Here is a 210,501-nt window from a genome sequence, read left to right as displayed (position 1 = left end):
TAATAGCTAGAGGTCATCAGGCTGGGTAAGAATGTCATATTATGGATCAAGGCCTTTGATTCCCAAGTGCAAGAAGGATGCCTGCCTCTCTGGCTAACATCTTAGTCAGACTCAAACGTTGCCCACTTCAGCCACTAGAGGGTAGCATTGCATTAGCTCAGGATCTGGAAGCATTATTGTAGTGACTGGAGCATAGGGAAAAGCTGCCTTATGCAGCTATCCTTCAGTTAACAAGGTATTATTTCTTTATGAGGTTGTCCACACTGGTGAAAAAATGCCATACTCACCCTGAAGCTGGTGCAGGCAGTCCTGACAATGTATGGCTACTTCCAGGGAGGCTCCATATTTTTCTGCCCTCAACCCAACTTTGCTCCATATAGCTACACCTCAGCTGCCTTCCTTACGCAGAAATGCCTGGAATTAAACCTGGGACCTTACTCTTCCAAGGCATGCAGCCTACCAATGAGCTACTGCCCTCCCTCAAAGGTGCTGTTAACAAAATGTGTTGACAGACACTGATCTTAATGGTATTAAAAGGAGATGAGAAGAACTTATGGAAGAGAGCTAGTGTACAGTATGTATGGCTAGCAGGTATTATGTCTATATAGAACTTTGATTTAGTTCCATGTTTCATACCGAATACAAGTTTGCCAGGGGAAAATTGCCTGTGAGAACAGTTGCGTTCATGCCCAGCTTGCTAGATGACACTGTGTCTTCTCCTGTCAGTGAATGACAGTGTGACAAAAGAATTGTGACATGACCCCACTGGGGTCCTCACTTCTGCTCTTTGCACATCGATTGCTGGGAAGAGGGGGCTGATCACATCTTCCTCCAGTGCCCCATATAACAGCATCACAGACCTCTATCACTTGGGATAGACTGACTGGATGTTAAGGTTGGTTTCGGGGCATTTCTTGGTGCCACAGTTGCAGATCTCAATATGAAGCAGTTACAAAATTGTAGGTTTAGCTTATAGCATTATACTGACTAACAGGATGTTGTGTGGCTCATGTGTTTAGGATTGAACATTGAATTTGGTTTATCATAATTATATCAATATTACTAATATAATATCATATTATTTATCACCATTAATGTAATTATGGTAAGTCAAATTCAATGTTCAACACTGAGCATTTGAGCAGGTTGATAGTCCACAGTGCATCAGTTGAATTGCTGATGTTTAGGCAAATGTCTGTGTTTCTTTATCCTCTTTTTACAGAACAGGACCAGAAAAACTAACACAACCATAGAGGTTGCTCTCTAATTCCCTGGCTAATAACACAGACTAAGGTCCCTTGTTCCTCTTGCTATGCTGTTCCATGAATTAAATATTCATAAAAAGGGTACACACCAATGAACACTTAGTCTGAAAAGTTATTATCCTTTTCAAACAATCCATTAAGTCTGTGTGAACAAGCCTTACTTACATTAACCAGTATATTAACCAGTAACTGAACATTATGATTATCTGCCACCGTTGGCTGCATTTAGAAGATGATTGGTTGGTTCCATCATATGCCAATGATTTGCCCTGCCCTTTGTGGGTGCCTTCTATAATGAAATTCATTATTTTGCAAAATCAGTCTTATTTTTCAATTTTAATGACTCCTCACTAGGAACCAGGTGTGTTGATATCTCCATGCAGCAAATGCTGGCAATGAGCACAAGGCATTGAAAGCTGATGAACAGCTTGTACCGATCCGTGTTCAGTACTCTTCTCCCACTTCTCTTTTTGCAAATGAAGCGATGCCCAAAATAACTGAGCTTGCGTACAAGCCAACAAGCTCTGAAATGCCTACGTGAACGATCAGAGGGGTATAGTTTTTTAAATATCAAGGATCCCTGCAGAATTGTACACCAACTGGTTCCACATGATAGAAGTAACAAAAGTAGGCCCTATTGAACAAACTTTGTATTGCTTCAGGAAAGAGATGATGAGTGACTTTACAGAAGATGGGCCTACAAATAACTGTCCTGCATTCAGGACAATTAACATTGCATCCAGGGTTAAAGTATTTTAATGCTCATTTTAATTTTAATTTTAAATAGCTGATATTAAACACAAAAATCTGTTCAAAAGCAGAGGAAGAAATTGCACTGGACATCAGCATCCACACTTAAAGTTGAATAACAACTGAATTAATAAAAATATCACCCCCCCCCAAAAAAAAAAATAACTGCGTGCATGGTACAACACTGCTATTGCACTTTTTGAATCGGCACATAAAATATATTTGAAAGCTACAATATTGAAAAAGATCGCAGAAGCACAATGTAGTTGGGTGTGTACTTTAGAGACCACAAATATTAGTGCTCTTGTAGGAACTGCACAGGCTTCCAATTTGCTTCTAAGGTCAATTCAAAGTTTCAAACATCAGAAAGCAACCCCAAACAATTCCTTAAAAACTAATTTTAAGGAGTTGTTTCGGGTTGGTTTTCAATGTTTTTATTTGTGTTTTTATGTCTGAATTTTTGTTTATGTGTTGTACATTACCTTGGGGAGGGGGGGTTTCTGGTGGCCTGAAATGTGATAGATAAATGCTCTGAATAGAAAGATAAACTATATTCCAACATACACAGGCTGCAATCCAACATCCTCTTAGCTTAGCATAAATATCCATACATGGAGATGCAATATGGAGTGCTACACAACCCCATCCCATTGGCATGTCATTGACTAGATTCCATGGCAAAATGCACAGTACACAATGCACAACCATGCAAAGTACAGGTTGCACAACCACAGTGTACAATCTAGGATGTGCAACCACAACATGTAATGCACATTGTTCAGCTTGCAGAGAAAAGGCACAGATGAACATGCTGTCTGTACAACTCCACATCTGCTGTTATCAGCAAAATATGTCTGTTGCACAACGGTGACTTTTTGGCCCCACAGGCATTGTATGATTTATGCATGCATATATCCATACCAAAATTACACACACACACACACACACACCACTATCTCTTTGTATGGAACCTGACAGAACTCAAGAAATGTACAACCCACCCCTCCGCCACTCTTTACAGAAGCCCAACCAAAGGGATGGGCTGGCCAATATCTATAATTACAAATTACTTGTTTCTAGATATAGCAGAGGCAGACGATGACCCACAGATCAGGGACTCACTCTGTGGAACATCTGGTTATCTCCGAATGCAGGGATCCAAGCCAAGCAGTGCTCTAGGTGTGGAGCAATAGGTGATCAAAGATTGTAATTATTGACAGGGTGCCCCGAAGGTCAGAGTTCTGCTATTTATCATTGACATTTTCTACCTTCTGCACCAGGGGAAGTGGAAGGGAAGAAATTAATCAGGGTGGATGTCATGTAGATGAAGGGCCTTTATGCAAAAGCTAACTTCAGTATCTCCTCTCATACAGACAGACTATCTGACAGTTAAACTGGGTGGCACTCATTCATCCTCAGAGGTTGACTGCTGAGGAAGCAGCCAGAGAGGAGGTGGGGCAGGGGCTGGGGAACTTGTCTGGCAAGACTCAGAGATGAATGATGAGGAACTCTTGATGAACGTGGCAAGATGCAAAAACAGAAGCAAAGTTTATTGTTTACAGTATTTATACCCCGCTGGGTTCAGGGTGCCCACTTATAGATTTTCCTTAAAACAGGAGAAGACAAAATGCATCAACAGCAAAGAGGATGAAAGGAATGGCTGGAATCCTCATGCCTTCCAACTGTCCTGATTTTGCAGAGACAGTCCTGGTTAATCCTGTCATCCCATCTTTTCAGCTGCTTTTAAAATGTCCCTGTTTCTCTCTCCTCCCTCTTCCTCCTTTGTCTTCAGTTGAGTTAAAATTACAGAAGTAGTTTTCATTCAGGAGAGAGGAAAGGAGAGGCAGAAGCTTGTTCTTCAGTCTAAAACTGTGGCCTCTCCTAGCTTGTGGCTTCTTCCTTATTAATAACTTTTGCCATCTTGACCCCATTCTGAGGTTGCTTGGGCACATGTGTCCTGGTTTTCATCTGTGAAATGTTGTGGGGTATGGATTCTATTGGCTCTAAGAGCATAGATATGTTATTGGGGTGGGGGTAAGTGGCGATGGCAAAATAAGCAAGGGCATGAGTACAGTGGCAGCAAGAGAGACAGTATTGGGAGAAAGTCAGGAAAGTGAGTAAGTAATTAAATGTAAACAATAGTGGTGACAGTGATCATAGGAGAAAGCTGCTGCTGCTGTTTTTGATAGCTAGCTAGCTAGCTAGATAGGAACATTTAAAAAGCAGCACGGAAAAATGGGATGACAGAAGATTAATCAGGACTATCCATGTCAAATCAGGACAGTTGGAGGGTATGCATGGCTGATCTCCTAGGTACTGTGGAGCGTAACTGCTCTGTATACACAGCTCTGTGGCTTCTCCCTTGGAGTTGCCAAGCCCTGCGTGGCCACTAAATGTCTGCAGAAGAGGAGGGAGGAAGACTGGGCAGTGAGGAATGCCTCTCATCCCCCTGCAGTTTGCTAGAGGAAGAGGCAGAAGACCACTCATGCCCCGGGACTCCCTTGTTAGGACAAAGGTGAGACACAAATTAGACAAATAAATAACAATAAATGCATTTTCCCTGCTTTGGAAAGTGATTCTCAAACCTTCATACGTCATTCAATTTAAACCCACCCCCAGACATTTTCTGACTTCCACACTAAATTCTGATTGACTTTTTTTTTTTTTTTTTTTTGGAACTGAAGATGCCAAATCAGGGTACAATTAAGCAAAACAATAAGCAGAATTCATTGGCAGCCAATTATCTGGGCCTGAAGAGCTCTTCCCTCTCTGTTGCAAATAGGATGTGTTTCCACATGACAGGGGACTGCCAGGCACTTGTATCCAGGGAGCTGGTACTAAATACCTTCCCTAAACATGCAGGTGGAAGACCAGCAGGGTTGTGAAAGACAAGCTGCTATCCGCCAGTGTCTATCCTAGCTACTTGCCAGCCCTTGGACAGCACCTGACCATTTGGCAAGGCTGACACTCGCTCAATGAAAAGGAGAAGCAGATCCAGGAGCTTAACAACAGATGGTGGTGCAGGGCTGGCTTTGGTTTCCACCTGATTTCTGCACCATGGAGGATTGTGGGCTGTTCCAACTTAAACTGATTGCAATTCCTGCCTCTGACTTGGCACAGCTTGGGGGAAAAGGACTTTTTAGGAGCACAGTTCTCAGCATCCCCATGCCAACATGGCCAATGACAGTGCTGGCTGGGCTATTTGGGGAGCTGTAGTCCAGAAATAAATTTTCCAACTCTGGAGTTCTCCAGGGGTACCGTGAGCTACTGCTTAATGTGGTGAGTTAATGCAGGGAACTAGTGCCTAATACTCAAAGCTGACAGTTTGGAACCTCCAGTACCTGGCAGAGAAATGTATAGGGTTATAGCTGAGCCAGTCTTCTCAGAATCAAAGTACAGCCCCCTTTTTTTATTAGCAAGGATAATTGCATCACTTGCTACTCCCACACACTAACTTTACCTTTCCCTCCTACAATCCTTTCAGTGTTGTTGTTGCTGTTGTTAATTGCCATCAAATCAACTTTTGATGTACGGTGACCCTCTGTGGCAATTTAACCCTGATGAAGTTCACATTACCATTTGTATCGATTTAAAATGCTCATCTACATCACAGTGTTTGGGGAATCTCTCCCCACCCCCACCACCACCACTCCCCCCGAAGAAACCTTGGGATAAGTTAGCCTTGGAGAATGGCAATGGCAAGCCCCTCTGAAGAAACCTTGGCAAGAAACCCTTGGATAGGTTAGCCTTGTGGGGAGTCACACTCTCTCAGCCTCAGAGGATGGCAATGGCAAGCCCCTTTAAAGAAACCTTGCCAAGTAACCCCTGGGGGATAGGTTAGCTTTGAGGGAAATCACATTCTCTGAGCCAAGAAACCCACATGGGTTTAAATGCTATTGCCTCTGTTTCTCAGTGCTTAAGAAAAGAAGCAGCTCATTGTGCAGAGATCGAAGAGGCTGTTGGGTTGCAACCCACATAAGGTGTGCAATCCAAGGGTAAGAGATAATGGGACTCACAGCCCAACATCATCTGCAGGCGCACATGTTTCCAATCCCTGTCTAAATGCAGAAGAAAGCAGCTTGTTTCTCCTCCACTCTTCCTTCCTGTTTCCTGTTCAGTTCTGGCACACAAAATAACTGTTTGCCAGATGCACATTTATGTTGGAAATTAGATTCAAATGTGGGAAGCAAAAGGAGAAACAGAAGATGCCTTATATCAGAATCATGGTCCCTGTAGCTCGGTATTCCTTACTCTAAATGTCAGTATATCTCCAGGAACTTGGACTTTCCCAACAGGAATGAGGAATTTCTATCCTTTCAGATGTTTTGACCTACAAACTCCCGCATTTCCTTATCGTTGGCCATATTGGATGAGACTATTGTGGAGCAGTGTGCCAAGATCTCCAGAGAGCCAAATGTTTCTCACTCTTTTGCTTTTCATTTATTTAATCCTCTGCTTTTCTCATAGTGCAGCACCCAAAGCAGAATTAAAAGTAAATGCAGATGAAATCAATATAATATTATAAGCAATTAAAAAAACAAATGAGCTGATATATTAAAACAATACTAAATGAGAAGCTACTTAAAAACACTTAAAACAAGAAATGAAGTACAGTGTCGCTCATAAAAAATCTTTCTGAGACAAGCAAGATCCCAAACTTGGCTAAACAGGAAGGACTCCTTTGCTAGTTGGAGAAGCAGAGAGGGAAAGTTTGCCTCTTGTAGAAGGGAATTTGACAGTCTGGGAGCAGCCACAGAGAAGGCCCTCTTCTGTGTCCTTAACAAATGTTCCTATGAAGGTGGTGGGACTGAGAGAAAGCCTCCTCTCAAGGATCTCAGCACTTAAGCAGGCTCATACATACCCTCATACTATTCCATTTTGGCAGTGATGTAGTCTCAGACTCAAGTTGGACTTGACTCCGCAAAAAAAAATGACACACTAACTCAGGTCGCGGCTTGTATGTTTTTATTGTCCGACTTGTGGGCCTCGGTTCAGTAGCATAACACATCCATAATGTTACTTGGAGGAGAACAAAAATGTGTTAGGAAACAGTCTTGAGGCAGAAGGATCAAAAGTTGTAGAAGGATCCTGCAATGTACAGCGGGGGCAGGCTGCTGGGTAGATCTCAACACCCACCTCAACTCAAGAGTTGCTGCACCTAGGAAAAGTTTTAGAAGTCCCCTCCAATGTGCAGCGGGGACAGGCTGCTGAGTAGACCTAAAGCTTTGCCTGAAGCACAGAGCATGGGGTGCATTTCTCGCAGGGGAACAGCAGACATGTTAGATAATGGGCTTTTCGTAGCAGGATCCTTCTAAGGCTTTTCTTAGGAGCAGCAGGCAAGACCCATCCCCAGAGCGTAGAGCTTATGCCTAATACATTTGCTGTTCTGCTCTGAGAAACATACACCATGCAAGTCTTTCTTACAGTTCTCGAAGTGAATGACACCATGGATTTTACTCCTGATGGCAGGGTCAACCATGAATAAACAAACAGCTTTCTGCTCGAACATGTTGCTCACCTCAGCAGCCACAGTTGTCAGGAAATAAACCCATCCCTCCTAGCGCTTGCACAACCAACACCAACCCATCTCATATAGTACAGGCATAATATTCATCTGCTCTTTCAATCATTTTAACTGGAACCCATTAATTTTATGGATGGTCAAAAGAACAGACCACACATTGACTATAGGGGTTCTGGATATAATTTTATTTTTTTTAACCTAAGTTTGTTCACATCTCCTTGGTTTTCTGGTTAACGAAGATCCACCTCCACCCCACCTCTCACCAGTCTCTGGTGGCGCAGTGGTTAAAATGCCTGAACCACAGCCACTCACTCACAAACCATAAGGTTGTAAGTTCAATACCAGCCAAGGGCTCAGGCGTGACTCAGTCTTGCATCCTTCTGAGGTTGCTAAAATGAGTACCCAGCTTGTTGGGGGCAATTAGCTTACAGTTGTAAACTGCTTAGAGACTGCTTAGGCAGTATGAAGCAGTATATAAATTAAGCTGCTATTGCTACTATTGCTATTTTATTCTGTTAAAGTTGGCCCCCAGACTTGAGACTCGACTTGACTTCAATCAATCTATCAATCTTTATTTACAGTCTTTGACCAGAAATATCTCAGAATGGATGCATATTAACTTGACAGTATCTTGCAGAGACTTATCTTGAAACTTGGAGTAAAAGACATTCACATGTCACTGCTGTTTGGCAGGAATAGTCCTGATTAATCTTCCCTAAACCCACTTTTTCAGCTGCTTTTAAAATGTCTCAGTCTCTCTCTCTCTCTCCTCTTCCTCCTCCTACTTTTCTCCTTTTTCTTTAGCTTAGATCAATTGCAGCAAGCAGTTCAAAGTGCAAAAGTAGTTTTTACCCAATTAACTGGGGGGGGGGTGTCTTGCTCTTTTCTGTAGTCTGAGACAAAAGCAAATCAGGTGTTCCCTCTCCTGGCTTATATTTTCTTCCCCATTAATAACTTTTGCCATCTTGACCACACTGTTATATTGCTTGGCCACACACATCCTGGTTTTCAGCTCTAAAATATTAGAATGAAACTAACGGAAATCTAGATCCCTACTTTGGATTAACGAATAGGATTCAGGTCCCCTGACAGTTGAAGAATGTTGCTGCATGGTAAAACCACCTCCACTTAACTGGGCTAATATGGAAGTTTAATGTATTGATAAGGATCATCTGTTGACCTTACGCCTTTTGCATCTTGCCTGGAAAGCGCTTCAGTGGGAGCAAGCAACGGTTTCCCAAAACAGAAACCCAGGCAGTATCCCAAGCCAGTGCAGTGCTTCTTTTACTAAATTGGTCTTCCCTCTAGAGAACCCAGGGTTGCCGTTGGCTCCAGCATACTCTCTTTTTACAACAGCAGACGAGTGAAACACGAAGTATATTTGCAAACATGTTTTGCTGACCTTTGAGAATATGTGACAGGTTGGCTTAGCTGGCTGGCTGCGACCTCTGACCCAGAGTCATGGATTAAATTTGTGACATATCTGTTATTTCACTGGGGAAATATGTAAAGGTCAAATGACAAATGAAGAGATTTCCCCCCTCCCTCCCACTTTACCTTCACAGCTCATTAGGATGATGCCTGTCGAGCACCTCAGATGAAATGTGGAAGGGTCTCTCTCTCTCTCTCTGTTTTTTTGCACAGAGGGAATTCGACAAGCTTCCACCAGGAACTTTGCAACTAGAGGTAGCAGCAAGTAAGAGGTGTTACCCATTTGCCAACAGGAATGAGCTCCTGGCCCTTGTTAAGGCTGCTTCCATGCAGTGCGCTGCAGCTTGTACAGTAAATGACACCTGCTGTGCTCTGCAGTCATTCTTTTTCTCCAGTCAATGAGTTTTTGAGAAGGGTAATAATAAGACCTGGATGGAAATTGATTTCCTCTTCTTAGACTCTCTTTGCAGCCAAAGCTGAGCTCATCAGGATGCTCTTCTACAAATCTTTGCAATACTGAAAACGCTATAAAGCCCCATATGGCATGGGTCCAGGCTACCTGGCAGACCATACCTCCCTATACAAGCCTGACCCTGCTGTGACAACATGAGCAAAGATCCTTCTGTCAGTCCTGGTTGGTAGGGACACAAGGCAGGGATTTCTCAGTGGCTGTCAGGCCATGGTCACACCTTGCTGTCCTTCTTTTAGGCAGAAAACAAACCTTTTTATTCCAATAGGCTTTTGAAGTAACTTGTAAAAAATTGATTTTATGGTTTTTATATTGGTGGCAATCTGCAGAGCAACTGTAACTCACAGCCATTTTCCCACAGTTATTTCTATTTAGTGAAATAGAGAAGCAGCAGAAATAGTAAAAAAGCTGACTTTCAATGCTTTCAGAAGACCTAACACTTATTTTACAATAAAACTAAGCATTCATGGTGTGATATTGACCTCCAGACTCTAGATAGATGCCACTTACATCCATTAGTGCCTTTGATTCTAATTTATGTTTCCTCCAAAGTGTTGAAGTGCAAGGGGCAAGAAAAAAGGGCATGTGTGGAGATTCTCTTCAAAAACCTGCCAAGTTTCACATATGCAGTTTGGTTGATCAAATCCACAGTGATATGGATTTAGTCCATATGTATTCATTCCCTAACTCAATGATAAACCACATGCCTTTAAATCCAAACGATCTCAGGTTCATTCCCCAAATGTCCTGTTAAAAAGATCTCAGCAGCAGAATTTAAGAAAGGTACTGCTTTGTACTACAGCTCCCACTAGCATGACTGCTGCTGCAGTTCAGGAATGAGCAAATGTGACATGTTTGTAGGCCAGTTTGTTTTGTTTGTTTTAAAAAAAACAACTCTGGATTTGCAGGGTTTCTGGATCCCCAGTGTAAGGCGGTTTACAAGGTGGATTGCTGCTCTGGGGGCCAATTCACATTTTTTTTGTTTCTGGTAAGAAACAAGGCTATCTGAGGAGGCTGGAGGGATAGAGAGCCACAGAAACAGCATTGGGAGGAGGGCGACCAAAATGGTGAAGGGTTTGGAAACCATGCCTTGTGAGTAGAGACTTAGGAGCTGGGGATATTTAGCCTGGAGAAGAGATGGTTAAGAGGTGATATGATAGCCCTGTTTAAATATTTGAAGGGATGTCATATTGATGAGGAAGCAAGCTTGTTTTCTGCTGCTCCAGAGAAGAGTATACGATGGAGCAATGGATGCAAGCTCCAGGAAAAGAGATTCCAGCTCAACATTAGGATGAACTTCCTGAGAGTAAGGGCTGTTTGACAGTGGAACACACTCTTTTCTCGGAGTGTAGGGGAATCTCCTTCCTTGGAGGTCTTTAAGCAGAGGCTGGATGGCCATCTGTCAGATATGCTTTGATTGAGATTTCCTGCATGGCAGGGGGTTGGACAGAATGACTCTTGTGGTCTCTTCCAACTCTACGATTCTATGATTCTAATTGGAAAAGATGATAATAGCCAATAACGTGGAAGTCAGTAGGAAAGGAAGACCATACCACAGATGAATTTATTCAACCAAGAAAGCCACAGGCTTGAGTTTGCAAGACTTTAGCAGGATTGTTGATTACCACACTAGCCTTCCTTCCTCCCTTTCTTATTCCTTCTTCATTCCAATTCTCTTTCTCCCTATTCCTATCTTCCTGTGGATTTTGGAGAAATGTGCCTGAATACAATGCTTAACAATGGTTGTTACGTGTGCCCGTCCAAATGTTGTTAGTGTGCAACTTCCTTCTTCCCTTCCTCCCTGTATTTATTTTATATCCCACCTTTCTCCCAGCACAAGATCCAAGGTAACCATTAGTCCAATATGGAAAGATGCTAGACATTGTTATCCATAAATGAGGCTGCACAATTCACATCCCTTTTTTATAATTGGAGCCCACTAGCAGCTTTCCAAGGCACTGCATAATAACTTTTAGAATAACTTGAAGATGATGGAAATGTTTTTGATAATTCATCTGAAGTAGTCTGAAGTTTTCCCCAATCTAGCATTATATATGGCTACCTGCTATTGAAAAGCTGCTGTTGCTGTTGCTGTGGGTGAGTGACTGACTAATTTTATTCACAAGCAATTTGTTTTGCCTTCCAATGTTATCAGGATTGTTCATGCCTTTTTGAGAGCCTTGTTTTTCCTGCTGTGATCTCCTCTGCTTGTTTACTATTAGCCTGCAAGGTTAAACACCATTTGGATTTTGCTCAGGGCACTTGCTGAATATCAAACTGCTGTTATTTGAGCAACTGCATATTTATTATCCCACTGAGCTGGCAGATTTGGGAGAATGGAGGCCTGTTGCAGGGTTTCCACTCTTGAGAACAGAAGGTCACCAGGGAAGGCTGTGCGCTGCGGACATCAAACAGAATAATCTGCGGGAAATGATGGGCGAGTGTTATAAGTTAGGAAGCCAACTTTGATGTCTGATGCACTGTATTATGTCTCTGGAGCTTGCCTAATCAACTGAAGAGCAAGCAAGGTGAATCTCTGCTCAGGAGCAATTTTATTCCTCCCAATCTGTGCCCTCTCAAACAATGCTTTTGCTTGCTAAACATTTTCAACATTTGTGATTCTAAAGCATAACCTGAAAAGAAGTCCATTTCTGCCTGTCCACCTGCCACTACTTCTGGTTCTGTGTACAACTCACTTTTTGTTACAAGCAAATAAGGCTCTGACCCTATCTCCATGAATCAATAGGCAGCTCCATTGTGCATCCAAGAAGACAAGTTGAGTCAACACCCATTTGATCAACAAAAATTGTCCAAAACTAACAGTGTCACATCAATACATTAGAGCTTTCTTTAAAGATCAGCACTTTCAGCTGAGCTACGTTTTAAATGGAAGATGTATAAGAAATGGGAAAATGGGGAAATCACCAAAGAGGAATTCAAACAAATAGCTAGCATGTGTAGAGGTAAAGTCAGAAAAGCTAAAGTGCAGAATGAACTCAGGCTAAGAACAACAAAAAGGGCTTTTTTGGCTATGTCCGCAGCAAAAGGAAGAAGAAGGAGTGGTAGCACCACTGTGAGGAGAAGATGGCAAAATGCTAACAGAGGACAGAGAATAGGCAGAATTACTCAACATCTTCTTTGCTTCAGTCTTCTCAGAAAAGGAAGAGGGTGCTCAACCTGAGGATAATGGAGCAGAGGACAGAATAGGGGAATTTCAGCACTGAATATGTAAAGAGATAGTACAGGAATACCTGGTTAATCTCATTGAATATAAGTCTCCAGGACCAGATGAAATACATCCAAGGGTATTAAAAGAACTGGCAAATGTAATATCGGAGCCATTGGCAACAATCTTTGAGAACTCCTGGAGAACATGAGAAGTCCCAGCCGACTGGAGGAGGGCAAACGTTGCCCCATCTTCAAAAAGGGGGGGAAAACAGCATCCCAGCAATTATTGTCCAGTTAGTCTGACATCTATACCAGGAAAGATTCTGGAGCAGATCATTAAACAGAGAATCTGTGAACATTTAGAAGGCAATGCCATAATCACAAAAAGTTAACATGGGTTTCAGAGAAACAAGTAGCACTGATCTCTTTCCTACACCTCATCCTACTCAACCAACATATATAATTAAAAACAGACAAACAAGTAATATTGGTTTGCAAAACTAATCAAAAGCTGCATAGATCGTGCTTGTTTAATTACAGTAAATACTTTATCCTTTTACTAGCTCTAGCCTTTTTAATAATTACTTATGCTCTTTGTACTTCTCTTCCATTCTCAATGATTAACTTACTTTCTTTGATTTGCATATGTTCCAATTACCTTTCTTTTCTTTTTCTTCTGTTCTTTCCCCCCCTTTCTCCTCCCTGTCATATTTTTACTTATTTCACAGTTCCTTAGTCTTATTTCCTTTCTCTTTCCCTTCTTCGTCTATTATAAGCAGTCCTATAATAAACTAATTCTTGGCCATACTTTTCCCAGTATTCTCCAACCTGTTTCGAATCATCACTTTCTTTGGGGTTAAGCAGACTGGCAAAGAACGGACCGTATTGCTCTCCATTCAGTGTGGGACCACAGTGACCAGACACTGCAGTCCTCAATGGGCCACTGGCAAGGAGCCCCTTTTTGTGCTCCTTTTGCTGGAGCATAATCATCTACATGGTGACTGCAGCTATAAATCAAGTTGCTCAAAAATGGAAAGCCTCTGTAGTACCAACAAGTGAAGATTGGCTAAGAATATGATGCAAATTGGCAAACTGACATTTTAGTTGAAAAATAAGTCAACTAAGGCCAATAACATGGGCCAAAAGTGCCAGTTTTGGGCTGACCCGGGGGTGGGGGTGGCGGCATACAGATGACGTATGCCCCTGAATCAGGGCTAAAGTTATACCAGGGCCACCAGCATGCATGCAAAGTGCAATTTCTATCACTGGTAGAAATGGTTTCAGTCCCTGCATGGGGAAGAACTTTGTATATTGTAAAGGTTATTTAAGTGCTTTCCATTTCTGGAATTTGTGAGAATGCATGTGGGAGTATTTTGGAGCATTCTGATATTATTGGCGATCTTTAAGAGTAAGGTAGGGTGAATTTAGATGAAATTTACTAGTCAGTGAAAATATATAGGCAGAAAAAGTGTACACAAAATATGTACATACATTGTTGTTATGTACTTTCAAACTATTTCTAAGTTATGGTGACCCTAAGGTGAACCTATCACAGTGTTTTCTTGACAAGATTTGTTCAGAAAGGGCTTGTCTTTGACTCTCTTTGAAGCTGAGAAAGTGTGAATTATCGAAGGTCACCCAGTGGATTTCCATAACTGAGCAGGGATTCAAAACTTGGTTTCCAGAATCATAGTCCAATGCTCTAGCCACTACATCAGACTAGATTACATGTACATATATATTATGGACAAATGTCAAAGCCTCATCCCAAAGCTCCATCACAAATATCCTCAAATATTGTAACCTTGTACAGAAATGGTACAAGATGAAGATGACCAAGAAACGATTGTGGGGGTTACGACCAAATTTCCAAAATATTAACTTTCCCAAACTCTGGAAGTAAACCAGTAAAACATTTGCATCTGCCTATGGGGAGACAGCATGGTATAGTGGTTTGAGTGTTGTACTAGGACTCTGGGAAACTAGAGTTCGAATCCTCATTTGTCCATGGAATGACCTTGGGCAAGTCAGAATCTTTCAGCCTCAGATGATGTTCATAGAAAACTTCATTATGAGGAATCTTGCCCAAAACAACAACAGCATGGTGGAGTTGCCAAAATATCAACTGCTGAGGAATGTGAGCATTAGAACATTTCTGTGCCTGTGTCCTGCTAATGGGCTTCCTATCAGCATAATCCCACTGACCATAATGCTGGATCATATAGGCCTTTGGTCTTACAATGCTTTTGCAGTATCAGGGTGTGAGTTTTATCAGCTATCTCTGAGAAGCACATAAGTGGAGAAGGTAATGCTCCTGTGCTTCACAACTCATTAATGACCATAACTCCATTGCCCAGTAGCAGCTTAGCTGCATGACTTTAGTAATCCATCTGTTTGACTTCTTGCATTAGGCAATGCAAGGTCATATTAGAGAACCTCAGGCTGACAAAAGGTGCTGTATTGCCAGATTCCTTTAAATGAGTGAGTGAGGTGGCAAGCAGGGAACTGGTCCAAGGATCCCATTACTTCCTACTCTCCTGGAATACTGAGTAGTAGCCCTGTTTCAGCCCTTCCAATCCAACACTGGTGTCTCCTTCTAGGTCACAGACAGGAAGAAGCCACTGCTTTTGGCAGATTACATCAGTTGATATTGATCGCTGCACTGGTTTATTGCCTCATCATTCACAAGGGAGAAAATTACTTTGCTGCAGATTATGCAGTAGTTCAAAATCCTGAGTGAGGGGAGTAGAATACAAATGGGACGGGGCTCTTTCTGCTTCCGAAGTAGGAAATGGAGTATACCTGCAACGGGACAGGAGTGAGGGTTGCTGCCATCCTCATGGCAGGCTTGACAGGTGTTTTTTGTCAGCCCTGCAAGGAACCTCAAGGCAAACTAGGCAGCAAACTGTGGTTGGAAAAAAGGCAAGAACTGCCTTTCAAACCTGACTTGTACCAATTTCACTTTCCCCCCATTCTAACTTACTATTGTTTATTCTCAAGTTTATAAATAATGAACTACAGTAACATAGTTACCTACAACTGGGGGGGGGGTAGTGGTGAGGAAGTACTGAAGTTACCTGTAATTGTTAAGGGTTACCTACCTTTAAAGGGCACATTTCAAAAGTAACATCATGGCCAGAATTTTGGATGGCAAATATTGTGTAGTAGTTTTGTTGAATGTGGAACTACACAACAGTTGACTGTACAACACTCCCAGACTTACCACTGAGCCTTTGCATGAGCCTCATGGCACTTCTGTTGCTGGTGGAGTGTGTGTGTGTGTGTGGGGGGGGGGGGTGGTCAAGTATCTGGTTGTGTCTTCTGTGACCAGATGCAAAATGATCACATCACCTGCTGAACTCTGAAGGGGTCTTCCAAAGGTATCAGCAAATTGTGTAATAATTTCATGTCTAGCTATGGGAACATGGCTAGACACTTCTTGAATCCAATCCCCCGCTCTGCACAAGTTACAGAAAGAAAACGTTGGTCATTGCAGAGGGCAGAAACTCAAAAATCAACATGGTGCAACATGAGTCTTTGCCATTGCCAATTAGCATTCCTGCCACTGGATGGGTGCTTTAATACTCATTTATTTCATTTGTCATTTTGGCACACTTTGCATTTTCATCCTCAGCTTTGCATCAGCTGACCACCTGAACTCCAACTGCTTGTCCAAACTCAAGGGACTCACTAATAGATTCTGAAGCTGCTTTCTTTGGTATGCATGCGAGAACAGGGAGTTGTCAGCCCTTGTATATTCACCAGAAGTATCATAAAAACAAATTATGCTATTAAAGTTATCTGATATGCTGACAGGCTTCTCAAGTGTCTAATAAATCTCAGGCAAAACCCCAAAAAGGTTAGCATGGAAGTGGAAGGTTATTATTCCTCTGAATCTGTGTTTTCATTTGTGCTGTGGTTTGGGATTTTAAAGGACAGTTGGTTTGAAGCCAGACATTTTGTGGTGGGATCCTCAGGAAACCAGGAATCTGCAGGAGTGCCAGAACATAAATATAGGGAGCCAGAAGTGTTTCAGATTCTTTGAATTGTGTTGCTTCTTGGTAACAAGTGATTAGAAACTGGCTTGCATTGTTTTCTTTATAACTTTGCAAGTAAAGGGGTTTGAGACAGGACTGGCATGAGAATGGACAACTTTTTTGGGTGTCTGCTGTGGCTGTACTATTAGTGCTACCATTCAGAGCTTTGGAATGTTAGTTTCCTGAACTACAGCTCCTTTGACCATGCTAGTTGGGAAGTCTGGGAGTTACATTTAAAAAGAGTCACTTTCCCAAACTCTGCCACTACTGATGACTGCTCTGGGGTCTTCCTTCACTTGATCTGCCCTTTCCATTTCTCATAATGCCCCTATGGAACATAATTATGAGAGATTGTAGTGAATTTTAAAGATTGGGACATTGGTGTGTCCGTGGTATAGACAGCCAGCATGGTGTAGTGCTCTGAGTGATGCACTAGGACTTTCGGAGACAAGAATTCATATCCCCATTTAGTCATGGAAATGCTGTGGGTGGTCTTGGACAAGTCACACTTTCTCAGCCTCAGAAGTCAGAAATGGTATAAAGGCTGCATCCTGTTCTTGCAGCATATCTGTGGGACACTGACTGTCACAGTTCTAGGACTGGCTCAATAATTTTGCTGCTTTAGGCAGCATATAGCACTTCCATACTCTCATATCAATGTGCATAACTCCCAGAGCCAGCCATGTTGTTATGGCACATGTGACAGTACCTTTCCAGTTTCCGGCAGCAAAAATATAATACTACTACAGAGGTTCCTTCCTTTATGCAGGGGATCCCCACCCCCCGGCATAAGGGAAATTCCACGTATTCTTGAGCTCCATTAAAGCCAATGGGGATTGTGCCCGTGGCGGCATGCAGCGCCACTTCTTCCAGTGTGGCTTCTATCGTATGATACTGGTGCACTGTGTAGTCTCAAACTGTCCCAGTTTGGCTGAAACAATCTTGATCAAACTGCCGTCACATTTTTACATCTGCTTTTAAAATATCCCAATTTCTCCTCCTCACACTCCGGCACCTTGTCCTCAACTTACAACAATTGTTACAGACTAAGTTCAAAGTGCAAGAGGAGTCTGCATTGAATTAACTGAGCAGGCAGGAAAGGAAAGGAGGGAGAATCCTGTGTGTAGGTTCAGGCAAAAGTAAACTGTTGTAGCTTCTCCCACCTTGTGTGTCCTTCCTCATTAACAACCTTTGCCATCTTGACCACACTCTGATGTTGCTTAGCCACATGCACCGCCATTTTCATGTGGGAAATATGGGAGGGGATGTGACAGAAAATTCAATATCTAAAAATGTTCTGCCTTTTTGTGACAATCCAAAGATGCTGCAGCAGCAGTTGTCTCATTCTCCCTAATAGCAGGGCTAGCCCTGTGTCATCATGTGATGGCTGCCCCCAAAACTATTTCAATCTCTTCTTGCACTGTTATTTCTTGGAGTCCAGAAGGTTGTGGTTGTCTGGCTCTTGCAGGCCATTAGTGTTTTCTGGGAGGGAAGCATACTTTCCCTCCCTGCGCTGGATTCTCAGTTTCATGACTGGCTTAGCTAAACACGGCTTCAAATCTCTCTGGGCTGGCAAAAAAGGCCTTTATCTGGTTATGAAATCCAAGATGTTTTTTTCTCTATCCAGGCTGGCTGGAATGGGTTCAGGAAACAGGGCCTGCAGCCTTGAGAATGGCCTCCTCCCTTAAGCTGAAGCTCAACCTGGTTCTGCAGAGCTTTATAAAAGGGATGTTTCTATCTCTGTCTTACAGCTTGTTAGTGGGAAAGAGGACTAAAAAGCAGTGTAGTACTGCCATGGTTGCAGTGTGTGTGCATGCGTGTGTGCATAATATAATGTTGTTTATTTGATTTTTTAAAACCCTGCTGTTTAATACCAAAATAGGACCCTCACAGTAGTTAACAAACATTGTAAAAGCAATAATCAATAAATCAGCAGACTCATATAAATAAAACAGCAGCAGCAGCAGCAGCCGCCAATTTGCCATGGCCACGATTAAGATATCTTGTAGTGTGTCCCAATAAGATTGAGTTTCACTGATGTATTTGTTGTTGTGTTATGTGCCTTCAAGTCAATTTCAGCTTATGGTGACACTGCAATCGGGTTTTCTTGGCAAGTTTTATTCAGAAGAAGTTTCCCATTGGCTTCCTCTGAGGATGAGAGAGTATGGCTTGTTAGAAAATTGATTATGACTTTGGTTATTTGTGGTTAAATCAGTTTAGCAGCAGCAGCAACATAGCAACAAGCATGTACTCCACAGCTATTTGGTAAAAACAACTAGATCTGAGCTTCGGGTAAATAAACAGGATACATTGGTAGGTAAAAAGCAATTTACTTTATTGCTACATCTAGGTTCTACAAAATAACTAATCATTAGCGAAAACTATATTTGGTAAAATATGTGGGTAAGTAAGAAGAAAAGAACATCTTTAGTAGCATAACCTGTTCTGTTTCCATGCTTAGTGAGCAAAGAGAGAGGAAGTGAACAAAGGGCAATAAACTTTATTGACCCCTAGAAAAGGGAGGGGTATGGGAAGTGGCCTCTTCACAAGCAACACTGACCAAATGACCATAGAGGTATACATCAATGTTTCTGCTACACCCCCCCCCCTTTTCAAGGAAAGAAACATAGATCTATAAAACAAGCATTGATGCTAATACTCCAACATGACTTGCCCAGGGTCACCTGGTGGGCTTCCATGGCTGAGCATGGATTCATACACTAGTCCCCCAGAAATTAATCCAACACTTGAAACCACTACACCATACTAATGGGTACAAAAAAAGAAGAAGCCAGCTGGACCTCTCACATTAGAGTACATGGGAGTTTCAAAGCTCTGTTCCCACACCAAGAAGCTGAACACAGAGCTGAGTTTCCTGAAAAGACCATTGCTTATCCAAGGAGATAAAGAATACTACTACATGCACATTTTAGAAGGCTTTGCCCATCCTGCTGTTTTGATTTATGTCAAGCATGAGGAATGTGTGGGCTTCCAGATGTTGGACTATGAGTTTCATTTGTCCAACCAGGTTTACTCAGTGGTGCAGACAATGGAAATCACAAAGAATCAATATCTGAAGGACTACATGTTTCCCATCCCAAATATATACAGATGTGTTCCAAGCAGTTCACTTGTGTAAGCTTACTATGTGTGGGGTACTCATTTCACATGTGCCATACACACTGTCCCATTTGTGTGCTGTGTAAATACTTGAAAGCAGGTCCTACTAGGAAAAGCTGGAAGAGCTGAGAATACTTACGCTGGAGAAGAGAACATTAAGGGACATGTGACAGATGCATTCAAGTATCTGTAGAGCTGTCATAGAAATTTGGAGGGGCTGATTTGTTTGCTACTGATCCAAGGGGGCAGGACTACAATCAAATCAGAATAAATCAGATTTTGGATACAAACACTAAGGGACACTACCCTGTGGCAAGAGTTGTTCAACGGTGGAGCTGTCTGTCTCAGGAGGAGGTAGTTAAGAGAATGCTGGATGGCTGTCTGGCAGGGATACTGAAGTGGCATCTTGCATAGTACATCTTTCACTGAGCTGTGGACTTAGGGTTGCCAGGTGAAAAAAAGGACAGGGCTCCTGTATCTAGTGTGCGGGAGAAGGAATTTAGCAGGTGTTGCTTGTCACACAAGCTTCATCTGTTCAAGTTCCCTCTTCTATGCAATCATGAAAGGTACAGGGGTCTTGTGCCTTATTTCCCCTGTAGCTAGGCTGGCTGAATTACACCTGCTATTTTCAACATGCTATGACAAAACTTAGGCTGGCGTACTTTGGGCACATTATGACAAGGCATGAATCACTGGGGGAAAAACAATAATGCTAGGAAAGGTGGAAGGAAGTAGAAAGAGAGGAAGGTCACATGCTAGATGGATGGACTCTATTAGAAAGATCACAAGCATGCAGAGCAGTGGAGGACAGGGAGCCTTGGCAGGGTCACCATGGGTTGAGATCGACAAGAGGGCAGTTAACAACAACAAAATAACAAATGATTAGGGTTACCAATTAAAATAAAGGTTCTTGTATTTTTAATGGTTGTCTAGAAAAGGGAATTTGAACAGCAACACCTACCAAAATTCCCTCTTCTGCACAAATATTTAAAGTGCAGTAGCCCTGTTCCTTAGAGAGCCAACATGTTGGACTGACTCTGGAAACCAGGGTTTGAATCTCTGCACAGCCATGGAAACCCAATGGGTGACCTTGGACAAGCCATACTCTCTCAGCCTCAGAGGAAGGTAAAGGCAAACCCCATCTGAACAAATTTTGCCAAGAAAACCTGTGATAAGGTCACCTTAGAGTCGCCATACCTTGGAAATGACTAGGAGGCACACTACAACAACAACAACAACAATCCTGTCTCTTATTTCACTTGCCATCTCCAAAGATGATTCTGCAAAAATAGGGATTGTCTGTGGTAAAGAGGGACTGCTGAAGCACAGGTATCCATCCTGTCATTCACTCTTAGCTGCTGGAACCGGAATGTCTGCTTCTGAAAGAGAGAGAGTATAGGTATTTCCAGGAGCTGGTGTGTGCTTCCTTTGTACATACTAGTAACCTGCAAGCAATCTGACTGACTCTTGTTCAGCCTTGATTTAAAGATTAGGCTGCTGTTGTGTCATTACTTTGATTTAGCATGTATTTAAAGGTCGCCAGGTGATATAGTGAAACAGCTTGAGACTCAGCAGTACTGACATCTGCTTCTTCTGACCTTGCTAGTGCCGTTAATTAACTTGTACTGAGATAAAGCTGGTTGTAGAGGAAAACCAGGCATACTTCTCCAGACAAGAGACATGTAGCTCAAAACCCTGTATGGACACACTTGCATGGGAATTGAGCTCAACAGAGCTTATGTCTGGGAGAACATGGCTAAGATTGCACTGCTAGTAGAAGCCTCCACATTTTTATTTTGTCCTATATCAGGTAGGCAAAGTGTGGCCCATGGAGTAATGGGGCCCATGAACTCCAATTTTCATGCTCCAGAAACCTCCCAACCCAATTTTAACCCACCCACCCCAGCCATACATTTGCCTCCAAATTGCAGAACCAAAAAGCTCAAAAGAAGTGCAAAACGTAGTAATAGCCTACAGAATCCACCACCCCTCTGGCAACTCTTCAGTACCTTTAATATTGGGGGGGATTGATCAATTGTTTGAAAACAAAACCAGAATTGACATTCAGTTATGTTGGAACTGCAGACTCTGCTTTAAAACAGCATTGGATTGAATTAGTTGAAATGTAGGGTTCCTTCCAGCACTATGATTCTTTGCTAAGAATAGGCATTCATTCCATATGTTGCCAAGCTATCTTCTCAATGTACCCTCCTGTGTGTAGCTACATAAATCTCCTTGATTTCGCTAAAATTTATCCCCCCCCACTAAAAAAAATCAATGTAATATAAGAACAAAACTGGTATTTTAAGTAGAACAATATTCTAATGATTGGTCTTCTTTAACATAGGATAGAAAATGTAGTTTACTGTTGATTAGTTACATTCACCTGCTGTTCTTCCTACATTGAAAGAGACAGATTCCATCAAGGTCACCCTGTGAGCTTCATGGAGGGGGGCTAAAACCCCTAAAACCCCTTCAACCCATTGATCACAAAATTGGTTCCCCAGGTGGTGTTGGACTACAGCTCCCAGAATCCCTGACTTTTCAACACGATGGTTGAGACTTCTGGAAGCTGAAGTTCCACAACATTTGGGGACTCATGTTTAGGAAACACTACACTACACTGACTCTGATCTCTTTTTCTCTGTGTGTGTGTAGCTGGCATTTTAATATTTCAGAATCGTATTCCTCCAGTGTGGACCACATTCAACTCTTTGCTGAAACATTTCTCACCCCTTGGAATAAACGGCCTTTCAATATTTGTAGTTCTTCAGTCCATGTGCAGAGGGCACTCTCTCCTCTACTTTCTTTCAGTCAAACCTTAGTTCTTCAACTCTTTCCCTCCCTTCTTTTGGATTTGCAAAAAATGCAGTTAATGATTCTCCATGGCACAGAAAATCTGGTGAAGAGGGATCAATTGATTGTAGCCTGCCAGTTTATTTTGCCTTAGGGATTGTGCCTGGAAACTGAGGTTATTCTCCTTCACTATCTCCTTTTGCAATAATCTCTGCAGCAGATATACAGATGCTAGGCTCCAAATCTGTATGATCTCCTGGAGACACATTTTAAAAGGAAACTGAGAAAGCAAATGATTTAGCAAGGAATGTGGCTAAAAAGGACAAATGTGTGTCAGGTTATACATGCATGTGTCACCAACAAGAGCACAGCATTTGTTGTTAACCCAAGGATTGATGGGCTTCAGCCTATGTTTTGAAAGACTAAAAATGTCAGTGCCCCACCAATATGTTTCACATCTAGAAAAGAAGCAATCACAGTCAGGATTTTTTAAGAATTAAAGGATGCCAGCCACAGATGCTGGCGAAACATCAGGAAGAAACTCTTCTAGCTAGAACATGGACACACAGCCCGAAAAACCCACAAAAAACTATGGATGCTGGCCATGAAAGCCTTTGACTTCACATTAGGGAAAATGTTCTTGATCATGGCATGTTAGAACTTAATGTATACATTCTGAAAAGAGTTGTATCGCTTGAAGGCACAACAATATTCATTTGGAGAAGCAATGATTTTAATGGTGTCCACTTGACAAGCAAAACCTTTGACTTGGATTGTTCTTCCTGAATTGATCATGCATGTGGGGAATCTACCCAAGCAAGATGCTCAGAATACTTCTTAGTTGGCATTGCCAAGGGCAGGGGGACACCCTTCCTTCCTGTGGAGACAGGTTCTGCAATTTGCTACTTCCCGTTTTCTTTGGCAGGAATCTTCCCTGGAACATAGCCATTGAAATCAGTGGGAAGACCCCCCCACACACAGATTCAGGTGAGGCCTGGCTTTGAATTCTTAGTGGGGGCACTGAAATGGAGAAAGAATCTCTCTGTGACCTCAGGGGGCGCTTTTTACATACTTCAGTCCTTAACTGCTGACACAGAGCCTCAGTCTCCAGGGCAGCATGTCATTATCCAAGATGGATAGCACTTGTTCTCTCCTTCATCCTACGGCCGTCACCTATCTTCATGTATAAATCGGTATTAGCTATAATGACCTTTTGTTATCCCGAGAAGCTGGGGAGGGAAATCCGAGTAAGCTATTTACGCTCCTAAAATATAAGGCACCATGCCAGGGGAAGTAGCCAATCATTCAAATTCCTTTTAGAAAACTATGCTAAAATTCACCTTTATATTGTGTGTGTGTGCATGCGTGTGTGTGTGTGTACAGGGGGGTTAGCATTCTGCTATTCAGTAGCTGGGATACTGAACATAGGGTTCACAATAGCTGTTTCCTGCTATTGTGACATTGTCGTACGAGGCTCGTGCCCTTTCAAAGGAAAGAACGGAGGAGGCCGAGAAATGTTGGCTCAGCCTTCCCAAGGAGAGTGGATGTGCATGTTGAAGGGGGGGGGGGTATCACTGTCTGTCAAATAGAAAGGGATAAAAACAGCGGGGAGAAGAATTACATCTCCAGGCTTTCAGAAGACAATTGCAATCAAACGAGAAGTGTGTTGCGTTTGACAGTTTCCCTTTAAAATGGCTCAATTAAGGAAGAATCTGGAAAGATCTCTGGATACCTCTCCTGTAATTAGAGATGTATTACCCCCCTCCTCCTGAGAACATTAGGCCTGTCATCTTGAATTCTGAAGGACCAGCTGCAGTGGAGGGCATCCAATGGATGCTTGACATGAGTGGGAGCTCATAGGTGCGGAGGTGGGGAAGAGAGGTAGGAAGACATACGTTAAGGCTATAAGACACTGACTTGTGTGGTTACTTTGAGGCCTACATTTTCCCACTAGATTGACTCTTCTGGTGGAATGGAAGGAGAACTGGGTTCTCTTGGGAGGAGAATTAGGGTTCTCTTTAACATATTTCACAGACTTTTCTTATAGGCCGATGATTGCAAGTGCCAGTATGGTTTTTTACACTGTGACTTATCAAATGTTCCATGATTAGAAGATTAGCACAAGCAGACAAAAGCTGCCCTAAAGACATCTAGTCTTTAACAAGTTCACAACTTGGTGATCTTACTTTACAATGTAAAACTCCAATAAAGTCTTGGACACAGTGCAAGTATTCTTCAATCTGATGCTGTCCACATAGGTGTGTAGTGACAGGAATAAAGGAAGTGTTCATGTATCTCACCCAATATAGACCCAGGTGGGTTTTTATTGCCCCGATTTAGCTCATCTTCAGGGAAGCCCACAATCATGGCAACTTGTAGGATGTATCCTTCAAAGGATTTGCACATTCACTTACCACTCACCGGAACTCCAGAGCAGCAGACATGTTCTCTGTTGCTTCAGAGAGTGGAACCAGAACTGGTGGGTGAAAATTGCTGAGAAACCGATTTGCACAAAATGTTTAGAGAAATTTCTCAGTTCTAATGGCTGTTTGACAGTGGAACAGACTGCCTCAGAAGGTGGTCAGCTCTCACTGGCTGGAGGTTTTTAAGCAGAGGCTGGACAACCATCTGTCAGGAATGTTGCAGTTGCATCTTGAATTATAGATTCTGAATTGAGCTTTATGTTGGTTTAGAATGGGAAACCTATATCAAATTACTTCTTATCTGAAATATGTAGGATAGTAATAACAGCACATTACCAGGGTTGTTATTTTTATATTTTATATTTGTATTTTTAATGTTAAACTGTTCAAATGGACTATGCAACCTATCTAAAATGTGGGTTACCACTCCAGGAGACTGTTTTTGTTGCTGGATGCCTTTAAGTCATTTCCAACTTCGAGTGATCTTAAGTTGATCCTATCACCGAATTTTCTTAGCAAGATTTATTCAGGGGGCATTTGCCGTTGCCTTCCTCTGAAGCTGAGAGATTGTGACGTCTCTAAGGTCACCCATTTGGTTTCCTTCCAAGTAGGCATTTGAACCCTATTCTCCCGGAGTCTTAGTCTAACACACAAACCATTATACCACAATGGCTCTCTCCTGCAAACATTTCAAAGAGACAATTTACTTTTTGTTTTGTACATAAAAAAGTTTGTTTGGGGAGTCTAGAGGGTTCAAAGGCTGCAAAAACCACTTAGAAGGGCACGGTTCACTTGGTTCTCATTTAAAATTCTAGATTAGTGTTACGATCTCTTCCACTTCTAAGACTCTATAAATCTTGCTGTTTCAGCCCTAGATGTGCCATTCATCACCATATGTATAGAGAAACATGCAAGGGGGTCATGTTCACTCAATTATAGGGTTACATACAAAGATATTCCAACCAATTCAAAAGAAGCTTCATCTCTGACTATGCACACCAAAATGGTCAACGTAGATTTGCAGTGGTATGCTAAGTCCAGTGATCCTTGGTGGCAAGTTCAGCTAACCATGGGATTCCAGAAACCTTCAACAAAACATTTCAGTTACTCTGGTTTGAGTAAAATTCCCTCAAAGTGGTTGTGTGAATTGGACTTCCTTCCAATGGCACAGGTTAAAAGGGATTTAAATCAAGTTGCAAGAGGAGCTGAGACGAAAAGTCCACTATGGGTTTCTAATCATCTGAAATAAGCCAAATGGTGAGCTCATCCTGCAGCAAGTGGTGGGGGAAGAGGGAAAGGGATATTAATTTACTTACATTTCTATACAGAACGGGAAGGAGAATAGCAAACAGTGAGCAAAAGAAGTGAAGCTAAGAGATGGGATTATGATCTACTGAACATAACTGTTTGGAGTCTCATAATTAGAATGTCAAAAATTGATGGCTAAGATTTACGCGGGGCCATGCATGAGAGAAGTAGTAGCCTGGCAATATGCTGTTTCAACAGAATGACCTAAGGCAGTGATATATTTTGATTATGAAGACAGTGTAAGATCATTGGACACAGGGAACTAGGAATCAAGACAGATATTACAGGTGGGATCAGCTCCAGACCCTGCAGAGTGACAATGAGTGATGAGGCTGAAATTTTGCTAGACAGCTAAGTGAGGAATTCAAAAATCACTTGATGCTTGTTCTCACAAGTGTCTTTAAGTGTCTTTAATTGGCTTGAAATGAACCAAGTATGCAGAATAAAATTAATTTGAAAGAGGACTAAAAAGACAAGACTAGGCTTCAGAATACAGAAAATCCACCTGAGAAGTCTTCCAGCAGCCTTGGGGCATTTAGACGTTTGCCTTAGAACTAATACCAGCCCTGAACAGATGGGGCAAATGAAGTGGCTTCCAGCCACTTAGGAGGCATGCCATTTACATGACACATGCCTTCAAAACAGCTGGAAGCCACACCGAAGCCACATTTTGATCCTGGGAAATCCCGACTCCTGGCTGACACTGGTTGGGCCCTGCAGCCACCATGGGAGAGGGCTGTGTGGACAGCAGGGTTCCAACCCACTTTCGGCTGGAGTGGACTCAGGCTGCTCCTTCATGCCTGTCTGCTCCACTGCATCATGTGTGGTTAGGTTCCCACAGCTGATAACATCAGTCCTTTCTGGAGAAACAGAATATGGGGACTTCAACAATAAATTGTGGGAGAAAAGCCTCTCCTTTACAGTTTCTGTGTGGAATTCTGTGGGCAGGACAGGATCAGACAAAGGTCTTCCAGGTTCCCATTGCATGGGACAAAAGGAAATGTGGAAGGAAGGAAGGAAGGATTGTTGCTCAGTGGTTCCTTCACAGCAGAATGAGCCCTTATATACCCCCCCATCCCTGAATGTCCCAATTTGGCAGTCTCAGTTATCAGACTTTTTCAGCTGCTTTTAAAATATTCCAGTTTCACTCTCCTCCTCCCACTTTCTCCCTTTGTCCCCAGCTTACTGCACTGAGTTCAAAGTGCAAAATTTGGGAACTGTACCCCCCCCCCCCCGCAAATACCTTTTCTGAGCTCCCCAACTGATCGATTAGTGTTTTTATGTTCCTCTCAGAGCTTGACATATTTTCAGTATCATTTTCTTTTAAAAAAACAAACACCTTTATTTCTTTTTTCATTTTGTTAACAAAAATGTCATCATTCGGTAAATCCTCATTTAGTTTCCATTCAAAACTGTCTTTGTATTGTTTTTGCATCTATAACTCTATCAGATTGTGGTCTGATAATAGTCTAGGTGCAACTTCCATCTTATTGATTCATTTAGTCATATCTCTAGATACAAAAAACAAGTCAATCCTAGAGTAGGATTGGTGACAATCTGAAAAGAAAGTAAACCCTTTTTCTCTCTCCATATAATTTAGGCCACACATCTAGAAGGCCATGTTCTTCTATCATCTCAATTCCACTTGATGGGAGTTTCCCTTGATTTCAGCTTTGGTAGGCAGTTACCCCTCATTCAGTCACTTTACATGCTAGGATAGCTGTGATAGAAATGATCCTTCTCTTTTCTCCCTCATAAGAAATATCTCAGGTGAACCCCCAATCCATTCGCATCAGTACCAAGGTCAATTGCAAGGTAAAGGTGGAATAACTTCCATTTCCTCCTAGCCAGGATTTCTCAAATGCAAGCTCCTTATTCTCATTCATGTGCAGCTTTGAATAAGCCAGGCCACCTTGGTTTAATGCTGAAATCGCTCCTCCTTGTACCTTGAGGCTGGTGCTCTGTGTTCATTTAGCAACAGATTTGCATTTTTATCACTTTCTTGGCTTAACTGATGGACATTAATTCTGTGCAAGTTTCTGCAATTGCTGGATACTTAATTATTTGACCAAAACCTTCTGCACAGACAACCCTTGTATTCTTTTTTTAAAAGGCAATTTCTGTCTTGATCTATTTTAGTCCTTTTCCGAAGGGGGGAAAAAAAGAAGCCAGGTTGATCCCTGAAGCAGCTCATGGCCTGCGACTCAGTCGCGGAATAAGAAGAATGGGTGAATAATCTGTCTTGCTTCTTTAGCTGATGAACGTCAGATCCATTTTTATATTCAAGTCTGTCGACATTGCAACAGATTTCATCTTTGCCTCAGTTCATCAACAGCTATTCTGTTGCTTTCCATCACTCTTACACTTCATTTAAAATAAAGAAAAAAGGAAAGGAGGATGGGGGACTTCTGAAATAGTTATTTCCAGAAACTGAAAAATGGAGTGATTAGTATTTATCACCTGGCAGCTATCTAAGTCTGCATTAGATACTGTTACTGAAAGGCACATGGAAGATGGATGCATCACTTGGCAGGAGAGAGGGCAAAGCCTGCTGGGCTTTTTCTAAGAGGTTAAAGGTGACCTGAGCTGTGGTGACATGTTTAAAAAGTGATAGCATAGGTTAAAAGAGGATTAATCAAGTTTGAAATCCCTCCTTCATCCTGAGAGATGGTATCTGCCCCAGTGCTGCTGACTTCGGCTTAGCAGAGGCTGAAGACTTGAGTTGGTGAGATGGAAGAGAGATGTAGACACTGGACATAGGATGCCTTATGAGGATCTGAGGTTGTGACTGTAAAAGAAGTAACCAGCTGAAGAAATCGTGGTCTTTCTTTCAAAATCTATTTTATTTCCCAATAAAATAACTCTATAAAGACATTTAAATAGTTAAAGATTTTCTATACCTTGGATCAGACATAAATCAAAATGGAGTTTGTAGTCAAGAAATCAAATGAAGACCAGGACTTGCAATGACAGCTATGAAAGAACTAGGTGTAAAATGTGTCGCTTAATACCAAAGACAGGATCATTCCCATTTCTGTGTATGGTTGCAAGAGCTGGGCATTGAAGAAAGCTGACAGGAAGAGAATCAATGGGTTTGAAATGTGGTGCTGGAAGAGAGTTCTGTAGATACCAAGAAATGCCAAAATGAACTATCAATTGGTCCTAACCTGAGTTCTCTAGAAGCCAAAAATACCAAACCGAGCCTATTGAATCGGACCCAGAGCAGTGGATTCAGATTTACAGGAAAGAGCAGTGGATTCAGATTTACAGGAAAGAGGTTCCAACATTAGGGAGAACGTCTTGACAGTAAATGCTGTTAAACATTGGAACAGACTCCCTCAGAGTGTGGTAGTGTCTCCTTCTTCGGAGGATTTAAACAGAGGTTGGATATTGGGGATGCTTTGAGTGTTCTTGCATGGCAGGGGATTGGACTGGAGGGCCCTTGAGGTCTCTTCCGACGCTATGATGCTATGATTTAGAATTTCCTGCACTCCCTTTTTTTGCTAGTTTTGAGACTTAACAGATTAGTGTGTATGTGTGTGTGTCCCTGGCAAGGTATTGCCACATTCATAATAAGTAAAACAAAACAAAAAAGTGTGTGTGTGTGTGATGGTTTATTGCTATGCAAATGTCAAGTGTGCTGGGAGAAGGCAGCTGCCAGGGCTTTTTAATGACAGAGATGGTGAAGAGCTTGGGCCCCTGGTCCTGCCCTTAATTATTATTATTATTATTAAACTTTATTTCTAGAGTGCTGTAATTATACACAGCACTGTACAAAATCGGTAAAATGAGTTGTGACAGAAGTTAGCAGATGATGACACTCAACAGCGCATTAGCTCTTCCTGGGACATAAACCTATAAGCAAGTGACCTATCTTATCAATGGACAAGATCTAGTGATTTCAAAACAAAGTGGAGATAAGCTTGGAGGATCCCCCCTGACCCAAGCCTGCGTTCTCTGAGTCTCTGAGGAGAGAGCAGGAGATGAGCTTCGTTGTGTTGTGTGTGTGTGTGTGGGGGGTCATCTTTGACTCTTTTGACTGTGGTGAATTTTGTTCAGGGCCTTGATTCTCTCTGATCACGTTGTCTAAGGATTGGGACAGGCAGGAGCTACAAGCTGGTGGCTCTGTATAAATGCTGCCCCACTCTTTTGAGCCCAATCTCAAAGGGCCAGTGGCGCATGCCTTGTGATGTGCACAGTTGTGCCATAAGAATGGAAGAGGAGCTCTCCTAACAGGCGAGGGCAATAGGCCTTTTGTGTAGGTGGATAGCAAGGGGGGTTTTGTGGGGGAGACCCTCAGTTCTCTTTCAGTGCCTACTTCAGATAATGGAACATGGATGGTGAGGGAGCTGCAAAGACTGTGATGTTTATCATCTTGGCAGAGGATGTGGCAAGTTGGTTGCCCAGTTGGAAGAAAAGCTCCAGCAACTTGAGGCCAATATATCCACTCTTTAGTATATAAGGGAGAATGAGGGTTTCTTGGACTGAGTGGAGCAGACTGTCCTGGATCAGGAAGACACAGGAGATGCCAGTCCAAGCTGAAGCCTGTCCAGAGGAAGGTGGCCAAAATGGGAAAGCTCTGGAGCAACTAGGGAGCTAGGGATGTTTAGCCTGGAGAAGAGAAGGTTAAGAGGTGATATGATGATAGCCCTGTTTAAATCCTTGAAGGGATGTCATATTGAGGAGGGAGCAAGCTTGTTCTCTGCTGCTCCAGAGACTAGAACATGGAGCAATGGATGCAAGCTCCAGGAAAAGAGATTCCAGCTCAACATTAGGAGGAACTTCCTGAGAGTAAGGGCTGTTTGACAGTGGAACACCCTCCTTTCTTGGAGTGGAGTCTCCTTCCTTAAGAGGTCTTTAAACAAAGGCTGGATGGCCATCTGTCAAAGGGGATGCTTTGATGGAGAGTTCCTGCATGGCAGAATAATAATAATAATGATAATAATAATAATTTGTATTCTGCTTAGTCTCGAGGAATCCAAGTGGATTGCAAGAGTCAAACAAGATGCGATTAAAAGAGAAATGCATTAAAACCCCCAAGATCCCCATCCCTCTCCCCTGTTATAAAAACACTAAAAAGAGAGTAAACCAAGAAGAAAGATGAAAAGAAGCCCTTAGTGTCCAATGAAAACTGGGCCCTTGGGGTCTTCTCTTGCAACTCTGTGATTCCATGAAGGCAGTGTCCCAAGGAGCCAGCCTTGCCAAGACCTTGCTGGGCAAGTCCCAAGCAAAGCACCGGGAGAGAGGGAGGGAGGGAGGGAGGCAGCAGCCTCAGCCTCAGCCTCAGCCTCCGGGGCCCGCGAGGCACGTGCGAGGCGCGCGCTCCTCCTGCCGCTGCTGCTCTGCTCTGCTCTGCTGTTCTCTTCTTGGCTGGCTCCGGAGGGCATCGTCGTCGGGGCTGCCGGTCCCTCCTTCCTCCTGGGCCCCGAGAGGAGGCCCGCCTCCTTCCCTCCTTCCCTCCTTCCCTCCCTCGGAGCCCTCTGGCCGCTGGATGCCTCCCGGGAGCAGCGCAGCAGAGCCATGCGGCGGCGGAGGAGACGGGTCCCGCTCTGGCTCCGGCGCTTCCTCTGCTTCTGGCCGGCCTTCCTGGGACTCGCTTCAGGTGAGCGGCGGCTAAAGGAGCCCCAAAGGGAAGCTGCCTCGGGAGCTGCCGGGCGTCCGCACGGGACAAGTAACGCGGGTTGAGAGCGGTGGGGCATTCGGGCTGTCTTGCTGTGGCCCCAGGCGAGGAAGGGCGCTTCCCAGGATGCCCCAGCAGCCCTGAGCCCAGGCAGTCTCCCAAACTGGACTCTTCCTTCCAGCTGGTTTTGGATGAAGGAGGCTGCCCCGGGAAGCTCTCGCTCTCTCTCTTCCTGGGAAGGCGAAGGCTTTCCTGGCCGGCATCCAGAGTTCTTGCTTTTGGGTTTTTGGGGGGGCTGTGTGTGGCAATTGTTCCAGAAGAGCTTCTTCTTCCTGAGGCTTCTCCAGCATCTGTGGCTGCAATCTGCAGAGAAGGTCCATTGCTGGCGAAAGGTCAGGAAGAAACTCTTCTGGAACATGGCCACACACAGCCCCGAAGGAAACAGCCCAAACGACAGCCTCTCTCTTCTCTCTGTGTGAGTGTGTTTGTGTGAGGGAAAGAATGGCCCCCTTTTCCCTGTGGGCTTTTAAATCCTTGGGCTGCTCTTCATGAAAAACCCCCAGAAGGGCTGAGAGAGAGAGAGAGAGAGAGAGAGAGAGAGAAAAGGTGCAGGATGGAATAGCCATTGTCCCTCTTTTGGTCCTGTTTCCTTCCTGCCTGCCTTCCTGCCTGCCTTTCTTCCTTCCTGCCTGTCTGCCTGCCTGCCCTCCTTCCTTCCTTCCTTCCTCCCTCCGGGGCTCTTCCTGCCTTGCCCTGGTCCTCTGGGCAGAGATGGCTTGAGTGCTGGACTGTGACTCTGCTCAACATCAGGAGGAACATCCTGAGAGTAAGAGCTATTTGACAGAGGAACACACTCCTCCCTCGGAGTTTAGTGGAGTCTGTTTCCTTGGAGGTCTTTAAACAGAGGCTGGATGACCATCTGTCAAAGGGGATGCTTTGAGGGAGAGTTCCTGCATGGCAGAAGGGGGTTGGGCTGGATGGTCCTTTTTGGGGTCTCTTCCAACTTCTCTGATTCTGCCATGCCTGTCAGACAGAGTCGCCTCTCCCTTCTCTTTCTGAGGCTTCCCCCCTGTAGTTCTTTTTTTGGGGGGAGGGGGCTTGCAGCCTCAACCCAGAGGCTCTTCTGCTTTGCACTCTTCATTGAACAGATGGGCCCAAGTGTGATAAAAGACTTGCTCACAAGGGGATGCAGCCGGAGAGAGAGAGGCAAGAGCTCTAGAGGAGAGACTGTCAGCTGGAGGGTGGCTGACCTTTTCGGATCCTTGACAACTGAACACTCCTTGCATTGAGACGCAATTGGGCTGAGCAGGACCAAAACCTCTCCCCTCTCTGCTGGAGTTGCCTCTCCATGTGCTTCATTGCCTATCTCTTAGCCATGCTGCCACGGCTAGCTTTTTGTGAGGAGAGGAAAAATCCAGGGCAGACACCTCTCCCACAGTCTGCCCACTAGAGGAGGCCTCAGGATCAGGACACACTTTGGGAAAGGATGCAGCCGAAGCAGCAAAAGACTAGAACGGCAAGGATGGGCTGTCTTTCCAAATAAAACCTGAAATGGCAAAATATGTTCTCCGGTGCCTGATCCCGATGAGAATGAAAAACCCCAAAAGGTCCAGGGGTTGTGCTTCCCCGCTGGGTTATTGTCCTCCTTGCTAAATGCTTGCCATCTTTTGCATCGTAAAGCGTTAGTGGAACGTTTGGGGAATAACGCCACTGATGTTTCATAGCATGGCAGTACTGTGGCCCTTGGCTCTCAGAAGACATTTGACTTACCATTTAGATATTTTGGCCACTCGTAACAGAGAGAACAAGAACACTATAATGTGAGATGCTTGCTTGGTTTTGGTAGGCTGTCCAGTCTTCTGTTTCTCTACATCTATTTTTTCCCTGAATGCTGAGTTGAAGTCAAAGTAACTTTAACTTAAAGTTGGTCAGAGATTGGAAAAGCTACTGTTTTGGACATGGTAGACATACTGGCTGGGGGTTTCTGGCAGTTGGCAGTACAACTTTCCCAACTTCTGCTTCTCGTGATAGTCTTCTCATATGTTCCAAATATTTGAGATCCTCCTCCTTCCTTTGCTATAAAGCTGTCTAGATAATTGGGGCCAGACAGTGCTTGGCTGTGTCACTTGCTAAGAGCTTCCCCTCCCTTTCCTTTAACATCTCTGCATTTGGCAGAGCTGAAGCTTTTACATTTCATATGGTGGCAGATGATGCTGGTGGGAGGTGAGGGGGAGGAAGGAAATGGCAGCAGCGGATTCCTTGACAGTTGCAGCCTGCTACTGTTTGCGTCACCATTGTTAGTTGTTGTGGTCCTTCTGTGGGCAGTTTCTAAGTCACATCCTGCTAAGAAAGAAAACCAGTGACATGGTCGTAGCCTAGGACTTGCCAGCAGAGGCTGATGGGTGTTTCTCTGTGTGGCTATACTTGAAGGCAGAAATGGAGGATTGTGCCCACCTCTATACAGTTTAGCCCAATAATTCCAGGCTCACTTTATGCTCTCCACCACACATGTGCAAAACACCCCTGTTCGTCTCACCTGTTAGCCGAGCTCTATACAGCTATATACAGAGCTAGTGGCAGCTAGCTCTCCCCCTCAACCAAGTCTCTTCCTCCAGAGGCTTGTTCCAGTGCTGTTAGAAATAGCTTCTTTTTTGCCTCTGGAACTGCAAGCCCTAAAAATAGCAAAGTCTCACTTTGAGAGCTACAGAGTGGGTTGGTTTTTAAACACTGTTTGCCTAAGACAGTGATGGTGTACCTTTTAGAGACCAAGTGCCCAAACTCAGTGGTATTCCTGCATCAGGTGTCACCTAGTGCTGGGGGTGGGACTTCTGGGGGAGGATGGCACTTCTGGGGATGGGACTTGCGCCTTTTGGAGGTGAGACCTCTGGGAGGGGAAAACCCAAGGCACATTCTCTCAGACTCAATAGCAACCTCCCTCTGATGAAACTGGCCAAGAAAACTCTATGATAGTTTCACCTTAGGGTTGCCATAAGTCAGAAACAACTTGAAGGCACCACACACAAGTCATGCTCTCAATCTTAAAGGATGACAATAGAAATCCCCCTCTGACGAAGCTTGCCTCATTATAGTTTCACCTTAGGGCTGCCAGGAACCAGCACTCAGAAGGGAGGGAGGGTGCTCTCTGGGCCCATAAGTTGGCAACAACAGCAACAACCACCATAATAAAGCACAGAAGGCACAACACAAAAACAAGAACAAGGAGAGCCAACAATTTGAACGTGTGGCTCTGGAGACCAGGGCTTGAATCCCAGCTCGGCCATGAAACCCACTGGGAGACTTTGGGCAAGTCACTCTCTCAGCATCACAGGAATTCAATGACAACCCTCCCCCGAAGAAATCTTGCCAAGAAACCCCCATGGATGGCCTCATTACACCTCAGTACAGTTCCCAGAATCCCACAGCATAGCAGTGTGAGCCTTCAGAAATTGTGGCCTTCCGGCCAGAAATAACAAAACTTCTGGCCGGAAAGGGCAGGACCTCTTTCAGAACTCTTGTTGTTACGGTTTGGTTTTCTGCAGCAAGGAGCTGGGGCGGGCGCACACACCTCCCTACCCATCTTTGCTGTGTCCTGGTTCTCCCTAGGCAAACCAATCCGCAACAAGGAGCCGGTCTTGTACTTGCTGTGGCCACCATATGCCCTCAGGTACGGCTTGTCATGCCAGAGAAGGCATGCGTGCCACAGGTTCACCAACACAGGTCCAAGATGTACCCAGCTCTCACCTCTGCTTTCAGTGGAAAACATGCCATGGGTTAAGTGTGTCAAGTGTTAAACTGAGAAAATTGGTTGCATTCCTATGAACAATGTTTCCACTCCCTGCTCAGCTACACACAAGAAAATGGTTCTGGCCTGTTGTCTGCCCAGCTTTCTTCTGTTCAGATCAATGGAAAAAGGATTGTAAAATACTTTACACACCCCAGGGGTTACAAAAATAGTAATGCCGAAGAGTGTATTCAGTCAGTCAAGTATTTGAGGGATTATGATTTTAGGGTTTTCTTTAGGAACAAATGCTTTTTGTCTCCTCTAGCACAAAAGATTCTGCAGAATTGTTCCTAGTCCTCTCCTCTTTTGTTTTGTTTAGGACAGTGTCCTTAACTGATCTCGAATTTCAGAGAGGAGGTCCAACCCTCCTCTTTTCTCTCTCCTGTCTTTCTGGTGTAAAGAGGCCTTGTCTCTTACGTGCAGAAAACTAGCAGCTTACTTTGTTAGGCTTCAGTGGACAAAAGTAAAGTAGAAATTTACAAAGACTGTTGTGCATTACAGAAGTGTCACATGGATTGTGAGTTGGATGTCCCTACAGAAAGACTAAAGATCAGCTTTGGAAGAAAGGATTTTTTTCTATATAAAGATTTCTTCCCCCAATTTCTGGCTTTGGAGTTTGGAGCCATCTAAGCAAGACACAGCATGGGCTATAACTTTCCTGCAGCCTAGTGTGATTGGCATGATGAACAGAACTTGGAAGTAACAAGGAAGAACTGTAACCCTTTTTTGAGAGGAGGAGGTAATCCATGGCAGCTGGTAACTTCCATGTCACTGGAGCAGGGAATCCACCCAGGCCTTCAATCCCATCATTAACAGAGCTCTCCAAAGTGCTTAATCTGTTTTGGTGACATGGTTCAGTACTGTGGATTGTACCTTTAAAGTTTAGACTAAAACCCAAAGTGAATTCATCAGACCACTGAGACCGAAGTTACCATCTGCCGCTGTTAGTTACGTTGGTATGAAAAACAATATATCAAAATTAATGTAACAGCTGGGAAGGAAGTTACTTTATAATTGTAATGAGTGATACATTGTAATATGATACTTTGTAATCTAACAACAACAAAATATTTTCAAGCCATGGATGGTTGAATCTGTGGATGCAGAAACTGAGGATATGGAAGGCTTGAATGTATATGTTTTCTGTTACATCACCTAAGCTAAAATTCAATTCGAGAGAGCCTCTGCATTTTCCGTCCAGACTCGGGCATCATGCATCCGGATCCTTCCTTTATCCCAAAAGTGAATTTAGCTTTCCATGCATCTCAAGACATTCTGCTGCCTTTATTCTGTCCTTGTCCAGAGAGGGACCTTGAGAAGATATGGCACATGCTTGATGTGAGGAGAGCCATTAAAGTTTACATCAAGAGGACTAGTGACTTTAGATGTTCGGACTCTCTCTTTGTTTCTTTCAGCCAGCGCTCCCAGGGAGCAAAGGTGTCTCCATCCACTCTAAGCAGGTGGATCAGAGAGTCCATTGGGGATTGCTATGACTCTCTGGGCCTTACCTCATCAGGGTGGGTAGTGCATGTCATATCTGCGACCCTGCCTATTAATGCATCCCTGGTTGAGATCTGCAGGGCAGTGACATGGAAGTCCCCTTCCACGTTCATCAGACATTACAAGTTAGATGTCTTTCAATCCCACCTTTTGGGAGAAAGGTGCTTCAACAGGTGGTCCTGGAATCGTCTCTCTCTTAGTTGCACCTCCCTCCCTATTCCAGGGGGGCTTTGGTAAATCCCACTCTGCAGGAGGATGGGACCTTGTCTTCTGGGAAAAGGAACATTGGTTCTTACCTGTGATATGTTCATTTACAGCAGATAAGATCCCAGCATTCTGCTCACCCCTGGGTGCAGACAGCGAATCCCAGTGCCACCAGTTGTGGTTTTCTTCCAAATGGTTTTAGTTAATGTTTTTAATAAATTAGAAATAGTTGGATGGTGGACTGTTAGTCTCAACTTGTCTGTTTTTGTTTTCACTTGGCTAGCTATTGACTGGCTTCCTAAAGGAGCCAGGTGTGGCTTCCTAAGGGGGCCAGGTGTGGCTTTTGTGTTTTTCCTGCTTATAGGACCAAATGGGAGGAACTACCCCTTCTGCAAGATGCTGGCACTTTGTCTGATGGAAATGAACATATCAGAGGTAAGAACCTGCCCAGGGCAGTTGGCTCCATTCTGCAGCTGATGTGCTAGCATTGTTGACCTTGACTTTGCAAATGGATCTGATGCTTATTGCAAAAGAAGGCAGCACAAGCAAATTTGTATAGGGTGATGTGATATACATACAGTATTTACTATTCTCTAGCGTGATTGGCCCAAAGTCACCCAGATAGTTTCATGGTTCAGTTGAACCTTGAATCTGGATCTTTCAAGAATCTGACACTCTTAGATATTTAAGCCCACCAATAATGAGATTCCTTCAGTCTCATGTTAGGATTCTTGTGTGTTTGGGAGTGACGGATAGGGTCCACACATTGCTAGCCAAGAAAATAAACGTTGTTGTTGTTGTTGTTGTTGTTGTTGTTATTGTTAGAGAGTGACTGAACAATACTGCCAGTAATCTTTAGTCACCTCCCTGACTAAACATCCTAGTTGACAGAGAAAGAGCTTTAAGCTGTAAGATGCTAGAAGCAAGCTGGGGAGAGACTGAAGTACACTGGGGTTTGTCCTCCTTTCTTTGTTATGCGGTGAGGAATTGGCTACTTTTGTGAATCCCTTTCCTCTTTGCTGCTGCTGTAATCTCAGGAAGGGCAAATTTACAACTGAATTTCCCTGGCTCACTTAGAGGACTTTAAAAGAAAGAGAACTGAAGGGAGGAGGAGGGAAAACAAAACAAAAAAAGTGAAAGAAAGAACAAAACACTTTTCAGTTTTTAAAAAGGGGAAACAATCCAATTCTGTCCATTCTTCTACATGTTGGGATCAAGACAGATTAGCTGTTTTAAAGGTGTTCATTTGAGCCTGATGTCAATAGCAACAATTGGAGGCTGGGTCAGAATTTGAAATAGCTGGGGGAAGCAGAAAACCAATTGAGATTTACATGGGGGTGGAACAATGTGGGCTGATAGGGAGTACTGGGTGCTTCCTTTGTTGTGGTATAAGCTGCTGAAATTCCATTCCCGATTGTGCACAAGATACTGTAAGTGTAAAGGCAGGTGGAATTTGTAAGTGTCTTATAGGAGCTCCGTTAATTTCCTTTCAAAGCTGGGGAAGGCAGCTGCAGTGGATCTGGTGGCCACTTTTCTGCAAGGGGAGGCAAATGGAGTACCAAAAATGCAACAAAACAAAACTCTGAGGTGGCCAAAAGCCCACATCTAGTTTTGAAAAAAAAAAAACCAACAACAATGCACAATGCAATAGCAAGGGGAGGTGGTGGATCAGACCAGAAGAGACAGTTTACCCTCTCTTTTGGGGGGGGGGGGGGCAGAAAAAAAAAGACCCTGTGGAAGTTTGGAGGGCAACAAAAAGAGTTTAAGGGGCAACATATGACCCCAGGTCTTCAGTTTGCACACCCCTGTTTTAAAGGCTCATGCATCATCTTTCTATCTAGATCAGCAGCCAAGGCTGCTTGCAATAAAATAGAGCTTTAAAAAAGTCTTTGGGGGATATGTAGCTTTATTGCCCAACTGGATAAACCAAAGCAAATGATAAAAACATCAATAAGTATAAAACCTAGCAGTCCAGTCTGCTGCAAGGGTTGACTGGAATAAATAATGTCTTAGCAATTACTCTAGCAGTTTAATTTTAAGAGCTTTGTGACCTGCAGGATGTCATGGTTTCCCCCAATATTGTGGCTGCAAGCTAACATTTGGCTGCACATGGGTTAACCTAGATCCCTTCTGATTCATTTTTATAAACATCTGCTAAAAAGAGAAGATTTGGATTTCCCGTATTTGTTGGGGATTTGCATGTCCTTGATTCAAGGGCTTCTGATGGGTTTTATTTCATTCCAGGATTAATACACTCGGAGTAACCGACTGTCACACAAGCTGAGTTACTTAGCCATCAGTGCTAGTTGACATTTGGGGACTGAGAGTGGTTTTCTTATTTTGTTTTCCTTTTCAACTGGATCCATTTCCATTTCTGAGGGTGGAAGCTCCAGGTGGGAGAGAAGTGATAGTGGCAGAACCCTTGGAATTATTCCCCCTTCCCAGAGAGATGATGAAGAATGGAATGGAAGGTCTTTGAAATGTAGTGGGATAATAGCAGAAGAAGGTGGGGAGGGAGGACTCATTTAACCAGGTCATAACATGTCTGGTCTGAATTTAGCTGTTAGCTAGCATGCTGTAAGTTGTGAGCAGGGAGCAGGAGAATAATGTATCACAGTCAGTATGCCCATGACACTAGTCAGTAGTCCAATGACCCTGGGTGACGATGTAGGATGGTTAGTAGACTACAAATGGAGCTCTGCAACTGAATATCTTGTTCTTTCCATGTTTAGCCTTGCTACATGAAGTGATGTTAAAGAATGTCCCTGGGCATGCACAGAATACTTTTCATCATCATTGTGAAATTGCAGGTAGCATCAGGGGCAGGTTTTCTAGAATAAACTATTTAACTTGGAAGGAGGCTTCAGATACAGTCTGAGGACATGCTTCATGTTGCACACTAACAAGTGTATAAACACACAAAAAACTGGGGTGCAACTATAGGAAGGTGCAAAATGAGGGTATTGCCCCCTTCCATAAGAATTCACCCCCATGACATTTTCATTCACTCTCCAAATTTCCAGCATTGCAGTAACTTAAAAATTCAGTTGGGCAGCATATAAACATAGAATTTAGGCATTGAAAGATGGCTGGCAATGTGACTTAGGGGCTATACAGATGGGTAGCATGCAGCCGCCCTTTTCACCCTGGATCATGTCATGGCAACCTCACGCAATGGCACCGATCTGGTCCCCGGAGGGAGCAAAAAGAAGCCACGCAAATTGGCTTGTTCTTGCTCCATGGAAGGGGCATCATAGGCACGTCTCTGGCCTTTCTTCTCATCTGTACAGCCCCTCAGTCTTCATTTTTCTCAATCTAGCTCTTATGGCTGTGAAAATGCATATGCTTGGTGAAATTTGAAGGTAGAGATATATATTGGTACAAGTCTATGGATATCTACTCAGAAATAAGTTTTAGCCAGTTCAGTCAGAGTTACTCCCAGGTAAAGGGCTTGAGAGTGTTAAACCCTGTCCTAGATTGTAAGGCAAGTGATGTTTCAATGCCTGGACACTGGTCACTTTTCACCTCTTGCTCATGATTAGGACAAACAGAATAAATTATGCAAAAGGTGCAAATGAATTTAATTTCCACAATTTATACGCATTACAGACAATCATGGCCCAAGAAGTTTTGGTGCCTGAGGCAGAAAATCAAAAGACACATCACCACCAGTAGAACATAAATAATATATTAATATGGTGCTGCCATTTGATTGATCAATTAACTGACTAAGATGGCTTTAATTCATTGATTTACATTTGTGCATGCATTAAAAAACAATAGTTCTAAAGTAAAAGAATAACACAGCACATACTCTGAATATGTTTTAGGTATTTGTGTGTATTTAGCATCCATCTTCACATCAGAAGAGGCATTCTCTCCAGTGTGAGAAACAAAGACAATGAGAATTTCTTTAGGGAAGCTGCCTTCTATCAGGTCACATAATCAGTCCTCCTAGGGGGTCATGCAAACCTGAAGCTTGGGGCTGCTTCAGCCCAGGTTGCCCCTGATCAGTGCAGGACTGCATGGCCTGGTCCCAATCCAGGCCTTTGCCACAGAGCAGACTTTCACTGCTTTTTTCTGGCTGGTGAAAACATTTCTGCTACCTGGCGTGAGGTGCAACCCATTCTTGCCAGAAGTCCCACCTCATGGAACTGCAGGCAATGTTCCAAGTATCAAGATAATTCTTGGCGGCATCATCTATTTTCCTCTCCCTTCCTAGACCATGTCCTTCAACTGGGAGAAAAGATGGGATGACAACCTATGCATCCAGCTCTTTCAGTTTCCTATCTAGAGCCTCATAATCCCTTCTGATATTCTGAAGGCTTTGCCTTGCCATGTCATTGGTTCTCACACGGACCAAAAGGAAGGGGTAATGGTCAGTAGGCTTAGTCACTATCACGTTATGGATTTTTGCTCCAGGGAGACAACACCTCCCGAGACATTTTGTCAGGCCCAGAAACCACTGATTCTGTACCCTCAACAAGGAATTGTTCACCACCACCGCCACAACCACACACCTCCTCCAAGGCTTAGCATTAGCTCTTCCCTGCGGTGGTACTCCCAGGGTCCCCTGCACTTTCCCAGAGGATTGTCCCTGTTGCTCTTCCTTGTCATCCCTGGTAAGAGATAGAGCTTCAAATCAGTTTACTTGTAGTAAACAGTGTGATGGCACATCTCTCCATTCCATATACTGAAATAAACTAGGATGACAACTGAATCAGAATTCAACACTGGTGACAGCATAGTGGCCTCCATTATGCCTGAGGTAATAGGCTAGTTTAGGATCTGCAGGGGAGCCCATGCATCATATCCATTTCTGACCTCAAACAGAAGAGAATGACCAGGAGGAAACAGCAGGGCCTGCCACTGTTGCCCACAGCATCTGCTGTCTCTCCGCTCTGGAAAGATTGGTCCTGGCCTAATGGCTTGGTCTGCTCTAAATACAGAATTAGAATGGTCTCTGGCCCATTCTGCTACTATAGTTTCTTTGACATACATTTTTATAAAAATGCATACCTTCTCAACCAGATGGTGGAAAAGACACATAAATCAAAAGATGAGAAAGTCTCTTCTTTGCTGTTTTGTAGCAAAGCCAGATGTCTGAAATGTACTTGGAAAGAAGAGCCTTGTTTCCTTCCAGTAGCCAGAGGCAAGGGTAGATATTGGATTTCAAATACCTGCATGTTGGAGATACAGATTCACAGATTGGGATTAAAAACTGCTCTTTGATGGGGAGCCCAGAACTGTCCCTTTCCCAGGAGGCAGTTGAGAGCATAGAGAAAAATGTTATTACCCACATTAAACTCTCATACATGGATAGGTGCCTGTTGAATGTCCTGATTTTATTGCTGACATACATATATGGCCTTCCACAGATCAATGTATATTAAGTTTGCAAGTGTGGAGGTCCACACTCCTAGCAGTATCAAGGAGCATGAGTTGGCATGCACTTGGTATCTGTCATAATGATGAGAAGCATAACATTCACATCTGCAGAAAAGCTGTGTAAATCTGCAGGAAAAGATGCACAAGATCCTGGATAAGATGCAGACTGTAGTTCCTGAGCTGTGTTTCCTACTGAAATCAAGAGAATATTATGGGCAGCATGACTAATTTTGTTCTATAGATTTCATTGGGACGCAGTTCAATCATTTTGTCATTGGTGCATCACATCTGTTGTGTTTGTGGATAAAAGATTCATGGACAGACACAATTAAAGGCTTTCTAATTGGACACAAGGACCACTATGAAGAGTCTCTTCTATTTTTGATGGCAAATAAAATATCCACCGTATATACCCAACTATAAATTAATCTCATGTATAAATTGAGGGCAGGTTTTGGGGCCCAAATTATGGATTTTGATATGACCCAAGGATAAATTAAGGGTAAAACGTAGGAGCGTATAACAAAGGATCTAAAGGATGAAACAAAGGAAAACAAGATAACATAAGGGGGTCAGTGCTTCCAAGACGGATTGCACTCTTGGTTTTTACCTGGGGATGATTCCTAAGAGTTAAAGTACAGTACTTACATTGACCCATGGTTAACTTGACTTGGGGTTTTGGGGTCAGTTTTTTGACAAAAATTTCTAGACTTATACATGAGTATATAGAGTAATATTCTATCTTTTATGGCTGGGTAGGGATGGGAATCTTGTGGCACTCCACATGTTATTGGGATGTAATGTCTTGATTTCTTCGGTATTGCTAAGCTGGCTAGGATGAATAGAGTTTCAGTTCTACTTCTTCAACATCTGGATGACTTTATGATTCCCATTCCTCATCAGAATGAAGTGCTGAGGGGAAAGGGGGCTGTGGAAACACAAATGGCCACTTTGTCCGCCTTTGTGATAGACCTGAGAGGTGGATACATACTGTGTAGGAAAACACATACTGCAGATCTGGATTCAAGCACAGACTTTGCAATGTTGGTTTTAAGCCCAGTGCCTTGTCAGCTAGTAGAAGGACCATAAGAATCATCTGGCTACTTTTTGCATGGAGAAGCATTCTGTCTTAATTTTTGGCATCTCCAGTGATGAGGTTATAAACAATGAGAAAGGTTTTGGCCTGAGAACTTGAATAATGGGTAGGAAAAGAATAGTACTGTCACCCTTCCACATCCATGTTTTTTTTATGGAATCAAGCATCCACGGTTTGAAAATGGCTTTAAAATAAATAAATTCCAAAAAGGAAATCTTGATTTTGCCATTTTATACAAGGGACACCATCATACTGTTCCACTGTATTTAACAGGACTTGAGTCTCCACAGATTTTGGTATCCACAGGGGGTCCTGGAACATAAAAGCAGAGCTGGAATAGTGTAGTGGTTTGAACGTTATATTGTGGTTTTCTGTGTTGGCTCCAACCGTCCTTGAGCTTTCGTTCTCAGATGGGCTCTATTCCATATTCTGTGTTTGTTTTTCTGCTGCCCATCATTTTCCCTCAGCAGAAAGAAAAAGAAGCAGGATAACCAGAAACTCCAGGAGTTGGCAGTGGGTCCTTTGCTAAGTTGTGGACCTATGCAGGTGCTTGATGATGCCAACCAGTGACAGCAGCTCTTGTTCAAAAGCCAATATATGGCAGTTTCTAAGGACCTTGTGACAGCATAGCTTTTGTTGTTTATGATGGTAGTCCTTCCATTAATCCTCAAAACAGTTCCAAACCTCTGCAGGTGCTTTTTTGTCAACCCAACGGGGTCTTGCTAATTGCTCTCATGTGTGGCTAATTTAAGCTTTGCTCTGTCATCTTTCTTGTTGCGGACTTGGAAAATAGATGGTGGGAGGTTTGGATGTGAAGAAGACTCAGTGGGCTGCAAAATATAAACCAGCAGGGCCCAAGAGTTGCGCATTCATATTCTAGCCCCTTGTTTTGACATGCCTTTTACAGCTGCAACTGTCTTATTTCAGCTTGTGGCATTTTGATCAGGACTGCTGATTTTGCTCACTGGCTGTGTGAAATCATCCCAAGACAGTATATTAAAATACAGGTTTTAAGCTTTCTAGAAACAAACAAACAAAATATTTATATTTGCATAGGCAGAAGTGATGAGGCTGTCACTGGTATGTGGATCTAGTGGTAGTTTCTCTTTAAAAACAAAGATGGCTGAACCAAGAAGGGCCTGAATCAGGAGTGATGAATCTTCCTAGAGGTTGGTGGATTCCAGTGCCCATCACTCCTGACATTGGTGCCTGATCACTGCCATATTGGTGGGGTAGTAAATCCAATCCAGGTTTACTCTCAACTTTCAAGGAGTTATCCAAGGTGATGAAGCATATCCCCCAAATAGGTTCAGTGTCTTGGATAGGTCCTTTAAAGTTATCCAAAACCTGGCATGGTTTAAAGCAGGACTGGACTCACATGGCCCTCCAGATATTTTTGGAATGAATGTTTCAGCAGCCCAAGTGAACATAGTGTGGAATGTGGGATTTACAGTCCAACAACATTTGAAGAGCTGTGTGATTCCTATAGCCTGCTCTAAAATAAGAGATCACCATCAAAGATAAAGGGCCAATGTGGGGTAGTGGTTTTAGTGTTGGATTATGACTCTGGAAATGAGGGTTCAAATCCCCGCTCTAGCGTAAAAACCCATTGCATGAGCTTGGGCAAATCACAGTCTCTCCATTTCAGAAGATGGGAATGGTAAACTCCCTAGGTAGGCTTGCTTTAGAGTATACATTACTGGTTACCAAGAGGCTCCTTTTTTAAAACAAAGAAGTTTTGTGGTGCCTTCAGATATTTTGCACAGATCAGGTATTTTCCTTTCCCCATCTCACTTCATGTTATGCATTCTGAATCTCAAGAGGCAGGCTACATAATTTCAGGACTACATAGAGCAGTATGAGAGGGAGAAATAGCTGCATCATACCAACTAAGTCTGATTTACTACAGTTAGGGTTTAGCTCACTTAAAACAAGCTTTAATAATGTGAATCAAGCGTGCAAATGGTGTTAGGGGTACTGTCATAGGAACTTGTAAATGCTGTTTTTCTAGTTCTGCTTAAGTGAATGCCCTCTTGTTCGTTTTCTTATCCCATTTGTGAAATGGAGAGGAATGATGACCATTGGATTCTTGCAATCAGTATACTCAATAGAAGTAATTTCCTGCATTTCTGAACTACCTATGCCACCTCAGTAAGACTCAGTGAATGTGTGCTCCCTTAGCACCTCTGCTGTTGGCCTTGAAGAAGACAAAGTGGAGCTCTGCAGGGAAATTGTTTTCTTTCTCCTGTTGGAGACATGATAACTCTGGCTGATTTGCAGAGCAGAAATGACAAGCCTGCCAGATGCATATCGCATGAGACAGAGTGCTGAAATCCACTTAAAGGGAACCCTGGGAGGCTTCTATCAGAAGCAATGGCCTTGGGAAAGGGATTTCCTAGGCAGCAGGGAAATATCTATGTGTCTGCCCTATATGTGCTCCCTGGATACAGGCTTGCTCTGATGGCAGAGATGCCAGAGGGTCCTATAGGAAAAAGTAAAGAGTAGTGGAGGAATATTTGTTCAGATTAAAAAAAATGTAAGATTGTATGTTTAAACCTTGATTCAGTTGAGTGTTGTCTCCTGTGTACACCAACCAGGAGCAGCCACATACAAGATCAATAGAGTTGTGCTAACCTCAGGTTGTGAGAGCTATTACCGTATACCTTTAGAGAGCAGGGAAGGACTGCTGGGGGAGATACACCTCTCCTCACAGACTATTCCAGACTTATTTGTCCTCTGTGTCCACAAAATGCTGATTGATCCTTGAAGGAAAAAAAAAGCACCTGAGAAATGAGTGGGAAGGGGAATGGAACAGAAAGAGACCTACCATGGTGTTGTGGTTTGGTTGCTGGACTATGACACTGGAGGCCAGGATTCAAATCACAGCTTGGCCATGGAAACCCATTGGGTGACTCTGGGCAAGTCATACTGTCTCAGTTTCAGATGATGTCAATGGCAAACCCCCTCTGAAGAAACTTGGCAAGGAAACCCCATGATAGGTTTGCCTGTTGTTTTTAACTGCCCTTGAGTCAATCTCGATCCATAGTGACCTTGTGGACGACACATCTGCAAGACTCCCTGTCCTCCACTGCTCTGCTTAGTTTCTGCAAAGTCATACTCATGACCTCCATCTACCAAGTGGCCTTCCTCTCGTCCTGCTTCCCTCTACCTTTCCTAGCATTATTGTTTTTTCCAATGAATCGTACCTTCTCATGATGTGTCTGAAGTAGGCTAGATTAGATGTATGAAGGAGGAAACACATAGGTATAAGCACATGGATATAATCATATAGAAACACATAGAGAGCACCATCTCATTGACTGGGTAACATCTTGATTCATATTATGGTGATTTTTAAAAATGTTCCAGAGTGTTGGGAGTGAAAATTCCCCATGTAACTCAGTGAGGAGAGGGAACCATGATTTTAATGTAGCTGGGAGTGCTGACCCCTTCTCCTTCAGTACACATAATCTCTTTGGGGATTTGCTTCTGCACGTGTTTGTAGAGTACATGCTTTGCTTGCAGAATGTTCTAGGTGCAGACCCTGACATCTTCCCTTGAAAAGAGGGTCAGATAGCCAGCAACCAGAAAGACTACTGCCTGAGACAAACAGTGGCGAACAACTGGAGAGATGTGGCAATCAGAGTAGATAGTATTGGGCTAGATGGATGAATCTAGTTGACCTGATATGAAGAAGCTTCTGGTATTCCTAGTATGTAGAAGCAAAGGAAATAATTATTCTGTAGATCAGTGGTTCCTGGCCAATAGTCAGGAATTCTGGGAGCTGAAGTCCAAAACATCTGGAGGACCAAAGTTTGGGAATCATTGCTGTAGATTGTTGCGATTTTATGAGTGGCAATGTGATGTTGTGCCTTACCCATTTTGTGGCCAGAATCAAAGGAAAACATGTGCTCTTCACTTTGTTGCATGTTCAGTACCCTGGCCAGATTGTTACTTGTACCTTACTTCAACTCTGGTAATGGGGAAAGGCCCTTCTTTACAACTGAAAGCAGTGGACTATTTAATGGGGGAGTGGGGCAGGCCTTATAACAGCACAACTCTCTCCTCCACAGAGAATGACCATGGAACCTCAAAAGGAATGGCTGCAGATCTGCCACTGCTACCCTCCATCATCTGCTACCTGATAGGGCCATTCTTGTTTTTGTGGCTTCTTTGAGGTGTATGATGAAAGAAACATTTGCATGCATGTATGTGTTAAATACAGGTAATGTTTTCTTTGAATTTATATATATCAGCCATTCAGGCATAAGTGTTCTTCATACTCATTTATAGCTGGAGCACAGGAGACAGGGCACAGAATCCCATGCTGCCCAAATACTTTCTCCCTGACAAGAAAACCGCCCCCTCCCCAGCTTGCTTTATTTCATCTTTGGCTTCATGTTGCTTGCTCCAGTCATTCCTCATCATGTTGATGGTGTTTACCCACTTCCCCCCTCCCCTAATCCTACCTTGTCTGTTTGGATGCAAAGCTGCTGTTTATAATTACACTTAGGAGAATGGAAGGCATGTTCCCCGCTTGGCATCCCCTCCCCCTAATTCTCTATCACTTTCCCCCAGATTTATCATGGATTTACTGAATATTTTTCAATGGTGAGAAACGATCTGTGATGCAAATGGCTGCTTTCAATGCCATAGAAGTTAGTGGCAGCTTAAATACGTGTCCCTGAAAGCACTACAGGAGATATGTATAATACCACATCACACACCTGCATTTGTCCCTTCCATGCTGTCAGCATAGTTGATGCTGTTGTTTTAATGCTGGGTTTGTAAGAAACTAGTTTTGAAGATGGCACTGTAGGAAATCCACCCCGACATCAGCATGGAAGTCTTGTTTCGGCACGCATGTGGGAAATTTCTGTTGAGTTCTCAGGCATGAAATAACTTTGCTCAGCCTGGAGTGAAGAGGCAGGCTTGTTGGCATCTGAAGAGCTGGGGGCAAGCCAGTATGGTAAAACATAGTAGAAGTAGCATCTAGAGATGCAATGAAAGGATGCATGTGGTTATCTGAAAATTAGGCAGCGTTGTCACACCCGTGTTTATGCACTGTGTCACTGAGTGAGAAGTAAGTTTTATTTGAAGTGATTTGTATGGGTTTTCCAAAGTGAGAGGCTGTGGGGTTTCCCCCCAATTATTTATAAAGTTTTCATACATCAAACAGAAAAATACATACCTCTACATAAAGATAATTGCTGTAGTCATTTTGGGTTACAAAAGGATCTCACTAAATTGTGGTAACCTGAAAAGTTTGGCAGCAGAGATATATAAACATTGCCTGTCATGCACACATGTATGTGCAGGTACAAACCGTAGAACTCTAAGGCAGAACTGAAACACAGCTTCTTATCTGTGCAAACTCTTGCCTCACACAACCATGCCTCTGGGTCACAATCAAATTGAGTTTGATTCCTTCTGCACATTTATGTTTCACAGGGCTTGTCAATTACTCAGTAGGGTTCAGTGCTTTCTGTGAGCCCATCTGAATGTGCTGTTGTTCTAAAGTCAGTTTTAAATAGATCTTTGAAATCAGTCATTCCAACCCGTGATTAATGAACTGAATTTCCAAGATGTGTTGACAGCCATGGTTCCCAATGGCTTTTTAAAAGGAGATAAGGCAAATTTATAGAGGATAGTTCTATCCATGAGTATAAATCATGAGGGATAAATTGAATCCTTAGGTTCAGTTGCTGGAGTGGAGTGGGGAATTAGAACCTTAGGTTTGGAAGAGACCACAAGGGCTCCAGCCCCCTGCTATGAAGGAATGCATAACTAAAATACCCCTGAAAGTTGTGCATTCAACTTCTGCTTAAAGACCTCCAAAGATGGAGAGCACCATCCCCGAAGGTGATTTTAATGGCTCTTACAGTTAAAAAAAAAAGTTCTTCCTAATGTTTAGGTGTGATCATTTTACTTATAATTTGCATCTATTTTTTTGTGTTCTAGAATCTTAAAGCAGTGGTCCCCAAACTGTGCCCTTTGAGAGATTTTGGACTTCAGCTCCCAGAAGCCTCAGCCATGTTGGCCAATAGTCTGGGATTCTGGGAGCTGAAGTCCAAAATCATGGACTTAAAGAGCACATTTTGGGGACCGCTACTATAGAGCATCGGGGGGGGGGGGGATCTTGTTCAATTTTCCACACGACATCCTGCAGATATTTAAAGATAGATACCATGTCATCTCTCAGTCTTCTCTTCTCCAAGCTAAACATAATTCCTTAAGTTGTTCCTCATAAGCCTTGGTATTCAGATGTTTCATCATTTGGGTTCTCCTGATTTGTATATGAAAAGAGTACCAGTGTGTCTAGGTTAGTCTTGGCAGCGCTAACTGGCAGTGGTCTTTTATGACTTTGGATTATAGCTTTTTTCACCCTACCTGAAAATGCTAGGAATGGAACTTGGGACCTTTTGCATGCAAGACATGTACTCTGACACAGAGGATGAAAAACTACCAGTCCATGTGCCACATCTTGAATATGCAGGATAACAAACTGTTTAAACACTGGAAGCCGTTTCATGGATCTGAGCTGTGATTTGCAAGCCAGAAGAAGCCATGACATATAGTGGCAGAAGACTTCATACTCTATTGTGGACTTCCCAGAAGTCCAATGGAGCAGGTAGGAAGTTAAGCGAATCAGAGATGGAAATCATTCCTTTGTAGTCCTCTGGACATCTATTGTAGTCCTTGGGACCCCCATGGATACCTCACTGCTTGTAACTACTCCCCATCCATTTTAAAACCCATGAAAACACTTGCAAATTCTGTAAAAGGTTTTACTGTACTGTGCTGTTTTGAAGTGGGGGTCTCAACCTCAAAACTGTAAAAAAAGAAAAGAAAAGAAAACCTCCCAAAGACATCCAAAATGTGGTGTCTTGCATTCCTCCAGAGCTCTGCAGGAGGCCAAAATAGCACATTGCAATTCTGTGGACTCAAGAGCATACCCATTCATGGTAATGTGGAACGCATTAGGAAAAGAGAAAGATCTTATTACCTATGGATAAACTCAGTCAAGGAAACTACAGATGAGTTATGCAGAGCAAGGATATTGATAACAAGTCTATTGAATGTCATAAGGCCACCGTATGTTGAGCTGATATGATAGCACATAACAGCAGTTTCCAGGTTCTGGTTCATGGTATGAGGTGAGTGGAATTAGACGTGCAGTTGGTACGGAAAGAGGTAAGCAGGGAAATACTGAGTTTAGGACCATCTATCTTATGTGAAACATAAGTAGTCTGATGTGGTATAAAGCAGAGTCTAGAATACACACACACACACACGGACTCTAGATCCCAGGAGCACAATAGCCATGCTGGCTGTGGGATGGTAGGATCTACTGTCTAAAAAGACATCTTTTCTAAACTGTAGTACAGGGCATCTTCCTTGTTTCAGAATGGCAGAAGTGTCTTTATGACCTTGAAACCTACAGTCTCGAGTACTTAAAGATTCCTATCATGTCATTTCACCCTGTCTGCCAGCTTAGTAATTATTGCCAATTTCTACCTGCGCCTGTCAACATTCCCAAGTGCCCAGTTTCTCAATTCTATTGACTTGGCGGCAAGACTATTTCCCCCAGATGTATTACTGTAAATTCCACCACCACTCCCCTCTGCTCCAGTTCCAGGTTCTCAATTCTTTTTCCTCTTTAGGCATTTCAGCAACTCTTCATCTTTGTACAATTCTACTTTCAAGGCCATATAATCTGTTCCTCATTTCCCCCTGCTTCCCCTCGTCTCTTTCTTCAATTAATATTTAATGGTTATGTCCAATGCGATGGGTCCTAACTGCTATCTCTTCAGTGCTTCTTTCTTTTTTGATGATCAGGGACTGGCTAGTGCTTTGGCTACAGTTTGTTGTTGCTGTTGTTGTGTGCCTTCAAGTCATTTCTGATTTATGGTGACCCTAAGGCCATGGTTTTTTGGGGGCAAGATTTGTTTAGGGGAGGCTTGCCATAGCCATTCTCTGAGACTGAGAGAGTGTTACTTGCCCATCCAGTGGGTTTACGTGGCAGAGCCGAGATTTGAACCCTGGTCTCCATAGTGCAGTGCTCAAACCACTTCACCACACTGGCTCTCTTGGCTTCAATGCTTAAGAACCATGAGATTTGGTCTCCCAATATCTTTTTAGGGAGCTTGGTTGAGGGTAGCGAGAGTGAGGTTTGACTCATCTATGGTGCTAAATCATTGTCTTCCTCAAGGCTTCAGGTAGCCTTGCTGGAGAAAGGAGCCAGGCCAATATGAAGGAATAATACAGGTGATCTGATCAGAAAAATGATGGCTGTATGTGCTGGGGAAAGGAGAGTTAAAAGCTCCTTTTCTGGGTTGGGACTACGGTGGTGTTCTTCCAGACAAAAGCTCCTTGCCAATCTGTGACAAATCACCTCACCAACAATCAGTACAGATCTATTTTCTGCTCCTTCTTGCTGGTGGCTCCAACATTCCTTTCTGGCTAAGAGGAATTGGACAAAAGAGAGCATCAGTCAAAAGGGAATGGCTGTTCTCCTTGAGTAAGTGCATCTTGAGATGAATGACATCATCATTACAACAAGTAAACAAATCAATACCCAGAGAGCTTATCAGAGTTTAGGATTTCACCACTATTGATCACTCAAAGTCTGCACATAAAACTTCTCTAATACCTCATGTGAAGGCCTCATTCTTTGCAGGCTCAGCTGGGATAGAGGCATTGACGTCTTTGACTAGTGTCATGGGGTATCCTGTTTCTGCACAAATTAGGAATTATATTCCAGGTGGATTTGAAATGAAGGCCTACATTTACTCTTGTAGTTGTCTTGGGAAACATAGACCCTCATTTGATATCCAAGAAAGTGGACTAAATCCAGTTTTACTTTCAGCTAGTTCTAACTCCCTGAAACGAACAGGTTTGTTAGGTTTATTGTTGTTCATCGCTGTCAAGTTAACTTCATCTTTCTTGCGCACCAATGCTTTGACTGAGGCAGCGCCTTTTCTTTCATTGCCCCTCTAGATCTTTCCACTGCCCTCAGTGGGGTGGTATTGCCCACTTTGGGAAATGAATGAAATCTGTACTACCCCTCATGGTACTATATACCATTGTTTGTGATTGTTGGTATTTGTCCTGTTATTCTGTTTGATAAAATGCAACATTTCTTTTGAAAATGTCCTAAAATGGGTTTGTACACTTGCAGTGCTAATGTTTTTGTAACTCCTCTTAGGCTTGGGGATATTTTCCTAGAACGTACCTGTAGTGTGTTCCCTGCCTCACAGCCCAAAATGTTTGATACACAAACAGTGGCCAGTGAGTTTCTTTCTGTCTGCCTTTTCTTACAGAATAAAGATGTGGGGAAATTACAGAGAATCTGAGAGCAAGCCTTCAGTTCTGCTCTGTCTAAGGTGCTGAAAAGTCCTTGGGCAGCTCCCAGAGGGTTTAGCAAATGATTAAAGGGATTAATTCTGTCCGAGTCTTTATTTTCTAAGTTTATATAGCTGCCTGGAGTGTAATTTGTCTTACAGGGGGCTGTTTCTGCCAAGATTCATTTCTATGTACAGATAACCCAAGGGAGGCTCTAAGATTCATCACAGGCAGCAGAGAAATTAAGAATGGGTCGTTTTGTTGCAAAATGATAAATTCTGCTTGAATGCATAGGGCTGAGTGAGCCATACAAGGACCAATTCAGGAGCCTTGTACTATTCTAGAGGCTGGATAAGATTATAGGAACTCCCCCCCCCTCCCCAGGCAGCCTATTGGCTTCTTGGTTTCTTATTTTTGTCCTTAAGGGACAACTCTGCTCAGGTACTAAATGCACAGTGTGCACACACATAATCTCTATGTAGGATTTCAGAGAGCTAATGTGGCATAGTAGTTTGGGCATTGGATTATGACTCTGGAGTCCAGGGTTGGAATCACTACTCATGCACAGAAACCCACTGGATGACACTGGGCAAGTCACCCACTCTCAGCCTCAGAGGATGGCAATGGTAACCCCCCTCTGAAGAAACTTGTCAAGAAAACCCCATGATAGGTTTGCCTTGGTGTTGGCATAAGTAAAAAAATGACTTGAAGGCACACAACAACATCATCATCAACAACAAATAAAATATGGAAGGGATCTGGTAGACTGTCTACTCTTCCAGCTTGATGGAAGAGATCCCAAGCTAGAACTTCCCCAGCTGTCCAGCCTGTCCCTGAAGACCTTCATTGAGGGAGAACTCACCCCCCCCTCCAAAGTAATTGCTTCTTTTGTCAAATTGCTTTTATTTTCAAGAATCCCCCCCCCCAGTTCAACCAAAAAACCCTACCATTTTGTAACTGAAGTCCTTTAGCTGTAGTCCTGACTCATGGGGCATCAGAGAATAAGCCATTGTCTTCTTCTATGTGGCAGCCCTTCATATAACATGCCCCCATCCAAATGTATTATCTCCCAAATTAAACATACTCAACATCTTCAAATTCACTGCATAGGTATTGTTTTCACACCACTGATCATCTTTGTTGCCCTCCTATGAATCCATTCTGGGTTGGCCACATTTCTCCCTAATGTGAGGTACCCAGAACTAGACACAATTTGACTGATGAAATCTGGCCAGATTAGATTTCATGAGTTGTTGATATCAGTGAAAGATAAAAAGATATTAGCCATTTCCCCTATCAACATTATATTCTTGTGATAAACTCCAATCCTTTTTTACATGTATTGTTTCTATTCCAGGTATCTCCCACCCATATCTGTTTATTACATATTTGGATGGCTCCTCCTGAAAAGCAGAACTTTGCATTTGTCTTTTTTGAACACAGTGTTCTTAATTTCACCTGGTTTTGTTTTGTCAAGGTTTTGTTAGAAGCATTCCTACATTATAGGGTTATGTGTTAAATGTCCTATTCCCATGGTGACGAACCTATGGCACACATGCCCTCTTTAGCACACAAAGCCATTTGTGAGAGCATGCAGAGGGACAGGAGTGCAGGGGAAGAGGAGGAAAAGGCACACTCATGTTCCTCCTCTTCCCCCACCCTCCTGTGACTTTAGCTGTCTTTAGAGAGCCAGCTGAAGACATAGGAAGGCGTGGGGAAGAGGAGGAACAGGTGCAAACACTGGGTGACACCCGGTACAGGAATGCCTTTGAGTTTGGGCACTCAGTCTCTAAAAGGTTCACCATCACTGTCCTATGCTAAAGTGTAAAACAACACTCTGGTTGTGTGTGTTGGGCATGGTTCATGGCATTGGAGGAATTGGGGCTAAACAGCTTTGTCACATTCTGTTTTCTTGGTTTGAATCTATCCTTCTTCCCAAAATACTAATTTGATTTTTAAGGAAAATATACAAAAACTATCCATCTTAAAGGGCACACTTGTGTAATTGACAACTTTCCACTTTTAAAATCCCATTAGGTAGACAGGAAATTACTATGCCTCACAATTTTTATTCATTCTAAAATTTCTGCTATCAATTTAGATTTACTTGTCCCTCCTAATGAAAAAGACAATCTGACTGGCCACTGTGGGAACAAAATGCAGGACAATGTTGGCCTTCACTCTGATCCAGCATGACTCTTCTTACATTCTTATTTAAGCCTATATTTGCCTGATAGCTGTCTATCTTGTCCTTTTTGATTTTAGACTTGTAACAGAGTCTTTTCTGTGCTGTGTTTTCTAACCATTTCTCTTCTTACTCCTTACCCCATAGGTTCTCGTCCTCGCCTTGAAGATTCATCTCCACGGATAATAGAACATCCCTCTGATCTCATTGTGTCCAAGGGAGAACCAGCAACATTGAACTGCAAAGCAGAAGGTCGTCCCACTCCTATAGTTGAGTGGTACAAAGATGGGGAGCGAGTGGAGACTGACAAAGAAGATCCGCGATCTCATCGTATGCTGCTGCCTAGTGGGTCCCTTTTCTTTCTGCGCATTGTGCATGGTCGGAGGAGCAAACCTGATGAGGGAGTGTATGTCTGTGTTGCCAGGAACTACTTGGGTGAGGCAGTGAGCCGGAACGCATCTCTGGAGGTAGCCAGTAAGTAGAATATTGAACAACTGAATGAATCAACATCCCACTGGTGATTTTATATTTGTCATTTAACTTCGTAGCTGATTCAGTGTCAGTGGGCAACTGTGTGGCCTCAGAAGAAGCAATGGTTAATGATTTTTGGATGAAGTATTGTGCACTATTGAAGCTGGTTGCCACCATCTCAGTGGGGCAATGAACCCATTTCACATTTTGATTCTGAACTTGGATGCTTGGATAGCTACTTTAAAGTTCATACTAAACTCTGGAGTACATTCATTGCCCCAGTAACATGGAAGACACCAGCTGCTTCTGAAATGTGTGAACGTGATCCTGAGCTTATGTGTAATATTCTTCATTACTGGTTACACTTCTGTTATACAGTGCTTCTATCTCTGAAATATTAGAGATGACCATTTCTTTTTGCAAGACAATCATTATTGTTCCATGTATGACTTAGTTCAGCAGATGTTTATCCCTGGGATTGATCCTATGGAAACCATGACTTAAAATACACATTTACATCTGGTGAATTGCTGAGAATTCTTTGTTTACAGATTCTGTTTAACTCTTCCTCACAGAACCACAACTAGAGTTTCCTAGAAGAGAGTTAATATTCATATCTTTTCCTTATAGTCTGTAATATGACCTGAGGAAACACTGATCCATGCACACACACACAGAAGCTCCTTTCTATCTAGAAGAGCATTCAGCAGTGCTGGATGAGAAATGATTGTTGGGCAAGCATAGTTGACTGTTGGTATCAGGATCCTCGGGAAGAAGAAGTCCCTGCCCTTTTCAGGAAAGTGTCTTGGTGTTTTAATTGTGCATCGAATAACTTCTCTCTAGGAATGTGTGATTAGATGTCCTGAATATGCATCCTTAAGTATTCTGTGTTACTGTCCATCTCTAATATGTTATTTTCTCCTGCCCCAGTTTTCCCTCAGCTCCCCTTGTTCCATCAAGTCATATTGATTAAAATTTAAATGTCCCAACTGGAATGAAAAGAGAAATGTTTCTGCTAATTGCATTCATTGGCAGGAATTTGGGGTGTTTGCTTAAGTAAACGAGTTCAGCAAATGGTTGAAGGGAAGAATGATGAGTCCATGATAAGCAGTAGAGGAATGTACTTGCTATTGCTATTTAGACATTTCTGCCACTCCATCATGCCAGTGAGAGAAGAACATGTTCTTCCTCAAATAGTGCTGAATCTATGGCTGCCTGTTGGCTACATTTTAAGTAGATTTGCATGTTTGCTTCCCTGCCTTATCCTCCTCCTTCACCACCACCACACATGCAGTTTGCTGCATTGCAGTGAAGAGATTAGAATGGCTGAGATACTCTCAAATTGGGACTGTTGGAGAGATACTTGCCTGTTTGGTTGAAGAGATTTGTACTCTATGGTTTTGTTTTTGTTGTTGCGGTATGCTAAGCATACCAGCAGTCTAAGTAGCCAGTAGAAGGGACTATGTGTACAGTCTGCCAACGATGGCTGCTATTGTATATCTTTTGAATTCCCTAGAAGAGATGGCTTGGCAAGTGGTAAAGAGCTGTATCCCCCTTCAGTATTCAACTTGGAATGCCCTTTACCAGTGTTCATTTCTTGGTATCTATGGGAAAGAGATTTGGCAGTCTTTGAAAACGAGAGAGCAGAATATGTAGCCTTCTAGATACTCTTGGAGTGTAAAATCCCATCATCCCCCTCTATTGGATTTGTGGACTCAAGGTGATAACTGTTGTGGCCTAGCAACATCTGGGGAGGTTTGTGTTTTCCACCTTAATGTAGACAGTACCACATTAGATTGATGAGTCATGTCAGTTCAGTAGAAAGCAGCACTCTCCTTGAGATAGAAAATGCAGATGTTCATGTCAATAGTTGGAGAGTATTTAGAGTACATTTCTGAGAGCTTTGCCTAAATGGTAAGAAAAGAACCCTGTTGGACCAAACCAGATCAGTTCTGGGAATAAAGACCATCTTGTGATCTGCAGGTGACATGTCAGTTAGTGAAGACTAGGAAGCTCTTGATGTTGTTGGACTACTTGTCTAGTCTGTTATCCTGTTTCCCATGATGACCAATCAGAGGTCCATAGGAAACCCACAAGCAGAACATATGGGAAAGCATTACTGATACTCAGAATCTTTTGATTCCGTAAGTCGCATATATCCATCATGGACTAGTAGCCATTGATAGCCCCATCCTCCATGAATTTGTCTATGTGTGTGTGTTGTGTGCCTTCAGGTCATTTCTGACGTACAGTGACCCTAAGGGGTCATGGGGTTTTCTTGCAAGATCTGTTCAGAGGAGGTTTTCTGTTTCTTTCCCTTGAAGTTGAGAGCATGTGACTTGCCCAGTGTCACCCAGTGGGTTTCAAGGCTGAACTGGGAAACGAACCCTGGTCTCCTGAGTTGTAGTCCAATGCTCAGATTACTATGCCTCACTGGTTCTCACATGAATTTGTCTAATCCCCCTTTAAAACTTTCCACACTGATGGACATCACTGCACCTTGTGGTAGTAAATTATTCAGTTTCAGGATGCTGTTCATGAAGCAGCACCTCCTTTTGTCTATGCTGGATCTCCATCTCTTCAGTTCCTTGGATGGTCCTGGGTTCCAATGCTATGCAAGACGGAGAAAATACTTTCTGTTGCTGTTGGAAACATTTTAGGGACCAAACATTTTAGGAATTGGTAGTTTATCACTATGAAATGATAAATACTTGAGTGCAGGAATCTCAACATTTTCTAAGATTCCTTTCACCCCACTGCCCCTCATCTTGCTCACTTTCTAACAAAGATAAGGTAAACACTCCTTTGATAAGTCCATTCATTCCTGATTATAGACTCTTTCTAGCAACTTGTCCAGCAGCATTCCTGGCAGGAGTCTCTGGTGTGTCTTTCACAGAGCAAGCAAACAGCCCTGTGGCTTGTGGATTCGGAAGAGATCCAGGTTTGTTATTTATTTACCCTGACCTCAAAACCAATCTCCTGCATGGCTTTCCAAGGCACTCTGAACCCATTGTCTTCCTTAATGGTTTTATGGAGACAAAGATCTACAAACAAACAGTGCAGAAAAGCACCCAGGCCTGCTGAAAGTGACACAAGATGAATGATGGCCTTGCCCTAGACAAGGCCAAACATGGGTTGGAGGTGGAGTGGGGGAATGAAACTTTATTTTTGCTAAGCCTTTGGACTCACTGAGTTTCTGCTCTTGAAATGTGAGGGAAGGTAAATGCTTTGCTTGCAAATCCTCCATGATTTGTGGCTATTGATAATGGATTATGGCTTCAAAATAATGCAATCAAAAGAGTGTGCTGTGGTCAAGGTAACTGGTCAAAATGTGGACTGGACATCAAACGGAAACTAATAAAATGGTTTTCTGTGAAGCTAAGGCATCGGTGGGTCAGTCATGGGGGCTGAAGCTAGTGATGACTCTATAGTGGTCGATTGTTCAGAAAAGATGGGAATTGCTAGTCCCTCTTGCAGAGTCTTGTGTGAACCTTGACTTTTTTTTTTCATATGTAGGACTTTCTCGCTCTTTTATGCTGGTGTAGGATGAAAGAATGATGATGTGAGTCCTAGGCTTGCTCGGTCCAAAATCATGGTTTGGTAGTACAGATTGTTTACCTCATTTCAATGCATACCGGTTTGGTAGATGCTGCCCCTTTCTCCTGCAGATAATTGCCGTGGTGACTGCACGTTGTGGCAATGATACACCATGAAAAAGGAGCTGCAAAATGTGGCTCTTTTCTCCACTGCTGCCGAGGCGCCCTTAGTGCCCAGGAGCAGTGTGGTGACGTCCATTGTGCACCATGCTGTTTGGATGCAGTGCACGAGGCACGTCATTGGTACACACACTGTGTGAATGTGTGTGCACAAAAATGGCACATGGACAGCGCGGTAGGGCTCAGGAGCATGCAGACATTCCGCTCTCCCAAGCTCTAAAATCAGCCCCAGACCAACACTTTGTTCCAGTCTGTACTGGGCCTTAGAGTAGAAACATAAATTCATGTACAAAATTGGAAGGTGTCATCTGAAAGGACAACTCTGGATCTTTGAAAGGGCCATAAACAAATCCCCAGTTTTACTCACAAATATTTGGAAAGACACACTTTTTATCCCCTCCTCCACACTTTGAAATACAAAATGTCTAGATGTTTTTCTGGCTTGCTGCTTGTATTGGGGGACAATCCAGAATTGAATAGCTTCTTTCAGGGGAAAAGCTAGCATAATTCAAAGTAGCTCTTCACCATTTTCCTTTTAGTGTGCCTAAGAGAGCCCTATGATAGAAAACAGCCACTCTGTTTTCTGCTGATGCCACTTGGGGGCTAACATGTTTTGCAATAAAGACCATATTGGAAATCCTGTTGGGATTATTTTGTTTGCTTCATTTCAATGCATATCAGTTTGCCTGAAATTCATAACAGTTTGCCATTGCTACAATAAGCATTTTGGCCACAGCCAAGAATATGTTTATTTTTAATCTTCACTTTTTTGTATATTTTTAACTGTATTGCTTTTAAATTGATTCTCAGTTTTGAGAGGAAGGTGGGATATTCATCATCACTGTCATCATCATCACCACCATAATCATAATCTGTTGTTGTTGTGCGGAATAATGGGAGCATTCTTAGGCAGTTTGGGAGATGGTATTTCAGTCTAACTCACATACCTAGGCATTCAGCCATTGTCCTAAATGCTAATCTCTTTTATCTGTCTGAGTGTAGGCAGAATTTTGGAAGACAAGCATCTCTGCTTAATTCAATGCACAGGGAGATTAAATTTTCCATTGGCAAAAGTTTTCATATAGGTTGTTGCTGTTGTGTGCCTTCAAGTCATGATGGCAAACTTAAAGTGAACCTATAATGAGGTTTTCTTGGATAGATTCATTCATAGTGGGGTTGCTTCAGACTGAGGCTGAGAGAATGTGACTTGCCCAAGGTCACCCAGTAGATTTCCATGGCTGATTGGGGATTCAAACCCTGATATCCAGAGTCATAGTCCAAAGCTCAAAGGACTATACCACACTGGCTTTCTTCCATTCTGGAGTCCTGTAATAAAAATTACTTGTTTGGGGGAAAGCCAAGTTCAGCATGTTAGCCTTGTGCCCTGTTTTTAGCTAGCAGAACCAACATTATTTACACCAGGGCTGTGGAGTTGGTGTGCCAAACCTTTTACTCTGACTACAACTCCTATTTTTCATGTCTCCCACTCTGACTCTTTCATAAATGGCATATTAATTAGTAATAAAAATGTACTATAGTAAAATAGTGGCACTTCCCCTCCCCATGTCAATTTGTTTGTGTATTCTTGCATGGCAGGGGATTGGAATGGATGGCCCTTGAGGTCTCTTCCAACTCTATGATTCTGTGAATTAGAAATTATTCCTGTAACTGAAATAGAAATACATTACATCTGAACATAGTGTGGAAGATGTTGAGGTTTGTGCCTGCTCAGTCAGCTATCCAGGTACTAACCACTCTCATTTTTATGATTCTTTCCCTTTGAATTGGAGTTGGATTGAACAACTTCAAAGAGAGGACTGACAGTTTTTCACATGGAGGAGTCTCCTTTGTAAACTCAGTCTAATGGCCACTCTGTCCTCTATGGAGGCTCTTTTCCATGGATGGGGAAACTTTTGGCCCTCCTGATGTTTTGGACTACAACTCCCACAATCCATTGCAATTGACTGTGCTGGCAGGGCTTGTCTGGAAATTTAAGCCCCAAACACCCACAGTCGAAGGTTTTCCATCCCTGCTCAAGCCATCTTCCAAATGTTCCCAGTTTTCATGGAGGTGTCAGATGTGTGTTTTGCCAATAGTGCATCACCACTCAGAGGAGAAGAGGGTGAACCGCTTTGATAACTTGAATTATTGCAATACCTTATACTGGCGCTTAGTGTTATGCTAAAGCACAAGCTGAATCTAGTGCTTGGCCCTTCCACTCAAAGGGTTCCCTCTCTTTCAGGGTAGTTTCAGCCATGGCTTTTAATGAAAGACTCAAAGAGGGATCGTGTTATGCCCGCTTGAGAGATTTAAAGGATATGGGGTCAAAGATGAGCTCCCAGCAGGGGAAAAGAGCCTTTAAATGGGAAGAGGAAGAAAGGGTTGAGCGAACAGCAACTTTAGGGTGGAGCACAGGGACCCAAGCAGAACTGTCTTTTGTCAGGGTCTGAGGCAGCTTTCTGGCACCAATGAAAAGACTGGCATTCTTGTCCCCCCTTCCCCCTTTTATGTATGGCTCAGGAAAAGCAAAGAGGAAAAACAGCTCTTCTTGTAGCAATTAGTGGACATCCTGACCTCCTGAAAAGTCCCTCTCATGGCCCAAATGGATTTTCTGTTCTTCTTCCATTAAATGATGGATGAGGCCACAGGTAAATGGTTGAAGCATCCCCCATCAGAGAAGATGATTGGAAAGGGGTGGGTGGGTGGGTAGCTGGGTACTGGACTGCAGATAACATCTGGTAATGAGCATGATGAATGGAATGAGGCCATTTCCAGGTGAATTTGCCAAATGGTCTGCTTGGCATGGGCTCCGAGATCTAAGTGGCTCCTATGAAAGGATTTTTAATTTTAGACTCTTAGGGAAGGTTTGTGTCCTTGGTTTGTTTGAAGTACCTTATCTGAAAACTTTTGCTGGAGGACTTTATGACTACCGTAGGATAACTCCCGCTGTCAGAATGGTAGTTTGTGCAAGTCATTGTGACAATGAATGCTGGTGACTAATGTAATTCTACTGTTATCGTGTAGTGGTAATATCACATTCCCTATTAAAGTTATCATGTTAGAAAATTCAGATAGTCAATGTGACATTACAAATGCCAAATCAATCAGGAAATGACCTCAGAATCCTACCTGTCGTTTTCTGTTTTGTCCAAGGAAGGTGTCATGATGTTTGAAAGACTGCATCTGACTGCATCAGGAGAAACTGGAAATAAAAAAGTCTCTTGTAATAGCATTTTTCCTTGCTTCTTCAGATGATCTCCATCTTTTCCTCCCAGATGGTTGTCTTTTTTAGTTCAGCATCTGCATGATGAAGAAGCTTTGGGAATAGTAGGTAAAAGAGACTTCTAACACGTGGGGAAAACCTGAAAGCTAAGAGGAGCATTTGGACCTGCATTCTTGCTTCTATTTCTTGTGATACACACACGCACACACACACTCCCCAGAGGAATCTAAGCCTTCATAGATGAGGTCTGGGGTGAAACCATTGCTCTATGAGGTGTTTTGGAGACAGAATTGCATCCAAGACTCTGAAAACAGACTGACAGGCCTTTGAGAGTCAGGGCTCAGCATGGGCAGTGTCTTGGAACACTAGCCAGCCATCTCTAAACTGGAATTATTTATTGATTTTTGTGTCACTTCTCAGTCCATTACCCAGACAGGATGCATTCATGTAATTTGGAAAAGGGGGCAGCTGCTGGATAAACAAACCAGTAACATATTTCTTGCCAGGTTATATACCATAGTTCCCAACTCAGCAGTGTGGAGTTATGGCAAGTGAAGGAACAGGGGAATGGGATGCTAACAATCTCTCCCCCCCCCCCCCACTTCTTTGCTACAATGTGGAGAAAGATTAACTTCTTGGCCCAGGCTGGGAGAGGCTCTGTGCTCTTAACAGCTAAGCTAGAAGCGCCTTCTTGCTTGAAGAGTGTTGATGCATCTTGGAGGCAACATTAAAAACCTGGTTATAGGGTAATTTCAACGTTCTGCGGTTTCCATACATTTTTAGCCTTGTTAGCTTGGAATGTCGGTTGTGGGATGGCACAAGAAAAACACAATAAACAAGTCAGTCCTGTAAGCAAGTTGCACACACATCCCCTCCAGTTTGCAACTGTGCATTTTAAGTAAGAATTACAGTCTAGCCAGAACATTTATCTTGTTGTTGGAATCAGTCTAGCTTTCTTGCTTACAACCTATTTTGCTGCTTGTTTTTGGACAGCAATGGGTTCCTCCCACCCCCACCCCCCTTTCCCCCCATCTTATGGAAGAGAGACTTTCTAGTGATAAAGTGAATCCTCTCCAGGGAAGGTGGTCATGTGAGTGAGTCATTAGTGGGTTCGGCCCCCCTTCCTATCCCACAGGGGGTCCCTGAGCCACACAGAGAATAGGAAGATAAAGGGTCCATCCAGGCCTGGGCTATTCAAACCTAGGAAATGAGTGATATCTAAGAGCGGGGAATTAAGTCATTTCCGAAGTAATGGGAGTCCTTGGGGTCACGCTTTCAGCCTTTGGCTTGATTGTACTTGGGAATTTACTTGGGCAAAATTGGGCTGTGTTTTCCTTTCATTTTGGCAACATGAAAAGATTAATTTCAGTTTGAACCAGAGAAGGCCATAGAGATGCAAAGGGAGCCTCTTCCTTTTGCATCACAAATAATCACTGCTCTCCTTCTTCCGTATTTGGGCTCCTATATAAAATGATGAGGCAGACCAGGATTATCTTTGTGTCTGATTTTGTCCCTTACCACACCCATGGACCAATATCAGTTTGTGAAACTTGAGAGTTTGGTTGCTTCACAGAGAGTCTCCAGGAAAGAAACAGTTCTTGCCAATGGGCAAAAATATTATACCCTTGGTGCATTATAGGAGGAACTGCTGGTCCCCAAGTCAAATAGTTTTAGAAACACTGCCCTAAGTCACCTTCCAATTCTGCTTCAATTTATGCTTCTTTGGTTCCATACTAATACCAGAATCCTGAGAAGAAGGCCAGGCAACAGAGGAGGAGGAGGAGGACGGGTAAATACTTGCCCTACAAGGCTCCTCCGCTGCTTGGATTTCTCTTGAGGAAAGGCCCAGGTAGAGGAGAAAGAGGAAGGAATTAATATTAACAACAACAACAACAACAACAACAACAATAATGATGATAATTAATATTTTAATTAATAATTGATATTTAATTTGGCCCCTTCCTACTGCCAAGTTGTGCAGATCTGATCTACATGATGAACCAGCTCTCTGTAATGACCTACCAAGTGAGTTAAAAAGTTTTACCATATGTCTTCACCGAACTGGAAATGAAGAGTTGAAAGGGTGTATGCTTCATTTCAAATTCGCTCTTCCTCTTTCATTTAAGCTGGGGGCATAGCAGACCTCTGATTTTCCACATATATCCTGTGGTTGCATGCACACAGTGACAAATTACTACACTGACTATGCTTTGTAAGGAACTGATTTGCTATGTCCACACATTCTTCAGCTGGGTGTGCTGGATATTGGATCCTGTACAGCCACAGTAAAGGAACTGTTCCTTCATATGCATATGTATGTGGTAAAACTCTTTTTTCCATTTGGTGTAGGACAAATATACACACACATATGTACACATAGACATATATACATGTATTTGTGTGTGGGTGTGATACCTGGATGGCAGGTCACTTTAGGTTTTAGCAGCTGAAGAGGGCAGAAGCTGAAATGTTTTGCTAATTTATTTATGAAGCTCTTTTTGTTAATCACTCTAATGAGTACATATTTTTAGTGACTAACTGGATCCTTCTGGGATCCAGAACCAACTTGTCAGAAATGCTCTTTGTTTTTAATTTGTTGTTGTTGTTATTGCTGTGTGTGCGCGTGCATGTATGTAAATTATTTTTGTACACAATATACAGAAATGTTACACTTAAAATTTTATAAGTTATTCACATATTCCATGGCATATCTCATGCATGAGCACACCGTGTCAATGTCACATTGAGCTGCTTGTGTATAATCACTTTCATGTATGCCATAAGTTCCAGATAGATTTCCCTAGCCCTGACCTGTGTTTCCATTTAACAAGGAAAAGCACCCCTGTTGCAGTAGAAGTGAACTTAAGGCACAGGTTGAGAGATGTGCTTCCGAGTTCTGTAAAACCATAGGCTGAAACATATGCTTCCTTCCTCTTGCAGGGCACAAACAGCTAATATGTCTTACTGCTTTTTGCACACTGCACAGTGCTAATTACAGTACATTCAAACACAAGGCCTGGTTGGTTTGCATCTTTGTTTTCCCCTTATTGTTAGGTGGTGTTGTTTACACGCGTGGTGCAATGGACGATTCTGCACCAAGTGGGATATTAAACCTGCCTTCTTAAATATGCAACAGTCAACACTACATGGTTAGGGTTGACTGCTCTGCCCCTGAATGGGAAGCCAGACAGTTAATTTGCCCCGACAAGCTGCACTGCTGTTGGGTAATGTCTGCCTCATGGAAACAATCTTGGAAGCCATCTGCCCCAGCTGTGGCCCTGTGCCTTACAGGCTGAGACAGACGCTACACAGCAGCACAGAGGTAGATTGGCCAAAGCCTAAGAACATCAAGTGATGCCAACTGGGTGGTACTGTATTTATGCATTTCATTTCTATTCTCCAATTCTGTAGAGAGATTTAAGGCATGTACTGCTTTTTTAAAAAACACTGTTATTCACATTTTTTCATTCATTCTAGATGGGTTTTACCATACTCTCATGCCAGGTTAATTAGTCGCCAGTAAATTGCCCAAGAAGCTGCAGAATTCACATGGATATAAATCTGGAGACATATGAGCTCAGAAGACAGTGGGTTCTCCTATAGAGAATTTTTATGCATCCTCCAACTGTAGCTTCATCATTGAGACAATGATATAAAAGGCCTGGAAGGTCCAGCTTCCTCCCCTGAGACAGAGGCAAGGCATGCAGGATGATTTGTCTTGTGGCATGTATTTTTGTCAAGTTCAATTTTAGTTGTCTCTCCATAGGGGGCTTCTATTGTTGCATGACTTTCGCTCCCCCAGCAGACAATTCCACAGTCTGATGCACTTCACTGTTGAGAATTTGTCACATCCAGCATAATTTTCCCATTTCCTAAGTTAAGCTTTATGTCACCTTCTCTATTTTCTTTTTCACAGATACAGGTTATGTCCCTCTGGGTCTGTCAGTCCATCTTGGCAATCCATCCTCCTCCCTGCTTTATTATATTTTTGTCTTCAAAAACTAATTCATTTTCTGTTCACAGGTTATAATGCTGCTCACTTTTAAGACACCCTTTTGTCTTTTTGCTTCCAACAGCTTCACACAAACTAATTCCTGGAATGAACAAAGTGATTGTTTGAAGGGACAACCACAACAATGCATTCTGAGGTTATTCTGGGAGTTGTAGTCTCCCAACACAGCCTTTTGGAGCTCTGCCTAAACCTTTGTTGTTGTTCTGATGGTGATGGAGGTGGTGTGCCTTCAAGTTGTTTCCAACTTTGGTGACCCTAAGGTGAACCTATCATGGAATTTTTGCATATCATAAAGAAATGGGCAGGTTTTGAGGTTTGGGGATCTGTTTGCTTTTTAAAGCAGAAACCAAAAGATCAATCAAGCAGATACAAGTACAAATCAATGATGGAGAAGGGGGAGCAGCAGGCAAATACAGATCTATTTCTGAATGACTAAGGAGGAATTCTCACATTGGACTCTTAAACTGAACACAAAGATTTTAATCAAAGTCATCATCAATTCATATTCTACCAATAAGGAAAGCAAGGCTAAGAGCAAAATGATCATTAGTACAATATCAGCCATGGCATACAATGTGAACGTCAGGAATTCCAGTAGACTTCTATTTCTTCTGTATATTTTGGTTCTGTATTAGTTTCTACCAGTTCTTCATGATAGATATTTCCTTTTTTTGATAGCTTCTCGGTGGTCTTTAACTATATCAAATCATATACTCTAGCTCTTGTCTGCTTTGTGGGTCTCTCGGGATTCTAGTACAATCTATTCTTCCTATAGCTTTCCCTTGGTGCTTGTATTGTGTGCTGTAGAAATATTTCATGGGGATATTCATGATCCAATTCTTGTATTTCTCTCTCTCTCTCTCTCTCAAAAAGCAACATCAAACTCTTACACACACAAAAAAAACCAACAACAACCCCACACCACTTGGTAGGCTCAGACTCTGGCTTCTCAATTTAAAGTACCACGTTTATGATCTGTGTTCAGAGTCTTTTTGATGTTTACAATGTGTCTCCCATCAATATGCTGCAGATACATAGCAGTGTCATTTGTAAAAATTGAGCTTAAAAATAGTTGCAGATATTTGCTATGTTCTTCAGCTGCACTGTGAGATCTTTCTGATAAGGGACTCATGTTCATGTCCCAGCTGAACAATGCAATTAATTGCATGACCTGAGCCCAGTCAACTCTCTTAGTAACCAGCTTCATAGGGTTGTTGTAATGATAATAAGTGGGGAGAAGGAGACCCATGTGCGTTGTTTTGGTCTCATTAGTGAAAAGTTGGGATACATATCACTTTATTCTGCTTAGGACAGACCTCACCTGAAATATAGTTCTGAGAACTCAGTTCACTTACAAGCTGGAATGTGATCAGAGGATAACCAAGATGGGGAAAAAAGTTTGGAAGCCTATAGGGAACATGTTAGCGATCTAAGGATATTTAGTTTGGAAACAGAGAGACTGTTATGATAGCTGATGATTATTTAGTTATGTAGAAAATGGAGCAAGCTTTTCCTGCTGCTTCAGAGACCAGAACATGAATCAATGGGTTCAAATTACAAGATAAACAATTCCACCTAAACATTAGGAGGAGCTTCTTCAGTGTATGAGCTATTCAACAGTGAATTAGACCACTTTGGAGAGTGGAGTGGAGGACTCTCCTTCTTGGAGGTCTTTAAACCGATGTTAGATGGCCTTCTTTTGGAGATACTTTAGGTATGCATTCCTGCATTGTTTCTTCCAAATAGTAGCATCACAGGGGTGCATGGGGGTTCCGACCGCACCAGGTGATACCACCAGGGGGGACACCTGGTGAGCATCCCCCCACCTCCACAGGGAGGCAGAGGACCCGGCGTCTGCTGTCCCTGCCCAGTGTGGCTTTACTTTAGAGTATAGCCACACTGAGCAAGGATGGGGGGCACCAGGCGTTCTCCCTCCCTGCCCTGTACAGCTTTACTCTAAAGTAAAGCTACATGGGACAAGGAGGGACTCTTTTGGTTCCACCCCAAAGCCCTACCTCTCACTGGGTGACCCCCTGGTGTAGGACACCACTGCTGCCAACTCTAAGATTCTATTATACATGTAACTATTGTAGCTGCCTCCAGTTGCGCCGGATTAAGGCCGCGGCAACCGTACGCCACAACCCTGATCTGGCCTTTCCAGGGCACAAAAAGGAGCCACAAGAAGCAGGTCTTTTTGAGCACTGGAAAGGGTGCGATAGCCACGGCACTGCAGCTTTGAGGCACTTCATCATATGGATGCAGCACCAGAGGAGCGCCATGATGCTGTGTGGAGCAGCTTGTGGCGTTACGCAGTCATGGGGGCAGAGTTGGGGCATGCGTTTTATGGATGCCATGTCCTGACTCTGTCCCCAGGCCAGCCTTAATGGCCAGTCTTCACAGCTTGTCAAACTCAGCTCTAAAACTGTCCAGATGTACAGCAAACCCCTTTTGTATATGAGTGTGTCCAAGGCAATACAAGTAGACTGCATGCAGTAGCTGCACAGAAGTTACAAAGACAGCTCAGCTTTCTTTTACAAACACAACTTGGTTGTACTGCTGCCACTGAAGTGGATCCAGCTCTTAAGGCACTGAGAAGGTGTTGGATCAGTCTTTTGAGACAAGGCATGCAGCAGGAAGAAGGATGTGGAAGAATGTCTCTTTTTGTTGTTGTTCTCATTCAAGAGATTATGCACAGGATTGGATGTTTTTATATGTTTTAGCCTTCCTGCAGTAAATTTACTCTATTGCTGTAGGGGAACTTGCCCTCTGGAAAGGATCCCTTTACATCTCCCCTGTGCTGCATGCTTGCTTTTGGAGAAAAGGAGTCCTAAGGCACCTGACAATGAAGAATCTTTCTGTGGGTGGTTTAGTCATTTTAGCGCCAACAGGAGAACTGGTATTGCAGATTCAATCTTCCTTCGAGAGCATCTTTTCTTCTGTGTGTGTGTGTGGGGGGGGGGGGGGAATTGCTTCTCCCATACATTAAAGGCAGATGCTTTGGGCAGCCCTCTGATGTCCTTAAATAAGAGCTGGTGATCCATATTAAGCTGAGATTTGCACCTCCCCCTGCTTTGAAATATCCTGACCTTCTGTGAGCAATTTGGCAAAGAAGATATCTCTAAATGAAGACGATCAGCCCCATGAGCTGCTCTTCTGTACTGTCATCCTGACCAGATGTTTCCCACAGGCGGGCATCAGCAACGTGGCAAAGGGCTTCACACAGAAGGAAGGCCCAAAGGCTGCCAACAAATAGCAGAATAGGAAGAATGAAATAGAAGGAAGAGGAAGTTGATTTGAGAGGGAAAAGTAGGCATTCCCTGGCTGGGATGGATCGCATTGCTCAATGTTCCTTTGGGCACTCAGAGGCAGAAGCTGGCACTGCAAAAGGTATTAAATAATCTGATTTTGGCAAGAGGCCCATCCCAGGCTGGTAACAGCCTGCTGGCCATCTGATACATGTGGATTCTTGGCATCCAGAGTACAAATCCTCCTAAGAGAGGAGCCGTGGGGATCTCTTGGAATTACTTAGCTTGGGAAATCTGTATGTCCCAGGACAACCCTGCTTTCAGGCAGAAGAAGATGCAGGACTTTCTGCCAATACTGCGTCCTGTGTGTGGTTAGAAGCCAGCACTGGTAATGGTCATGCTGGGTTGTGAGATTCTGAGAGTTACCGTCTAAAATGTAACTTTTGAATAGTATTTGGAAAAGTTAGTTTCTGGACTAAAATTCCCATTCAGCAAGGTTAACAGTTGCAGTGATGGGGATTGTGAGAGCTGTGATTGTGATTTAAAATAAAATTTCTAAATGTTGCTCTAATACAGTTGACTTTGTCACATACATCCAGTTTGTAGAAAGGAGAAGGAATATGCGGCTGGACTGCAGTTCACATTATCCTTCATCATTGATTGGGTTAGTGCCAGCCCTGCCATAAATTATGTGTCCCATCCCTGGAATCCACCGATAACAAGATTTGGTGATGACTACCATGATACTTAGTGTGGTTGTGCTGTTTGTGTTTGCATATTGGATGAGGGAGAGAGAACACCAGGGGAGAGTCTGCTTTTGAGGACTACTCTTCCTTGGCATCTGCTTGAAACCAGAAGGCTGTACAGTATTGGATGCACATTTGGTCTGTTCCAGTATGGCTCTTTCGTTACATACTAATAGGTAGTCTGGGATATCTGTTGTGACATGCCAGGAATCCACTGTCCAGCACTTGTGTGCATCTGTCTGTGTGGAGGATTGTTGCAAGCCCTACTTCTCTCCAGATCAATGCTACCTAACTGATGAAATTCCTTCCTTCCTAGCATATTATCTGGCCTGATTAATGCCTGACCTCTTAGCTCCGCACCCCTTTGGGAGCTGGCTGGGTCATAGTCAGCATCTGGAGTGGGGAGGAGGAAGGAACAGGATTTCTATAACTTCTCTGTGATCCTCCATTTTGGAGGAAGACGTTGTGCAGTTCTCCTAGCTTCTGCTTTGAATCTGTTAGCTAAATGTGGAATCCTTGCCCTTTCTTCTCAAGGGACAGGACCAGGAGCAGCAACTGGGGCAGATGGTGAGGAACACATACCCACCTAAATATTTTTATTGCCTTGTTTATCCTGACCCAAATTTTTAAAGCCTTTTACTGGCTCCTTGCCCAGTTGCTTTGCCTGTCAACTTCCATATCCCCCTTGAATGCACCAGTTTCCAAATGCTGCTCTAATACTGTTGAACCCATCTAAGTTCTAATTTAATTTGCTGCTGAAGTTCTTTAATGTTCGGCATTTATCCTAGGCAAAAGTTGCGATTAATTAGAAAAGTCACTCTTCTGGACAACTACTCCTAGAATCTCCCAGCCAGTCTGGCCACTAGCTAGGCTGGTTAGACGATCCTGGAGTTAGTCCAAAAGGTAACCTTTCAAAGATTTGTAACTAACACAACAACAGCAACAACAACAACACAGGCAGTGAAATATACTGAATGTGTGAATCTAAGGAAAATGATGCCAAATACCATATATACTCAATTATAAGTTGACCTCATGTGTAAGTCGAGGTGAGGTTTTGGGGCCAAAATTATGGATTTTGCCATGACCCGTGGATAGGTTGAGGATAAAACTTGGAGGCTCCTTCAGTGTATGTGTATGTGTGTGTATGTGTGTGTATGGCAAGAGAGACTCTCATTGAAGCTTTTTGCTTCATTGTTTCAGTCCATCCAGGCGCATGGGCGTGGGAGAGGACGCTTAAACAAACAGCAATATCAATAAATCACCCGGGACTCTTTCTGCTTGGCTCCAGAGAGAAATAAACTCCTCTCTGCACCACATGGGGAAATCTGAAAAAGCTGCTATCACGTTACCATAGTGGCCCATAAATAAGTCGACCTGGGATTTTGAGGTCAATTTTTGGACATAAATTTTTAAACTTATAGACTAGTATATACGGTAATTGTTACTAATAAAATATACTTGCTTTCTGGAATGCTTCTGCATGAGCCTGCTTGTCTGCATGGGTGCAAATTTCACATGTTTAAGGAAGAAAGTGTGTGTGTGTGTGTGTGTGTGTGTGTGTGTGTGTGTGTGTAAAAAGCAACCCCCATGTCTGCCTAGAAAGATTTTTATGGCTTTTCCATAAACAAAAAGAGGTTGACAGAAGCAGCATCTCTAGATAAGTTGCTCCTAGCTCTGGGGTCTCAGCACCAATAGCCACACTTCATGTTCTCCTTAGTTTTGCCTTTTTGGAAAATGTATTATTGTACATACTCTTTGAGCACAGAAAACTTTATTAGAATGGCCTCAAGAGACTAAATATTACAGTAAGGCAGAGGGGAAGTGGTTATCTTTTTTCACAGGCATCGAGATGCATCATCATTTGTGGTTTTATATGTGAACATCCTCTGTTTGTCCAAGAGGGTTCAATAGCTCCTTGGCATGTTGATAGGCTATGTTGCTTTTTCTTGGCATTTAATTTAAGTTAATGGTGTAAAAGTAAATGCATTGTTTTAGTTCAGGGTGAGCAAAGTGTTCCCCACCCCAGGCCATTTTTGTAGAAATTGGTCTTGGCTCCAAAATTCTTTCAAATGACCTCAAATAAAAGGTTCATCAATAACTCTTGAACTCTTTCCACATACCCCAGCACCCCAAATCCTCTCTCTTCCTCACCCATCTTCTCCCTGTGTTTGACTGGCCAAAGTAACTCTGTACAGACAAGCCTCTCAAGTTATAGCCACTCCTTCCTTCACAGCATTCTGTGACTGGCTGGCTATAACTAGGCTGCCCTGCTTCTCTCTTCATACACACATATAACTTTTTCTTCCTTGCTTTTATCCTCACAACAACTTCATGAAAGAGGTCATGTCAAGAGAGAGAGAGTACATGGTCCAAGATCACTCAGTGAGTTGGCTGTCCCAAATCTCAGTCCATTGTTCTAACAACTACACTGCACTGGCTCTCACGATGTGCTATATTTGTTTTATGATGGTGGTGGGGACCCCTTCTTTAAAACAAAGATTAGGGGCTACATGTCTTGTTTTGTTTTCCTTTCCTCTCCAAAAAACCCATGATGGTGTTGGTGGGTTTGAAAACATTTGCAAACTTGTCAATGAAACATTTGTGAGTCCATAGCATTAGTAAGACATGGCATTAGTAAGACATGCAGGGGCCAAAATTATCCCCTGCATTAGTAAGGCATGTACTTCCTTCACTAACTAAAGCTTTGTAAGTAGATTAGAAAATTGTGCTAAGGTAAAATGTTTGTGAATGTAGCAATCTTTCATTTCCTAATGTATTGATTTTATGGAAATTAATAAAGATATATTTAAAAGTGTGTGTGTGTGTGTTTTCGTCATCTCATGTGTGTATTTTCTGACCTTAGGCACTTGGGCAAAGTAAAGCACACTTTCTTCTGAAAACTTAAATTCACATTCTTCTGCCTTTTGGCATTGTTGAAATCAATGCGAGTTACAAAAATGTTCCACAATACCAGTAGTATAAGGTGTGTCTCCTGCCCTGCTCCCCACATACACATGCAGTGCCGTGGGATTAAGGAAGCTACGTATTTGCCTTCCAGGTATTAGTTGGGCTGGGTTTTCCCAACTAATTTTAGTGTTTGCTCATCATTTCATTCATGTCTGCTCCTGCCTGTGGTTAATTGGGAAATTGATTCCTCTCCTCTAAAAATGACACTTCCTAATAATGAGAATTTAATTGCATCCAGTCCTCAGGGGAGAAGACCGTTCTCAGACCCAACAGTTCTAAAGAAGCACATTGGGAGACTCAGCAGTTCTCTTCTCCTAAGGCCTGTCACTGGACAGCAGTCACTTCTGCAGCCTCAGCAATCCCTTACCATATTGGAATAACTAAATAAAGCACTCCTGAGAAATGGTACATAACCACTGTCCATCCAGTTTTAAAGATGTCCAAAGATAGAGTGTCGACTACCCTTCCAGGTAGTTTATTCTACTCTCAAACAGCTCTTATAGTCAAGATGTTCTTCCTAACTTTGAAGCTGAATCTCTCTTCTTGTAATTTGAATCCATTGGTTCTCATGCTAGTCTCTAGAGTTGTGGAAAGCAAGCTTGCTCTAAACACTACACGGCATTCCTCCAGATATTTAAAGATGGTTATCCTATTACCTCTCAATATTCTGTTCTCCAAACTAAATAAATTTACTTCCCTAAGCCATTGCTCATAGAGTTTGGTTTCCAAACCCTTAATCTTCTTAATCATCCTCTTGTTTCTCTGTCTCTACAGTTGCCCCTCAAATTGCATGGGTTTTATTTTTGTGGATTTGGTTATTCATGAGTATGTAGTTCCCTACACTTGCCGGTTTCCAGGTCTTCCTCCCTCCATCTCTTAGGATGACAACACTGCTTTTAAAATCTCCTGCAGTGTTGTCATCCCTTTCCTCACCTTCCTCCTCTTCTTAGCTCCTTTCCCACTAACAGCCCCACTCAAGCAGAACTTGTGCCACTATTTTACTTGCTGGGTACATTTTCCCCTACCTGCCTCTGCCCTTTCAGGCCCCCAATGACCATGATAAGCCAAGGCCAGCAAGAGTGAGAAGAGCAGGTGAGTGGGAGGGATGAAGACAAAGGAGCGCTTGATGTTGGAGCTTCAGCAAACACTTCTTCTTTCCCTGCTGCCCTCTAACTCTAGCTGGCCTCAATTTACCATCAGTGTGGGGAGGTAAGCAGGGGAAAAGGCAAAAGGGTGCTAGATGTTGGTGCTTTGGCAAATGCCCATTCCTTCTTTAGTTCTCTACTATACCTCTAACTCTAGCTGGCCTTGATTTAATATTGTCATATGGGCCGTGAAAGAGCAGAGGTGCAAGGGGCAGTTTGCCCTCTTGCTGGCTGGCTCACTCTGTTTGCCTCGCTTAGCCAGCCTGCCACTCTGCAAACACTCCTCCATGGGGATCACTGGGTGCATCTGTCCTTTGCTGCCTCTGCCATCTCAGGCCGAAGCACCAACATCCAGCCCCGCTTTGCCTTAATCCTTGTCAGGGGCCTGAGAGGACAGAGGAAGTAGAGGGCAGACGCACCCAGTAAGCAAGGATGGGGTGGAGGATCTGCTAAAGTGGAAGTAGGCAAACAAAGTGAGCCAGTGAGTGAGGGGAAACAAGTGGACCAGCAAGGGAGCAGGCAGGCAAGTGACAGGAAGAAGCCGCCTTGGTCACAGAGTGTGCCCACCATGGACTGGAGAGGGCTGCTGGCAGGAAAGGAAATGGAGAGGAGGAGGAGGGTGAAGAGGATGAGCCACAGACCTGGTTCTGCCATGGCTGCAGCAGCAAAAAAATGTCCTTTAATGCCATTGTATTTCTCTTCCTTCTCAAGAGAAAGATGATGGCACTAAAGGAGAGGCAGTGTCTGTGCTAGGAGGCGGAGGGGAGAAGGCCTGGAGACTGGCAACAGAGGTGTAGTGGAGGCTTCCTGTGAATGAGGTAGAGACTTTTGCATCAGCGGACTCTGTAGCATGCATATTTTTGCAGGGGCTTAAGATATTTGCATTTTTTCCACTTCTGTGGCAATGCTGCACCCCTAAACCCCATGAAAGTTGAGGGTTGACTGAATTTCCCTTAGCACTCTCATTTTTATTTTTTAAAAAAACCTTCATCTTCAGAGAAAATGGCACCCCTGTAAGATCCACTTTAAGTCAGAAGCTGTGTTCAAGTTGAACAGTTTGAGTAGAGAAGTAACATTCATCCTGTGGGTGGCATTTGGCTTTCTGTCCATTTTTATGCCCTGCGCTTCTGGCATTTCTGCTGTTTAATTTGCACAAGAAAACACTAGATTTCCTTTGAATGTGTTGGTGCTTTACAGCAAGAACAATAAAACCCTTCAAAACAAGCAATTCCCTTCTCAGAATCAACAGGGGCTTCAAAACAAGATATATACTCCCTGATTACTTCGTTTTAAAAGTGAAAATGTTTGTTTTTGCTGCTGCATCCATGAATTGTGAGTGGCATGTAACTCAGATTTTGCTGCAGAATTGTTCATTTGTGATCATTCTCTTTTATTTCATTTCAATAAATAAATCTTGGGAAGCCAGATGCAGTGGGGATTCTTAATTGAATAAATTCACTGAGTGTTTGTGTGTGCGTGTGTGTTCAGTGAATTTAATCTGTTAAGGACCTCCAGTACATCTAGCTATTACATATGCATGCTTAGCTCTCATAGATATCTCCAACTTTTAAGACTCCACCAGCCCTTAAGGCTCTTCCCATCCTGGAAAGAACCTATTGCTCATTTCTTGATTGGGAACACCCAGCATACTCTGTTTTCACTGCCAAATATTAACCAGGTCAGTCAGCTTTTGTGCTCTCTGCATCCTCCTCAATGGTTTGCCCTCCAGTTTGTTTGCTCTGAAGGAATGCCACTGTTTGTATGGGATTTATTGATGGCTGGACTGCTAATTAAAGGGTTGCTTCCCTCAAGGAAGCGAGCTGAGCTTCTGTCTTTTTGAGCAAAGGCGTATGAGGTTTCCCTGGGGCGGTGGGGTGCATCTGTTGAAACTCCACACTAATGAAGCCCTAGTTCGGCAACAATATAATGTATTGATCCAAATGTAATATTCGCACATCAGGTGACCTTTGTCTGACAGCCCACCTTCTGCCTGCAACATAGTTACAAAAGATCCATTCTAGGCAATGGGGCAAAGTGGGGAGGGGGAGCGTTCAGACATGGCTAGGCATTTTAGCCCCCAGGCAATGTCATTGATTGAACTAGGACAATATTTGGGGCATAACCCTTCTGGAAGTCTCGTCAAGGCATTGGGTGACCATTACAGGCAACCACTGAGGCCATTTCTTTGCAATGGGAGCTTGACAGGCAAAGAGACAACAATCAGCATAATGGTCACATTATGACAGTGTACTACTTGCACACTAGAACCTGCTTTTGTAAGCTGCTCATGTTCTTGCAGCAAATTGATTTCTAAATGGCCCTGGTATGAGGCAGAGAAAGGTAGCAACCTGCTGGAGGACAACATTGCAATTTCTGTGTCGTCTCCATGTACCTCCTAAACTATCCTGCTGTTCCAGAGCTTGGAAGCATATTTTTCACCACTGTTCCCAGAATCCTCTACCCAGCATGGCCACTGACTATACAGACTGGAGAATTCTGGGAGTTTTCCTCTAAGAAGAAACATTTTCAGGCTTTGTGTCTTTTTCATGTGTGTTGGAGGGTGCTGCCCCATCTCTGTGGCTGACTACTTGATCCATTGCCCAGAAAGCAAAATGTCTGCTGTAGTGGCAGCCCCAATCTGGGTTAAATTAACTATTTTATTTGCATGCTTTCTTTCTCCCAGAGTGTGACCCAAGGTAGCTTATATGTCTAAATGACTTAATCATGAAATGGCTGTTTCAGTTGTTAGAAAATTGATTATGGTTTTTGGGTTATTTGTGGTTAAATCAGTTTAGCAGCAGCATCAACAGCAACAAGTGTGTACTCCACAGGTATTTGGTAAAAACAACTAGATCTGAGCTTCTGGCAAATAAGCAGGATACATTGGTAGGTAAAAGAAACTTACTTTATAGCTAAATCTAGGTTCTACAAAATAACTAATCAGTAGAGAAAACCATACTTGATAGAAGAGTCCCTGGAGCTGACTCTCATGTGTGTAAGTAGGAAGAAAAAAACATCTTTACTAGTATAACCTTGTTTCTGCTTCCATGTTTAGTGAGTGAGAGCAGAGAGAGGAAGATGGCAGAGAACAAAGGGCAATAAACTTTATTGACTCCTAGAAATGTGAAGGCTATGGGAAGTGACCTTTTCACAAACAGCACTGACCAAATGACCATGGAGATATACATCAATGTTCCTGCTAGAAGAACATCCCTCCCCTTCTCAAGGAAAGAAAACATAGCTCTACAATACAAACACTGATGCTAATACTCCAACATCAGTAAACAGATATTTACCTGACAGCGAAAAGAAAGGAGAAGAAGCCAGCCTAGACTTCCATGGAAGGGAATACCACAGGCTGGGAGCCATCCCAGAAGCCGATGTGGTTGAGTAGCCAAGAAGGTTAAAAGAGGTCTCCTATCTTGGGAGGTTCTGCCTTTGAGTCCTGGCTGCCTCTGGGACTACTTTGTAGAACATCTCCACGAGGTCACATTTGTTGTTTTCTTTTCCATGAAGAACAGGCGGTTTTCTGACCTCTAGAAGTTTTGGTGTGCAGTTATGTGCAGCATGTTTTGGCAGTTTGTTACCACCTTAATTACCAGAGCTGCATTCCACAGAATCCTTGGAACTGTGGTTTGGGGTGGTACTGGGAAGTCTCTTTTAAAGAGCTCTGCTGCACACACTAGATACAAAAGACAGTAGCAACTATAGGACCATAGCACTAATCTCACATGCAAGCAAAATCATGCTCAAAATTCTACAACATAAACTTCACCATACATAGAACGAGAAATCCCAGAGGTGTAAGCTGGTTTCAGAAAAGGAAGAGGTGCTAGGGACCAGCACTGCTCTACCTCTTCTTGCAAGTCATTCAGCAATCTGAGTCTGCTAATTTTTTTTTTGTTGCTGAGAAAGAAGAGAAGGAGAAGGGTTAACCATCTTCCCCCCCCCCTCCCATACACACAAACACACACCTCTATGGCTTCTGCTCCCCAAGAGTGTGCTAGTTCTTTCCTTTGCCCCCATCAGTTCAGTGGTGCAGCTGATAATTGAAAGCTGGTGTCCATCTAAGGCAGTCACCTGGCACTCGGTCAGGTTTAAAGTGATTAAATGGGGCAGCGAGGCGGAGGGAGCCTGCTGTGACACAGCCTAGCTCTGGCTGCAGCGGTAGCTGGAGACAGACATTTGTGGGCATGTTCATCCACAGGGATCACTTTGTGGAACATCAAAGGTGAAACTGAAAATCATTAGCACTGTGGTCATATCCTCCTTGGAGGGGGAGGGAAGGGAAGGGAAAGAGGTCATTGAGATTCAGCCAGGAGAGCAAAAGCCTGGAGAGGAGGGGAAGAGACCATTCTGGTGGAATGCAGGATAGCTTTCGGAAAGAGAAGACTAAAAACACCCAGAGCTGTGGCTGGAAACTGTCCATGCATTCATTTCTGTCCTACAGGTACAAACTTCCCATCACTGCACACAGTAAGGCAGTATGAGAGAGCATCTTGCCTCCAATGTGCTATTTGACTACAACTCCCATCACCCCTCACCTGTGATGGTGTTGGCTATGGATGCTGGGAACTGCAGTCCAGCAACATTTGTAGGGCCAGATGTTTCCCATTCTTGCATTAAGAGAGCTATACCTGCCCATTCCCTATGCGTGCAATGGGTTGGAGAGATGAAAGAACATGGAAACTGAAAGGATGTGCATGGATGTGGGGTGTGTGCCAACTTTCTTCCCCCAAATGGTTATGAATTCCAACATAGATGGATAATATGGGTCTGGGGTGGCCAGATTTCTTCTTTTTCAGAGAGGAAGACAGTTGTGTATTGGCAAGTGACCTCTGGGCATTCTCTGCTTCAGGTCCAGTTTGTAAGGACAGTGTATGTAAGAAGAGAGAACTGTAGGACCATATCCATGCTCATTTAATAGCTTGATAGCAGACAAAGGTATACAATAATGGGTCATATGGACACATAGTCTAAACCACTAGAACACAGCTTCCTATATTTCTGTGTTCTCTGTGCTGAGATACATATAAGGCCACAAGAGTTACACTGGTATGACTTCTGGTAGCATGGGCCAGCCCCTTGAGCACTGCTCCTCCTATCCCCAAGTTCCTTTCATTCCCATTCGTATACTGCGAATCAGACTCGGAAGGCACAGGAAAACTCGCTAAAATGCACTGTTAAATTAAACCGCTTTATCAACCACAGATTCAGGTATTTTCAGGATAATTCGATCACATGGGAGTCAGATTTGAATTCCAATGGGAACGATATCGGAGCAATTTGGATATAATGCACGCTCAAATGGGAACGATGCATCCATGATTCGCGTCCTGATTTGCGTTATAAGCCAGTGGGAATGGGGCCTAAATTTTTGGATGTCTTTAGGCAGAGGTTGGGTGGGCATCTTAAAGGAATGCAGTTGTGTATTATTTCAGGCATGGGACCCTTGTGGTCATTTCCAGATCTACGATTCTATGATTCTATGAATCTATAATAAATCTTTTACATTGAGATCTTCTGCTTCCCCATCCCCATCACTTTTTGAATTACAATTTTATTTCAGCTCCTGGAAGATATACAAGCTGTTCTTTCAGTCTCAGACTCCCTCCACAACAGCTTCCATATTGTTGTGAGAGAATTGTGGGGGGGAAGTAGAAAATCATCACTTTCCTGAAGGGCCAGCTGGCCAATCACTTTCTGCAAAGAGGCTGTGAATGGGCTTGATTACAAGAACCAAGAAGCATTTTCTCAATCTTCAAAAATACCAGCATTACTCAGCAGCCTAGGCTCTTTCACATTGTTCCCTGGCTTGCGTCTGGGAAGCCAACACAGCTAATCAATATTTTAAGTACACTTTACTCCAGCTCAGGGACACATGCTGTGACTATCCAACATCCCTGACATCTCTGCTCCAAAGAGCTTTTGTGCATGCCTGGAGAGCCTTGGCATGCACTAAGGATGAGCATCCTGATAATACAACATGCCTGTTTGATGCCTCCCCGCCCTCCTTGTTTTACACACCAACTGTGAATAGGTGATGACTGAAGCCCTATTAGTTTACATGGTCATCCTCTAGGGCCTAATACAAGCTTGTTCCCTGCGAGGTATTTCTAATGCTTTATTCAGCCTTACAGTTTTATAGTTCTCCAAAGGAGTCTCAGTTAACTGCATCCTGGAAGAGTTTCTCACAGATTAATGCACTTGTTTTTTTTTACTTTGAGTAGAGATGGGAGAGAATTTTGTTCAGTTTGCATTTCAGCAAGAATGTACTAGATTTGCACTTCCTCAATCAATTTACAAACCAGAACTCGGTTGACCCTTGATAGTTGCGTTTCTCAGACCTTTTACAACGTGCTTTGCAAACAAAAAATGCACACAAAACAATATATTGGGAAAAGCTTCACAAAAATAGGTATTTTGAGGGGAACACTATAAATAGAATGATATGAAGGGAAATTGTTTGCAGAAGTGTATGCAGAAATGCATGTATTAATGTGCACAAGATAAATTTATTAATGAGGGAAATACACAAAACAGGACCATATTAAGGAAAATCACTTGCAAAAATGTATTATCTCTGGCAAATCCATGTACAAAAGTTAACAAAAATATTAACAACCCTGCATTCAAAAGTGAGTATAGTGGGGGAAATGTTTCTATCTCTCTTTTTTTATTCATTCTTGCACAAAGGCTGCAAACTGAACACGCAATGGGATGAGACACACATAAGAGTGGAAAAATCAGAAATTAAACCAAAACTGACAGATTGGTCCATCACTAGACAGAAAACCTTTTTATGACTTAGAGAGCTTGGCTTAACAGCACCCAGCCTGTATCGATGTAGAAACCAATGTCTATTTTGTTCCCTATACTTATTTGATTATATCATTTCTTTGATTATATACAATCTTTCACCCATAATAGGCTGAGAGTTTAATATACTATATACACTAGGACCAAGATCCTGCTTAATTTTTGTAGAGCAGAATGTTCCAGCAGCAGTATTACTCTGGATCACCTGGAGCACAGCTTCAGGCAGAGATTGACTCTATATGTTTTAAAAATATCTGGATGCATTTAGTCTTCAGAACCAAGACATTGTTGGCAGGCATGGCTTGGGGAACTGCTTATCAAAAAAGGAATTTCCCAAACTGCCTTGGCCCCCCAAGATACCTCTCCCATAGCTGACTTGGATCCCATCCAGGGAAAGGCAGGGTATTAATCTAGACAATCAATCAATTATGCCTTCATTCAGAGGACTGAAAAGTTCCAGGCATTAAAGAACTAGGCAACTATCAATAAATAAGCCTTTGCTGGAAGGACCATGCTGGGTTGCTGCCTCCTTCTCTGACAGTGCCATGCAGGTGGAGTAGATGGCCAGGGTAGCTTCTACCACTATTGCTGGTGGAGGAAGCTCTTGAATATCTCCTTGCACAACCAACAAGCGTGTTGTACCACTGGGGGAGTGATCCATTGCATGAAGAGTTTGATTCTGTTGCAGTGATGGGTAAAGTGCCACATTGAGATCACATGTGGCTCCTTCTGGTTCTTTTGGAATCTCTGCACTTTTTTTCTAGTCCAAAGGGCAAATAACCTCTCTAGGAGCAGCACCTGTTTAATCGACTGCAGAGCTCTCCCCCTTATTCCAACCAGAAATGGACTTGTGCCTACTTCTGGATTTAATTTTCTTTTCATTTTTGGCAATCTATTAGCCCCTGTAGGTTGCCAGAAACAAAACAAGATAGACTTGTGATAGGCCTCTTGGCCTATTGCATTGGATTAAAGTTAGAGGACCCCTGTCCCAGATCCAAGTGAGCAGTGCTATGTAAAGTAATGGGCACATTGGCAGAGGGAGCCTGAGTGGGTGATGCTATTTCTTCCCCCCCCCCCTTTGAAACCTCAAGTGGTTCACCACAAGGGGAGCCTATGAGCATGTCAAGATGTTTCCCAACATATCCTAACCCCCATCAGTGAATGGTCTAGGCCCAGTGGTCTAGGCCCAATTGCACTTTGATTCCTGTGTGTCACTTCCTCTTTGTCAGGTGGGACTACCTGAGTTTCAGCCTACTGCAGCACATGAAATAGTCGCAGGCTCCATCTGCCCACCAGGACCTGCCTCTCACACCCCAGAGGCATGGCACTTCCATTTCAGAGAACCAATTAGTAAGCTCATGCTAATCAGCCAGAGACTTTGTTAGGAAATTTGATTAGTACTTTGCATAATTGACCCTATTACAAATGAGGGAGAGAACAGCCTTCTGTATACCCTGCAATTAAGGGTGAATGGCAGCTTTCTGTAGCATTTAGTCCGGCTAATCAGAGTAAGTCAAACCCCTGAACATAATGCAATCAGGAGACCCCTACCTCAACCCATATCAAGAAAACAAAACCAGAGCATTGAGCTTCCGGTTCTCAAAATCTGCAGCTGGGGAAAATATGTATCATCTCAGCAAGATGTACTTCTGGGAACAGGTTGAGATGTACAAGGCTCCCAAATTATTATTGTATTTCATAACATTAAATATTTACCCCATATCTTCCCTTCAAGGAGCTTAAGACTGAGAAGTATATCTTCCTTTATTTATTTAGGATGGCATCCTGATCATCAGCTATGATATCATAAACTGGACTTACGATTTACATCTCTCTGTTGTGTCTCTACCAGTCTGTGAAGGTTGGTTTTTTGGGGTGACATTTGATCTCTCATGGCCTGTAGGTTCACATTTAGAGTCATTAATGACTGAATATGAGCCCTGGCAAGAAGCTGACCTAAACATTTCTGAGGTACTGAGATCAGAGTTCTGGGAAGTGACACCATGCTCCAGGTTAAGGTATGTCTAGGGCAAGGCAGTTGGGATAGGACCCTGAGGGCCTACCCCAGCTGCTTGTTTTCAAGACATTCTCTGATCAGGAGCATAGTGTGGCTGCCATAGAGTGCTTCAATCTCTAACACCTCAACAATCCTTTGGTTGGGGTGCTGCTGGGCTGTGAAGCTAGTTTTGGGGGACAAGTATCATCATTTGTAACTATAATGATAGACCTCTATAATCATAGTTATGATGGCAATACTGACCTTAGAAGGGGTCGAGTGTGGAACTTGAGTTGGTGTGACTAGTAGAGTCATAAAGTCCCAACAAAGTTTTTAAAGCTCAGAGTCTAGTCAAAACTCCTAAGTGAAACTGTAACGTAGAGACCACTTATTAAATATAGTAACAGATACTGGGAATCTTTGTAACTGCTTAAATACAATTAAACTGTATCAACTCTGAATATCCACCAGAAGAGAGATACTGTAACCAAGTATCTTGTAAGTAAAATTTTCTCTTGTTTTGGGTTCAACCTATGGTCACTTGAGGTATTTCAAGAAACTGTAAGCCAAACGCTACCAGGGATAAAAAGACCCATTGCGCTGACCTCAGAGAAAATAGTTGGGTGAATGAGACTCACTGTCACAAAGAGGTGGCAAAGGTGGCACACAGAGGAAAAGGGTTGTAAGAGATTTGGCAGTGCCACGTCGATGCCTTCACAGGCTGTACTATAGTTTTGCTATACTGAAAGGAGAAAAGAGATGCCACCACCATCCACGAAATACAAAGGGTAAATTTAATGTATGGTAAAGAGCCAGTGTGCTGTAGTGTAGAGATTTTCAGCCACAAATCATGTCAGTTTCTGTTTTCAGTCTGTAAACTGCAAGATTTGAACAAATAAATTCTTTAACAACAACAACAAAAAAAGCCAACCTAGCAAATTTCTCACACATCCCTATTTGGGACTAGATAATTCTGAGCAGTGGGAGCCTTCTGCCATAATACACCCAAGATTACTTTGCTTTCCTTTTGCATGACTTGTGTGAACAAGGCCATTGTTGTGAAGAAGTATGTCCCATCAGCCCAAATGGTCCATTCAGCTCCTTGCCCTGTGGCTGCCTATATCCCAGCTTCATCAGTCTTTTTGACTAATCTCATCCCAGTCTGGGGCAAGAGGCAGAGAATCCATCACCGAAATAGCCTTTTGGGGGCTTGTGGTGTAGGGAGACAGACCCAATTTAACACTTCATTAAGGATTTGCTAGCCATTGATCTAGATTATCAGGGTTACTGCCAGCTAATTGCGTCTTCTTATACTTATGAATTATATTTGGAGAGCAAGAGAACAGTGTTCAGTGCATGTCTCCTATATTTAGAAAAATATCCAGCAGAGATCTAATTACGGAACCAATCATTCACTGGCACTAGGTACACTATTAACCCTTCTTTTGGAATGAAAAAGAGGGTGTAACCACTAGGAAAAATCATTTACTGTTTGTGCAGCTGTCCCTCCCCCCAGATTGCCCTGAATTCCAAGTAACTAAAGTGGCAACTCTCTTTGTAAGTGATGTGGTGGAGGTGATAGCCCTGTTTATGATATGCTATGATAGCCCTGTTTAAATATTTGAAAGGATGTCATATTGAGGAGGGAGCAAGCTTGTTTTCTGCTGCTCCAGAGAACAGGACCCGGAGCAATGGTTGCAAGATACAGGAAAAGAGATTCCACTTTAATATTAGGAGGAACTTCCTGACAGTAAGGGCTGTTAGACAGTGGAACAAACTCCCTTGGAGAGTGGTGTGGTCTCCTTCTTTAAACAGAGGCTGGATGGCCATCTGTCAAAGGGGATGCTTTGATTGAGAGTTCCTGCATGGAAGAATGGGGTTGGACTGGATGGCCCTTGTGGTCTCTTGCAACTCTATGATTCTACGATTCTACACTGCCATTTATCCTTAAAAAAATTCCTGAAAAAGTTATTTTCTGGACTACAGCTCCCAGAAGCCCCCAGCCAATGGTCATGGTGGGTAGGGCATTCTGGAGACATTTAGTCTAAAAGGGTAAATTTCCCAGGTACTAATCCTAGGAGAGTTAATCATTTCGAATCACACCTCTTTTAGAACCTTCCTCTGAAATTATAGGTCTGTTTTCCTGCATTGCAGTGCCCAGTCCTCTCCAAAGGCGGCTATCTCAGAACACTTTTAGGCTGTAGACATAAATATTTAATAAGCAATATATCTGCATTTTATTGCTCATTACCAGCAAGATTATTTCAGTATATTACTCTTAGGTATGAATATTTATAGTGTGTTACTCGGCTTGAAGTTAAATGGCTTATTGACACGCTGTTAATGCCTAGTAAGCACTGGCATGCTCTTGCTGTTTTGCTTTGCGTTTTTTTATCTCTCCTAAAGTGCATAAAGAGTGGGGTAGACTAAGAAAGCTATCAAGATTCTTGCACCTGTGCATCTTTCTTCTGAATTGATAAAGTTGGGATGAAGGAAAAGTTATCTGAAGACCTCTTCTGTAATATAAGGGATGGGGAAGCTAGGAAGCTGCTTCGTCCATTGGCCTGTCTAGCTTAGTACAGTAGTGTCAACTCTGCATGGCAGAGGCTCTCCAGAATTTCAGGGTTGTTTCTCTGAGGCAGTATGCTCCACTGTCAGTCAGCTGATGTTTGTGTGTATGTGCCTTCAAATCGACTGTTAGCTCTTACAGTATGGAAATTCTGCCTAGTGTTTAGGTGGAATTGCTTTTCTTGATGCTGACTGACTTCAATTTCAGGGGAAAATTGGGCATGGGGGGGGGGAATGGAACTGAATATTCTGGAGGACTTTGTGTTGCAATGTTTTGTCACTGGTTTGTTGCCTGGTTTCACCAGGGATGCAGCTGGTGTCTCCAAATAAGAATTCTGTTCCCCTCCAATGCAATTTTCCATTCAACTTCAAAATTATGAGTGTGTGACACAGCCCTGTCCTTCCTTTGGGGATGGTTGGGCGACTAAGGAGAAAAATGCTGTGGTGAATTGCCATGCCCCATATTGCCTCCACCCTTCTGCTGGTTGGAGTGATTGCCTCCCTCTGCCTTGTGGTCGACCCATCCCACATGAAGAATAAGACTACTGCTCACACTGGACCCACCTTTTATTGTTGTTGCATGCCTTAAAATCTTTTCCAAGTTACAGCAACTCCAAAAGAGTGTGATTTGCCCAAGGTCAGCCAGTGGGTTTCACGGCTGAGCTAGAAATCAAACTCTGGTCTCCAGAGTTGTAGTCCAACACTCACTGCATCATTACAGAGTAAGTTTGGGAAGGTTGCTTAAAAGTCTATAGGAAATTCCTGCCCAAATACCTTTGCAACCTGTAAGGATAGGTGGAGTTTTGTCTCAGTCTTCACCTCTGTTGTCAGACACTGAGAAAAAGCTGCCCTGTGCAAATGTATGTTCTTTATTTCAAGCTAGCTTGCCATCAAAGAAAGCTGGTAGCCCATTTCCCCCGCATTGCTGTCCCCACTTCCTTCTCTGCTTTCAAAGAAACCACTTGCTCAAGTGCCTCAGGGCAGCTCACCGTGTCAGGTGTCCAGTGTGAGGGAGGCAAACTCGCTGGGATCATAAAGTCTAGCTAAATGAATTGTTGTTGCTTTTGCTGCTCTTTTGGCCGGCAGCAACTGCTTAGGTACATTTTACAAGCCGGGGAAGTTTCCACAATGCAATAAATAGCCTCTGACAGGCAGTTGTGCCATAAAGGGCTGACATTTCTCTGTAATGGTTATAAAATGCTGAATTATTTTGGTGAGCAGTGGCTGATGTGGGAACAACTTGAAAGAAGAATAATTAGTTGTGAAGCGGTAAATAGAGGAAGCAGCCTAAGAGGTGGTGAGTTACGGAGTCCTTAATAATTCAGAGGAGCTCCTGGAGGAAAAGGAGAAACCAACCAGTAAGGCAGTAGATGCTTTTGCAAGCTTCTCTGTCTTTTTCAGCCACAGGTTTAGTACTAGCACTCTTAAGACCACCATCACCACCTCCTCCTCCTCATTATTTTATTTTATTTTAGAAAAAAAAATCTCCCAAATCCTATTACTTGCCCTCCAAGAGTAAATCTAGACATTATACTTCTATTGATCAGGCTAGAATCATATTATCTTTTTTAGCTGCCACGTCGCATGACTCATGTTCAACTTGTAGTCTACTAAGACTCCTAGATCCCTTTCACATGTTGTCTTGTTAAGCCAGATGTCCTCTGTCCTATATCTATGTATTTCTTTTTTTTTTCTGCCTAAGTGCAGTACCTTATTAAGTGCAGGCCTCTCCTCTGGGGTATTAGCTATTCCTCATAATTTGGTATCATCTGCAAATTTAATAAGCATGCCCCATATTTTTTCATCCAAGTCATTAATAGAGATGTTGAATAGCAGTGGGCCCAGGACAGAACCTTGTGGGACCCCACTGTCTGTTCTCTCCAAGAGGAAGAGAAGCCATTGCTGAGCAACCTTTGGGTTCATCTGGTCAACCAATTACAAATCCACCTAACAGTTGCATTGTCTAGCCACAATTTTATTAGCTTGCTTGAAAGAATATCATGGGGGACCATGCCAAAGGCCTCACTGAAGTCATGATATGCTATATTCACATCCTTCATCTGCCAAACTGATAACTGAGGGGCTAGGTGGCTGGTGGAAGCAGTCAGGAGCAGGTGTCATGTGTCGGGCAAGTAGCCACCCCCTTTTGGCTAGAAATCCCAGTTTGAGCTGCAGATCCTTTACTTTCAGGCTCCCATGCTGCTGCTGGTGTTGTTTCTGGTCTTGATATTTTTTCTTGTTGCCTACCCATGAGTTGCTCACATTGATCTCCCAAGTGGTCAACTGCACCATCAGCACAGCACACCAGTGCCCAACAAGATGTCTGGGGCATCCACAAGCTGGGGGGGGGGAGGGAAAGGGGTCTTTTGGGGCAAAGAGGAGATGCTCGATTTAACAGCCAAATGGGGATAGGAAACTGTATAGGAGCAACTCCAAGAATCATACCAAACATCAAGCTGTTTGAGAGGATCACAGAAAAGATGAGGGCCAAGGAGCATGAGTGCATAGTTGAGGAATGCTGAATGAAAAGCAGGGCTCTCACACACAAATAATGGGAGGCCTGCAGCTCGTTCGAGAATTCTTCTATAAAACCCACACACCATTTGTTGACTAGTTCAGGGTTACAGTTCTTCAATGAAGAAGAATGTTGTTGGTCTGGGCTCTGTTGAGTTTACTGCAGCCTGTGTACATTTTTAAATAGTGTCCAAAGAGAGAATGCTGGCAATGGAAACTGGCAGGCTCCACTTGGCAAAGGTGAGGTGCATGGCTTTGGAGTCATAGTGTATCCCTCAAGACCATATGGCAAGACTGGCCCTCTTGGGGCATATGCCGGATAGTAGAGGGAGCAGTTGTCAAGGCTGGGTGCCATTTCCTGCGTGGGAGTTGCTAATTCCTGCTGCCCTTAAAGCTGAGGCCAGATCTGATAGAGGAAATGAACTAATAATGTGTCCTCTGTGGAAAGCATTGGGGTCAGTTGTTAGAAATGAGGCATGAAAGCTTGTATTGGTTGCAGTTCTAAATCTGTAGTATCACTGCAGGCCCAAAAGAACAGGGAGCTTGTTCTTCTTTTAGATTGATTGGTGATGGTGATATCTATCTATCTATCTATCTATCTATCTATCTATCTATCTATCTATCTATCTATCTAATCAGTCACCATCACTCTTACAGTCACAGACCAGCATAGTGATGGTGAGATACAGGCATCTCGGCAGGAGAACTCAGTCAGTTCATTTTAAATGTTAAATGTTGCAGTACTTTTAAACTGCTTCAGACACTCCCCTTTTGTTGTTATTCTTAGGGAAAACTGCACTTTTTCATGAGTGGTTTGTTTGTTTTTGCATATTTCTGTAAAATATACAGTATTGGAAAATGTGGTAACTGTTACCCCATAGTGCTGCTTGGTCTGCTTTTTTGAGAGGAATTCTACCAAAGGATATCTGCAGAGCAGCTGCCTGGTTGCAGCCCTTGATCTTCTTCTCCCATTATAGGATTGACAAACAATCCAGGGCTGATGCTGCTTTTGGGAGGGCTGTTCTGCGCTCACTTTGCCATGACCCTTGATCTCACATCTTTGGCTGCCTACTCCCTCTTCCTTTAGTGGGCAGCTTGTTCGTCTTCCATTTGTGAGAGTCACACAGACCTTGTGTCCTCTGTGTAGTGCAGGTATGCAGTGACAAATAATAATAATAATAATAATAATAATAATAATAATAATAAGGCCCAAACAGTGGTGCCAACATTCAGCACTGTCTGAGGTGTTTGACCTCAGCAGTAGTTTACACACAGCAGAGTGCAGAAACACAACCCAGTATGCAATATTGCAGTATTTGGCAACAAGGCACTGACCAACCTGAATTGAGGCACAGACACAGTTGACTTCTTCCAAAGTCCTTGGAGGCATTTATCTTCCTGTTACAATACATACAATATATACAACAAAAGCTCTGACTTCTGTCAACATACTCTTGTCTGATATATTTACAATCCACACTCTCCAAACTAACACACCAACTCCTCTCTCCAATCCACTATCCTCAACCCACACCTACTTTGGGTTTCACTACTAACAACTGACACCTCACCATTTAGAGCCATATAATTATTTTATAACATCTTAAAGAGACATTTTACCCAACAGAAGGAGGAGGACAGGCTGCTTACCTGTAACTGTGTGGTCATCTGTAAATTCACACAACCCTACTTGTCCTCCCCTCATTGTGTCTTACCTGTCCTTGGTTCCATGGGTGCTGCTATAGTGGTGTCCACAGAATTGAAGTGTACTAAGGAATAGGGTCACCTGGAGTTTGGCAGGGATACATCCAAAGTCTATCTGGCTGTAGAAAGTTCCAAATGAAGCACTGCACAGGCACAAATAACCCATTTGTGTGAGTTCACAGATGATCACTCGAAGAATCACAGTTACAAGTAAGCATCCTTTCTTTTCCATGCAAAAAATGCACAAGCATTTTTCATGCAGTATGAGTCCTGAACTGGAACTTCCCAAAAAACCTCTGTTGTTGTTGTTGTTGTTGTTGTTGTTGTTGTGTTGCATATTTGGAATATTTGTGGAATATTTTCTAATATTCTTTCCATCCCTAATGCAGAAGATTACCTGCAGATGTTTCTCTACCTTTCTCCAGGTGTTGTGATTTCCTTTGTGCAGATCCTCAGATTTTTTCTCCTCTTTCTTCCAGTCTTGAGAGATGACTTCCGGCAGGCTCCTAGTGATGTGGTAGTGGCAGCTGGTGAGCCAGCTGTGATGGAGTGCATCCCACCAAGAGGACACCCAGAGCCTACCATTTCCTGGAAAAAAAACAACATCCGCATCAGCGATAAGGATGAACGCATTACGGTGAGGCCAAAGACAATCTTGTGCCTCTTTAACATCTAAAGTATTTCCGTGTTCATGACCATATCATGAGTTGCACTGTCCTCTCCATTAGTGGTACAGCGCACCTGCGTTATACGCAGGTGCGCTTTACACGGTCTTGAGTGTACGCACTCAAGCCTCAGGGTGCACGCGGGGTGCAAGGGGTGGCGCATCCCATTCAAATGATTTTGCCCAACCACCCCCAGTAGCTAGATCGCCAAGTCAAGGATGAGATATTGAGTGGAGCAATAGCGTAATGATTGGGGTGGGGCTGTGAAAGATAGGTTAAGTCAGGGACTGAAACTTTTTTTGTCCTGGGGATCAGATTGCCCATAGAGGCTAATCCAGTGGTCTGGAGGATGTCAGGGTGTGAGGCTCCTCCTCCAAGCCCTTGTCTTTCACCAGACCCCCAACCCTTCCTCTTGAAACCTCAAAAACAACCACATCCAATGCCCATTTTCACTGTAAAGAAGTTAAACCAGCCAGTATTTGGAAGAATTCCTCCAAGCAGCATTTCTTCAAATGCTACATGCTGTTCCGAGGGAAGGGAAACCTCCTGTTATTAGAAAAGATGGGGATGTTGCTCTTAGCATGCTTCTCATCATTCTAATTTGAGCAGTAAGTGGCTAGAAAGCTAGAAAGATCCTGGAATCTTTGTTTCCTTTCCTGCAGTAGTCAAGAGCAATTGGTTGCCAGCAAAACACAAGCATGAGCCAGATGAGTTTACATGTAGACATCTTTAGACAGAATTTCCTGTTGATGTTTCACCTTAGATCCGAGGTGGGAAGCTGATGATGTCAAACACAAGGAAGAGTGATGCTGGAATGTACATCTGTGTGGCCACCAACATGGTGGGTGAACGGGACAGTGAGCCTGCGGAACTGGTGGTGTTTGGTATGTATCAGCAAGGTTTTTACTAAAATGGGCTAGAGGATAATATGTCCATCCCAATTCTGCAAGGTGAGCAACACTGCAACAAAGACTTTCCATAGTAGTGTCCTGCTTCTGATCATTGCAGGATCACTCACTGGTGGGAGACGGGTAGAGATATCCTCCTCCTTGCACTTGTATAGGAAGTTGAATCTGCTTTGCCCAATCCGACTACTGCTTCTTAAAGCTGGGGAAGGGCATTTATGTAGTCCTGCAGTAAGACTTTGTAGTCTTATTGAATACAGGTCAGCTATGAATCTGTCACATTAGGTTACTAATCCATAACTGCAATACTGAATTCCAGCCTATAACTGTAACTAATTTAAAATATAACTTTCCAGGCCTGGGTGGGGGGATGTGAGTAAATTTGGGTCAAACAAGATGAGAATGGTAAGTGCCTCTTCTTCTCACCTTCTTTCTTTCACTGCTATTTTTGATCCTGACAGAGCGCCCCACTTTCATCAAGAGGCCCATAAACCAAGTGGTACTTGCTGAGGATACTGTGAATTTCCAATGCGAAGTGCAGGGGGACCCAGTGCCAACCTCACGCTGGCGCAAGGAGGAAGGGGAGCTTCCTCGAGGGAGGTCAGTGGCAGCTATGGAAAGTTCTCCCCACCACCACCATACATACATCTTGGGTCTAGGTTATCTGAAAGACTGTATCTCTCTTTATGAGCCCATTAGAGAGCTAAGATCTTCTGGAGAGGCCCTTCTCTCTATCCCACCACTCCCTTAGGGGTTTTGGGTAGGAATGGATGAAAGAGCCTCAGTGTCTGCTCCTAGGCTCTGGAAGGGCCTCCCTAGAGAGTCCAGAATGGCCTTTTGGAAGCAGGTAAAATGTTTTTTTTATGCTCTTACGCTTTTTAAATGGACAAAGGTTGTGCTTTCAAATGCTATGCAAGTCAGATGTCAAGGTTTATATATAGTTTTTAATACTAAATAAATTGTACTATTTTAAATTTGTTGTTAGCCGCCTTGAGTGCCTGTATTGGGAAAAGGGTGGGATGTAATTAAATAAATCAATAACAAATAATAATATTTTTTTCTCTTGGGGATCACATGGGGTCCTGCTGGAAATGTAGGCAGATGGTTCTGGAAACTAGAACTTTCATTAGTTATGTAATTACTGAATGCCCTTGGGGGTCAAATAGTACCTTTTGGTATCATTCACCTCCCCCCCATAAAATAAGGAGTGTTAAGGAGTTTGCATTTTCAAAGAGCTATGGAAATTGCTAGTAATAACAATAATGCCTAGAAAGAGATTCATTCAGGCCTCAAGCAACAAATGGTGGTTCTGTTACACTCCAGAGCTCACAAAGGTCAGCTGAACAGTTTCAAGGCAGTTATGGTGAAACGAAAATGTGGCTCCCAATCTTCTTGCCTTGATTTCAGGCTGAGAAAAAACCATTCTGCTTAATCTCTGGGACAAAGAGGTAGTTGGTACAATGGGGCTGATGAAAAATATCATCACAGGCAATTGCACCAGTTGCTATGCAATTAAAGAGTGCTGTCTTTGTTTCCTTCCACTTCAAATGTCCCTATATGAAGATGAAGGATATGGGTTGGGCTTTTTTGTGACAGCCTCCCTGCTCGCACTCCTGGAAATAAGGAAGACATTCCCAAGCCAGTGAAGAAAAAGATTAGGTTGTTTGCACCAATGCTCCTAAAAGTGTGCTTAAAATTCTTAATATGGTTAATGTGGCATAGAACATCAGTGATGGCTCTCTTTTTCAATTGCATTGATGTTCCTGAGAAATGTGCCTGTTTAATAAGGATGCTTTTGTGTAGATCCTCGTAGCATATGTGGTTTTTTTTAAAAGCACATTAATAATTGCTGATTGCCACTATTGTCCTTGAGGAGCCCATTACAGAGGGATATATGAGAAGCTGCAGCTCAGGAAAAGCAGTTGCTCAAAGACAGAACACATAGCCCTGCTTTCTGTTTGTAGTTTGCCTTGTTCAAAGTCCTGGCTGCTTGTGCTACTCCAGAATATGCACATGAGCCTCTCTACCTGACATTTCCAGAGTTCTTTGTTGTGCAAAGATTTGGATTTAATTACCTCCAAAGTCCCTTCCAATTCTATAATTCATTATTATTATTATTATTATTATTATTATTATTATTTGGAGACACGGTAATAACATGTTCTTTTCTACAATCCAAGATCAGAGGTTCAGAATGATAACAGTTTACACATCAGTCGGGTGAGCGCAGAGGACGAGGGGACCTACACTTGTGTGGCTGAGAACAGTGTGGGCAAATCAGAAGCTTCTGGCTCCCTCAGTGTCCATGGTAAGTACAGCACATTGGGCACAAAGGGCAGTTGCTAAAGAGGTACACTAAGAGGTAATGATAAGCAAAATGCAAATGGCACTTTCAAGTGTAACACTTACAGGTACCGAGTCTAGCTTTGCATTTTGAATGCTGCTCGATCACCTCTATCTCCAAGGGCTGATGGGAACAAGAGGGGCTGTAGTGAACATTATCCAACCCCAAAGTTATATAATTGTGCCAGCCAGTGGCAGCTGGTGGGTTTTAAGAACTATTGGTAGGCTTGAGCATCTTGGATTGCTTCTTTAAAATTTGAAGTACAACCCCAAATGGATACACCACTTCACTGACAGGGAAGCGGCCAACTGCCACTGGACTGAGCAATTACAAGACAATTGGTGTTGTGAAATGCCCTTCCCAAACTATACTTCACTGATTCATTTTGTTGATTTATCATCACATTTACTTCTGAATAAATCTCACTGAACTCAGTGGAATTTGCTTCTGATTAAACATGCATTGCATTATACTGTTAATCTGAATCCTCTTTTACTGACTCCCACATACAACATGGGGCATACTTTAAATCTTTGGGCTTGCTTTGAATAAAACATTTTTAGCTTTTTACATTTTTCTCCAAGACATCCAGACATCATTGCCCCACACCACAGTATTTTCGATTTTAAAATAGGACCTCATGAAATTCTAGACTGTGATTTTATATGTCTAATGAGCTTGCTTCAGTCATTGCCCTTTCTTTGAAGAAGCTGTTAACACAGCATCTCGCAAATTAAATGAGCTGTTAAAGGAAGGATTCACATACTCTTTAAACGTGTTTTTTCCCATGAGATACTGAACTGCTATCCACGGTGATGCTCTCCTCCCCTCTCAAAGTGTGGCAAAAGAGGGGGGCCATTTTATATGGACATGACATTTTGAATTTCCCACAAGGCATCTTAGGATGGAGAATTCTGGGGAAACCAAAACAACAACCACTTAATGGACTACTGACTTGTTTCTTCCACCCTCTAAGACTTAATTCTCTTGAAACACTGACAGATTGAAACATTTCTGCCTGTTACTTCATATGTTCTCTGAGTCATGGAAGAGGGAGAGCCAATGCATGGCTGCCTTCTCCTACATCTTTATGCTGCTACTGAGGAGCGGAGGAGGCAGAGGACAGCCATTGATGGGGGCAGGCTGAGAAGAAGGGGCACACTAGAGAAAATACTGTATATACTCATGTATAAGTCTAGAAATTTTAGTAAAAAATTGATCCAAAAAACCTAGGTTGACTTATCCATGGGTCAGTGGGACCTAACTCTTATTTAAAAGGGAACCATCCCCTTTTCTGAGTAGGGTGGTGAAAGGTAAGAGCTTACTCCATCCCGGGACAACCTAAAAGAAGCACCGAACCCCTCTACTCTTTCCCTTGCAGTGCTGATTCTGGCCTTTTTGAATGTCTGGGTGGGAAAATGGCAGCATGCTTTGGCGTCATTTTTCTTTCCTTCATCTTTTACATCCTTTGTTACATGCCTCTAAGTTTCGCCCTTGACGTATACACAGGTTATATCAAAATACATAATTTTTGCCCCAAAACCTGTTCTTGACGTACATGAGGTGGACTTATAGCTGAGTATATACAGTACCTGCATTGCACTCTTATTTGGACATTTTAAAAGATACCTTTATAAAGTTAGCCTGCTCTCTCCCTCCCTTCTGTCCAAATGAGAAAGGCTGGTGTTGGTGTCAGAAAAAGGAAGAAAGAGTCAGATACTGAGCGCATGGCTATAGGGAGAAGGCTGCTTCTCTGCTGGGCTGGCTGCTCAAAACAATGACACAGGGCACACTGTTGGACTGGGTTGGATTGAGGCATACAGGAAACTCATTAGTCATGTGTAGCTATATGAAGTAGCTTTTTGGACTTAATATAGTAACAAATAACATTCTGCTGGGTGATCAAAGTAATGAATGATGCAACTACAACCTTAAAAAAATTAGTTCTATTTCTAGTGGTTCTCAAGAGCATGATTCAACTTGTTTAAAGGACTTTTTTTCTTGGCAGGGAAACTGTGTGGGGTTCAAAAAGGGCAGAAGGCTGTGAATGTATCCTACAGAATATGTATGGCTTTCATAGTTACCAATAAATGTGTTACAGAGTTGTATTGCCTACTTATTTGATATACTCAGTTTTGCATTTTTTCTCTAGACTATCCCAAAGGATCAAAATGGACCACCATTGTAGAGAAACCAAAACATTAAATTGATTTGTGTTTTTTGTAAATGCTATAAAATCCCTGGCCAACTGCAGAATAATAGAATTGAAACTAAACAGCCACATCGTATTCCCATATTAGCCTTAGTGGGAAGGATTCATAGCATTAGTAGGGGATTTTCCAGTTTTTGCAGGTCTCCATAAGGAGGGAAATGTCTCGGTACCTTTCAGCTTATCTGTGCTTCACGTGTTGATTTGGCAAATAATTCTGTTCATATTTGGCCTCTGGTTCCCTTCTGTCCTAATGATGGACATCCTTTCCTATTGACACTTTAAACATTCATGCCAGCTTAATTTGATCCAAATCATCTCATACTTTTTGTTTTTTGTTTTTTTCATATGTTCTCTTTGTTCCAGTTGGCCCATTCCGTAAGTATCCATTTCATCTCATAACATTGCTGCATGCTGGGATGGCTGAGGGTTGGCAGCCATTGGTCAGTTTTGTGCATGTGACTCAGGATATAGTATTACTTTACAGAAGGGTCCAAAAACAATACTTTCTTTTGACCGTTTATCATAAAAGCAAAATTAGGTAGCATATCTACTATCGGAACATGATTTACAGTGCAATCCTCTACCTACTTTATCAGATGTTTGTCCCATTAACTTAAATAAAACGTATTTCCAGGTAAGTGTGTATGAGTTATGGAATTGCATTCTTAGCCCTCTAATTCCTTTGCACTCCCAGAATTTTGCTGCCGTCTGAACTAGACTGCATTACACCCTTTTACCTTTATAAAAATTACACAATATTGGTATTTAATAAGCCTTGGTCTTGTCTCCTACAATGATCGTAACTCTGTCTTGGCTCTATGAGAAGATTGTTTTCTGAGCTGCAACGTGGCAACTAATACTGAGTCCATGTAATGACCTTTCCTTGACACATTTCTCCTACCCCTCATTTATATCGCTTTACATGGGCGAGAATGTTTCCTACCAATTTGAAGCAGGCCCCAGAATCATAGAATCATAGAATTGTAGAGTTGGAAGAGACCGCAAGGGCCATCCAGTCCAACCCCCTGCCATGCAGGAAATCTCAATCAAAGCATCCCTGACAGATGGCCATCTAGCCTCTACTTAAAGACCTCCAAAGAAGGAGACTCCACCACAACCTCTGAGGATGGAGTGTGTTCCACTGTCGAACAGCCCTTACTGTCAGGAGGTTCGTCCTAATGTTGAGGTGGAATCTCTTTTCCTGTAGCTTGCATCCATTGCTCCGGGTTCTAGTCTCTGGAGCAGCAGAAAACAAGCTTGCTCCCTCCTACCTCATTTCCTTTCTCTTTTTTCTTTGTGCATCAAAAACTTGGAATGGCATATCTTGCCCTGTCATGGATAATGATAAGGGAGAGTGAATTTTTTGGAGGTCTTGTATGGGCAGATCTCTGAAGTCTAATGCTCTGTTTAGCTCTAGTTGGTGCACTATCCTGTCACCTAGTGACGCAATACAAGCATTACACAATATTTGATGGTTAACATGTCTTTGAGTGTATGTTTATGTGCCTTTAAGTTGCCCGTTGTTCCCCAAAATGGAATACTACCCTTCTCCCAAAATGGCATCTATCCTGAACTTTTGCATATTTCTTAGCTGGGGCCCCTATAATGTAAGAAAGAGAGGCATGTTCTTACATTTTAATCACGACTTTCTATTTAAAGTAGTGCTCATGGTGATTAACAACTAACATTTATTTTTATTTTATTTATTTCATTTCAGTGTTACCTTTCTCCTAGGAAGGGACCCAAGGCAGCTTACAAGATAAAAACATCCCACAAACTTCACAGTAATTTTATTTAAATTAAATCCATCTATTTAAAACAGTATAAGTTAACATAAAAACAAACACATAACACCCCCCCCCCCAATAAGCCACGCTGTCGTGATTTTAAAAAATATTTATTTAAAGACCATTTAAAAAATAACAGCCATTAAAATAAACCACAATAATAGGACCATTAAAAGATGTGATCTCGCAGACATCCTAAAAGCAAAGCAGTGGGAACTGTCCTCATTTCTCAAGGGAGTGCATTCAGCAGTCTGAACACCACAAGAGAAAGCCTTCCTTTCCTACAGGCCTGTGAGCCAGGCCTCCAAAGGTGATGGCATTCTCTTGAAGACATCTCCTGAGGCCCTCACCTGTGTGCTTGCTTTCAAATATTTTTACTCTGACTGGGAACCACAGAATAGTAGACTTGGAAGGGATCCCAAGGGCCATCTAGTCCCATTTGTTCAGAGTGCAGGAATCCACAACTGAAGTTTCTCTGTTGGATGGCCATTAAACCTTTGTTCAAAACCATCAGTCAAAGAGATGCCATCACCTTCCAAGGTGCTCCATTCCGCTGTCAGACAGCTTCTACCATCAGGAAGTTAGATCTAGGTACCTCCAGATATTTGTCTGTGGTTTGCATATCCTTGAAATGCAAACCTGAACAGCTGCATTTTCTTTTTTCATCAGAGAGCAAGACTCTTGACAGCTCTCCTTCCTTTATTGTTTGGTTTTTTGCTTTCCTTTGAATTTGGCTCATAAATCACCCATGGACAAAGCCCTATGCTTTTCTTGTAGCCAGGAAGATAATGGCCCCAAAAGATAATCTTCCCAAAGGGGAGATGCTGGGTGATAGGAAATGCTACTTTTCCCTGATCCTTCATTCTTTTGTGAGCTGCTAGCAATGCCATTCAATTTCCTGCCTCGGGGAGGATGGGAGGTATTGAAGTTGAAGGGGGTGTAACTACCACCGTCCCTTATCTGCATGCTAGATTTGTGGGTGGCAGGCACATTTCCTCAGGCACGCAAGGTCATTCTTGCCTTCATTTTATCTTTTTCCTTTTGAAGTGGGAAAGGCAAAGTGGGGTGAGGCCAGGGGTAGAGGCAGGCAGTCATGAATATCCTGAGTCACAATATCCCTTCCATCATCCAGACTCCAGCCTTTGAAGTGATGCCTGTTGTGTTTGCGTCACACACAGAGAGAAAGAGAAACCTGGAAGGAGGATGGGGCTTTTCTAGCAATTATTAACCAAAGAGGCAAAATTACTGCCTTCCTTCCAATCCATTTACATTTTGATTTGATTATGGAGCAGGTGGCATGACCAAGACAGCAAGCTGTTGCTCTGGAAGATCAGAAGTCCCTCTGCTTGCATCCAGGCACATGTCTGAATGCATCTCCCTTTGCCCTCTGCAGAATTGGTCCAAGGCAGCTGATCTCCACTTGCAGTGACTATAGAATGATTGTTTCTATTGTTGCCTCCCACTTCTCCACCAATTGCTTAACCATGACTGTAGCCACCAGGGGACAAAGTGTGACCTCTGGCAAAGGAGATGTGACCTTTGCTGGACTCCTAAGAAAAAAGTGGCAGGTTGCTGTTTTTTATTGCTGCTCTTCTCTTTCAGAATTTATGGCCATCCATCCAAAAAAGCAAAAGCAATTGCTCCCAAATGCTTTACGGAGTGCAATGTGACCCAGAGCCTCAAGTTACAAAGTCATACACACACTTGCAGAAATGCTCCTGACCCCAAGCTTTGATGGTTTGGGGGCAAAGGAGGAAGGGGTGTATTTGGTTTCCCGTGGAGTTCGTGCTGAACATATCAGAACAATAAAATCAAGGAAGAAAATATCCTAAGCACATGATCACCCCAAGGTTCTTATAACATTTTATGCTGGTACTGAGGCACTACATTTTTACCTTTATGGATAAGATTACAGAAACTTGTGAGTTCTGAGGGGATGCTGAGACTTTAAAAAAAAAGATTGCCTGTAATGGACAGAATGTGAGCGCCTTTGTTATTTATGTTTCCCTTCAAAACCCAAGTTTCTTCCATAACACTTGCTGGAATCTTTAAGCAGACTAGTCTCACAAATAAGGGCCAGAAACATGTGATAAACCAGGGGCCAGGGAAAAATAATAAGTCCCTCATCCATATTCTACAAGATAAGAAAAGTAGGCATTGAATGATTCTTTCTGGGGAGGGAATTCCATAAATCTGGTGCCACCACCAAAAAGACCATGGGCAGAATTCTAAATCTACTTAGTTTGTTATTGTGTGCCTTCACATATGCATAAATAAGTAACATCTCCCCTTGACCCAATCACCCCAACACCTTCTTTTCTGAGCATCAGCTCCACTGAAAGAAGATGGTCCATTCTGCTGGTAATCGTGGCATATGTGGATGATGTTTCCATCCTCTCTCCTGCCAGTCACAGTCTGTGGCACGGAAGTGCAACAAGGTTCCTGCTTCTGATTGTCACAGCCCCACTTGCTTGTGGGAAGTGGTTGAAAACCTCATCCACCAGCATCCCAGTCACTACCAGAATGGATGTACTTCTTTTTCTATTCCTGATGCCCAGTACAGTAGTTTTGGGGATCATGTATACAGATCTGTAAGTGAGATAACTGAATTCCAGCCCATCTTTCTCATTAGCCACTTGTCTCACCTCATTGTTATTTTAAATTAATATTTTAATTGGATTTATTGTTTAATGCTTTTAATTTTTTATTATTTTTGATTTATATACTACTTTTCCCAAAATGGGACTCAAATTGGCTTTGTATCACATATGGTTCCACTTATTTTGTTTTAACTTATATTGTAAGCTGCTTCGGGTCCCTCATTGGGAGAAAAATGGGATATAAAGAAAAGAAAAGAGAAAAAGAAGTTTGGCGGGGCACTCAAAGGAGAGTCTTAGTTGGTGATCTCAGCATAAGGCCAGAAACTGGTTTTCTGGTATCAGCACCTTTGTCCAACCCAACCTGATGGTTCCTTGACAAAGAAGATTACCGCACTGGGGAAAAAAGTTCCCCAATGCGTTCTCATGGGCGTGAGCCCAAAACGTGATGGGAACCCGATGGGTCCCAGAACGCTAGTTTACCGCACGGTGGAACGCTGCTGTCACCACTGGGCGTTCCCATCGTGTTCCCAATGTGTTCCAGGAGGCGCCATTCTGGGAACGCTTTTGAGTATTGGGCACAATTCAAAGTTTTGTCTAACTGAGCCAATCTGAGCACTGGAAGAGGAACTGGCTGGGCCTGGGACTCCGCACTTCTTCCAGTTTTAAATCCTGACCATACTAATCTCCTCCTGCTCTGTCAAACAGTTCTTGTACTAATCAATAACTATTACACATCAGCAGTCATGTCTTTGCTTTATATGGAAAATAGCAGAGTTCGCGTGGGGCAGGAGACTGGATAACAGGCACCTGCTCACTCACAGACACCTCCCGATTAGCATGCGAGTAACCTAGCAATCTATAACTTCATTAAAGTGAGGCTTGCAGTGATCAGCATGACAATGGTGCACCTGAAGCTCCTTTTTATAATGGCCCAGTGGCCGATAAATACTTTCTACTTCTGCAAGAGAGATAACTTTTGTTTCTTTGTTGTTTTAGGTAATTTGGAGGGGAGAGCAAAGAAGTGATAAGGCCGGTGATTAGCATTAAAAAAAAAAGCCCTTTGTCTTGCTTTGAGTGCAAAGGTAGAGGTTCTAAACCAGGAAGGAATTTAAATCCAATACATGATTTATGGTCAGATGACTGATTTAGGAAACTTGTTCTTTTCTTATCTGCCTCTGTCACATTTTATACTTTATTCCATGGCAAGATGATATTTTCTGCAAACATTTAAAGGGATTTTTTTTTAAAAAAATTAAATCCCAGACCTGTCTGGAAATGCACTTATATGCTGGCTGTCATTTTAATGTCATGTCTTCTCTTTCTTCTGCCACACTCTAATGCTTTGAATCATCCCTATCGTTATCATTTTCTTTGTGAAGGCATCTATTTGTTATTGTTTCTGAAACCTTCTGGATTGCACCAGTGGGAATGCATGAAGCAAAAGTAGGCATTTCTGCTATACAGCAACATAAGATGTGGCCATATGCCAAGTTAGACTTTTGGTCCTCCTAGCTTAGCGTTGTCTACGTTACCTGATGGTGGCTTTCTAGTTTTGGGGAAAGTCTTTTCCAAGTCATGCCTGAGATTGAACTAGGAAACATCAGCACATAAAGTGTATGTGCTGTCTCCAGGGGTGTAGCTACAATGTGGTAAAATGAGGGTATTGCCTTCCCAATACACATATTGCCCCCCCCCACACACACACTCTTCTTTAGTTCTCAAATCTGTAGCATTATAGTAGTTTAAGACTTCAGTTGAGCATTTAGAAATAGAGTTTAGGATCAAAGAAAAGGAGCAGGAGAATTACCAAGGGAATGGAAATACAGCATATAGAAGAGATCTAGGCATGAAAGATTTTCAGCTTCTCAATCTCTGCAATGCTAGAGTGAAATGGAAATATGGTTACAAGTCCAAATGCTCCAATCCAATGGTTAGTCCCAAGTAGAGCAGACCCCTTGAATCAATGGGATTTGTATAACTGTAGACTTCTCAATCAGCAGTTGATCACCTGGTTGTGTGACAAACAACTCCTGATGAAATACCTCTCCTACACAACCATTAAAGCCACAGAAATATTTTCAGTCTGGCACTCCTAGTTGAAACTGGCAATTGAATTTAGACCAATAATTTATTAATTAATTCCTAATGGTAGAACCTTTCACTTTATATTCACTCATGAATATCCCAGTGTCAGGATGGTGTGATGAGTGACTAGAGCAAGTATGAAAAGCCTAGTGCTAAACTAGGCCTTCTTCGTGCTACATATGGTGCAGGTTTTGCATTTCCAGAAGTGTGTTGGACTGACTCTGTTTGGAGGAATGTGGAAAATTAAAATACTCAGGCATCCTGGAGCCACTATAAGTCCTGAGTAAACCCACTAGGGCCCAGTGAAAAAGAAGCAGACCTTGGAAATATTACTTTGCTAGATCAAGTCATAGAATTATAGTATAAAAAAATGACTACCAAATTCTGAAAAGTAGCACCAGAAGGGATTTTGCCAGGAGCTATCTTGAACCTGAAGCCAACCCTGCTCAGGATTAGACCTGTCGGGTTTCCACTGCCTCCCAACAATGCTGGCTACTGCAGAAGTGATACTTGTGGAAGGCACTAAGTATGCCTGAAATGAAGGACCTTAATGGAACCATATGGGAGACACTTTCCCCCTTCCTCACAATTTTAATTTGCCCCATTAGTTTTCACACACATGGAAGAGACTTGTTCAGACCTTTCAAACTTCTCTGTCTTTCTCTTTCTCCCACCTTTTTCTCTCTCTCAGTTCCACCTCAATTAGTGACCCGTCCTCGGGATCAAATTGTAACCCAAGGCCGAACCGTGACATTTCAGTGTGAGACGAAAGGAAACCCACCACCAGCTGTGTTCTGGCAAAAGGAAGGGAGTCAGGTAGGTATAGGATGACGCCTTTGGTCATAACTCATGTTGTTAATCTGTTCATTGTTGTTGTTCCTCCCCTCGATCCATGGGGAGAGGCGAGTAAGAAATAACAACGACAGTTATTATTATATGGGAGACTACAGTCCATCAAATAAAGACATAGTTCTGGCTCACCCTGGTTTTTAAGGGGTATTTATTCCTCTGGTAAAAATTACATACAGATTATGATGTAGTAACAATAGTGTAGGGGTTGGATGAAGGCATCTCTATGCTCAGGTGGCCACATGAGATGCTTGACAAGTGAGACAGCTTCTAGATCACAGGTGGGGAAATCCTGCAGTCTGGGATTATCTTGTGGCCCTGACTTCATGTATCATGTTGAAATGGAGTGTGCCAGAGAAAACAAGAACATAAACAGTCACATATGTTTGCCTACTGAGATGTTAGCCCCATTAAATTCAGTGGCAATTACCTGGTTAAGTGTGTTTAGAGTTGCACTTTAAATACTGTGAGGCAACCCTGAGTTTATGATAGACCAAGAAATACATTCAGGTTCTACAAGAATCAGCTCTATAGCCCTAAGGAAAACTATGGTTGTGGTCACAATTTTATCCCTAAGTAATTAAAATGCAGCAGCATTCCATTTCTTAAGCTCATAAGCTGCTTTCTTTGCCACTGTTCTGGTTTTAGGGTTTTTTTAAAAACTAAAATAGAAGAAATTATATATATATATATATATATATATATATATATATATATATTTTAAAAACCTTTTTCTGTAGGTAATTCATCTTTCATTCTAGTCTTCTGAGCAAGAGCTGAGATTTTATCTAGTAGTTTGTAGCCTGGAGAGCCATAGTCTGCCAACCAAAGTGTGTGGGATGCAGGTATGTCTCTAGAGAGACCCACTTCCTTGGAATGAACAATTGGCATTTTCTAAGTTGTCTTTAAATAGCTCTCAGCTATTACTGTGTCAGTTACTCACACCCTGAGAGAATAAGTGATGGAAAGACAAAGTGAAAGAGAAACAGGAATATTTCAACATGGAGCTTCTTGTCACACAGCACATATGAAGGCAAAGTTTAGAAGTAACTCATTGTTTCCCAGTAGCTAAGGCATAATTCATTATTATTGGAATATATCAAGGGATAATATTGTAAGCCGCCCTGAGAGCCATTAGGGCTGAAGGGCGGGATATAAATACCTAAATAAATAAAAATCAATAAATAACTTCACTCCTTTTGCAGTGTAACTGTAGCTGTTTTAGTTACTTCCACAGTTTGTGGATCCACACCACTAAAGTGTGTTTTCTACCAAAGGCCCAGAAGCTTATATCATTCTGATGCTTTAAAAATAACTGGAAGTATCTATTTTAGTTTCTTTTGTATAAAAAGAAAACAAAGGCCTAAATATAATTGCTATTCTCAGCTAGGATGGGCCTAGTGGATTACTGGAATTTATGTTAGTATTTACTTATCAAGTCCTAATAGATTCAATGGATCTACTCTTTAGTTCAGACTAACAACTGGATCAAGGTTAAAGAATCATAATACTTTAGCACCATGTCTGTATCCCAGAGAAGGAGGTTGATTTCTATGAGTAACCTACAAATAACTTTTTAAAAGTTGCTTTCCATCCTCTGTGGGGTGGAGGGGGGGAGGTTGTTTTATGATGGTTTCATATTCATAATCATATTTTAGAGATGAAAAGAATTTCAGATAACATCTAACCCATTGGCTTCCCTGGGGTGGGTGTTAACTCCTAGGAGATTATCACATTAGGGACAGGGCGTCATTGTCCCGTCTCTGACTTTCACAAATGACCCACTCTTGGCCCGTCAGGGACACATGAGTGAAAGTGATTACACAAATCACTTTCACTCAGAAGCTCATTGAACCCGTCATTCAGCTGCTCAGGAAGTATGAGTGAAAGTGATAACGCAAATCACTTTCACATGAAAGCGAGTTGAAAGGCTCATTCAGCCATCATTTCCAGTCTTGTATAATAATCGAACAACCCGTTATTACAATGATGGCTGAAAGCAGTTTCAGCTGATGGCTAAAAGCGCTTTTCAACCCACTTTCATGTGAAAGTGATTTGCGCTATCACTTTCACTCAGGTCATGGAGAGGATAAGAATAGGGGAGCAATCCTATCCCTATCCCATCCCCATGTGAAAATCTACCTAGAGAAAGATGCAGCTCAAGCCAGGATGCACCATTTACAAAAAATTATTAAGAAATTTGGCTACAGATGAAAAATGTAATTTATCCACCATACAGCGCACCTGTGTTTTACACGGGCGTGTCGTACGCGGCTTTCAGCATACGCTGAAACTGCACTGGAAGAGCCCATCACACACACCGGAAGAACTAATAGGGCATGCACCCATGGCACACGTGCACCACCGCACTGCTTCACGCCACAGGTGCAAGCCCCATTAGTTCCTATGGGGCTTCAGCATACGCTGATTTCCCCTTATGTGGAGGGATACAGAGGGTGCACTGTATTTTGAAATGAAACCTTTATGGTAGTGTGCCCATTATGAATATGGTCACCAAAAAAGAAAATAATAGTCATTGTGTGCCTCCAAGAGAGGTATTGTGGGAATGACTATTCTACAAAGTGGCTGGTGGAAATTAGTTGGCATTGAAGCCTGGAACCAGTGGTGACTAGTCATTCTCATATCAGACAGGTGATGAATCAACTCTGGGTTAATTTCCAAGGAGCTGTCCAAAGTAGTGAACCTATTTGGGGGTTAGCATTCAGAACTTTGGATACCTTCATGAAAGTTTAGACAAATTTCAAACAGATTCATCAGCACATTGACCTGGAAGTCGCCAGCTGCCTTTGGCGAGAAGTACAATAATGCTCCTTCTCTTAGTTGTTCTTCTGTTTTCAGTTTGTGAGAACTCAAGACATCCTCTTTTTCCTAATTCCTTTTCCGTAGATTCTTCTCTTCCCCAGTCAGCCTCCTCAGGCTATGGGCCGCTTTTCTGTGTCTCCAAGTGGTGAGATGACCATCACAGATGTGCAGACCTCAGATTCAGGCTACTACATGTGCCAGGCAATTAGTGTGGCAGGAAGCATCTTGGCCAAAGCTCTCCTGGAGGTGGAAGATGGTAAGTTATCTGTTGCATGCCAGTGCAGAGTTTCAGCCCTGCCTAGAAGTGACTAGTAGAAAAGCTGGTTGACGTGTTACTCCAGTCACAATAAGAAACTGTGGGAAGGGCTTTAATAGCATCAGTGGGGCTGGGAGGGGTAGGCAAAGAGTCCACAGAAAGACCTATCTCATTCCTTTAAAATAGCTTCTTATTAAAGATGCAGAGAACAATCCTCAAAGCACTGAGCAGCAGGGTGAACTAACTGGCCTTCAAGATCCTTTTAAATGTTATTATAGTATCCTATGGGTGAATCACAATTTAGCAATTCCTAAATCCATATCCTTATCTTATGCCAGGCAATGGTGGGCATCAATTCAAACATATTAAAATAATTTGTAAAGGATCTCTGTGGATCATTTTGGATGATACTCCTAACATAATATAGAAAGAGGCGGACAATATGTTTTCCCTGTTCCACATGACAGCACTATCTGAACTAGTGGTAAGTGATACAATATAGAAACAGGTTCACACTGTGCAGTGGGGGAAGGCACACAGTAGGATCTCTGCTGCGTCTTGTCTTTCCATCTTTTCTTTATGGGAAAACATGAATTTCTGGATCTTCATTGCTTGCTGTGATGAGGCTAGCTGGTGGGATTTGTTAATATCTATCCAAGAGGAATCTTTCTTGCTACTCTCTTTTAACTTCCTACAGCTAATGTCATATTGTGTAAGCTTCCTGGGCTATATGTTTTTGCCAGGAAAAGGGAGAGAAGCAGAGAGGGCAGAGGTTACTTTGGATCGGAGGACAATTCACATTTATTGATGAAATGCAACCACTAGAAAAGCAGAAGTGTGGGACCAGACACAAGTGATTAGGTTGCTTTCCGCTTCCAGTTCCCAGGTCAGCTGGATGTGATTTGAACTATTCTTCTAAACCCATAGCTGCTACCCATTCTTCCAGGGAAGCTTTGATTGTTCAAAACAAACCATTCTATATTAAGATATAGTCAGGTTGCAAGTCATCTGTTGGGATTGCTTTGATTGTCTGTTCCTGCATGGCAGGAGGTTGGACTGAATGGGCCTTGTTCGTCTTTCAGCTAGGATTCTATGATACAAAATGATAACAAAAACAAGTTTTCTACATTTTCAGGACAATAGCATCAACAACTTGTTCTTTGACTCGCTCTGCCTAGTGACAGGATGGATTGTCAGAAGGAACCTGGAGCTAACATAGCCTGCAGAGTCTCTCAGTTTGACCAAGTGTCCACCATGTCTGTTCTTATGCCGAATAGGCCTAGTGCCTTGGTGAACTAGTGACCTGGAAATGAAAAGCTTTGTACTGCCTTCTTTCCCTGCTCACTGCCACCCACAGAGATTCTCTCCAGAGAACAATCCTTTTCCTTTGACAGAATCCTTCCCCCTTCTCTCTATTTTAATGGCCACACCTGATCCATTGGTGGCAGACATTTGGGAATGGTTAATAAGACAAAGGAGGTTGTAACCCTAAAAATCCTCATTTAGTCCCAGCATCACCAGCTGGGTTTCTATGGCAACAAGAGAAGACACACTCTCCCCAAACTCTGGCACACCACCTTTGAGTGTGCTGTGTGTGTGTACATGTCACCCAGTGACACTTTTTCCTCTCTGTCTTTTGTGGTGTGTTATTGAGAACCCAAGTCTTCCAAGGTTATCTTAGCAAGTAGACAAGCGTGTTGGCAACTTGCAATGTCTGTCAACACAGACGAGCTAAAGGAGGACTGCTTACTTTCAGTGCCCCTTGACAACCCATAGATCTAAGGAGGAAGGCAGCTGGGACTTCCGTGTTGGCAGTTGCACCCCTGCCATGCCATGCCATCAAATATGATGTCAAGAGGGTTTTTTTTTCCTGCCGTGCAAGAGATTTGGTGGCAAGGCAAGGTGGGAAGAAAGTGCTGATGATCTGAATGATGAGTGCGGGGCCTTCATGCTGAAAGCCTGGCAGGTGCGACAGATGATTCCTGTCTGAATCCAGCTCCTTTGCTTTGATTGATTTCCCCCTCCCCTTCCCCTTCCCCGCTCCCCTGTGTGAGAGCTTTTGCTGCTGATTGTTACTGGGAAATTCAATTGTGTGTGAACTCTTGAGCGCCCTTTGTCCGTTTGTGGCTTCCCAGTCGATGGAGAGTAATTAGGGCCGTAAATAACGGGCAGAGCCTGTGAGCTGGCTGGGCTGCTGGACAGGGAGGTGAAGCTTGGCCGCCCCTCGGGTTTAGTTTCAGGGGATTAGAAGGCCACATCTTTCAGATAGGCAGCACACTAATCCAGCACTGATGCTCTTTGCCTTTGAGTCCTGCTGCTAAAGAGGGCAGTAGTTCAAGTGAGCTGCTTAAATATTAGAAAGAGGGATGGGGAGGTAGCAGCCCAGAGGAAGTGATGTCACTCTGGATAGGCCTTAGCCTTCATAATGTTTAGTTTCTTCTACATCTTGAAGGAGGGGGAATAGGTGCTTATTCTTGTCTTTATGGGGGCTTTTTAGTGGTAGGAGGTAAAAGGTAAATCCACCTCCTAATCTGTGGCATTAATCACAGTGGCAACCATGGATGAAAAAAGCATTTACTTTTGACTTTCTCATTTCCGAAATTACATGTCGATGCCCACTGGAATGAAAATGGGCTCCAGTCAGGACAGAGTTATCTATCTGTTTTATCTGTTCAGAAAATGGCAGGCTAAAATCCAAGGCAATATAATAGCTATTCTGGTTCACTTTTTAAATAGCCTCAAGAATGGGATGTTAAGAACAAATCTTGCCAAGAAAACCCTATGATAAGTTCACCTTAGGGTCACCATGTGTCAGAAATGGTGAAAGCAGACAACAACAAGAACAACAAAGCTCCATGGACTCTGAGTAGTTGAGGACAGAATTGCACTGTAATATGTGAAACAAGTAATATGTGGTTTCAATATATGATTTGTCTCTTCTCTCTTAAAAAAGACCAGGACTGACTGTGCTTAGCCTTAGAACATTATCTGGAGGTGGAATGGAAAATCAAGAGAAGAATGGAATAGAATATACTGGAAGAGATTGTGGCTGGTTGGCTGAAATGCTGACCTAAAGCACTTCTACCCTTATTATAATATTTTGTTGCCGTTTCCATTTTTCTGTCCTGATTCCGCATTTCTTTCTTTGCCTACCAATAATCCAAGCCTGCTTTGCTTATACAGTATAAGGGTCAGCTTTGCTGACCAGTGGAAGTCAAATTTCAACTTCAATTAATGGCTGTTTCTGTATCTATCTGAGGACAGAAATGCCCTTTGTGGTCCTCATTGGCCTCTTTCTCCTCTCCCTTCACCCCATTTCCCTTTCCTCTGGCTGCCTGCTCAGCTTGGTTTGCCTGCGTTCAATAGGGCTGTTATTTAGTGTCATTTCTCATAGTGTCAGAGCATGCTCCCTCCAGCATATCTAGTCAATGGCATTGATCCACAATGAAACTGGCACCAATGTCAAGCATCCAGAGAAGCATGGGGCAGGCAGACTCGTGAAGGAGCTTAGTTTGTTAACACAGCTGCAGGCTTTCTCAGACAAATGAACTACAGCCACACTAATAATAACTCGTTTGGCGTAGAAGTCTGTATTTGAATTCAGCTAGGCAGAACTGGTTTGCCATTAAGAATAGATTTGGTTTGTTCCGACCCATGGTTGAAAAACACTAAATCTATTCAGGTGAACAGTCTACACTCCGATAATATTTGGAGCAGTGAAAATGGGATGGTGCTTTCTAACCTCCTCCCAGCCTCCATCCACTCAGCTAAACCTCTCAATGTTATGCAGGCCAAGGGAACAAAACATAGGCCAAGGGACCATCTTTCACCCTGGGGACTAAATTCAATTTCTGAGAATTTCAGGGAGGATATTCAGTGGGGCAAAAGGCAAAAGAATATCACCTAAAATTAGGATTGTCAGGAACTCATTCACACTACACAGTTATAGCACAAGTATTCTACTTTAACTGCTATGGCAACATCCCATGGAATCCAATGATTTCCAATGTAAGGGGGGGGCGCATTTAAAATTCTCAGCTGGAGCATTTCATTAAACTAGAAACCTGTGGATTAGTTAGGATGGAATCATGTCAGTTAAAGTGGAATAATAGTGCTATAACTGTATAGTGTGAATTGGCAAGGAGATTTCATTGAGATTTCATGGTCAAAATCTAGGAATAGCCCCTGGTGATGTCATTAAATAGCAACTGTAGTTCCTCAGAGCATCTCATTTAGGTGTTTTTTTAAAAAGTTTAATAAATAGGATAAAGGAAAGCGAGGAGTAATCCTAAGGACTGGAGCACAGCTTTGGCGCGGCTTCCGGACTCTTAAACAGCCTACCTCCAAAGTGACCCGAAGCAGCTTTATTCTGGCCTGTCTGTATGGGCCCTATGATAAAGAGGAGTCATATTATGCCTTTAATGCCATGAGAGTTCCTGGTCCCTTTCCATGGCCACATGATGAATGGGTTATTTCAAGAGGGGATGCCTTTGAGTGCAGGCCTCCATGTAGTCTGGAATCCAGAACCAGTGAACCATGAATGAAGGTGTAGAGGAATAAGAAATGCCCTGATCCTGCAGTGACAAGGTAGTATATGAACAAAAATGATAGAAGGCAGAAGGCAGGGTTGACTTTGCTTAGATCAGCTCTTAGTATATCAGAGCGCATGAGTGTACAGAACATACGGCTTATTTGAATCCAAAGCAAATGTACAGACAGAAAGAAAGGCAATTTCTAAATTCCTAGTGTTCCTTTTATTATGTGGTGACTGAATCCCATCCTTTGTGTGTATCAGATTCTCCCATATTAATTTTTTATTTAATTCAAGTAGTCTTTTTTCTTTTTACTTGTATTTTGTCCACAATTTCATATTCACATTTTAGCATGTTTTTTTTAAAAAAGCATATGGGCTTGTATGAATTTTATTTCTGTTAGCAGAAACCTTGCAGATGTACTATTTTCTCAGGCAAGGCACACATGGACCCCTTGTCTTACCGTGAGTCTTTCAAGGTGTGAAATGGATACCTTCGTTGATAATCTTAACTCCAGTAAAATTATTTTCTATCCCTAATTCAAAACAGCTCTTTCATGCTATTTCTTAATTTTGTGTGTGTCTGTATCTCTAGTGTAAATAAAGCAGCAGGAAGAGTATTTAATAACAGCCAAATTGATTTCTCATTACTAGGTTACCTCTTAACGTTTCGTTATCACTGAACAGATATTCATTTCTCCTATTGTGTTAAATAATAGGCAAGTCTGTAGGAAATGATTTATGCTGTTCTGCCATGTTAATTCCACATGGGCACCTTGTCTCTGAATAAGAAATCTTTATCGTATCTCCTGCTCTCATAACAAGCAATTTCTGTGTAAATCGTAGCCTAGTAATGGCTTCACTTTGTTTCCCATGATAGGCAGGGTTGACAAGAGATGAAAAAGAAAGTGAGAAGGATGCTTTTCAACATCTTTGAAAAAAACAGAGGCAGCTAATACTATGCAGCTGTGTGTTGCATTTTCTTCACACACCCTGAATCTCTGCATCCCCCTTTTTGGTAATGTGCGGTTGGCACATGTAGCTCTATCATTTACTGATAATAGCTTGTGTGAATCATAGAATCATAGAATCGTAGAGTTGGAAGAGACCACAAGGGCCATCCAGTCCAACCCCCACTGCCTTAAGAAAAAGAGATGCCATAAACTATCTCATGTTTAATACTGCAAACGTAAGTTGCATAAAAATGTGCAGATGATCCTCCAGGCCCGACAGCAGAATCCAGCAACCTTGAGAGCAACCAGCAGGATCCTGGGGCCTTGACCAAACCCATTAGTGATAACTCATCTGTGAAACCATTTTAGATTTCCAACAATAGTAGTGTCACTGTCTAGTACTGTGTGATGTTAAAACAGCAGACCAAATGTCCCCAGGGGTTTAGAGGTAGTACAAGTGGGCTGTGCTGCTCTTTAGGTTTCCAGCCACTTTTATTTAATTCCCCCAATCCTTCTACCTTTCCCTCTCTCCACCAGTCAGCTTTCTAGAGTGGGCTCTTTGTCTTAGAGTATTTTTGCTTACTGATATATGTGTACTTCTGAATATCTTGGTGCCCCCAGCCTGTTGTTTGCTATCTGTGCATGGTTAGTGCTGTTTTGGCTAGATATGCATCAACAGACAGAGCTGAAAAAGCCAGCATGTTGCACTGTGTGAGTGTTGGACCATGACTCTGGAGACCAGGTTTTGAATCCCCACTCAACCATGGGCAAGTCACATGCTCTCAGCCTCAGAGGAAGGCAAAAGCAAACCGCCTCTGAACAAATCTTGCCAAGAAAACTCTGTGACAGGTTCACCTTAGGATTGCCATAAGCCAGAAAGGACTTGAAGGCACACAACAGCAACTCAGAACTAAACATCAGCAATGAAGAGAATGACAATAAGATGCTGGGGAAAATGGATGTTCTACTTTTTAAAAAGCCAGCATTGTAAACAAATTCTTGCCTGGTCTGACAGATCTCTTCTTATGTTTTCTGTGGTATTCAGAGTGGTTCTGTGCCATACCTAGTAATTAACTAGTCTGCTTTTTGTAAGAAGCTGCTCTGAGCTTCCCACATTTAGTAATTGGAAAACATTCTATCTGTCCTTTCAGAAGAGGAAGGTGATAACATAGATAAAAGGTGTGTCTTGACACATTTACTGCTGCCTGTTGTTCAAACAGTGCATCTCAAGGTAATCAATTAATGTTTGCCTTTAATTGAATGTTTAATTACATGTTACTAAACAAGCTGATGGATATAAGTTGTGCTACCTGTGTCTGTCATGGCAGCAAAGAAGCAATTTGTGTTCCATCATGAAATAAGCTTTTAAGATGCAGCAGAGATCAATTCCATTCTGGGGGAGTGTTTTTATGTTTGTGTATAAGAGAGAGAGAGGGAGAGGGAGAATATGAAGAATAAGGGAAACATTGCAGTCCAGCAGTAAGGAGTATGCAAGCCAGGCTTTACAAGGATGGGGTTTTCTGTGGGTTGCATGTGGACTGTATATGGGCTGCATTCGCCCAACCATGGAAGACTTAAGATAGGAAATGGAAGGAGTGCTATCTTCCTTTTAGGTTATGAAATATCTTGGGCCAGCCCTGTCTGCGCACCTTCTGTACAATTGACTAGAGAGAAATGACAAAACCTTCAGAGGTGGTGCTCCTTTTCCCACTCCTGGACTGTGTGTTTCTTGAGGGATGATGATCAGTCAGCAACAGCAAAAATGATGAGGAGGAGTTGGTGCTGCCCCAACTAGGATGGGCCACTGTAGATGCCCCCAAATGCCTACTCTTGCAGCGCATCCTCCCATGGGTAGGCGTAAATGAGAGGAAAACAAAAAGTTGGAAGAATTATCAGCAATCTGACACAGATTTCCCATTTAAGGAGGCTGGAAAAGAGTTTTCATTGGGCTTTGATTTGTGTCTGCTTGCTCACAACTGTGTTTTGACATGTTCAGAGATTGCCTTGTGCAAACACACTACTCATGCTTGTGGTCTGCTTGCCATGAGCAGTATAATGTGAGAGCAGCAAGCTTCCATGAGCCTTAACATAGAGAGAAAGAAATTATCTCCTCTGGTATCCCTGTTCCTATATGTTTTACTGCACATCTACAATTTATAGTTTCATTTAAGAGTGTACTACAGCTGTACAACTGAGGGTGATATATTGCACTGAGTGTCAGACTCCAGAAGGTAGGGAGCTGGTATCAGAGATAATATCAAATCTGTACTCTGCCATGAATCCTACTAAGTAACTGTGGACCAACTAATGCCCTTTTGGTCTAACCTACCTCATTGGGTGCTTGTGATGCTATTAAAGGTATCAGAGGCAACATGTCTCTGCATGTCAGTTCCTGGAGACTTATACTGGGGATTGCAGCCCTGTAGTTGTAATCATGTCTTGCTTATGGCCTTCTCATAGACAACTGGTTTGTTGCAGTATTCACAGAATGCTAAACTAGACAGCCTTTTAATCTGAACCACAATGTCTGTTACATTCTGATGGGGAGGAGGGCTTCTTAGAAGGGGAAAATGGAGGAAAATAATTAATAATTAATTAATTAATTAACAATAAAGCAGGTAAGTACTGTAACCACCTATCAAGTTATAAAAATCTTTTGTTAATGAGCTTTCTACATATAGCTTTTCCACCTGTTAAAAACTCTTTTAACACTCTTCTAGACCTGAATTTCAGACATCTTTAATCTAAAAAGTGGTTGTATCTGCAATACAGTGACGATAGTTGTATTTCATCGCATTGACCTGTATACCCATACTATGCTGTTTTGTCTTGTTTTGCATAAAGTGACATCGGATCGTATTCCGCCAATCATTCGTCGTGGACCAACCAATCAGACAGTTGCCATAGATTCTACAGCACAGCTACAGTGTCATGTGACTGGGAACCCTCTACCCAGCATTCAGTGGCTGAAAGATGGAGAAAGGATTGTGGGCAGTGACCCAAGAATCAGTCTGTTAGACAATGGAATGCTGCAGATTACAAACCTACAGGTAAGATACTCACCTTCTCTCATTGCCAGATGCAATAGCTCATCTTTTGTGCGCTCTTTTGATCTGTTACAGAAATGTTGCTTCCATGCATGTAAACTGAATAGAAGGAACACTTCCGCATTCTTTGTGTTTCATTTCTTACCAAGGGGCCTATTTGGCTTAACAGTATGCACTTTACCTTCAGACACTTTCAACTTGGCTTAGAATGGACATATAGTGGCCAGGCACCCTTAGTGAATTATGATGGTGGAGATCAGACTTTCACCATCACAATTCACTTTTTTGGTTGTTGCAGATGTCAGAATTCTGTTCTGCGCATGCAGTGACCAACCCCCCCCCTCAAAACTCACCTTATTAGCAGCACAGAATCCCAACATGGCCATTTCCATGTTACGGGAGAGCAAGGGGAGGAGGAAGGGGATTCCAGCTGTTTTCTTATGGCTAGATGCATTTCAAGAACATCATTTGCAAAGATGTGTCCCTGTTCATCTCTCAAGCTCTATGGCAACATGGAAATGGCCATGTTGGGTGGTAGTGCTGCTCCCAGTGCCATGCTTCGCGTGCCATGCTTCGCGTGGAGCTAGATGATTACCTCTAGTCCTCCAGATCCTTTATTTAGCCAACAGCTCCCACTGCCCTAGCCAGCATTGGTAATAGTGAAGGATTCTAGAACCGGCAGTCCAAAAACAGTGCCCTTCCTGCAACAGTGGGGGTGGAATTAATGGTGTCTGAGCAGGCATTAGCCATTTTTTAAACTTATTCCTGCCGGCTGGAATCTCTCCCCTGCCCTCAGATTAGAAAGAGGATTTTCTCAGGACCTCAGCAAGACCAGAAAGGGTTTAACACTTCCATCCATAGTGCATGTTAAATGCATCACCATGCATCATTTCATTATGAAATGTCACTGGTGATGGAAAACACATTGTCAAGAGGATGGGGCTTCATCGCATACAATCTGCAGGAATGGTCTGTGTGGAATTCTCACTGGTTCAGCCTAAAGTGCATCTCTTGACATCTTCACAATTGGGCAGTTCGCATAACCAGCTTTTTTACTGTTAGGTAGACTTTCCTTTGGCCCATGGACTGCAGAATTTTTAACTGATTTTGTGAATGCTCTAATGTACGTTTAGATTATGACTCACTGCATTTAGGTAAATGCAACCTCTCTAGTGAGCAAGCAGCAAGCAAATGTATACCACAGTGTAGTTAGGAACTGAATTGCTTGCGTTCATAATTGTGGTAAATTGCTAAGTAATGCAATTACTTGATAAAAGGAGAACCTGCAATTGCCCGGTTGAGAAGCTGAATACGAATTGTTAAATACTCCTGAAAGCCAAGTCAGAGAATGGATTCAGAAGCTACTGTGTATTTATTAAGAAATTAATGTTGTTAACAGGCAGAAAGCAATTTCTTTGTTTTAGTGGAGAAAAGCAGCTGAACACAATTTTCTCACTCTTAACAAAGTGAATATCAATAAACAAAGAACCAAGCCAGCCAAATCAGTCCCTCTGCAACACAGCTGAGTCTGAAAAGCCACTTTGCAGCTCATTCCATTACAGGCAAAGTTATACATAACTTGCTGCCGAGAGCTCCATCATAATTAACCCTCTTTAAGTGAAGCTGTCAAAGTCACAGTTCTCTTTGTTAGTTCCACTACCAAGGAGCTTTCTGTCTTCATTCAAAGACTTAGCATTGTGGAGACATTTTGCAAAATAACCCAGTTATACAGTTGTTTTCTGTGGATTATTTATTTATTTCATTTGTCCCCTAAAATGGGACTCAAGCTTTCCCTTGAATTAATAGCCCTTTCTATGGCAAGCAAAGCCAAATGTCCACCTGAATAAAAAGGCCTTTGCCAGCTGGCAGAAAGATAACATGGACGAAGTACAGACAGCCAGAAAGAGGTGGCTGGGAGCTGCCTCTCTTTTTCACATAGCCACATCGCAGCAACCAAATTGCGTGGCATGGTTGTGCAAAAAAAAGGAGCGCTGAAAAGTGACTCCTTTTTGCGCCATCGCAAACTGCTGGTGGCAGCGTGAGCACATCGCTGCTGCACGGCTCCATCTGGATGCCATGCAGCAGTGACATCATAGTTGTGTGCACCGTCTGGACAGTGCCACACAGCTATGGTATCATGGCGACGTGGTAGGGTTGCGGAGCATGTGCACGCACTAGGGAACCCTAGCACATCGCCATGACTCCACAAAGGGCCCATCTGTATAGGGCCATAGAGGAAGTTAACATTGCTGCTCATAGCAGGTGGATCCAGAGACTAGGAACAGCTTACTTTTGAGTTTAATGTGCAAAACATGTTGCAAGCTATGTCCCAGACTTTTAAATACAGTGGTATTCATGTGGAATTTGGTATATTCTGCAATGTTAGTAATCAGCCTCCCAAGAACTTTTGGGCCAGATGAAAGGGACAAGGGTGTTCATTCTTTCTCATTCCATTTAAAGATGGTGCAGACAAGTAATTTCAGCTTGCCAGGGGGAGGAACCTGAGGTTGAAAGTTATAAGGCCTGCTGCAGATGATCATAGGTCTTGGGGTATTGTCAGGAGTGTGTGTGTGTGTGTGTGTGTGTGTGTGTGTGTATACACACACACACACACACACACACACATACACATACAACTCTTTTGGCACCGCTTTCCAATTTTATAAGTCCTGGTTTTGGCCCAGACTGTGCCCATTCATTCTGCTTAGCAGGACCTCAGATATCACCACCTCCCAGGTCTTGCACTGACAACACCACTAAATCCACAGCAGCCTCCCCATGCAATGAGACTGTGATCTGAAAAACAATCTTTTCCAAATATGATTATGTATATTTATAAATTATAGTATAGTGGGGAACAGTTTTTGTGTTTATTTTTAAAGATGCTTAGGGATGTGGTATTCCTTATTCCAGTGGGAAATCAGAGCTGTAAACACACGGTGCTATTATAAATGTATTCCCATACATGTGATACATACCTTATTATGTAATGATTAGATAACCAGGATTATTAATGATTAGATAACTATGTGAGAAAGACAAATATGAGACCCACAGTACTGTCAACATGCTGCTTCCTACTATCAACATGCTTGCTCTGGAATCTGATTCTACTGCTGAAGCATATGCACTGGATGTGAGTTCTTCACAATTTACTAGTAAAACAAAAGCATTTTGTGGATTTAAAAAAAAGTAACAGGTTTATTATGACATAGGCATTCATAGAGTAGAGTCCATCAGTTGGCTAAAAACTAATGCCATCATCCACTTTTTAGTCTGTAAGATATTACTAAAACTCTTGGTTGTTTTGCTTGAATGCATTTGCTCTGGAAAGCAGTCTTCTAGGATAATATTGGGGAGAGGCATGTTGGCAAGGACAATTGTTAATTGCTACAAATCTCAAATGAGCAACATGTTTTACTAGGAGGCCCTGTAGAGAAGAGTGAGAAGGCCAGTACATTAATCTTCATCTCACATACTTGAGTGAGGTGGTAAATTCTGATAGATATGTTATAATGGCATGTGGCTGATAGCTTCAGTTGCTCTCAGAGCTCCTCTTCACTTCAACCTGCTCCTCTTTTGCCCCTATGCTCACAGCTTGGATGTAAAGGCAAGGCTCAGTTGCTATGCATGCATAACTGTCCATGTTCGTCCACAGGGATAAGAAATTTCTGTGGCCCTTGAACCCTTGGGGTCAGACTAGCTCTAGCATTAGCCTGCACTCTCAATTAACCTTATGTGTACACAGCATGTGTTCTGCCACCGAATGATGGCTCTTTCCCAGGTCCCTCAATCTGACTTTTGTTGCATAAATTGATTCCAAGGTGTACAGAATGCAGAGGTCCAGGCCTATGGACATGGGATCCATCGCAAGATAGAAGAATTCAGGTGGAGCTTTGAAACTCCATGTGTAGGCCTAACAATCCCAGCCTGGGTGTGTCCAACGTGCCCTTTTGCTGCACTGGCATCAGATCTGGCGACGGGGTAACATGGAGGTTATTCATGAATTACTTATCAAAACACAGGGCTCACGCTAAACATTTGTTTAAAAATTGATGCCAGCAGTCAGTGGGGAGTGAAATATTTCACGTTAGTTTTGTGCCTTCATTGTGTCAGAGTCAGGAGGTTAATGCATCTGCCGGGTCCCAGTGCGCCTAATAGCATCGTTTTATAGCAGTTGTGGCTCTTTGCCCAGGAAAAAATTAGAGCTGTCAAGTGGATTGGAGGACTAGTATGAGTTAATGGTCCCTTAGGACTGGCTGCCTCATCAGGCCAGTCTTGATTCATGAGGAAAGTGGGCCAGCAGCAGTCCCTGAGTCACAACTCTGAAACCCACCTGGTGGGGACATTAAAGCGATCCCCCTCACTTCCCTTTGCTGCTCCATATCATAACTGTCATCATAATGAGCTACAGATCATTTCCCAACTCCTTTTCAATACCTTTGCTCAGAAGATTCAGGAGCAACCATTGTTTAGTAGTAGAAGGTGGGGAGCAGAAGATCCTAACTTCCACCCAGAGCTTAGAAAGGTTACTTTTTGGACCACAGCTCTATAAATTCCTCAGCCATCTGTTAGCCATGCTGGCAGGATCTGGAAGTTCTAGTCTAAATGATAGCTTTCCCAAACCTTGAGCCCAAGAGTGTTAGTTTTTTGCACTACAGGTCTCAGAATTCCCTCAGCCAGCATGGCCAGTTGGGGGATTATTAGAGTTGTAGTAAAAAAAAGATAAGTTTTAAAGTTATGGTCAGTGATGGACTAGAGCAGCTGAGAAGCTATTGCCAGTCCATCCTAGGCTGGATGGATTGTGTGCATTGCAATGGAAACGACACAGAGATGCATGCAGCCATTGTCCTGTGCCAGATTACTTCCTTTGAACCACACCACTGATTTTGCCTGTTGCCAGAAGAAGAAACATGAGGCTTCTCCCTTGAACCAGCTCAGCGTTAAGTGTGTGGAGAGAACTTTCTTCCTCACAGGGAAATCTGTAGAACATGAATCCTATTTGGGGAGAAAGGCGGGATATAAATCCCATAAATAAAATAAAATAAATACAGTTTCCAAGATGAGAAAGGGAAAAACTCCCAAAGCTCCTTCTAGAGTTGCACTGGGTCATGGTCAAGATAAATAACATCCTCTTTTATTGAATGTTTCAGATTTCAGACTCTGGGCTGTATGTTTGCATCGCTACAAGCTCCACCGGGGAGACAAGATGGAGTGGGTTTCTGGCAGTGCAAGGTCAGTCTTATCAAGAGGAGGGCAGGGATTGAAAGTTTGGAAGGATACTCTGGTGTGTGTATTTTATTTGGCCTCATCTTCTTTGGTTTTTTTAATCAGGAGGGGGGCTTTTCTCTTTGGAACAAATGCAAAGCAGCTAAACAGCTCATGCACTTCAGTTTTCACTTATTCTGAAACAAATGCATGGGGGACCAAACAGATACATCCTTGTTCATGCCATGAACAATGTCAAGGGATTAGCGTGCCCTCAGACAGACAGACAGACAGACAGACACACACACACACACACACACACACACATCATCTTCAGTTTTCTTTCCTCCATGCCTACTGTGATCTGAATCATATTCATCTTTCCCCTGGCTGAGGCTCTTTGCATGCAGAATAAAGGGAAAGATTCATTTACAGTACTAATGTCTTAGTACTATGAGTTGTGGAGCCGATGCAGATGACTCACAATAACATAGTGCTGAGAGTTTTTTTATCAGCTAGGTTGATTATGTCAATATATTGTTTTGAATCATCCCTGTTGAAATGCAAAGTATTGTACTGGGAAGGGTATTTTGCTCTTGCATGGACAATTAAGATTCATTACCTTTATAAAAGAGCTGTTCCCAGGGAAGATTGAAAACTTCTACAACTGGTTTATTAATATGGAACAGCACAGCTGCCTCTATTTTTGGACTCTCCATGGCATCATGGTTATGAGGAATGTCCAGATGAGTGCTAGACATTCAAAATGATCATGAGTACAGAGTATTGATCCAGTCTCACAAAATAATCAGTGATCCAATCTGAACTTAGCTATTCCTTCTTTGCATCTCCCAGGGTGGAACTGGAAGAACTGAAAGAGTGCAATGGATGTAAAACCTCAACTATTTTCTCCTTGCATGCAAGCAGGAATAATTATAGTAGTTTTCTCCCCACTGTGGGAGGAAACAAATATTCTTCTATGGTTTTCTCCTGGTATTTAACCATCCCAATGTGTTGTGGAGAAATTGTTCTATTTAGAAAACCATGTGAGGATGCACACACACAAAAACCTGTTTTCTGTGCTGGAAACCGATGTTTTGTTGCACCCAAATAACCCACATGTTTTTCTCCACAGAATCATTTCTTTCCAACACTTAAAAGATGTTCAAATACCATGAGAAAAATATGCAAAACACTCACTGATCTATTATTCTTCCCAACAGAGTTTCCTGGCTGTCAGAAAACCAATTTTTTAACTTGGGAGCAAATAATTTCTAATATTTGTTCCATCGCTACTATTCTATGTACAATCCATTCTCTAGCTGCTGTATTCCCAGTGGGTGAAATTCTTGGATCTGGCAAGATTTTTCAGGCTTTTGGATGCCCAATGCAACAGCTATCTCTCTCCTGGCCTTCAAACCCAGGTTTGAGCATCTTTCCATACCACTGGACCTCTCTGCTTTCCAGAGGAAGAGGCCTGCTTGCACCCACAGATGAGAATGGCTTGTTTTAAAAGTAATAAACTATCCTCTGAGTTCTGTCCCAGCAAGTACATTCTCTGTTGCAAGAGCCAAGCCAAGAAGTTAATTTTTAAAGAGAGGGGGAGAAGAAAAAAAGGGAAAAGCCTCAAGGAATAACTGATGGTGAGCCAGATTTCCTGGGCTCTATGTGGGGATTTGAAGGACATTAGAGCTCTCTTTCCTGCCGTATTGGCAATGGAAAAGACATAGTTTGAAAGTGGAGGAGTAAATCTGGGGGACTAAAACTCCCAGTATTCATAGGCCATTTGGGCTAGAGCTTTCTGGAAGTTGTAATTCAATAAAGGAACTTTTCCAAGCTCTACAAAGAGCTTGGTGAAAAAACAAATCCATATACCCGCTAGGCTTCCTGTTCTTACCAAAAAACATTAGAGCCCTTTCCCTGTTTCTATACCTGCCAATTACAAAACCAACATGAGCAGTTTTTAGGGTTGACTCTGCCCCCTTGATTCATGGCAGGGTCTCTTCTCCTGACAGGTTTACAGGCCCAGCCAGGCTAGAGGCACAGACCCTCCTTAACCCTGCCCCATGGCAGCTGGTTGATTTGGCTTAGTGGAAGCTTAGCTTGAAGGAAGCAATGCTTGATGAGCTAAGCCTTCCTGCCTTTTCCAGTCAAAGGAAAGGCCAGCAGGGATTAAAACAATCTCAAAACCCTCTCATGTGTATGTTGCTGTTTTTTAACGCAAGATCCTGGTATCTTATGGGGAAGTTACATCTTTGTAAACTGGCTTACAACTGAATGAAGTTGAATTGTGCCATTGTGCAAAGTTCATATTCTTAGGAGATGAGTGGAAAGTGCCATCAGGACCATTGTGCAAGCAGAACTAGCAGCAATGGCTAACTTGTTCCAATACACAATCCGTCTTGTTGTACAATGGGTTGCTTCTCAACAACAACAACAACAACAACAATAATAATAATAATAATAATAATAATAATTTTATTTCTATTCCGCTTTTTGCCAGGAAATCAAAGTGGAGTACAGCAAGCTAAAATACATCCATATATACATAGTACCCCCCCTTAAAACAAGATTAAACAATATAAGATTAAAACTAACATGCTAAAATCCAATTAATCCAAATAATAACCAACAGTGGGACATCTTGCGCAGTGTGCCTTTGTTCATCATTGCAATTCACTAGTGTGCTTGCATGTCCTGGCAGCAACATAGCTCACTGCATATTGTATCCTTTGATGCAGGATCTAGCCAAAATCACATTTTTATCTCATCTCTTCTTCTAAAGAGGTTGAGATGCTGTATATGGATCTTCCCCTCACATTTTACATCAACAAGTGGTGGTCAGCCATTTAGCATTTATGGCTGAGCAAGGATTTGTACTGTAGTCCCACCAGTCCCTCCAGGTCCTTATTGTGCACAGGCTGGCAGCTTGTCATAGTCTAGGTGACAGCCGCTCCCATCATCCTCCAATCATTAGCTATACCAGCTGATGCTGTTTGACAGCACCTCAAGGACCACAAGCTGCCTACCTCTCGTGATACCTTTCCTATTAAGTCTACCTAAATATGCATCCTTTGTAATGTATGAAATGTAATGGATGTATGAACTGCACCTTCCAGGATTTCCCATCAGGCTGTACTGGCAAGGACCCAAATGGTAGTGACATGTGAAGAGATAAACTTTGCCTATCACAGTATAGGTGGAGCACATGAATGATCTATGGAGGGCTCAGAAAGGAAAACATGTATGGTTGAATTCATCCCTCATCATCAGTATAAAGGCTCTCCATAAGTGATTTGACCCATGCTCCCTCAAGTTAACTGCTGTTCTCATGTTCTTATCGGAAACCTTTGTCCTCCAGAGAATGGGGCTGATCTCCAAATTCAGCTTCCAGAGGCAAGCCTTCTCCCTGGACCTCCCTCTGCACCTTTGGTCACTGATGTCACCAAGAACAGTGTTGCTTTGATCTGGAAGCCAAGCCCTGTGAGTGGGGGCACTGCTGTCAATTCATACATAATTGAAGCATTCAGGTAAATCACAAGTTGCATTTTCAAATGTTTCTATTCACAAAACAGAGAGATGGTGAGGCAGAACCTGAGAAAATTGATTTTTGGACTAGTTCCCAGAACCCTGAAGTCATAATAAAAAGTAACCGTGCTGGTTAACAGATTCTGGGAGTTGCAGTCTGAAAAAGTAACTTTTCCAAATTCTGGCAACAGGGTTGTTTTCTTTATAGTGAATAGAGTTTGCAGTTCTCTAGAGCAGGATTGGGGAACATATGACCTCAAATCCCACCCAATGATTCTGACTATTGCTCCAAAATTTAGGGAAGTAGAAAGGCAGTAATGTCAGGTTTAGCCTCTTTGAGTTTGCTATAACCACTGGTCTCTCTGTGCAAATCATGCATCACATGGTACATTTTGAAAGTAGCTGCCGCTCACTAATGGAAAGTCTCAGTGTTTTCCCTTCTACCTGGCTGAATGTTTGGCCCTCTGATTCTTCTTGACATGTGTTAGGGATTGGGGTGGAGAACCTGTGGCCTTGTAGATATTGTTTGATTACATCTCCCCTCATCTCTTACTATTGGCTGTGCTGGCCAGAGCTGACAGGAGTTGCAACCCAACATCTGAAGGATTCAGTGCACTGACCTGTAAACAGCCCAGAGAGTTGGACAGGTGTCTCCGCTCTGCTATCTAAGATGCAAACTTTTAGGTTTGGATAAGGAGGCTTTGGTCTTTTAACAGACTGAATCTGTTTTCTGATTCATCTGCTCTGCCAAGTCAGTCTGGAGCAGGGCTTTCAGAGGTCAAGGAAGCAGACCTGCACAGCTGTGTAAATGCTTAACTGTCAGCACGTTCTTTGGCAGTGGATCACCCCCTTTGAATCCCTATTAAGCTTCTGTTTGTGATTCCTGCCTGCAGCATGCCACCCAACTCCCCTGGGGTCAGATTCTTCCTTCCTACATTTGTGTTGCTAAGGTGCCTCTCCAGTGAAGACAAGCCTTTCTTGCTCATACAGTTTGCAGGCTCTATCAAAACTTACCTCGAAGCCATCTGTTTTGGAGATCTGTAGGGAGCGCAGGTGGCCTGGGGATTCAGTTAGCAGTGAGAAGTTCTGCAAACAGCCAGACTATGCAGTAAATCACTTAAGAATCAGAGTCTGTGTTTCTGCATGTGTATTGAGAGGGTGTGTGGAGATGGAAGGTTAAGGAAGCAGTCTGGCATCTGCTCCCAAGTCACCTTGAATGTGGATTTGTATGTCTGTGCATTCAAGGACAACTAGACAGTCTGATATCTTTATTCAATATCCTGATGTTTGTCTATAAAACTTTAAACCTGGACTGGCAAATATTTGGCACACTAAATATTTAGCTGAGGCATCTTGGATTTGCCTAGAATAGCTGGAACACCGAAACGTCTGCATGCCCCATGCGGCTTCAGGCCATGACCTTTTCTTCTGAAACCTTCTAAAAGAGTAAATATACGTAATAAGTTTAGACACCATTCCAGTCTTTATCATCCCTTAGATTCCTTAGTAGGAAATCTTTAGCTGTTCATGTTTTAGACCCCCAAAAGCCTACAGTCCTTGATCAGTGTCTGGGGGTTCTTGTACAAACATCTCCAGAAGATGTTCTTGTACGAACTCCTCAGAACTTTAATGGCATCTTGTTAGTGAAATATACACATATAAGTGAATGTTATACCTTTGTATGTTCTTTTTTTGGTTGTGGCAGATAGAGGAATTCAACATTTCTATCTGCCATGAGCCTCCATGCTCTGTATATAGGCAGCAGCATTTAGTGGCCATGAGAGGGTGGTGACGAGGGAACCTCTGATTGTGTTCCTGCAGCTGAATATGTGGAGAAGGATGCACCCTCCAGGATCTCTTGGCAGTGACCTCAGAAGCTTCTGGGTAGGTCCTCATAGGTCACCCAGATGTATCTGACTGCAGGAACAAAGGTGAACATTGCCTGATTGCTCACCTCTTCTCCTGGACAACAAATGGCCATAGGGCTGACTAGGCTTCAGAAAACATAAATTAAGATTGCAGGGAGGGAAGTCAAAATGGAGTTTACACACTGCCAGCTTGGTGCATGATCTTAGCCAATATTTTTGTTTTGAAACCTTCTAGAAAAGTAAACATAAGTAATAAATTTAGCCACCATTCCATTCTTTATCATCCGTTAGATTCCTTAGTGGGGAATCTTTAGCTCTCAGTGTTTTAGACCAAAAAAGCCTACAGTCCTTGATCATGTACCATGCTGGGAGGGATAGAAGTTGACGCCTCAAAGTTCCCCATCCCAGCTGTAAATCATATCCTGACTTTACAGCCTGACACAGCCCCTTGCTAGCTTCAACCCTGCAATAAGGAACAGCTTACATCTTTCTTCCAACTCCCAATTATGAATCGCAGGAAAGTATATATCCCAGAAGGAGCAGCAAAGGCTTGTGGAGAGGAGCATTTTGATTGAAGAATGAATAGATATGCCTAAGACCCAGCTTCCTGTTTACTTCAGAAGTTGATCCAGAGGCCTGTCAGTTGGGCTGCTTTGAATTCTGAACATCGAACACTCTGGGCAGTAGCACTGACAATGTTTCTTACACTCTCTGCTCTTCTTGGAATTAGGATGCTAATTCTAAAAAGAGGAGCCAGGATTCACAAGAGTTTAGAAAAACAGCCGTGGTCCATATCCTCCTGATCTTCATTGTGCCTAAGGAAAGTCAATTATGCACATACTCCAAAATTATTTTCATAATGCATGGGCAGTTGTGAAGGCTCCCAAAGTGATACCCAGCCTAGATAAGCTAACTGGCAGGGCTGGCACAAGTGAGTTTTCTTCCTGAGGCCAAGAAGCATATGACACTCCTCACTTGCCCAAGGCATGTTGCATGGTACTCTAAGCCAGCCAGGTTATTTTAACATATGAGGCAGAAAAATCATACAAATGCCTCTCCCCATTCTTGACATAAAAAATACAACAAATGAAATAGTTAGGAAATCAGTACATTTTCAGGGTACTCAGAATTTGCTGTCTGAGATGCCCCTCTTGCCCTGCCTAAAGATGGGGTTGCCCTCCCTGCTTACTAGTGCTGACAAACAGTAGCAGTGCCATAATCCATTTTCATTTAATCATAGCATGCTGTGTCTCTGAAGCATTACAGGGAATTTAAAATGGCAGAGGGATCCCCAGTCCTTGCTATAATGACCTTGCAACCAGGGAAATAGGCAGACAGGACCCACCAGCAGCTCTCTTGGCCCCTTCCATGGTGCATGGGACCCAGTAGGTCTCAAAACATGTGAAATGGTGCTAATGGTCCTGTCTCCAAGCATAATCTACTTTCTGTTTTTAGGTCAATCTTTGTCTCATGTTAAGATGGCCTGTCAGAGTGTTTTCAGCTGCTTCTGTGCTGAACTGACTGGGGGCGGTCATCTTATACAATGACATGCCTCTGGAACTCCCTGCCACAGCATCTTGCTAAACCCAGAAATTATATATGGAATACATAAGGAAGGCCATCAAGGCTGATCTATCCTTCCTTTGCTTTTCTCATAGAATCATAGAGTTGGAAGAAACCACAAGGGCCAACCAGTTCAACCTCTGCCATGCAGAAACTCACAATCAAAGCATCCCTGGCAGATGGCCATCCAGCCTCTGCTTAAAGACTTCTAAAGAAGGAGACACCACCACTCTCTCAGGGAGTGTGTTCCACTGTCAAACAGCTCTTACTGTTAGGACGTTCCTCCTAATGTTGAGTTGGAATCTCTGTTCCTGTAGCTTGCATCCATTGTTCCATGTCAGATTCTCTGGAGCAGCAGAAAACTAGCTTGCTCCATCTTCAGTGTGACACCCCTTCAAAGACTTAAAGAGAACAATTGTATCACCTCTTAACCATCTCTTTTCCAGGATAAACATACTTAAATCAAGTGTATCTTGATTTCAGTAAGGCCTTTGACCAGGTCCCCCATGGTATTCTTGAAAACAAGCTAGTAAAACGTGGGCTAGACAATACAACTGTTAGATGGATTTGTAATTGGTTGACTGGCCAAACCCAAAAGGTGCTCAACAATGGCTCCTCTTCAGCCTGGAGAGAAGTGACTAGTGGGGTGCCACTGGGTTCTGTCCTGTGTCCAGTGCTATTCAACATCTTTATAGATTTTTTTTCCCTGGTCTCTTGCAGCCAGTCTTCAGGTAGCACTTGGCAGACAGTGGCAGACAATGTGAAGTTGGAGAAGCACACAGTAAGCGGCTTGAATCCCAACACCATTTACCTCTTCCTTATACGGGCTGTCAACACCTATGGCCTGAGTGACCCCAGCCCTGTTTCAGAGCCAGTTCGTACACAAGGTGAGGTTCCCACATGCTGCTGTGTTGGAGTGCAATGGTTTGAATTGGTAGATGTGATTCCCAATCATGGTACAACCCAGAACTACATTAGCTACTTTTGGAGACTATAACTTCTGATTTTCACAGCAAGGATGGCCATTAGCATATAATGGGCAGCCTAGTCTTTTGAAGTATTTGAAGTGGAAATCTAAGTGATGTTTCAACTGATCAAGAATTAGATCTTCAACAGTGAGTCAGTATGTAAGATATATGCCAGTCTGTTCAAACTGCATCATGCATACAGTTTGCAGTTCATTTGTAGTAGCACAAAGATTCTGTACAACACACAGGTTCTTGTTTCTACATTAGCAGAGGGTTGATCTTTGGGGTTCCTTCCAACTCTACAAGACTATGGTTCTACAAACTGTATACACAACTGCCATGTAGTAGCATTGGCCAAACTGTGTCTTATGAATCACATGCACTTTGCAAGCAGTTTGAGTACAAATGAACTACAAACTGCTGAATAGAAAGCTAATGGAAATAGGTTAAAGGGAGCATTTTGTTCCATGCATGTGAAGTCCAGCATTAACTTTGCTCTTCATTACTAAGGATGTCATTCTGTTCCTCCCTCACATTTTATACTCTTGGCAGATGTGAGTCCCACCAGGCAAGGGGTTGACCACCGGCAAGTGCAAAGGGAACTTGGTGAAGTTGTGGTTCAGCTCCAGGATCCTGTTGTCCTCACCTCCACCACCATCCAAGTGACCTGGACTGTAAGTACCAGTTCCTTGGAAAAGCAGGATATATGGGAGCAGAATGTTTTAGCCCAGGGAGCAAGAATGGGTGGCCATTCCTGATGTTTTTTGGATTACAGAACCTATAACCCCTGACCAGCATAGACAATCATGGAGGATGTCCAGCAATGGAGGGCCACACATTTTCTATCCCTACTTTAGAAAATTCATAGTTCATGTAATCAATAATTATATCATTCATAATAGCTATCTGGCACCATAAGTATCAGAGGCAGTATGTCTCTGTGATTTGTAGACACATACGAAGTGCCTTCATGTCCTGCACTGTACCTTCCCATTGGCATTTCACTGGTCACTGTGGGAAATAGGATGAGGGATAAATCAATTTCAGCCCTAATCAAATTGGACTTTTCTGATATTCTTGCACTAAGTTACTATCTATGGCAGGACTAATTATAAGTGTTTTTGCAGCTAAACAAATAATTCGGATTTGTAGCCCAAAAAGTTATTATCTCCAAGAAAAGGAGTAAGCAATAGTTTCTGTAAGTACCGTTAAGTGTGGCACAGTAATATATTCGGCCTAAGGACATTGCTTGGGATGCAGAAAGGCAGTAGGTGAATAGAATCAAAAGAGAAAAGGGAAGGACAGCAGAATCAGCAGCAAGAGTTTAAGAAGCAGAGAAAGGAAATGGGAGTCAGACAGATAGGTAATTGTCCCAAGCAATGGATATCATGCTATTGATGGTATGTTTGTGGTAATTTCATGGTATGTCTTCTTCACACTTAGGTTGATCGTCAAGCTCAGTTCATCCAAGGATACCGAGTGATGTACCGTACCAAGGGCAGTGCCTGGTTGGTGCAGGATGTAAAATCACCTACGGAACGTAGCACTGTTCTAGTTGATCTGCGCAAAGGCCAGGAGTATGAGATCAAAATACGTCCATATTTTGATGAGTTCCAGGGCATGGACAGTGAGGTGCTCCTTGTGCGCACTCCAGAAGAAGGTAAGTGTGAGAGGGGAGGGAACTCTCTGTGAGTCTCTCTCCATATGCAGACAGACAGACAGACAGACACACACACACACACACACAATTTCTTATCTGTAGAAGGTTATATTCCCTCAACACCTCCACTTTGTTTTTCCTCCTATACCCAGCAGTTTGTCTTCAGACATACTCCATTCTGGCTAGCCTAGTCCTACAAAGAAAGTTCAAAGAGCATGAAGACTGCAGGTGACAGATGACTGAAAATAGAGACTGCAAGTTCCATAGGCCTTACCCAATATAACTAATAGTGAGAGATCATAGGAGTTAAATTCCAGAGGACCTAAGGCAATTAACAGGAGTGGAACACATTCTCTCAGAGAGTGGTGGAGTCTCCTTCCTTGGAGGTCTTTAAACAGAAGGCCATCTGTTGGGGGTTATTTGAGTTCCTTCATGGCATGGGGTTGGACTGGATGGCCCTTGTGGTCTCTTCCAACTCTATGATTGTATGATTCTATGAAATGGTGGACGGCCTTTTTTTACAGCCTTTTGTGTAACTCAGCATTCCTAGCCACAAGTTCAGGTACCATTCTGAGATTCGGAATTATCTTCAAATACTACATACTTTTTGTCTTTGTCAAAGAGCTCTGAACAATGTACTACTTCTGTTCCTTCCTGTCCAGTCCCAAGTGCTCCTCCTCAAGGAGTTACAGTGGTCACAGTGGGGACAAGCAACAGTACCAGTATCAGCATATCCTGGGAGCCACCTCCCCCTGCAGAGCAAAATGGGATCATCCAGGATTACCAGGTGAGGTTGGCTCTCCATACATTCTTGGACCTAGTGAAACCACAAAGGCTGGTCAAAAGCTCTCAGAGGTCTGACAATAACAAGAAGTGCCAACAGTGCTGTGAAACAAGTAATGGGAAATCTCCTTTCTGCAATGATATTGAATGTTTCAAATCTTCTGCTGTTTTGTCAGGTGTGGTGCCTTGGCAATGAGTCTCGTTATCATATCAATAAGACAGTGGATGGCACAGTGCATTCAACAGTCTTGCTGGGCCTGGTGCCAGGCATGGTCTATCGCACTGAGGTGGCGGCAGCCACTAGTGCAGGTGTGGGAGTGAGGAGTGCCCCAGTGACCTTACAGATCAGTGAGTACCCACTGTGTGAAAATAAAACTGTTTCTTTCCTATATGATCCTTCTTTCCCATCTATCAGACTTATTTCAGGAGTCCTTTTTACTTGTTCAACCACCTTTGGTTGGGTAATTGTCAGTCATTATTGGGGAGCATCTTTCAGCCTGAGAGATATATTCCATTTAAAAGAGACTCCCAGGAGCCGCATTCTAGTGGTAGGCATGGCCAAAACTTCAAGAATTGGGGATTAAAGCCAGCAGCATATTCTAGTTTAAAACTCTGATTACAAGTGAACTAAGCCTTAAAGGAGACACCCCTTTAGATGGATGGGGAAATCTTATAAAGCTGGGAAAACCCCAAAGAGTGGTATCTTGAGGAAGAGAGTGTGGTCATCTGGGAAAGCTAAGAGGTTTAAATTAGATTCCAAAAGGGTGGGACTCCCCCATATGAGAGAGCCTTCTCAGTTGGGATGTTCAATCCCTGCAATATCCTCCAAGAAGAATTGATTTTCTTCCCAATGTTGGTATCTTTTGTAAATTATTTTGTTGTGGAAGGGCTTTTTACCCAATACCCTTTGATTTGGGGAATTAAATCTAGATGGTCAATTTTAAGGGAGATGGAAGGGTGACGGGTAAGAGGAAGTAGCTGAGGTGCTCGATGGAGCAGTCATCGGATCTTGGTGGAATGATGGAATGGAAAGTAGCTGTTGTAGTACTGCTAAAGCCAATCTGCCTGTTTTTCTTAGTGCTGTATCATTTTCCTCACTGAAATAACCAAGCCACGTCGGAGCTGTAATATTCAGATTGCTCCTGTAATGGAATGTTCCTGCATACAATTTCCCCCCTCCAAATAGAAAAACAGCAAGTCAGATACTAGAGTTCTCCCTACTAGCTCCCAGGAACTTTTGTTTTGTATTAGATTTAAAAACTGAGGGATAGTTTTTACTGAAAGCAGTTGGTCATGCAAATTTCCACCTCTTTCCACTTTGGTGGCAACTGACACAGCTATATATCTCCTCTCACTGTGGATACTTTTGCCTCCCCTGTAGAGCCTTTGCCAGACCAGGACACAGTGCCTGTGAGCAGCGGGGACAGTGTGAGCCTTGCTGAGCAGATCACAGATGTGGTGAAACAGCCAGCCTTCATAGCAGGCATCGGAGGGGCTTGCTGGGTCATCCTCATGTGCTTCAGTGTGTGGATCTACTGTCGTCGGAAAAAGAGAAAGGAGTTAAGTCACTACACAGGTAAGACAAGCTAAGATTTTATGCCACCTCCTTGCTCTTCCTTTTAAAAGGGAAAACATTGCCTGGCTACCTAAGTGTGTAGGCAGGTTCCCAAAGTCCAGTGGGTGCCTTAGAACAGGGGTAGGCAACCTGCGGCCCGCGGGCCGGATGCGGCCCGGCAAGGCCTTGGGACCGGCCCCAGCCAGGTCCTGCCACCGATTGCCGCCGGGGCCTTTGGGGGGCAATTGTCTATAGAAGCCTCAGAAACATGCATTTATATTAACATTTTTTAAAAAATCAGCAAATTTTTTCGCGTGTCCTCCATTTTTTTTTTAAAAGTGTCTTCCATTTGAAAATTTTGTCCTACATTTGTCCTGGTTTATTTATATATTTAATTTTTTTAAAAAAATTATTTAATTATTTATTTTTTGGCTTCGGCCCCCCAGTTGTCTGAGGGCAACCCGGCCCCCGGCTCAAAAAGGTTGCCTACCCCTGCCTTAGAAGAAGGCAGTACCATGGACAGCTCCAAGTGCTCCAAAGATAGGTAGGAAGTGACTGAAGCCTTTTTGAGCCTTAAGGGGCAGATCACTATTCCCCTGCTGTGCCTGTTCCTGAAAGTGGAAGCCTACCTGACTTAAAGGAGCAGGTCTTGGGTATGTGATATGGATGTTTAGTTCCCTAGGAGGTACAGGCACTTGAGAGAGGAGACACCAGAGATCTCAGTTCATGGGATCCTAGTTCAGGAGTCCTGATCCTGTGGGTTCAGGCTGGGTCACAGTGCTGAGATCCAGTTTGCATTTGACCCTTGTGCCTCTGTTGCCAGCCATTCTTTCCACAATTCAGAATCCAAGCCCAGGCTGCTGCTTAGAGGTGCTGGTACTAAGTAAAACTATTTGCCCATCTACTATCTGCTGGCAGTGGTTTTCCAGGGTTGGGTCATTTTCATCCCTTCAACTGGGATAACAGTTGTTGGCATAATGTATGGCATTTTGTATGCAAAGCATGTGCTTTGCTGGACAGCTATAAGCCCTCCAGCCTTCGAGCCCTCCCCACCTCTGCTGTCCACAAGCATGCCATGCTCTGAACTATCTCACTCTTTTGCTTGCTTTTCTTTACAGCTTCCTTTGCATACACACCAGCAGGTAAGCTTCTTTCCCTCAATTCCATCACATTGCTTTTCCCTTAGCACTCCCAGCCAAGCAAACATTATTCCTCAAGATATTGTCACTGACCTTATGTGGATCTTTTCTTTCAGTGTCTTTCCCCCATGCAGATGGGGCCACACGGAGCAGTGGCAGGTGAGTGCAGAAAGGAACGATGGGAAATTTTAAAATCAATTTGCATTGAAATATAGCCTTACAAAATTCATATGTCCAAAAACAAATAACACAGTCCAGAAACTGTTGCATTTCAATATTTGCACTTGATGTTTTGGATCAAGAAATGTGTAGAGTAGGGAAAAGACTCATAAAGATGTGTACAGTAGTGAAAGAAATGTACAAAAAGTATTTCATGATGGAAAACTGCTTAGAAAAATGTGTATATCAGGCAAACATGAATAAAAAATGTATATAGACAAAACTGTGGGCTAAATGCTATTTTAGTCCTAACTAAAGTTGTTGTTGTTGGTAACTGCCCTCAAGTTGACCTCAGCTTGTGCCAACTCTGTAGATGAGACCTCTCCAAGACCACTTGTCATCTGCTCAGCTCCTGCAGGCCTTGGCCTGTGTCCTCTCTGTTGAGTCCAACCATGTGGCATGTGGTCTCCCTCTCTTGTCCAGTTCTTTCATAGCTGCCCTTCCCAAATAAAACAGACCCATTAAATCAATTGGATTTATGTATGTGTTGATTCACCATTCACCAGTTTATTCAGTGCAACAGGTTTAGCTGAAATTAAGCAATAGGATTTGGGGCAATGTCTAAAAACAGATATGTATTAGGATTTTTAAAAAATATATTGATGAAAGGACAGACAAGATCTAATCTTGACTGCATGTCTCTCCTTCAGCCGGCCTGGCATGCTTGCCATGGCCACTAGTGCCTCCAGCTATCCATGGCTGGCAGATTCATGGCCAGCCCCAAACCTGCTTCGAAATGGAAAAACAAAGGAACCTGGAGTGACCTGCTGCCCAGGAAACCACAATGGCACTGAAAGATACTACAATGGTAAGAACTGCCATCAGTGTAACATCTCCCTAAGCAGAAAGTCAAATGCAGCAGAGGTGAGCAGAAAGCATACTTCTTCTTCGTGTTTCCTGTAACTCTCACACCGGGATGTTCTGCGCCTGCACACTGCAGTCTCAGAATTTTCTGGAATAGAGATTTGATACTTTTAGGTGGTAGCCCCACCCACCCTCCATTTTGTCTGCTGCACGAGCAGCATTAAAAAGAGCCTCTCTTATTATTCTAGTGTTTCCTGCTGGTTTTTCTTTGTTCTTCCTTCAGATCGTGGATTATTTTGGACTTCTTTCAGCTTCCAATTTGGATTTGGTGACTATTATGTTCAGTTTTCACTGTTTCATTGTTTGTTCCAGACTCACATAGTCAATGATGGCATTCTCCGCCTCATCTTTCTAGCATTGCATCAAATGTGGGATTACTCTCCCAGATAGGAATCGATGATCCTGTTGTCTTTTATGTTTAAGAGAAGCCCACAATATTAATTCCTGCCCGCATTGCAAGGCTTTTACACCTCAGGACAGGAAAAATCGTGAGTCCCATTTGTATGAACTGGCTCTTCAATCAGCCTGAGCCCCTTCGGCCACAGTCTCCATTCCTCCTCAGATGTTGTCTGACTCAGATACATTTCGTCCTACTGAATGTCCCCTGGATTCAGATTCCCTTCAGGGAGCAAAGAGACAGAAACCCTCAGAGGGTTACAGCGTGACTCCCCAACATTCCCAGACTATTGGTTCTGCTCCTGGTTTCGATGCCTTCCTCAGTACTAGTTCCTCAGATTTGAGTCCTCTTGTTGTTCCAAGCTTACCTGTCCATCCAGTCCCTATCCAGCGTAATCTGCCTTTAATAGCAGAATGAAACTTGGATGTTTGCTGTTCTTCTCCCTCCCCTCATATTGAGAAGAGGAAGCTAAGAAAAAGAAGTGAGATAAACAGGGCAAGCAGGTACCTGCCCGTGTTACTTCAGCAAAGTCAGTGTTATCTGCCCTGCCCATCTTGCAATCACCAACTCTTATACCTCAACTGATACCCTTATCACCTCTTAATATGGTTCAAGTTGCTTTGGACTCTCCTTCAGATGGTGAGATCCTGGACTCCATCCCAATGAGGGGAGATACAGACCCTTTACTTCGACAATCCTCTTTCGAGACTAAGCCTGCAGTCCTGGAGTCACATGTTACACTTGCCTCCTCAACACCAGGGCTGTGCTTCACTTGCCTTCCTTTTCACAGTCACTCACATCACTCCGGTTCACTCAACTCTCAATTTCTGCCATTTGTAGACATCTTGACAGGAGACCCTCCAGGGATGATTATGTTTTTTATGACCGCCATCACAGCTGCAGTTGTCACATCTATTATTCTCCATAAGGCTCTCCTAGAGATCTTCATGGGGATGATCATTTTCCCTTCTGTTACTATGTGGATTCAGGCCAACTTTATGAAGTCTCTTATCAATACATCTTCCCGAACTTTTCACCAGGGGAAAAGTTTTGCACCTTTCTACTTGTCACGTAAGCAGTTTTTCTTTGTGAGCTCACCTGAAACAATTTACATTTCTTTGCAGGACACTCCCTCCATCAAGTTTTAATAGCTCGCTAGTCTCCCCAGTATGTGAGTCACAAGCCCTTATCAGATGAGTCTGGAACTGGGGGTCTTCAGCACTGGGCGGTTCGAATTCACGTTATTTTGCACAATACCATCATACCTGGGAGCCCCTCCGAATTGGCATGATTCAAATTGGCCAATACGCATTCGCGCGAAGTGCATTCAGTGCAGAATGTTTTGTCACACCGGTGCTCAACATGAGGATTGGCCGATTCGTATCGGCCCCCTCGCACATGCTCAGTGGTGCCCTGCATGGGTTGCGACCTTAAACGCTTCCGGGGTGAAAGGGGAGGTCACGTCATGACAGCCCGGTAAACAGCTGGAGAGCCAGCTCATGCACATTAACAATCGCGATACAACGTGCCCTCTCTACATTCCTCTCTGTTTACTCTCTACATTCCTGCTTGGTTTTAACGTTACCATGACCTTCCCTTGCAACAAATTAGCAATGCCCAGTTGTACGTGTGTGTGTGTGAGTGTGTGAATATGTATTCTGAGGGGGGGGGGGGGAGGACCAGTTCCAGCGGCTGTCAAAGAGGCTGGATGGCCATCTAAGTAAATGGGGATGCTTTTTTCCTCCTCCTCCTCCCGGCTTGGGAGCCAGCATAAGCTGCATCCCAAGAAGGGAACAGGCGCGGGGGCCGCTAGAATCGCGGCGATCGCCGCCGTTCCAGCGGCCCCCGCGCCTCTTCCCTTCTTGGGATGCAGCCTATGCTGGCTCCCAAGCCGGGAGGAGGAGGAGGAGGCTGCTGGAACCACGATTCCAGCGGCCCCCCGCGCCTCTTCCCTTCTTGGGATGCAGCTTATGCTGGCTCCCAAGCCGGGAGGAGGAGGAGGAGGCCGCTGGAACCGCCCCCCCCCCCCCGCTTCCCTGGAACCGGCAAGAGGAAAGACCCACCGGAAGTTAAAATTGGAATCTGGGGGTCTTGCGATGGAATTCAGGATTGGGTAGTCACACCAGAGCCATTCGCACTGAGATCGAACAGAGCCCCAATCCAGGATATTGTCATGGCCAGCCAAGATCAGCTCTCGGAGGATGAGGAGGAGGATGAGCCTCCTCCAGAGCAAGGGCTGATTGAGGCAACGCCAGGTGCTGTTCCTGCCCTGCCAGGTCCCAGCTGTGATCCTCCAGTCCCAGAGGAGGAGATTCAACCAGGTCCTAGTGCCACAGAGAGGCTTCCTTCGGTACCACAGCCTAGTGGTGAGTCTGGAGACGAAGCTTGCCTGCAGGTGCCTTCCTATCAAGAGAGAAGGGCCGAGAGTGCTTGCAGGCGCAGATCCAGGAGGATTGCAGAAAGACAGTTAGCAAATCAGCCTCAGGTGGCTCGAGGGAGAGCTTCCCTGATTTAAGTGGAAGAGAGGCTTGAGTTTGTTGCTAGAGTTTATTGCATGAGCCCTTGGTGTGATTGCTGTCGCTCTAGCTCCAGACATCTTGTTACCTTGCTTCCTTGCTACCTTGACCTCGGACCGGACCTTTGTTATCTCTTGGCTATTGTGACCTCGGACTGTTTTGACCACGCTGCTTTCTGGCTTCCTGACCTCGGCTCGTCTTTCGGCACGCTTGACTTTCTGCAACCCCGACACCGGCTTGTTTCCTCGGCTTGCTCTTTGACTGCTTCTCCACAAGGTTTGTTTTGCCTACACGTATCAGCATAAGTCAGAGATTGCTGGCAGCAATCCCGGACATAATAAACTCTAGCCTTAATCATTGCTGATAACAGAATGGCAGAAGCAGTGCTCGTTAAAGAACTGTTGGAGCAGAACCAAAAGCTGACAACTCAGGTTGCTATGCTCACTCAGGCTATGGCAGAGCTGCAAAACCAAGCTCCAGCTCCGCAGCCACCTCAGCCTAAACCAAGAACCAAGTGTCTCACTGCTTTGCCTGAGAAATTCTCTGGAGACCGGGCTATGCTGGAGAGCTTCTTGGCCAGCTGCAGTTTGCATTTTAGAATCAGGAAGGCAGATTTTCCCACAGACTCATATAAGGTGGCCTTTGTTATCAGTCTGTTGTCTGGCCCAGCTAGTAAATGGGCAACGCCTTATTTGAATGCAAACAGCCCGGTGCTTGATAACTGGGAATCCTTTGTTAAGGAGTTTAAAGACACTTGGGGAGACCCAGTTAGGACTGAGACTGCTGAGCACCGGCTGTTGACTTTGAAGCAGGGCCAGGGTTCGGTGGCGGATTACTCAGTGGCTTTCCGCCTTCTTGCCCAGGATGTTACCTGGAGTGATAGTGCTTTGCAGGCTGTGTTTCGGCAGGGACTGTCGGCTGGGATCCTGGACGAACTGGCCCGCTCTGAACCCCCAGCAACCCTGTCGGCCTTAATTACCCAGGCCATCCGACTGGACTGCCGCCTTACGGCTCGGAAAGAGGCTCGACAAGCTGGCCTCTCACTGCCTCCGCTTCCTGTGTCGTCACCTCCTGCAGTTGCTTCTGAGACTGTTGCTCCTGGAACCACCGAGGAACCAATGCAACTGGGAGGAGCTCGGCCCCGGCTCTCAGGGACAGAGAAGGACCGGAGGAGGCGGGAGGGCCTTTGCCTGTATTGTGGCCTCGCTGGACATTTTGCCAGGGTCTGCCCGGCCAAAGGACGTCGTGCCAAGCCGCCGGGAAACGGCGCACCCCAGGTGTAGAGAGGGTTTGCCACCTGGGGGCCTGTTCAAAACCCGCTCCTGCTACTCTGGTCTCTCGGAGGGACCCCCTGCTAGTGGCTGCCACCCTGCGGCTCCCATCCATGGAACTTTTGCCGGTAGGGGCCATGCTGGATTCAGGAGCCTCTAGCTGCTTCATGGACTTGGCGTTTGCTCGTCAGCATGGGATTCCCATGGAAGCACTGCTCGAGCCCCGGCCGGTGGAGACCATTGATGGACGGCTCCTTCGCTCAGGCCCGGTGACTCATCAGACGCCGTTGCTTCATCTGGAGATCCAGGGCCATGTTGAGGAGCTTCGTTTTTTGTTGGCAGCGGTCCCGCACTTCCCGTTGGTGTTGGGCATGTCGTGGCTCTCGCGGCATGACCCGCATATTTCCTGGTCCCGGCGGGAGGTGCTTTTCGGCTCTGAGTACTGTCAGGAGCACTGCTGGCCGGAGCGGATCCCAGCGGCAGTGGTGGCAGAGGCTCAGGATGGCAAGGTGACGCTGCCGGAGAAATACCGGGACTTTGCGGATGTTTTCGACAAAAAGGAGGCGGACCGGCTTCCCCCGCACCGGCCCTATGACTGTGCCATTGATCTGGTGCCGGGGGCCCCTATTCCGGCGGGGCGTCTCTATTCTCTCTCAGAGCCTGAGCTGGCGGCTCTGAGGGATTTTTTGGAGAAAAACCTGCAGCGGGGCTTCATCCGTCCCTCCAAGTCTCCTGCGGGTGCCCCGGTGCTCTTTGTCCGCAAAAAGTGTGGGGAGTTGCGCCTTTGCAATGACTATCGGGCCTTGAATAAGATCACTGTCCGCAACCGCTACCCCTTGCCCTTGATTCCAGAGCTGTTGGAGAGGCTTCGTCATGCCAAGGTCTTCACCAAGCTGGATCTTCGTGGGGCCTACAACTTGGTGAGGATTCGGGCAGGGGATGAGTGGAAGACGGCCTTCCAGACTCGGTATGGGCATTATGAGTATACGGTCATGCCCTTTGGTCTCTGCAATGCCCCTGCCGTATTCCAGCATTTTGTGAATGATGTGTTCAGGGACTATTTGGACCGGTTCGTGATTATCTACCTGGACGATTTTTTGATTTATTCCCCCAATCAAGAAGCCCATGATTCCCATGTGCGTGCTGTGCTCCAGCGCCTGAGGGAATACCGCTTGTATGCCAAGCTGGAGAAGTGTGCTTTTGACCTCCGGGAGGTGGACTTTCTGGGGTACACTGTCTCAGCACAGGGCGTGGCTATGGACCCAGCCAAGGTCAAGGCGGTGTTGTCTTGGCAGCCTCCTCGCAACAGGAAGGATGTGCAGCGGTTCTTGGGGTTCGCCAACTTCTATAGGAAGTTTATTGAGGACTATGCGGCCCTCGCCAGCCCCATCTCCCAACTGTTGCAGGGGAAGGGACAGTTCCTGTGGACGGCGGCGGCACAGGCGTCGTTCGAGGCCTTGAAGGTGCGCTTCACGTCGGCCCCGATTCTGCAGCACCCAGACCCTCGCACACCCTTTGTTGTGGAGGCAGACGCCTCAGACGTGGCCATCGGGGCGGTGCTGCTCCAGCCCGTGGGTCCCCAGGGGCATCTGCTGCCTTGTGCCTTTTACTCCCGGCAACTCTCTCCTCCGGAGTTGAACTATACTATCTGGGAAAAGGAGCTGTTGGCGATCAAGGCGGCCTTCGAGACCTGGCGACACCTGCTGGAGGGGGCGGCACACCCGGTGGTGGTCCACACTGACCACAGGAATTTGGAGCACCTGCAGACGGCCAGGAAGCTGTCTCAGAGGCAACAGCGCTGGTCATCTTTTTTCGCCCGCTTCCGCTTCCAACTGAAGTACATTCCCCAGTCCCGGAACCGACAGGCGGATGCGCTTTCCCGCAAGCCGGAGTACGCCACGAACCCAGGGAGGGAATTACAGTCCACCATCCTGCGTCCAGAGAATTTTGCTGCGGCGCCGAGGGAGGCCGCGCTGGTGGACCAGATCCGGGAACTCCAGGGCCAGGACCCATTGGTGGCACAGCATTCAGGGGAAGGGGATGCTTCGCCCTTCACCATGCGGGACGGCCTGCTCTACCACCGGGGCCGCCTGTATGTACCAGCAGGACCGTGTCGGGAGGCGGTGTTGCGGCTGTGCCACGACTCCAAGCCAGCAGGTCACTTTGGCTTTTGTAAGACTTTGCACCTCCTCACCCGAGAGTTTTGGTGGCCTCGAGTTCGGGCGGAGGTGGCCAAGTATGTGGACACATGCCCAGTATGCCATCGGGCAAAGGACCATCCGGGTCGGCCGGCGGGGTTGTTAATGCCGCTGCCGACGCCGTCGGGGCCCTGGAAGATGGTGTCCATGGACTTCATTACTGACCTGCCCCTCTCTGCTGGCTGCACCACCATTTGGGTAGTGGTGGATCTTTTTTCGAAGATGGCGCACTTCATCCCATGCGCTGGTCTGCCCACTGCAAAGGAGACGGCCCGACTATTTGTGCAGCATGTGTTCAGGCTCCATGGATTGCCCGAAGGGGTAATTTCGGATCGCGGCAGCCAGTTCACCGCTCGATTCTGGACCAGTTTGCTCCGACTCCTGGATGTCGCGCCCCACCTGTCTTCTGCGCATCATCCGGAGTCAGACGGGCAGACGGAGAGGACCAATGGGACCTTGGAGCAGTACCTCCGCTGCTATGCCAGCTACAGGCAGGACAATTGGGTGGAGTTGCTCCCATTGGCGGAGTTCGCGTATAACAACTCTGTGCATGCGTCCACTCAGCAGACGCCATTCTTCGCCACGGGAGGTTTCCATCCACGAGGGTTCCCAGCGGTGGCTCCAGTCTCCAAGGTGCCTGCGGCGGACGAGTGGCTCCAGGAGCTTCAGGCAGCGCAGTCCCTGTTGCAAGAGCAGCTCGAGGTGGCTAAGGAGGCCTATAAGAGAGGTGCAGATCGGCATCGCCAGGAGGGTCCTCCTTTGAAGGTGGGGGATTCGGTTTGGCTGTCCACACGTCATCTGCCACTACAGAGGCCCTGCCGGAAGCTGGACGCCCGGTTTGTGGGGCCATACAAGATCATGGCCCAGGTGAATCCGGTGGCGTTTCGGCTCCAACTTCCTCAGACTTGGCGGATCCATCCGGTGTTCCATCGCTCCCTGCTGCTCCCAGCCTCTGATGTTCGGCCTGATGCTGGTACGACGCCACCGCCTGATCCAGTCTTGGTGGATGGGGAGCAAGAGTTTGAAGTGGCCCAGATCCTGGACTCTCGTCGCCGTCGGGGGCGCCTCCAGTACCTGGTCGACTGGGTCGGCTACGGGCCAGAGGAGCGTTCTTGGGAGAACGCCTCGGACGTTCATGCTCCACGGCTCGTTCGGGCTTTCCACCGCCGCTGCTCCGACAGACCTCGTCCTCCACAGTTGGAGGGAGAGCATTATGGGAGGGGGAATGATGTCATGGCCAGCCAAGATCAGCTCTCGGAGGATGAGGAGGAGGATGAGCCTCCTCCAGAGCAAGGGCTGATTGAGGCAACGCCAGGTGCTGTTCCTGCCCTGCCAGGTCCCAGCTGTGATCCTCCAGTCCCAGAGGAGGAGATTCAACCAGGTCCTAGTGCCACAGAGAGGCTTCCTTCGGTACCACAGCCTAGTGGTGAGTCTGGAGACGAAGCTTGCCTGCAGGTGCCTTCCTATCAAGAGAGAAGGGCCGAGAGTGCTTGCAGGCGCAGATCCAGGAGGATTGCAGAAAGACAGTTAGCAAATCAGCCTCAGGTGGCTCGAGGGAGAGCTTCCCTGATTTAAGTGGAAGAGAGGCTTGAGTTTGTTGCTAGAGTTTATTGCATGAGCCCTTGGTGTGATTGCTGTCGCTCTAGCTCCAGACATCTTGTTACCTTGCTTCCTTGCTACCTTGACCTCGGACCGGACCTTTGTTATCTCTTGGCTATTGTGACCTCGGACTGTTTTGACCACGCTGCTTTCTGGCTTCCTGACCTCGGCTCGTCTTTCGGCACGCTTGACTTTCTGCAACCCCGACACCGGCTTGTTTCCTCGGCTTGCTCTTTGACTGCTTCTCCACAAGGTTTGTTTTGCCTACACGTATCAGCATAAGTCAGAGATTGCTGGCAGCAATCCCGGACAGATATTGCCAATCCCCTTATCAGCGCACTGGCCAACACGCTCCAAAAAGAGGAGCCAGTACGCATTCAGTTCGGCATCTCGCGCATTCACGTGAGTTCGGATTGGGCCATTCGAATGCTGGTATGATGGTATTGTGCGAAATAACGTGAATTCGAACCGCCCAGTGCTGAAGACCCCCAGTTCCAGACTCATCTGATAAGGGCTACAGAGACCACAAAGAAAAACAGGTTGCTTACCTGTAACTGTAGTTCTTTGGCTGGTCTTCTGTGAACTCACACACACCTGCCCATCCTCCCCTCTTTTACTGTCCTGCTCCTTAGTTTCTTGGATGCTTGTCTGCAGCCTCCTTTGGAACAGAAGGAACTGAGCAGGAACAGAAGAACAAAATGGAGGGTGGGCAGGACTACCACCTAAAAGAATCAAATCTCTGTTCCTGAAGTTTCTGAGAATGCACTGCATAGGTGCAGAACACCTAAATGTGTGAGTTCACAGAAGACCACTAGAAGAGCCACAGTTACAGATAAGCAACCTGTTCATGTTTGACTAGCAAATATGACATTATGGAGTTTGGAATGAATAGATTCATGTAAGAGGTTTAATCTTTTAGGAAACTGCAGAGACAAGCAAACCAGATTTACCAGGTCACAACCTCCCTGTCCTTTACAGAGGAAAACAGCAGGACTAATCCTCCTTCCCTTCAAGTCTGGATTAGAGCTAATTCTCAAAACCCATAAGTGTGGGAAGTTCTTAAAATCAAACCACACAAAATCTGTTCCTGCAGAACCAGAAGACCTAGGAAATCAAGGATATGATGGTGCCTCTTTGTTTCCAGATGCTGGGATTTCCAATTATATTGCTCAGACTGAGAAGTTTGGAACAGGAGTCTCCGATGGGCCCATTTACAGCACCATTGACCCTGCCAGTGATGACATGAGGACTTTCAATGGGGCCTTTTCACAGCATACCACCCCATATGCCACAACACCTGTGGTGCCCTATGGAGCTACCCATCTCCACTCACCTGATGAAGAAGAGAGTCAGTGGAACACACAACCTGGGATCTCCAGCATCCAGTATGCCCAGCCTGAACGGGGCAGGGCAGAGAGTGGTAGGAACTATCAGCATGCAACAAGCTACCCATCTTTCATTTCCTCTCTCCAATTGTAATGGTATCATTCACTAAAACTGCTATGTCCTAGCGTACATCTACACTGTAGCCATAATGCTGTTTGACACCACTTTAACTGCCATGGCCCCATGCTACAGCATTTTAGGATTTTCAGATTGTGAGGCACCAGCACTCTGGCAGAGAAGGCTAAAGACCTTGTAAAACTACAAATCCCAAGATTCCATAGATGTAGGTACAGCACTTAAAGTGGTGTCAGATTGCATTATTTCTACAGTGTAGGTGCACCCATAGAGTAGAAAACTCCTAGTTTTTGGAAATACTAATGATGATGGTGTTGAATTCCAGGTTGAATCTCTAATTAAAATGATCTTGCAAAACACCTATGCTTGAGATGCTGCCAGTCAATGTAGGCTGCGCAGAGCTAGATAGATCTGACTCAGAAGACAACCTCTTATTAACTTAACTCTTATTTGACTGATGTTTAAGACTGAGAGATTAATTAAAAGGGGACCTGGAAAGACAGAGTTGAAGAAAGAGAGAAGGGGAAGAAACAGAGCCATAGGCATGTTTTGAGAAGATGTTCAAGACATGGAACATTGTGCAACACATCTCTGACTTTGACTCCCCAATATAATGTGGATAAAGGGCTCTGTGTCTGCTATTTGCATTGGGGCAAAGTGCCTATTTACTTCTATGGTAGCTTCTCCCCCAATGCAAACAGAAGAGTGGGATGGGGGTTAATTTGAAGGGAAACCACAGGTGAGGGGATGGTTAGAACCCACTCTAACTTGTACAACAAGAGCCTGTTCTTGCTCAAAATGCACCTCCTATTTACTTGTAAAAAGCCAGTAACATTGTCCCTGTCTGTGTGAGTGGTATTTGTTATAGTTTAGTCCTTAATTCACTACATACCATCAGTGCCAGCCAAAAACATTTCCTTGTTTAAAGTGAAGTTGTAAACGGCACCCCGCATTTGTCTATCCATTCACTTTATTTACTTCCAAGTAAATATTTGCAGTGAAATCTTTCAATATCATCATAACTGACAACATCTCAGTCAGAATGTAGGCCTGTGACTAAGATCATCACCATTTTTCTTATGTATGATTTTTAATGCCTGATGAAGAAGTCAATGAAGCTTTGAAAGCTTTCATGATGTATTTTATTATTTGGAGTTGGCCCAATAATGGTATTGCTGCTTTCTGATTCTGTGTTTTGTTGCACTCTGAAGAACTACAGTAACAAATACTGCAGCCTCCCAACACATTTGGCCCATCTGGAGTATGTAGAAAAGAAACTGATTTATGTATGTTGAGGAATGTTGTAAGATTTAAATCATTAGTACTGTTGGCTGAAATCCTAACCACATTTGCTAGAGGGTCAGTTCAGTTAACCTTAACAAATCTTACTTCTGAGTATGAGATTGCACTGACTGAATTTTACATAGTCAAACAACTCTACAGACTGTACTGCATTAGCCCTTTACTGTGTCTGAGAGTACCTCTTTTTAGCTTCCGTCTGTCTTCATAGTTGCTAAGCCTATGAAACAAAAATCAATGGGGAAACCAGTGAAAACACCATCCCTCAACTGGACAGAAGTGCTTCCCCCACCACCGTCTGCCAGTGAACTGAGCCAATATGTGGAAGAAGAGGAGGGAGAAGAAGAGGAAGAACTAGAGGTTAGGTAAGTGGTAAATGAAACATAAGAAACATCATTTTCTTAGGATGATAGTTGGAGATAAAGAGCCCAATGTGCCCCAGTCAGAATATCTAAATTTATTCTTTCTTTGCAGCTCAGAGATGGAAGAGTGGTGTCCACCTTTGCCAGAAAGGACCTACCTGATGGAGAACATCCAGGAAGAGGCATGTCCTCTACCTCCACCTCGGGGCAATGCTTCCTCTCCTGCTAATTCCTATGGACAACAGTCCACAGCCACATTGACCCCTTCACCCCGGGAGGAGATGCGAGCTTCTGAGGATATCCCAAGACTGCACCACTTTGAGATCCCACATTTGCCCAGGTATGAACCATATCTGATTACAAAGCATGCAGTCCACCTTTGTGGGACTATCTTATATGCCACTGACATGCTCATTATTTTTCTAAGGCCCTCAAGTCTGGATCTGTTGTCTTGCATGCTTGAATGCTATAGCTTCCATCAGTGGAGCAGATATTGCCTTCCAGAGGGGAACCCATAGGTGGGAATTGTGGGGAAGCAGATTTTGGATAAAGATTAAAATACATTTCTTAATATTAGGCCAAACTCCCCTCTCTAGTCATGTAAACCCATTGGCTTGCATTCTATCTTTTAGAACAGAAGTGAGCAACTGTTAAGAGTCTAGGGCCTACTGAAAAACAAGTCATGCCAGGCTAATCTCATCCTTCTTTTTGCTATTGATGATAAAATTAGCATCTTGGTAGATGAAGGAAATGCTGTTGGTATATCTTGATTTCAGTAAGGCCTTTGACAAGGTCCCCCATGACATTGTTGCAAACAAGCTAGTAAAATGTGGGCTGGACAATGCAACTGTTAAATGGATTAGTAACTGGTTGACTGGCTGAACCAAAAGGGTGCTGAACAATGGCTCCTCTTCAACTTGGAGAGGAGTGACTAGTGGGGTGCCACAGGGTTCTGCCCTGGGCCCAGTGCCATTCAACATCTTTATCAATGACTTGGACAAAATAATAGAGGGCATGCTTATGAAATTTGCAGATGACACTATATTAGTACAAGTAGCTAATACCCCAAAGGAGAGGATCAAAATTCAAAAAGACCTTAATAGATTAGAAAGCTGGTCTAGAACTAACAAAATGAATTTCAACAGGGAGTAATGTAAGGTACTGTACTTAGGCAGAAAAAGTGCAGTACCACCTATTTCTCCCCATTGAAATTAATTTTGTTAGTTTTGGCCCAGCATAAATATGCATAAATATAGGATGGGGGACACCTGGCTTAACAAGACGACATGTGAAAAGGATCCAGGAGTCCTAGTAGACACAAGTTGAACATGAGTCAACAATGTGATGTGGCAGCTAAAAAGGCCAATGAGATTGTAGACTGCATCAATAGAAGTATATTGTCTAGATCAAGGGAAGTCATCACTCTATTCTGCTTTAGTCAGGCCTCTCCTGGAATACTGTGTCTAGTTCTGGGTGCCACAATTAAAAAAGAATGTTGACAAGCTGGAATACGTCCAGAGAAGGGCAACTAAAATGATGAAGGGTCTGGAAATCATGCCCTATGAGGAGAAATGTAAGGAGTTGGGTATGTTTGTCCTGGAGAAAAGAAGGTTAAGAGGTCATATGATAGCCCTGTTTAAATATTTGAAGGGGAGTCATACAGAAAATGGAGCAGCTTGTTTTCTGCAGCTCAAGAGACTAGGACAATGAGCTCAAACTACAGGAAGAGAATCATAGAATCTTAAAATCGTAGAGTTGGAAGAGACCGCAAGGACCATCCAGTCCAAACCCTGCCATGCTGGAACTCTCAATCAAAGCATCCCCGACAGATGGCCATCCAGCCTCTGTTTAAAGACCTCCAAGGAAGGAAATTCCACTACACTCTGAGGTACTGTGTTCCACTGTCAAACAGCCCTGTCAAGAAGTTTCTCCTAATGTTTAGGTGGAATCTCTTTTTCTGTAGCTTGCATCCATTGTTCCGGATCCTGGGAGATTACATCTCCAACAGAGTTGGATGGCCATCTGTCAGGAGTGCTTTGAGAGTTCCTGTATTGCAGGGGATTGGACTGGATTGCCTTGTAGTCTCTTCCAGCTCTTATGAATCTATGATTCCGTACACACAACCATACAAAGAGTTGCTCTCCCCACTTTGCCATCATGACTGTCTTTCCATTTAACTTGATGCTTCTTGTTTTCAAGGCGGCTACCCAATGGCTCAGGGCCATTACTCAGGGCCTCAAGTCCTCCTTTGACTCAATCCAACCCAAATCTAAACATACCTGAAGAGGGACCTGAAGGTATCACTTCTAGGCAAGGTCATCGACGTAACCTGAGCCAGACACCAGTGCAAAGTGCAGAGAATGTGGACTCCCCAGGAGTAGGTGTGTGCATTTTCTCCAACAACAGCTTTTTTGTTAGGTCATCCCATTACCTAAATACCCTAAAAGCACCAAATTGCATCTGACCTAAGAAGCTAAGCAGGGTCAAGTCTGGATAATACCAGGTGCGATAGACTATGGCCCAAGACACACGGGTGAGAAGTGGTGTGCCAGTGCTGATTCTATGGTTTGAGAGCATGCACCAACCGCACACCCCCAAATCCTAGTCCATATGGATGCTGCCATCATGGCAGCCTCTTGTCCCCATGGGAGCCACCATGATGAAGCAAGTGCAGCGTTGCATCCGTATGTTGGGGTGCCACACTTGCATCATTGATGTGCCACAGTGCGTTAATGTCGCACTGATAGTGGTGCCCATACATGCCTAAAAGAACCCATTTTTTTCTGGGTTCTTTTTGGTGCTGAGGGAGTCCATACGGTTTGACTGCTGCAAGCTTCCTCGGCAGCAAAAACAAGCAGCTCCAGCCCACCCCTTTGGGGGGGACTGTTGAGCCCCTATATTTCAGAGGAAGGAACTGGCAAAACCACCTCTTGAGTACTCCTTGCCTAAGAAAATTCTATGAAGAATGACACAGCCCCATAGTAGTTACACAGTGTCAGACTAGGACTGGGAAGACCAGGGTTCAAATCCCCACTTAGCCATGGTATTCTCTGGGTTTCCAAGCTTAGCCTGTTTTACATGGTTTTAGTGAAAATCAAATGAGAGGCGGACAGGATCACACATAGTGCTTTAACTTTCTTAAAGGAAGGGTGGGACAAAAGCATACTAGATATATGCATATTTGATACATTTCCTTTTAGCAAGAAAGGAAACCCCAGCATAGTAGTAACTGTTTTTCTCCATCCAGCCATATAGAGCCATGCTAGTTTTGCTTAATAGTTATCCTTTACCAGGGCTGAGCCTTGTGTAGGATAAACTAAATTGCTGGATGATAATCTCTTACTTAGCTGTTGGATTTTTACTGACAGGCAAACCCCATCCTAACCTTGGAGATACGCCTCTCCCTCCAGGGCAGAAAGCAAAAGGCAAGAAGAAATCTAAGTCTAGCCACTACCGTCGAGAGAAGAAGCAGGGAGGTAAGTGCAAAGAAGGTTGTGTTCTGCCTCAGAGCTCATGCCTTTCCAGCTTCCAAGTGCATTCAGTCACACCCATGTCAACTTTCGCATGTCAACAGATTTAAATGAATGGAAATTTGTAGTCTGTAAGAACATCTCTAGAGTTCCAGTGACAAACCTATGTGGTGAAAGTTTAAATCCTATGGTCCCTATGGAATGAGACACTCAGGTCTTCACCCCTTGATTTTACTTGTAGATCTTCCACCACCACCCTTGCCACCACCTGAAGAAGACCTCAACAGCTCTGCTCCAGACAGCACTCCACGACTGGACGGTGACCCTTCTGCCCTGGAGAAGGACCTGAATGGTTCCTTAGCTGCAGAGCGGAAAGTCATCCATCGCACAATGGCAGGCCAGCACTATCACCAGCACAGAGATGGTAATGGTGGCTACATTGGTCACTTCCTATGCTGTGGGGTCAGTCTATCTGGAGCCAATTTTCCCAGCATTCATTATGGTGTATCTGCTAGGGCATCCCCTTATCTTCTGGAACTGCCAAGAGTTTGGGATTAGGAGCTCTCTCACCATTTCCCACATAGCTTCAGTTGAATAGCACAGCTAACAAGAGGTAAACAGTAGAAGCTACTGTATGTGCCCAATTCCTTATAATGAGTTCCAAGGACTTCAGCACATTTTATTGCATTTCAGCCTAGATAAACTTGTAAAATTGTTCCTTTGTGTCTCTGGATGATGATCAATGATTACTGATGATTTAACATGCCTGGGCTTCCATCCATTAATATACAGGAAGCTGCTCTGAATGCAAAATGATGGCAGAGGATGGGTGAAACCACAGCTGGTTTTTTTGTTGTTGTTCTCTCTTAGCAGAGGAGGAAATCATCCCTTACAGCAAGCCCAGCTTTCTCTCCAGAAGCCAAGTGTCAAGCAATTGCTCCACAACAGGAAGTTCTTCTTCCAGGGGATCAACAGCATCTAGAGGTCATGGGTCAGGGCGCAGTCGGACAATAGGCGAACGCAGTGAGGTGATGCTGTAGCACTTCCTATCTTTTCCCATTTTTATTTTTGGCACAGAGAGACAGAGGGATACTAGCTCTGGGAGATGCATCAACATGTGCCTATAATCAGCATGTTAAACACTCCGACAGAAGAGTAGGGAAGCTCTGGTGTTCCAGATATTTTGTATTGCAACTCCGGGAATCATTTACTTTCACTATGCTAGGTGAGGCTTCTGGAAGCTGTGGGCCAAAATATTTATCTAAGAAGGAAAGGATAGCCAATTGCCAATTGGGGTTCTTCCTTGTCTTGAGTATTTACCAATCTTATGTCTCTAGATGATGGAATATATCTGATGGTGGCCAAATGTTTTAGGTTGGAAGGAAGGGATGTGCTGAGCATAAACCCCAAGGTTAGGATGTGGTTTCTATCACTCATCCTAAGGGGAACCCTTCCCTGCAGATAAAATTTCTGATTACCTAATGTGGACATCCTTGTAGGAAGTATCCAAGTATCTCCATCCTAGGAGTGTAATTCTTCACTAATTTTCTTCTCAAAGGAAGCAATGGACAATTTTAGTAAGTTTTTTCATGCTGCAAGAAAGTCTTAAAAAACCAGTTTCCAAATCTGCAATTCAAGACTTATTCTGCACAAAACTCATATGTGGTTCTGTATAGGAAATAGCATTTTCAGCACAGGAAACAGCATTTTCTGCATGGAAAATAATACAAACTGAAAACTCTGTTTTCCACACAAAACAGACATGTGAGAATTGTGTGCAGAATAAGGCCCAAACTGCAAAAAATAAAATAAAAAATAATAATCTTCAATTACTTGCAAATATTCTTTCTATTGCTACTCCTTCCCCAGCCACCCCTACCCTCAATCCTGGATCTTCTATGAAGTAGGCCAGAATTCTGGCTGGAGGATTAAAAGAAGAACAAGTTAAGAACAGAGTCAGACCTACTGATGTCTTGTCCCCTTTGTCCTTTCAGGAGAAAAGATGAAACCAAATGAAGTTGGCGTGAGAGCAGGGCCTATGAAATTGGCATCTGTGGACTTTGGCCTGGGACAGGATGGAGGCCCCATGCTTCTAATTTATGACCTTCCATAAGGAGCCATGCAACCTGTCCCCTTGTAAATAAATTTTGTCTGGCCGTTGGCAGTCCCTGGAAGCCAAGGAAGCTGTATTTATAAATCAAGACAAAGGAACACTCCAGCCTTGGGCCTTTTGAGGTCTGTGAAGGGTTTTTTCTGGCATTTCTGCACCTGGGGAGTTCATGCCCAATGGAGGGGGGGTGGGATTGGAGAAGGTGGTGGGGATGGGTGTTTGCCTTTGGTCATCCAGCTCAGGATGGGCATTGAGAAGCAGCCTACAACATACCAAGCACATGCACATGCTCAGATACTGTCCAGGTGCTCAGCCCCAAGGCAAGGATCACCAAGGGGGTTCTTTGGTAGCTCATGAATCCTTTTGTAAAATGACCAATAAAGTTGTTTGTTAACCTGGATCTTGTTGGACTCCTTTCACTTTCTCCCTGACAAGATGCACACAACCCTGTTTGGGAATCCTGGAGAGCACAGGAGAAATAGTTCAAAACTAGAACTTGGAAAAGTTACTTTCCCAGAATGCCATGGCCATACTGGCTGGAGTATTCTTTAAGATGTAATCTCTCCCCCCCTCCCCCAATTAACATTTCCAAACTGTTCAAATCACACATGCCTGCAGCAGCTGCTGCTGTTAACATAAAGAGCTGTCCTGAAGGCAAGAGGTGTTCCACAGTAGAACAGACTGCCGCAGCGGGTGGAAGGCAGTATTAGGTAGGAGGTTTTTACATTGAGGTTGATTAGACATCTGTCAAGGATGCTGTGATTTCCTGCATCAAGAAGAACCTTTTATGGTTGTATAACAAAACAAGGAATTCCTGATGAAATTTCCTCTTCTACACAATTATTAAACAAACGTACAGGAACTCTGTCCCTTATTTCACCTGGCAATCCTACTTTCAGCTTTACAGATTCTATGATGGTATTGCACTCAGATTGGACAGGATATCAGGAGACACAAACTGCATACAAACCAAATGGTCCAAAATCACAGCAGTAGAAACCTGAAATGAAAGCCAGTTCTTATCAAATGGCAGGTGCTGACAAAAGTTGGCAAGCTAGCCAGGTTGCCTTGGGTTTCAGCCCAGCACAAATGATGACCGGCTGCCCAGTCACTCAGGTCATTTGTCCATAAATGGAGATCAGTTTGCCATGAGCACAGCAAGCCAAATGTCAGTGTGTGTATGTTAGCTCTACAGGGGCTTTAGAAAGACTTGACAGAGGGCAAGGATCAGCTGACACAACTTAACCTGCAATTCCTATGCTGCCGAGTAGCCAAAGAGACACAACTATCCCCAAACCTTTCATTAAGAATAGCTGCTCATGAAATTTTTATCATTACTTGGTTCCACATCTGACTTGGAGGGAAGGTCACCTTTTGATCTTGGTTCTTGGTGTTTGTGCTTTTATTGGCAGCTTGGCACACACAGTTTGAGCCAGTGGCACAGTTCTTGGCGTGAGGATAAAATGGAAGTGCAAGAACATCACTGGCTTCATTTTGGCAAATTAGGCTGCTGTTCAAGGTCTCTGAACAGATGGGAGCAGGGCCAGGGGAGATACTGACAATCCTAGTGGTTCTCTATTTGCTTTTAACAATGAGAGCTGCAAACAGATGACAGAGATTTTAACGGGTGAATCGAGAGTTTTACAATGAAATTCTGTGTGCTTTTTTATACAAAGTGCCAATGTGTTGAATGTGGCTTATCACTTCAGAACTGAGTTGAGGATTGTAGTGAGGGAGGGAAACCTGGTGGAGGGGTGAGTGTCAAAGCAGCTGACCAGAACAGAAGGCAGGAGAGTGGCTCTCTTGCTCGCTTCGTTTCCTTTTTAGCCATCTGTGTCTCCTTCTCAGGTATTTACTTGTTATGCTGTCCTTGCTCCACTGAGTTCAAAGCAGTGTACATGGCTCTGCCTCATCCTCATTGTGTCATTCCAACAACCCTCTGAGGTAGTTCAGACTGAGAGATCAACTGCCTCAAGCTCACCCAGCAAAATGGATGGTTCAAGGAGAACAGGAACCTTGAGCCCCCCCCCCCCCTTTTCAGCACAACACTCTATATCATTTTACCATATTACCTTTTCCATTGATCTCAGTGAAAACAGGAAGTATTCTAGAGTGAGTGTACTTATTTGGTGAAAGAGTTTATGAGGGTCTGCTCTTGGTTCAGATTCTGCAAAGAGGGAGAGAGAAAAGCCCCAGTCCTCCTGTGGTGTCTATGTGCCCTAAGTGACAGAGATCAGTCCGTGTGGATTACTTCTTCACTTGGAAGTTCCATTCTGATCCAAGTATGGCTGGAATCCTGTTGGTTAGTCCCACCTAGAAAAGGTAAATCCAATGGATTCAATAGCTCTAGAAGGAATAGGGGCAGGAATTCTTTATAACAGTCTACATTATGTAACTTTAAGTATACTTAGCTATGTAACAGAGGTGCTAAGAAACCCCGTTAGTTAATTGCTGAGACGTGTAACTGGGCACCAGCAAGAGTCACCCTTTACACATCAGGCTCCTTCTAGCTGGCACTCCCTAGCCAGTGTCCGAGTGCATAAAATACAAGGTAAAATTTTATTTAATTAAAAAAGAAAGAAAAAAGAAAAAAAGATTGTTACAATTTTGCATTCATGTGGCTTATGCAGGGTATATATATCAGGTTCAGATTTTTTTAAATGCTTTTTCAAAAATATAAAACTTACAGCATCAGCCAGCCAGCATGGCCAGTGCTCCATTCTGGTTAGAGGATTTTGGAGTTTTGTGCAAACATACTAGCTTTTCCAATTCCGTTTACAATTTCAGGTTGCTTTGCTAGTCTGAGCTGGGTTGGGAGATGCAAATGGCTGAATGGCCTGTAGCCCAACCCCAGCTTCTAATCTCACACTGCTTACTCCAGATTCAACAAAATAAGCATGTGACTTCATCCATTGATGGCAGCTGTCCCAAAAGTTACAGTCAAATAGCCTCAGTTCACAGATGCTAAACTCATCACCGTTGTCGATTATATTAGGCTTCTGTTCAGGGATGTTTATGTAATATATAGATGGAAACCAAGCTTTGGCCACATTTAATGAACACAAAAGGTTTGGTTTTTTCCAAACTCCCTGCTAAGCAGCTGCCTATGTTTATTTACCCCCTCTCCATCCGAAAATCCCTCTGGAGTTAAACCAGAAGGGGCCACAAATATTGCCAAGCTGCTCTGGATGCTGGCAAATGACAGGCCAGAGGCCTCAAGGACTTTTGCATTGTTCATTTCTAAGTCTTAGCTGTACCAGGATGTATACTTTGAGTAATATCCTGTCCTCTTATGAAGCCAAGTGTCCCATTTCCTCCTTGCTGAGTGCAACCTACTTTTGCACTTTGAATTCAATTTGCAGCAGATGAAGTAAACTGAGGACAATTGAGAGAAATGCAGGGAGGAGAGGGAAACTAGTACATTTTAGAAGCAATAGTGTATCTCACAAGTAGAATAATTATTTGCAAACAGAAGGTGAACAATAACCAGTCCCAGTCCACCAACATCACACACAAGGTAGCAGAGAAATAAAGTAGGCTTAGGCGGGTTACAGACCGCCAAAAAATACGTAGTGACTACGTATTAGGGTTAGGAAGGTGCGGTGCTTCCGCACCCCCCAACCCTAATACGTAGTCACTACGTATTTTTTGGCGACGGCCGTTCCAGACAGCCGCCGCCATGTTTACGTCTTGGATGCATAGCATCCAGATGTGTTGCGGCGCCTATGATGTCGCGAGTGCGCCAGAGGCGCCTCGCGGCGTCATAGCTGCGCTGCGGAAAGAAGCTCCATTTTGGAGCTTCTTTTTTGCTCTGTAACGGAGCCGTGCGGTTTGGCTGCAGCAGCTCCCTTACGGAGCAAACAGCGGCGGCGGTAGATCGCCGCAAAGCGGCGGTTTATAACCCGCCTTAGTCTTTTTTTGTAAAATCAGATGAAGTAACTATACAGTACTTACAAATACTAAAGGTCTCATAGCATCTCATGGTAATGGCCTTTTGACACACACTCTTGAAACAAGAAGAAAGACACAACTGCAAACAAACAAATTCAGATTAACTGTAAACTATTGACTGCTGTACTGACCCTAAAGCATGGCTTCAATCGTGTAGTTATCAGAATGAAGGTGGCTCAGTAACTGCCTGCTATATGTGGGGTGAACTAAGATGTCCTGCAGAAATCAAACAGAGGTTCTGTACAAACTAGACCATCTTACTTGATGGTGAAGGGATTATGTTGATTCCGATCTTGAGTGATCTCATCTTGGCTAAGTGCCTTGACTTCTCTCATGCTGAGCCATCCAGATTTCCTCATAAGGCATGGTTGGTTTCCTGTATTGGGCTGCTCTTTTTGGCTAAATGCCTACAACATCCCTTTTGATATTAATTAGATATAAAAGGTCAAAAGGGGGTGACTGAGGGCTGGATCCTGGGGTAACACAGGAAATGATGCAAATATATCCTGTGCCTAAACTCTTAAAGAGACATGCAGGCTACACCACCACCATCCCAAATTCACAGATGAAAACTGGGATACCTGAAGCCAAGCCCCAGAGTGTGGTCAAGATGGCAAAAGTTGTTAATGAAAAAATACACACAAGCTAGGAGAGGCAGCAACAATTGGATTTTACCTGAACCTACTAGGAAGGGAAAGTATCTGCATCCCCCATCTCCTCTTTCACCCACTGAGTTAATTGAGTGCAAACTACTTTTGTACTTTGAACACAATTTTCAGCAAATGAAGCAAGTTGAGGACAAAGGGAAAAAGTGAGAGGAATGGAGAAACTTTTAAAGAAGGTGAAAAAGTAGCATGTTTCATAACTCACCTTCTGAAGCTGGAAGATTCAGACACAGTGAAGTCAAATGTCCAGGAATTTGCAGTTTCTGATTATGGTGGCCTCTCTGAGTCTGAGGAGCTGGGGGACTGAGGCCATAGGGAGGGGGCTAAACCCCAGCAGGAGGTGACAGGCACTAAAGACCCACTGCTATCCTTTCAAGATTGTCGAAGAAATAAGGATAGATTACACCAATCCCAGACACTCTTAAATAAGGGACACTGACTCATTAAGCACCTGATGCCTTGAGACAGCTGCCTATAAATCTCCCAGGAGCAACCTGGTTTTACTTAGAGCCCTTCTATCTTGAAAAGATGTAGTGAGTAGTTTTTGAGTTAGTGTTTTCTGGACATTGGACTGGCTACTATTGACAGCTCTGTTTTACTCCTTGGTGACTTGGTTTATCTAGACTATTGACTTGCTTGCTGTAACAACTTCTGGACCAGCTGATGACTATCTTCTTGTTTGTCCCTTCATCTTGCTGGATAACCTGGAATAACAGGTTCTTTCATTACAGTCACCTGATTCCTGGATCACTTGCTGACTGGAGCACAGAACAGAATGACAGAGAATCGTTCGGGACTGTTCCTGCCAAATCAGGACAGTTGGAGGGCATGAAACTAGCAACTACTGAGATACACAAATGTTGCTGCATCTACTAGCATTTGCCTCTGCCCCAAGTCTGTAGCAGGCCCACCATCCTGTCTCATCACATTTTTTCTTTCTTTGCCTTTCATGAGATAGGCATGCACCACCGCAAGAAATTATTTTAATAACCAGTTGTCTTGGCAGCTATGTGCTTTTGCCATTTTTAGTTTTGTTCCAGTGTTTCTTGCCCCCTCAATGCTCTGCCTTTAAAACTGTGCCCAGGTGGCTTACTCAAGTCAATCAGTGCCTGCTGCTGAACACACAAAGGCCCCATGCAGTGCAAAAGCCTGTTGTTTCACATGCATCAGCCACAGAGGGATATTTTGAAACCTGTGATAATACATTGCAAAACAATTCATGTTTTGTAATAGAGCTTTCATCCCACTCCCTTCCTGCAGTAAAAGAAACCTCCAAAATAGAGTGTTCTGGCTTTTTAATCAATACAGAGCCGTTTGTAGCAGAGTAGGTGAATACGTACAAATAGAAGAGAGATTCCACCTCAACATTAGGAAGAACATCCTGGCAGTAAGAGTTGTTTGGCAGTACAACTTACTCCCTTGGAGTGTTGGAGTCTCCTTCTTTGGAGGTTTTTAAACAGAGGCTGGATGGCCATCTGTTGCAGGTGCTTTGATTGTGAGTTCCTGCATGGCAGGGGGTTGGACTGGATGGCCTTTGTGGTGTCTTCCAACTCTATGATTCTCAGCAAGGAGCCTGGACCAATGCACTTTGGGGTCCTTCATATAAGAAATGTGGCCTGACCTTGGAAACATTACATTTTAGATCACAGCTCCAAGAATTCCCCAACTAGCACTGCCATTCTGGAAGTGCGGTCTAACTAGGTAATAACTTTGCAAGCTCTAAGTAGAGCTGGTGTGTATATTGCTCTCTGAAGGCGTAGAACCATGGAATTAGGATCATCTAGTCCAACCCAACCCCCCATGCAGGAGTACACAACTAAAACACTTTCAAGAGGTGCCTACTCATAGTAGTCACTGCTTGTGTCCTTGGTGAAGGAGAGTTGAACAGTCAGCAACACTGAGACGTAGGAACAGAACCATGAAGCTTTGGAGACTGGTATAATGTTCCTGTTAAGGATGTGAGCATGAGAAGGTGTGCCACAAAGCCAACTCCAGGTGCTAGCCCTTCATGGAAGCCTCCCTTCCCTACATGCTCACATCTTATTTCATGATCTTCATGCATTAAGCAGGGTCACAACAGAGCTTGGGAATAAAGATGTGATGGTCTTTGGAAGAACCGTTATGTTCATGTATGTTTGGGATTGTGCTTGTATGACCACAGGTGACTTACTGTTTTGACATAGATAAGAGGTCATGAAAGAGGTGAGACTAGAGTTTGGAAAGGTTACTGTTTTGGACTACATCTCTCACTAGTCATGCTTACTTGGATATTCTAGAAGTTATAGTCCAAAAACTTAACTTTTCCAGCTTTTGAATGGAAAGTCAACTGCAGACATCTAAATTTGTAGCTCAGTCTCTTCACAGCTACTTTATTGCACATCCAGGCTTGGCTCAGGTAACTTCAAGTTTAGCATTCCTGTTTTCTAACAGAGAGAGTGGAAATAGCCTTCACTAAGCCAGTTAATTGTTGAAGGCAGAGGAGACCTGAGAACCAAGCAAATGGCACCTAATACTAAAAGATGTACTTGACTAATTAGGCAAGGCTGCTCACAGAGGCAGAAGTCCATGCCTGGCTCTTCCTACGCTCAGCCAATGTCCTCAAACACCAAATCCAATTAGCTCATCTTCTGAAGGCAAAGCTTTGCTCATAAAATTATCATTGCAGACATAAAATTATCAATCCCTCTTCTCAAACTTTGCAACAGCACTTAACTCCATGACCCTGCCTGGCTCATTCAGTGTTGTGAAGCTGACTGGAATACAAAATGCCAAAGTCCAACCATTGCACAGTTTTAATTTTGGGCCAAGGATTTCAAAACACATATAAAAGCAAATGAGCAGGATTCCGAAGTTCAGCTCAAGGTGCTAAGTATGAGAGTGACCACAGGGTGATCTGACCAAATATCAACTGGACCACCATCTTGTTTCCCAAAGTAGGCAACCACTGGAAAGTAGAGAATTGGCCTCTCGTGCCTACACAGATGCCCACCGCTGAACTGAGCCAACGTTGATAGTTTGTGTGGGGTGGGTGGATAGGACTGCTTCTTTGCAAATGACCCATACATTGTTTCATTCTCCAGAAATCCAAATCACCTGCATTGCCCTCTATGAAACTTTGGTCTCATCGACTGGCTATCACAACCTGCTGTATGTTCATTGCCAAATTCCGTGCTACACCTATTTAAATGGATCTAAATCACTGAAAGCTACATCTCCTGAGGATGACTTCATCTCAAACTGAACACTCTCAAGCTTCTGACAACCTTCCTAGGAGGCAGTCCCTTTCAAAGTTTTTGTTAGATATATGCAGGTGAAGTTCACAAACATGTAACACAAAGGACAGGACAGTGGACACCACTCTGGAAAACTTTTGATTTATTTACACAGTAAGGCCATACACACAATGGTTAGTAGCAGTGCCACAATCTGGCACTATTAGTAGAGCAGAAATTCAAAAGGAAAAAGCATTTTCTGCTACATGGAAGGTTCCCTTGCAATTATGCAAAACAGCAAAAGGACAAAAGACCCACTCAACTTTCTTAAAAGAAAAATTAGCAAGTCATTCCCCTTCATTTTGAGGATGCTTTCTTTTCTCTTTTTTAAAAAATAAAACTGCACAGGATTAGCTATTTCTGTGTGTGCAGAAGAGATCCCGGTTCAGCTCCTAAAAATTCACAGCCTTGCTAATCAATGGTTAAATATTTGATCAGAAACAGTGCACTTCTCCTCTGCATCACAAAAATGTCCTTGGAAGTCGGCAACCCAGATGGTGGCACAGACTGATGGATCCTGGGAGGGAAGCCAACAACCAAAGGCCCAAAGGATTGCTCTTCATTATCCTGACACTGATCTCCACCTCAGAGGGGACTGTGATGATCAGGCCTCTATAGAGCAGCCAAGTGGCTGGAGGAGGAAAAAGCAAACCTGATCTGGCTTGCTCCTCTGCATTTATAGTAAGTTTAACATGCAAAAAACAGGAAGTTATCTTCTTCCCAGTACACAGCTATATAGATCATCTGATGCTGCAGATCAAATTGATGTGAAAGAGGCAACTGCAGCAATCTCAAAAGTTGGCAACCCAGGCAAAAGAAACACAGATGTCAGGAAAATGGCCTCCAGATATGCCAATGACTGCTCAGTCCTACATATGTTTATTCAGATAGAAGGACTGAAGGACCTGTCATACTCCAAGTCAAAAGGTGTCAATGCAGGCATACTATTCTTTGTTCCCTAATGGATTTTTTCTTCTTCTTGGAAGCAGTAGTGGGAAAACATAGGAGGATTAAAAAATGAAGATGATGACATCTGGGCATACACACCTCATAAAACTCTATTAATGAGGCAGGATGGTTGCCCAACAAAAGCATCATTTTGAAGCACCTCGAATCCCCATGTTCCAGGTAAGCATGCATATGAGGGCTGCAGCCAGGCTGTGTAACATAATCCAAAGTCACAAAGCTATGTAACAGAAAGTGATATGGACATGTTCCTTCCCTGGCACGTACTAAAAGCAATATTAGGGCAGAATAGGGGTAAGTTGTTCTTTCTTTCCCTGTGAGAAGACTGTCATAACACTTCTGAGGACTTCCCTTTGTTGGTGGACAGAATCAGTTGGAAGAGGAATAATAAACCATCCTCTTCACTGGCCCAGTGCCTATCCACAGAAATCCTTTGTAACTGGAAGAAAGCATGTAATCAAATCAGGCTTCTTGACTGATGCTGAGAGTGCCAAATCACTACCAGTTTACATCCCTGCTTTCTCATCCCAGCAAACTCCTCCAGAGGAAATGCTGGAAGAAACCTGTCTAGGGGACAATTTGCTTTCCTTTTGTACACCTTTACCACATTTCAATCATTTCCATGTTTTGGGGGATTTGCTTTCCCTATTTTGCATGGTTAATTCTTCCAGTACTTGCCCCTTGATTCCATTCATAATGGGAAAGCTTCCTGACCCAGCAGGGTCCTGGATACCCACTTGAGAAGGCTGTGTGGCACCAGTTGCTCTGGCCGGATAGTTGATCAAGTTGGACATGCAGGCCCCTGCGAAGAAACAATAGGTTGCAATTACTTTGGGGAAAGGTTGGGCATCTTCACCATACTCAAAAGGAGTTATTGTTCCTCTCTACTGACATACCAGGATTGCTGAGAGAAGCTTCAGGCAAAGCCAGATTCCACCTCTTGACAACTTTAGAGTGGGAAAAAGCCTTTGCGTACATACAAAAATCCTTCAAAGGCAGATGCCTTGCAGGCTTACTTTAAGTGTACACAAGGGCAGGTTTCCCCTAATGCAGGGCTTTGGCCAATGGATTATACCTCTCAGAAGCATGGATTCCCTCATCCTTACCAGAATAAACCCACAGATTCCCAAACAGTCACACTGGTTCTGATCAAGAACTAGCATGCTTTTTATTGTTAGGAACTAGGGTTGCCAAGTGTTCCTTTTAATACAGGATATCCCTTATTTAATGGCCAGACATCTTGTCTTTTGTAAGGCTGGCAGGTGTCCCCTACTGGAGGGTTGGAAAGCTTTTCCTTTTATAGAGACTGAACAACAAATGCCAAAAAAAAAAATCAACTACTTTGTGATGTGAACCTGTCATAAAAACCAGAAAACTGGAATGAAAGAGCTGGAAGGACCAATCTCCTGCTCAGTGTGTGCATCGTGTAGTGTATGAATGTTGACAATATGTTAATTTTGCAGAGAAACATTAACTACATTAACTGAAATCAATACTTTCATCTGGAATTTAGGCAGAACACAAATTTATTAATAGCTACTTCTTGACTGTCAGCTCTATCTGTCATGAATTTCAACTGTCCCTTATTGCTATTTTGAAAAACCTGGCAATTCTGTTATAAATAAAATTTAACCATAAGAGTTGCCAGCATTTTAATTGGGCCTGATCCTTTGCCTTAAAAGATGCAACAGCCTTGCTATGGCATGAGAGTAGGACTTTAAAAAATGGACAACACTGAGACATGGACTGACTGAATCATTCTAATTTGAGGTGCTTGAGGATATGTATCAAAGATGCAAAACAGCACCAGCAATATAGGTGGCCACATTAATGTAAAAAGGGAGGGTCGTGAATTGAAATAAGGAATAGGTCTCCAATGCCTTTATTGGTTGTGTAGAAGCAATGCCTGCTGAAATTCCCTCTTTTATACAACCATTAAATGGTCATGAATCCTGTCCTTTATCTTACCTGCAGCCCTAAGAACAGGGATGAATATATCTGCCAGTTTCTTTTTCTTTCCTATTTGAATTTTGAAAATCCCAAATGCTTTCCATCTCATTTATGAAGTAATATATGAAGAATTGCAAGTTCTTGTTAAAAACAAATGAAACAATATCCTCAGCTACCTGCACTGTGCAAATTAAATTGGCACAGCTTTTCCTCAGTGTGATAGCTGTGAAAAACATTCCAGCATGATGTGCCTTGTACTAGGACTTTAGAGATCAGGATTTAAATCCCCATTTGGACATGGAAACTGGTCCACCTTAGGCAAGTCACCATCTCTCAGAGGAAGGCAAAGGCAAACTCCCTCTGAACAAATGTTGCCAACAAAACCCTGTGATAAGGTTATCATAAGTTGAAAACAACTTGAAAGCACACAACAACAACAAAACTTTAATTGAACACCCGTTGTTTGTGTTAACAAAAGTCCTGGCATTCCAAACTTGTGAGTCCTGCTTCTATCACATCACTAACAAGGTACCAGGCAAGAATTTCCCCCCCAATCCTATTTGGAGACCCTGGGACTTCAGTTGGGTCTTTCACATGAGAAGCAAGTACTCTACTGTTGACCCACAACCTTTCCCAACTTTCTTCCATATGTACATAGACTGGCCTGTAGCTCAGTCTACAATATGACAAGTGTTCCCTAGTGTCAGTGAAACTATTCTCCATTGATTCCTTACAAGGCTGTCAAAAATATCTTCACTGCCTCTCCATGTAACCCCTGAAGAGCATTGATGGGCAACTGCCCTGATTCACAAAGGGAATCCCTCATCTATACATTGGGGAGTCAGGTCACAGAATAGCATAAAGTAACCAAGAAACAGCTCTCCCTTTAATCCAGAGTGAGGATCTGATCTAAAGTGAATATGGCAGAAGGCACGAGTCACACAGCTTACTTCCAACAAGCATGACCATCACTAATTGAACCTCTCTTTCCTGCTTGCTGAGGCACAAAGGTGTGGGAGGCCATCAGTGCCCCATCAGTCATGCAGAGCATTGGAAATCAATAGATTCCCCCCCCCCCCCATACACACACCCATATGATCTTGAAGCAGCTTGCAAATGCTGCCCTAAACCTATTGAGCCTTTGGGTGTCCACAGGTCTGAATAAGAAGAGTTAACCCATTTGCTTAAGAGCAATTAACTTTGAGCAATATCCAAGAAAGCTTGGTGTTTGCTGAAGTGATGCTGACCCAAATCCTTGAAAGCAGCCTGCTCAGGATGGCATCATAGAGCAAACTTTCAAATCTGGGTCATGGAGAGTAAGAATAGCAGCAGGAAGGATTTAAAAAGGATGTCTTTCAAAAGAAAGATGCTTGTAAAATCCAAAAAAAAGCAAGGTATGTGATGAAGTGTAGGAGTGACAATGACCCAAATCTCCATGATTAACACAGTCAGGATAGTGCACAGAGCCAGATTTCAGTTCTGAGTCAGGCAAGGTAACCTGCTGCAAGAACAAAACAAAGTTCATACACCTTTAATAACAGAGGAGAAAGGGGCATTTTAGAAGTTGTGGCAGCTTGCCAAGACACAGTACTGTAGGGATTTGGAAAGTGCCACCTGTCACCGTTCTTTTGTCCGTGCACTTCTAAAATGAATAAAAATCTCTAAGCTCCAGAGACTGGTTAGCCCTGTGCTACAGGGTACAATAGTATAGAATAGATTATTTGTCAGGAACAAATGAAGCCAAAGCAAAGCAGAGCAACACAAATTCTCCTATTGGCTGTGTATGGCTTACAGAGACTCTAGGTAAATGGCTGTGCTGGAGGGTAAATTCTGGTAGAGTATATATATATATATATATATATATATATATATATCATTTTTCCCAAGCTCTAGAACCTTCCTACCACAGGTCACTGGTCAGCCTAAGGTTAGGAAGATTGAAAACAGCTTTGTACCAAGTTGGATAATGTGCACATCTTTTGCAGTATAGTCTGGTCTGAGTTGTACAAGCCAACAAGGGTCTCCAGCGGAAAAAAAAAGTCTTTCTAATCACTATCTACCTGATCATTTTAAAACCAGAGTGGTTTTAAAATTCTGGATGCAAAGTACAAACTCACTCACTAAACTACAGCCCTCCCATAAAGTTAGACTATTTAATTTGGCCAGCATCATCTCTATCTATGCTGGGGAACCTGTCGCCTTCCAGTTGTTACTGGGCTGCAACTTCCTTTTATCCCAATGAGAAAGAGCACTGGTCAGTGGTTATTCAATAATCTCTGGAGGGGCATCCACTCGCTTCTATTGGTCTGCTTTGATTGGCATCAGCTTGCTTTAGGGAATTTTAAAAATACTTTCCAGTTGATGTGGACATGGGACAGAATGGACCTGTCTTTAAAAAAAAACCTGTGGTTTAAAATGAAAGTGAAAAAGACAGTTCAACGTGGATTCAGAGCTTGGAAAAGTTACCTAGAATACCCAAACGCCACACTGGTTGGATGATCTGAAGTTTGTCATCCAAAAAGTAACATTTCTAAGATCTGCCTGAATCTGGTATTGTCTCATATGTCAGTTTGGCAAAACCTTAGGTGACTATCCACCCATCCCCATCTGCATCTCATTCCCTCCAGACCAGAGTAACAGCACTTGCCATTTCCTCCTTGCAAAGCAGAAGTAGTGAGTGGCTGGCTTTCTCCCAAGGCTGTTGTCCTTCCCTTTCTCAGTTTAGGAGTGGAGTTCCAGTTCTCAGCCTGCTGTGTATACTTGGCTTCCATTTCATCCACCCAATCTGTGCTCCACTCCCACGCAGGAAGGGCTTCTGATCCTGGCTTCTGCTGCACTTCCTCTGAGCTCTCTGCAGAAGTGTGCGGATGCAGGAGTCCATCAAGAGGAGATGCAGAAGGCAAAAAGTCTACAAGGAAAAAGAACAACCCTCTTAATTCACCCCAAATTGTCCTCAGTTACTACTGGTATAAACGGGTGTAAATGTTCCAAAAGGTTACTCAGCCTCTTGCAAAGCTAATTTCCCCATCATTTAATGTAATATTTTGTGGGGACCCCCACAGTCCCCCACTTTTCTTTAGGTAACAAGTACTTGACTAAACTACAAACCCCAGGATTCCACAGAAATGGCCAATATCAAACTGCTGAAACCATGTGCTTTAGATTCACTCTCAAATAAACCCTTTTAGAAATGTATCCATATACATTGCTTGGAGAAGATGAAAACCACGGCAGTTCTGCCTCACTGCTATTTCCAAGTGGCCATGGACAGTACAGGAGCCAAACTAATTCATTCCTGCCCTTACCAACTTCCCTAATGTGCTGCTGCTGATCCCGGGAGTGCCTTAGATGTAGTCCACTCTGATGCAAAACACAGAGATCTGGCTGGGAGCCAAAGAGACCTGTCTAGGACAAACATGCTAAGCCTTGTTTGATCTTGCTATGGTGGCCTATGTGGGGGAAATAAGGAAAGTCTGTCTCTCATTCACCGATGGAACTAAGAAGAGCTTCAAAAGAACTGGTTAGGGAGGGAGTGGGGAGAAAAAAATCTCCTGCCCATATTTGAGGGGAAGGTGAAAGGAAGTTGCTGTCTGGCTGTTTGCTCAGGGATTCTTGGCATGTTTGTGCCTAGAAGCTCCCCACCCCTTTTCTGCATCTTTTTGCTTGCTCCATCAATTTTGTCATTTACGACTCTTAAAGTTTGCTATACAGGGGGAAAACTGGAAACAAAAGCCTCATTCTAACAGCAACAGAGAGTTACTGCAGTGATAAATCATGCTGCACTTTCCTGGCCGTCTGCCTTATTATGAGGAACAGAGATTGAATGGAAGTGCCCAGAAGCTGAGCAGCAGATACAGAATAAATCAATTCATCTGTCGGCTCTGGAGGGCAGGGAGGATCACTCTGCCTGCAACTGAACTCCACTGTCCTAGGGAGCATCTCTGGGGAGGTCAAAGGAAAAGATAGACTCTGCTCTCATAATGCCCTGGATTGCCAGCTAGTGGGCTGGCCAGAGGGGTGTGGCGGGGGGGGGGGGGGCATTCACTGGAAAACCTGATTGGGATGTTTCACAGCAAAGTGAACTGACAATAAATGATAGGTTGGAAACAGCTAAGGCATTACGTATCTCTCCTAGCCCTCCTACAAGAGCCCATTCAATCAAAATTAATGAAACTGTCCCAATAATTCAAGAAGAAATAATTATAGAAGATGCTTCCTCACTCTCTAGACCAGAGGTGGGCAACTGTGGAAAGTGAGGGGGCTGCATTAGCCCCCCAGGAGGCCTGGGAGGGCTTTAGCCCCCACTTCACCTGTTCCTGCAAAAAGAAAAATCAGTTTTATGGCCCGATATACCATCGAGGAGACACTGAGGTATTCTCGTCATATTTTGGAGCTTTTTGGGCAAGCAGAGGGCATTTGGGGTCATTTTGACCCCTTCCACCCAAATTTACAAAAAATTTGTTTTGACCCAGGGAGGGGACAAGGATTCTAAACATGGTGGAAATGTCCTTCACAGCCCCTATATATCCTTTTGTGGCATTTGGGAGCAAAAAAACCTTTTAAAAATTATCCCTGGGGGCCACAAAAACAATCCTGAGGCTACATATGGCCTTTGGGCCGTACCTTTCCTACCATGTTCTAGCGTAGCCTATTGGCCAAACTTTTGTTACCCTAAATACTCTCTAAGTGTGTGGAAAGCACTTTTGCCATTTTTTAAAAATCCCTTGGGCCTTTCTTGGTCCATATGAAGCATTTTAAAAACAGGAATTGACTTCCCAATCACTTTCAGTTGTAAAGAAAAAAACTCTATTGGCCATAACCTCTATTGACCATACTTCTATTATCCTGCAAAGGGAATAAAACATCTGAGCACAATCTTGATTTACATGAAGATCAGCTGGGATATGAGGAAGGCGGATATTACCAGTCAGTGCCTTGTCAACCTCTCTCTGAGTCATCCCAAAACAGAAACTGTCGACCACCACAGCCAGCGCCTGGGCAAAATTAGCATCCATGAGGAAGGAGCCATCGGAGGAGCTGATCAGGCTGCAGCGGGTGCTTGTTCCGTTGTCTTCTGAAACAGAGCCCCAGCCATTGAGGAGGGAGCCACCCAGCGAGGCCTCATCTTCACTCAGGCTGGACAAGGGTGTCCGGCAGAAACCGTGGAAGAACTTGGTGGAGTGGCCTCTGCTTTCCTCCATGTTGGGGTCATCATCGTCATTTTCAAGGAGCTCTGAGGCCAATGGGCTGCAAATATAGCCATAGGTATGAGGTGAAGTGAAGGTCCGGGGAGTAGCAGAGATGCTGTCATTCTGCTGCCTTGAGGGAAAGCCGACAACACTGGCATTAAAAGTGGACAAACATAATAAAAGTGCCATTATAACCTACAATCAGTATTGCAGCTATGGATTTGTAGCCTACAGTTACAAATCTGTAACTGGCCTGTATTCAGTATGCAAAGGGATCTTGTAGCATTGACTTTGAGATTAACTGTGTGAAAGAAGTTGTAGTTTTTGTAGACTTAAGTCTATTTCCTCCAATGACTCATACCTACTTCCTCAAATTCCTCAGGCCTAAATCTATGAAAGCTTATGCTACAATGTCTTTCACTCAGCCAGTCTCAAAGGTAAGAACCCTTTGCATACTAGCATTCCAGACTAACGTGGCTATAGCTCTGAATTCTACTGGTCTGTATACAGTAAAGCTACATGGTCTTACTATCAAACTGCATAAGAAGAGCCAGCAGCTGGATCAGCTGAAGAAGATCCATTCAGCTTCTGATCACAAGGAGGATGATTGTTCTATCCCTCCATTAAGAAATGAACCTGCAACAATCAGAAGCAGAGTCCTGTCACAAGTCCTTGCTTCAACCTCAGTCACTGGTGAGAGGGCATGGAAACATTCTCCTCTTTGCATCCCAATGGGAAGCTGAATGAAGTTCTTTCAGAAAATCCAATGGCTAGCTCTTAAGGTGGGCTGGGGTGGTGGTGGTTGGACCAGGAGAGGTTTCTTGGTTATGTAGACATCACTAAGGACTTGATCATCACGCCGCCTGACCAACAGCACATTGGGTGGTTTGGTGCCACGTCTTTGGCGCAGCCTGTAGACATGCTGCACCAAAGAGCCACAGAAAAGCCATGGTGGTGGCTAGTGCACCATTTCCAGAATGTGAATTGAATTTGGCAGCGGTAAACTGGTTTTTAAAACTGTGCAATAATCTCATTGGTTGCTATTTTCTGCACCTTCTCCTGTTTCTGCATGGCTTCCAAGTCCCACCCAAGAAATGATCAGAGATGTTCTTAAGATTTAGCAAAGCAGAAGTAGGAGTGGGCATCCTCAAAGCATTTTCCTATGCCCATCTGTCTGCCTAGCCATTAAGCCCTTCTCCTAAACACACATGAAATCCCAGATGCAAATGGCCTACGTTGGAGCTCTGCCATAGTATTTGAGGGCAAAGAATGCTGCCACTGTTCTTTTAAAGAGCAGCTCAAAAGGGAAGGGCTGCTGAAACCACTGGCTGTGTTGGAGACATCCAGAAAGGAAACCAGCAATACAGAGGTTTTCATTTAATTAGCAATTTCTGTGACTCTTCATTTCAGGAATATATCATCGTATTTAAATTACAAGGTCAGCCTCAGCACATAACCTCCAGTTAGCAAGTCCAGCTATGTTTCTGCCTACTTCACTCTCCTTGCTTCTCCTACTTTTCAGTCCAATTTTAGTCCTATCTATAGTGAAGCAAGCCTTACAGTCCTGATTTAGTAGGAGCAGTCTTGATTCATCTTCTATTCTCCCACTTTTTCAGCTTTTAAAATGTCCCAGTTTCTCTCTTCTTATTTCACTTTCTTCCTTTGTACTCATCTTACTTCAATTGGTGTCAACTAAATTTAAAATGGAGGAGTCGTTTGCATTCAGTTAAACTAACAGAGTGGAGAGAAGACGGTGGGACAGAGTCTTGCCCTTCTCAACCAATCCAAAGAAAACTGCTACAAGCTGCAACTCTTCTGGCTTGTGTGTTCCTCCTCATTAATCCCTTTTGCCATCTTGACAATCTTGACCATACTCTGATGTTGGCTGGCCACATGCACTGAAGTTTTCATCTGTGAAATGTTGGAGGTTGTGCTGAAGTCATTGGCATTGGCAATTACATCAGTCTTGATTAACAAGGTCCATTAATTTCAACTCTAGCTGGGGCTAAAATTAGTTTCAGTTTTACGCTACCTCACTAGCTGTTACCTACTACATTGGCAAGGAATCCTGCCACACATAGCCCCCTCTCAGTACACTTGGCAGTTTTAGACTCTGAACTCAGTGGCCAAAAGACAATTACCCTCTCTAAATGGTAATGTGTGTTTCTCCAAAATGCGGTAAGCCAACCCTAGTGTATTTTGGGGCTCTCTTGCTAACTTTGCTGATTGGAGCCATGGATGTGTGTCCCATAGTCCTTCTCAGCCCTATTGGTTCCTTCAGTTCTGGACCCCCCCCCCCCTTTTCTAAATTATTCTGTTCCATTTTAAACTGTATCAAGTCCCCTCAAAATCTGAACTGAAGGCAGATTCAGCAGTTTCTGATGGAGGGTTTTATTAACAGAAGATGTGAAGCTGGCAAATGAATTCAGGTTACATTCCAGAAGAACATTCATGTGGCAAGGAGAATCTATTTTTATATATATAGGGTATAATGTATGTATGTTTAAGTGCTGGTTCTTTGCCTCTCTATAACCACAGTTCATTCCAAATCTTCCCCGAAGGAGTTAGAAAACATTCTGCAGTCAGTCTGAATGCAATTGACAGGATCAAAAATTGCGGTCAACCCACATCCTGCCCTAAGGCCCACAGGTTTCAGAAAAAGCAGCTTAGCATTAAAAGGGAGAGGCAAAATGTCCTGTTGAATCCACCTCTGAAGTAAAATGCACATAGAAAGCTTTTCAATTGGGGCTCTTTTCTACAGTGCATGGGACTACCAAGGCAGAACTCAGAAATTTCCCTTTCAAAATAAACCAGTTGTAGTTATAGTTGCAACTCCCCCCCCCCCAAGATAGTTAGTTACAATTTAAATACAAATTTAAAAGAACATTCTTTAATTTCCCAGTTTTTAAAAGTAACTAAATTTTCACTTTACATTAATGTAACACACTCTCCTCCCATTCATCTCAGTGCTATTTCAACACCTACAACTCAAAGCACAAAATCAGTACTTGGACTACATAACAGATGGTTGGGGTGACTGGAGATGTAGTCCAATACACCTGGAGGATTTTCTTGTTGTTGTGTGCCTTCATGTTGTTTCCAATTTATGGCAGTCCTAAAGTGAAACTATCATGTGGTTTTCTTTGCAAGATTTGAGGTTTCCCTTTGCCTCCCTCTAAGACGGAGAGAATGTGACTTGCTCAAGGTTACCCAATGGGTTTCCATGGCTGAGTGGGGATTCCAAGCTTGGTCTCCAGAGACATAGTATAATGCTCAGACCACTACACCATGCTGGCACTGGAAAGTACCACATTGGATAAAGGTTGGGAGTAGACTAGGATGGGATTTACACAGACCTACGGATGTTGCTGAACTGCAAATCCCAATATTCCTCACTACTGGCTTTGTTAGATCGGGCCTCAGAGGCTTGTACTCTGGCAAGAACTCCAGGTTTCCACCAGACAGTCAGCAGAATGATGGTGTGTCCTGGGACAAATCAGATTTTTCTGTTTATCCAGCTGAGGCCAAAATTAATCCCAGCCTCATTCCCCAAAGAAGAGCGAATTATTACATATATGTTTTGTCATACAGTTTAGAATGTGGCTTGGAGTTGGAAGGCACAGCAACTGGCATCGTAGGACTGACTGAGGTTTGTTAAACATTGCAGAGAACATATTAAGCTGGTAAGCAATTGGCCTGGCTAGGATCTAAATGGAGCTGTAATTATCTTAGTGGGATCAATGTGCTTCCCGTAAAATCAAGTACTCAGTGTCCCAGCCCCAATTACAAAAGTGTAAGGAGTCAGCCTTGTGGGGCAAGCCATCTTCAAAGTGCAGAGGCAGCAGTTCCAGGCACTTTAGCTAATTGTGGCCAACGATGCTTTTGCTGGCAATGGGACAAAGTAGGAGCCCTATGTTAAGTACAGCTCAAGCCCAGCATAGAACAGCACAAAAGGACTTAAATCCACAATTATGCCTCATCTATTTTTGAGGCAGATAGGAGGAAAGATCTAGGCTAATGTGCTGGTTTGACGTTTGGTTTCAGATTCGAGAAATCTTGGATCTAAACTCTACTGAGCTGTGCAACTCACTGGGCCAGTCACTCTCTCTCAACCTGACCTATCTCATACCATCCAACATTTCACAGATGAAAACCAGGACACACGTGGCCAACCAACATCAGAGTGTGGTCATACTGGCAAAAGTTATTAATGAGGAAGAACATACAAGGTAGGAGAGGTTGTGGCAGTTTGCTTTTGTCTAAGCCTACTGGGAAGGGCCAGATTCTGCCCTCTCCTCTCTCTCCCTGCTTTGAACATGTTTGAAAATGTTTATACTGTTTTCAATCTTTAAAATTGTATTGTTTTTAGCTGATTCCTTTTATGAGTACCTTGGGTCCCACTCTGGGAGAAAGGTGGCATAAAAATGAAATGAAATAATAGTTTAAAAACAACAACCAAAAGTTACCTATGATGCTCTACTTCCTCACTAAGCTCCAGGTACTCTGCCACCTCTTCTGGGGTGAGAACAGTTTCCCTGTCATCATTGACAGATAGGGAGAGGGAGGCTGCAGAAAGGCGGCTGTAAGGCAGTGTAGGGATGGTCTGGCTTTCTTCCAGGGATTCACTGCCTGCCTGCTGGGAATCTTTGTCCTGCTGCCACGATGCCAGGTCTACAGGATGATCCAAGTAGCAAGTGCAGGTACACCTGTCAAACACAAAAACAACCAAGTACATTGTGAATGACTCTGGAAAATATGCCCCTCTCCTGATATTATCATCATAATCCTTGGTGCAAAAAACTGGTGGAAAGATTAGAATATAGCAGCCCTAGGTTCCAGTCCTATCCTGCCCTTGCTGCTGACCTTGATTTCTCTTCTACACTGCAGATTTGAATTCCTCTCCCATTTTCTCTCATGTTGTATCATTATGCCCTTGCTGGCTGAATCCTCCTCATAGGTTGGTCTGTTGTGTCCCAAATCAAACATCATCCAGAAGCAACCTGTATCAGAGGCCCCCTGAAGCAATTCAGGGTAGGGTGGGAAGGGGGATGCTCTTGGGGAAGATGGTAACTGGACCACCCTCTCCAGATATACAGTTGACCCTTGGAACTTGCAGGGGATCCATTCCAGAACCACCCACCTCCCCATGAGTTTGAAAACCCATGCATAATCAAGCCCCATAGGCTTAAATGGGGTGGGTGCCTGCACTTGCACCTATTAGGATTTTGGTGATTTGAATTAAAATGTCTCACCCAAGATCACCCAGGAATCTTGACTCACAGACTCATGACTCACTGATTCATGCTGGAGGTCCCTATCTTCCCCCTCTTGCTATAAAGGTATTTATTTATTGGTTAGATGTTATATCTCACATTTCCTTCAAGACTCTCTCTCTCCGTCCTCCCTTTTTATCCTCACATCAACCTGGTAAGGTTGGCCAGGCTAGGTATAACCAGCTCAAGGTCACATAGGGAGTTTCACCATTCAGTGGAGACTAAACCCTGAATCTCTCAAATCCATGTCCAGCAAACTAGCCCCTATCCCCACAAGGTCTACAGGGTGGCTGCGCAGACCATGGGAGCTTGGAAAGCCCCTAAGGCTGCATCCACACTGCAGAAATAATCCAGTGTGACACCACTTTAGCTGCCCTGGCTCAATGTTATGTCATCCTGGGGATTTTAGTTGGTGGCACCTGAGCAGCCCTGCCAGTCCAAGCTGAGGCATCCTTCCCATACTGGCACAGCTCCAGTTTCTAAGTGACTCCTCTCCAAGCTGCACATCCATCTCTCACACCTCTGCCAGAAGTTTGAGTGATTTCTGTAAGTGGACCAAACCTATTTCTGTGCAGGGAGCTCTGTCATCACTTACAGAACAATTCTTCAGCACTTTCTCTCCTCTCCCCCTTCCACCTCCACCTTCCACTCCCACCTCTGGGTGGATTTGTGACAACACCTGACTCTTGCGTGTAAATGGATGGTGTCTGCCACTTGCGCATTAGACCCTCTTTCTCTTACTGTGACAAGGTGTGAGACACAAGTGGAGAAAGTGTAAAGAGGAAGAGGAACAGAATTGCTTAGCTTTCCTGAAGACACTGTAACTGATTAAGGACTGAAAGCCTTTGATTTGGGAGATACTTCTCCCAGAATTGTCCAGGCCATACCTCCTGGAGAAATCTGGAAGATGTACAGTATTTCCAAAAGTAGCCTTTCCAAGTTCTTCCTTAGGCAAACCTATAATTAAGGTATACAATTAGAGTGTTGAAATAGTACTTGAGAGATACTGGTTCTATTCCTCAGTGAGTCATGAGTTCACTGGGTGATCTTGGGGGCAGGCAGGCATTTGAATTCAGATCCCCAGAATCCTAGTTAGCTCTTCAACCATTCAAACACCATAGACCTCTCTCATGGAAGTGTTTACTGTTTGCCTCCACTTAATCCTTCTTTGCCTGTTGTCTCAGTTTGGAAAAGACAGTCCTGATTAGTCCTCTGTCATTCCATTTTTGCAATTACTTTTAAAATGTCCAGGTTTTTTAAAATCTTCTTCTAATTTCCTCTTCTGTCTTCAGATTACCTCAACTGCTACAATCTACTTTTGTAACCTCACATGAAAAAGAGAATTGAAAAAGAGAAAAGTGTCCTCCACTTACTGATGGATAAAGGTGAAATGAACAGAGCTGTAGCTCAGTAACAGAGCACATGCTTGGCATGCCAAAGGTGCCAGGTCCGATCCCTGGCATTTTTTTACAACAATGATGTCCCTGAGAGAAAATGATGGGAAACATCTCTGGAACAGATCGAAGGACACATTTCTTGCTCAGATGGACAAATAGTCTGACCTGGTATATGGCAACTTCATAAATACCTGATTAATTTAACACACTGTGTCCTTTGTTTCATCAGTTTGTTCTTTGGAAGGATAGGGCCCAGAGCTCAGAGAAATGCTTTACAACAGCAATAGGACTACACCAGTCTTCCCCAATCTGATCCCCTCCAAATGTTTTAGATTATAGTATAGTGGGCCCTTGGTATCTGCTGGGATTTGGTTTCAGGACTCCCCGTGTAAACCAATTCAATCCACCACCCCTTTTCTACATGGAGATAATCCCAGATCCCAAAACCAACAATTTCACTTTGGCAGGTCTTGGAACGATTCCTCTCTACGATCTTGGAGAGTTGCTGCCAGTCAGTGCAGACATTTTTAAGATAGACTGATCAACGATCTGACTTGGGTTAAGGCAACTTCCAGAATGTCTAATAGGAATTCATTTAGAAATAAAGGAAATTGTCATGTATCTTAGCAATGTCAGCATTACTAGAAGTAACTATCAGACCTGTTTACATTTTTGGTGGGGGAAAAAAGAAGTAACTATTCAGGGTTAGAGGTAGGAGTCTTTTCTCACTAATTGGAGATATCAAGCATTGAACTCAGGACGGTCTATAGGAAAAGTATGGGATTTGCCACTGAGATAACATTTTGAATTTCCCGGCCTAGTTCCCTCCAGGGATTGGGCTGCAACTCCCATCAGTCCCAGCCAGCATGGTCAATGATCAAGTATCATGAACATCATAGTCCAAACATCCAGAAGAGACCATATTGGAGAATGCTAGTATTATTCTTCCCAAACAAGGGGAAGTCCACCAGCTAGAAGATTATGGCTTTAATCTGCAAACCTCTGGCTTCTGGGCCCATTTTATACCCAGTCTTCCACTGTGGATGCCCTATTAAAAGAGGATGTATATCTCTGACATGAGGCAAATTGTCATCTAGAATATAAGACAGCACATGGAACAAGTTCTCTTGTGCAAATCCAACCTTAATCTTCTGTGCAACAAAATGCATTTTCAATAGAGCGGCCAATTATTGTGTAATTGCCCATAAATTCAGAATGACACTGAAATTATTTCATGCACAGATCCAAGGACAACATTTTCCCCTCTATAAATGTGGACTTCAAGGGACAGAAAAAAGAGGATGGAGTCTGCTGATATTTCACTAATGGATTGATTTACTTTCCTGGAATGATAATTGTCCATTTACTTAAATAGCTGGGCACTTCGACAGAGGCCTGCCCTATTAAGTGAAAAATGCTACCTCCCAGCAAGGCATGGAGTGGCAGCATGATTTGTAGCCTTTTAAGTGCAAAGTAGGTAGAAGGTATGGTTGGAATTCATTTCCCATCCAACCCCACCCCCTTAGAGATGATCCATCATACCACTGCCTGCGGATAATATGCAAAGCAGTAGGTTCCTCTTCTTAGTGCCAGAGGGGGCAATAGGCAATTTATTCTGAGCACCTGGCACAATTGGAAGATGAGTCAGCATGGAATCTTGATGCCGCTGCATAGTGCTCCCCATTGAAGGGTGTGCACCAACACAAAGGCATTTCAAAGCACGGCAGAACTCCATCACAGCAACTGGGTGTGACCTACAACCTCATGAGCACAAAGATCAAGATCCAAACACCATCAAAACTTTACTCCCCCTAACCAGGGCTGGGTGCCTTTTCCACTAAGAACAAATAAATATGGCTGCGATTTTTGCCCAATACATCAGTTGCTAACTTGGCTGATCGACATGGATCCTGATCAACTAAAAAAGTTTCATTAAACAAGTGTGTGTGCACATATAAACAATTGTGATACTTCACAAAAAGTGCAGAGAGGAAGCTGTTACTTAGAAGAGACATGTCACATTGTGTGAGGTACCTTTTCTAGCATGATACATCCTTATTATATCATCACACAATCCAGTTTCTAGTCCCAGCTAGAAATGATTCAATGAATCAGTGGAACTTTCAAAATGTTGACTTACCAAATTCCTTTTGAGTCAATAGGTCATAGAATCATAGGCTCTAGCTGGAATATTTGACAATTAGATATAGAGCATTGTATTATTGGCTGGAATATTATGTCTTCCTAGATAGACTAATGTCTGCAGAAAGTAGAACTGAACAGCTTTACAATCTCCATACTGAGCAAGCAGCCACCATGACATTATTACACAGGTGAATCACCAATTGATGCTCTCCAGAGTCATGGCCTAATGCTCAAACCACTGCACCACACTGGCTCTCAATGCATCCTCCCAATTCACTAGGAGGGTTCGATGCTGTCTCTGATACATAGCTAAATACTGTGTCTGTGAAGTTACATAACATGGATTGTGCTATAGAATCAGGGCTGTTATTTTCTTTTGAACTACTTTTTAAATACCTCTTACACAAATTGATGAAGATTTGCAAGATCCACTGATTAATTAATCAACCAGAAGGGATCGTATTGATTCATTTTTCTTAACAATCAGCAACCACAAAAACTCTGTACCCAAACAAGCCAAATGGTATACCAAAGAAAGCTTTGTTTAACGTATGAAGTCAAAAGCATGTTTTATTGCCTTCCCCTATTTCTTCAGTAAGCACCCTTAGATCTTACAGGCCCTTCCCTAATGATTTTGCTCAAATCTGTATAGGTAGATGGTTTTAAATTGTTTTAAAGTTTTGTCATTGTTTGCGGAGCCTTCAGATTCTTAAATTACTTCTTATTGTTAAACCTTTACATTGTTCTTGTTGCTGTTGTATGCTTTCAAGTTGTTTCTGACTTATGGTGACCCTAAGGCCTATCATGGAGTTTACTAGGCAGGATTTCTTCAGAGGAGGTTTGCCATTGCCTTCCCTTGAGTCTGAGAGCATGTGCCTTGCCCAAGGTCACCCAGAGGATCTCATGCCCATGTTCTCCATTGTTTTAAATTGATTTCGCCTCTATGCCAATAGAACAGATATAAACATTTAAACAAACAAATACAAGTAACTATATGCATAACAGGGAAAGGCAACATGTGGTCCTGCAAATATTGTTGGATTGCAGCTCCCATCAATTCTTACCATTGGCCATGCTTGCTAAATCTGAGGAAATGCAAGCCACAAGGTGTGCCCCTCCCCAATAATTTGCAAGGGAGAAAGAAGGTGATGAAAAGAAGCATTTGAACTGTGACAAATTTTTCTTCTGATTCTGCTTACTCTTGCTGGGTGCTGTGATCTTGGGAGGCTTGAACACCTGGAGGGACAGGAGGTGGCGGTGGCAACAACAAACCAGCAATGTTTTGTGAAGCACGGCACTGTGAAAACTTTGGGGAGCTGTTGGTTTTCAATACCTTTTTAGTTTCCCCTAGGAAAGAACAAAGACATGGTTAGCTGCTTCACTTACATCTGCAATGCTCAGTTTGCATAAGAAGTGGTGCATGGCAGGGAAGAAGTGTGCACACATACCTTCCCTGCCACACACCATCTACTCATGAGGTGAAGGGACATGCCCTTTTGGCCTCACCCCCCAGAAGCCCTGTCCCCTGCACTAGTGACCATTATGGCCTCATGGCCCTCACTCCCCACCCGAGATGCAACTTCAGCCACATGTAAGTACTCAGAGCCCCATTTTCTGTCCCTGGTATGGAAAAATTGGAATGGCAACCAGATGATACGAAAGGTCTATGTCCAAGATCTGGAAAGCCACTGCAAGTCACAACAAACTACTACTAGGAGTCCTGGTGGCGCAGTGGTTAAATGCCTGTATTGTAGCCACTCACTCACAAACCACAAGCTCAATACCAGCCAGGGGCTCAGGGTCGATTCAGCCTGGCACCCTTCTGAGGTTGCTAAAATGAGTACCAACTTGTTGGGGGCAATTAGCTTACACTTTGTAAACTGCTTAGGGAGTGCTTAACTTCCCTGATAAGCAGTATAGAAATGTACTTGCTATTGCTCTCCTGGGAAATCCTCAGGAATCACAATCACATGCAAAGTCAAAATCAAAAGGGGTGAGGCCAAAAAGATCAGTATATTTTATCCTAAAGCTCTTGCTGCTAGGAAATCAGCCTAGAGAGACATTTCAAATGTTTAACATAGCATACTTGCCAAGTTTATTGCAAGATGGGCCCAAGTCTGAAGGATGGTATCTCTCTTTATAAGCCCATTAGAGTGAAAAGATCATCTGGAGAGACCCTTTTCTCTGTCCCACCATCCTCACGGGCTCATTTGGTGGGAACAAGAGAGAGGCCCTTCTCAGTGGCTGCTCCCAGGCTCTGGAACTCTCTTCCCAGAGGCCAGGATGGTGCCATAGTTGCTCTCCTTTTAGCAGCCAGTAAAAACATTATTGTGTCACCAGGCTTTTTCAAACTAACATTTTTTAAAAAGCTGATCTGGGCGTTTAAATGCAGTGCAATTCAGATGCCAAGGTTTGTATATAGTTTAAAAACATTTTAATATTGTTATTGTGTAACTGTGTAACTTTTTAATTTTTAAAATTATTTAAAAATTTTATACGTACGTTTTAATGTTTTGCACTGTTTTTAACTTTTAATGTTTTAACTTTGTTTTTAGCAGCCTTGAGTTCCTATATCAGGAGAAAGGCAGGCTATAAAATTAACAGCAGCAACAACAATGCACAGACATTGTTTTTGCACTACGTTTAATTTGTAGCAACTGAAGTAAACCAAAGGTAAAGAGGGCAAGTTGGAGGAGGAGATAAAAACTGAGACATTTTAAAAGCAGCTGAAAAACAGAAGATTCACTAGAATTATCCCTGCCAGATCATGATAGTTGGAAGGTATAGAATAGCAAAAGAACCTCTAAATAAGTTAGGAAACCACCAGATCATGGTATTCTGAAGAAAGGAAGATGGTCATTCTAAGGGAAGCCCAGTGGGCCAAATTAATCTTCAGGCCATGAGGTTCGCCACCCTTGTCATAGCAATATTAGCAATGGCTGGTAAGGCAGAAGATCTCGCAGATGCCATCTGGAGTGCTGCACTGATACCTAGGCTGCATACCTGATTGGGAGTACATTTAACTCATTCTAGACTGTGACTTAAAGGTCTTAAAGGTCTTAGTAACACTCATCACTTCACTTGCTTTAAAAAGTGGCACCTTTTCCCTTCTGTTTTAGCTAATTCCAGCTGAAAATTCTCTTTTCTGTGCCCGTTCCAAATGTAAATCTGAGGTCAAGCCCTGCTATTCAATACACAAAGGCAGACATTTTAGACAGTAGATTTGTGGCATCATAAAAGATCAGTAAATGGTTCGTCATTTATTTTTTGCTGTTTTTATGTTTACTGTATTGAATAGGGAGAGACACCTATGGATGCTTCAGATGCCAAAATCAATTGTCCTGAACAGAGTGAAGGGGTGCCATTTAATGCTTCACTTCAGGCATTATAAAAAAGTATTGGAGCAGCTGTGGCAAACCCATTTCTTTCTGAAGTGTCTCTTAGCCCCTGGTATCAGCTAGATGCTTTCCCTAAATTCTGATGAGTATCCCACTCAGAACAGCAGAGAGATTTCCAACTATTAGATCCCGCTGATAAAACGTTGGATATTGAATATCCTAGATTACTAGCCAGCAATCTACTTTACAGCAGAATGGACAGCTAGCAGCTTAGCAATGCTATCATTTCAACATTTTTTGATACTATGGATGTTTGAAAGCAATGCAAAGTCAGTGCCAAGGGTCAGCATTGCCAAGCACCTTCTAAGACTTGTATCCTCTAAGAGGGGCCACTACCCATCCTTCAGGTCTCCTGCAGTTTCTGCTCCTTGCTATTATTGCATAAGAAACATAAAGAAGTACCATGCAGGACAGAAAGAGTGAGAGAAGGACAGATGGGACTAAAAGGAGAGAGAGGAGGGGGTGATGATGATGAGGGATGGATCATTTGTCATAGATTTGCCCTGCCCTTAACCAAAAAAGGAAGGGACCCTACAGCTTGAATGAGAGGGTTGTAATCTTTCATTCATGGATTCCTTCTGGTGTATCATCACTGGCAGAGATCCTACTTGCTTTTAAGATTCCTAGCCATAGTTCCTTTCATGCTCAGTCCTTCCAAAGAACTCAGATTAATCCAGAGAAGAGACCACTCAGCTGGGAACTTGCTCTGTTTTCCAGAGATAGGAATGGAATTCACTGCTTATGTCTACAGCTTTCTTAAACATCCATACTTTATGGAATTGAGACATTCTTTATGATCAATAATAACTTCTCACAAACAGAGATTGCTCATCATCAGCTCAAAAACAGCTTAGCTTTAAAGGGCTTGAGGAGAACTATAGGTTCCTTGATGCTCACATGCAATCTGAATTAGGAGTCCCTCTCTTTCTCTTTCCAGCCTCACAATGGCCCTTATCAGATGAGTGTGGAACTGGGGGTCTTGCGCACTGGGTGGTTCGAATTCGCGTTATTTCGCAAAGAACCATCATACCTGGGAGTCCTTCCGCATTGGCAGGATTCAAATTGGCCAATCCGCATTCGCGCGAAGTGCATTCAGTGCAGAATGTTTCGTCACACCGGAGCTCAACATGCGGATTGGCCGATTCGTATCGGCCGCCTCCCACATGCTCAGTGGTGCCCTGCATGGGTTGTGACCTTAAACGCTTCCGGGGTGAAAGGGGAGGTCATGTCATGACAGCCCGGTAAACAGCTGGAGAGCCAGCTCATGCACATTAACAATCGTGATACAACGTGCCCGTTACCGTTCCCTCTGTACATTCCTGCTTGGTTTTAACGTGACCTTTCCTTGCAACAAATTAGCAATGCCCGGTTCTGTGTGTGTGTGAGTGAGTGTGTGTGTATGTATTCTGGGGGGGGGGGGAGAGGAGCAGTTCCAGCGGCTGTCAAAGAGGCTGGATGGCCATCTGTCAATGGGGATGCTTTGATTAAGAGTTCCTGCATGGCAGAAGGAGGTTGGACTGGATGGCCTTTCTTGGGGTCGCCATGATTCCAGCGGCTTCCTCCTCCTCCTCCCGGCTTGGGATCCAGCCTGGGCTGCATCCCAGGCAGGGAACAGGCGCGGGGCCGCTAGAATCGCGGCGATCGCCACCGTTCCAGCGGCCTCCTCCTCCTCCTCCCGGCTTGAGAGGCATCCCTGGCTGCATCCCAGGCAGGGAAGAGGCGCGGGGCCCGCTGGAATCGCGGTTCCAGCGGCCTCCTCCTTCTCCTCCCGGCTTGAGAGGCATCCCTGGCTGCATCCCAGGCAGGGAACAGGCGCGGGGCCGCTAGAATCGCGGCAATCGCCACCGTTCCAGCGGCCTCCTCCTCCTCCTCCCGGCTTGAGAGGCATCCCTGGCTGCATCCCAGGCAGGGAAGAGGTGCGGGGCCGTTAGAATCGTGGCGATCGCCGCCGTTCCAGCGGCCTCCTTCTCCTCCCGGCTTGAGAGGCAGCCTAGGCTGGCTCCCAAGCCGGGAGGAGGAGGAGGAGGCTGCTGGAACCGCGATTCCAGCGGGCCCCGCGCCTCTTCCCTGCCTGGGATGCAGCCAGGGATGCCTCTCAAGCCGGGAGGAGGAGGAGGAGGCCGCTGGAACTGCCCCCCCCCCCCCGCTTCCCTGGAACCGGCAAGAGGAAAGACCCACCGGAAGTAAAAATTGGAATCTGGGGGTCTTGCGACGGAGTTCAGGACTGGGCATTCATCCCAGACCCATTCGCACTGAGATCGAACAGAGCCCCAATCCGGATATCCGCCAATCCCCTTACTCAGCGCACTGGCCAACACGCTCCAAAAAGAGGAGACAGTACGCATTCAGTTCGGCAGCTCGCGCATTCACGTGAGTGCGGATTGGGCCATTCGAATGCAGGTATGATGGTTCTTTGCGAAATAACGCGAATTTGAACCACCCAGTGCGCAAGACGCCCAGTTCCACACTCATCTGATAAGGGCCAATGTGTGTGAGAATAATGTTCTCCTTGAAAGTCTCATTAGGCGCCATCTCCCGACCCCTGCATATGACAGCCAGATCCAATTCAGATTAGAGTAAAACTTAATGCGTCCATCAGAAAAGGTGGGAGGGAGGGAGAAAGGACCTAGATAAACATTAACTGCCTGACAGAATCTCTATGGACAAATTGATCAGGCACTTAAGTTTCCTGAGCTGCAGGGATGTGGAATAGAGATTAGAGCCATAATGCTACCCAGCATCTATCACAAGTCACAACAAATAGGGTTGCTTCTTCAAATTTAGTGGCTTATTTCAGGTCAAAGCACCGAAGAGGGTGTTCAGGTCAGTATTTTATTTGTGAGTTCTGATAATGTTATTCATAGACACATGAGGTGTGTGGGTGCTCCTGCATGTGCAAGAATGAGAGCAATGTAGTCCAGGCTGCAGCTGATTATCTGTCAGTGTTTTTGTGCTGCTTGCTCCTAATTCCACCCCCGACACACACACACACACACACACACACACACACACTCTTATTAAATCGTCAGCCTTCAACGTCTCCTCTAAGATCTCTCGAGTCAAGAAACATATCTTTGTTTTCTGTACAACATGCAGCCCCAAGCTGATACTAAAGATAGATTAAGCAGAAGAAGGAAAAGAAGAGGGGGCCTTCATTTGCTAGCTAAACTACAAATTCAAGGATCCCCTAGGATGGAACCATGAAATTAAAATGGAAAAATAGTGCTATATTTCTGTAGTGTAAGGCTGCGCCCACACTGCAGAAATAAACCAGTGTGACACCACTTTAATTGTCATAGCTATAGAATCAAATAATGACATTTATTTCCCAGAGAGATGTTTGAGGCTGAAGGGGGTGGTGAGAAGATCAGAGGTTGAACTGGATTTTTTCTGACTTTATGGGGATGAGGAGGAAGAGAGTGAAACCTAATAGAGAAAACTAGTGCAACAGGGAAAGAAATCCAGCATGGCTTTCAATCGCAGATCCTCCTTTCTTAATGTATGAGGAGTTCCCTCAGCTTTTGAAATGGGGATGTTTGGTTGGGTGCAGCAATCTAGCACTTGGTCACACCATGTCAGATTTATATATGTTTATTTATAAGTCTATTCTGTCATCTTCCCCATTCTTCTACATCCTGCCATTTTTAAAAATCCACACTTTAAAAAAAATCTACATATGCAGGTCAGCATATATGTTGTCACAAAACATATTACTGAATATGTTTTAATATATTCTGATCTTGCTTGTTTGTTTTAGCAGGGACCTACACTGCAAAATTTGGAGAAGTGCAAATGTCAAAAGGTAACTACATACTGATCTAATACATCCAAACAATGATACCTTTATTGGATCAATCAAAATGCACATTTTGCATTTTGCACATTCTGCACATGTGCATTTTGGTTGGCCCACTAAAGGTATCATTGTTGTTTGGATGTTATTGGATTTGATATATGGCCAACACTGCTACCCCTAGATGTTTTTTACATACTGATCTGTATGTAGAGAGATCTTGTAGCACCTTTGAGACTAACTGAAAGAAAGAAATTGGAAGCATGAGCTTTCATGGAGTTCAGTCTACTTCCTCAGATGCATTTGGACCAAATGGATCTGAGGAAGTACACTGAAGTCTGCAAAAGCTCATGCTGCCAATTTCTTTCTTTCAGTTAGTCTCAAAGGTGCTACAAGATCTCTCTACATATTGATTCCACTACATCTTTGAATTCTACATACTGATCTACACATTAAAACTGGGGAGGTAAAGGTATAATAGGTTCACTTTGAACAAGGGAACAGCAAATAAATAAACCTCAAACTCCTCTGTAGGAGACTATTCAAACCAAGCAAGTTCCTGCCTGCAGCCTGATATAATCCACAAAAAGCTTCACTATTTGATCCTGTCTTTACTTCCATGCAGTAGAACAACTCACGCAGGAACAACTGCCAACAACCTCCCCCATCCGTAATCCATTTCAAAACAGAAAACATCCAATTCTTTTTTTCCCAGAATGTCCAATTTAGCCGCATAACCCCCTTCTCTGCAGACACTACTTCATGAATAACTGAGAAGGATTTATGGACATAGGGCACTAGGGAGAGGTGTGGTGGAGGCCACGGCGTGCACAGTTTACAAAGAGAAGCGTCCTCGGCAGCCACGCTACCTCATTAGGCATTTGAAAGGGCTTCAAAGAATCTGCCATTCGACTTGAGAGCCAGTTTGTCAGCTTGAGGCTCATCTGGCAATGGGGCTTCCTTAATAAAAACAATGCCTGTAAAATGCAGGCCTACATCTAGAAGACTGTATATTTGCCCGCAGAGCCTTCTATGTAAACACTCAGTTCAAGTACACTTTTATCTCTAGCTCTGAGAAACCTTTGAAGCCAGACTCCTTAGGATGGGGTAGACCACCCCTAAGGATGTATGAACAATTTCTAGACATTGTGTAATACTAGGGTGGGTTAGGGAGACAACTTTGCAGGGCCTGGAGGCTGTTTTCCATACACCCCAGACTTGCCGAGGGCCACACCAGTCCTCCCAGTGAAATTAGAAGTCAATCTGGAAGGTCACTGGAAGTTTTTAAAAAGTCCTACTAGCTAGTAAAATTTACAAGCTAGTAAAATGTAGGCTAGACAATGCAACTGTTAGGTGGATTTGTAATTGGTTGAATGGCCAAACCCAACGGGTGCTCAACAATGGCTCCTTTTCATCTTAGAGAGAAGTGACCAGTGGGGTCCCACAGGGTCTGTCCTGGGCCCAGTGCTATTCAACATCTTTAGCAACAATGTGGATGAAAGAATAGAGGGCATGCTTCTCAAATTTGCGGATGACATCAAATTCGGAGGAGTAGCTAATACTGTACCCAGATGAGAGGATCAAAATTCAAAATGACCTTCAGAGATTAGAAAGCTGGGCCAAAACTAACAAAATGAATTTCAACTGGGAGAATATTAGGTACTGCACTTAGGGCGGAAAAATGAAATGCATAGATATAGGATGGGGGATACCTGGCTTAAGAAGAGTAGATGTGAAAGGGATCTAGGAGACCTAGAAGACCTAGAAGACCACAAGTTGAATGTGAGTCAACAGTGCTCTCAGGCAACTAAAAAGGGCAATGCAATTCTAGGTTGCATCAATAGAAGTATAGTGTCTAGATCAAGGGAAATAATACCTGATTGGAGTGATACCTGTGTATGTAAAGGGGAGTATCACTGCTGTGAAACACTTCCTATTCCCAGGAGAACAGACTATGAACTTCCCATAGCAAAGGATATGCAGCTACACTACAGCCAAAGCCTACAGAGACCCAAGCCCTTTCAAGATTGCTGAGCTCTGGAAATGTTTAAGGGGGGGGGGGGGGGCTTTAGAAATTACCTATTCTGGCAGCAAGGCATTTGATAGTGACTGTGCTCAAGATTGAACATGATGGTTGGATGCCCTCTAGTGTTATACTAAGAAATAGAATGCAGTCAAAAGAGACTAACAGGAATGTCAGCCACTGTACCTGAATGTCATTATATATATATATATATATACGTTTCCTCTTCAAGCAAGTATTTTAACTTGGATTTTAATGAAATCAATGGGCATAAGTTAGTCAAGACTGAAGACTCATTCAGGTACAGTGGCTCCATTATTGAAGGACAGCAATTGCATCCTTGGTTTTAACAGCAGCATCTAGGTGTTAACAAGAGCTATTTTGGCACTGATTTCTCTTCCTGACAGAGACCCAGAACCTGGATAACTCCCATAACACCTGGATGAATTACAGAGGAAGCTGCCATTAAAACCAAAGGTAGAGTTGTTGCTTTGCATTAACCGCATTGCTAGCCAGCCACATCTGTTCTCATTTGATTTCAGTGGTAATCTGCACTACATAGTTCCATCAGTGGTATATAAATAAAATATTATTATTATTATTATTATTATTATTATTATTATTATTATTATCATCATCATCATCATCATCATCATCATTTTAACTATCATGGCTTCATCCTCCAGAATCTTGGTATTTGTAGTTCAGGAAGGTAAGTCAGGATCAAATCTCTCCTACCCTGAGAAGAGGGTTTGAGGATTAAACAAGGCACTTTTAGAACTGCATTTTAGGGGAGTGTGCTAGAGCTTTTTAGCAGAGAATTCTGAGTGCTCCACAAAATTACAAGTTCCGGGATAGCCATCAGAGTTAAAGTGGTATCAAGCTGATCAAACTATGCACTGCAGATACACCTTAATATGGAATCTATCCATCCCTAGAAAATCACTCTTCTTGATCAGCATTGTGAGGGAGCAATTCCTTGTCCTACCATGGATTCTTTGTTGCTTTCTTGAGCTGAGACTGCTGCCCTGGCTGCCATGATGGTTCCAGTCTGCTGAAAAGCTAGGTGGTGGCATGGGAGTGCTATATGCTTGCTGTAATTCTGCAAGAGAAAAAAGACATTCTCATTTAAACTGAAGCATAAATTGGAGGGGGGAGGGTAGACAAAAGAACATATCCCTAACTAAGCAAACCCAAATAATACCTTGATATCTCTTCTTGGCCAAGTGGAACCAATGGGCATCCATAACAAAGTGGGAAACTAGTCCAGAAGCTGAGCATACTCCACTGTCAAGGAAGACATTCCACTCCACATCTCTGGTATCAACTCATCACGGGTCCCTTTGCACTACACAGTCATAGCACTATGATTGCACTTTAATTGACATGGAAAGATTGCAGAATCCTGGATTCTGTAGTTTGGTGAGGCACTGGACTTCTGTGATTGTGAATTCTAAATAGCCCTCCCTAAACTACCAATCCCAGGATTCCATAGAATGTTTCAATTGCAGTTACAGTGGAATCAGAGTGCTGTAAACCATGGTAGTGTGAAAGGGCCATAGCTGTACCAGGGTTTCTGGTTCTATGTAGATTTTCCTCAGTGGATTCTGGTGGATTTTAAATGACTGGAGAACAGGTAACTTCTGACTAAATAATGACTGAAATCAGCAGATGAGTTGTGTTGGCACCTTGGCTGTGATCCTAGGCATAAGAACAGGGCTGTTGCTTTTCACAAGTCTTTTTTATATGTAAAGTGCCAGAAGACACACGTTCTTAGAGATCACTAGAGGGAAGGGCATGTTGGCTCACAACATTAGACAAAGAGTGAGAGCATCATTTTTGTATGAGCAGTTGGGGAAGCTGTTCAGTGTGTGTTTTCAACCTTCTTGGGAACTAGAGAGCTTCTTCCCTTAATTGGCTGCAGAGGCAGGAGGCCTGACTAGAATGCAAACAGACACGCATGCAGGCCAAAGTTGGGAAGGAGGACCCCACAGACAGTAAGCAATGGGGCTGCCCTTCTGAGCTGCAGGTCTTGTTTCCCAGCAACCCAGCGCCTGCCGTGTCCTCAGCAAGGAAGGCGCTTCGTTCTGCATCTCTCCTGGCAATTAGCAGCTTCAGCAAGCAAATTAGGTTTTCTATTAGATTCCACAAAAGTCATGGTATTCAATTTGTACCTGAACTTTGGAAGTAATTCAATTAAGGTCTCCTGTGAACCTCTGCTTCCCTGGTGAGAAGGAAAGTGGAAGGCATTGTCACTGAATTGTGGTGGGAGGGCTATGATGCTGACAACATGGAAGCTGAGCTATGACTGTTGCTCCCCCCCAGCTCTTCTCAATTTAGGTTTCCCAGGATAGAAAGTTAGTGCATAATCTACCTGTTCAATCTCCCCCCCCCCCTTTTGCCAAGGCTCCTGTGCTATACACAGTTTCATGACAAACTTTATCAGGCAACATTGTTCTTATTGCTGCCTGCATACGGGAATTAAGTCCAACTACCAAATTTATTATGGCTATGCAGCTGTAAATGCTAGAGGAGCTCTGCCAGAAAAAAAAATGCTGGCAACCTTACTTTCAGAACTTTATTTAGGATACATATGTTTTTAAAATCTTTGTCAGGGCTATAGAGGCATCCTACCTTTCTTGCTGCTTTTGTCCCAGGATCCTTGGATGTTGAGATTTGGGGACTGAAGACTAGTTGCCTTCCATGGCTCTTTATGAGTCCCTGCCCTGACGCTGCTGTTGTCCACTCTCAGGTTCTGGATACAATGTGGGATGAGCCTCTGGTCACCAGCTCGTGGCAGTTCCACATTATGCAGGCTGGGGCTGGAAAGGGGAGGTGGAAGAGAGGTGTCGTAGAAGGTTTTCAGGTCTTTTGCTGGAAGATCCACATACAGTGCTCCATACAAACTGGTGTTCCTACTGTCAGGCATCAAAGGAGCTGTCTGGATGCGAGAACCTTGGCTCTGCTTGTCAAAGGATATTGCTGCAAGGGAGAAAGAGGAAGCCAAATGTGAAAAGGACTCATGTCCCTAGATATTATTCCACCCCTTCGGCTTGGGAATCGCCTCCCAAAATCTGATTTATAAACTATGCCTCTCAAAATGTTTTGAAAAGCCCTGAACTGTGGCTGGGATCTTCTCTGCCATTAGTTTTAGATAGTCAAAGATTAAGAGGACTGTTGGCAACAGATACCTGGCAGTTTTGTGCCTTCTAGTCATTGCTGATTATGGCAACCCTAAGGCAAGATTTGTTCAGATGGGGTTTGCCAATGCCTTCCTCTGAGGCTAAGAGAATTTGACTTGCCTAAGGTCAGCCAGTGGGTTTCCATGGCTGAGCGAGGATCTGAAGCTTGGTCTCCAGAGTCATAATCAGACCACTATGCCTCACTAGTTCTCAACTATCTGGGTCAGAATATTTATCTAATCTAGTATCACTGAATTAAATGTGGCAATATAAAAGTTCAAATCCCTTGACCCTGAAGCTCTCTGAGAGTCAAACCCTGGTCTCTTAGAATCCTAATCCAACACTCAGACGACAAGACCACACTGGTTCTAGACACTTACTAGATTTGTGAAATTCTTGGTTGTCTTTGTTCTCTGTCCACAAAAGCTGGCTACTCAAGCTGCTGCTGGTGCTGTAATTCTTAGAACCTGAAGTTGATTTCCAGGTGTTTGAAAGCCAAGGAGAATCACTGGAATCCACCCTATGGACAAAGAATGATTCTATGGAGTTTATCACATGGAGGAAAATTGGGAGGGGATCAGGGGTCTAAACTGTCATTATCCCAGGAAAGTCATGGGATCACAGGAAGATTTTCACACACATCATGGTTAAAGAGGACTTATCTCAGGAATAACCAGGTAATAACCTGATGTTACCTGGTTATAGCCAGGATAAGTTGTTACCTGGTTATTGCTGGGATAAGTAGTCTTTAATTGCAACATCGTGTGAAAATCTTCAGTGCTATCATGTGACTTTCACGGGATAATGACAGTTTAAACCCCCGATTATCCCTGATTTTCCTCGTGTGATAAAATCCTATGATTCTATAAGTATGCTTATATAGATGTAGATGCATTGGGGACATCAGGGAGGAAATGTGGAGCACCGGGCCAGAATAGGCAGAATTGGCTCGCCACTTTTGGTTGTAGAACATGTAATTACAGAGCCTGGAATTATTTAACACAGAGAAATGGATGGTGAAATCACGGAATGATGGGTTACAGTTCTGTTGCTAGCTTGGACATTCATTTCGGCATCTGCCTTCATTTACACAAACAGGACCAATGAGCTGCAGAAATGTATGCCTTGCTGGTCCAGTGCCCATTCCCTATTATTTTACATTGGATATCCAAGAAGGATAAAATATAGATTTCTGCCTGGTACCACTTTCAGAATCAGTAAACACACATACAAGACTCTGATTTTTTTATGCTAGCTTCACATTAAAAATTGATGACATAAAATACCTTTTCTTAGACATGGTGGTGGGTTGCCCTCCCACACATCTATCCAGAGGCTAATAAAATAAACACCCTCTCTAGAGTCCTTACCTGTGTTTGATTATGGTATCATCACTTGCATTTCTATATAAACCTGGAAAGAGTGAAATGTTTATTTATTTATTTATTTATTTATTTATTTTAATTTATTTTACTTATAAACTGAAGTCAGCACATACTATAGAAAGGTCACCTTCCTCACCTTCACCAATGGCATACTGCCGCTCTGCACTGTATTGCCTAGCTTGCTGCTGGCAAACATAAACAGCCAGCACCATCAGCATGATCCAGAGAGCTGAGCCCATGGTGGCAATGAAGACAGGTTGGCGCACCACTTCCAGGATGTAATTGCTGGACAGGAAGTCTGAGGTCTTTGCCATCTTCCCCACTGTAAACTCTGGATAGAAACAATATGTGATCTGAAAGCCTCATTATAACACATAAATATATAAATATAAAATAAATAAATAGTCTGAGTACAAATTGCCATGGCCCTATTCAGAAGGAGGAAGGGAACTGACATAGAAGTAAAACACATTGGCCCAAATCCTGCATCATTTCAGCATCACTTAAATATCCATAGCTGGAGCTACAACCCCATACTGAACACCAGTGTGATGCAGTGTATGTGGATCAGTGGTCAATGGCATGGCTTACAAACCACTGTGCAATTACAATGCACAAGATGCAGCAGCAATGCAGAGAAACAAAGCACATTCACATGCTACTCTCTCTGCTTTAACAGGTAATACTTGCACAATCATTCTGCATGTGCACCTCTATTTACACCATCATCAGATGGATATGACTATTACACAATGTTTCCTGTCTGCAACCCCACAATATTATAAATATTACATAAAAAGAAAGAAATTTCTGACCTGCTGCACTGCATACTGGATTACTGGCCACGCCAATTCCTGCTCCATTGACAGCTGCTATCTGGACACAGTATTTTAGTCTATTAACAAGGCCTGTTGCTTCAAGACTATGTGTGCTTGCATCAACCGTCTTGTTGAATCCATGATGAGTCTCATTACCTAAGACACAGACCTGTAAATAAGGAAAATTTAAAAAAATGCCTAGTCTTTACCACACAGAGCAGTGCAAACCAGCATTTCTAGAAATGAAAGCCCACAAGAAAAAATGTGATTTACAGAACCATACAACCAAGAAGGTTGTAGCACATGCTGCAAAAACAGCAGTGTCTGGTAGCTCCTATAATGAAAAAGCTTGCACAACAAGACAAACCACACACTAGAACTGTAATAAATCTAGTCAGTCCACTACATTAACAAACTTAATCTACAGACAGTAAAACAAAACAAAACAGAAATACCAGCACAGTGGTTCCAGGAAGAACATTCACTGGTTATCAGTTGAAACACTGCACCTTAGGTTTGCTACATTCCCCATCAAACCTATTTCCCCAGCCCTTGGTTTTGCACTGATAATAATCTTCCTTGATTTGCCACAGATGCTAGCAAAACGTCAGGAAGAAACTCTTCTAGAGCATGGCCACACAGCCCCAAAACCCCACAAAAAACTATGGCTGTCAGCCATGAAAACCTTCGACTTCACAGTCTTCCTTGAGATGCTCTAAATCCTTTAGGGTATTTAGACCACAACCTAGAAGATGGGGAAATGTAGCAAACTTAAGGTGCAGTGTTTCAACTGATAACCAGGGTATTTAATTAAGCAGGATCAACCCTGGTTAGTACTTGGATGGGAGACTGCCAAGGAATACTAGGTGCTGTAGACTATATTGCAGAGGAACGAACTGGCAAAACCACCTCTTGCCTAAGAAAACCCTATGAAATTCACAGGGTTGCCATAAATCGACAGGCTACTTGATGGCTCACACATACACAAGTCCTCAAGTATCTGACTGCGAGTTGCACAGATTTCTTTTTACCTGGTAGGCCTTAATGATGCCATTGTGTGTATCATGTGGAGGAGGTTCCCAGTGGATTATCACAGTCCCATTCTCATCTTGGAATGTAGTTATGCTGATGCTTTGAGGAGCACCACTAGGCACTGGAAAGAAAAGATGTATTTATTTAAGACTTTCCATAGAAAGAAAAGGACCAATTACCTGCACAACTGCCTCCAGCCAATCAATCATTTAGTCAATTTATATTGCACATTCCCCCCCAAGAATAGGACTCAAGGCATCTTACAGAATTTTAAAAAATACATATTACTAAATGCATACAAAAATTTAAAATTAAAATAATATTGAATGGTCTGAATTAAAACCATACAAAGCCTTAATTTAAAAGCATAGATTAAAATAGTACAACACTAAATCAGAAATCCCATTATATAAAACAATCAGTTCCCAAATATCTGCTGTAATAGAAAGTTAATGAAAGGACAGCAAATACAGAGCCAGCTCAGCCTCCCTAAGAAGGGAGCTCCAAAGTCTAGGAGCAGTCATGGAGAAGGGCCTCTCCCAAATTCCCACTAAATGCACATGAGAAGGTATGGGACTGAGAGAAATGCTTCTTCCATAGATCTTAGAGTTCAAGAAGGCTCATATGAAAAGATATGGGGGCAAAACAGACAGCCCAAAAGCAATGCTCTTGGACTGTGAGGATGTGGCAGTTGCATGTGCCCAGCCCTGATTCAGTTTCTCAGATTCAAATAGAGGAGTTTTCATACCTTCTTCTGGGATCCAGAGATGTTTCATATTGCTGTCCAAGCCTCGGGCCTTCCCTGAATATGGTCGCACCTTGAATTCATAGGTATAACCCCTCTCAAGCCCTGCAACAATAGTACGATGGTCTCTTGGGACACTCCATTCAGACCAATGTGTGCTCACAGGCAGCAGAGAGCGATAGAATACAATATAGCCTTCTATGTGCTTGGTCTGGCTGCTGGGAATGAGCTTCAAGGCAAGAGATAAGAAATGTGATTTTACCTCCAAAGTTCAGTTCAGAGAGACTCAAAGTTACTAGCCATTGGCAGATTTGTCACTCGGCTTCTTATTCCATTCAGCTTCTCATTTTGCCATGGTGATGTTCATTCTAACACTTGCCTCACTGGAGTGGGAATAATTATTTTGCAGCCAAAATAATGGAAAAGTAAAGAGGAACCAACTGTAAAGGAATGGTTAATAAAACTATATGATGTTATGGTACTAGATAAATTAACTAGTCTCTTGCTTTAAAATTTTGTGACTGTTATAGGATAAGATGTTTATCTTTTGAACTTGAAGTTTAAAAGTTGTAAAATGTCTAACACAGGCCTGATACAGACAGGCCAAAATAAAGCTGCTTCGAGTCACTTTGGAGGTATGGTGTTTCAATGATGCATGCGTCCTAAGAGTACAGAAGCCGCACCAAAGCTGCGCTCCAGTCCTAAGGAAATGTTGGACCCTAAAGTATGAATCACATAAGAGGAGACTAATACGAATATCAGAAGATCACTTAACTTTGAACAAGTTTTTACTTTTTCCAAACCTATACTTACAGTAATGGAAAGGAAGTCTTTTTATGTATATTTTATTAGATTTTAGATTTGTAAAGAATAGCATTTAGAATAGATATGTATGTTTGCCTATGTAATGTGTTTATTTTATGTATATAGTGATTTTTTAATAATAATAACATAAAATTTAAAATAAAACAAACAATTAATTAGTAATAGGTGTCAAGATCTGTTAGACTTTGAGCAATGATTCCTAATAATTGGAGTAATTTAAAATTAACTTTGCAAGTTTAAAAACCTGGCTTTTGTGCTATTGAAAGTATTTAAAAATGCAATACTAACCACAATTAGGAATGTTGTAAACACCAATTTGAATTTTAAAAAAACACACATTTAAACCATGGTGTCCAATTTGGTGTCAGAACAAACTAGACAATAAATAAATAATACTGTTTGGACTTCAGCTCCCAGAATCTCCTATCCAATATGGTCTCTAATCATGCTGGCTCTGGGATGCGTAGTACAAAAAGTAATGTTTCTGCATTGTGGTTAGGATTGGTTGTATGATAAAGTTCCATTTTATTTCTGAAGTAGAAAATCCATTAGGTATAGAAATCTATCCCTTTTAACAGACCTGCAAAGTAGCTGAGATCCTGTTGGGTGGCATACCAGCAGGAGTAAAAAGGCTGAAGATACAGGAGCAAAGAAAGAAGGAAAGCATAGAATCATAGAATCATAGAATTGGAAGAGACCACAAGGGCCATCCAGTCCAACCCCCTGCCATGCAGGAAATCCAAATTAAAGCATCCCCGACAGATGGCCATCTAACCTCTGCTTAAAGACCTCCAAGGAAGGAGACTCCACTACACTCCAAGGGATTTATAACTGTTAAAAAATCAAAGGCTGCGAGTTCCAAACAGCACATTTCTCTCATGTTGGCCTTCCATAAGGGTCCTACTCTGGCTTCCTATACTGCTTTTAGTTCCTAGGCCTGCCCTCTTTCTCAGAGGCCAGCACTGAAGAATGTGAAATAGTCTTCTTTGTACAACATTGGTCACTCTTTCCTTTGTTGTCACTGTGCAACATATATAAAATGTTCACTATCCTTGTGTATCAGACTCATGGTAGAAAAGTGTACCAATAGCCCCTGTGGGGGCATCCAGGTCTACCTGGCAAGGTAAATATTTCAACTGCAGGTTTTATAAATACAACTAATAGTTCGTGTTACACTTACTCACCTTCCAGTGCAGATGGGCTGCTGGAGCAGAAGGGACAGCAGTGACATTAATGAGGAAAACTCTGGCATCCATCAGGTCCTTCAGGGCATCTTTTGACCTGTCCTCCTGCTCCCTCTGGCCAGTGTCTAGCGGATCTAAAGACCAAGAAACAAAGCTAAAATATACTCTTGTTGAACCTGAACTTTATCCTAATTGCATACCCTCCAACATTTCACAGATGAAAACCAGGATGCATGTGGCCAAGAAAATCCAGAGGGGCCCTTTCAGACTAGACAGTTATAGCACTGCAATTGCACTTTGATGGTAAAGATTGTATTCTATGGAATCCTGGTGGGAGAGAGGGAGGGGTATTTTATTTTATTTTATTTATAGCCTGCTCTCCTTCAACATGGGATTCAAAGTAGATTTATAGTTGGTGAGGTGAGTAGACCTCCCTGGCTGAGGATTCTAAAAGACCCTCCCCAAAAATGCAAACCCCAAGATCTCATAGGAGGGAACAATGGATGTTAAAGTGGAATCATAATAATCATCTAGTTTGAAATCTGCTGAGACTCAGTTTTGATAGATGTCAAACAATTCCAAAACCTGGTAGCCCTGGTAGCCAGCCTTGTTCAGGGTGAATGCATCCCCAGTCTCTGCAATCCTGTAGATGAAACATCTTACCCTTCACTGTTAAAGTTGCCTCGGCAGAGATTGTTCCTGCGCTGTTACGAGCTGTGCAGATGTATTTTCCTGCATCATCTGTTGTCAGATCATGAATCTGAAGGATGTTTTCTTGGCTTATGTCATACCTATAGGTGAAGTACAAAATGCATGTATATCGCATGTCTAACCTGTACTCAATGCTGCAGTTATTAAGCAATGAAAGTGGATTAGCTTTAAACTTGTCTGCGTAAAACAGCAAACACAGATGATGTGTCAAGTCAAACACCAAAGTCTCTGGGGTCAATATACTAATGCAACATTTAGAAGTGGCTGTCCTTAAATCTCAAGGCCTGGGATGATCCTAAACTAGTCTTAATCCCTTTGCTGTGTTGTTGCATGCCTTAAAGTCATTACTAATTTATGACATTCCTAAGGCAAGTTTCTTCAGAGGGAGTTTTCCATTGCTATCCTCTGAGGCTGAGAGAGTTTGACTAGCCCAATGTCACCCAGTGGATTTCATGGTTCGGTGGAGATTCAAGCCCTCTTCTCCAGAGTCATAGTCCAACATTCAAACTAGTATACTATACAGGTTCTCACCTCAATCCCTACCAATAACAAATCCTAAAAAAAAGAAAAAAGGAATCAAGCACTTCAGTTCAGCAAAAAGGGAATGAACTTTACAGAGCTAAATATGTGAACATAACCATAGTAATTCTGCTTTCACAAGACACATGAAAGCTGCAACTGTACAGAGAGAAATGGAAATCAGTTCTCAGAATACAACAAATTATACTCACCTTCCTGCAGGTAGCTCTCCATCGTCTTTGCGCCACTGCACTGTTGGTGTTGGGTCTCCATGGATTCCACACATGAACTGCACAGTGGTGCCAAGTTTGGCTTGAACATCATTAGGACGCCGACTGAATGTTGGCTTCTCTAGAATGGGAGATGAGAGCAATTTAATCAAACCTTTCTTGGCTTGATGGAAGTTCTCAACAACATGGCAATTAGATGGAGTCCTGTTTCATAGAGTCCAAAAAGCAGAAATCAAGATGATAACTCATGTTTCTTTTGATTAGTGCTGCCATCTGCATAGCATTCACTACATTCAGAGGGAGCGATCAGGCAGACCCAGCAACATCAGGGACTGCCTGAAGGAAGAGGCCCCTCCCTCCTCAACTGTCATCTTGGCCTCAGAGGGAGCGATCAGGCAGACCCAGCAACATCAGGGACTGCCTGAAGGACGAGACTTCTCCCTCCTTTGTCACCTTGTATTTTGTATTGCATTATGATTTTTACTGTACACCGCTATGATCATTGCGGAATAGCGGTCTATAAATAAAACATATTATTATTATTATTATTATTATTATTATTATTATTATTATTTGCTGTTTATGGATCCAGGGAGAAAGGAGAACCACATATGTCACCTTGAGCTCACTGGGTGGGCTATATACATAACTAATACCTAAATTCCTTTGATAAACACTTCAGCCTTTTATATGATTAGGTAAAGCTCATGGCAACCATGCCCTCCATAATTTCACTGAGGAAAACCGGGACATGTGGAGCCAAGCAATGTAAAAGTGTGGTGACAATTGCAAAAATTATGGAAGAAGAACAGATAAGCTAGGAGGGCTTGCTGCAGTTTACTTTTACTGAGAAGTGCTAGATTTGCCCCTCTCCTCCCCATCCACCCCTGCTGAATTACTTTTGCACTTTGAACTCAGTTTGCAAGAACTGAAGTAAGCTAAGAACAAAGGGGGAAAGTGGGAGGAGACCTTTTTCAAAGCAGCTGAAAAAGTGAACCAATGGAAAATTAATTGGGACTGTCCCTGCCAAATGGGCAACAAACTGCCAGTCAGTTCCAGATCTTTACCAGTTTGGAAAAGTTACTGTTTTAGATGGCAATTCCCAGAATGAACTTGTTGAGTCTGGGAAACTCTAGAAGCTGTAGTCCTCCTGTGTTTAAAGACCCCAGTCAGTTGCAAAGCACAGAAGGAAAAGATGTGGTGTACAGTCACTATTGAACTTCTTACCCCAGACAGAGACCATGGCTTCTCTGCTGGCTCTCTCCCCTGCTTGATTGGTGGCTATACAAATATATGTTCCTGAATCACTCTTCAGAGCATGAGATACCAGAAGCCTTCCATTGCTGACCTGTAGAAGAGGGGGAGAAAAGAAAATGATGGAACTCCAGAGGAGCTACTTTTGTTGCTGACCTGTCAGGGAACTTGAGAAGCTCATTCTCCCAGTTACTCTGGATAAGTGCAGAAAGCATTTTCTTAGATGTTGTTTTTGTTGTTAACTGCCCTTGAGTTGATCTCAGCTCATGGCGATCCTATGGATGAGACATTTCCAAGACCCTCTGTCCTCCACTGCTCTGCTTAATCCCTGCCACCCCATAAAATCCATGACCTCCTTAATAGAGTCCATCCATCTGGCATGTGGCCTTTCTCCGTCCCTCCACCTTTCCCAGAATTTTTGTCTTTTCCAATGAGTCCTTCCTTCTCATAATGTGTCCAAAGGACAACAGCCTCAGTTTGGTCATCTTGGCTTCCAGGGAGATTTCCGGCTTGATCTTCTCTAGGACCCATTTGTTTGTCCTTTTAGCTGTCCATGGGATCCTCAGCACTCTTCTGCAGCCCCACATCTCAAATGGATTTTCTTCCTAATATCTTTCTTAATTGTCCAGCTCTCACATCCATACATGGCAATAGGGAATACTAGATTATATGATACCAACTTTTGTGCTCAGCTGTATATCTTTGCATTTTAGAATCATTTCTAGTTCTTTCATAGCCACCATCCCCATTCTTAACCTTCTTCTGATTTCCTGACTGCAGTCCCCATTTCTATCAATATTTTATCCCAGGTAGGGGGATTATTAAACTATTTCTATTTCTTCATTGTCTAGGTTGAACTTGTGAAGGTCCTTGGTGGTCATTTTTGTGTGTGATGGCAGTGATGGTACCAATTGGGCCTCCAAGGAGAGAGTATTCCATAACTGGAGTATCACAACAACAGAAAAGGCCCTTTCCTGCATCCTCCCAGATACAAAGGGTAGGTGTAAGTATTGTTATTCATTATTACCTCATAATGACCACTTTCCATATTTATTGGCACTCCATTCTTCTTCCAGGAGATGACTGGCTCAGGGTGTCCCCTTGGGGGCATGCATTCTAGCATGAAACGTTCTTCTGTTGTTACTGTCACATCACTGGGATGAAGCTGAAACTCTTCCTGCAGAGCTACAAGGCAATGCAAATAATCTAAAACAAAACCTTTAGACTGAAGGATGGCAGTATGTTGATATAACCCTGAGCCAGGGTATAAAGCCCTACATGGCTTGGGCCCAGGATACCTGAAGGACCGCCTCTCCCCATACATTCCGCCCCGCACCCTCAGAACTTCTGGGCAGCAATTACTTAGGGTTCCTGGGGCCAAACTCTCCTCCACAACGAGGAGGGCGTATTCCATCACTGCCCCGACCCTTTGGAACACGCTGCCCACAGAGCTCCGCTCGGCCACCTCCCTGGCCCAGTTTAGAAGGGATTTAAAAACCCTTCTATTTCAAATGGCATTCCCCGAGTGAAGACCTGGATGGCCTCCCTCTCTTGCTGACGGCAAGTCGGATGGCTGACTGAGGGGTTTTTTATGATTGTTTTAATCTGTTTTAATTGTATGTACTGTTTAAGTATGTAATGTATGTATAGTTTTTACCATGTTGTTCACCGCCCTGATCGATGGAAGGGCGGTATATAAATAAAAGTTTTATTTATTTATTATATCTATGATTCTATGATCTATGATATATTATCCCTGATATATTATCCATTTGGTTCCTGAGCACTGTCATTTTTAATGTCATAATCATGTCTGTATATTCTTACAGCTAGAGAAAGATCAATAGAGGCTATAATCAGGGTGACCAGACATCCTCCTTTTCCAGGACACGTCCTATCTTTCACCCTTCTGTCCAGGAGGAATTCCAAAATGTTCTCCATTATATTGGACTCATATCCATGAATTGATAGAGGACATTCTTAAAATTAAATTTCAGAGGACTCGGAAGGCAGTCTTTTTCTCCCTCCTTCCATGCCTTCTGAGTCCACGGTGGACTTGGAAGCCAGCTGTGGGGCTGGGGCAGGGGGGGCATCAGCTGCAGAACATTGGCCCTCCTCCTCCAACTTGGGTTTTCTGAGACCTGGATGGTGCACCCTGAAAGGATGTTCATGTGCCCCTCCTGCCCTGAAGGGGGAGGGGAGCCCAATTGGGTGTCACCCTCGTTCTGGGTGCCACCCAGTGTGGTCCGCATGTCCTGCCCCCCCCCCCCCCCGCAGTAATGCTACTGCCTCCCTGCCATGCACCATGGTGCGCGGCAGGGAGGGAGAGGGCCTGGGCACCCTTTCCTCCCTGCACGTCATGGCTTTACTCATGTGTAAAGCCACACTGAGCACGGAGGTGAGGGATGCCCTTTTACCCTCCCACCTCCACCATCACAAAAGTCCTTCTCCAAAGCCTTCACACCCCGCACCGGGTGACACCCCAGTATGGAACGCCACTGCATCCAACCATTCCCCATCGCTACCTACCACATCCTGGGGCAGTGAAATAACAACAAAGATGGCTATTTATGGAAAGCTACCTTCATTATTTCTTCTCATTTGAACACAACAATCAACATGATAATTTGAATGTCAGAAACCACATATACATCTTTCCTGACCATAGAATTAGTCAGAGTTAATGGCAGTTGGCATACAGAAATATATGATGAGAAATGAAGTGGGGTGTTTATCGAGAGAGGTTATTGCACACATTTCTTTGTGCTGGAATATGAGAAAGAAGGGAGGATGTCAGCTTCAGGAATACCCAAGGGGGAAAAACCTAGGAGGGAGGTGGCATAGGAGTGTGAAAAAAGCAGGGTTGTTTTGCTTTGGTAACAAATGAGAAATTAGCCCACCAATGATTTGAAATTGTGTGTGGTTTAATTAAGCCTTTGTACTGTTTGCTGTTTAGTTCTGACAATGAACATCTCTAGTGCAAACCTATAGTTACTGAATTAAGGTTTTCTGAGCTTACCACTGAAACCTGGGATTTCTGAAGTTTGGAAGGTTCTAATGTTGACACTGAACTAGGAACACAATCAGAAAGGAAACCCCACAGAGAGCAAAGAGGGCTGCCTTTTCTCTTTCCATTCAGTGCTTTGCCTGTTTCTTCCATGCATCCTGCCAGGAGGATGTGAATCTATTTCTAATATAATCAAAAATGCTGGAGATGAGTCAAGTGCTTACATGCAGCAGCCTTAGGATGTTATTGTTAGATATATTTAAACTCCTGTCGCTTCCCCATTTCAATTGTTTCCAATAGACAACCCTCCCCATATACATTCTATTTCAGTCCAGGAGTAAATATCTGATGGTTTTACTATACTATAACAAAGGTCTAACCTGCACTGCAGAAATAATGCAGTTTGACACTGTTTCAACTGCCATGGCTCAATGCTATGGAATTCTGGGATTTGTAGTTTGTTAAATATTTAGCTTTCTCTGTCAGCAAGATCTGGTACCACAACAAATTATAAATCCCAGGATTCCATAGGATGGAGCCATGGCAGTTAAAGTGATGTCAAACTTTAGTGGTGTAAGTCCGCTGTATATGATCCTTCCTCCTTAGTGTCATAATATGCTACATTTCTTTGGTCTAAGGTGCACCACAGAAATAATGTAATTTCTGCAGTGCTGACTAGACCAAAGAAATGTAGTATACTATGATGCCAAGCAATAAAGAATGTATACAACTGACTTACAAAGATCAACTTTGGTACAGTGATTATCTTTTGCCATAAGGCAAGAGGATCTCAACATCTGAAAGATGAACATTAAATTTAATTGCTGTAAAACCAAATGTCTGTAACTTGCTGACACAGATATGAATTTCTAAATACCTCTCCCCTGATGACTTTGTGGTCTATAAGTGCAATATATCACTGAATACTAAAGTCAGGATTGTCCAGATTGTATTTCTGATTTCTATGTACCATTGGGAAAGCTGGACCCGAAGAGAATCAACTGCCCATATGACCAGTAGATCAACTCTGAACTCCACTTAGAAGCTATATCTAAAATGAAACTGTCGTACTTTGGACGTATCATGAGAAGCCATGACTCATTAATAAAGATAATAATGCTTAGGATGATAGAAGATAGAAGGAATAGAGGAAGACCACAGTACTGTACAAGTGGACAGAATCAATCAAGAAAGCCAAAGCCCTGAGTTCGTAAGACCTGAGTAGGGGCTGTTGATAACTAGGTGAATTAAAGGTTTCTCATCCATAGGATCACCATAAGTGAAGTCAACCTGGCACTAGGTTGTAATAGAAGGGGGCTGGAAATGGGAAAACCGCATTGTGAGGACTCCATTTGAAGTTCAAGATTCACAACACTTTATGGCAAGGCCAAGGCAAACAGACTTCCAAGGATGGGAACCATTTGCAAGCACATACTTGAAATGCAGTGTACAGCACACTTAATTTAGCACTGCTAACAGAAACCTTTCCCAAACCCTTATGCATCTTTCCTGCCATAGAATTAGTCAGAGTTATGAATATTTATAGCTGCCAAACACCATCATAGGCCTTTATGCTGGGCCAAGGGAACTGAACAGAGCCTGATCATTAATGAAGTGCTAATTGGAGAGTATTTCGGACTGCATATTAAAAAGGATTCTCAATGGTATCAATAATTAGTACTGTTCAGTCTTACAAGAGCAACATTTTGGACTCGAAGAAGCCAATGCTGTCTAGAGGTACCTCATGTAATGTGGGATTTTGCATCCCAACATTACCCTGGGAAAAGAATGCATGGGATTTGAGCCATGCAAGTAGGAAGAATGTAAAAGTATTTATGATGCAGAACGATAATAAAAAGGATTACACACCATATCACACATATGCATTGAAGGAGTACTCTCAGTGTACAACTTTATAATTTCCCCCTCTTTTCTTTATTCTGTATTCTAAACCCTTCATTTATTTATACCAAACTTTATAAAGGAGCCCTGATAGCATAGTGGTTAAATGCCTGTGCTGCAGCCACTCACTCACAAACCATAAGTTTGCGAGTTCAATACCAGCAAAAGGGCTCAAGCTCGACTGAGGCTTGCATCCTTCCGAGGTTGCTAACATAAGTACCCAGATTGTTGGGGGCAATTAGCTTACACTTTGTAAACCGCTTAGGGAGTGCTTAAGTGCACTGATAAGCAGTATAGAAATGTACTTGCTATTGCTATAAACCACCTTTGCTCTGCAAAATAATAATAAGGAAAACAAAATGGTTTCCTAAACATAAGTCACCAACATATTATGATTACCTGACCAAAAGCAGCATCAGAGAACTAAAAGCTAAGACTAAGATTGTGTTGTGACTTACTGTAACACTCTTCTTGTGTAATTCTGCAGAACTGCAGAGAGTACTGAGGTAGCCAGATTGGCATGTGCAGGACAAAAGTGTTCCCATGCATAATTCTAGGAACGACATGGCTTGTTTGTACAACCCATGGGAATACATGTGTGAAGAGGTTTCAGGGACCCCCTTAGTTTCAGAGACCTCTTTATGCAAGCCAATAATATGTAAAAACCCCTTGTGCAATTGATAAATCACACAAGCATAACATTCCAACAGGACTCCAGCCAAAGAACTAAAGCTAACTATCAATAAATTAAATGGCAGAATCAAAATATGTTTTAAGACAAACATTATCACTTGCCAACCGAACACCAATAGGAAGGATCTAATTCATTGAGGCAAAGAATTCCACATATCTAGGGTGCTGCCACACAGATAGCTCTCTTGCAGGATGCCACCCGCTGTGCCTCAGATACCAAGGACACACTCAAGAGGAAGTACAACAATTGCTCATAAAGAATGGGCATGGACATATAAGAGGAAATACAGCACTTCAAAGAGACTGGTCTAAAACTATTTACAGCTTTAAAATTAATAAGCAACACTCTGAATTGCACTCTGAAACAAACTGACAGAGAGTGCAGTTGATATAATAAAAGGTTCATATGCATGTAGGAATGGGCAAGAATTTAACTTGATTCATTTTTTGACAAGAATTTTCCAACTCCCCTGCAAAAACAAACAAACTAACTAACTAACAAATCATAAATTGGGTGGTGAAAATGTTTGAATTAAAACATTTGAATGTGGCAGACAGATAAATTGGGAGGTTTGCTCATCCAGGCTCACAGTGCTTAGTTCTTCAATCAGGCACCAAATGCTTATATATTTACCAACCAAGTTTCTGGTGCTAAATTATGGTTCCCACCTTTTCCAGCCTGGCCTTAAACAATTCTATGGTAAAGCATGATCTTTTCCATATTGACAGTTGTTATACCTACTGACTTTGGCTGGAGCAAACAACTAAGAATCTTGTTGAGTTGTTTTTTAATTTAGCAGCACTGCAATTTTTTGTCATGCACTTGTTGGAAAGAGAGCTTGTTTGTTTGTTTGAATCAAATGTAAAAGAAAGCTCAAATTCAAAGAAGGGCTTCTCTGAAACTGCTTTCCTGCACTGCAAATAAAGCTACTTACTACATTTTTGATTCTCTGAGATGAACTCAATGCCTTACCTTCTACATAAAGTGAAGCATTCCTGCTAATGGCTGTGCCAAGATGATTTCTAGCCAGGCAGTTGTACACCCCTTCATCCGATTTTCCTTTCTTCTGGCTGAGTCGGAGAAAGAAGAGGGACCCATCCAGCAGGAGAGGATGTGGGGAAGAGGCATCATCTTTGTTCGTTTTCACATATTCCCCATTGCGATACCACTCAATTGTGGGTGGCGGGTTCCCAGTGGCACGGCAGTGCAGGGTGGCTGGCTGGTCCCAGCGAACTACAAGGTCAGATGGGTGATCAAGGATTTGTGGCATGAATTCTTCCGAGCGAGACTTTGAACCTGGGAGAATAATAAGGAATGAGGAACAGAATGAAACAAAACAAAAAACAAACAACAGCAAAAACAACAACAACAACAACAACAACACCAAAAAACCTTTATATCCTCCCCTCAGATCTTTTCATCTGGCTCTATATTTCTGGATTGTTTGGTTTGGGTTTAAAAAGTTTAAAACATTTGAAGTAAATCAAAGCCCAAAAGGCTTCAATAAACAGTCATGTTTTTATCTGGCTACTAAATGAAACCAGCATTGGTACCAATCCAACCTGAAAGAGGGCATTTCACAATTGGGGTGTTACAGCTGAGAAGGCCCTAACTCACAGCAGACCTCAATCCTCAGGCATCTCACATGGGGTATCATGTATCCTCAAGTATCATGAACACTTTGAATTCGGACCAGAAGAGTCTTAGCAGCCAGTGCAATTTTGTCAAGACCAACGTTATATGATGTGTGTACAGTTTTCCAGTCAGCAGTCAAGCTCCTGTATTTTGCACTAATTGCAGCTTCCAAGTCATTTTCAAGGGCAATCCCAGGTAGAATGTTATAGTAGTCTAATTGGCCCATGTACTTCACTTGGGCCTACAGTGAGACAGATGAATCTAGGAGTACTTCCAAACTACACACCTACTCCCCAGAGTGTCCAGACACTGGTCTAGCACTTGCTCAGCTCCAGCTGACTCTGATGGCAAGGAAAAATAGGGCTGAATGTCATCTGCATATTCATGGCAGCCAACTCCATTTATTAATTATCTCACCCAGTGGCTTACATAACAAGCATGGGGAAAGGAACCCTGCAGCTTAATAGCTGTAGGTCTGAACAGGAATCCCACAGTTCTACTCTCTGGAACCAGCCCTATAGATAGAAACATAACCATTGTAAGACAGTGGCTCCCACTCCCTTTCCACAGAATCACCATGATCAATGGTATCTAAAACCATTGGGAAATCCAGGAAGATCAACAGGATAGCACTTAACTCTGTCTTTCATCCAGAATAGGTGATCAGTCAGAGCAATAAAGACCATTTCGGTACACCATACCCTGGCCTGAAACCAGACTGAAATGAGTCCAGATAATCTGTTCCCTACAAGCACACCTGAAGTTACCCAGCCACCACATGCTCAAGCACCTCACCCAGAAAGGGATATTGACAAGAGGACAGTAGTTCTCATATACCTCCAAGTCAAGGGAGAGTGGTGTAGTGGTTTGGGTCTTGGACTATGACTCTGAGGACCAGGGTTTGATTGCCAGCTTGGCTATGGATTGGAAACTAGGCCCTAAAGCCCTACTATTGCCACAATGCTTACTATGTGACCCGGCCACTGCCAGCTTAATGTACTTCCCAAAGTTGTTATAAGAGTAAAAGGTAGGAGACTGAGGTCAAAATCCTGTTGGGAACCTAATCGGCATAATTTGTCCTAAGTATGCAGTGACTTGTTTGGACAACAGGGAATGGATGTATGCAGCTGATGGTGGGAACAGACTTCCACATGTAGAACTATTGTGAATGTCCAATAATGCACTAAGAGTAGTGTGTCAGGGCACATTGTGCACTTCATCCAGGCATTGTGCAACAAGGTAACAGTTATGCACAGCACTGGTTCTCATCTCTTGTTTTCAATATAGGGATTACATAATGATAACATGATATAGCTCCACCAGCAGATATTTATTCCTGCTGGTTGCAGAGGATGCAGCCTTGAATCAATGGAGAAAGGTGAGTCAATGGAGAAATTGGGGGACTGTATAGTACAAGAAAGAAATGTTTCCACACACTGGAAATAAACCATGTTGTTGGTTTGTTTCTCTGATTTGTTGTGAGATAAAAACTCTGATCTATAGTTGTGTGTAAATGTAGTTAACGAATATGCATTTATAATCCTAAATAGGTTCTTTAGGTCAACATATATTAAGAACAGGTGTTCATTTTCTATGAACAGATTTTTAGGATTTAAGGAGATATGGTAAAAGCCACCACATCCTCTTATTGAAGTTTTATTTAATAGTTTTCTGTTGATCTACACCTTTGAGAATCCAATTCATTGTTATTGTTGTAATGAATAGTATTTCCTTCAGAACTTCCCATGCAAAACATCCTGACATTGTCTTCTCAGAGGAGACAGAATGTCATAAAGCTTCAGCTGCAAGGAATACAACTGGCAGACCAATGGGTCTCTAGACACCCCTTTCAGATATAATACCTCTATTTCCCAGTGGCAGTTTTGGTGTTCTTGGCCTTCCCCCCTCAGTGCCTATTTCTGTCCCCTTATTTTGCTTTTTGAAAAGCCTTCTTGTCTCCACTACCTCTCAACAAAAAAACCAGTATTACAATCTGGGTCTCAGCACACCTAGTTTTAGAGGAAAGTGTAGAAAAATCAACTGCAGAGGAAATGAAAACATGGAGGTTGCCCATTTGCCAACCAGCTACTGTCAGGTTGGACAGCATGGCCCTTGTAGTCTCTTCCAACTCTATGGTTCTATGATTCACCAGCCGTGGGGGCCATTGATGCATAAGAAATGTCAAGGAGGAGCCCAGCCAGCTGGGAAAGAAGCTACTAGATCCCCAAGTTTTGAGTTTAAAACCAGGGTGTGAAATATTACCTAGTTCTCCCATCACTTCTATTGTTGTATTTCTCTTTCTCTCTCTGTACTACCAGTGTTGAGGTCTGCATGAGGTTCATGAACTGCAGATTCCCCACACCAAAATTGCCAGATTATCTCCATGCTGTGATCAACATTACTGCAATCCACAATTAATACATCCCTCAGGGAGGGGAAATTTCCATCAAAATTAAAGTTGGCAGTGGTTAAACTGCTTCTAAAGAAACCCTCCTTGGATCCCCTGGTGAGAAACAATTATAGACCGGTCTTCCTTTTACCATTCTTGAGCAAAGTGATTCAGAGGGCAGTTGCCCTCCAGCTCCAGGCAGTCTTGGATGAAGCCTAGTATCTGGACCCATTTCAAACTGGCTTCAGGACAGGATACGGAGTGGAGACTGCCATGGTCACCTTAGTTGATGATCTCCGTTTAGGTATCGATGGGGGAAGTATGACCCTGTTGGTACTCTTGGACATCTCAGCGGCCTTCGATACCATTGGCCATGGAGAAAACATTGTTCTTGTCTAACTTACTGATGCATATGTCCACAAGAACAAAGTCTTGAGGTATCTTAAAGAGTAATTTATTTTATTTGCTTTCAGAGATGCATTGCAACCCACTGCGTCAGATACATGAGGCAACAGATGAAGTGGCCTGCAGTCCATGAAGGTTTGTACCAAATATAAAAAATTAAAGTGCTACAAGACTTTTTGTTTGTTTTGTTACAACAGACTACTAGGGTGACCTTCTCATTCCCCAGGAAATGACATGATGCTACCTATTGTATGTTGCCGTCCTTTACTCTGCAAGAGCCCCAACTTCCCACCTCAAGCTTTCATTGTTGGGCGTCTTGGCTTGCTTGATCTAAAGGCACTTTCTGCATGCTTTTCCATTTAAAATTGCAGTTTGCCCCTCCCATGTCCTCCTCCTCAAATATCTTTTCTCAGCCAGTGTTAAGGACCATGTTGATTCACCATCTTCACACAATGCAGCAGGGGAAGAGGATGTAGGCACAATGCACCTGCGTGTAAGATCTCTGGAATTTCCTGTTTTCCCATACTTAGTCCTAAAACAATTTCTACATACTTTCATCCTCTTAGCTGACTGAAGTTCCAAACAGCACTTCCAATTAATAGCAGAAAATAACATATGTGGGTGATGATGAGGATCCGTGGGGGGAAATGCATTACCAACAACTGCGTAAAAGCAGTATTACAGTCAGAGTGAGTGTGACTTTCAGACTGCCTCTTTCAGAATAACTCTGTCTGTGATTCCATGACACATCAGATCAAGAAATTTTTCAAAAAGAAAGAAAGAAAGAAAGGCTGTCTCCATGAACCCAGAAAAAACAACAACAAAGGGAGGAATAAGCAGCTCAGCTGAAATACAAGTGGCTCCAAGAATTACTGTTGCCAAATGAAATAAAGGACAGGACTCCTTTGCATTTAATGGTTCTGTAGAAGAGGTAATTTCAACAAGGGTTGCTTGTCATTCAAGCTTCATCTGCTAAAATTCCATCTTTTACACAACCATAAATGTCAAAAGAACCCTGTCCCTCAGTTTATCTGCCAACTCTACGTCAAGTTCACTCTACAACAAAAATGGTGGCCATCCAGATATTTGGGATTACAATTCCCAGCACCCATTCCCACTGGCCATGCTGACTGGGGCTTCTGGGAGCTGAAGCCCAAAACATCAGCAAAGCCAAAGACTCCCCGTGTCCTAGAAAAACAATGTTACTCCTTATGCTTGTTCGTTGACCCAAACAAATGTGAATTCATAAGAAAAGAAACAACACAAAAATGGACTCCAATAAGATGAAAACCATTTAAAGTTTAACACACAAGCTATTTAACCCGCTCTCAGTAACCCAGATAGGTCACACATCTCTCCTTGCTGCTGTTACCAGCTGAACTGCCCTCTGCAATGAACTGCCCTGCAAATAAGGGGGCACCATGAGATGGTTTGTCAAGAACTGGAAGTCCAAATGCTAGCTGAGTAATGATTTCAATTGGCTCATAAAGGCTCAGATGACACTCTGATATACCACTCTGGTTTAGTGGTCAGAGTATTGCTCTAAGACTTTGAAAATTCAGGATGAAGTCCTCATTGAGGCATGAAACACATCGTATGATGAACCCCTTCACACTATACAATTATAGTGCTACATTTTCACTCCAGCTGCCATGGGTCCGTTCTATGGAATCCTCGGATTTGCATCTTAAGAAGGAGCATTTAGAATTCCCCGCTAGAGAGCTCTAGTGACTCACCAGAGGACAAACCCCATGATGCCCTAGGATGTTGCCACAGTAGTTAAGAGTCACAGTACTATAACTGTGTTGTGTGAAAGGAGCCCTTGATCCTGACTGCCTTTACAGGACCAACCTCTCTCAGCCTGACTGACCTTCTTGTTGTAAGGATAAAGTGAGGGGAAGGAAGAGAAGCTTCTATGCCACCCTGAGCTCAGAGGAAAAAACGCTAGACATATGTGTAACAAAAATAAAGAACTTTACATAAAGCATACCAATAAGGCAAAGAAAGCAACCCGAGATCCAAAGAACAAAACCAAACAGGTTGGTTAGAAACTGAAACAATCCCACTTTGCTGGGCTGGGTAATCTTTGAAGCATGAGATCTCTGATATACTACATATGCAATAACATTGAGGGGGATTCTCAAGGCAAAACTAAGCAAGTAAGGTTAGTCATCCTTTTAGCATATCTTACCATCTCACCCTTTCCAAGTTCTGGCAGCCAGGCTGAGAGGAGGTCTATCATAAATGCAAGATTCTTCCAATCAAACTGCTCACTCACCTTCCATTAAAAGAAATGCTGCCCAAATCAAGATCTTCTGTAGCACCAACTGGATTACTCTTCCTTTGGGCATGCTAATCTCGTTGCTGAAACCACTTCTTTCAGAGATTTTGAACCTAAAGAGATTGACTGGGCTCACTTTTTTCACTGTTTGCTAATCCTTTTCTGATACTCAGTACCACAAGGGCTTTTTAGCTTTCTATCCCAACACATTTGTGCATGCACATTGTGGTCAGCTCATTAAGGCAGCTCCAACCCACTTGGTTTCTGTCTGTTTTTTCCTGGACTCTTCACAGGATACAGGAAGGGGTGGGAGTCAAGTCCAGCTTTTTCCACCCCCTTCTTCTCAAATTTGAAAACACGGCGGCTTATAGGCCCACCCCATCTACATACAGGCATGGTCAAATAAGGGGTTGTTCAAAATTTTCCAGTTTATTCTGGCTTCATTGTAGCACTGGAGTCTGCCACTTCCTGAGACAAATAACTTAAAGAAAGAAAGAAAGAAAGAAAGAAAGAAAGAAAGAAAGAAAGAAAGAAAGACAGACATACAGACAGCAACACCCAGATGCTTCTCTGGCCATGCTGACTGGGAACTCTAATCCAAAATTTAACTTTTCAGAGCTGTGATAGATAAACAAGGGATCTGAGAC

At 43.3% G+C, this 210,501-nt stretch overlaps 2 protein-coding genes across 7 annotated transcripts; one reads left to right on the top strand and one right to left on the bottom strand.

Moving 5' to 3' along the window:
- The first annotated feature begins 31,692 nt into the window (after positions 1-31,692).
- ROBO3 (roundabout guidance receptor 3) lies at positions 31,693-152,065 on the top strand. Of its 4 annotated transcripts, none has more exons than XM_089538436.1 (28): positions 31,701-31,893; positions 55,558-55,884; positions 91,019-91,176; positions 91,968-92,088; positions 92,571-92,709; positions 94,290-94,417; positions 103,829-103,953; positions 106,894-107,065; positions 115,394-115,599; positions 120,750-120,831; positions 124,166-124,334; positions 128,484-128,650; positions 129,284-129,405; positions 130,175-130,391; positions 131,054-131,178; positions 131,351-131,522; positions 132,556-132,750; positions 133,848-133,871; positions 133,985-134,027; positions 134,738-134,895; positions 144,077-144,352; positions 145,904-146,057; positions 146,167-146,394; positions 148,254-148,435; positions 149,423-149,530; positions 149,766-149,948; positions 150,395-150,552; positions 151,519-151,606. In XM_089538436.1, the coding sequence occupies exons 1-28, from the start codon at positions 31,812-31,814 to the stop codon at positions 151,528-151,530; spliced, it is 4,233 nt and encodes a 1,410-aa protein (XP_089394562.1). In that variant the 5' UTR covers positions 31,701-31,811; the 3' UTR covers positions 151,531-151,606. The 4 variants fall into 4 exon arrangements, with proteins under 4 accessions (XP_089394565.1, XP_089394564.1, XP_089394562.1 ...); XM_089538437.1 differs by having other exon boundaries at positions 31,702-31,893; positions 150,398-150,552; XM_089538438.1 differs by lacking the exon at positions 150,395-150,552 and having other exon boundaries at positions 31,700-31,893; positions 151,519-152,065.
- A 7,543-nt stretch (positions 152,066-159,608) lies between these two features.
- On the bottom strand, positions 159,609-210,127 carry ROBO4 (roundabout guidance receptor 4). Of its 3 annotated transcripts, none has more exons than XM_089538106.1 (20): positions 209,852-210,127; positions 204,117-204,440; positions 198,569-198,726; positions 197,515-197,635; positions 196,270-196,408; positions 195,491-195,618; positions 194,828-194,961; positions 192,822-193,047; positions 192,073-192,194; positions 191,039-191,210; positions 190,360-190,554; positions 190,209-190,251; positions 189,219-189,358; positions 188,291-188,638; positions 186,645-186,758; positions 177,642-177,789; positions 172,094-172,333; positions 167,363-167,757; positions 165,086-165,346; positions 159,609-161,290 (listed from the first exon to the last, which is right to left on the bottom strand). In XM_089538106.1, exons 1-20 carry the CDS (start codon positions 209,922-209,924, stop codon positions 161,103-161,105), a joined length of 3,669 nt encoding a protein of 1,222 aa, XP_089394232.1. In that variant the 5' UTR covers positions 209,925-210,127; the 3' UTR covers positions 159,609-161,102. The 3 variants fall into 3 exon arrangements, with proteins under 3 accessions (XP_089394232.1, XP_089394233.1, XP_089394235.1); XM_089538107.1 differs by lacking the exon at positions 209,852-210,127 and adding an exon at positions 209,765-209,837; XM_089538109.1 differs by lacking the exons at positions 159,609-161,290; positions 165,086-165,346 and having other exon boundaries at positions 167,493-167,753.
- Between the last annotated feature and the right edge of the window lie 374 nt (positions 210,128-210,501).

Source organism: Sceloporus occidentalis, unplaced genomic scaffold (assembly GCF_023333645.1).
Source record: "Sceloporus occidentalis isolate IW3139 unplaced genomic scaffold, rSceOcc1.0.p SCAF_9, whole genome shotgun sequence".
In the NCBI taxonomy this organism is placed as follows: Eukaryota; Metazoa; Chordata; class Lepidosauria; order Squamata; family Phrynosomatidae; genus Sceloporus; species Sceloporus occidentalis.
Note: the sequence above shows the minus strand (reverse complement) of the source record. Positions and strands in the feature narration are given on the sequence as shown.

Excerpts from the sequence above, each read along its gene's own strand:
- ROBO3 (XM_089538436.1), top strand. The coding sequence starts at position 31,812 with ATGCGGCGGCGGAGGAGACGGGTCCCGCTCTGGCTCCGGCGCTTCCTC. Across the intron at positions 92,710-94,289 it reads GGGGAGCTTCCTCGAGGGAG|ATCAGAGGTTCAGAATGATA; the intron begins GTCAGTGGCAGC and ends CTACAATCCAAG. Across the intron at positions 134,896-144,076 it reads CACTGAAAGATACTACAATG|ATGCTGGGATTTCCAATTAT; the intron begins GTAAGAACTGCC and ends CTTTGTTTCCAG.
- ROBO4 (XM_089538106.1), bottom strand. The coding sequence starts at position 209,924 with ATGCCCAAAGGAAGAGTAATCCAGTTGGTGCTACAGAAGATCTTGATT. Across the intron at positions 204,441-209,851 it reads AGCATTTCTTTTAATGGAAG|GTTCAAAGTCTCGCTCGGAA; the intron begins GTGAGTGAGCAG and ends TTATTCTCCCAG. Across the intron at positions 194,962-195,490 it reads GGCAACTTTAACAGTGAAGG|ATCCGCTAGACACTGGCCAG; the intron begins GTAAGATGTTTC and ends CTTGGTCTTTAG.